The sequence below is a fragment of the Cebus imitator genome, unplaced genomic scaffold, assembly GCF_001604975.1.
Source record: "Cebus imitator isolate Cc_AM_T3 unplaced genomic scaffold, Cebus_imitator-1.0 Scaffold428, whole genome shotgun sequence".
NCBI classification, from domain to species: domain Eukaryota; kingdom Metazoa; phylum Chordata; class Mammalia; order Primates; family Cebidae; genus Cebus; species Cebus imitator.
Window position 1 is genome coordinate 1,313,451 of NW_016107743.1, and position 288,358 is coordinate 1,601,808.

Below are 288,358 nucleotides of genomic sequence, written 5' to 3' on the forward strand. Positions count from 1 at the left end.
GTTAACACCATACATTTGTAGTCATCTGTTGCTAGGTTCTGAGGAGCCACCAGTTCTCACAGAAGCATCTCTGACTGGCCAGAGATGCTGGCCATTCTCTTTCCTGGTCTACTTTTTTATAGTTGGTTAAGGAAGCCTATACCGTTTAAAGACAGTTCATTAAAAAATTTAGAGAAGGAGTCTAAAAAAGTAGAACTTTAACTATAATTTTATAAATGTGCAGCATATAAGAGAGCAAAATTTTTTAAAAACTTGATTGAAATATATTATAATGTATTTGCAGGAACCCAATTAGTCATATTAGCATAGCTTTGTGATTCTACATATTATTTTATTATGTAGGCTGAACACTTACCCAACCTAATCACAATATTGCCAAGATATAAAACAGATAAAATATTTAAAACTTCATGTGATTTAGCCAAATACAATACATACATTATGGCTTAACAAATAAATCAATGTTAAAATGGCTAATATTACCAGACATTGATAATCAATTTATCCATTCAACATAAATTAATGTATGCATACTATATTTTAGGAACTAATCTAGAAACCAAGAATATACCAGTAAGCAAAAAACACAAAACTGACAATATTGTATCAAAATGTTACTATTCATTAATCTTATCTGCTCTAAACATTCTTATTTCTATTAAAAATATTATAGTTAATATTTTTAAAAGAAATATACTTAATAATATACTTATGCTCTTACCAATCATTAAAGGTTATTCTGATGCAGCAAAATCATTCAAATTCTTAAAATAAATACATACATATAACAGATAAAAATGGGAATCAGTAGTCTTAAGAGTTGACAGTACTAGTAGATTTATTTTTTTATGAGGTAAGGGGTAAAAATTTAAGGAGTACGAGCTGCCATGCCAGATTTGATATCACCTTACTCTGAAACTTTGAGAACATTATGTATCATATAAATATAAGGTCTTGAGCATGCATCTGGAAATGTCAAATATCAACACTATTTTACAATGCATGTATTTTTAATGAAATATATTCCTAATGATAATTTTAAGGCTTTATTTTAGCAATGATAAAAATGATGCATTTTGTCAAATGTGTTTTTGATTTTTCTCGTGAGAAACATCTGGGTTTGTTGTCTCATTAGACGACATATATTAAAATATTTTCTTACATCAAACTATCTTTGCATTCTTGATTAACGGAGTAATGTGGTACTGCTCTTTTACTATTGAGGTAGACTAACTGATTTGCTACTTTTCTCTTTTGTTTTAGAACTATAGTATCAGAATGGGTAGACTTTCTCTTCCTATTTTACAGGACCATTTAAATATCATGCCTATTTCGTTTAAAGTTTCAAATAATGTCCCAATGCATTTTTAAGAGGAATTTATTTGAAAATTTATATTCTTTAATGAGTTTTTCATCTTTCATGGTACATAAAATTTTAATTCAATTTAGTAACAATGGCCTTCTTGATTATTAAATGTATGTGATTTGTCTAATAAATTATAAAGAAATATGCAGTTTATGTTAATTTTTGTTGTGAAGTTCAAAATGTTTTGGTATAGGCTGTCTAGAGTATTTTTAATTAATGAAATTTATTTTTCAATCAGTTACTAAGTTTATAGAAAATTAAATAGCTAATGTAGAGAATTCCTATATACTTCTCTTACTATTAACATCTTGCATCAGTTGTAGTTACAACTCATAAACTAGCATTCATACATTATCCATTAATTAAAGTCCATAACTAACATAAGGATTTACTGTGTTGTATTGTTCTGTGAGTTTTGACAAGTATATAATGTCATGTATCTACCATTAGCCTTTACAATATCATCATGAATAATTTCATTGTCCTAAAATTTCTTTGTGTTTCACCCTTTCATTCGTTCTCAATACTGAAACCCAGTGACTACCCATCTTTTTATTGCCTTTCCAGTTTTGTCTTCTCTAGAATGTAATATTAAAACTGTGAAGTATGTAACCATTTTCAGACTGGTGTTTAAAACTAAGTGATGTGCCTTTAATGTTTCTTGTCTCTTTTTATGGTTTGATAGTTCATTTCAGATCACTGAATAGTATCACAATGTGTTTACCCACATGCATATTGAAGGACATCTGGGCTGCTCTCAAGTTTTGGTAATTATTAATAAACCTGCAGTAAGTATCTGTATGTAGGTATCTGTGTGATATAAGTGTTTATTTAAGTAAAAACCAAGGAATTCTATTGCTAAATTTTATGGTAAGAGTATTAATAGTTTTGTACAATACTGCCAAAATATCTTCTAATGTGGCTGTACCATTTTGTATTCTTACAGGCAGTGAATGAAAGTTCCCAGTGTTTTACATTCTGACGTGTTCTTTGCATTTTCAGCATTTGGGGCTTTAGCCAATTAATAGCTGTACTGTGGTATAACTAGGTTTCCAATTTGCAATTTTCTAATGACATATGAGTTGCACATATTTTATATGCTTATCTGACATCTACATATCTTATTTGATGAGTTCCTGTCCAAATCTTTTGCACATTTTTAACTGGGTTGTTTGCTTTATCAATGTTGACTTTTAAGTATTAATATTTTTGTGTATTTTGGATACAAGTCCTTTATCATATGTATATTTTATATGTATTTTCTCTCAGATGGTCCTGTCTTTACATTCTCTTTTCAGTGATGTCTGCACAATTTTTTTTAAATTTTAATAAAATCCAGCTTATCATTTGTTCCTTTTTGGAACATTCTATTGGTATGACATATAAAATTTCATCACTAAACACAAAGTCACCTAGATTTTTTTTATGTTACCTTCTAGAAATTTTGGTTTTGTGTTTTACATTTAGTTCTATAATACATTTTGAGGTGTTTTGTTTTGTTTTGTTAATGATGTAAATGCCGTGTTTAAATTTTTCCATTTGGATACTCAGTTGTTTCAGCACTATTTATTTATTTAAAATATTATCCTTACTCTTTTATATCATCTTTGCTCCTTTGTTTTGTTGTTGTTGATGTTGTCTTGATTTTTTGCTTTTTGTTGTTTTTGTTGTTTGGCTTTTTTTTCATGACACAGCCCTGAGGAGGCTCTGACAACATGTTACCTACTCCTTGTAATTCTTAATATAATTAAGTATAACATTCTAGATAAACAGCATACTTTTACCTTTCCACAAGTTTTCAAAATCATTCCACTGGCTTTGATTGTTGCTCTTAAAATTAGATGTATTATTTTGGCAATTTTGCAGTTAAACTGGCATTGATTTCTGCTCTTTATATGATTATCAAGTGTTTATACGCCATTACTTTCATAACTCTAGGTCTGAAGTTCTGTGTATTAATATTAGTTGGATTTACTGGTTATGTGACTATGTAAACTGTTATACTTTATTACTTCCAGAAAACTCTTGGTGAATGCATCTCTTGATGTTATCTCTGAATTATTAATGTTTTTGTCCTCCTACAACCTCCATTTCTCATTTTATCCTACAGGTATCTTAAGAACTTGTTCACATTTTCCTTTATTTAAAAAAAAAATCTCTGATACATCCTGCATAATTTCTATAGACTTATCTGATAGTTTACTATTATCTCCTGATATGTCAATTTGTAGTTAAACTGATACAATAAATTTTAGATCCCAATTATTTCATATTATTTATAAAACCTATTTTAGTTATTTTGAAAACTGATACTTATGCTTTCAAGCTCCTATTATTTCTAAGTCATTCGAATTATGTGTCTGGCAATTCCTTTATCTGAAGTATTTTTCAAGTCTTGCTATTTACTGCTGATTATTTATGCATATTTTATAATTTTTGTGTGTGTATATGTTTGTGTGTGTGTGTGTGTGCGTGAGAGAGAGAGAGAGAGAGAGATTATTTTCCTTAGAAATGTATATATTGGTAATTCATGAGGCCTAAGATTCATGAGACATCATCCTGAGAAAATCTGTATTTGTTCGGTTATACTATTTACCAAGACACTAAAGTTCTAGGAACATTTTTAACAAAATTGTCAGTTCAATGTTTTTCAAAACATACAATGTGATGTTTATTTCTAGTTCCCACTGCACTGATAACATGTCAATCTGGACAAGATAGTTTAATGTGGTGGTTCTCTTATTAAATTCTTTTTTTTTTTTTTTTTTTCCGTGTTTTAAAAATTTTTTTTTTTTTTTTTTTTTTTTTTTAAATTCTTTTTTTTTTTTTTTTTCCGATAAGCCTTGGGCTCTCCCAGATCATGAAAATCAGTCTACAGTTTACCTTTATGGGGAAACACTTCAAAGGCAAAAGTAGATTTGTGGGTAAATGAGATGCTAAAAGTTTGAGCAAAATAAACCATCTGTTATTACGTTAAATAGTCAAAGAGTAAACACAGAATTGCTGATGCTAGCATTTATGTATAAAGCAGTAGAATGCATATCTATAAAATAACTGTCAGTATCTTAATATTTACATGAATTATTATTTTCTCAGTTTATATTTAATGTGCAAATTATTACTTTTTGATGGCAAGTAAAGAGTAATAAAGCAGCACTTTCTAGGCAAAACCTAAAAACAGTAGGACTTAGCATAGAAACTCCTTAAATTTCTAGGAATTAGGACACAGTAACATCTGTCTCTATAAAGAAATGTGGAATTAATTTCCTCAGAGTAATGGATTACTGGAAGCTATTTTCTTATTATATTAGAGCGAAGCCAAGCTATTTAAACAAAACACTTGATATTTTTTGTTAAAATAAATTGTATCAATGAAGCAACTGAACTTTTTTAAAAGAACACTAATAGCTGAAAATCAGAAGCCATCTTCAAATGGGTCATGAACGATATAAAAAGCCTAAAAGAGCATTAACAGAAACAAGGCACTTTATGGAGAAGTTCAAGGCTGATAATATTAAGATAATAGAATCTCTAGGAAACACTTAACTAAGACACTTTTTTACTATCTTTTCTAGGAAACAATAAGAAATTAATAATAATTTGTACATTCATGTTGTACATAAATTATGTCTTAAATAGGGGAGGGACGGTGGGGGGTGGGGAGCTGGGGAGAGATAGCAAGGGGAGAAATGCCAGATGTATGTGATGGGGAGGAAGGCAGCAAATTACACTGCCACATGTGTACCTATGCAACAATTTTACATGTTCTTCACATGTACCCCAAAACCTAAAATGCAATAAAATAAATAAATGGGGGAAAAAAATATCAGACTCAAAAAAAAAAAAACTGGATTATATACAATGTATTTTTTAAACAATTAACTGTGTAAGGATTTTTATTTTATATATTTTTTCGTTAATAAAAAGTTAAGTTCAACATTTTTGCTGTCTTGCTTTCAGTTTCTATCTGGAAAAAAATATATATATATATTTTGCTCTATGGAACTGTAGTATGGATGAAGTAATATAGTGAACACTGTCTAAGATATCTGTAAAAAATATGTGTCAGCCTTGACAAAACACCCTGAAGCTAAGTGAACTTGAACTCTTGAATATGAAGATCTTGATTCTGAATGTTATTCATGAGATCATGAATTACATTCTGTGAATCTTGTTCTTTGCTCATTGATGTATCAGCTTATCTCATAATTCGTTTTGCATTTCTTTCCTAAAAAATTTTTTTACTGTAACAAGTGTTTTATGTAGGGAATTGTGTCTCAATATTTCAAAGACAATGCAAGTTCACTGTGGTGAAAACTTTATTAATTTCTGTTAGGAAGGCTATAAAATACTCTGATGCAAACCCAACTTTCAAATGCCTGTGGATGTAACTGGAACTTGCTGTTTGCCTACATTTTTAGCTTTATATTTACATCACAAATAGTTTCAACCATTGAAAAAGACTGGGTCAAACTGGTCACTAGCTAACAGGAATTTTAATTAATTTATTTAGACATTCCTGAAATTGTAATATAAAATTCTAAAATAAAAATATAAACATTAACTATACTTATTCTGAACAGAATAATGCATAACAGAAACAAAGGTAATAAAAAATTATCTTGTTTTCAAAATATATTACATTTTTATACTATTTACAGATATTATTTGAGTGCTTTATTTTTCCTTTTTAGGAAGTATTTCTTCTAGGACAAGGTCATTATTACCAAGAGACAGCACAATGTCTTCTAAAGCACAAGTTCAATTAAGGAGTTGGATGGGAGGATGTGCCATTCATAGATGAGCAAAATCATTCCCAGACATTTTCCAAAGGATGGTATTTTTATATTAATGAATCTAGTCCAAAACCTGGACCTATTCATCATAAGGCCTCTCAAGTGACCCTCCAAATGCTGAAAAATGCCTAAAGTAAATAGTTATTTTATCATCTTTACACCTAAAAATCGGCATGTTAATTTTGATAGTTAACCAAAAAGCATAAAAATCTTGATAGATATGAAATGTATCTGCTTTTCTGCCTCAAGCAATGTGAATATATTAATCTTAAATTGCAATGCAAGATAGTGAAGGCAGAGCAAAGCTCTGATTCCAGGGTTATTATAGATTGCATTTACTTAAGTTATTTAAACTTTAGTTTCCTCATCTAGAAAGTGAAAACAATAATACATTTTCTTTGTGTCTGGCAAGGTTTGTATGATTATCCAATGAGATACTATTTTCAAATGACATAAGTATATTAAAAATTGTTACTCAAGCAAATTATAATATTTGTTGACTCTGGATTGATATTTATATCCAAGTTGTATAATCCGATGTAAAATTATACTTTCTTGTCACTTGAAAAGAATAAATATATTATTATATCACAAAATTTCCTAAATAATAGTCTAACATATTATTTGCTGATATTATTGAAATAAAAGACGAAGTTCTCAAATGTTTTAAGTCTCAGAGGCATGTAAACCAGAGCAACTCCATCTTGAGTACAGGCTGTGTAAAATGAGGCTGAGACCTTCTGGGCTGCTTTCTCAAGAGGTTAAGGCATTCTTCATCACAGGATGAAACAGGAGGTCAGCACAAGATACAAATCTTAAAGAACTTGCTGATTAAACAGGTTAACAGTAAAGAAGCCAGCTAAAACCACCAAAACCAAGATGGCGACAAGTGTGATCTCTGATGGTCCTCATTGCTACACTACCATCAGCACCATGACAGTTTACAAATACCATGGCAAAGTCAAGAAGTTATCCTATATGGTCTAAAAAGGGAAGGCATGAATAATTCATCCCTTGTGTAACATATAATCAAGAAAAAAACATAAAAATGTGCAACCAGCAGCCCCCAGGGCTGCTCTATGGAGTAGCCATTCTTTATTCCTTTATTTTCCTAATAATATTGCTTTCACTTTACTGTATCACCTTGAATTATTTCTTGCATGAGATCTGAGAACCTCTCCTGGGGTCTGAATGTGGACCACTGTCTGGTAACATAAGCCTATCACCGTTAAAACTTCTGAATGCATTTTAACATTGAATCCTCATATCAACCCTTTGATGATAGGTATTCTGAAGTGAAAGTGAGAATAATTTCTTTATTGGCATTGTAACTGTTTAGGAAATCTTGATCTTGCTTTCTTTAGTGTTCTTATTATATGTTGTGGATGCACAATGCTGTGTAATAGAAAATTATAGATTTTCATGCTCAATAAATAATAAAAAACTTTTAGATTATTCAATGAACAAAAATTTAAGGTTATTGATATTCTCTCACAGTTACTTACCAATACATCAGGTCTTGTGGATTTTACCCAGGCTACCAAGTAGATTTCTTCCTACCATTTTAGTTCCTAAATACCACTTCATATTTTATTTGAAAACCATTTTCTTCCATTATATTAACTAGGTTAAATTAATGGAAATATTCTGGTTTTTTTTTTTCAGATGTTCTGATTCCTATGAAAACCAGACTAAATTGTATATTATAAAGAATACTGAGACATAATCCTTCAGTCTATTCACCTGAAAACTAAAGGTTTGAACTCAATTATCTTAACCATTCCATTCTGCCATAAAATTCTATGGAGCTGTGAATATACGGTTTATTCCTGTATACCAGATTAATTTCATGGGAGTCACCACCTTCTTACCCTCTGAAGCTGAATAATTCCTTTGCAGAGTTTTCTCAAAGCATTGTCCAGTTTCATGTAAGCAAATCAAGAGAATAAACTTTCCAGTATTGATCCCTTGCCAATATATTGTTACAAACTGAAATTGCACACCCATTTATTTTCTTTGCCCTCAATTATGTGCTAAAAATATACTTAGATTTTTTTATGGTTATAAATAAGACAATTATCCCTAGTCACTACTCATCGTACTAGTCATTACTCCTTTCCATAGTCACTATACCCATTAGTCATATATATATCTCGCCCATCTTTTTAGCTATCTGAGTTTGAAATCCATTTGCACAATGGAAGAAATTAAAAGTAGGAAAAAAATCTATTTCTCTGTGAAAAATAATCAAGTATGATCAGTGGGCAGGATTCTAGTGAAGGATATTATTTTATGTCACTATGATTAGCATACATAATCCCCTTTCTAAATTTAACATCCCAATCTAAGAATCTTTGCAGTCAAAATGGTATCTACAAATTAGCAGGGTTCCTGATTATTGTGTGACTGTTAATTATTTGAAAAACGTCACTATAATAAGTGGAATTTAATCATAGAATTGATCTTAAATAGTTGTGAAGCTCCTGTTAGTTAAATGACAGTCTAGACAAAATTTTTAACTAGAAACTTAGTTATATTTTCTATTAAGCAGTTATATAATATTTTAAAATGTAAGAGATCTTTTTTTTTTTACATACTCTTTTGCTTTTTTGTTTAGTAAGTGATAAAATCAAAACACCTTCTTATGTTTGAAGTTCCTAAGTGAGTTGGACCACTCTGCTCCTCCAATCTCATGTTACGTCACTCTGCGCTTAACTCAATGTGCTTCAATGACAGTGGCCTTAATGCTCTTCATATGTGAAACATTTGTTCCAACCTCAGACTCTATTTGCTTACTTTTCATTCACTCTTCCTTGATTGTTCTTCTTTTGATAGACTCCTAACACTTTATTCTCAGCTCAGCTCTTATATTATCTCCTTCCTGACAATGCTGCATAATGCTGTGCCCAGCACTCTTTACCACTGCAATCATTTTCTTGTTATACTGTTGTCTCTTATTTTCTTCAGTGCATTTGTAAGTTTCTGAACTATTAATATAATTGCCTTTATTTGGTTTTGGTTCTTTGATCTCTGTCCACTGAAATGTAAGCCCTGCAAGGCAAGCCTCTCCTGAATATCTGTGTATGTTAAGTTCATAGAACAGAGTTGGTATATAGGACATATTTAATAAGATGTTTTTAATGTATAAATAAATGTTTTGATGTTAGAAATAAAATGTTAAAGAAACTGCTTTCTTACATGTCTAGTTAACACATTAAAATAATCCAATATAATTTTCCATTTATACTTCATAAAATCACATAATATATAAAATATTTAAAATTTATTGTGGTGAATTGATTTGTTTAAAGGCTACTATGGCAGTGATCAGGACTTTTATAGGCCTGCTAACGCAGTAACAATTTCAACATGAAAGTATACAGCTGTGAGTTAATAGCTCTGAATATTTAATACACTAGACCTTCACATGCTTATTTGGTCCCTTACCCTGAATAATTCAATATAATTTTACAAAATTTGTAGAACTGTTCACTTTATATGACTTCGTCAGGTAGCAAAGTTGTACTTCCATCCCTAAGGAACCAGAGGATATCCTTAATCTAAGCCCTCACTTATATGTCTTTTGCTCCATCTGTTTGCTGGCAGAGTAGCAAACTGCTCATAAAATTAGTGTAATTTGAGTGGAGCCCAAAAAAAATTTAAAAAAAAAAAAATAGTAACAGTTATTAGAAGTAAGTATTCTTGGCTGGGCATGGCCATTCAGAACTGTAAGCCCATAACCTGGGAGGCCTAGATGGGAGGATCACTCCAGAAACCAGACTGAGCAACATAGCAAGGCCCCATCTCTACAAAAAATTTTAAAAAATTAGCTTGGTGTGACATTACAGTTTGAGTGTGCCTGTAGTTCCAGCTACTAGGGAGGCTGAGGTGTGAGGATCATTTGAGCCCTGGAGGTAGAAGCTGCAGTAAGCTGTGACTGTGCCACTGCACTCCAGCCTGAGAGACAAAGGGAGAACCCATCTCTAAAAATAACAAGAATTGTAATAATCTTATAAAATATTAAAGTCCTCATTATTTACTTCAAAATTCATTCCTTTGAGGACTATTATTTTAAAATGGCTTTATATCCAATGTAATCTTTCTGTTGTATTCAACTGGCTTCACTGAACTTGTCTTACACATGACAGGAATATTGAACTAACTTGACATTTGAATGTGACCAAGGTCAATTTAATGAACATTCAGTAAGTTTTGCAACAACTTTTGAAATTATTTGCTGAAGAGTTGGAAATACAGGGTGAGATATAAAATGAGGGTGAGAGTGAAGCTTTTAACACAGGTAACCATGCTTAGGTTTCATGGTTGCCTTGCTTATTTAATAAACAATTATCGAAGTCATTGTAACTCAGCTACTATGGTTGCAGGGATTGCATAAACCACCATAAAAAAAGTATTGATATAGAAATAAAAACAAAATATATTGGAAGGTAAAGATGAAGACTATTAGTTTTATTTGTTTTCTTATGGAGAGTTCAGGAAAGGTTGAGCTTGATTTTCTGTCTCTTCTGAACAGTAATAGAGCCTACCAGGCATCCCTAAATCCAAACCTCTGATTGTTCTATAATCTCTTGGAACTTTTTCTCTGACCTTTTAGATAATTATCTCTTTTTCTTTTTCTCTTTCTCTCTCTCTCTCTCTCTCTCTGAGCTTCAACTCAATAAAAAACAAAAAGGTGAAGTAACTGCAATGCCATATACAAAGGAGCAAGAACATTTTCTGTTGCATCCTTGTATGTTTGTTTTCAATATTTTTTCCTTTCATCAATGAAAATTAAATTGTAGTGGCCATTAAATGAAAAAGGTTTTTTAGTAAAAGAGAAGAATAAAGAATGATCTTTGTCATATATGGAGGAAAAATACAAAAACACAAAGATTAATGTTGGTGTTTTTTAAATTTAAGTAACAGTCTTTGCCTAATGTTAACGTGGATTGGAGAGTTAAGGATAACTAAAAATGGACTCCAGGTTTGGGGTCTGGATAGATACTTGTGTCATTACTAAGTCAAGGAACACTGAAAGGGGATCATTTTTATGGTAACATGTAAGAGGCAGAAGCCAAAAATAAATATAGTTTTATAATACTGAGTTTGAAATGTCTATGGAATATAGGCTATAACTTCTATAAAGCAGTATAGGATAATTACTAAGAGTAAGTTCTGGAACTACACAGTTGGCTTTAATATTAATTTTACACAATTATAACTGTGTTACCTTAGGATATTATTAAGTGACTCATTTTCTTTATATATAAAACAAGAATAATAAGGGTACCTACTTCACAGTTGTCAGGATTAAATAAATGAAAATATACAAAGGAGTTTAGGATAAGTCTGGCATATGGTAACATTCATAACAATATGAATGTTGGCTTCTCTCAATGGTAATGAAAAAATGCTAGCTTTGAAAGAGGTGAATGTTACCCAGAATAAATCAGAGAAAAGCATATTTGCTTTTCAGGTACAAAATTTGCGTTTAAACTAAGCTTTGTCATTTAATATTTTCACATCCTTGCACATGTTTCTGAATTTCAGTTTTAGTACAAAATAAAAATAATAGAGCTTCCTAGGTTTGTTGTGAAAATTAGAGATTATATCCAATAACTTTAGAATGCTGTCTGGCATAATTTACAATATTTGTTATCATATATGAAAACAAAGAAAAAAAAGTCTAAACCATAACTGTAGGGGCTATCAATATTGAGTGGATAGATTATGCAAAAGAAACTAAAATGTGATCACACCGAAAGAAAACAAAAATACCAATACATTAACCTCCAAACTAAGGGTACCTTTTTTAAAAAGGAAAAAAGTGCAATTAGCTATATCAAATGCTACAGGAAAATAGCAGAAGAGATGAACTAAAAATGTGTTCTGAAAAGTCAGCACAAATAAGTCTGCTGCTAAGCTCGATGAAAACAAATTCAAAATCAAGATTGGATTTAGATAAACTATAAATCTAAAGTCAGGTGATAGAGACCAAATCTTTAAAGAGATGGAGAAAATGGACACCTGAACTGGAGCCATGTTGCACTTCTTTCTCATGCAGATCAAACTAGCGTTCCCTTTCCTGCAAGGTGGATGGAAGCAGGAAGGTGTTGATGAGTCACTGAAGGTACCTGAGAAAGTGGCTGTTGACCAAAAATGCTGTGGAAACATATCAGTATGTTATCAATGGCCATACTATTACATATTGTATTTAAGTTACATGTATATAAAGATATTACTAACAACAATATAAGATCATTGACAGGATAAAAAGTATCCCATAAAGTGCTGTATACTTTGTAGCCAGTATAATATTTACCACTTATTGAAAACTAAATCTAAGTATATATATTTAATATTCCAATTTACTCTTGCTCATTACTCTTTGAGCAAAATGAACTATTAGCAAACATTCTTCCCTCTAATGCTCTAAGAAGAATCATAGAAAAGTACAAGTGATTATGATTTATTCAATTATATAATTCCTTGCTATTATCTACTTCTATTAACATGAATCAATAGAGGTTATTCTAATGATATAATATAAAAACCACCAGCAATCACTTAGTAACATCTACTCTCAGGTTTGTATTTCTAAGGAATCAGTTTTTCTTAACATTAATTTTTACATGAAAAGAGACAGCTTTTATAATTATGTACATAATATTTTAAATGTATTTATTCAGTTATCATTTTGTTATTTCCCATTTTATCTCTGTATGAAAGCACCCTTATTTCAACTTTTTATTTTGTACATGCTTTAGTAGCTCTAAGTAAGCCTGGTAGTATCACCCAAAAAAGAGCAAAGAGAGAAAAAGAAAAAAAAAATACATATATATATATATGATCTTTCATCATATATATATATATACGATGAAAGAAGGAAAGTCAGTATAATGGAAACATTTTTATTTTCTTGTGCGAATGTTTTATTTTCTAATTAAGACAATCAAAACAGTTAAATATCTTAAAAAATTAAAACAAATTGATGACTCTGTTTCCTTAAATTCCTACAGTGTTAATATTCTACAAATAGTGTATGCCTGTATCTTATATATCCATACAGTGTGTGTGTACATATATGTATAAAAAATTATATATGCCCATAAATTATATATATGAAACAAATACATTGTACAGGTATGCACTGCCCAATGATGTTTTTTGTTCAATGACCACATATACAACAGTGGTCCCAAAAGATTTTATATTGTAACTTTTCCATATTTAAATACATAATATTTAAATAACAAATTCTATATTTAAATACACAAATACCCACTGTGTTACAATTCTCGGCATTATTCAGTACAGTAACTTGCTATATAGGTTGGTAGCCAAGGAGTAATAGGCTATACTGTACAAGCTAGGTGTGTAGTAGGCTGTTCTATCTAAGTTTGTGTAAGTACAGTCAATGAAGTTCACACAACGACAAACTTGCCTAAGGATACATTTCTCAAAATATATCTCTGTCATTGTGATGCATGACTGTATAACGCTTAAACAAAACATAAATTTAGACACATTTCTAGAATTACTATTTTTCTACTTTTATGCTAAGAGAAGTAAAAATGTGATTAACTACAAAATAATATAATAAAGTTGTTGAATCAATGCATATCATCTGGATTGGGTATTACAACAAACAATACATTTTGGTAATTTGAATTTCCCACATACTTTACTCAACTCTTTATATCCCATTGTGACCTGCACCAATTTTCTTGAACTCCTGTGACACTCCCTTAGAGAATCCTTTTCATTTTGTCTCTGAACTACTTCAGTATTTTCCTCACTCTTTTCCCTGACTCAGTTTCTCATCTATGAATATGCTATCCATCATTCTGTCATCATCTTCTTTCACAACTCAGATGGTGCTTTGGCATCCTTTTGCTCTAAAAATCTTTTTTATCTCCTTTCTCAGTGTCAACAAAATAAAAACCAACTCCTTAGCCTGAAATTCACTACCTTTCACATTGTAGCCCACTCTCTGTAAATACACTGGTTTAATTGTGCTATAGTCACTCACTGCTCCCCAAAATAAGCCAGGTACTTTCATGGCTGCAGATTTCATTCTTGCTATTGTTCCCATTATACTCTATTGCCTCCCCTAAAGTCTTTCCCCAATTCTGAAAGGACGTAAGGATAATACTCTCATTCAGGAGCCAGTTTACTTAAAACAGACAACTTTTATACAGCAAACATATTGCAGAATATTAGAAAACAGAAGTGCTGAAAATAAGCCCTCGTTCAAACTGAATTCACCTTAACTATTCTGTCAGTTCCTACATTTTCTCATTGAGATTCTGTGCTTTCCTGCCGTTCAACTGGTGTTGAGTCTTTATTTTCTTCAAGGTGTAACAATTAAAAAAGTGTAAAGGGGCCAAAGAAGTAGAATGATGATGTTAAAACCTGAGGTAAGAAAGTATTGCATTTGTTCTACATGGTAAAATACCACATCTTATAGACCTGTAAATTTGGTACAGTAGTCTCAGCCTTATGTGCGGTTTCACTTTCTGAGATTTCAGTAACCTACTGTCAACTGTGGTCCAAATATATTACATGAAAATTTTCAGAAATAAGCAATTTATAGATTTTAAATTGTACACTATTCTGAATAGTATGATGACATCTCACATCATCCACTCTGTCCTCTCTTTTTGCATTATAGTTACTGGCTGAGTATCTCTAATCTAAAAATCCTAAATCCCTAATGCTCTGTGGTTTCAGTCATCCACTGGGAGATCTTCAGATGTATCCCCCACAAACAAGAAGCTACTTCTGTAATTGTTTGAGTTGTAGGACTGTACAGATGCTTCTCAACTTACAATAAGGCTGCAGTCTGATAAACTCATCATAAATCAAAAATATCATTAACTGAAATGCATTTACTATCCCAATAAACTACTTGCAAACTTGTAAAGTTGAAAAATTAAGAGTCAAAACATCATAGGTCAGGGTCCATCTGCATTAGAGTTCTTAACAACTTGAACATTCATTTTGTTTATTTTAGAAGGGATTTGTAGAAATGAATCCTGTTCAAAATATCTTGTGTGTTTAGTAATTTGAATTTTCTAAAAGTTCTTGTCTCTATCGTCTAGGTGTTTTCTATTTTTGCATATGTGACTGTTTGTAGATTCAATAATTCTACCTTGATCATATGTGGATGTGTATTTGTAAGTGCCTCTAAAGATCCTCTTTTTCTCATGTACTCATAAGCAAGGAAAAGAGTATATGTTAAATATGTGCTGGCAAATACATGAAGTTCATTAATTTGAGTCACTGAAATTCAAAGCAAAGATTTGTGTTTCAGAGAAACTCCTTGAGTAGAGAGATAATGACATTCAGTGGGGAAAGGCTTGTTACATGTTACCAAACGTTTTACTTAAGTTGTTAACTTTTTTACTTACACTTTCAATATGTTTCACTCTAGAAGAACTAAAAAAACTAGTTCAATATGTTACCTGTTAACTGTATTAAGTAGGAAAATTTGATTTGTAATAAATGATTTGGTATTACTGAACACAGCTATAAAAATCATGTGTAAACACTTAAAACCAGTGTATTTTAAAATTAGTAATTTTATACCGCAATAAAAATTATTTTTAAATTAACTCTATTAATTCAGACAAAACCTAACAAACATGATGGTTGCTATTTTCCCTTAGATTGAGTCTTACATAGATTAGAAAGAATATACAGAGCTACTCAAATTAGAGTATAAGAAATCTACTTATCTAATCTAACCACCTACCTATCGCTTTCCATTCCTTCATATAACCATCTATCCAGCTATCCTATAATTAATACATTTATTTTACCTTTGAGAATAAAACAAGTCCTATTCAGAATATATGAGACTAAAAATTCAGCTTTCTAAACGTATTAGCAGTTATTGTTCATAAAAAGTGCCTTACAATTTCTACCCTGAAGAAGAAGGACTTCTTTTGTATTGTCTTGGCTCTGTATTAACTAGGAGTTATGTTCTGCATATTAAAATTTGTGGTACAACAGAAATATGACCCTCAATATTCAACAATGTATAACCTCAACACTTTAAAATGCTAAGTGTTTTTTGGTATTATGTACAGTGAATATATTTGTTAAATTATTAATTTTGCTCATCAATTTTCATAATTGTACTGCTTTAACACTGGTTGATAAAAATTAGGTGTTATTGTCTAAACATATTCGATCAGGTCATAGAAGAATTGGTTCTAAGATTCCCAGAATTTAAGGCGTCAAAAAATTTCTATGCTAAATGATGACATTAGTTGAGTTCTGTGATGCATGTTGATTCCAAAAACAGAAATAACTTTAGTCACCCATTTTCACAAGGTTAATTTCTACTTGTTTTAATGAATTCACACAAATTTTACTCAATTTTATATGGCAGAATGAAACATTATAATAAACAAAATCATAAAAAGATCATTAATAGTAATTAGAAATAACTAAATCAATGAACATATCATTCTTCAAATGTTTTTACCAATAGCTTGTGCAACTACAGAATATTAATTTATCTTAAAGTTAGAAATTCTTAAATCAATATTAATTTATACTTTTTGTTTTTTCTTAACTAAGAGTGACCTTGAAACTGTTACCAGTCAGGCCTATTTCACCTATGTTGAATCACCACAGAAAATAAGGTCAAAACAAAGTCATTGAAAGTCTCATACCCTAGCATGCTACTACTCTTTGGGATTGATAAATAGCTTCAATTTTCTCAGTTTCATGACAAAGAGTATTGGGGCAGTTCTGTGGAGATCCGTAAGAAACTGGCTGTAGCCAGATGAAAAATGGTATTTCTTGTACTGTTATTGGCAAGGTTAAAGCTTTTTATAAATAAAAAGCTTAAGTTTTTCTCAGAATTTAGAGGCTGAGTTGTTTTGTCTATACAAATTGGACAATTAGAGAAATTTTATAAAGTATGAACTGCATTTGGAGATGTATGAAAATGAACCTTAAATTACTCAGAGTGACAGATATAATGTACCGTTCTGAAATTTAGTTTCTTTATTTACTTAGTAGAAATATAAGATATTTTTCTTGTGTAACAGGTTGTTGTGAATATCATAGTACAGCCAAAGGCTTGTATAAAAATATTTAAATAGTATAGACGAGGAGGGAGCGGGAGCATCCCAAAGATGCTCCCGGTTCCTGGATCTGAGCTCCTTGGCCTCTCTTACCCCAAAGAATGGGGAAAGCAGCCTTAGGGGTATGGTGAGTTTACCCTTCAAACAAATAACTTGGACCCAAAAAGTTTTGCAGAGAGTGATTTATTACGCAGAAAGAGAGAGAGAAAGAGAAAGGAGAGACAGCTTCCATGCTGACGTGGGGGGGTGGCGGGTGGGGATGCAGAGAAGGAGTCAGTATAGGTAAGCAACAGTGGAGTTTTAACCTTGGAGTTATTCTCTCCTCATTCATGTTCTCTTCCAATGAGAGGAGTTCTTTCAAACTTCCTGTGGAGTGACTGATCTTTGACTCTGACACCGGATTGACTGCTTGGTCCACAACAGAGACCCCTCCTCTCAGAGCTTTCCATGGGCTTTTTAAACAAAGAAGTCCACCTGGATTCCTCTACCTAGTCCACACGGCAAACCTAGACAAACAGCTTTACTTTCCCGGATGCGGGTACGGACGGAGGGAGGGCACTGGGAAACTCTTGCCTCTGAAACCACTCCCCTCATGGACCCAGGAAGAGAAGTATTTTTTCCTTAACACAGTCCCTCAATAGCAAAGACACATACAAATATAAAATGATCTAATTACAAAAAAGAAAAAAGAAACATAGGTATTGGATTTTAATGTTGACTTTATAAGTAACAATTCACTTTAACCTTAACAATCCCCTAAATTACAGCCTCAGAACTTTCTCTAAGAAGTTACAGGCTTAAAATAAATTATGTTTCAAAATTATCTTTTGGAAACATTTTGCAAAATGGGTATGGATTAAAAAATAAATAAATTTCTTTTGGGGGTTTTGGGACCTTGCCAAAAGGGGTATGGCTTTCTTTAGCTGGTGTAGAACCTAGCTCATGAAAACTTTATGATACCAAGTGACAAAGTTCATTCAAAGAATGGCCTATTCTTTGCATGGATTTCAATCCATCACTTTCAACAATACTCAGCCCTTATCCATTTTGCTGCTGCTGAGGTAAATGCATTTCCAAGGGTATGTATAGTGCTGACAGCTGATTTTCACAACATTAGCCATCCTCTTTGTTTCCAAAGGTGGATGTTTCCTGCCTTTGTTGTTGTTGTTGTTGTTGTTGTTGTTGTTAACCTTACTCTGGGGCAGAAATATTGAGACATGATGATATGTTTCCTCACAATGTCCTTAACTTATCAGTCATTGAAGTATACTCAATACCACTGCCTAATTAAAAGATTAAAGTATAAAGAAGCATAACTCTTTGATTAAAATAATAGTCATAAGAATGTTGCAGTATATTACATGTATCCTTCCCTTATTATATGTTTAGAGACTTGTACTGTTTTCTAGAAATCATAATCACAATGTGTTTTTCTTTATTTTGCTCTGAAAAATAAGGAATACCCATATTGCTAACATTAAAAACTAATTTTACCAGGAAAAATGTTCCTAGGACATTCTGATGGAGTGGACCAAATAAAAAATTCCTTTCTGATTGCCCCTTTTGTACGTTTCTTGTCAAGATTTGTAAGCATATTTGATTTTGATTTCGGTTTTCTTTTCTAAAATAATTCTTATTTAATAAATAGTAATTTAAAACTTTTAAAATTTCGAAAATATATTTTAGACATTATAGGCATTTCAAGACAAATGTTTTAAAAATTAAGTTTCAGAGAAATGTTATATAGTTGATTTGCCATATATTATTTACAGAAAATTTGTCTTTTTATTTTTTTTTAAATTTGAACACCGTATTTTATATACAAATTTAGATTTGGTTGATAATGCTGCTATACCGCATTACTGAACTAGTAAATACTTGCTGTCTTTTAATCATCAATCATAACTGTCATACGCCAACTTTTTTAATGCTTGAAGGACTCGTAATTAAACTTCAGATGTTTAATTATGTATATACAAACTTAAAAAATTATGTGACCTTTGATATCACTCCCTATAAATAAAATTTCAGATCAAACACACATACTAATCAATAACTTAGTGTTTATGGATCATCTACTCTGAATTAAAACTGGTAGTAAATGCTTCCACATGCTAATATCCTTTGGAGAAGTTAACCTGCAGATGCATAAAACCATGCCTTTTCCATGCTGACTCTAATTAGGTGCACTGTCTGTAATTAGGTGCACAGTATTAGCATTAATAAGTTGCTTCCTATGACTGAAACTGCAACAGAAACCTGGAGATTAGAATTGGTGATTGTTTCTTAACATTAGATATTGAACAATTAAATAAAGGAGTAAGCACAAGAGACTGGAGTCAGTGATTACTTCTTCACAGTGAACAGTCAAATAAAGGGTCAGACATAGAAAAATAAAAAATTCCATTGCAAGGGAAATAATAATATAATATTATTTAAATCTAGCATATTTCAAGAACTGTACTTTATTTAATCTTATAATGATACTCAGGTTACATTACAGACTATAGCTTTTAAACATGTATTCACCATCACATAAAAATATATCTCTAGCAAAATGTTATTTAAAACTGTATTTAGACTATTTAGCTAAATAGTCTTTTATTATTTAAATATAAGGTTTTCTTGCATAATTTAACTCAAAATTTACCAAATTTCAATTTGTAATTATATGTTTCCTATAGATTAAAAATTATAAGGTTAACATGAATTAAACTTGAAGATGACTATTTCACTATTGTCTTTAATAACCTCATGGCATCGAATTTTTATGCTCAGTATGTTTCAAAGAATATGAAAGAATTGCTCTTGCTCTTATTTTATCTTCTAATTTTAATTAGATTATAATCATGCTCTTGCCTTCAGATCTGTCTCCAGTGACCAGGAAAAACACTTAAGGACTATTTACTATGCTGCATGAATAAAGACTGAGTGTTTTGTGGAGAAACAGGACTAGCATCTTTCTTTCTGTGATTTTTGTCTGTCTGTTTATTTTCTCTAGTGAATATTTATATCTGGCAATTATTCAGCACTTTTTTTTTTTTTTTTTTTTTTTTTTTTTTTTTTTTTTTTTTTTTTTTTTTTTTTTTTTTTTTTTTTTCTGAGACGGAGTTTTGCTCTTGTTACCCAGGCTGGAGTGCAATGGCGGGATCTCGGCTCACCGCAACCTCCGCTTCCTGGGTTCAGGAAATTCTCCTGCCTCAGCCTCCTGAGTAGCTGGGATTACAGGTACGCGCCACCATGCCCAGCTGATTTTTTGTATTTTTAGTAGAGACGGGGTTTCACCATGTTGACCAGGATGGTCTCGATCTCTTGACCTCGTGATCCACCCGCCTCGGCCTCCCAAAGTGCTGGGATTACAGGCGTGAGCCACCGCGCCCGGCCTATTCTGCACTTTACCACTCATATGAGCACACTCTTCTTAAATTTCTTCTGTGAAAACATAAATTCACAATATTTTCTTATATTTAACATGTGAAAGATTGTACGAAGAAAAGAAAGCTCCATTTTGAAATGCTCAATCAAAAGTATTAGTTCTTTGCTAAGAAACACATTTTCTAAGAGGTAGGGTTTTCTCCCATACAATTTTCCTATGAAATCATGTGTGGTAATAACCACATCACATTTTTTAAAATTCCATTAAAATCTAATAATTCAAATTTGTCTCCATTTAAGAACAAAATTATTCTGTCCAGAATTCAATGCAAATTATAAATCGAAATTTTCAAAAATTATTAGTGATATGATATGGTTCTGATACTTTTACAAGTGATAGCATGGACAGTATCAGATGGGTTTACTGAAATTTTCAATTAACTGGAGAGGGTCAGGATTATGGGCACAAATCTATCATGGTCTCAAGAAGGGCACAAAAAAAGCCAATAAAATATCCAGATTCATTTATCTTACTCCAGAAAGTATACCACTGACGAGTGTTTGTAGTAATTATTTTGCACATACTGCTGCCCATGGGGCTTTTGTAATTCTTGCTATTGATGTTTTAATGAGTTTCAAGTACCAGATTGGCTAGCAACCCTGCCATAACAGAAAATCAGGGGAGCTGGATGTGGGCTTTCACAGTGTTGCTATCACAAGATATTTAATTTACCTAGAAGACAGCCTGATGCCTGGTTCTCTGATCTGTGTACCGGGGGTCCCTCACATGGGAAACTTGTTTATACTGGCAGAAACCCTTGTAACTCTTGTCTGACTTGTTCAGTTTATGCCTGCTTGACCAGTATTCTGACGCTGAGAGCCTGATCTCATGTTCCTCTTGGTGTCTCAGATATAACCCAGCCTGTAGGAGCCCTTGGTTCTTCACATGAAGAATGTAAATTCAATACCACAATGATAGAAAACCAGTTCAAAGATGCAAAAGTCTTCAACAAAACACTAGCAAACATAGGCCAGGTGGGGTGGCTCATGTCTGTAATCCCAGCACTTTGGAAGGCCAAGGTGGGGGGATCACCTGAGCTCGGGAGTTTGAGACCAGCCTGACCAACATGGAGAAACCCATCTCTACTAAAAATACAAAAATTAGCCAGGTATGGTGGTGCAGGCCTGTAATCCCAGCTACTTGGGAGGCTGAGGCAAGAGAGCTGCTTGAACCCAGGGGGTGGCCCTTGGGGTAAGCCAAGATCGCACCATTGCACTCCAGCCTGGCAACAAGAGCAAAACTTCATCTCCCCTCCCCCCAAAAAATACTAGCAAGCAGAATTCAATAACATATTAAAATGATCATTCACCATAATTAAGTGGGATTCATCCCAAAAGTGCAAGGATGGTTCCACATACTCCTGTCCTTTAAAAACTGGAACTAGCCAAGGATGCCCACTTTCTCGACCTTTATTCTACATAGTACTTGGTGTTCTAGCCACAACAATAAAAAAAGAGAAATAAAAGATAACAAAATTGGAAAGGAAGAAGTCAAATTGTTCTGCTTTTCAGATGACACAATCTTACATACAGAAAAAAACTAAACGCTATACCAAAAAAATATTAGAACTGATAAGCAAATATGGTACAGGTGCAGGAGATAAAATCAATGTACAAAAATCATTAGTGTTTCTATACAGCAATAATGAACTAGCCAAAATTAAAATCAAGAAAGCAATCCCACTTACAATAGCTACAAAAATAAAAAACTATCTAGGAATAATTTAACCAAGGAGGTAAAAGACATCTACAAGGAAAACTACAGAACACTAATGAAAGAAACTGAAGAGGATGCAAGCAAATGGAAACATCCCATGCTCACAGGTCAGAAAATAATATTTTTAAATGACCATATCACCCAAAGCAATCTAGAGAGTTAATGCAACTTCTTCAAAACAACAATGACACTCTTTCGCCCATGTGAGATTACAATGAGAAGTTGACAGTCTGAAACCTGAAGAGGGCCCTCAGCAGAACCCAATCATGCTGTTACTTTGATCTTTGGCTCCCAACCACCAGAACTGTGAGAAATAATTTTCTTTTGTTTATAGGAGGCAGGACCAAATTGCAGCTCCTACTTGGACAGACAGAGCAGCGTTTGGAGACACACTGTGAACTTTTGCTCCAAGAATGACTGCAAAAACATACCAGGAAAGTGAAGAGAATCCACAGACCCTATGAAGGAAGCAGATTGCTCCTGCAGAACCCAGCAGATAGCCCCCAAGCTGTGAGTACTCAAAATTTTATGGTGTAAAAAGGGGATTGTCTGCCCCCAAATAAACACCCTCAATGGGGAACCTGAAGGCCCAGATCATGAGAGAAGTATTTGACCTTACCTGGAGTTGAGGCAATTTTAAAGAGCTGGGTAAAATACAAGGGTAAAGCAGCAGCAGGAAGAGCACTGTAAGCTCTCTCTGTCCCCAGGGAAGCCATTTCTGATTTTGTCTTGCAGAGTTCCTTGGGGAGGGCAGAGGAACTAGGAAGAGACCACAGCGAGAGGGAAATTTCCATCTGAACTTTGTAACAACTTTGAACCAGGGTGAAGTTTCCTGGACAGAACTCAGGGGATGGAGTAAATTTGGAGGGCAGACACAGCACATAAGCTGCAGCAGGCAGGGAGGCAGGAAACCTGAAATCCCTGTATGCTTCCATAGATAGGAGGCTGGTAGCCTGGGACAAGTTCTCACCCCGGCTTACCACTGCCCAGAAACAAACTCAGTGCTGTTGTGTAGGGCATGGTGGGAGTGAGACTGGCCTTTTGGACAGAATAGGAGCTGGGTGAAGGCTGTAGCTGCTGGCTTTGCCTCACTTCCCTGGCCACTTACATGACATAACAGAGGCAGCATAATCCACATGGAAATACATCTCCATTAACCTGAGAACCACACCTTCAGCCCCCCACAGCTAAGACATGCCTAACCCTGCCCGACTTGATAGTCTTTCTCTACTCTTTCTTCCCTGGGAGCCAAAGACAAAAGACATATTCTCGAGGGAGCTCTAGGGCCCCACCCACCACCTGATCCTCCTTATATTGTCACAGCCAATCTCTGTTGAAACTGCTAACTCCTAGCAGGAGGCCAACCAGCACAAAACTAGTGCAATAAACAAAGCTACAACTAAGGATCCTCAAAGACTTCATTTTACTCCCCTGACACCTTTACCAGAGTAGGTGCTGGTACCACAGCTGAGAGACTGGAATATGGTTCACATCACAGGACTCTATGCAGAACCACCCCCCCTCCGCCCCCCAGTAGCAGCCTGAGCTCAGTAGCTCCACTAGGTGGCTAGATCCAGAAGAGAAATAACAATTGATACGGTTCAGCTATTAGCCACATCCCTAGAAAAATGGGGAGAGCACTACATCAAGGGAGTACCCCATGGGACAAAAGAATCTGAACAGAAGAGCAGCCCTCGAGCTCCAGATCTTCCTTCTGACATAGTCTACCCAAATGAGAAGGAACCAGATAAACAATTCTGATAATATGACAAAACAAGATTTTTTAACACCCCCAAAAGATAACAATAGCTCACTAGCAATGGATCTAAATCAAGAAGAAATCTCAAATTGCCAGAAAAAGAATTCAGGATGCCAATTATTAAGCAAATTAAGGAGGCACCAGAGAAAGGTGAAGTCCAACTTAATGAAATAAAAAAAAAAAAAGATACAAGATATGAAAGAAAAAACCTTCAATGAAATAGATAGCATAAATAACAAACAATCACAACTTTTGGAAATAAAGGATGCCCTTAAAGAAATGTAAAATGCATTGGAAATTCTCAGCAATAGAATCAAACAGGCAGAAGAAAGAATGTCAGAGCGCAAAGAGAAGGTTTTTTAAATAACTCAATTCAACAAAGACAAAGAAAAAATAAAAAACGAATTAACAAAACCTTCAAGAAGTTTGGGATTATGTTAAATGACCAAACCTAAAAGTAATTGGTTTTCCTGAGGAAGAAGATAAATTTAAAGTTTCGAAAACATATTTGAGGGACTGATTAATCAAAGAAGACTTATCCAGCCTTGCAAGAGATCTAAACATCTAAATGTAAAAAGCTCAAAAAACACTTGAGAAATTTATTACAAAAAGATCATCACCTAGGCACACAGTCCTCAGGTTATCTAAAGTTAAGAGGAAGGAAAGAATCTTAAGAGCTCTGAGGCAAAAGCACCAGGTAACCTATAAAGCAAAACCTATCAGATTAACAGCAGTTTTATCAACAGAAACCCCACAAGCTAGAAGGGACTGGGGTCCTACCTTCAGACTGCTTAAACAAATAAACAAAAAATATCAGCCAAGAATTTTGTATCTAGTGAAACTAAGCTCATAAATGAAGAAATGACACAGTATTTTTCAGAAAAACAAATGCTGAATTTGCCACTAACAAGCCAGCACTACAAAAACTGCTAAAAAGATCTCTAAATCTTGAAACAAATCCATGAAATATACTAAAATAAAACCTCCTTAAAGCATAAATCTCACAGGACCTATAAAACAAAAACACAATAATAAATAAAACACAAGGTATTCAGGCAACAAATGGCATGATGAATAGAACAGTACCTCACATCTCAATACTGAAAAGCGTAAATGCTACACTTGAAACATACAAAAAGACAGAATGGGTAAGAATTCTCCAACAAAATAACTGCTGTCTTCAAGAGACTCACCTACACATGAGGACCCAAAGAAACTTAAGGTAAAGAAATAGAAAATGCTATTTCATGTAAATGGACAACAAAAGTGAGCAGGAGTCAGTATTTTTATATCAGAAAAAAACAAACTTTAAAGCAGGACAGCTTAAAAAAGACAGGGAGGGATATTTTATAATGATAAAATTACTTGTTCAACAGAATAAAAATCACAATTCCAAATATATATTCACCTAACACTGGAGCTCCCAAATTTATTAATCAATTACTACTAGACCTAAGAAATGAGTTAGACAGCAGCACAATAATAGTGGGGGACTTCAAGACTCTACTGACAACACTAGAAAGGTCATCAAGAGAGAAAGTCAACAACTATATGCTAGAACAACTGAACTTAACAGATATTTATGGAACATATTACCCAACAACTGCACAATTTACATTCTATTAATTAGGACATGGGTCATTCTCAAAGATAGACCACATAATAGGCCACCAAACTCCAAACTGGTCTCAATAAATTTATGAAAATTAAAATAATATCAAGTACTCTCTCAAACCACAGTAGAATAAAATTGGAAATCAATGCCAAAATAAACCCTCAAAACTATGCAAATGCATGGAAATTAAATAATCTGCTTCTGAATCATAGTTGGGTCAATAATAAAATCAAGATGGAAATTTAAAAATTCATCAAACTTAACAATAATAGTGACAGAACCTTTCAAAACCTCTGGGATACAGTAAAGGCAGTTCTAAGAGGAAAGTTCATAGCCTTAAATAGCTACATCAAAAAGCCTGAAGGAGCACAAATAGATAATCTAAGTTTGCACCTCAAGGAACTAGAGAAACAAGAACAAACCAAACCCAAACCCAGTAGAAGCAAAGAAATAATGTAGATCTAAGCAGGATTAAATAAAATTGAAACAAAAAAATAAAAATAAAATGAAATTGAAACAAACAAAAGATAAATGAAACAAAAAGTTGGTTCTTTAAAAAGATAAATAAAATTGATAGCCCATTAGTGAGATTAACCAAGAAAAGAGGCTGAATAAGCTCAATCAGAAACTAAAGGGGAGATATCGCAACCAATATCACAGAAATGCAAAAGATCATTCAAGACTACTATGAACACTTTATGTGCATAAACAAGAAAACCTAGAGGAAATAAATTCATGAAAATATACAAACCTCTTAACCAGGAATAAATAGAAACTCTTAACAGATCAATAACAAGTATTATTATTGAAATGATAATTTTAAAGTTGCCAACACAAAAAAAACTTCCAGGATGCAAATCAAAGCCACAAGTCAATACCACCTTATTCTTGCAAGAATGGCCATAATCAAAAAAATTAAAAAAAATAGATGTTGGCAAGTATGTGGTGAAAAGGGAACACTTTTACAGTGCTGTTGGGAATGTAAACTAACACAACTACTATGAAAAACAGTGTGAAATTCCTTAAAGATCTAAAAGTAGGGTATCTACCCAAAGGAAAAGTAGTCATTACACACACAAAAATACTTGCACATGCCTCTTTACAGCAACACAATTTGCAAAAAATATGGAACCAGCTCAAATGCCCATCAATCAGGGAGTGGATAAAGAAATTGTGTTATACATATATATACACCATATATATTCTTGTAGTATTATACACACACACACACACACACACACACACACACACACACACAATTGAATACTACTCAGCCATCAAAAGGAATGAAATAATCGCGTTTACAACAACCTGTATGTACCTGGAGATTGTAATTCTAAGCAAAGTAACTCAGGAATGGAAAACCAAACATCATAGTATGTTATCACTCATAAGTGGGGGCTAAACTATGAGAATGCAAAGGCATATGAATGATTCAGTGGACATTGGGGACTCAGGTAAAGGGTTTGGGGGGTGGTGAGGGATAAAAGACTACAAATTGGGTACCGTGTATACTGCTCAGTGATGGTTGCACCAAAATCTCAGAAGTCACCACTAAAGAACTTCTCCATGTAACCTAACACCAGCTGTTCCCCAAAGCCTATGGAAATAAAAAATTTAAATTAAAATAAAGTTACTCCTGAAAAATGAAATAAACAAATAATACCAATTACATTCTTCAATAAATTGAAAAGGAAACCAATTCCAAAATGCAAATTAAGCCATGGAAGAGTATGAATAAAAGAAGTAGTCCGGAGCAAAAAAACCAAAGCTGAAGCTATCATACTACCTAACTTCAAAATATACTCTGAAACTGTGGTAACCAAAATAGCAATATTGGTATAAGAAATAGATGTATAGACCATTGGAACAAAGTAGAAAACCCAGAAATAAATACATCCACACATTTATATATATATATATATATCTAATATTTGACATGGTTATCACGAATATGCATTGCAAAAATAATTGCCTCTTCAAAAAATTGTGCTGTGAAAACTAGATATATAATATGAAGAATGAAGCTAGAACCCTATCTCTCACCACATAAAAACACTTAAAAATATTTAATATTTAAATATAAGGCGCCAAATTATAAAACTACAAGAAAACATAGGGGAAACTTCAGGACATTGGTCTAGGCAGATTTTACGCATGAGACTTTAAAAGAACAGGCAACTAAAGCAAAAATAGATACCTCCAACTACATTGAACTAAAAATCTCCTGCACAGCAAAGGAGACAATCAATAGAGTAAAGAGAATGGAAGAAAATATTTGCAAACTATTCATCCAACAGAAGACTAATATTCAAACTATACAAGGAACTCAATTTGCAGGCAAATGCCTGAATGGTTCATTTAAAGAAAGATCTGAAAAGTGGGGTGACTATTCAGCTCTGTAGGAAAGATGCCTCTAATTTTTTTGGCCACTGGCTCAGGCCATTTGTGTGGTTGTTCCATCTTTAATGCCCAGGCAGCAATATTTATTGTGTCATTTATGTTACAATTGAATTAGTTAAATAATAGGTGGTGAAGGTTGGTCCATAAAGTGGTCTTGCAGGCAGATAAACAGAACTGTAGGTTTCATTTCGGTATTTCTTTCATTGTTTCTATAAAAATCTTTTTACTTCGGTCACTGCCACCAGAGACTTTCATGTTTATGTAGCAATTTGGCATTTTTTTCTGTTTTGTATTTGTATATGTTGAGAGGGACAGATATGAGTGAGGGATGTCTTTTTCTTGTCTTAAAACTAGTTTACGTTGTAACTATAGCCTTTTTTTCCATAGGTATTTGTGATTAAGGAATCACTTCCCTATATAATCAATATCTGAACTGTATCAGGAAACTCCCTCCACCTCTTACCCTGCATGTAATAAAAGTAACACATGCCTTCTATTTTTCCAAGATTATAAAGCCCTTTTTTTTTTTTTGACAGTAAGTGCACATGAGGGCATGTCGTTAGAAAGAGGGTCCATGTGAATGACAAATACTAATGTGCTGAGGAGAGGAGGTACCATCAAACAACAACTGTTTCTCCATCTGTATAACACTTGTCCTCTGTGCCAAAAAGGAAAATTACAGAGATGCAATACAATTTTAAGATGAAAGAAACCCAAAGCTATTAAACAGGAGGTCTGTGTCCACATCTTTTACACAATTAAAACTTCTGTTTCTAAAACTTCATATTTTAATTATCTTACTGGTTGAATTTCATGTGTATATTTTCAAGTAAATTGTTTAACAGATGATCTAACTGGAAGCACCACTCACTAAAATTACAAAATTTGTTTTCAGAGTGCTTCTACAGCAACATTCTTATCTTCTGAGACAAATTAGTATTTCACTTTTTGAAGGCTTTGACTTATATAATACAGTGAAAAAAATGACAGAATCATTTTCAGATCTATACTTTATAAAAATTTTCACAATTATGAATTCAAAATTGTTTTACTATTTTAAGGAAATATTACATATTAATAAATTTATTAACTTACCAAACATTCATATAAAATATAGAAAATTGCTGTATTTTATATAACCTAAAATATCTAAAATGAAGGCAGATTCAAGTGTAAAACCAGGTTGATGAAGCAAGGAAAGTACAGAGTAGTTTGGAAGCAACATTACCTCAATCAAGCTCAAACTTTTTATTTTAGAATTAATGATCCTGGGGTCTAAAGAAGTAAAATAGCTTGTCTTAAATAACACAGCTGGTTATTTGAACAACTAGTAATAGAACCATTATTCTGAAGTATTTCTATAATTATTTCTATTAAAAATGTACATTCTATACTGTAACTTCCAACAAAATGAGAAATTAAGAATTATATCTAATTTTAACAATGGGCGTCAAATCAATATAACTGATTTGTGGTCGGGACACTTCTCCACAGTTTTTTTTTGTTGTTGTTGTTCCTTTAGAGTTTGAGGAAGGACTTGGCATCAGGAAGTGACCCAGATAAGAGAAAAGACTATGCAGCAGACTCACAATCTCTTACAAATACATCACTGCTGGAGTACTTAATTCACACCATGGAATAGGACCAGAAATCACATCACTCCATTTTCACCACAAGATTCCAAACTTAAATCATTCGGATACTTTTTTCCCCTCCTTGGGAACTATTTCTAAAGAAGCTATCCCATAATATATGTGATCAGGAAAGGAAGATTCAAATTACCAGAAGGTGATTTAGAAAAGATTGAGAAAAAGTTATCAAAAATTAGAAAATGGTGGCTATAAAAGTAATGCTGAAGAGAAACCCCAAATCACTTCCATCAGAGGATATAGAGCAATCATCAGTACGTGTATCCTTTGGTGACACAAATTCCTACCTTCTTCTGTCTCTTACTCCTTTTCCGTATTAAAATACAACTGTTTTTCACCTTCTATTCCTTCTTCATCATTGTTATTTTTGTGTTTAATTTTTAATCTCCTAATCTTGCAAGTTCCTGCTTCTGCTTTTTCTTTTTTTTCCAGACTAAACCCCTTGTTTTATTTATTTTTTTAAATTTAAGATTGAAACAGGCTATTACAACAATATTTGATATTCCACAGAGAACTGCATGCTTTTGTTATTAAAAGATTGTTGATGGAAAATTTGACCTTTACCTCTTATGAACTGAAGAAATATAGAGGTTTCAAACATTTTTGCCAGCACACAGTCATTCACAACAACCTTCTAGATTATTATTTTCTACCTTTTCCTACAGAAGGTAATATTCACTTACCAGAAAGCCATCACCAACACTGAATGATTCAAAGCTTCAGAGCTCAAAAGTAATCAGAACCCAGAAATTAGTATAATTAGTTCAAAGCTTGATTTAAATGTTTGAAGAACGGCAGAAACAAAATAATATAATACCAAATATAACATTATAGTCTCTATGAGGTAATAACTTATCAGCTACAACCACCTAAGACTGAAATATTCTGTACTCAGTTTGTATTAGTACAATGCCTTCATTCTTAATGCTTCTTAGGGCATCACAGGTTTTAGAAATTAATGCTTTTTAGCATTCCGCAGTAATGATCACTTTCAAAAACTACAATATACATCTGCATGTTACACTGCATACAACACAAACATTTAGCCCCAAATAATAGAATACAAAGAGCTATACAGGACAAAAGACCACAGAACTTTTGAATGTTCCCTTTTCCCAATTTTTAACAGGTAGCACTTTTTCTAAAGAGAAAGTGACAAAAAAATCTGAAATGTCTGCATCTAATGTTTGACTTCAACTTTCTGCTTTATCGACTCCAGGTACTACCATATTCTGATGCAGTTCTGGTTTTCGTGTTTGAGTTTGAACATGATGAATTGCCGCCCGAGTCTCCACGAAGGGGTGAGTAAACGCGACTATTCTATTTGTCAGATTAGGAGGGAGGATAGGACGGGTACCAGGAGTCCGAGAAGGGTGTTGCCACTCTATTGGTGCCAAATAAATATCCTAACATTCCACCAGTTCCCAAGCCAGTCCAGAATCCTGGTCCTGAAGTTGCACCAGGGCCAGTATTCTGTGGTCCTATGAACTCAGACTTAAAGCCTCGGAGAGGAGGACCTGCTGAGTTGGTGAATCTCTGTTAACGGTGGGAAAATGGAGGATACTCAGAATACGGTGGAGGAGAATACTGCTTATCACTCGGAACAGCTTATAGACTACAAAGATGATCCTGAGGAGCATCACGATGGTGATGAATCCACCCATGCTACAGGAATCCGTCGAGTACCACTTGTAATAATAATCAGAGAAAGGGGCACAGCCGTGCTGCTTTCCAGACTCCGTCAGTGTCTGCAGGCCGAGTTCCGTATAATCTAAATCATACCCCAAACCACAGGAGCCTCTTGGTACATACTGGTCTTCAGAGGACTCATAGCCTTCACAGATCACCACAGTTTTCCCAAATTTGTATGCAATATCTTAAGTCGGTCTTACCTTCTCTCAGCATTGTTCCAGCCCAGGGCAGTGTCCGCGGTCAGCAGAAGCAAATGCAGGCTGAAGAGCAGGCAGTCTCTGTCCGCTCCCGGCCCGCAGGCTGTGGCCATCGCGCTGGGTGAAGATGGCGCCGGGCGGCCAGGCGCCTGCGTGCCGAACGCGGGTGCCGTAGCGCGCGCTGCGCTGCGCTGTGCTGCGCTGCGTGGTGACGCCGGCACTTCTGCCGCCGGTGAAGGGAAGAGCTGCTTCTGCTTTTTCCGAAGAAGACTTAGAAGGTAAAAAAAAAAAAAATTTAAAGCTAACCTTGTGCCATTACTACTCATCTCTAATCTCCAGTTTCAGCAGCTGTTTTCACACCCCAAATGCTGGCGAAATGAATGAAAGCATAGGGAAAAGGAAAGGAGAATATCACCATCTGTGGAGATTTAGCAAGAAGACTAATGAAGTAGAGAAAGAGTCAACTCTCTGTATTTTCCTATCCCCTCTTCCTACACAGTACATACTTAAAAATGTAACAAGTGCTTGTCACTGGCCTCAGCCTTCGCATGCTCACATGTCTAGTTAGTTAGAAACAAAGCAAAATAAGCTAATGTGGGAAAATATAAGATTAAAACTCAGTTTTACTAATCCGTACACATATAGCCCTTAGTGGATTAATGGATGACTTAAAGATGTATGGAAGGTAAGAATGTGAGAAAAGAGGCCGGGCGCGGTAGCTCACGCCTGTAATCCCAGCACTTTGGGATGCCTAGGCACACGGATCACGAGGTTAAGAGATCGAGAGACTCATCCTGGCCAACATGGTGAAATCCCGTCTGTACTAAAAAAAAAAAAAAAAAAAAAAAAAGACAAAAAAATAGCTGGGCATGGTGGCGCACACCTGTCGTCCCAGTTACTTGGGAAGCTGAGGCTGGATAATTGCTTGAACCAGGGAGGGTAGGTTGCAGTGAGCAGAGATCGCACCGCTGCACTCCAGCCTGGGTGACAGAGTGTGAAGAAAGAACGTCCTACAATGCTTTTTCCTGCTTAGAGAGATGTGCAGGGACACAGGGCAAGACGAAATGATCACCTGTAATTATAGGTTTCTTCTTTGGATACATGTCCTACAAAATTTATGTAAAACAATGGTAATTTCTTAGAGTTTTGGAGAAAGGGTGAAGTGTTATAGTAGGATAAGAGGAGCCCACATTCAATTCTGTTTTAGTTAGAAATTGATAGCAAAGAAATGAGGTAATCCAAAATATATTAAAAAATCGATTCATTCCGATTGGTCATTTAGATAATCTCCATTTTTTTCTATAAGAAGCAATGCTGAAGTATGTTTTCATGTACGAACATGGTAAAATTTCTCAAAGATATAGACTTAAAACATTTTTAGATTATGGGGCATAAGCATCTATGAATATTCTATAAACTATCAAGCTAACTTTAAAACTGTTGTAACAATTTGTATGATCTATGAATAGTGCAAGAGAATTCTTTCTCCAATATTTACCAAAATTTTTAATGTCCAACTTTTGCCATTTTGATGGATAGGGAAGAATGTCCTGTAGGTTTAACTTATATTTCCATAATTAATAATGGGACTTATCATCTCTTACAAGTTTATTTTCTTATGGCTTGCATATTAATTTTCTTTGATTTTTTTTCTACACTTGAAATTCTTATTTTGGACATACATTTTCATGTTAAATACATAACAAAAATGATTTTCTTGTCTCTAGCTGGCATTTTTATCTTGTTCATGAAGGCTTTTGACAGATGGAATAATTTTATGTTTAATATGGTTAAATACATTAATGTTTCCTTGAAGGGGTGTGTGTGTGTGTGTGTGTGTGTGTGTGTGTGTGTTATGTGTGCGTGTGAATGTTCACTTAAGAATATCTTCTCTTCCTGAAAATTATATAAATAATATCAGCTATTTTATTCTATTTAGGGTGTGCTTTTAATTTTTTAATAGACTTGGAATTTATACTGTGCATGGCAGTATATACTTGTAACTTACTATTTTGCCATGTAAACAATTATCTCAATAACATTCTTGAATGGTCCACCATTTTCTGACTCAACAAACTATTAACAAAATCAAGTATGTCTTGCATTAGCTTTGGGATAATTTTTGCTTCTTTGCATTTTGTCTGCATATGTATCACCTTTTATTTGTTAATAACACTAAATGTTCTTCAGCTGGAAATTGAGATGGTTTTGACTTACTGAAATATGAAAAAAATAACTCTCTAATTTGATTTAAAATATCAGAGAGCCTTCAAGACAGTAAAGGAATTGTTGGCCCAAGATCCTAGAAGGGAGGAAAGCGATGAAAGTATGATTCATCCGTGTGCATCATTTCCATTTGAAATAATAGTCATTGCCTAAAGCAGTGTTTGAGAATCTGAGAATCTGAAAAGTATTTTCAAAGAATTGTAGGTTCGGAGGCTATATTTTCGGTAAAGTCTAAAGAAAGACCTGTGATAAAGGCCCTAGCATAAATTGGATTCCTAAGTGTCTATATCTAAAAAATAAAAGCAAACTAGAAACATATCCCATAAGAACTAAAGCTTAGGTTTAAATCAACTCTATAATTGATTAATTCTATGAGGACTGATAAGTATCTAAGCATAAGTGACCACCACATGTATAAAAATATAACTTCTGTGAAGAAAAGTAGGATCATTAAGAGTCTTAATATATCTTTGTAATATTTAATGACCAAACATATAAAGAGACATTTGCCTGAAATAAAAGAAAAAGCAAAAACAAACCATTGAAATAACGTGCAAGGATAAGTTAGACAGTGTTGTCATCAGGCACATCTTTTTAAAAAAAAGAGTATAAAATGATGATAAAAAGATTTATAAAATGGTAATTTGGGGTAGAAAATTTGAAAGTATGTTAAAATGATAGAACTGAGTACTGCAATAAATGAAACTTAAAACTAAAAAAAATGGGTTTAGGGGCATAATGCCTAAGCTGATAATAATTCAGTGGGAATTGGAACACAGGTCAAAATAATACATTCAGACTGAAACAGAAAAGGCAGCAAGAAAATAAAGACAAAAATAAGAGACAAAGGCAGCAAGGAAATAAAGACAAAAATAAGAGACAAAGGCAAGTGGTGAGAAATATCACACATATATTTTTGTAGTTTCAAAAAGAGAGAAAAAATCAGCACAGTAATACTGAAAGAGATAATGGTTTGGATTTTTCAAGATCTTTTAAAATTATCAATGTTATAAATACAAAGAAAACTGCTAGACATACACATCTGAGAAAAACTGAAACAAAGTCTGTAACTGTCTCCTAATAAACAATAGAAGCCAGAAAATAATGGAAGGATATGTTAAAAGTGCTAAAAAAAAAAAATGACTTGCAATCAACAATTCTTTATCTTAAGCCTAAGAAAACATATCAGAGGTAAAATTCCTATTTTTAAGGGAAATAAACAAAAAAAAAAAGCAAAAAAAAGAACTAAAAATATTCATCCATCCCAGCACAGACTCAAAGGAAATAATAAAAAGTGTTTTCTCTATAGACAAAAAATAGTATCAGATGGAAGGGTTAGATATGCAGGAAAAAGTGAAAGCCAAAGAAAGTATAAATATCTGGATTGAATGAACATTAATGGAAACTAACTTTATAAAATAATAATATGGTATTGGAAAGTCTAAAGTGTACATAATGCTAAAATAAACAACAATGACATATATATTGAGAGATGGTAAAAGATCTTAAGTAGTTTGCATTTCTAGTAAGTGGCAAAGTATTAATATTAAATCTGATGTCAAGATTTATGTTGCAATCTCTAGGATAACAAGTAATAAAAAGTGAAGAATGTGTAACAATAATCTGATAACGACATGATGACAAGATCAAATCTGCACATATCAATATTAACCTTGAATGCAAATGGGCTAAAATAAAATTAAGAAATCTATATGCTAGTTTTTATAAAAACAATTATGCATATATACCGCAGCCAAGACAAATCAAGGAAACTGGGAGTAAGTATGAACAAATTAGAAAAGAATGCTATATAAAATGTTTTGCCAAAAATATATTTGAAAATTTAGTTGAAATGCACAAAATTCAAGAAAAAACTTGTCCAAATAAAATCTGAATATTCCTGTCTTTATTAAAATATTAAATTCAAAATTAAAAATATTCCTTTGAAAATATCATTAATCAATGATAGCTTCCCTGCTGAATTCTACATTTAAGAAATTAATTGTGTAAACCCTACAGAAACTCTTCCAGAGAAGAGAAAGTGAACACGAATATACTTAATTCTTATTTGAGTTCAGTATAAACTTTATACCATTAATATAGCCCAATATTTCATTTACCCATATATGGCAAAGTTGTTGATAAAATATTAGCAAATTCAATCCCCATTATTGATACAATGTTGAATAGATGTGTTAATCCAAGTATCCTTTTCTCATTCCAATTTCGAGAGAACTTTTTCATTATTTCATTATTAAGAATAACAATTGCTATAGAATTTCTGTAGCTTTCTTGGATTAATACATTTACTTTAGATCTCTAAGTTTCCAAAATCTTTTATAATGACTGGTTATTGAGTTATTGAATGCATTTTTAGATTTATTAAAATAATCATATATTTTTATTAACTGCATTAAGAGAAAAAGCAAAAACAGTTAAAAGAGAAGCATGAAAACTATTATTCAAACATAACTTGATTTTCTGAATTGAACATTGAATGAATCCACCTATGAACAATGAAAAGTATTAAGGGGATATATATGCAAAGCCAATTCATAATATATGTTGAGTTTTAAAACTAAATTATTAGCATGAAAATACTTAAGATAGCAACAAAACACTGAGAAAACTAACCAATGAAAAGTTGAAAAGAATTCTGCTTAGAACACTGCAAAATACTATTGAGAATACATGAAAAATATATAATAAGAAGATATAAATGGTTATGAAATAGAATACTTAATATAATGGATAAGTTATTTCTTCCCAAATATGTCTATAGATTCAACATAGTCCCATACTTAACCACAGAATTTTTGGAATGGAACAAGGTAATTTTAAATTTATATAGAATAAAAAGAGCCAAAGTAGGATTTATTTAAACAAATAGTAAGGGTTATTATTAAGCTACAATAAATATTGGCAGTAGAATAGACAAATAGACCAATAAAATATAATACAACACAAAATTCTTTCACATAGGAAAGCTCACTAGATTTGTGACAAGTTTTATGAAGTTTCATAGAAGAAATGGATGGTCTTCTCAAACATTGGTGCAAGATGGGGTGGATGTCCATAAAGTAAAATTTGAATCTTAACCGCTAACTCACAACATACATTAAAATTATTTCCACGCAAACTGTGTATCTAAATATAAAAGGTAGGCATTTAGCTTTCACAGTTCATAAAATTCCTAGAAGGTAAACTAGGTTAATATCTTTATGACCTCAAGTAAGAGTATTTTCTTAACCTAAGCACAGTAAAAGCATTAACCAGATTGGAAAATAATAATGAATTAGACAATACAATTAAGAACTCTGTTTATCAAGAATCAAGACCCCAAAAAGTAGTTGAGAGTGTGATGGGAAGGGGAAGTCATACAGATCTCACGATACCCTTCTCCCTTTGGAGTTTAGGCACATTTGACCATTAAAACAGAGTTCTTTAGGCTGACGAAACAGACTCTTTGTAACAATAAGATACCAAATTGCAACCTGACTTGTCTAGTGTCATTGGTGTAGGCAAATAATAGGTCTAATGGAAATCAAATAATTTTCCCTAAAATATATTTATTTGACATATACTACAATGGCCCTGCAAAGCTGTCTACTGAGGGGGAAATTTTCATTCTATAAAGAATCTCCAGGCTGGACATGGTGGCTCAAGCCTGTAATCCCAGCCCTTTGGGAGGGCAAGGCGGGCTGATCACTTGAGGTCAGGAGTTTAACAACAGCCTGGCTAACATGACAAAATACCATCTCTACTGAAAACACAAAAATTAGCCAGGCATGATGGTATGGGCCAGTATCCCAACTACTTGGGAGGCTGAGGCTGAGGCAGAAGAATTGCTTAAACCTAGGAAGTGAAGGTTACAGTGAGCCAAGATCCTGCCACTGCACTCTAGCCTGAGGGACAGAGTGAGACCCTGTCTCGAAAAAAAAAGGAAAAGAAAAAAGGAGAACCTGCTTCCCAGATTAGATCTTTCCAGAAAGTCTGACACCTTTTAAGTTCTAATAAGAGACATTCACTGTCTGTTCTCTCTAAGCCTGCTTTGTGGAGGCTTCATGTACCCAACAAGATCCTTGGCTTCCACAGCCTCATTAAAAAGCATTGTTTTATATTGAATTCAACTTTTCCATGAGGGCTTAACTCTTTCAACCAATTGCCAATCATTGAATCTTTGAATCCACCTATGATCTGGAAGCACTGGCTTCAAGATGTCCCACCTCTCTGGCCCAAAGCAATATATACCTTACATGTACTGATTAATATATTTGCCTGTAATTGCTGTCTCCCTAAACTATAAAATCAAGCTGTAACCCACTTGGCACTTTTGGCATATGTTCTCAGGACCTCTTGAGGCTGTGTCATCCGCTGTGGTCTTAACCTTGGCAATAAACCCCTAAATTGATTGATACCTGTCTCAGATACTTTTTCGTTAATAAAATAATATCCAAGTTACTTCTGTTTTTGACAGAGAGTGGCTATTCATCAAATCTGGTCCTCATCTGTTATCTGTTTTCATGGGAATTTTTGAAGAAATTTTTTCTCACCATTTTCAAGGTCTTATATTTTAACAATCACAAAAGTTTCAGAAATGTGAATATTTGAAAGAACTCACAAAAATCCATACAGCATGTACATCTAAGAGTTTTCATTAGAAGTCAAAGGATAAACTAGAGCAAGAAAGAGTGCATAGGCAAGCATCTGAGGCTGTAGAAGTATCTACGTGGAAGTGTACTAGGGCCCCTATACATACGTAAACACACTTCTCCAGTTTGAATCAACAAGATCTGTCCTTCAGGAAAGCTCAAGGCATGTGTTCCCAGTGGAGTCATTTATGCCTTTCTGGTCAAGCCAGACTGTCTAACAGATTATGCTGGGTGAAGACTGTCAGTAAACAAACTGGCCCTGGGGGTTGCTAGGGAAGTTACAAACTAAACGGCATGCTGTAAACCCTACTGCCCTTATCTTATCCAAGAGTCTACACCAGAAATTTTTAAATCCCCAAAGATAAGGATAGAGCATTCCCAGTCCAGCTGCTAAATAACCCTATTTTACACAACTTAAATATTTTAGATAGGAATTTACTTTTCTTTATCTAGCTCACTGCTCAAAATATGCTTTTTAATGTGAGGAGTTACATCTTTATTCTTCTTAAACTTAGTCTTTACATAACTTGTTTTTAATAGCAGATGAACATATGACAAAAAAGTGTGTATTCTATACATAGTTAAATAAAAGCTTAGATGGTTAGGTGGGCTGATATATCACCCCTTTTTGATGCTTTTGTCACATGTGCTTTCTTTGTCTCTAAGACATCATTGCTTATTTTTCAGAACTTTTCATTCTATCCCAAAAATCTTAACTCTGTATTACACTTTTAAATTATTTTAGCTCTCAGTGTTTCAATTTCACAGTTTTTCAGCTCTTCAGTGTTCTTTCTCCTCTGTTCAATATACTGTTGAGCCCTTAATTTTAATTATTGCATTATTATTTTTATAATTTTCATTTCTCTGGTTAACTTCTTTACAGTTTTTTTTTTTTTTTTAACTTCTCAGATATGTGAGACATCTGGAAACTATTTTGCTTTGTAGAAATTATTCTCCTTAATTTCTTAGACTCTTACTTTGGGTAGTTTTAGAATCTGAAAATTCTTAAAGGAAACAAAACAGTAGACATCTCCTTCCAGGTGCATTTTTGAGTAAGAAAGATAAAATTAAGCCTCCCGACTTAAATCACAAAGCAGACTTATTTATAAGGAAATGGTTTTCATATATTGACTAACATGCAGTTCATGATAGTAATCCTCAAAGAAGGGAAATAAATGAAGTGAGCCCCACAACTGTCCTAGCTTCCTACTTGAACATTTGTCAAGCTCCTTAACTACCTGAGTTGAGGAGACAGAGTTTGGGGAGACAAAGTGTGAGGTGACAATTGCTTGGGAAAATGAAGAGGAGTAGAAATGTTAAGGCAAAGTACCCAGGAGGGAGAAAGCTACACAGAGACAATGTCACAGATATTTGCATACGGTTCTCCTCAAATCTTCAGCTGAACTAATAAGCAAATCTGATGAACAAACTATTGAGGCCTGTGAAATAACCCCATGAAAGGAAGAAAGAGCAATCTTTATAGGGCCTAGGTACAGCTCATTTAAGCTTACCTGATGGCTAGTGTGCTTTTGAGTACAAAAGGGGGAGTGCCAAATCTTTTAGGTAGTGAATAAGAAGTTGAGGGTAGGCAAAACAACAACAAAAACACCAACACCAATCTTTTCAGAAGAGTGTTAATTTTAATAGAAAATAAAAATGAAAACAGTAAGTCCTTGAAAAAAAAATGCATACAAGAGACAATGGAGTCCGGAATTAAGAAAGTGGGACTCAGTTAAGAGATACGTGACAGTAGTAGTAATAAGGAAATGTGGTCACTGTTAAATATAATATGTGGACAAAGGGGCTTTTATTTGAGTGAATGAAGAAAGATTGTATACTTCATCATAGCAGTATTATTAAATGAGAAACAGATTACGGGTGGGAAACTAAGGGATTATTTTTGCATGTGTTGAGTTTGAACTGTGGGATGTCCAGATAAATATATCAAGTAAACCGTTTGATTTAAATGCCTGGAAATCACGACTGAGGTCTACACCAATAATATTCTCCCTTCAAATACATAATCATGTTTGATCAGTAAAATTATGTGAAATACAGTTGACCCTTGAACAAGGACGCTTGTGCACTCAAAAATCTCCATATAACTTCTTATTCCCCCAAAACTTGACCGTTAAGAGGTTACTGTTGCTCTGAAACCTTACCTATAATATAAACAACTTATATTTTATATGTTTTATATATTATATAGTATATTATTTCACTAAAGTAAGCTAGGTAAAAGAAAATGATAAGAAAAGCTTAAGGAAGAGGAAGTATATTTACTATTGATTAAATAAAAGTGGATTATCATAAAATTTTTCATCCTTGTCATCTTCACATTGAGCAATCTGAGGAGAAGGAAGAGCAGGGGTTGGTCTTTCTGTCTCGGGAAGGCAGAGGCAGAAGCAGTGAAGAAGGTGGAAGGGGGGAGGAAGTGTTAGGCACTCTCATTGTAACTTTTATTGGAAAAGATTGACATATAAATGGATCCCTGCAGTTCAAACCCATGTTGTGCAATCATCAATTGTATTAAGGCATTATTTCAAATGTTAGTAAATACATCTTCGGCAAATATATAACAATAACCTTAATATCTAACAAAATGTATAATATATATCAAGAAACTCTGGCAATAATATTATGACAATGACTGTTGTGTAAGGTAAACTAGATGAAAGAACACATTTCTTTAATTATGTGTTGTATATTTCTGAGTAGTCCCAATAATACAGAAATCCATGAATCACAAATAAAGGAAGCATTTAGCAAAAATGTACTTATATTAATAATAGTTATATAGAGAAAAATAACTTTAAAAGTTGACTGTTTCAGCAATTGATGTTTAAAATTATTTGCCTCTAATCACTAATTAAATAAGTAATTATTTCTCCTTCAAATAATAAAACACCCAAAGTGTGAATAGTTCATACGTCTCCTGAAATAGACAAAGTGTTGAGGAACTGTCTTCTTTATTATTAATTGGGCAAATATATAACAACTCTGCCTAAATTATAACAACCAATAATATGTAAAATTTAAGGGGCTAAAATAATTCCTGTAAATCAGCAGCAGTAAGATAGGAAATAAAGACCAATAACAGATTAGCAAAAGGTTTGCTGTGATACCACCTTTTATAATCAAATTTACATAGCTTGTTTTTATTAGATGGCAGACAGGAGGTTATTTCCACCACCCTTCCATTCTTTTTATCAATAAAATTAATTTATTCTTTAGCTTAACATTACTTTTTCAGAGACCTTCCCTGATACTCTGATATAAAATGAACCTTAATTATAACCATTTTTACCAGGATATATCCTACTTAATGAAAAGTAATTATGTTTGTTTGATACATCAATGGAAACAATGAATGAAAAAATGAGTTATTCTACTAGAAGATTTTGATATTATTTAAATTAATTTTAATATTGCTTTCTTCATATTATGAAGGTAATTTGATTACGTTAATTTGAGGATAAATTACAGAATATAGAATGATGACTTTTAAAGGTTTACTTTAAAAATGCAATATATTACATATAAAATACTTCACAGAACATTTGATTTTTAATATATGATGTTCAAGTTATCGTTTTCTTTCATATAAATACATTTGAAATATATTTAGATAAGTTGTTAGTGAAATATATCACTTTTCAGTGTCCCTATTCTTTAAATTTATGATGAGGTTTTCTAACACATTTCTATACAAATGTGGTGGACAGAACAATGGCATTAACATCCTGTGGAAGCATGCACAAAGTTTCAATTTCTACTGAACCACTGAATCAGAAATACAAGGTCCCAATATACTTCAACTTTTAGAAGTGTCACTGTACTACATAGTGACAATTGGAAATCCTGGCTTAGGTTTTTTTTTTCTCTTGCTACAGCTTCACTCTTTTATTACCTAACCTTATAGTTTTAAAGAAAATATTTCACCAGATTATTTCATTTGAAATTTTTTCCAGAGCAAACACACTAATGTTCAATTACAGAAAAAACTCAGAAAAACTTTCAGCTGGGGATGGAGAACTCCAATGCAATGATATTATTTTTATTTCATGGCAATATATGGCATTATTATACTTTGGCTAATATTAATTAATATTACTAATGTTAATTGAGTACTTATTATTTAGCCAATACTGTTTTTAGTGCTTGTATGACTCAGTGTTCTCTAGAGGGAAAGAACTAATGAAATGTATGTATATATATTTATGTGTATATATATATATATGTTTTCATAAATATATATATATAATTATTACTATTAATACTATTAAGTATTAACTCACATGATCACAATCACCCACAATAAGCTGTCTGCCAACTGAAGAGCAAGGAGAGCCAGTCCGAGGCCTAAAACTGAAGAACTTGGAGTCCCTTGTTTGAGGGCAGGAAGCATCCAGCATGGAAGAAAGATGTAGACTGGGAGGATAAGCCAGTCTCTCATTTTACATTTTTCTGCCTGCCTATATTCTAGTTATGCTGACAGCTGATTAGATTCTGCACACCCAGATTAGGGGTGGGACTGCCTTTCCCAGCCCACTGTCTCAAATGTTAATCTTCTTTGGCAAGACTCTCACAGACACACGCAGGATTAATACTTTGTATCCTTCAATTCAATCAAGTTTACACTCAGTATTAACCATCACAAGTCCACCGCTTGTCAACTTGATCCCATACACATCTCCTGAGATGATATATAATAATTAAATAAAGACAATAATAAGGTCATAATTGTGACCTAACATAATACAACTATCCTTCATACAACCAGAAGCACACCAATCCTGAACCCAAATACTACTAAACTTAACAATACTTAAATGCTGATGTGAAGTCAATAAATCTTATGGCACATGATAAAAGAGAAAGGAAATACAATGAAAACATTTTCTTAATGCACAAACATGTTTTTAACAAAAAAAGGAGGAAGTATTCATGACAATTACATTCCTCATTTCTGCTGCTGATCACGTGATCATAGCTGGTGTTGATAACTGTCTTAGTCTACTACCCATTCTGCATTCCCTTTACCTTCAGCAATCACCTCAGCAGGTTTTGGTTTTTGTCCTGGTGGAGTGACCCAAACCTTCATTCCTGAAGGGTCTAGTTCATCTGTAGTCCTGCCTGAATTGGGCTACTGTAGTTTCCCATTGACCTTAATCTTAATCACAGGGCATGGTAATACTGAGAGACGCCTTAATGGATCTCCTGTCTTCCATGCATAATCTTCCTTACCTCTGTTGTGGAGTAATAGACTGATTTTATCTTGATAGTCCAAGTCAATCACCCCAGCCAACACTGTAACTCCTTTCTTAACCTGTTGGCTTAAAGGTACAAGGAGCCCAAAGTGTCCATGTGACAATCTTAACTTCCAGCTTAATGGAATCATTGTTGTGTCTCCTGGTAGCAGTGTTTCTCCCTATGGAACTAAGACATCTAGGCCAGCAGAATGTAATGTTGAGGGAAGAGGAAGCGAAAGTTTTGTCAGAGGATCACTAGGGGTGATGGTGATCAGTGCCACTTCAACTTTCACCCCTTGCTTCCTGGACTTGCGAATCCTGGCTATGAAGGAAACAGTATCATTATTGGACACGGATTAAGAGAATACACGGCCTTCTGGAGAACTTTGCCCTAGCCCTGCAAAGTATTGTCAACTTGGTATTGGGAAGCATCCAGCACAGGAGAAAGATGTAGGCTGAGAGGGTAGGCTAGTCTCTCTTTTCAGATTTTTCTGCCTGCCTATTTTCTAGCCATGCAGGCAGCTCATTAGAAGGTGCCCACCCAGATTAAAGGTAGATCTGCCTTTCCCAGCCCACTGACTCAAATGTTAATCTCCTTTGGCACAACCTCACAGACACACCCAGGATTAATACGTTGCATACTTCAACCCAATCAAGTTGACAGTATTAACCATCACAATCTCATAATTGGATTATTTTTAAATGCCTCAGATAAGAGTCCAGTCTGATAAACGCTTTGACTTTAGTCTTGGGAAACCCTGAGTAGTCAACGTAATTGAACCTGTACTTACTTATAAAACTGCAAGCTAATAAAGAGTGCTGTTTTAAGTTGGTAAATTTGTAGTTCTTACAGGTATAGAAAACTAACACAGTTAACAATCATAATTTCAAGGAAACAATGTGGAATAATAGTCAATATGTCATATATTATGAAAAACTAAGAATACAAAAATAAATATAGAACTTTAACCCAATCATTAATAGAAAATATTAATATTACTTGACTCTAAAAAATAAAATTACAGTTAACATATTTTCTAATGTTTCATTAAAATTATATTTATTGAGCCAGTCTTTAATAATGCATATGAATATGTAAATAAGAAAATAAAATTTTCACATAGAATAAAAATAACTCAGTTTACTTGATGTTCACAGTTAAGCAAATAAACATACATACACATTTCAGAGAATTTAAGGGAATACTTCACATATTGACATTATATATGGTTATGAGGATTTAGGGGGCATTTCTGTTTTGATTTCTACAGGTACATAATACCGTTCTCCCTTTTCCACTATGAAGGAGATTACCTTCTAGAAACGCCAGAAATTTGAGACATTTTTTTTTTTTCCTATGGATAAAACTTCTATATGGTCTCTGAAAACTGGGAATGCATTTTTCCTTTTTTTTTTTCCTTCCTTCTTTCCTTCCTTCCTTCCTTCCTTCTTTCCTTCCTCTTTTCCCTCCTCTTTTCCCTCCTTCCTTCATTCCTCCTTTCCCTCATTCTTCCTTTCCTTCCTTCTTTCCCTCCTTCCTCCGTTTGTTCTTTCTCTCTCATTAAAACAAACTGCAAGTCTCAGATTCGTCAAGATAGAATGGCTCACATGATTACATTAAGCCCAACTGCATAATCTCTGATTCAATTAACTCAAAGTCAACTGACTTGTAACCTTAGCAACAGGTGTAAAATTCCTGTTGCCATGTAACTTAACATAATTATGGGTGTGATAGCTCAGCTATTTTACAGTCCTGGAGATAAAAGTAGGAAACCATGGAGTATCATTTTAAAATTCTGCACAACACACTAATATCTGGGTACTTGTCCACTCTATTAATACAGCTTTGCTTATTTAAGCATTATATTATAATGGGGAATTTATTCTATATCCCAAATTTCAATATTATTAATAAATGAGATCTAAAACTTGGTAAATATCTTAGAACTCCACTATTACTATTACTTTGAAATAAATTGCAGAAAGGAAATTGATTCATCTAAAGGTACAAGCATTAAAAGACCACAATATGTGTTACCGAATCACTCCTTTACTAGAGTGAAAAAATCTCAACACTTACTTTTTCCTGCTTAACTCTAGGTTCTACCCATTAGAATGCTTATCATTTATATAGGTGAAATACAGTGAAACATTATTCACTTTGATTAGTTGTGAAAGTAAACATATACTGAGTGTTATATACAATCGTAAGAGGGAGGACTGACAGAAACAATACCAGCTCCTCCACAAATTAGTTGTGTAAACTTTTGCAAGTTACTTTACTTCTGTGTACCTTAGGTTCCTCAGCTGTGGAGTGTAGATAATAATATTAACTAATTTATAGGGTAATTGAGATAAATAAATGTCTTAAAATTAACAAAATACATAGAACTGGGTCCAGTTACTATTTGATGAATTAGCCACATATACTTATTCTCTTAGGAATTTTCATTAAGGCTAGGCATGGTGGCTTATACCTGTAATTTGAACAGTATAGGAGGCCAACATGGGTGGATCCCTTGAAGGCCAGGAATTTGTAACCAGCCTGGCAAACATAGTGAAACCCCATCTCTACTAAAAATACAAAAATTAGCTGGGCATGGTAGTGGGCATCAATTATCCCAGCTACTTGGGAGGCTGAGGCAGGATAATCACTTAACCCTGGAGGTTGCAGTGAGCCAAGATCACACCATTACACTCTATCCTACTCCATTTTTAGTAGAGACAAGGTTTCACCATGTTGGTCAGGCTGGTCTCGAACTCCCGAGTTCATGATCCACCCACCTTGGCCTCCCAAATATTTATTAGTTTTTTACAAATCTTTTATTAAAAAATAATAACATGAACAGAAATGGTATTTTAATTAATTGATTGATTTGGGCTTGTTATTTATATAATTATATCAATTCCATAAAAGCAAATATGTTTGTGCCTTTCAAATGGTATTTGTATGGAAAATTTACTTTTCTGCATTATCTCCTCTGCTCTTTACTGCTTTTATTGCTTAAAAATATTCCTGTTGTCTTCATGACTGCTTTTCTGGACTTAGAATCTATTCATGGTTACTATATTCCACATTAAAAATTTAGTATCAATTTAAATCTTACTGGAGAGACATTTTAGATATTTTAAAATCCATCTTGTACTTTTTTTTAAAAAAAAAAAACTATAGAATGACATTTTTAGAGTAACTAAGTTTGGTTTATTTCTCTGTAGTACAATTTCTATTAATGTCTGGTATTTTCTCTTAGTTTATCCTTGGTCATTGATGACTAAGCTAGCTCAGAATTCACAAAGTCTTGTTTCACCCTCCCTGATTTCTTTGATTCTGTATGCAATTCAAAGGGGATACTTTTTGATTTCTAATGAACTTCATGAATAGTCTGTACATCCAGCAGCCCAGAGGGGATGAGGCTGGAAGCAACCCAAGCACTGAGCACTACCTCAGAGAAGAAAAATCAGTGTGTTTGAGATGGAAGCGGGGAGTTTTTCAATTAGTGGTTTCAGTCATGGTTTTCTCAGAAAAACGGAGCCAAGTGTTAACTGGGATGAAATCTTCTAGGACAGGCTCTCCACATAGTATGGGGTTTGTGGAGTATAAAATATAGAACTTCCAGTTAAACCTGAATTCAGATAAGTAAGAAATGTTCTTAGTAAAGTATGTCCCAAATATTGTGAGGGATGTACATATACTAAAAACATTGTTTTTTATCTAAAATTAAAATTAATTGGGCATCATGTATTATTATCTGCTAAATTTGTCACTGCTAAATACTGTGAGATGAAAGGGCAGTAACAGTTGCACTGTCAGCTAGAACATTTTACGTCTGACATTTACTATTTTTTCTTGTGCTAAGAGGTGTTATCGAGATTCTGTTCAAAGACATTGTCCTCTCATTACTTGCCTTGTAGCTGCTTTATAAACAGAAATGTTGTCAAATCTTCCTTTGACATTGGCTTACACATACTTTTCTATTCAGAAAATAATTATTTTATCATTGTTTCCAGTTTTTGAACATCATTCCTGCCTACATTGTAGTGGCAATGCAAGATATTTCCAATTTTATCAATGATTGATAATTTCAATGGCTGTTTGTTGATAAATTGGGGCAAAACAGTCTGTCATCCTTTCAATACTATTTTATAAAAATTTCATTAAAATTGTGTGCCATGTTGTCGAGGAGGAGCCACATGTACAAAGGTAGTCCTTGAGATTTTGATGAAGCTAAAAAATTCCTATTGCTAAATGACATCATAGCCATTGTAACATCATAGCATAGGGCATTAATCAAGTTTTTACAGGAATGCTTGGGTAAACAAACCTACTGTGCTGCCATTCATATAAAAATCTAGCATATAAAATTATGTACACTGCATAATACTTAATGAAAAGAAACAGCTATGTAACTGGTATATATGCGCACCATACTATATTTTTTATTGTTATTTTAGAGTGTTCTTTTTCTAATTGTTAAAAAAATAACCATAAAACAGTATCAGGCAGGTCCTTCAGGAGGTATTCCCAAAACAGCGTTGTTATCATAGGAGATGACAGCTCTGTATTTGTTATTGCCTCTGAAGACATTCTAGTAAGAAAAAATATAGAGGTGAAAAGACAGTAATGGTGATGATCTCGATCCTGTGTAGGCCTAGGTTCCTGTTTGTGTTTGTGTCTTAGCTATTATTATTATTTTTTTTTCATGATAGGGTTAGAGCTATAAATTACTTTGGGTTTGTCTTAGTTATTAATTAAAGAAAATTAAACCATTTAAAAAACCAGAAAACTTTAACTTTAAAAATAGAAAAAAGCTTATAAAACAAGGATATGAAGAAAAAAATATTTTTTACAGCTGTGCAATGTGTGTTTTAAGCTAAGCATTTTTGCAAGAGTCAAAAAGTTAAAAAAGTATATCAAGTAAAAAAATTATGGTAACTTAAGGTTAATTTAATATCAAAAAACTTTTTCTTTACAAATTTAGTGATAGCCTAAGCGCACAGTGTTTATAAAGCCTACAGTAGTGTATGTCCTAAGGCCATCACATTCACTCACCACTGATTGATTCACCCTGAATTAATTCCAGTCCTGCAAACTTCATTCATGGTAAATGGTCTATTCAGGGAAACTATTTTTTATTTCTTTATACCATAGTTTTACTGTACTTTTTCTGTTTAGATACACAAATACTTATGTTACAATTGCCTACAATGTGTATTACTGTACCATGTGGTACAGTTGGTAGCCTAGGAGCAATAGGCTATACCATATAGCTGTGGTGTGTACTTAGCTGCACCATCTAGGTTTGTGTAAGGACACTATGATGTTCACATAGTGACAAAATTGCTTGATGGTGCATTTCTCAAATCATATCTTATTAAGTTAAGCAACACATAGTCACATGTCTTTGAAGTTTCTCAAACTTGTCACTAATTCACCTTGACCTCTTGCCAACTCCTGTGAACCAGCAAATCAAATTGATTACTGATTCTAACTGACATATAATATTAAAATATGTGATACAGAAAATTCTCCTGAATCATAGAATATATTTGCTTTAAAAATACATGATATCAGAGTATATTATATACTTTATCATGTGATGGGAATTCAGTTAAAAATTTTAAAAAAAATGCATTAAAAACACGTTTTCTCCAAAGAAGTGCTTCATCACTGAGGATACACAATTGATGCAAAGTTTGTAACAGCAAATGTAAACTAGTGTGCACTGTCTTTCTGTGGCACCAGCATGGAGGAAGGCACAGAGCGGTTAGAGAGCAGCAGCAGGCAGCGTGCAGCAGCACCATAGCATTATAGCCCAGCTACCAAATGAAATTGAGGAACTCTTTCCCATGAAATTGGGGGCAAGAGGGTATGCTTTGCTTGGTGTGGCTGTTTCATTTCTGTATATATTTACTCATTTGCTTTACATTTGTTCTATGCTGCAGCCAGAAGTTTGCACCAGTAAATGAGAGGTGGGACTTGATGCTCTCTAAGGTTGCTGCTACTTCTAAACTTTTCCCTTGAGGAATTTGTTATGCTAGCATGAGTATCTGGAGTTAGTTAATAATGTCTTTGAAATGGAAAATAAAAGTCACAGCGCTGCTTCAATCCAGAAAAATAATCTTCTGTTGTGTGAGCAAATTTTATAGGCTGTATAAAGACTTAGGAAACTGAGGAAATATGTCATTTTTCAGAGAACTTAAAAAAGTGTCCCTTCCCATTGTTTATTCCTAGAAGCATAGAAATAGCTGAAACCTTCCTGGGCTGTCAACTTCTCATCTTCAAATAGACTTATAAGCAACTTTTTAAAAATGCCTTTATATTATTATAAAGCCAGTTTTTCTATATTTTAATTTTTTTTTACAGGAACCTAAGATCTTGGTTTTACAGAAAAATAATTTATTCTATTTTAATTTTTATTTGTTAAATACAGGGTAGTTCAATGTTTCCAAATTGTTGTCAAAGAACATTAAGTAACACTGAACTATGGTTAAAAACCCATTTCTACATCCCTCCTGTTTAGACTCTGGTATCATATACATGCATGTGCCTGTGCATACACACACACACACACACACACACACACACACACAATCGTCCACCTACATTTGACAAAACAAACAAAAACTTTGTAACCCCTGGTTACACACTGAAAATAGGGATGGATAGTATATTAATTGCATGCATCTGTAAGTTATTAAAGTACATATATTATACTGTGGTATCTGATGTATGTAGTTTCCTCTTCTGTTTCTTTTTACAATTTCTCTCTTGCTTTCATACTGTCTTTTACATGTATGTTAACATGTGGATTTTACTAAGTAATAGTATTTCTAATCTAAATTAACATATCTATACTCTAAAAATAACAACCCTTTCCCCCAAAATATGCATGACTTTTACTTACGACTACTGGCTCCATGAAAGGGAATTTAAAGTAAATCTGTTTTTGAGATGTTTTTTAAAACGATATTTATTCCTGTAAATATTTTGTGGTGTTTTACTTTGATTTCAAACAGTGTTAAAGAACCAGTTTTGCACAAGTTGCCAACATATATACACCATTTCAAAAATGTCTGAAACTATTTTTGTTTGGACAGAAGAAGGAAATATAAATTTTGAGATATACCATTATACATCGTTGAGGACACACGGTTGGTTAAGTATAAAAATACTTCCCAAGTTAAACTATTAACTTTACAATCAAATACAATCAAATATGCCAATGACTTTATTTGAAAAATAGTATCTTGTTTCAAGCCCTCTCCCAATGAGATTGATTAATGCCTACTTCAATATAACTATGATTTTTTTCTCTCTGCTTAGCAATAATTCATTAAAGATAAATTTTATGGGAGTATCTTCTCACAGCCAGACCCTGTGCTGAGCACTGAGAATTAAATGATAAAGGCCTGGCTTTGGTAGGTCACATATCCACCCTAAATAATAAAAAATAAAACTAAAAATTAAAGTAGAAAAGAAAGGGAATTGCAATGTTATGGGTATATCATATCATATCATATCATATGTCATATTCAGTTTTCTTCTGCTGTGTGTCAGTTTACAATTTCTTAAGTGGAACACACAAATTCTATAGACAGAGATTAGAACATAGAAACATGAATATCACAATTTAAAATTGGAACTAAGTGATGATTAAGAATTAAGAACATTTATATCAAAGCTTATGTACTCTTTCCTGCTATATAAAATTAGCAGCAGGCAAATGGAAGAAAACAGAAGCAGCTACTCAAGTAACATAACATCAGTTTCTTTATTCCATAAAGTAAGTAAGACAGTACATGAAACAGAACACTTTTACTTTTTTAGCGATCCAAGTTATTTTATGCCTTCATAACTATTTGATGCAATTAAACAAGAGAATAGCCACTGGACAAGGGATCATGACCAATGTTGTTTTTCTCAGAGAGTTATAATTAATAATGAAAACTGGAGAATTCTTTTTAAAAATTTTGAATGATTTTTATAAGAAAGCCATGAATTTCAAGCAATATTTTTTAATAAAAATATAACTTAGTCTCATTAAGAATAATTTTTCTACATTAAATTTCTGTCTCCATTATGAATAATTTATTTTAATTATTGCATACAAAAATTAATATTCAGAGTGAACTTTGTAATCATACTACTCTTGAATTTCTTTTAATCATTGAAGAGGTTTTAGGAAAATGTGTATAAGTAGAGTACAATTTTTAAAGTTTTTAAAGTAGCTAAAATTCTCAACATTCAAAACTGGTAATACATGTTAGTCTGACAAAGATTTGCAATAAAAGATTGATCAACTGTGAAAAACCATTAACACTGTTTTTGGTAAAGCGTTAAAAGAATTATACACTGGTTACAAAAACTTAACATACAGGGAAATTATCAGTTGTCATTAAGTCAAAAAATTTATTCTTATTGCTTCACTTTAACAGGTCTAAAATATTTTAATAAACTGTTCATGCGTTTATAACTGGTTTGAAGCTAAAAAGCTTTCAAAATTGCATTGCTTCTATGAATAATGTACACACTGAATTTTAAAAACTACATAGGCAAAAGTACAGATGGCATGCCACTTAAGCTTACAGAGGACATTAGAGTCTTTTCTTTAAGAAAATTTAGAACAATCTTATCACTGAATTGGCATACTTTTTAATTTCTCATTCAAAAATCCTTGCCTATTTCTTTTTGTCCCTGAAAATATTATGGTATTCTCAATGACTTTCTCAAAATAAGTATCTCTGTATATGTCACCTAAAACTGCCATCTATGTTGAAACAAATTTAAAATAATTTGGGTCTTGATTGTCTAATCGCGAAATTCTGAACAGGTTTATAACAGATAAACTTGTTTTCCCTTCAAATGTGTACTGTCTGCCCTTTAGAAAATCCAGATTTCCTATAATCATTCATGAGGTCTTGTGAATTTTTACATAACCATATACAGTATTTAAAGGTACAAATGAGAAGAAAAGGGAAATCTATGACAGCGTCTTACTAACTGAGCTTTGAAACGTTAATCATTAAATAAGGATCAATTCTAATCATCAGTAATATCAGCAAAAAATAGCGCTGAGGTTAAAAAATCTGCATTTGAGTACCAAATCTACTAATTTTGTGATAAAAGAGGGGCTCAATTATGCTATTTTTAAAATCCAGATTAAAATCTAGTTCACTGAATTATTTTTAATGTAAATTAAAATACTATATTTAAAGTAATTTCTACAATGTGATAAATGGTACAATTGCTCATTGTTTCTATAAGGGCAGCTCAAGGATAGGAATTCCCACTGGTAATAATATTATTTTATATAAACTTTTTTCTTTTTTATTCTTAATATAAAGTATAAACATTATGTCTATTATAATTTGTTGCATTATATTACATTCTGTTTTAAAACAAATTCTATCTTGTAATAAATAAAATTTTTACTAGGATAAACAAATGAAACAATGCTTTTGAAAAAACCTAAAGACAATATAGAATTTATGAAAGTCCTGGTGATAGACTGAAGATAAACAAATGCAAAATAGGTAGAATCCCCAAAAAGTGAAAAAGGAAATCATATAAATATAGCATTCAAGAAATGTACTGATGTTGTTTTTAAAGTATTCTGTGTAACTTTGTGGTAAAAATTGTATATTTATTTTTCACAGCATTAAACTGGTTTTCCAAACTGGTAGATGTTTCACATTTTTGTCTCATTAACCTCATTTAATCAATTAAACATAAAGTCGCCAAGCAAACTTTACACTTGACATCACTTCATACTTCTGGAAATCATTTGTTTATTTCTTTATTAATACTTATAAAATATTTAATATAATTACTTGATTTCAACAAATTTATATCTTGTACAGTTACTTTCAGGTGATCTGACTAGTTTTACAAAACCCCAAAACTGATTAAATCAAAATATTTGCCCATTATGAATATGTGCCAGAACACTGAACCAAGCTGGGAAAAAACAAAACAAAACAAAAACCCCTAACATTTCTTATGGTTCTATTTTTAAATTCTTGTCCAATAAACCAAAGTGACCCAAGAAAAAATCAGAATCATAAAATAATGTCCTGAAAAATTGAAGCAATGAACAAAAATAATTCCACCTGTTCGAACCGCTGCATTCACCCACTTGCTTCTCTCTGTAGCTCCATTACTGTCCCTTCCATTAGGGTAAACTTGTGAGCTGTACACATGCCATGTGAGATAAAAACTGCCTATTGTGCACTGAATTTCATCTTCTGTCACCTACCCAAGGGTATCACTCTTCTAACTATCCACTCTTCCTTCTTTATTAACAAGATTCATTTTTGTAGTTGATCATTAACTACAGCAGAAAGTATGTTGCATCATAATCATCTCTTCACCCTGGGGAGCCTTGCAGACATTGTCCCATTTCTCTGCTCCTCTTTATAGCAAAATCATTGACATATGTCTTTGTACTTACTGTTTCCAATTCTCTTCCTCCTGTTTTTTCTTCAATGTGTTTTTTAAAGGATTGCTACCCCACCTCTATCTACATTAAAATAGCACACATCAAGGATTCCTTTCGTTGATCCAGTGGTCAAAATTTAGTCCTCTTCTTATCTAACCCATGAGCAGTATTTTTTATTCAGTAATGGTTATGAAATTGACACCTTAGAAATCCACACTGAGGGTAAGAGTCATAGGGAAATAGTCACTGTTCAATTAGTGTTTTAAGCTATGCCTTTGGAAGAGATCATCTAGTAAATGACAAAATAGAGAAAAAAAAAAAAAACATTTGAGGACTGGAATCTGGCAAACTCCAAATTTAAGGACCCAAGATGATAAAATTTGGCAAAGAAGATTTAAAAATGAGCATCCTGAAATCTAGGAGGAAAATCAGTAGTGTGTGTTATTCTTTAAGACAAAGGGCATTTCCAGAGGGAAAGAATAATACTGCTAACAGTTCACTAAGAGTACTGACATGTGATCACTAAGTTTAGTAACATTGACACCACCGACATTTCAAGGGATGGTAAAGAGAAAAATTGAAGAAAATAAATAGAAAAGAATACCTTTAAAGATAAGTGCAAAATAGGGAAATGGAGCAGAAGTTGAAAAGGGTGAAGCTGTCAAGAAACATTTTTGTTAGTTTATTTGTTCTTTAAAATCATAGATACAGCAGTTTACTTTCATGTTCATGGACAGAAAAGGTAAAATTGAATGGTATAAAAGTTATTTCAGAAAATTATTGGTATACTATTTTTAAGTGATATAGGTGATAAGAAATGGAATGTAGTATACATATAGAGGATTGGACTTGTCTGGAAGCACAGACAGAATTATGTGCTTTCGTCATGGGAACTGATGTTATTATGAGTGAGAATAGGTATTGTCATTTGGCATAAATAGAATAATTTTAAAAATAAAGAAAAAAGAGTACAATATGACCCCAAGCTGGATTAAAGATTGAACTCTTACAGAGTAAAGTGTCATATGGAAATGGTTCATGATTTTAGAAATCTCTCTCTCTCTCTCTCCCTTCATCTGTGTGTGTGTGTGTGTGTGTGTGTGTGTGTGTGTGTGTGTGTGTTCATTTAGTTTTACTTGTTTCCAGGCTCCGAACATCTTCTTCATATTGTTAGTAGCATATTTGGATACATACCTAAAATATTATCCTGCAACAGGCAAATAAATTTCTGTGGGATTAATTCCGACAGTGCCTGCTATGACTCAAATATGTCCCCTCAGAGTTTGGAAAGCTCATGAAATTCCCCCACAGAGTAGTCTTTTTTTTTTTTTTTAATAAATACAGCTTATTGCTTAGGTTTTAAAAAAGGTAAATCCTAATTTATTTCATGGTAAGAACTAAGAGTAAGAATGTGCTGTTGATAACATTACATCTTAAAGTCTGTACATACAGAGAAAGGAAACAATTGAGAGAGATTGTCAGTACAATATTAGGGAAGAGAGAAGATAAAAATATTGTCTTTATGTTGAACTTAACTGAAATCTGCATGATTGCTATCAATGACGTGGCATTTACAATGTGGGATTTTATAGGTTTCCAATGATTGGTTTAATCAGCATGGTATCACACTATTTCATGCTTTAAAGTAGAAAGACTTTTTTTTTTTTTTTTTTTTTTTTGAAAACACTACCTTCTTGTCTCTAAAGTTTAAGACAAAATAATTCTAATCTTTTAACATTCACAGAATGTTGCAAGAGACATGTATTACAAATTTTCATCCTTTCTAAAGTTCATTTCAGAATAATCACCTTCCCTCCTGCATGATAATTACCAAGATTGCTAGGCATCACAATCATGTTCACTTCGGATGAGAGAATGAGTGGTAATTGAAATTTAAGATGATAGAGAAAATCTACATCTTGATTTTGATTTGTAGCTGATGATGTGAATAAAGAAAAAGTATCAAGCTGGATTTTAAGAAAGATCCTATTTAGAACAGATTTACAAGTCAAAACTTATAAATTCCTGATAGAATAGGAAGTTCATCAGTAATCCAATTACCTTACCTATCTCTTATCTTAAATGTATATATTTTTGAGATAAAGTAAATTGTTTCAGTTACAAGTTGTCTTTTGGGGGAAGAGATAAAAGTCAATGGTCAGCCAGGTGTGGTGGCTCACGCCTATAATCCCAGCACTTTGGGAGGCTGAGGTAGGTGGATCACTTGAGGACAGGAGTTCGAGACCAACCTAGCCAACATAGTGAAACCCCATCTCTACTAAAAAATAGAAAAATTTGCTGGGCTTATGGTGGATGCCTGTAATCCCAGCTGCTTGGGAGGCTGAGGCAGGAGAATTGCTTGAACCTGGGAGGCAGAGGTGGAGGTTGCAGTGAGCCAAGATCATGCCACTGTACTCCAGCCTGGGTGACAGAGTGAGACTCCATCTCAAAAACAAACAAACAAACAAGTCAATGGTCTACAAGAAAAGTCTAGGTTTCAGAATTTTTTGAAAAGTAGAGCTACAATTTTATCATTTTTGTTGTTGTTCACAGTCTTCCCCTACTTAGTCACTGATAACCATTTCAGCACCTTCAGGATGACTCTTTATTTCTTTATCTGTGATTCTAGGAACACAGGGTGACCTGGAAATATAAGGCTGCTCATCTGCCTAGTAATATCAGAGGTAGATTTCATCTCTATCCTTTGTGCCTGTTCTTCTGACCACAGCTTTTCTCTCAAACAGTTAGCAAGTGTCTACTTTGTCTTATTAATTCCTGATATTTTATCAAATCTCTAGAGTTTCTCCCAAACATTGGTGAGGTGGAGAACACTGTCACTCATTATATCCCTTCCTCTTTGCCTCCCAAAATTTCATTTTAATGTTATTTATTATTTGTCCATTTTTACAAATCCTTCACAAATAGCTATCCAAAGCTTGACTTGAAGCTCATATCCAGAAATTTTGATAAAGTTGTCCATACTGCCTCTTTAGATGAGACCTCCAGGCTTGATTGGGCTTGCTCACTTGCTCACCTCAGCAGTGATGGCACTGCGCTTACTACTCCCCAGTTAATTCAGGATCATATACTCATTCCTGACTTAGTTTTTGTTTTTCCTTTTTTAATTTCACTTCCCTCTTCATCAGCTATATTTTACATATACATAATATATATGTGCGCACACACACATATGTGTGTGTATACACATGTATGTGTATATATATTTTGATATACATAGTGTGTCTGTGTATGTATATATTTCGATATACATAGATTCATACATTAAGCAACCTCTGGCTTTTTCTGGCAGTTTTAGTTGATCTCTTCACTGTCTGCCAGCAGTACTTTTTGAAGGTGATTACCCTGCTGCATTGTACTTGCTGTTTGCTTCTCTGACTCCTCCACTAGATAGTCAGCGTTTCTAGGAGAGAGACTTTTGCTTTATTCATTTTCGTATCCATTGTGCCTATGCTTAGGCTTTAGGAAATGCTCAGTAAAAGAGTCGAATGAATGAATGAATAAAAGTTGTCCTCCACATGTCCTCTTCTCTCACAGTTTATAGACTGGAAAAATGAAACAGAAACATTTGGAGATAAGTAAAAAAGTCAAAATATTGAATTCATATTCTAACTGCGATAAACTAAGATTTGCTCATTCCTAGCTTAGAGGCCATTCTGTTATAATGCTGTATTATAAATGTAACAGACTGTTCATTAGTCAATATTGTGAACATTATAGTGTTTTACTAAATATTCACATGCAACAAACAAGATTCTATTACCCCATTTATCAGATGAAGACCCTAAGGCTTGGAGTTATTTGCATGAAATTAGATTGGATATAGTTATATGAAATTGCTTCCTGGTAGGTGGAAAGCCTGATTTTAACATAGGCTTTCTGATTCAAAATTTATCTTTTATTTATTGTTTCATATTTCCTCTCTAACAATGAATGCATTTCTTTTAATGTTCTTCTGTGTTACTTTATTTAAGGCTTGTCATACTCTGTTTTGCACCTGTTCACAAATAAGAACATTATCAGATAGCAAAGGTGACTTAAAACATTTTTCTTACGAAAGAGTTTACTTTACAAATCACATGATTGTATTTGTGCTTCCATGGTGGATGATGATTTTTATATTTCTCCTTTTGTTGAAAATGGAAATGTACCTTTTTTTCTTTAAAAACATCTGCCAACTATGAAGATCAGTTTTGTATCAATTTTATGGCAAGCCTGAACCAGCAAGAAAGCCTAATGCTTAGGGATTTCAGTGGATAAGTTACTATTTATGCTGTCATTTTCAATGATATCAATAATTCTTAGTGCTAGTGAAGTAACACTAGCACTAAGAATTATTATCTAAAACTAAGTAGGTTTTAGACAATAATAGTATTTTCAGACAGTATGCCAATATACATACTTTGAAATTGAGCACTAGCAGTACATTGTAACACATCGCAATGTTCTCACTGCTTTGGTTCTGTGAACCAGTGTGCATATCTCTTTCATTTATTTGTCCTTGCCTTGCTGCTACTATTGCTCATGAGGAAAAGTTTCTAACTCAGTTCCTTTTCTGTTTAAAAGCTTCTTTGTTGTGGATTATAGTAAATGATTTAGCAAGTTGGCTGTATGCTTGGTGGAGCATCCTCAGGCTTATTTTCACAGCTAAGCAAGATTTTGCTAGATGGTCTTTGAATTCAAAGACTGCTTTTGGCAACCCGAGGAAGAATAGTGCTGATTATTTAGAAAGCTCTAGCTTTATAAATGGCCACTCTCCAGTGGCAGGAAATTAATGACAGAAGATGAGTGGTAAATAGGTCCATTTCGTTTTACTCAGAACCTGCATGCAATCTGAAGAAATGGTTACAAGCTTGTAGAAGAAAATAAGCAAAAGTTTGTAAGATGATAAAAAAAATGTGTTGAGAAAACAAAACTGCCCTGTTTAATTGGTTAGAATTATTATAAGTAATCTAATTGTAGCGGTTACTTAGAGCAGCAGAATTTGGGGGCAGGGTCTTAGGGAAGCCTCAATGGCTAGGTAGCATAAACGCAAAATATATCAGTGCTGTTTTAAAACACCGAGGTTTGGAGTCTGTTACTTCAGCTATTGAGAAGGTTAAAAAGGACCTTGATATAAATAATAAGATTGGACTTTCTTTATTCAGCATTTCTGTTCCTAAAAATTGGGAAAATTCCAAACATTATGTTAATCTAGCTGACTGAGCTCAATCCAGAATGAAGGAAGATTTAAGATAAAGTTATTTTTTGTTGTTGCAAATGTTTTATCTAACAGACCTTAGAAAATTTTTTTCAGATTTGTTTAAGAATTTTACCTTATCTGTAGGCTTATATCTAAGCATTTTTGCTGTGAATGTTTTAACTAATTAATATATAGCAATTTCAATTAAAAGTAGACTGGATCTGTGTTTTGTTAATATAAAATATAGACTGCCAACACTTGAAGTGAGTAGCCAAGAGTGTCTGTAAGTGTGATAATGATTTAACAGAGGATTCATGCTATTATAGGGACCTCAAATGTATATATAAAATGTCAGTTATCTAGATCTATAGTTTTGAATTTGGGCCAGCATAAAAATGATGTCCATTATATTCTATGAATAAATCTTTCTTATAAAGGATTAGTGGTACATCTGGTGAATTGGGGCAGTGCAGTTAGTTATTAGGTCTATGGAAAGTTATTACCTTAAAACTTTGGGGTCTGAATCAATACACCTTTGCTCAATCATAACTGAAGTCAATGAAATGAATTCCCAGGAAAGACTACAGAGTGGTGTGTGTGCTAACAAGGTAATGTTTTAGCAATAGAAGAATGGCTTATCACAACTGCATGAAACATTTGTGAAACAGTTAGATGACATTGTACAGCCTTGGGTCCCTTGCTGGTGCATTGATTAGATAAGATAATTTAAAGCTGTGGGTTGTTGTGTTGCTGGTGCAGTCCAATATTAGCTTAATCATTCCCTCATTATGACTGTTGCTAAGCTAATGCTAGAATGTACCAGAGTTGTGAGGATAGTGTTAAATGATCTCATCACTATTCTAATCAGGCAAAGGGTAAGTTCCAATAGGAAGGTAAGAGAAAAGCTTGCTTTTAAAGTTTAATTGGATGTAAAACAAAATGTTTTCTGAGTATATGTAATGCACTTTTGCGTGTTCATTTAAAACTACATTCAATAAAATGAATGTAGTTTTCTGAGTATTACTCACAGAGGCAAAGTTTATATACTGAAATTTTTGTGTGTTCTTTTAGTATAGAAAATATCAGTTAAATTTAGTGTTAGTAAATAAACTACTGTTTTATAAAATAGCACTTATTCCACTTAATTTACTGTCAACATGAATTTGACTGCAAGTGTCTCTACTAAAAAATTAATTCACTAAATGTTATTCAATTTTATTTAATTTAGCATTGAGTGGGGTATTCAGACATGAAAGATAGCATGTTAGTGAAATTTCTCTCTCTCTCAAAAATATATCATTCAAAATATACACTGCTTTGTCTGAGTCCTCAAACCTATGCTAATACTATCAATATTTTTTCATTCTAGGTATTAGGTAGCTCTAAAATAGTTTCCTAAATTAATTCTATAGAAATCAAGGTGCTGCATGAATATCTATTTTCTAAGCCTTCTTTCACTGAAAAAAGAAAAAGAATATATAGTCTATTTTTCTGTATTATTCTTTGAGCTATGGGCCACTACTGTAAAATTTTAAACAACTTGATGAAGGGGTCTACTCAAGAGTAAATCCATGATAATATTAAACAAAACCCCACTGCTTTTGAAGAATATTATATTTATCATATGCTATAGTTAGAATGTTTGTCCTCTCCAGAGTTCATGGAGAAATTTGATCCCCAATGTGAAATGGGGCTTAAAAGTGAGTGTTTGGGTCATGGGAGTAGATTCCTCATGAATAGATTGATGCCCTCTCTTGAAGGTGAGTGAATTCTCACTTCATTAGTTCTCAGAAAAACTGATTGTTAAAAAGAGCCTGGCATCTGCCTCATCCTGCTTCCTCATTGACCATGTGATCTCTTTGCACACATCTGTTTAATGCAAATTAAAGCATCCTGAAGCATCAGATAGACATATGTTCAACAGTCTAGTAACCAGAATCATGAGCCAAATTAACCTCTTTTAAAATTAACTATCCAATCTCAGATATTCTCTTACAGCAACACTAAACAGACTTAGACATCATATGATTTCTTTTTCTAAGCATATTTGGAAATTCTAAAATACTTAACATTCTTTCAAAGATCATTGTCCTATTTCCTCTCAGTGGATTTTGATTCTGTAGATTTGATAAAATTAAACTTATCAGCTATTTATTCTTTTCCCCTCTTCTTCTCACTATATGTGTATGTGTATGTATATTTGTAGATACACACATACAAACACATACACAGCAGATACCACAATTTGAAGCTACTCTAGTCTCTTACATAAAATAATGTAGTATTTGCATATGTGTACATAAACACATTGTCTTAAGTCATCTATAATAACTTATATTACTGAATACAAAGTAAATGTTATATAAAAACATTGTTATATTGTATTGCTTAGGGGAAAATGGCCAAAAAATGTATGTAACTGTTCTGAACATTTTTGACCCTCACAGTTGGTTGCATTCATAGATCCAGAACCCATGGATACAAAGGATCAACTGTGCATGTGTTCATATATTTTCCTTCTTTAATACTGCTCTCAAGTTTACCCATATTTTCAAGAGTCTTTACTTACTGCCAGTCTCCAAACTAGCTGTATTACACCTGCCTTCAAATATTCATCAACACCTTTATTTTGGAAATAATACATTAAAAATTAAGAATAAAATGTTTAATCAGTCTGGGTGCAGTACCTCACACCTGTAATCCTAGCACTTTGGAAGGCCAAGGTGAGCAGATCACCAGAGGCTGGGAGTTTGAGACCAGCCTGGCCAACATGATGAAACCCGTCTCTACTAAAAATACAAAATTAGCCAGGCATGGCAGCGCATGCCAGTAATCCAAACTCCTTGGGAGGCTGAGGCAGGATAATCACTTGAACCCAGGAATAAGAGGTTGCGGTGAGCTGAGATCACACCATTACACTCTAGCCTGGGCAACAAGAGTGAAATTTTGACTGAAAAAGGAAAAAAAAGAAGAAACAAAATATAAAATAAGTAGAAAGAAAATGAAAAGAATTATAGTTCATCTACAAAATACAAAAAATTATTTCAAAAGACCAAATCTAATAATTACTGGGAATTGGACATGCACACAGGCTAGAAGCTTATTCAAAGAAATAGTAACAGAAAACTTTACAAAACCTAAGAAAAAGATGGAAATTCAGACATAGGAAGGTCAGAGATCAAAAAAACCAACACAAGTTAGACTACACTAAGACATATAATACTTAAATGCTCAAAGGTAAAGAACAAAGAGAAACAAATAACATATAAAGAAGCACTAATTAATCTTGCAAGAAACTTCTTATCAGATACTATACAGGTCAAGAGGGAGAGGGATGGAATTTTCAAAGAGCTAAATGGAAAGAAGAAAGAAAGAAAGCGCACATATGACAGAGACAGAGAGAGAGAGAGAGAGAGAGAGAGAGAGAGGAGAGAGAGAGAGAGGAGGGAAAAGGAAAAAGAAGAAAAGGAAGGAAGGAGGGAAAGAAGGAAGGAAGGAAGGAAGGAAGGAAGGAAGGAAGGAAGGAAGGAAGGGAAGAGAAAGAAAGAAAGGAAGGAAAGAAAGAAAGAAAGAAGGAAGGAAGGAAGGAAGGAAGGAGGGAAGGAAGGAAGGAAGGAAGGAAGGAAAGAGAAAGCAAGCAGGCCATGTCATCCAAGAATACTGTATCAAGCAAAAGTGAGAAACATGAAGAAGTGAGAAAATCTTTCCAAGAGAAACAAAGACAGAGAAATTACTACCACCAGACCCATCTTACAAGATGTGCTAAGGATAGTCCCTCAACCTGAAAGAAAAAAAAAAAAAATTACTGCAGAAAGAATATATTTAAAGGTATAAAACTCATTGATAAAAGTAAGTACACAGACAAGCTCAGAGTACTATAATACCATTATACTGTAATTTTGGTGTGCAACTTATACAAAACTCTAGTAGAAAATCTAAATGACAAGTACATTAAAAATAATAATAGCTACAGAAACCACTTAAGAGATAGAACATATAAAAATTTATAAATTGAGACAAGAAGCCAAAATATGAGGAAAATTGATTTAAAATATAGAGATTTTTTGGCTTGTTTTTGTGTCTATTCTTGTTCTGTGATCAAAGACATGTTATCATCTCTTTAAAATAACTTGTTATACTTGTAAGTTTTTATGTAAGACCCATGGTAACCACAACACAAAAATCTATGACATACTCACTAAGAATATAAATCAGTGAATAGAAACATACTACCAGAGACAATCACTAAGTCACAAAGGAAGCTATTAATAAAGAAGAAAAAGGAAGAGGAGAGTTATAAAGCAACCAGAAAACAAGAAACAAAATGGCAGTAGTAAGTGCTTAACTATCAATAATAACACTGAATGTAAATAGACTCACTTGTCCAATTTTAAGACATAGATGAATGAATAAATAAATGAGTAAGATCCAAGTATATGCTGCCTACCAGACACCTGCTTAACTTGACACGCATGGAATAAAAGTGAAGGGATGAAAAATATTTCATACAAATGAAAACCAAAATAAACAGGAGTAGCTATATTTACTTCAGATAAAATAGGCTACAGGTCAAAAGATTGTAAAGAGATACAAAGAAAAGTAACTATATAATGACAAAAGGTCCAATTAAGCAAAAGATATAACAATAATAAATAGCTGTGCACCTAACATCTAAGCACCCAAACATATAAGGCAAACATTTGTAGATCTAGAGAGAGATGGAATGCAATATAATAATAGTAGTGTACTTCAGCACCCCACTCTCATTAATGGAGAGATCATCTAGACAGAAAAATCAACAAAAATTTGGAGTTAAACTATACACTAGACTAAATAGGCCTAATTGACATTTACAAAACCCTTCACCCCACTGCTGCAGAACAGACATTCTTCTTATTAGCCCATGAAACACTCTCTAGAATAGAACATATCCTAGGCCACAAAACAACCTCAAGTCAAAAAATTAGACATTATAACAAATATAACTTCTGACAGCAAAGTAATAAAGCTAGCACTCAATTACAATAGGAACCTTAGAAACTCCACAAACACATGGACATTAAACAATATGCTCCTAACATTCAATAGATTTACAAAGAAATTAAAAAATAAGTGAAAATGGAAAGACAACATGAAATCTGTAGGATACAGCAAGGTCAGTACTGAGAGAAGTTTAAAGCAATAAACAACTAAATAAAAATGTATAAAGACTTTCAAAAACTTAATGATGTGCTTCAAGGAAGGAGAAAATCAAGAATAACCAGAACCAGAACTAGTAGAAGGGAAGAAATAACAATGACCAGATCAAAAATAAATAAAATTGAAACTAAAAAAATACAAATCTATGATATAACAAGTTGATTTTGAGGGAAAGATAAAATCAACAGTCCTTAAGCCAGACTAAGAAAAAATAGAGAGAAGGCACAAACAAGTAAAATTAGAAACAAAAAGGAAACATAACAACTGAGACCACAGGAGTATAAAGAATTATCACAGGCTATTATGAACAACTATATGCCAGAAATTAAAACCTAGAAGAAATAGATACATTCATAGATAAATACAATGAATTTAATCTTTCTCTGATTTAATCTTTTCATATTAATATATAAAAATATCACATGTACCACAAAAATATGTACAGCTCCAATATGTCAGTTAAAAAATAGACTCCTCCAAAGATGGTGAGTTATATCAATTGCGTATTCATGGTCAGTTACAGATGAAACCCCTTGATGTTCTTTTTCTCCCCCCTCACTACTACACTTGACTAGTCTTAAAGGAAAAAGAAAAAAAAGTGAATAAAACCAAAATTAAAATAAAATTTAAAAAGCCAGTGGATCACGTTAGTGAATATTTGTTTTCAGGTCTTCTGTACATTACTGATTTTCTGTCTACTTTTTCTATTATTGAGAGAGGAACTAGCATTGAAACATTAAAATATATTTTCATATGGTTTAGTTCTCCTTTACTTTTCATCACTTCTTGTTTTACATAATAGAAACCTTCAAAGGATCATACATATTAGTATTTTTGGGTATTCTTGGAGAATTGACTCATTTTTAATATTCACTTTAAGGCTAATATTTCTTCTTCTAAAACCTTCCTTCACTGATATTGATATGGCAATTTCAGCTTCATTTTGTTTTATGTTTATATGGTGTATTTTGTCCATTCTTTTAATATGCCAAGCCTTTTTAAATTAATATAAAATTCACTCTATTACCATATACAATTCAGTGATTTTTAGTATATTCACAAGATTTTACAACTACTATAATCAATTTGTAATTCCACAGTATTTTTGTCACTGCCCAAAGAAAGCTTATACACGTTAGCAGTCTCCAGAAAGACACTCCCTGCTCACCTCTGGCAACCAGTAATCTATTCTCTGTCTTTATAGATTTGCCAGTTCTAGAAATTTTATATGAATGGAATCATAGGGTAGGTGGCTTTTATGGTCAAATTCGTTCCATTAGCATAATGTTTTCAAAGTTTACTCATATTGTAGCATGTAACTCATTTATTTTGTATGGCTATATATTATTCCATTATATGTATGTACCACATTTGTTTTTCTATTTATCAGTTAAGTTTGGGTTATTTTCACATTTTTGCTATTATGAATAATTCTGCTATAAAATTTCTAGTATAAGCTTATGTATGAAAAATGTTTTTAGTTCTCTTTGGTATATACCTAGAAATAGAATTGCTGGCTCATATGAAAACTCTATGTTTACCTTATTGAGAAATTATAAACTGCTTTGCAAAGCAGGTCTATAATTTTACATTTCCATCAGCAATGTTTAGTTCTAATTATCTCACATCTTTTCAGATTATTTTGGCTATTCTGGGATGCTTCATTTACACTTTAATTTTAGGAGTAACTTGTCAAGTTTTGCAAAAAAAAAAAAAATCAGCTGGTATTTTGAGAGGAATTGCACAGAATTTCTAGATGAGTTTGGGGAGTAATGCTATCTTACTCATATTCAGTCTTCTTGTTCATGAACAAGTTCTATTGTTCCATTTATGGCTTTAATTTCTTTCAGCACTTTAAACATGCCAATTTATTGTCTTCTGGCTTGTATGGTTTCTGAGAAGACAACTGCTCTAATTCTTACCGAATTTTTTTGTATGAGATGACTCTCTTTCTCCATTTGCATTTAAAATTTCCTATTTCTAATTGCATCTAGGTGATTGAATAAGATATACTTCAGAATGTGTCTTATTGTCAGACAATTTTAACATCTGTGTCATTTGAGTCTAAATCTGATGATTGCTTTGTCTCTTGGCAGTGTGTTTATTTTTTTACGTTTAGTGAGGCTCCAAAATTTGACATTTTGTGTATGACAGTAGAGACTAAGGTGAATATGTTTGTATGTCTGATAATAAACATGTCTTTGCTTCTCTTAGGTTTTTATGAGGCATAGGTTAATATAACTAGCGTCTGTGCTGACTTTGATGTTTCTTGTTCCTATGGTGGACCTCAGTTCCTTAGTGGCTTCAAATTCTCTTACGTGTGCCTTGTGCTAAGGTTGTGGCCTGATTTGCAGAGGTTTCTGTTGTTTGTTTTCTTTAATGTCTACTCCAATGTCATATTCAATCTACTTTCTGTCCTTTACTTTTGAAAGGGTCAGACTATTGCAATTTAATTACTGCTGGACGTTTGTTAGCCTAGTTATGTGAGTGGTGGGTAGACTATATCCTGTTTTTCTGATTCATTCTTAGCCGTAGGCAAGCATAGTGTCATTTAGTCTCATGGTGCAACATTCTCTGTACTTCTCGGCCACACCTACATCTGCCACTTCCCTGGGAGTAGAGGCACTATTTCCTGTTTTCTTTCTGTTGCAATGAATTTTCACCAGTGTTCTATCAGTTACAGTTGGTGTTGTCCTTTACCCCACAGTTCCAAATTTTGTCCTACTGCGGGGATACGGAAGAAGAGTCTCAATAGGATTCCATACCTATACCATAGCACCTTCTTTTATTCTCCCCAGTTATATAAGAGAGACTTCTTGAGGGCTCTGTTAATGTTTTTTGTAAATTCAGTGAGTTTTGTGAAGAGAGAATACAAAGGAATATAGACTTCCCTTATATTTTCAGGCCCAAAGAGCTTCATCCTCTCTTACCAGTGAACATTCTGTCTCTACGTTACTCACCAGTCACCCTACTTAAATTATTTTGACTGGTTTCCTGGTGAATCTTGCCTTGGGTAAGTGAGTACTTTGGTCTCATTTCTCCTCGCAGGTGCCAGTCTTATTTTAGATTTTGTATCACCTGCAATCTCAGAAGTCTGACATGTTCAAGAAAAGCTGCAGGCTCGCAGTTTCTCCAGCTTGTCTTTATTGTATATGTTGATTCAATGCATTTTTCAATCTCCACATGTCTGTGAATAAAGCAAAAACTATTATGATTTCATTATCCTTAATTTCTCTAGTCCACTATTTTGTCAGTGTCAATTTAGGGAATGTATTTTAATATAAGACTGTTGATACGGTTGGGATATCTGTCTTTTCCAAATCTTATATTGAAATGTATCCCCTATGTTGGAAGTGGGGCCTGGTGGGAAGTGTTTGGATCATAGGGAGGACCCCTCATGAATGGCTTAGCATCCTCCTAGCAATGAGTGACTTCTTCTAGTAGTTCATGTGAGAGCTGTTTGTTTAAAGAGCCTAGTACATCCTCCCTTCTGTTCCTGACTTCCACTGTCACCATGCAACACACCTGCTCTTCCTTTACCTTCTGCCACCATTGGAAGCTTTCTGAGGCCCTTGTCAGAAGCAGATGCTCGCACCACACTTCCTGTACAGCCTGCAGAACTGTAATCCGATTAATGTTCATTTCTTTTTAAATTACCCAGTCTTGGTATTTCTTTATGGTGATGCAAAAATGGCTTACCACCATTTTAAAAAATATCTTATACACTCCATGAATGGCTAACAATTATATTTGTTTATATGAATGGAATGGGCATAATAAATATACTCTCAAGTATATAATGTCTTAAGAAAAGGAGTGTATTTATTGCTCATTTGACAGTATTCAGTGGATGCATATGACAGTAGTTTGCTCTTCTCCACAGTCATCCAGTGTCCTAGGTTTTAACACCTGGTTTGCAAGGTCATCCTAGATACTGATTTCTATTTATCTAACTAAAAAGGGGAAGACCATGGGGTTGTTTATAAAAAAACTTTAACAAATCAAACCCCGAAGTGAAATATACCACTCACTAAGACCCCATATGCTATAATTTAGTCACATTGATGTACCTGAATATAATGAAATGGGAGAAGTATAGTCTAGCCCTTTACCAGGAAGAAGAAAAGATGACAGAGTTCGATATGAGACTAGTATTATCTAGCAGAAAACAGAAAGGATACATATGATACACCTATTTGAAGGACAAATTGAAAGCCCACTTTACTTTAGAGTAGTTTTAACCCAAGGGCTCCAAAAGCTTTGAAAACAATATCTCTAAATATAAGCACAAACTATTATCGAAACATTTTGGGGGGAAAAAACCCACGTAATTCTTCACTAATGAAAACAAATTCAATATATTTTAAGTAAAGATTATTTTAACTTTGCATAAACATTTATTGCAATTTTAGAGAAAATGATCTATTATTTTGACAATCCCTTTTTAAGTCTTTGGTCACCAAAAAATAAAGTTAAATAGAATACATATATATGTTCAAATATACAAATGGTTCTTCCATAATTCTGTTATTCAAGATAGTGAAAAGGACTAAATTACCATTTTAATCTGAAATTTAGTTGGGAAATGTCCTTTTTATCTTCTCTCTTGTTCTGGTAACATATATGTAGCCTTCAGTCATACTTTATGAGTGATTCTCTAATCAATGCTTATAACTGCCATTTGGAGTGTTCGTTTTAAATGTAGATCCCTGGAGGCTGGGCACTGTGGCTCATGTCTTTAATTCCAGCATTTTGGGAGCCTGAGGCAGGTTGATCACTTGAGGTCAGGAGTTTAAGACCAGCCTGGTCAACATGGTGAAATCCCATCTCTACTAAAAATACAAAAAATAGCCAGGTGTGGTGGTGCATGTCTGTAGTCCCAGCATTCCAGGAGGCTGAGGCAGGATAATCACTTGAACTCAGGAGGTGGAGGTTGAGTGGGCCAAGATCTTGCCACTGTACTCCAGCCTGGGTGACAGAGTGAGACTCTGTCTCAAAAAAAAAAAAAAAAATAGTAGATCCCTGGCACCTTCAGTCAGACTTTGATTCATGTGAATGATGTGGAATCCAGTAATCTACATTTTACTCATATCCACCAGACAAATCTATTTTAGGTGATGCTTAATACATAACTTAAGAAATAAGAAAAAAAGCAGGGTGAGTATTCTTTCCATCCTCCTCTGAATGGGTAAGATAATTTCAGAAAATAAAAGCATTAGTTTACTCAGACACATTCTGATAGCCAGAGGTTTGTAAAATCATTCTCTCTCTTTCCCCAGTCCCTTGTTTTGTTTTGTTTTTTTTCCCCCTACATTGACAGGGAAAATTTCCTAAAACAACAGCTGAAGTAGGGTTACCTAGCATATCTGCAACCTTGGCACCTGGTAAAAATCGAGCATATTTTTGATTAATGAAGACAATGCTCCAATTTTGGTTAGAATGTGTTATTTAGTAGGATTGTGGTTAATGATTTGATCTGTGTTTATGTTTATATTTTTGCTGCAATGATTTTAGGTAGTTATTTAGAGATTATGATAAAAATATTTCATATAAATAAGGAACTATCAAATTTAAGGCTTACTGGTTCTTGGTGTTTCCAAATAATAAATATAAGAGAAACAAGAAATCATTACATTTGTAAATATTGATGGCAGTCAGAACATTTTACCATACTTGTCTTTACAATTTAAAAATGCCTATTATTATTATGTACAAATTAAAAAAAAGGAGAATTGCATTTTTGAACCTTTAGATCATCTCCAAGATAATGAGCTCTGTGTTTCTAATGGAAATCTTTCTTGCCGAGAGGGCTATGGTATTCTAATTTTCTCAGGGACTTCGTTATTTAGCTTGCAGTGGTTAAACCTTCAACGTCAGTTACAATTTATCAATTTTAATACTTTACCTGTTGTTCACAAATTAGTAGTATGCAGATAGTGAACATTTCTTTTCAGCATCACGTTTTTTGACAGTTGAGAATACAATTGTATTCTCTGAGTTTGGCAGATGAGAATACGATAGTATTTTCTAATAAGTTCTCTGCGTGTTGTTGTATTTTTTTTTCTTTAAGTCTCATTCTTTTGCTTTACATTTTTAAATGTCTGTAACAGCTGCCATTAATTTCTGGCTTTTTTGGTTAATACTTTATAACTCCCATAATTAGCATTATAAATACAAGTTATGAGATGATGATGGTTATATAGCTATATAGCCTGCACGAAACAGATATTTGCAAAAATAACATTTATGGTTTTAAGATTGTATTGTACTAAAAAAAATTTTACATTCCAGGGCATATGTGCACGTTTGTTATACAGGTAAACTTTTGTCATGGGGGTTTGTTGTACAGATTGTTTCATCACTTAGGTATTAAGCCCAGTACCCATTAGTTATTTTTCCTGATCCTCTCTCTCTTCCTACCCTCCATCCTCCAATATGCCCTAGTGTGTGTTGTTCCCCTCTATGTGTCCATGTGTTCTCATCATTTAGCTCCCACTTACATTCTAACAAATTATCCCACAAACAGGATAGTGGCCTTCAGCTGTACCCATGTTCCCACAAAATACATGATTCTGTTGTTTTATACGGCTGCCTAGTATTCTGTTGTATATGTACCACATTTCCTTTTTTCAGTCTGTCATTGACGGACATTTAGGTTGATTCCGTGTTTTTGCTATTGTGAATAGTGCTGCAGTGAACATATGCATGCATGTATCTTTATAATAGAATGATTTATATTCCTTTGGGTATATATCTAGTAATAGGATTGCTTGGTCAAAGGACAGCCTGTCTTTAGGTCTTTCACTGTCTTCCACAATGAATGAACTAATTTACACTCCAACTAACAGTGTATAAGCATTCCTTTTTCTCCACAACCTCATTAGCATCTGTTATTTTTTGACTTTTTTAATAATAGCCATTCTCACTGGTATGAGATGGTATTGGGGTTTGATTTGCATTTCTTTAATCATTAGTGCTGTTGAACCTTGTTTTCATATGATTGTTGGCTGCATGTATATTTTCTTTTCAGAAGTGTCTGTTCATGTTTTTTGACCACTTTTTAATAGGATTGTTTCCTTTTTCTTATAAATTTGTTTAAGTTATTTATAGATGTTGGGTATTAAATCTTTGTCAGTTGCATAGTTTGCAAAAATCTTATCCCATTCTCTAGGTCATCTGCTCATTCTATTGATAGTTTCCTTTGTAGTACAGAAGTGCTTTAGCCTAATTAGATCACATTATTTGATTTTTGCCTTTGTTGCAATTGCTTTTGGCATCTTTGTCATTAAATATTTGCCCATGCCTATGTCCTGAATGGTATTGCCTAAGTTATCTTCCAGTGTTTTTATAGTTTGGAGTTTTACATTTAGGTCTTTAATCCATCTTGAGTTAATTTTTGTGTATGGGTTAAGGAAGAGGAGGAAATTAAGCAGAATCTTCTGCATATGGCTAGCCAGTTATCCCAACACTATTTATTGAATAAGGAATCCTTTCCCAGTTGCTTGTTTTTGTCAGGTTTGTCAAAAGATCAGTTAGTTGTAGGTGTGTGGCCTTATTTCTAAGTTCTCTATTCTGTTTCATTAATCTGTCTATTTATGTACCAATATCATTCTATTTTGGTTACTGTATCTCTGTGGTATAGCCTGAAGTCAGGTAGCATGATGCCTCCAGCTTTGTGTTTTTTTGCTTAGGGCTGACTTGGTTATCTGGGCTCTATTTTGATTCCAAATAAATTTTGAAATAGTTTTTTCTAGTTCTCTAAAGAATTTCAATGCTAGTTCAATAAGAATAGCATTGAATCTATAAATTTCTTTGGGCAGTATGGCCATTTTTATGATATTGATTCTTCCTATTCATGAGAAATGGGATGTTATTCCATTTGTTTTTGTCATCTCTGATTTCTTTGAGCAGTGTTTAGTAGATCTGACAGAGATCTTTCACCTTCCTAGTTAGTTGTATTGGTATTGTATTTTTTTTTTTTTAAAGATGGAGTCTCACCCAGGCTGTAGTGCAATAGCACAATCTCGGGTCACTGTAACCTCTGCCTCCTGGGTCCAAGGAATTCTCCTGCCTTAGACTCCTGAGTAACTGGAATTACAGATGCTTGCCACCATGCCCAGCTAAGTTTTGTATTTTTTTTAGTAGAGATGGGGTTTCACCATGTTGGCCAGGCTGGTGTTGAACTCCTGACCTGGTGATCCGCCTGCGTCAGCCTCCCAAAGTGCTGGGATTACAGCTGTAAGCCACCACGCCCAGCCTATATTGTATTTTTAATAAAAGAATTAAAAATTTAAGTTCCTAGCACTTCAAAATTTAGAAGTGCTAAAAAATCCCTTTGGCATTCTTCTTATTTTGAAAAAATATTAACTTTTTCCATTTAAAATAAAATTTTACTACATTTTAGTTAATACATGTCATACATAGAATTTATTAATAATATATAAGCATGTTTCTGGCTTTGAATATAATATGATACATCTGTATAAAACACACACACACACACACGCACACACACACAACCACTTTATCCTGAATGCCAAAAGAATATCTCAGACATATTATTAAGTAGAAAAATATTAATGCTTGCAAAGTGGTTAGAGAAGTGCTTAATAACACTAAGTAAAGATGTGAAATAATACTCATTTCAGAGATGTTTGTGCAAATACCTTTTAAAATATGGTAAGGAGTTAATGGCGTATTCCTCAAAGAAGTAATAGCAGTTATAACTCATTTTGATATAGTAAGAAATAAAGACTGAATAGGAAGGAGTAGAATGTAACTGATATAACTTTTGATTGTCCCTACTCTCAATTCTTTATTCAATATTTTTTCATCTTACAATTACTGATATCTCTAGTCTTTTCCAAATTTTATTGATTTTTTAAAAAACACTTTGAAGTTTTTCTTTTCTTTTTTCCTTTATCCTTGTTATTTATATTTGAAATATTAGAACCATAATTAGTATTATGTTTATTAATTGGTATGGTTTGGCTCTGTCCCCACCAAAACCTCACCTTGAATTCTAGTTACCATAATCCTCACGTATCACGGGAGGGACCTGGTAGAAGGTAAGTGAATCATGGGGACAGGTTTTTCTCATGCTGTTCTTATGATAGTGAGTCAGTCTCATGAGATCTGATGGTTTTATAAAGGGCAGTTCCCTTGCATATGCTCTTTTGGCTGCCGCCACATAAGATGTGGCTTTTTCATTCTTCACCTTCCATCATAATTGTGAGACCTCCCCAGCCATGTGGAACTGTAAGTCTATTAATCCTCTTTTTTCATTGTAAATTACCCAGTCTCAGGTATTTTTTTTATAGCAGTATAGAAATGGACTAATACATTGATAAAATCTTGTTCAGCTATTTTTATAAATGTTTTTAATTATTGAAATTATAGTTAAATCCTGAATAATAACAACAACAACAACAAAACTTCTTTACAGACCATTTAGAGGAGGAAATTAAGCAGAATTATTCTGCATTTAAAACAGTATCTGACACACTGGATGTTTGAATAAGGTTTTTTTCAAATTATTAACTACAGATTTTCCATATCATCATCTAAATAGAAGATTTTGTCATTTGTCACTAGTGGAATTATTCTAGTGGCAGACAGTTTCTGACATGAAGTTGCCTCAAAGTGATAAAGCAGTCTTATTAACGGATGTCAATCAGCATCATTATGGGATCTGTCTAGATCTGAAAGCTAAGCAGTATCACTTTAAGCAAGTATTTTCTTCAGAATGTAATGGAAATGGATGTAGCATGGCTAGGAGAACTTTTTGTCAGGCAAAATGATTGCCACTGGGTTTGTGGGTTCCAGCCAGCTTTCCCCTTGATAAAATTAGGCTAATTGTTCATTTCTTGGTTAAAATGTTACTGTTATATTTCTTCTCGGAAACAAAAAACAACAATACCCCATTAGACCTTAAAGAGTAAACATTGTTTCATTTATCTTCTATTTATTGATAAATATTAATTTTAGAAGAATTAGAAATTATGAAAACCTTTTAAAAAGGAAAGCATTCCTCTGAAAGACGCATTGTTAACATATTATATACTATGGTATATAATCCTACATTTTAACAGTGTAGCTTTGTGTTATAAAGTGTGTTTAGGTCAGAAATAACACTGGGTTAGTCCTACTTATGGAAAGATGAAATAGCCTTCCAGATAGTTAGAGCAGTTTTCTGTCACTGAACACTTGTCAGAATTCTTTACTATCACATGGAATTCTAGCAATATGGCTGCTGGTTGAGCTTAGGAATGTTGCTTGGTTTGGGACAGAATTGAGTCCCAGATATGTCACTAATTAGAACTATGACCTGGGGCAAGATATTTCAAATGTCTTACTTTCTGTTATCTAAAAGGATGTATAATAGGATTAATAAAGTCCTAATACACAGATTTATCATGATTACATTAAAAAATCAATATAAATTGCTCAGTAAATGTGAATTAGCTTCTTTCTCTCTTTTTTTAAATTGACACATAAAATTGGATATGTTCTCTATTACATGACTTTTGAAGTATATATATATATATATACATATATAGTGTAATGACTATATCTAGCTAATTAATGTATGTATCACATTACATAGTTATTGTTTCCATTATGAGAGCATTTTCTATCATCATGGAAACAATTTTGCATTTAGTTTTTCAAGAATAAAATATATTGTTAACTATAATAAGGCTGTTTTACACTCTATCTCTTGAACTTTTTCCTCCAAACTGAATTGTTTAATCCTTGACCAACATTTGCCTAACTTCTTCTACCAACCACTCCAGCCTCTGGTACTCACCATTCTAATCTCTACTTTTGTGAGCTCAACTTTTTTAGGTTCTACATATGAAAGAGATCATATAATATTTGTCTTTCTACTACTAGTTTATATCACTTAACACAATGTCCTGTAGGTTCATTCATGTTATTGCAGATGATGAATTTTTCTTCTTTTTCATGACTGAATAGCATTTCATGGTGCCTACCACATTTTCTTTATCCATTCATCTGTTAACGCACACCTAGATTGACCCCATATCTTAGTTATTGTGATTAATGCAACAATGACCATGGCAGTGCTGATACTGCTTTGACATACTGATTTCATTTATTTTGGATATATATCGAACAGTGGGAATGCTGGATCATATGGTAATTCTAATTTTACTTTTTCAAGAAACCTCCCTACTGCTTTACATAATGTATTGATTTACATACCCAGCAACATAGTCGAATATTTTCTCCATGTCTTTACCAATTCTTAACTTTTGTCTTTTAGATAAGTAGTCATTCTAAGAGGTGTGACATAATATTTGATTTAAATTTCTCTGATAATTAGTGATATTGAGCATTTTTTAACACACATGTCCATTTGTATGTCTTCTTTTGAGAAATAACTACTCAGATCCTTTGCCCATTTTAAAATTGAATTATTTGTTTTTTATTATTGAGTTTTTTATTATGTTTGAGTTTCTTATATATCTGGATATCAACTCCTTATCAGATGGACAATTTACAAATACTTTCTCGTACTCTGTAGGTTGTCTCTTAACTCTGTTGACTGTTTTCTCTGCTGTACAGAGGTTTTTTAGTTTAATGTAATCCAACTTGTCCATTTTATTTTTTGACTATGCTTTTGGACTATGAAAAAAATTATTCTTTAATCTAATTTTCATTGGATTTTTGTATATGATGAGAGATATGTCTACTTTTTTTTTCTATATATGTTATCTGTTTTTCCAGCACTATATATTGAAGAGACTTTCCTTTCGCCATTGTGTGCTCTTGACACCTTTGTCAAAAAATCAGTTGGCCATACTTAATCAAAAAATATAAAAGTAATATATATTGGCATGGATGTGGTGTAAGGAAAACACTTTTATGCTGCTGGTGTAAATGTGGTCTAGCACAACCACTAAGGATAATAATGTGGAGATTCCTTAAAGAACTAAGAGTAGATCTACCCTTTGATCCATCAATCCCATTACTAGGTATCTACCCAGAGGAAAAGATGTCATTATAGGAAAAAGATACTTACACATGCATGTTTATAACAGTACAATTTGCAATTGCAAAAATATGGAACCAGCCCAAATGTCCATCGGTCAATGAGTGGATAAAGAAAATGTGGTATACATATACCATAGAACACTACTCAACCATAAAAAGAAATGAAAATGGCATTTGCAACAACCTGGATGGAATTGGTGATCATTATTCTAAGTGAAGTAACTCAGGAATGGTAAACTAAACTTTGTATGTTTTCTCTCATAAGTGGGAGCTAAGCTTTGAGGATGCAAAGGCATAAGAATGATACGATGGATTTTGGGGACTCAAGGGAAAGGGTGAGAGGGAGTTGAGGGATAAAGGATTACATATTGGGTACTGTGTATACTGCTTAATTTATGGGTGCACCAAGATCTCAGAAATCACCATTAAAGAACTTATCCATGTAACCAAACACCACCTGTTTCCTAATAACCTATTGAAATAAAATATCATAATAATTTTAAAAATCAGTTGACTATAAATGCCTGTGTTTATTTCTCAGTTCTCTAGTTGGTTCCATTGGTCTGCATGTCTGTTCTTATGAAACCATGCTATTTTCATATTAGATCTGTGGTATATATTTTAGTAGTATATAAAAATAGCTTTTATATATATATATACACACACACACACACACACACACACATATATATATACACATATATAATATATATGTATATATATATATTTTTTAATTTGTTGATTTTTTTTTAGATGGAGTCTTGTTCTATTGCCCAGGCTAGAATGCCGCGGTGTGATCTTGGCTTCCTGCTGCCTCCGCCTCCTGGGTTCAAGCAATTCTCCTGCCTCAGCCTCTCGAGTAGCTGGGATTACAGGTGTGTGCTACCCTGCCTGACTAATTTTTATATTATTAGTAGGGACAGGGTTTCACTATGTTGGCCAGGCTGCTCTTGAACTCCTGACCTCAAGTGATCCAACTGCCTTGGCCTCTCAAAGTGCTGGAATTACAGGCATAAGCCACAATGCCCGGAAGCTTTGCAGTATATTTTAAAATAAGGTAGGATAATGCCTCCAGCTTTGTTAATCTTAATTTTTGCTTAAGGTTGCTTTTACTATTTGGAATCTTTTATGATTACATATAAATTTTAGGATTTTTTTTTCTATTTCTGTGAAGAATGTCATTGGTACTTTGATAGAGATTACATTCAATCTAAAGGTCTCTTTGGGTAGTATGGTCATTTTAACAATATTAACTTTTCAAGTCAATGAACAAAGAATATTTTTTATTTATTTGTGTCTTTAATTTCTCTCATCAATGTTTTATTGTTTTCATTCTTGAGATCTTTCACCTGCTTTGTTAAATTTCTTCTTTAGTATTTTATTTTTGTAGCTATTGTAGGTGGGATTTCAAAATTTCTTTTTTAGATGATTCATAGTATATAAAAGTGATACTGATTTTTATATGTTGATTTTGTATCCTGCAACTTTATTGAATTTGTTCATTAATTCCAACAGTTTTTGAGTGTAGTCTTACAGAGTTTTCTACATATAAGTTTATATTGTCTTTATTAAATTATTTTATTTTATTTTTTGAGATGGAGTCTTGTTCTGTCACCCAGGCTGGAGTGCAGTAGTGCGATCTTGGCTCACTGCAACCTCCACCTCCCAGGTTCAAGTGATTCTTTTGCCTTAGCCTCCCAAGCAGCTGGGACTACAGGTGCATGCCAGCAGGCCCAGCTAAGTATTTTTGGTAGAGATAGGGTTTCACAATGTTGGCCGGGCTCCTCTGGAACTCCTTACCTCAAGTGATCTACCTGCCTCAGCCTCCCAAAGTGCTGGGAATATAGGCGTGAGTCATTGTGCCTCACTGACATTCTCTTCAAACACAGAATATTTAACTTCTTTCTTTTTAAATAGGATGTGTTTATTTTTTTTCTTTTGCCATACTGCTCTGTCTAAGACTTCCAGTACTCTGTTGATCAGAAGTGGTGAAAATGGGCATCCTTGTGTGTTTCAGATCTTAGAGAAAAAGGTTTCAACTTATCCCCATTGAGTATAGTGGTAGCTATGGATTTTTCATGTATAGTCTTCATTGTGTTGAGGAACATTAGTTATGTACCTAATTTGTTGAGAATTTTTGTATAAAAAGATGTTGAATTTTGTCAAATGCTTATTTTTAGTATCCTTGCCTGACATTGCTATCAAGGTAATGATGGTCTCATAAAATGAGTCTGGAAGTATTCTTACATGTTAAATTGCATGGAAGAGTTTGAAAATAATTGGTATTAGTTCTGTAGTATTTTCATAGAACTCAGCAGTGAAGCCATCAGCTCCTGGGCTTATCTTTGGTGGAAGACTTTTATTATGAATTCAACACCCTTACTTGTTACTGGTCTGCTCAGGTGTTCTTCTTTAAAATTCAATCTTGGTATATTGTATGTCAAGGAAGTTATTCATTTCTTCTAAATTACCCAATTTGTTGTTGTATGACAATTCATAAAAATCTCTTATGTTCCTTTGTATTTCTGTTGTATAAGTTGTAATATTTCCTTTCCTATTTCTAATTTTTTAATTTTTGTCTTCTCTCTTATTTCCTTAGGTAACCTAACTAATGATTTGTCAATCTGGTTTATCTTTTCAAAAAAAAAAAAAAACTCTTATCTTTTCTATTATTTTTCAAGTCTCTATTTCATTTATTTCTCATCTATGTGCTTTCTTCTCCTGTGAGCTTAATTTCTTTTTGTATTTTTCTAGTTTCTTGAGGTACAACATTAGGTTATTTGAGACTTTTTTTTTTGATGTACATGTTTATTGCTATAAGCTTTACATTTAGAGCTGATTTTCCTATGTCCTTTATGTTTTCATATGTTATGTATCTTTTTTCATTTGCTTTAAATTTACTTTTTAATTTTTCTTTTAACATTTTCATTTACCTATTGGTTGTGGAAATATTGTTTTTACTTGATTTCAGTAGGCCACAGAGCTCCTTTACAAAAAAAAATAGCACCCAATAGCTTCATAAAATAATCTCACTCTTAGTTACTGTAATGCACTGTAGTATTTTCAATTTGATACCTGTATTTTAACTAGAATTTCTGATAATGATCCACAAAATGGATTCCACACCTTTAAATATCTTAAAACCCACACTTTGTCAAGCAATGTTTTAGAAAAATTGTACTTTATTCTGGGGGCTAGGATATGGGAGTCTGTCTTGGAAATAACGCATCAAGAAGGAGAAGAGCAGTAAGTCTCAGGTATTTAGAGATCAAGTGTAATGACACAGGAAGTGACCAGGCTCATTGTAATGAGTACAGGGATAAAAAGATTATTACTGTCTATGATAGTGGGAAACCATTTGTTTTAAGACCAGACTCAACAAAGTAAAAGGACATTAAGAGAAATGGACATGGAAGCTCTATACCAATGTAGAGGCAATTCTGATAATGAATGAGAATGTGGGGATTTTTCCTTGGATTTTCAGGCACTCCTACAGAATTTTATTGTTGAGAAGGCTACTGGGTTAAACACTAGACTTTTGCCACTCATATTGCTAGAAGCATTTTGGGAATTGAACTATAAATTTTCTATATATACTCTACTACATTTCTATACTAACACATTAACAAACCAGTAGAGAAGGAAAAAAGTTTGGCCAAATAAATAAATAAATATTTAACCCCTCCCCCCCCAACACACCTGAAACTTTTAAGACATTTCTTATTTACCAATACAAGTAAACATTTCACACATAATGATTCAGTATTGTAGTAATGTATAAATATGCAGTAAATATACATAGTAAATTTATAGTGTAGTTATGCAACTGCTACTATTTCTTATTCACTATTTTTCTAGTTTTTTCATGCTAACACAGTGATATCATGCATTTCCTTTGAGACAAAATTTTGTGTTTTTACTCTGAGAAAATCTAACAAACAATTCTAGGCCAACTGAAAATAAGGTTTGGGCCATTTTCCTATTTTGTGTTGTTTCCTGTTAAATTTGGTTTTATCACTTAATTGAATGATGTCTTTCATTGACTTATTCATATAATTAAGGTCAATTTGAGTAGCACTTACAGCACTTATACATAATTGGGTATGATATGAATAATATAAGAGAAGAAAAAGGAAGGAAGGAAGAGAAGGAGAGAGGGAGGGAGGGAGGGAAGAAGGAAAGAAAGAAGAAAGGGAAGATTTGGCACATGGATAATTACAAAACAACATATATTTGATCAACTCTAATTGCAATATCAGCACAGATATTAATTCTTTGAGTATGACTATTGACCTGAATACTGTCATTGTATTAATTGATAGTTAAGACACACATATTTTGTGGTATCATGTGATTGTTAATTCCATGAGATGAAGAAAAAAATGTAAGGTAATTTTGAAATTACGTGAAATTTTAAATCAGTCATCATTGGTATAATTATAAAGACTACATAACTATTGATTCTATTTATTAATTCTGATTCTAAGTAAAATTACCACAATTAACATTTTTGTGACATGAAAAGCAAGGCATGTTCTATTGTTTCCTTTACTGTTTCTTAGCATGGTTCAGACCTAAAAATAATAAAACAAAATAATGGAAAAAACAAACAAACCATAAGCTTTTTTATTTAAAATCAACAATCATGGAAATTTAAATTGGATGTGGTACCTCATATATAGGTTTCTGTTTATAAGAAAGCATAAGATATTCACATTCATATTGTAAATACTATTTAAAACAGCGATTTACATTTCTAATATTGGAATGTTTCTTAAAGTTAGTTTAATAAAATATGCAACTTACTAGTATTAGTGATTTTTCAACATGCTTTTTAGCTATAAGGAGCTCAAAATGGGGAGAGAGATGTGTTAATTCTGGTGGAATAGCCTGGTTATGATAAGGTTAAGAGTGGAACCATATTTACTTGCTTTCAGCAGCTTCGTGTAGTATTTACAGAATTTGTAAAAGTGGCTTCCTTTCTCACTCCCTCACCTCAAAAGAGCTTTCTTTTTAAAAAATGTTAGGAATCTTAACAAAAAAAAAGTTATTTTTCACTAAAATTAAATTAGTTCTAAGATAACTACTCACCAGAATTTAGATTTAATTACTAGGAATATGTCCAATCATGCATATATGTATAACATTTCTTATTGTCAAATGACTACCTCAGCTGCAAGGAAATAAAATTACTTCTTTGATTTTGGTTATATCAATCAATCAAGTCAAGATTCTGATGAGAAGTGAACCATAAATTCTAGAACACAACACTTTTGAAAGTTAATAATTCTTTATAAGCCACTAACAAGGCAGACTTATTTACCTGTGAAGTTTTGTCAAGCAATGATTGTTGAAAACCTTTTTACCCCACATAAAGAATGTCCAAAATAGCTCCAAACAAAAATTTAAAATAATCAGTGTTCAAATCCTGATATAAGTGTATTAATTCCAGGTTTGTTTTCAGTTCTCAACAATTTGAAAGTGCTCTAATATTCTCAATAACATAAAATGGCCAGTAACTTCAAAGTTATTTATCAGTTTATTAAGGTGAGTTATAAAGTGAAAGTCTCCTTTTTTCACTGCCATTATAAGCTGCTCAGTGAAGCTGAATGATAATGAACTATGAAAGTAAAAACAGATACAAATGATCTGCACTGATTGGAAAAAAAGAACTGAGGAAATAAAACCAAGATGTAAGCTAATACAAAAATCTTTTATATTTGGATATGTAAACTCTTGTCCTTGGGAAGCTAATGTGGTGTCCCAGAAAAAAACACCTGATGTCTGTGATATTAGTAGTTATTTTTAAAGCCTCAAAATATTGCTGCCTCTGGGCAGAAATGTCGGTTTCCTCTGTAATCTATAGTTTGAAATTAATGACTCATTTTCTGTTTTTATTTTACCCTACTGATGTCTTAGAGTGCCTTTTTGCTGTGGTAAACAATGAAATAAAGGTCATTCATGAGAAGTTTCAAATTATGGATCTAGCTATTGTTTTATCAGAATTTTTATACACCTCAATTTTTTATGTTTTTTAAAAAGTTTTATTTTACTTTTAATTGATAAATAACAATTATATAAATTTTACAGTGATAGTTCAATGCATATACATTGAGGAATGATCAAATCCAGCTAATTAACATAAAAACTCCTTCAAATACTTATTTATGTATGATAAAAATGTTTAAAATCTACTTTTTAAAGCGATTTTGAAATATACAATACATTATTACTAACTATAATTACCATGCTGCACAACAGACCACCAGAACTTATCCTTCTAACTGAAACTTCATACCCTTTGACCTTTGTATCTCCTTTCCCTATTCACCTCTCTACCACACTCTTTATACTTCTTTGAAAAAACTTCTTTGAAGTTTTTATATTTTACATATAAGTGAGATCATGCAATGTTTGTCTTCTTGTACCTGGCATATTTTACTTAGCATAATGTCCTCCAGGTTCATCTGTGTTACAAACGATGATATTTCCTGATTTTTAAAAAGGATGAATAGTATTCTGTACACACCTCAATTTTTAATGTGTAATATGTGATATGATACATACTGTAAGAAATATATATGAAAGTTGTGAAACATTGTATAGTGAACACTTGTGAAGCACGACCACAGTGAAGAATAGGTATCTTCACACTTAGACGCTACTTCAATGATTCTCTTATTTAAACTCCCTTCTCTCGTAAATTTTGTTTCTAACATTTCCTTCAATTTTAAAAATTTGAATTTGATATAATTCAAACTTACAGAAAATTTCAGAAATGTTTACATGGAATACGTATATATCCTTCACTCTGATTCACCCATTGTTTATACTTTCTCTTTTCCTTTATCAGACAATCCACATATATTTATATATACATCCATATCATAGTAAACCATTTGCAAGTAATTTAAAGATATGTGTATACTTTAACTCTAAATAGTGTGTATTTCTTAAGAATAAGAACATTCTCTTACATACCCTTCTGAGCAGTTATAAAAATCAGAAAGCAATGTTGAAACAATATTACCATAAAATTAGTAGTCTGATTTCAAATGTCATCAAATATCCTAATAATGTTCCTTATGGCAAATTTCTTCCCCAATAAGGGATTGAATTCAAGATCATTTTTTATACTTCATTGTTTGGTTTACTTCATCTGGAACAATTCCGTAGCCTTGCATACTGATTTAAGTACAGGCCAATTATTTTGTAGTAATATCTTTCCATTTATAATTTTTGATGTTTCCTCATGGTTTGATTAAATAATGTCATACATTTTTATACAAAAGTAACATTGTGTCTAAGTTCAATATATCAAGAGGCATATAATAGAGTTTATCCCATTATTACATTTAAACATTTGTTTATGGTTGTGTGTATCAGGATTTCTGACTATACAGTTACTAATTCTATTTTTGTTAACAAGTAATTCATTAGAAGGTACTGTGAGAGTCTTAAGTATTCTGTTTCTTACTACAATTTGACAGCATCCATTGATATTTTTATAACTCCTTCAAATCTTTTATGTTTATTATTTACCATTTTACAAGAAAGGACATTATCTTGATTTATTTATTGTTCATTAACTCATTAATTTATACAAGCAATGTTATGAATTCTCACTTTATTAACAAAATATTGCTATTTATTTTCATGATAAAATTCTCCCAGAGTTAACTAGCAGGAGCCATTTCAAACTACCTCCTGTGCTCTATCACCAGGTTACCATCATTCTTTGAGGACTGTCTTGCTTTCTGAAACAAAATATTTTAGGCTTATTTTTGACTTTTTGGGACTCTGAAATCAGTATTTCCTTCAAGGATCTCTGGCTTCTTTCAGTGGAGGATGTTTTCTGGAAAGTGAAGTCTGAGTGTTAAGTATGCTCATTGTTGCTGATGTGACATTGCTTCTAGTCTCTCTTATAAGATAGGCCTATCTTTCTCTCTCTTTTTTTCTGCCCTCTCCCATGTGCCACTTGTTTTTACTGATACTCCCATTTCCAATTCAATGCCACAAAATGCATTCTCAACTCTCCCCACTGAATATTTATAATTTTCTTCCCTGATAGCAAGAAACTACAAGTCCCTTTTGTCAATATATTTACTTCTTTTATCAATGCTAGGACACAGGAGATAGTTTCATAATTTCTAACCTATTACTATGTAAAACAAATAAGCTAGTTTTTAAATATTTACTGATTTTTTAAAGATAAATTTTACACAGAGTGAAATAAAAATATTAAGCTCACAATCAATAAATTTTGACAAATGAATACATACATGTAATCTACATTTTTGTTCTGTGTTTTTGCATTTCACTCTTTGTCATTCATTTATTTTTTCTTAATTGACACATAATCACACATTTATATATATATTTCAGAAGCTATCTATAAAGTTTATTATATATAAAGTCGTGATGAGAAAAAAATGTAATATTTGTTAATTTACTTGCTAGCATTTTTGTCCCCTCCATCTGAAGACAAATAGAATAGTTTGTCCAAAAAATAAGTATAATCTATAATAATACATGACTCTGAAACTAGCCTATTTTATAGATTTGTGAAATTGCTGAATAATGTATTTTTATCATTAGTTTGTTTTTGTTTTATAACAAACAAGCAAAGTTACTAAATTCAGTAAGATAATGTTACATATGTTATAACGCTGTGCCTTAAATAGAAATATATACATTTTATATGAGTTTTTGGTAACTTTTTTCATAATTTATGACCATGTATATTTCATGATGAAACACTGCAGTTATGCCTCTTGGCTTAAACAAACTTGACATTGGTAGTGGCCTAAGGGGTAAAACAGAATTAAAACAACAATAAATTTAATCAACAAGGGAGCATCTTTTTATTTCATACTAATCAAGCAATTTTTGATATAAATGACTTATTAATCATATGGAGTAGAATATTGGTTAATAAAGTCTACTGTTCAAAAAAGAAGACTCTACAGTGTCAGAAAAAATATTAAACTAATACTAAGTAATCAGAATCCAGAAAGAAATAGTAAATTTCAGAAGCTATTTTTTTTTCTAGGCAATACTAATATATACAGGCTTTAAAATGCATTATGATTCATTTTTCTACTATTCTCCCCCACTTTTCAAAGGTTTTCTGGGTTATCTATTGCTACAAAACAAACATGCTGAAACCTCAGCAGTTTGAACAACTACCTTGAAATATTGGAATGGTGAAGATGAGAAAATACACCCCTCCATAAAAGCAATGAAAACACTAATAAAAAATTTTAAATGCACTGGGACTCTGGAAATTAACCAAAGGCTAATTGAAAAAGTGGCAAACCAGGAAACATGACTGAATTGTTGTAAAGACAAAAGCTTTGTGGACTTTTAGCTTGCCCTATTTCCATCTCCTCAGCTCCAGCTCTATTGTAGCCTTGAGTCCAGCAGCATCACAACAATGAGAGCTGTCCAACACAGCTGCCTAACTGCCATTAGAGAGGGAAGAATGGCTACGCAGGTTCTCAAAGAGTCTCCATCTTCAAAGATTGTCACTATTTGGCCTGTCTGGAAGCTTCCTAGAAAAGTCTAATTCACAGAGTTTGTCTGTATAGTCATCAGAGCTCTCTCACTTAAAAACCCCTAGCCAGGGCAATAGAAACAAAAAAAGTCACTGGCAACTGTTTAACATCACAGCTGTTTGAGGTGAATATACTAATTAGGGCAAACAAGAGGCTTTCCAAAAAAAAAAAAAAAAAATCTGGAAAATGAGATGCCTATAAGGACTTTAAAAAAGTGCAACATATTCCAAAGATCTAGATGGTCATGATTCCTATCTTATCCTAGCCCAGCAATCACAAGGAACAATGCCTCACCCCAGGGATCAGTAGAGGTTGTGTGGGGAATCTGGGCTTCTGCACCATTTGGCAGTAACAAGGCAATGTTCTCCACTGCCAGAACAGTGTCAGAAAAGACCAGTTAAAACAAAATTGAAATAGGATCCAGTCAAATAACATAATAAAAAATGTTTAGTCCTCAGGTTGAAAAATCAATCATTATACCACGAACCAGAAGATTCCACATTAGATTTGTTTTGCTTTGTTTTTGAAACAGTGACTTGCTCTGCTGCCCAGGCTTGAGTGCAGTGGCATGTTCACAGCTCACTGCAGCCTTATCTGCTGAGGTTGAGTGATCCTCTCACCTGTTTCCCGGAGTGCTGGAATTACAGATGTGAGTCACTGTACCTGGCTCCAAATTAAATTTTTAAAAATAAGTACATTTATGTCAATGCTGAAATGACTGAGATGTTAGAAATATATGACAAAGGCTTTAAAGCAGTTGATATAATAATTATTCAATGAGCAATTGTGAACATAATTGAAAAAAATGAAAACACAGAGATCCTCTTCAAAGAAATTGAACATGTGAAGAAGAACCAAATGGAAATAATAGAACTGAAAAGTACAATAATTAAAACAAAAATCTCAGGGATGGGATCAGCAGCAAAATGGAAGTCATGGAATGTAATAATGATAGCAACAAATTAAACAGTGAACTGAAGGATGAAAGAATAGAATTTATACAGTCTGGATAATATGACTAGAAAACATGAACAAGCCTCAGTAGCTTTTGAGACAATAATGAAAGATTTAATACCATGTAATTGAATGCCTAGAGAGGCAAAAGAGGGAGGAACTATTAAAGGACTTAAAGAAATAGTGGAAGAAAACTCCAAATTTGGGAAGAGACATAAACATACAGGTTAAAGAAGTTGAGCTAGCTTTAAACAAGATAAAGCCAAATAAGTCCACACCAAGACATACCATAATTACTTCCTGAAAACTAAAATGAAAAATACACCTTAAAAGCAGCTAGAAAGGGAAGAAAATATTTACCTACAGTGGAAAAACAAGTGAAATAAAACAATACATATATTCCTCATCAGAAACCATGGATGCCAGAAATAACAAACAATACTTTTCATATGCCAAAATAAAAGCACTGTTTATTCAGAGTCTTATTCCCTTTGAAAATACCTTTTGGGAATTAAAGGAAAATTAAGACATTCTCAAATGAAGAAAAGCTAAAAAAATTATGGCCAAGAAACCTATCATAAAATAATGGCTAAAGAAAGTTTGCTAAACTAAAGAAAAGCTTAAAAACAGAATCTAGGGACATAGAAGAAAAAAGGAATACAATAAGCAAAATATGGATAAATAATTTTGATTGATTTCACTAAATTATGTTTGATGGTTAAAGCAAAATTACATATAGCACTCTCTAATGTGCTCCGAAGTGTATGTAGAGGGAATATTTAAGACAAGTATATTATAAAATGAGAGAAGTGAAGAGACATAAAGAGAGAGAGTTTTTATACTTAACTTGAATAGTAAAAAGATAATGCCAGTAGATTGTGATATGTATATGTAGTGGAATACCTAGAGCAACTCCCTCCAAAAAGCCCTATGAAGAATGCATTTAAAACACTATGCATATATCAAAATGAAATTTGAAAGTTATGTTGATGTAATACACAGACAACTTTCTTTTGGTAAAGTTCCAGGAGTGCTATTGTTAGGTGGAATTGTTCTGTATAAATCCGTTAGCTTCTGTTGATGGATTATGTTGTTAAGATTTGTATTCTTTCTGATTTTCTAATAGTTTTTTTCAGTTACTGAGAAAGTGAAGTGAGGGAGTTATTAATATTCCCAGCAAAATTGTAAATTTATTTGTTTCTCTTTTTAGTTCTATCAGTTTTTGCCTCTAGTAATTTAAGACTTTGTTATTTGGTTACTGCATTTAGGATTATGTGTCTTTGGGTGGTTTGATAATTTAATCATTATTTAATGTCTTATTTGTCTCTAATCATTTTGTTTACTCAATATTAACACAACTAGGTTTTTTCTTGATTATCTGTTTGCATGTTATATTTATATCCATAGTTTTCTATAAAACTATATTGTTGGATTTGAGATTAGTTTATTATAAACAGTATATAGTTAAACTATACTTTTCATTCCTGAAGGATAGTTTTGTCAAATACAGCATTCACTACTGATGGAAATTTTATTTCAGCTTGTAAAAAATGTGCTACTTCCTCCTTGCCACTATGATTCAGTTGAGAAATCTGCTGTCAGTTAAATTAGTGTTCTCCTTATAGGTAATGTGTTATTTCACTCTGGCTACTTTCAAAATAATTTATTTTCTTCTTATTTTCAAATGTTAAATATGCTGTGTCTCGGTATGTATTTCTTTGCATTTATTCTGCTTGATGTAGCTCTTTTGCCATATTTTAAAAGTTTTCAGCCATTATTACTTCTAATACTATTTTACCTTAATTATGTTTCCTCTCTCTTTCTGGGAGTAAAGTGATACAAAGTTGGATTTTTTGTTATCCCCAAATGCCTCAGAACTCAGAGGTTCTGTTTTGTTTTGTTTTGTTTTGTTTAGTTTTTCTTTTTTTTTTTCAAGTCTGTATTCTCTATGTAGGTCAGATTGGGTAAATTTTGTTGATCTCAAGTTCACTACTTCTATTTTCAATCATCTTATTATGCTATTAAACCCATGCAGTGAGGCATTTTTTTTTTCGGTGCTATTTCAAGTGATTTGATTTAATCTGGTATAGATGAGCCTCCCTTTGTTCTCTGCAGGTGTTGGCTGATGGGTCAAATAGAGATTCTAGGCTGGGCCACTGAGTTTATCTTAGAGGAGAAGGGAATCAGGCCTATGAAAAGTAGGGGCTTCCATGGACCAATAGCTGTCGTGAAGGAATCCACTCTACAGGTGATCCCAAGCACATAAGTATCTCTTAGTTGGCTTTGGTAGCTTTGGTATACTGAGACAACCAGAATTTGCCAGCTGGGTCACTTGTCATACTGAGTTCTCTCTTGCCAGTGTAGTTTGGCTACCCTATGTCTCCCAGTCAGGACAGATGTCCCAGGTCCACAAGGACAAAGAACTTCTTGGGTGAGACGACTTACTGTTGCAGGGCTCTTTTCAGTGCTGCCAATGACCTTTATCTCTCCCAGTGAAGGATGGATGGCTCATACTCATAAGGAACTATGGCCAGTGCTCATTGTTGTGCTGACATTCTTTATGCCATTGCCCACTGGCAGTCACAACATTTTAGGGTCATTTTATCATCCTTCTTGGTGTTTCCACCCACTGTTCCAAATCCATCTGCAGTAGAGAGGGCAATGTTGATGGAAGGAGAATCTTAAAACCAATAGTGAGGCATGGTGCTTTCCCTGGTTGCTTATTGTTAGCAGGTCTTTCAATAGATCCCCTTGCCTGTGGTGCCAGACTTACCTCATCTTTTGGGGGACTCCTGCTTGACCTACCAGAACAATAAGCCTACCTGAGCTGCCTTCTGTTGCTACATTGGGAATTGGAAAGCACTGGGTTTGAGTCACCTTCTTATGTTGGGTCAGTGGACTTAAAACATCCTTCCGCTATATTGTTTCTCTAGTCATGGGGCCCCTAAACAAGATTATCTTCCTGTTATCATTTTTTCTGAGATTTCCTACAGTTGCCTCATAATATTTCCAAGATTTGTTGTTATACATAGCAGGTAGGAGCAAAAGAAACTGGGTCTCTCTGTTTCTTTGTATGTATATTTGGACACACCTGTTATCTCATAATTATCATTGCTTTTGTAAGGATTTCTCACAAATATGCCTTGTGATACAATTGGATAATACATACAATATATTAATTGGTCTGTTAGTAATAGTTCCATTTATTAAGTATTGTACAAATTGAAGATTAGAAAAACAAATGTTATCTGTGTTTTTATAGCACTACTGCTTCATATACATAAAAATGCACCATACTAAAAATGTTTTAGCTAAGCTGTATTGAATTATAACATATAAACAGTATATCTTAACTGTATACAGCTCAAGAAATATGAATTATCACAATTAAAATGCAACTATTTAATCTCAATAAGACTAAGGAAATAGAGCATTAACCATATTGGAAAATATAAGTCACTCGCTGTCACAAACCTGAAAGGTAACCATTATAATGATTTATAACAACATCGATCAATCTTATTTTTAAATTTTACATAAATACAATCGTATTGCATGTATTAGTTCTAACTTAACTTCTATTCTGTATATATATTTGTCAAATATGCTTTTTTGTTCATTCTAGCTATGGTTGATTTTCATTGATATTTAGCATTCAATATTTTAATACAGTGTAATTTATTATTTTTGATTTACCAGTTCTAATAAATATTTTAATTTCTGTTTCCAGTTTTTTGCTATTATAAATTGTGGTGCATTGAACACTCTTGTATATTCTTTAGGTGCTCACCTAGGATTGAAATTGCTGGTGCTCAGAATATACATTTTCATCTTTGATATATCATGCCATGAGTTACACCAATGTTTATTCAAAGTCTGCATTAACATCTGCTAATGTCTTAGATATATAAAGAGACATAAAGTATGACCCCAGTGACAAAAAAATATAGAAATATAGAGGTAGATATAGAGATAATAATGCATATAGTTAAAACATCAAAACATGATACTACTAGCAAATTATACTGGGATGTATTCATTGACTATTAATGACAATTTTATCATCATTAATAATTACCATTCTTAAAATCACTGTTTTTTTATTCTGTGTTCACTAATTTTAGTCATTTAACATATATCTGAAATTTATGATTATATAGCATTATGTCTATTTTGTGGATCAAAAAAATGAGAATATATGAAATTCACTATTTTACTGCATTTTCTATTTCTCATTTCACTTGTATATTAGACCACATGTCTCTTTGTTAGCTATAACTGTCCATATTTTCCATAATGTTTTCTCTAAACTTATATATTGCATCTTATCTGTTCTTCAGAACACTGCATTTTCTGTGTTTAATCTGCCATTAGACTCATTTTATGACTTAATTTGTAATTTTTCATTTGGGTTTTATCTCAAAGTTTCTAATACTTGCTTGAATTCTTTATCTGGTTATCTAATTTTCAATATATTTAATGCAAATTATTTTAAACTACCTAACTTTAAACTCCTTATATAACTTGAAAATCTCAATTTCCAATGGATTTTACAATTGCTTGTTTTTGCTTTTTCTGTTTCATCTCCAACATATTATAACATTTTTCAAACATTAACAAAAGCAAACTTAAAAGGTATGAGAGTATCCAGAACTTTTTTCAAAATAATTTTATGTTTTATATTCCCAAAGACAGTGTTTGAGACTTTCGATTGTGTTGTATCTTCACCAACGTTTGTTTTCTCCAGCGTGTTCAATTTTATATGTAGTGATACCTCCTTAATAATTTTAATTTGCATTATCCTAATGGAAAATGTTGATAACTTCTTCATATGTTTATTGGCCATTCATGAATCTTCATTTATGTAGGTAGCTCAACCTTTTTTGCCCATTTTTATTGGGATGTTTTCTCTTTTTCTTTTTCTTGAGTTGTGTACATAACTTGAATACCAACTTTGTGAGATATGCAATACAAAAATAATTTTCTCAGTATGTGACTTGCCTATTCATTTACTTAATGATGTTTGTTGACAATCAGAACTTTTAACTTTAATGAAGTTCTATTTCTCTATTTTTAGTTTTGTATATGTTTTTTTCTCTCTCCTAAGATGCATTTACTCACCCCAAGACACAAAGATATTGTACTAAGTTTTTAAACAAATGCTTTAGGATTTTTTGTAGGGTTTTTATATTTTCAGGTTTTACATTTAAGTCTTTAATTCATCTTGATTTAATTTTTGTATATAATGTAAGGAAGGATTCTGGTTTTCATTTCTGCATATGGTTAGCAAGCTCTCCCATTTATGAAATAGGAAATCCTTTCTGCATTGCTTGTTTTGGTCAGGTTTGTTGTATATCAGATGTCTGCAGATGTGCAGATGTATTTCTGAGTCCTCTATTCTGTTCCATTGACCTATGTGTCTGCTTTTACACCAGTACCATGCTGTTTTGGTTACTGTAGCCTTATAGTATAGTTTAAAGTCAGGTAGCATGATGCCTCCAGCTTTGTTCTTTTTGCTTAGGATTGACTTGGCTATTTGGGCTCTTTTTTGACTCCATTATGAATTTTTAAAAGTTTTTTTTTTTTTAATTCTGTGAAGAATGTCAGTGGTAGTTTAAAGGGAATAGCACCGAATCTAAAAATGTCACAATGTTGATTCTTCCTATTCATGCACATGGAATATTTTTCCATTTGTTTGTATTCTCTCTGATTTCTCAGCAGTGGTTTGTAGTTCTCCTTGAAGTCATCCTTTTTAGCTGTATTTGTAGGTATTTTATTCTTTTTGTAGCAATTGTGAATAGGAGTTAATTCATGATATGGCTCTCTGCTTGCCTTTTGTTGATGTATAGGGATGCTAGCAACTTTTGCATATTGATTTTATGTCCTGAAACTTTGCTGAAGTTGCTTATCCACTTAGGAAGCTTTTAGGCTGAGACAATGGGGTTTTCTAGATATAGAGGGCAAAAATTTTGTGGCAAAAATGCCATAATCAATTGCCACAAAAGCAAAAATTGACAAATAGGACCTAATTAAACTAAAGAGCTTCTGCACAGCAAAAGAAATGATCACTAGAGTGAACAGACAACCTATAAAATGGGAGAAAAACTTTGCATTCTTTCCATCTAAAAAATGTCAGATGTCCAGAATCTACAAAGAAGTTAAAAATTTAACAAGCAAAATAAGCAACCCTATTAAAAAGTGAGGAAAGAACATAAACAGACACTTCTCAAAAGAAGACATACTTGTGGCAAACAAACATGCAAAACAGCTCAACATCATTGATCATTAGAGAAATGCAAATCAAAACCACAATGAGACATCATATCATGCCAATCAGGATGGCTATTACTACAAAGTCAAAACACAACAAATGCTGGTGAGTTTCTGCAGAAAAAAGAGCACTTTCACACTGTTGGTGAGGGTGTAAATTAGTTCAACCTTTGTGGAAGACACTATGGCACCTCCTCAAAGACCTAGAGGCAGATCTACCATTTGACCCAGCAGTCCCATTACTGGATATATACCCAAAGAAATGTGAATCATTATGTTATAAAGATACACATACCTGTTTGTTAATTGGGGTACTGTTTACAATAGCAAAGTCATGAAAACCTAAATGCCCATCAATGATACACTGAATAAAGAAACTGTGGTACATATACACCAAGGAATACTATACAGCTATAAAAAAGAACAAGATCATGTTCTTTGCAAGGACATAGATGGAGTGGAGCTGGAAGCCATTATTCTCAGCTAACTAATGCAAGAACAGAAAACCAAACAGTGCATGTTCTTACTTATAAGTGGGAGCCGATTGATAAGAAAACATAGACATGTTGTGAGGAACAACACACACTGGTCACGTGTAGAGTACTACAGGGAGGGAGAACATCAGGAAGTATAGGTAATAGATTCATGGTGTAATTCCTAGGTAATGGGATGATATGTGCAGTGAATCACCATGGCACATGTTTACCTATGTAACAGACCTGCACATCCTGCACATGTACTTCTGAACTTGAAAGTTGAAAGAGATAAAATTTTTTAAGGATTTTGATTTTACTCTGAGGTCTGAGATACACATTATTTTTTTATAATGTACTGTGAAGTAGAGGTTTATGTTTATTTTTTCCATTATTGATATATAGTAATTCCTGTTTACTTGTTAGAAACACCTTACCTTCCCAATTGGTTGCTTTGGCATCTTTTTCAAAAATCAAATGACATTCATAATGTGTATTTTTTTCTGCACTCTGTTTTCTATTCCATTGATTAATATGTTATCTCTTATGATATAATTACCTTGTCTTAAGTACTGTAGCATTATAGTTGGTCTTGATGTCATATATTTTTTATCTTTCAAATTCATTCTACTTTTACAAGATGATTTTGACTATTTTGCATTTCATGTAGATTTTCTATTCAGCTTCTCATTTATAAAATTATAGTAGGTTTAAAATTCAATCAATATATAAAATTGTATGGATTCATCATTTTAACAATATTACATCTTCTATCAATGAACATACTATAACTCTGAAATGATCAGGTCTTCTTTTTGTACATTCAAGAATGTTTAGAATCTCTGGCTGTTATACAAATATTTCTATTTTCAATGTTTTAATTTCAGTGAAATCTAGGGGTTTCACTATATGCTACTGAACTATCCACAGTCTGCTAGTATTAACATAGAACATTTAAAAGTATATTATGCTCATTTACTCTTCTTGATGTAAATCCCTCAGGCCATTATTTTATTCTTTTGTTTTAGGAAGTTTTGTGCTTTTTAAAAGGAAGGAAAAAAAGATAAAAGTATTTTTTCTTCATATTTACCCAGACATTTACCATTTTTAGTGCTTTCTATTCCTTCCTGTAGATCCAGATTTCCATCTGCTATCACTTCTTTCAGTCTGAAAAACATCATTTAGCATTTCCTTTTGTGGAGGTCTACTGGCAACAAATACTTCTAGCATTTTTAATTTAATTCTGAAAACGTCTTCCTTTTGATTTCATCTTGAGTGATATTTTTGGTGGATATAGACTTGTGGTTTTATAACTTTTATTAATTTTATTTCACCACTTTCTATAAGCCTTCATTGTTCCTCATATAAAGCCAGTGGTTGGGAATTTTTACTCTCTTCTTTGTATTATGTTTCTCCAACTGCTTTCCAATGTTTATCTTTACTTTTCAGCCTTTTGACTATGATGTGCTAAGGCATGGCTTTTTCTTTTTCATATTAATTTTATTTGATATTAGCTTAATGCTGTGGTTTGAATCAGTCCTCCAAAATCCTTGTGTTTGAAACTGAATCCTCAATGCAACAGTGTTGGAAGGTCAGACCTTTGGGAGGTGTTTCGATAATGTTGACTTTCCTCTCATGAATGGATAAATACCACAATAAAAAGGATTTCTGAGAGTAAGTTCACTCTCTTCTGATCTTCTGCCATGTAAGACATAGGATTTGTCTGTTTTGGTACCCTCTACTTTGTGCCATGTGAGAATGGAGCAAGAGAGTCTTCATCACATACCAGCACTTTGATCTTAGAAATTCTTAGTCTCAAGAGCTGTAAGAATAAATATTTGTTCATAAGTTATCTAGTCTGTGGTATTTCATTAGAGCATCACAAAAAATAAGACAATGAACTTATTTAATCTGATCACCAACTTTGGAAAATTTGGGACATTTGGGGCTATTGTCTTCTAAAATATTTATCTTCCTCATTCTGTTTCTCTTCTCTTTCAGGACACTGATTACATACAGATTACCTTCCTGCCCCACATATATCTGAGTTTCTGTTCGTGTTTTTCATGTTTCAGCAACCGATTTTCCCTTTATTCTTCAGAGTGATTATGTTGCAGTCTACTGTCGTCAATCCATTGAATTTTTCTTCTAAAATTTATACATTGCTATTAAGCTTTTCAGGAGAATAACATTTTTCTTTTAGTTCATAACTATCGTTAGGCTTTCTCTTTTTTATTTATTCATGCACTTCTTTTCTCACAAACAATAATAAAACTGCTTTAAATAATTTTGTCATTGTCAACATTTGAGTTATTACGATATTCATCTCCATTAATTGTCTTTTCTCTTGAGAAAGGGTAACATTTTTCTGGTTATCCTCTGATTACATTTTATATTAAATGATATTAACTAATATCCTGATTTGACTAAAACCGTAGTTATATCTTTTGAGTGGGTTTTCAAATTGTTTAGCTGGTATGCTTTGAGTTTGCCTTGCACATATGGGTTCCAGGGTCAGCCAGAGATTAGGGAAAGTTTATGCATAGAATTTGAGGCTTCTTCACTTTTGCTCTCTGTTTTTTTAATTATTATTTTTTAATGTGATTACCTCCTTAATTTCTAATAGGTTTAGTTTGTCTAAACTTTATTATCAGGTTTACCAGTCCAGAAAGACTGATTGTGCAATCAACCTTTTATATACCCAGTGCTTATTTATCATAACCTGTACCCAAGCAAAATGTCACACAAATTTGATGGTTTCACAGTTAATAGAAAAGTCATGCAATCCATTAAGTATCCAATAGCATTATGTCTAAAGAAACCATGTACTTACTTTAATTACTAATACTTTGTATTGCTAAACAAAAGAAAAGGCTGACAATCATCTGGTCTTTCAGTGAAGCATAATCTTTTTGCTGGTGCAGAGTCTTGCCTCAGTGTAATGACTGCTAACTTATCAGGGTGGTGACTACTGAATGTTGGGCTGATTGTGGTCATTTCTTAAGACAACGATAGTGTTTGCTACATGGATTGATTCTTTAATGAAAAATTTATCTGAAGCATGCAGTGAATTTTGATAGCATTTTACCCACAGAACTTATTTTAAAACTAGAGTCAATTCTCTCAAACCCTGCTGCTGCTTATATGCACTTATATGACTTAAATATGCTGCTAGAATATTTCTGAAATATTCTAAATCCTGTATTATCATTCCTACAATGTTCACAGCATCTTCACCAGGAGAAATCACCTTCTTTGCTCAAAATGTCAGTATCTTTACTCTTTATAAGAAACGACTTGTCTTTTCAAATTTTAACATGAGATTATAGCAATCCAGTCATATCTTCAGGTTCTACTTCCAATTATATTACTCTTGCTATTGCTGTCACATCTGTAGTTACTTCCTCCACTGAAGTCTTGAACCTCTGAAACCCATCCATTAGAGCCGGAATCAACTTCTTCCAAACTCCTGTTAATGTTGATATTTTCATCTCCTCCCATGAATTGCAAATCTTCTTAATGACATTCAGAATCATGAATTATTTCCAGAATATTTTCAATTTATTTTCTCTTGATCCATCAGAAGAATCACTACCTATAGCAGCTATAGCCTTACAAAAATATGTTTCTTAAATAATAACACTTGAAAGTCAAAATTAATCGCTGATCCATGGGCTGCAGAATGGTTATTGTGTCAGCAGGCATAAGAACAACAATATTGTTCCTGTATATCTCCATTAGAGCTCTTGAGTGACACCAGGCGTATTTTCAGTGAGCAATAATATTTTTATTGAATTTTTTTTTCCCTGAGCAATGGATCTCAACAGTGTTCTGAAAATATTCAGTAAACCACACAGTAAACAGATGTGCTGTCATCTAGGCTTTGTTCCATTTATAAAGCACAGGCCGAGTTGGTTTAGAATAAATTTTAAGAGGCCTAAGATTTTCAGGGTGGCAAATGATACTTGGCTTTAACTTAAAGCCACCAACTGTGTTAGCTCTAAATAAGAGAGTCAGCCTATCCTTAGAAGCCATTTTCTTCCCCTCTATTGTTATGAAAGTCTTAGATGGCATCTTCTTCCAATAGAAGGCTATTTGATCTACACTGAAAAATTTGTTTAGTGTAGCCACCTTTATTATTTATCTTAACTAGATTTTATGAATAACTTGTTGCAGCTTCTATGTCAGCACTTACTGCTTTACCTTACACTTTTATACTACAGGGAAGGATTCGTTTATTAAACCTCATTAACCTATCTCTGTTAGTATCAAACTTTTCTTCTGCAGCTTCCTCATTTCTTTCGGCTTTTGTAGAATTGAAGAAAATTAGGACCTTATTCTGGGTAAAACTTTGTCTTAGGGGAGTGTTGTGGCATGCATGCAGTTAAAAAAAAGGCACTCATAGACTTGCTAGACTCAAGGTTGCTACAAACATTCAATTTAAAGCAAAGCACAATCAAAGGAGGTATACCTATATTTTTGTTAGGCCATAGCACAGAAATTATTACAAAGATTTGTAAAAACCTATGTTTGTTTTAGACTTGTACCTACAAAAATTATTATGTGATCACACTATAAAAATGAAACAGAATTTAAGATTTAAATATTAAGTTTTAAACAACATTTCAGTTGAAACATCCTTTGTACTTGGTCTCTAAAGATGGATGCATGCAATTTGTTGCAACTAACCAATACTCTACAAAATTAGATAGACGGGGCTCATGACGACTTCAATATAATTGATGAGAAAGGTAGCTAGAAATCTCTTATAAAATGGTATGTGGCTGATTTATCATTTAGATTGTACAGAAACTAATATGCCCACATTCTTTTATTCATTTCTTTCTAATAACACTGAGAGGCAATGTAAAGAAGATAGTCAAAATCACAATTGCTTATAATCAGGAAAAATAATTATCAATCTAGTCCATAAAATTTCAACAATCCTTAACAGCAGGAGTCACCTCAATGGTCAATGAGCCCGCATAGAGACCATGTATTAAGACATCATATATGAGACATATATAATTATAAAATGTATGTCAGGCCTAAATAAAACTTTGTTGATAACTTTTTCTAAATATAGCTATTTAAGATAATTCTATCCTGAATTCTATTATCTTATTCCTGATTTTTTCCTAATTTGATTTCTTGTTCTATGAAACCTTTGATAATTTTATTAACATATTTACTAATTTACAATAAAGTTAACATTTTTTAAATATGTTCTGCGAGATCTTTTCCCAGCATGCTTTCATATTCTGTAAGAAAGCAGTTGTTCCCTCTATTTTTTGTTATCACATTTTATGGGCTTTGACCACAATACTGTTCTTCATTTTTTCATGTAAAAATAACATTCTTGAGTGTTCAGAATGAAGAATTTTCAAAATAGCCTTCTAGTTTTACAGAGTACTCTCTTCTGTCATTTAAAAAATATTGTTCTAAAATATATTTAGTAACTTGGTTTTTCAGATTCCCTGGCTTTAATATCCTCCTCCACTTTTTTTTTCTTGTCTTTCTCCTCCCTTCGTTTCCATGCTCCCTGTCATGTCCAGTTCTGTTTCTGTGCAACACTTTCTCTTTACTCTGGATTCCTGTGCTAAAACAATTTCAGCAGCTCAGTTTCAAGAGATTACAGGAGCTAGACTGCTTCTGTGTCATTTGTCCCCATTGCAAACTTGGCTTTTTGATGTTATTGAAATGGACAAAACTAGTACTGATTCAACAATGGGGGCTTCCCTGTTTTCTGGTCTATCAGGCACTCTTAAACTTCCCTCTGCTCTGCTTTGTGTAGACATGGATAACATACATATCTTTTAGCTATTTGTTCCAACATGCTCCTTTAGGGAGTTACTTTAGTTGACCAGTCACCTAGCTTAATGTTAAGACTGCCTTGGAATCCATGTTTTGCTACTTGCTTAATCACTTTGTTTTTAACACATGATTTACAGAGAGTAAGAACTGTGCAGAAGATATTGCCGCTATCTTCCCAGAGACTATTTGTTATTTTTTTAATTTAATACAATTATTAGGGGGATTGTTTTTCTATTAAACTATTAACTAAATAATAAATTCTGTTAAACTAAAACTAAATCATTTTGGATGGTTAGTAAATATAATAATTTTTTTATAATCTATTAAACAATCTGTATATTTAAATGTATCTATAAATGTATTTATCTATTTAATTATTTATATCTTTATTTCTGTTTTTCTCATATTTTTGTTATTTGATTATAGGTCTACTCAAAATATAGAATATTTATTCAATAACTTAAGTTTTAATAAATGAAGTAGGTAACATCTACCTTATTTTAAATTTATTTGCAAAAGTGTCCTTTTTACACTAAATAATAGATAATTTTATCTCAATTAAATTGAATTAAGAATTTAATCATCTTATTTCTTCATAAAGAATGAATCTTTAAGTCACAAAGTGTTGTTATAGATGTTTGTTACTGTCGTTGCTTTCTATCCATTAATTCCTTCCTTTGCTTCATAAGTCAATTTGTTACACATTATTTTAATCTATTTGTACTGTCGTAAGCAAAATATTACATATACATATGTTATTTTTTATTTTCTAGACTACATTTTAAGACTTCCATGACATTAATTTTAAGCAAATATGTCTTGAATGTTTTTGGTTTTGTTTGCAAATAATGATACATGTAAGAAATAAATAGAACTAAGATTATATGAAATTCTTTTTTGAAAAATGTGATATTCAAATAATATCAAACCCAGTTAGTAAATTGTAAAAGACTTAGTGAATGATGCCAAATTTTTAGCTATTTTGGCAAGCATACACTGTGATGTGAAAATAGTGCTTTTACATAAGAAGTACTTATAAGTGGACAAAAAAATCAATTTTTAAAATACTGTATTTATGGAATGCCAAACAAGCAGATGACTTTCTTTTCCTTTTTCAGCTGCCTCTATCAAGTAATGAGCCCACGATAAATTCACTGTTATTCTCCTGTGAAATTGACACTGCTCATCTTAAATGCTGCTTAAAAAAATCTATCAAACCTTGCATAAATTACAGATTCTTATGCTTGAAGATATGAAATTAAAACTCAGGAATTCCTCAAATTTAATTTTAAACTCAGTGCTCCCAGATGCACATCTTTCTGAACAGTCCATTAATCAGAATAGCTAGAAACTATTCGTCATAGTTGAGTGTAACAATTCTTTCATATGTTCCCATCTTTGTTGGGCTAGACATTTTGAAAATTGCTTACTCTTGGGCATTTCCTCCATTTGAAGATAAAATGTCATGCTATCAACCTAAAATCTCTTCTATAATGATCTGAAATGTGCTTTTCATTTTTTTTAAATATTCTGGCAAGCTGACAAGATCAAATATTAAGCATTTGAATCATCACTGGCTTGAAATATTTGATTATTAAAACATGCTTTCATCATTAGAAAATTCATTCAGATACATGTAAAAGAAAAAAGACTTCTCATAATAGAATAATAATGGTGATACAGTAAAGATTGCATGTGAGACTTCTACTTGCTGTGACCCTTATTAGGCTTCAAAAGTAGCATGAAGAAGGTAGAAATCATTAGGCAATGAGAAAGGCAGGAACTGATATCCCACTAACTACATAACTTCCCTATTCTAAAAGAGAAACTTTTGTTGTATTATACCATCTCTTAAGTCCAATCATGTCTGTTATCTCCATTCTTTTAACATCTCAAAGTCCAGTGAAAAAATGAGACTAATAGCCAAAGCTTTTACTTTGTATCTTGCAACAACACTTTTAACATAACCAGGACCACCTTCGTCTCTGGTGGCAAAGTGCATTTTGCCCCACAGACCCCTGACACAGGACACTAGAAAATGTAAATACGCATCTTAATTCTGGAATATGTATGCAGTTTTTATGTCTCTGCACCACTAGCTTTTGTTTCTCCATCAGGTGCATCTGATTATTAAAGCCTGAATTCATTACCATAGCTGCAAAGGAGCCTTGGTAACCAGCATTCAGCTTTTGAAATAAAATTCATTACTAACTTCAAATATAGAGAGTTACTGAAGCATAGACAGACAATTTTGATACCATGCAGATACCAAGGATAGCAATCAAAAGCCATTTTAAAAAGTGCTTCTATTTATGTCAACAGTTATTTTTGCAAGCAGTATACAACAGTGTCCTTTATATAAATATTGGACTCAAGGAACAGATTTGCTTGTGTTTTGTTTGTTCTTAATGTTTTATGTGAACATGAAGGTAGGCTGATATAGTGAAATTCTTATCATTCTTTTTCTTATCATGGAACACATAGTAAATAAAAATAATGGTTGACTACACATTGGGGTGGTCTGCTGATTATTGGTGCTCCAGATTCAGCCCAGATGTCCCACTGCCCAAAGTTAATCAACAACTTGACTCACCTGTCACCTAGTCACAGCATCTCACTTGGGAAGCTTTATTTACCTTTTGTGAATCATTTATCAGTAGGACCTCATTCTCCTTTTTATTAAAATGGGATTAAAATACATATATAGAGAGCTTAAGGAAATATAGAGGTATCAAAATAAATAGATATTGACTCAAAATAATTAAGATCTCATATAGCACCAAATAAAGTAGTTCAATATTAATGTTACTGTTATGTCATTATTCTTAAGTATACCTTCTATTAAGATTACCTGAGTTAGTTTCAGAAATAGACATAAAGTTGTGTAGTTTGTTTTTTTTACTTTTTAATAATTAAAAGAAAAATAGATAAATAGAAAAGTTGCAAAAATAGTACAAAGAGTTTTTTAAATACTCCACATGTAGTTTTACCTATTAACATTTTATATGAGTATGGTATATTTGTAATAATTAATGAACAAATATTTATGCATTACTTTTAACGAATGCCCAAACCGTCTTCAGATTTTCTTAGTTTTTTTATATAGTTTTTCATAATTTCTTTCTTCTTGTCAGATATGTATATTGTTTATTCTTACCTGTATGAATTCTCATAAAATATTCAGAGTTCTTTAAATGAATTTTTAATTGTATAAGTTATACTCTGCTATATTATTTTTTACTTATATCACTGATAATTCTTAAGGTGTGTCTTAGCATTGTGCTATTACTTCTGTTACATTCATATATAATTTTACTTACCTATTTACCCTGTGATGAATAAAATACACAGCCTTCATTCCCTGCTAGCTCCAAAAAAACCACATCAAACAAAAATAATGAACGTTATTGTTTATATTCTATTATGGATTTATTTGAGACCTTATCTGAAACATATACCCAAGAGTCAGAGTTCAGACTTACAAATTTTCCATCTACTTACATGGACTAAGGACTTCCAGGTACTGTCTAGAATGGTTTCTCTATAGTACACTACTACAAGCACCATTTATATTCGAGGTAACAATTGGCATTATCTATCAAATTAGGAAAGTTTCTTTTTATTAAAAAAATGTCAAATTCTTTTAATAATGAAACGCATTTGATTTTTTTTCTATATTAGGTCAATAATAGAGCTAATTACATTGATTGGTTTTTTACCATTTAATCATCTTTGCATTCTTCTGTAACAAAATTCTAAAATGATGCCCCAGATTCCTACGACCTGTGAACATGCCCTTTATATGTCCCTTAATTGGGGTATAGGTAGGACATGATAGATTTTACTTCTACGATTAGGGTGCATTATATTACCATCGGAAAGGAATTTTGATGTAATTAAATTCTCTAATCAGTTTACTGTAAGTTAGTGGATTAACCTGGGAATATTTGAATTAATCAGTTGGGAGAGATTATCTTTGGCTGACCTGACTAAATCAGCTGGAAGTCTTTATAAGAGTGCTTAGACTCTCCACACAGAGTTTCCACAGTGGCAAAGGTGTCTCCCTGCAGTTTTGTGTTTCTTTACTGCTCCTGATATTCCCTCCTCTATGCCCTGCCCTGTGCACTTTTGACATGATTAGCCACCTTGCTCCTTTAATAAAGCCTGTTTCCTGTTGTAAGTAATAAATTGATAAGTATTAAATAAATAAATAAATATTAGATGGTTTTATAAGTACATGCGAAATTGTTAAAATTTTCCAAAATTAATAGAAATTTTACTAAGTTGTTGAATATGTATTTATTCTCAAAGATATTAGTATGGTTAATCCACTGATACAGTACTTTCTTAAATCAATGCCTATTTCCTTTTGGATCTTGTTTCGTATTTTGCATTCAAAGTTCCTACCACATGAACCAAAAAGCATTGTAAGCATATGGTTTCTTTCTCATTTGTGTTATTTTATTCACAATGTAAAAACAGTGAATATCAAATCCATTCATAATTAAGTTAAACTTATTTGATTATGGTAAGTAAAAATAAACAATCCAGTTTGAAATTCTTTCAGTATTTTCCCAACATATTTTTACACTGTCAGACAGATTGACATGGAATATGACAAGTAATTGAAAAATGTTACTGATAAAGAAATACAGAGATACATAAGAATGGTGATAATGCATAAGATTTTTATATTTTTATATTTAAATGGTCTCTTGTTTATGTCCTATACTTAATGTTCTTATATTCTATCCATGATAATAAAGCATTTTAGACACTTTTATATACATAAATTTGGAGATGTATTTTTTTTTATTGTACTTTGAGCTCTGGGGTACATGTGCATATCTTGCATCTTGCAGGATTGCTGCATAGGTACATACATGCCATGGGGGTATGCTGTCTCCATCCCCACTCCCGTCGCCTACATCAGGCACTTCTCCTGGTGTTATCACTCCCCATCCTCCACGACCCCTGCTTTACCTCCCCTTCCATCCTCTCAACCCCTCCACCTAACCCAGTAAGTGTTGTTCCCTTCCCTGTGCGCAAGTGTTCTCATTGTTCATCACCTGCCTATGAGTGAAAACATGTGATGTTTGGTTTTCTGTTCTTGTGTCAGTTTGCTGAGAATGATGGTTTCTAGATTCATCCATGTCTCTAAAAAGGACACAAACTCCTTGTTTTTTATGGCTGCGTAGTATTCCACGGTGTATATGTACCACATTTTCTTTATCCAGCCTATCACTGATGGGCATGTGGGTTGGTTCCAGGTCTTTGCTATCATAAACAGTGCTGCAGTGAACATATGTGTGCATGTGTCTTTATAATAAAACAATTTATAATCCTTTGGATATATACTCAGTAATGGGATTGCTGGGTCAAATGGAATTTCTATTTCTAGATCCTTGAGGAATTGCCACACTGTCTTCCACAATTGTTGAACTAATTTACACTCCCATCAACAGTGTAAAGTGCTCCTTTTTCTCCACATCCTATTCAGCATCTGTTGTCTCCAGATTTTTTAATGTTCACCATTCTAACTGGCCTGAGATGGTATCTCAATGTGGTTTTGATTTGCATTTCTCTAATGACCAATGATGATGAGCATTTTCTCATATGTTTGTTGGCAGCATAAATGTCTTCTTTTGGAAAGTGTCTGTTCATATACTTCGCTCAGTTTTGAATGGGTTTGTTTGTTTGTTTCTTGTAAATCTTCTTTAGTTCTTTGTAGATTCTGGATATTAGCCCCTTTGTCAGATGAGTAAATTGCAAAATTTTTTCCCATTCTGTTGGTTGCTGGTTCACTCTAATGACTGTTTATTTTGCTATGCAGAAGCTTGTAAGTTTAATTATATCCCATTTGTCTATTTTGCCTTTTGTTGCTGTTGCTTTTGGTGTTTTAGTCATGAAGTCCTTGCCTGTGCCTATGTCCTGAAAGGTGTTCCCTAGGTTTTCCTCTAGGGTTTTTATGGTATTAGTGTTTATGTTTAAATCTTTAATCTACCTGTAGTTAATTTTTCTATAAGGTGTCAGGAAGGGGTCCAGTTTCAGCTTCCTGCATATGACTAGTCAATTTTCCCAACACCATTTATTAAACAGGAAATCCTTTCCTCATTGCTTGTTTTTGTCTGGTTTGTCAAAGATCAGATGCTTGTAGATGTGTGGCATTGCCTCCAAGGCCTCTGTTCTGTTTCATTGATCTATATCTCTGTTTTGGTACCAGTACGATGCTGTTTTGATTGCTGTATCCTTGTAGTATAGTTTGAAGTCAGGTAGCATGATGCCTTCAGCTTTGTTCTTTTTGCTTAGGATTGTCTTGGCTATGCTGCCTCTTTTTTGGTTCCATATGATGTTTAAAGTGGTTTTTTCCAGTACTGTGAAGAAAATCAATGGTAGCTTGATGGGATAGCATTGAATCTATAAATCACTTTGGGCAGTATGGCCATTTTCACAATATTGATTCTTCCTAACCATGAACATGGAATGTTTTTCCATCTTTTTGTTGTGTCTCTTATTTCCTTGAGCAATGGTTTGTATTTCTCCTTGAAGAGATCTTTTACATCCTTTGTTAGCTGTATTCCTAGGTATTTTATTCTCTTTGTAGCAATTGTAAATGGGAGTTCTCTCATGATTTGGCTCTCTGTTTGTCTCTTGTTGGTTTATTGAAATGCTTGTGATTTCAACATGTTGATTTTGTATCCTGAGACTTTGCTGAAGTTGCTTATCAGCTTAAGGAGATTTTGGGCTGAGAAAATGGTGTCTTCTAAATATATGATCATGTCGTCTGCAATTAGGGACAATTTGACTTCTTCTTTTCCTATTTGAATGCTCTTTATTTCTTTTTCTTGCCTAATTGCTCTGGCTAGAACTTCCAAAACTATATTGAATAGGAGTGGTTAGAGAGGGCATCCTTGTCTAGTGCCAGTTTTTAAAGGGAATGCTTCTAGTTTTTGCCCATTCAGTATGATATTGGCTGTGGGTTTGTGGTAAATAGCTTTTATTATTTTGAGATATGTTCCTTTGACACCTAGTTTATTGAAAGTTTTTAGCATAAAGGGCTCTTGAATTTTGTCAAAGCCCTTCTCTGCTTCTATTGAGGTAATCATGTGGTTTTTGTCTTTGGTTCTATTTATGTGGTGGATTACGTTTATAGATTTGTGTATATTGAACCAGCCTTGCATCCCCAGGATGAAGCCTACTTGAGCATGGTGGATAAGCTTTTTGATGTGCTGTTGCAATCAGTTTGCCAGTATTTTATTGAAGATTTTTGCATCAATGTTCATCATGTATATTGGCCTGTAGTTTTATTTTTCAGTTGTGTCTCTGCCAGGTTCTGGTATCAAGATGATGTTGGTCTCATTAAAGAGTTAGAGAGGATACCCGCTTTTTGTATTATTTGGAATAGTTTCAACAGGAAATGTACCAGCTCCTCTTTGTAAGTCTGGTAGAACCTGTCTGGACCTGGACCTTTTTTGGTTGGTAGGCTATTACTTGCTGCCTCGACTTCAGACCTTGTCATTTGGTCTGTTCAGGGTTTCAAGTTCTTCCTGGCTTAGTCTTGGGAGTGTGCAAGTGTCTAGAAATTTATCAGTTTCTCCCAGGTTTACTGGTTTATGTGCATAGAGCTGTTTGTAGTAACCTCTGATGGTAGTTTGTATTTCCAAGGAATCAGTGACAATCTCCCCTTCATTGTTTTTTATTGCATCTGTTTAATTTTTCTCTCTTTTCAATAGTCTAGCTAGTGGTCTATTTTGTCGATCTTTTCAAAAAACCAGATCCTGGATTTATTGATTTTTCTGAAGGGATTTTTTGTGTCTCTGTCTCCTTCAGTTCTGCTCTGATCTTAATTATTTCTTGTCTTCTGCATGCTTTTCAGATTTTTTTTTTTTTTCTTGCTCCTCTATTTTTTTTTTTTTTTTCTTGCTCCTCTAGCTCTTTCAATTTAGATGATAGGGTGCCAATTTTTGATCTGTCCTTGTTTCTCATGTGGGCATTTATTGCTGTACATTTTCCTCTAGACATTGCTTTACATGTGTCCCATAGATTCTTGTACATTGTGTCTTCATTCTCATTGGTTTCGAAAACATTTTTATTTCTGCCTTCATTTCATTGTTTATCCATTCGTCATTCAGGAACAAGTTGTTCAGTTTCCATGTGATTGTGCAGTTTTTAGTGCTTTTCTTAATCCTGAGTTCTAAGTTGATTGCACTGTGGTGTGAGACTATTTATTATGATTTTCATTATTTTAAATTTGCTAAGGAGTGATTTACCTCCAAATGTGGTCAATTTTAGAGTAAGTGCAATGTGGTGCTGAGAAGAATGTGTATTCTGTGGATTTCAGGTGGAGTATCCTGTAAATGTCTATTAGGTCCACTTGGTCCAGATCTGTGTTCAAGTCCTGGATATCCTTGTTGATTTTCTGTCCCATTGATCTGCCCAATATTGTCAGTAGAGTGTTAAAGTCTCCCACTATTATTGTGTGGGAGCCTAAGTCTCTTTGTAGGTTGTTGAGAACTTGCTTTATGTATCTGGGTGCTCCTGTTATTCTAGTTAGCATTTTGTCTACCTTTTTTCAAGGTTTTCAGTTTCTTTGCATTGGGTTAGAACATGGTCTTTTAACTTAGAGAAGTTTGTTATTACCCACCTTCTGAAGCCTGCTTCTGTCAATTTATCAAACTCTGTCTTGTTTTGTTCCCTTGATGGTGAGGAGTTGTGATCCCTGGGAGGAGAAGAGGTGTTCTAGTCTTCGATGATTTCATCCTTTTTGCACTGGTTTCTTCCCATCTTTATGGATTTATCTCCCTTTGATCTTTGAAGCTGGTGATTTCAGGAGGAATCTCTGAGTGGACATCCTTTCTTTTGAGGTTGGAGCTTTATATTTTTTGGCCTGTAGAAGCACTGCTGGGCTGCCTCAGATTCAGTCAGGCTGCTGGGTTGGTGGTCCTTCCCTGGAGTTTGTTTACACAGGTGAGATTAGCCCCAGCTTCCCAGTGGTATCTTACCTTCCCTGAGCTCGATCTTCCCAGTTAGGGCCAAAATGGTGTTTTGGCTGCGAAGCTCTCTAGTGTGCAGGCTTCAGTTTGAGTTTTGTCGGGGTGGGGCCTGCCAGGCCTTAGGGCCTGTTTCCCTGATTTCAACTCTGCTACTTTCTGTGGTACCGGCCGTTCAGTTCTGTCCCCCTGATGTTAGTCCAAACTTCCGCCCAGGTAGTGCTGACATCTTGCAGCACCAGGTGGGTGCTGTCACTCAGATTTGCACCTACAACTCACGGTGCCCCTCAGTCTGGCAGTGCTCTGGTGGACTGTGGGTTGCAAGAGGGATGAGGGAGCACAGGATCTGAATCAGAGCACTGAGGGGTGAAGTCCCCAACCCTCTGAGATAGCTGCACGTTCCAGGTGTTGGGGGGCAACCCTCCCTGTCTCAGTTTGCCCTCCCTGGGCTGCTCTCATCCTGCTTTGGCTCGCCATCCCTGGGCTATTTTCACTGTCCTACCAGTCCCACAGAAATGTACGGAGCACTTTGCTTGGAATCATGAAGTCCTCTAGCCCTCTGCATCTCATTCGCTGGGAGACGCATTCTGGTGTTGCCTCCTCTCAGCCATCTTGGTGCTCCTCCAGAGATGTATTTTTTCACAAACACTTTTTTAAAGCATCAGATTTAATCATTTAATTATACTAGTTTATTTCATTTTTGGCTTTTCTTTTTTAGTATTAAGTTAGTATTTAGTATTAAGTTAGCCCAGTGGCTATTTGCAAGTCTTAATAAAATTATGAATGAAAACTGAATCTTTACTTGCCATACACCTTTGCATATTTATGAGAGATTAATAAGAAAATAAATGTGCTGATTTTACTTAGAATTTTTATTTTATTTTCTCTTTGGAGAGAGTGTGCTAAAAAATAATTTAGGGAATTATAGGTAGAGATAAAAGAATGTTGCAAAATAAAATTGTTGGTATGTATTTTATAGTATATATTTTTTCTAGATACAGTTTTCATTAACTCCCTTTAAACTTGTTTATTTCTTTTAAACAATTTGCTGTCTAGGAAAGTATAAAATAAAATTATTAGTTCTCTGTGTTCAGATGCTTACTTAATGTGCTATGCATTGCCACATAGCCTTTCTCTAGGCTATTTATTATAGCACAAACTGATGAATTTTAGATGTCAGTTAATGATGCAAGATGGGTCACAGTGATGATTTTTATTGGAAAATGGGATAGCCTAAGAAAATGGAAATCTAAATATATGCAATTTATATGGAATAGGTAAATAACTTCTTAAACTTTGTTCAAATGTTAAAGATTGTAGCAATTGCACATTTCAGTGAATACTTCATTGTGAGCTTCTAGCACATATTCTCACATGTGTTTTTGCCTGTTTACAACTATATTTTCTGTATCTATTTTATTTTGAACAGTAGAATTCTTTGGGAACCACTCTGAGATATAATATTCAAGGAATAAATTAAGGACTTGTTTATAACTATGCATGCATAACCAGAAGCCAGTTTAGCATTAGCCAATAAAGTCTCAGTTGTAATCTGACATCCTGAATCTCCAAAATTAGATCAGTCTCTGAGCCACAGTTAACTCTACTGGAAAGGTCAATATCAAACATATACTAAGATTGAGAAGTTTATTTTGCTATAGTTTTGGAATATGTAAATTTTAAGTTTACTAATTAAAACATAAATATAACTCTATACTTAAGGAGAAATATATCATTTTGACTGGTAATTCACATTCTTATCAGTAGATGGCTGCTATTACTTAAACCATAAAATCAGAATGTATATCAAAAAGAGACAAGGGAGCTGATACTTCATGGTATATATTAAGTAATATGTTCTACATAAAATTATTATTCAGTATCAGTCTTAGATGTACTCATCATTCTCAGCATTTTAGATGAGATAACAGAGACTTGAAGATGGTGATTAACTTTTACAAATGTAAGAATTAATTCAAACACTATTAAATATGGCTTCTAGGCCTGGGCTCTTCTGACATGCTACTCTGCCTTCTAAAACAAGATGATTCATAGTCAAAAGTATGCAATTGTTTGTGTTTGTGTGTGTGTGTATTCTTTGTAAACTTTGTTTATATATATTTCACATATAGTGAAATGCCTCTGGCTTGAATGTCTACATTTTAAAAAATTTTTGGCATGTTTATACAACCAGATAACCACCAACAAAATTAAGTCATAAAATACTTTCGTTACTCCAAAATATTTCTTTCTCTTCTTTCTCAATCAATTTCTCAACTTACAGAGCTAGGCACGCCCTGAACATTATTTTAAATAAGTGTTGCATCTTCTAGCATTATATCTACAGAGATTGTATAATATGTATAATTTGTGTCCAGTAACTAATCAAACCATATTGTAAAGGCAAAAATCAGGAGGATGTGATCCATAACCAAAAAAGAACAAAAACAGCAAATTAAAACAGACCCACAGATCTGTATAACACAGATGATAGAATTATGGAACTAGCAAACAAGAATTTTTACTGTATAAGAATTTCTAATGCATCTGGTAACTTATAGGAATGCTATGATTTCCCATCTTAGATTCTGAAACAAGTCAATGCTAGAAAAACTGGTGCTGTTAGGCTATTTTCCAGTCTTTATTTTAAAAAACAAGAGAATAGCCTATAATTTGAAAAAATGCAAATTAACTGGAATATTCAATACTTACAATATTTGTATACTTGTAACATTACTAAGATGGACTTATTTTCTTTATCAGTTTTCTATTTCCTGCCTACAAATTATGTACTTCACCCAAGAAAATGATTTTGTTACTAAACTAAAAACACATTTGTTTGTATAAATATTTCATGTAAGGGGAGTATGACAGTAGATATAAAATCTGAAAGTTACAGATCACTAAAGAAATGAACATTTACATTAGTATTTCTTTTTATTCTGAGCTCCATTCAGTCACTTCATTTTTCATGAAAAACAATTAGTCTTTCAAATAATTGATTGTGGCTATTTTTCATTTTTAAAAATCGTTTCTTAATTTTTAAAAACATTCACACTTCTGTAATAAAAAAGATATCAATCTAATATTTAATGTTCTTTAAATGTACTGCATAATTATTTTGGAATACAACAAGGTATTATATAATTATAAATTTTAAAATTTCATTTGAAATAGCTTTTTTCAACTTAAATACCATCCTAATTAAAATCCTTTCTGCATTGATCTATACATTAATATCACAATGATATTTGTATATTAGCATATCCAAAAATATTTTATAACTGATTTCAATATTTAATTTCCAAATGTTTGTCATGCACACACTCATTTTTTTTCTTTTTGATAACATTATAAACTCTCTTTTTGTAATTCTGTCCTTTAGATATTATGGGTGAAATTTTGCTCTTTTGTGAATGTTCTCTAACAGATTAAAATGATTTTCAAATAGAACATACTTTAAATAAAATTTTGTTTTTGATATTGCTGCTTTTATTGTAATGAAAATATGGTACTTATCACTGGAAAATTCATAGAATTTTTAAAAATGTGATTAAGACTATTTATTAAGCATGCTGTAAGACAATATATTATAAGCAGTGAAAATTCTTTGACACAGCAATAACTACTCAAACTTCTATCCCAATCATATATTTATGTTGTTTAGCCTAAGATCCTTTTTATTTAAATTATGGCAGTAAAACCCATAGTGATATCTGGCATACAACATTTTGAACATGGTTCTCATGATATAACTTGTTCTAACATATTTTGCACTGGACAGAAGAGGTATCAAAGTTATGGTGCGTCCTTATATATTTTGTCATGACTTTCTTCCTGTTACTTTGGTTGAGGTATTCACATAAACAACAAAATCTCCTCTACATTTTAACGTAAAAGTCTTTTGAAATATTTTTCTACATTATAAAATAGTAACAAGACTGCATCACCTGGTGATATTGTTTTCCCTTCAAACCGTTTATGTCCTTTCAGGCCACAAAACTTTACTGTCTTTTCCCAGGAGAAAACCGACAGCAAAGTAGGGACACTTCAGAGCACAGAATAGAAGAATTATAAAACTGTCATAGATGTCAGAATATATTGCAATCAGCAGCAGAGTAGCATTGCCTGGAAAACAGCCATTTCATCTAAGGAGTTCTTTATGGTCTGGTAAATTGCATTACATTTAAACAAAATAGAAATGACATTTCTACACAAAATAGTTTAATCACTCAGTACTTGGTTAATTTTTCTGACATACCCTATTTCTTCATTTTAGGAAATGTTTTTCTTTTTTTTTTTTTAACTTACTTGAATTCAAGAGAAAGTATGGAAATAAACTTTATTTTGCCAAAGGAGGTGTGAACATTGCAAGAAAAGAAAAGGGAACAAAGCCCTTTCTACCAAAAATCAATACAGAGTTTTTCAGAGACTATAAAAAGTAATATTCAAATATTAAATGTAAATCAGATAATCATGTGTGTGTTGATAGAGGAGAGAAAGGGAGAAGATAGAGAGCAAGAAATATTAAAATAGCAACATTAATATCGTTAATCAAAATTTGTCTTGCTAATTTAAAAATCTTGTATTCTGAATTGGGACCATTTTGAATAGAGACAAAATATATTGAATATAGTGTGATTCTTAGCATGATTCTCCTTTCTTCATTCACATTGTTATAGTCTTCTTTGTTCTATTTTTTTAACTTATGCTCACATTTCAAGGCATTGAACTCATTTGGTCTTGTCATTAAGAAATGCTAGATCCAGGATTTTATTATTTGATTATTGAGTGTTTTGCACATTCTGAAACAAATTAGTATTCTAGCTTTGCTGTTTCCTGCTAGACACTGAATACAGAGAGAACACATTATGCGTTAGACCAGTTAAAAGGTTTTAAATTAGATTTGTGACTTGAAAGTTTGAATAAGAAAACTAATAGAACACAAAATGAAGCAGAGGGAAAATTAGATTAATTATCTACGTCATTCAGTGTGAACAGTTGCTGATATACTGTGTTGTTGAGTGCTATTTTGGTATTAAAACATGCCTTAATATTTTTCTACATTAAGTTTCAATAATTGATATGAAAATACATATACATATTTATAGATAATAATATCTTGGAGTATTTTAAAAATAGAAATACATTGGAAAAAGCTATTCATATTATTTCTCTGTGTCCATCTCCTCCCTCACTCTCACTAATTAGGAATGTTTGCCTTTGTGATAACCTAAATATTTATTTTGTGTATTTTTCTCCATGAACAAAATTTAATTTGCTAATTCAAGATACTATATGCTAAATGCAAACACATATTTTTCATTTTAATTTCCCAACCCACCTAAAATATTATCTTCAACTCACCCAAAGAAAATTTCAAATAATAATAGCACCTGCAGAATTTCACATTTCAATGCAACAACAAAGATGAAAATATCTTGATCTACTTTAGAGGATACTGCCTCTTCCTGTAGGTAGTGTAGACAAATTGAACCAACATGTTTTGTAAATCTAGGTCAGTTCAGATACCTTAAGTTCCTGTGTCACCTACATGCCTGTGTGTGTGTTTGCGTGTATGTGTGTCCTTTGCTCTTGTTTCAGTCTTCTCTAAAGGCAATGACATTGATGTTTAATTGAAATAATTCCTGCTGGTACATAAAACATGCCTGAATAAACATCCACCTGTTTCTCAAAAATGGCATCAAGTGCTCATTCTATCTGACAAGCTATATTTTAGTTTTAAATATTTATTTTTTAATACTCAACCTCAGTAGGGTATGATTGCCATAATGCCCTGTGGTTGGTAAAATAACGGAAGAACCAGGAAAGAAGTCTTAAAATTTTTGCCCAATAATGAATGAAGCACAACAATTCTTATTCATTTAATTAAACATAAACACAAGGTAGTTTTTAGTTAATATTTTATTCAGAGTTTTATAGATTAATTATGTAAAGTCAGAATTAGAAGCAACCTGCTAATCCCTCTGAAAAACAACTAAGAATACGATAAATGATCTCATTCTTTCTAAATATTTGTTTTTCTGTAATTTAAATGTTTTGAATAATTATATTTTATTTAAATTGAAATTTCAATTGATCTAGAATAAAATAATGAAGCCCTGTTTACCAAAGAAAGTGAAGTAGAAATATGTGAATGACTAAGATACTTGTAGGCAGAAGTATAGTATTCATGGATAAAATAATACCAATATTAGATCATTAAATGAAACTAACACAAAGCAAAAAATTTAGTCAGTATCTTTACTTTTATGTATTATCCCTTTCAAGCCAAAACCAACAAGCAAAAAATAATAATTGTAAGTAATGACTAAAGACAATATGCATGAGAAAAAGATGTGAGAATGCCTTTCCATTCCTCCGGGTCTTTTCCTGCCTAATTAGGATGCCATTATGCCAAGATTAATAAAATATTTAAAATCTAAGTTTTACATGCATCTCCATTACTTAAATAAAGGAGTCAGTCTTGAAACAGCTCCACTTTATACTCAGATAGTTACACCACTTATGCTATCTTTTTCACAAAGTATGCCTCAAAATTTCATGATTCCAAGTTAGTTTGCAATAATTCTGTATAGTGTAAGTATACTCTGGTGAGAATTTTTAGATATACAAAAAAAAATTTAGTGGCATTTAGATATACAAAAAAATATCTTCCCAAGTGCCATGGTGTTATTCTAAATAGCAATAATAACCTACTTCAAAAAATTATTATTCTCATGTATTGCTTAAAATGATCAGTCTGTCTAGAGGTCAACAAGCTATGGGCTGTAAATACATTAGAAAGAAAAGCATATTACTATTATTTCAAATAATGAATATTTAATGGAAAGGAAGAAATGTTCAATGACTTGCAAAAATCAGACTTGGAAGCAGTCTCAAGTGGAGGCAAGTCAGAGCCTAAAGCCAATGAATAACATGATTAACATGATAAGTCTGGATCTATTGCTTTTGAGATGTGAACCACAAAAGATATATAAATATAATTTCAAGCACTTTGTTTTCAGGGTTCATTCTATAATTCATTATAAATATGGTTTCATCTCATGTTCATCCTATCATGAGTACACACAGATGATGGTGGATCAGAAATGCAAATAATATAATTGAGTTCTTTACATTGAGAACTTGGTTGCTCAGAAAATGAGATTGAATAATGGTATAGAGATAAAATGGAACTTGAGCACGAGTGATCAAAGGGTTTGAGAGGGACATTTATATAAATCGAATTCTCTTGTTTTTCATGTAAGTAACCTGAGGTTCAGAAGACTCCTACAGAAATAATCCAAACATTAAAATCCAAAATGTGGTAGAGAACTTAAATAAACCAGCAGTCAGAATTTCACTGAGGGTGATTCTTCATTTATCTTTGTTTGCTGCCAGCCCTATCTCTGTGCCATATGTGTTCCTTAGAAACCTAGGGATAGAGTTTTCATTTTTTCCAAGTTTCCATTAGATTTCCTAGAGGAAGAAAAGTACATTTACTTAAATGAAGAAAATTCTAGACTAGGTAACTAAATTTTACTCTCTTCTTTCAAGGCACACTAGGAAAATTTGTGTTTTATTTTATTTAATATTGGCACCAATCTTGTTCAAGGAATGATACCAACATCTTTATAATCATTTTTATTAAAAATTAATTAACAAAAAATTATAAGGATGGGATTATTGTGCTTTACTTGCCCTGGTGGCCACGCAAACATGTAACAACATTAGCATTGAATAACATGTACATCTGACATCAAAACACAAGATACAAGCATGTCTCAGAAATATTTCAAGTTCAGTTCCAGACTATCACAATAAAGTTAATATTACAAGAAAGTGAGTCACATTAATTTTTTTTGTTTCCCAGTGCACATAACAGTTATGTTTATACTTACTGTAGTCTATTAAGTGTGCAATAACATTTTGTATAATGAAAAATACATATCTTATATAAAATATACTTCCTTGATAACAGAAACATGCTAATGAAGTGGGCATATGCTGTTTGAAAAATAGCACTGTTAGGGTTGCTCAATGCTGAGTTTTCGTGAAACTTTAATTTGTAAAAGTGGACAATCTTCCGATCACAATAAAGTGAAGCACAAAAAAGCAAAGTGTGCCTGTACGTAGACTAACACATTGCCTCAGAAAATAATGTATAAAAATGTAAGTTGGAGAGAAGCACTTCCAGAATGGCAGAATACAGTTTTCCATGAATCCTCTCACCAGTGAAACAGCTAGTAACTGCTGAAAATTAATAATAATATTTCTGAAATTGTCCTATAAGCAAACAACAAATGAAGAAATATTTATTCAAGCATGAAACTTTCATGATAAAACATTCATTTGTTCTTACTAAATATCAGTAAAAACAATTAGAGTATGTGGGTGTTGAGCCACTTCTTTCCTTCTCAGTCGATGTGATGGAAGCTATACTTGGGGTAAGCCTGAAGACAGGGCTTTCTCTCTCCAGCAGCTACCAATATAATTGTTCTGGTGGGAGAAGAAAACAATAATTTCTTATCTTATTCCCCAGATTTATATTGCAGCTTCATTCCAGGCAAGCAGAGCAATATACAGCAGAGCAGTTTGCCTTCATCTACCCAGACCCTACTCATAGTGTGAAAAACTATACTAGTTGTGGCAGGTTGAGAATCCCAGACATGAATCCTTACAACAGTTTTCTCATATGGCAGATTTTTTATGCTAGGAAGAGTAAGCCAAGTAACTGGGCTATCATCCATGTCAGTGCTCTGCTTTTAGAGTATCAGCATCACTGCAAGACAAATGGGCCACTATCCATGCACCCACTTCTGGGCAGTACCACATAGGTTCTTCCCAAGTGGAGCATTGGACTATAATTGCAAATAAATCTTCATTTCTTCATATATTAATTAGCTTTATTTGGAGCAGATCTTGGGAAACTCCAAGCCTAAGGACATAGTCAGAAGATGGAGATGGTGGTGGTAAGCAATTAAGAGAAGACTGACTGGTCTTTTAGAGCACCAAGTGAAATTGTAGACTAACCAGCTGTTTATCAGAAAAAATGAAAGGAAACACAGTTAAAAAAAAAAAAAAAACCTTCCTAGCAGGGCCCAAAGACTACCTCTGCAAAGGACATTGACTTAATTAACAGTTGTGTAACATTTTGTGCACCAGAGCATTATCAAAAACAGCACAGTGATCAATTAATAATCATTAGAGGAAAACAAATGACTGTAATACTAAAAAAGTCTAACCAGGCAAAAAGTCATCCACAAGGTATGGCATATCAGAAAGATGGTACAACTTCTGAGGTGCAATATCATTGGCTTGATACTGCAAAGGAAGGACACTGCACTGAAAGGATTTCTTAAAATCGCTAAAGAAATAAAGAAGGTATTACAAATTGTTTTCCATAAAAAATCATGAGACAGTGAAAAGAACACAGGAAAGTGTGACTTATACACAGAAATATAAATCAAGCAACAGACACTGTCTTGGAATTGGCCAAAATGTTGTACTTAACAGAAAAAAAGTTTAAAGAGTTATTACAAATACATTCAAATAACTGAAGGCTGAAAACTTCCAAATTTCATGAAAAATTTGATCTGTACCTTCAAGCTGTTCAAGTGACTCCAAGTTGGATATTATAAAGCAATCCACAAGACACACATTATAGTGAAAATATGAAAGACAAAGAGAAACAGAAAATCTTGAAAGCAGAAATGACAAATGCCTTGTCACATACAAGTAACTTGAATGTAACAGCTGATTTCTCAGAGACACAATGGAGTCCAAAAGACACTGGTATGACAAATCCCAAGAGATGGCAGACAAAATACCTGTCAGAATAGAATCTTATATCTGACAACAGCAACTAAGAGTTTTCACTGCCACTTGGTATGTCATATTAAAAATAATTATTTGAGTCCAAAGCAAGTGACACAAGATAATACTCTGAATCAACATAGAAATGCAAGTGATTCTAGATGATAATGCACATAGAATTCACAGAGTGTCAGAGTTACAGAAAAGATAATTTTGTAGAAAATTGTAGATGGCATTCTGATTGTATATTTCTTATTTTTCTTCTTAACTCATTTAAAAAGCAATTGTATATAACAATGTACATGTATTGGTATTGGTAAGACGATAACATATAGAATATGTATTTGACAACTTATTTCCTAAAGGAGACCAGTTAAACTAAGTTGTATTGGTGGAAGAAAACTACACAAGTTGGTAAGGGGAATTCAAAGAAAAATATATAAACATTTTATCTGTAAATGCCCACATTTAAAAAGTATCTAAAATACATAAAATAACATTCCAACTGAAGATACTGGAAAATATAATGACAAACTAAACCTCAAGATGAAATGAAATAATAAAGATGATAAGAGGAACAAGATGAGTATTAAATGGAGATTAGGAAAAACTACTAGAGAACATTTTTTTAAAAATCAATAATTGGCTTCTTGGAAAAAAATGACAAAATAGATAAATTTAATCCAGTGAGAGAGAGAGAAAGAAGACTCAAATTAGTAAACAATAAATAAAAGACATGCTTTATATTTAGGTGAGTTAACCACTACTGACCTTACCTAAAAGATAATGAAGTATATATGAATATTATGAATAATTATAAAACAGAAAATTAGGTAAGTTAATGAAAATGTATAAAATTCATAGAAAGATATACATTGCTAAAGCTTATTCAAGAAGAAATAGGCAATATAACACACATATGACAATGAAATTGAATTAATAGTTTTAATACTTTCCATATAAAATTTCCAAACAAGGTAATTTCACTACTGAATGCTATTAAACATTCAAAAAGAATTCATAGGAAGTCTTCATGAACTCATTCAAAAATTAAGAAAAAAATGAGGTATTTTTTAGTTAATTCTGTGAGTTTAGCATTACCCTGACAGCAAAAGCAAAGATATTCCAAGAAGTTAAAACTGCAGACTATGATTCCTTGTTAATGTGTACACAAACAGCCCTTAACAAAATACTAGCAAATCTAAACCAGCAACACATCAGAAGAAGTACATGTCATGACCAAGTATAACTTATCACAGTAATTCAAGCTTGATTTTACATACAGATATTAGACAATGAACCATATTGATATAGTAAAGGTATTTATCAATCACATTATTATCTCACAGAAACAGAATAAGCATTTGAGATTTAATATCCCTTTTTTGACAAAACACTCAACTAATTTGCAATGTTTAACATCATAAAGGTTGTCTATAAACAGAATCATCCATAACATCATACTTAATGTGAAAGATTAAAGGCTTTCCTCTAAGGTCATAAACAAGGATGTCCTCTTTTACCACTTCTATTTAACATTGCACTAGAGTTTTTAGGCAGAACACTTAGGCAAGTGAAAGAAATAGCATGTATTTATATTAGAAAGGATAAATTAAAAAGAGCTTTATTTCAGATGACGTGTTTTCTTATAGAAAAAATTCTAAGAAATCCAATAAAAAATTGGAACTAATATTCTCAACAAGGTAGCTGTGTTGCAGTCTCCATACTCCTCAGTTTGGCTAGGTATGAGTTCTTGTTCCACAACCAAGAACAATAAGACACACGGACACTGGAGAGTGAGTAAGGCAGAGTGGGATTTATTAAGCAACAGACAAGCTCTCAACAGTGAGAGGGGAACCAAAGAGAGTTGCCAGAAGTGGGGCTGAGTTCTGGGTCTTTCATGTGGCAAAGACAAGTAAGTCTTCTGTGGGTTCTATACTAAAGGGATGGGTAAAATTTTCCTCTAAAGGTGTTACATCTATGCATGCCTGGGGTTGGCCGTAGCTACTCCACCTTGGTTATTACCCATGAGTACCTAAGCAAAACCCACAAGGAACTAAAACCACAATGCTAATATCATGTTAATGATATTATAATGAGCAATGGTTAAGTTAAGGACATTTAAGTTGATTTATTGTGTCTGCACCCAGGTTTGGGACAGTGCCTTTGGAGCAAACATCCTAGCTAGAGGAAGTTCTTAGCCACATATTTTTTTTTTTTTTTTGCTCATTTCAGGAGTGGTGCAGGTGCAGTTCCACAGATGTTTTTCCTCTCCTGAGACCTTCCCTTCCTAGCTGCCTAGCTAGCCTTTAACTGCCTTCTCTCTCAGCAGGATACACAATTAATATACAAAAATCAGTTGTATTTCTATACAATAGCAGTAAACAATCCAAAAATGAAATTTAAAACATAATTTTATTTATAAGATAATAAAAAAGAATACAACACTCAATGATACACTTAGATAGAAGAATGTAAAACATGCATTCTGAAAGCTACGAAACATTATTGAGAAAAATTAAAGAAGGCCTAAATACTTGGAAAGATATCCCTTACTCATGGATTAGAAGACTTAAGCTTAGCAGAAGTCATTGTGATTATGTGATAACCTGAAAAATAATTAAAATAAATATGAAGAAAGAAACAATGGGAAGAGATAGAGCCATTTAGATAGATAGATCATCTCAATTGAATTAAAATATTAGGTAGAACATTAACATAACTTCAAAGATAGAAGACTGCATGTACAAATTTGACAGCAAAAGCCTCAAATTGAGCTATATATCTTAATTAACATTCTCTTGTAAACATAACGAAGAAATTAGCTGTTTTTATTATAATGGAAAATTAATGAAAAATTTGCTCTTCATAACAAGGATTTGCTCTAGTGAAGAGACAGTGCTACAAGAATGGAATGTCCCAACCATATAAGTCTGGCAAAGCCACTTCTCATGAATAATAGACTATCAAGAGTATTTACAATATTTACTGACTTTTAAGTCAGATGGTAATTCAGAAGATGAAACTATCTTAAAAAGTAAGAAAACTTAAGGTAAATATAACTTTGCGTTGATAAATAACAAATATGAGAAGTATGTTGTGAATACTTCTCTTATTTTGTTAAAATGTTTAAAAAATCCATGCAGATTAGACAATCCTGGATGCCTCCATATCTGTGTCTATCTAACATTTTATTCACAATATAAAGAGTGAAAACAGTCTTCTTTTCATGTTTTCAAAAATGTATTTGACCAGTTATGAGGATGCTACTTTGTTTGCCATTCTTTTATAACACATGAATCTATTAAATACTCATGCATTGTATTCCTCATATGGCCTAACAGAGCTCAGAGTGGAACCTATTATTTTTCTTTTATATTCCTCCTTCTAGTAAACTTTTTAAATCTTATCTTTCAAGATACAAAGACAAATAATAGCTTTTAAATTAATACTTCAAAAATTTTTATTCAAATGATTATTAAGAAAAAATATGGTGGCAAATGTTCAGGTTCTATTATTCTAACAACAAATATGATACTTCTATCTATGTTGTCTATAACTAAAAAAACAATAATAATATCTTACTTTGAATTGACGTAGCAGAATATTATAGACTGGTGGATTAAAAGCAGTTCTGGAGACCAGGAAGTCCAAGATCAAGGTCCTGGTAGATTTGGTGTATGGTTGAGGGCCCACTTCCTCATAAGACAGCCTTCTCTTCACTCTAACCTCACATGACAGAAGGTGCGGGGGGCCTCTCTGAAGCCTCTTTATAAAATTACTAATCTAATTCATGACAGTTCTGCCCCCATAACCTAACCAAAGGCTCCACCTTCTAAAACCATCACCTTGGGGATGAGGATGAGGATTTCAATTTATGTACTGGGGGAGATTTAGACATTCAGACCACAGTAGTCAGATAAATATTAAAAGAACTCAAACATATGCGTAAGTCAAGGGAAGGCTATAACCATTAGGTAGAACAAAATAGTTACTATATTAGCGATTCTTTAGAATTCTCTTTTTTAGTTATACTAGCTCACTCGATAGTGTCTTTTATTTTACATATTAATATTGCAAAGCATCTGAGAAATTATGATAATGTAATTGTTATTTTAGTTATTCGTTATCCTTGCATTGTAACATTGCTAACAAAGTGACTTTGTCTTAATCAGTCTATTAATAACACCGCCTTATTATTAAGTAATATGTACTCAGGGCAAAGGTTACAGAAAACACATATAAATAGAATTTTTTGGCCGGGCGCTGTGGCTCACGCCTGTAATCCCAGCACTTTGGGAGGCCGAGGCGGGTGGATCACCAGGTCAAGAGATCGAGACCATCCTGGTCAACATGGTGAAACCCCGTCTCTACTAAAACTACAAAAAATTAGCTGGGCATGGTGGCGCGTGCCTGTAATCCCAGCTACTCAGGAGGCTGAGGCAGGAGAATTGCCTGAACCTAGGAGGCGGAGGTTGTGGTGAGCCAAGTTCGCGCCATTGCAATCCAGCCTGGGTAACAAGAGTGAAACTCTGTCTCAAAAAATAATAATAATAAAAAATTAATAAATAAATATAATTTTTTTAAGTACAAATAAATCACCCCATCTAGATTTTGCCAGCAATCATATTTTGCTTCATTTTCTTTCAGCATACATTCTGTGTAGTCTTTCCTCATGTATTTTTGAGAACACCTGGATCTATGTGTATGTCTGTGTCTGTACATTAGAAGGAAACTTTATTGCATAATTGTTAATAAGTTTGATCCAAATTTAATTAGAATTTTATTGAGTCATATTTTCAGCTTTTCCATACTCTTAAATTTTTCTTATGGTAAAAATCACAGCTTAAGTATACAATTTAATCCCAACTCTTTTTCTGTGCAGCTTCCTAAAGTGATAGTGTATTTATAATTTACACCTAACATCTACTTTAGCTTTTGAAAAAGGTATCTGTAAGAATATTTGCATATTAAAAGTGATTATTAGCGAAAGAAGATGTTATAGGCAGCCAAACTAACAAAGAAGGAAAACAGATTACCACTAGCCAATCACACTAAAGAAAGCACAGTGCATTGGCTCATTGGCTAGAATAAATAATGGCTGAACCTGTGCAGTACTTGACTGAAAAACTCTATTGCAGAAAGAGACATCACTAAACTTAATTCTGAATTTTTTTTTGTATTAAATCAGAAATCACTTAATAAGTATAATAGGACTTTAGCTAATAAAGGAGAATGACAGTCTCCTTGATGGGATTCTGTAATTGTATAGTAGCAAGCCTCTAAAAAAAACATTTTTTGAGTAATCAGAATTTTTCTAGGTTAAATGCTCTAGAGAGTGACATAAGAAAGAATTCTGTTTTATTAACTGGCAAGAGAGGGTGATATCTGATTGATATGTATCAAATTGGTAACCGAAACACACAGAAAAGCATACAAATCTTTTCAAGTGATTTTTATACAGTATAATCTCGCTATATATCCCTAATGGGATATATTCTAAGGGAGAAGAAAAAAAAACTACAAAGAAATCCTAAATCTTAATTATAGTTTAATAAATTCTTCATAACTGATGTTGCATAACATAAATCTATTAGTGTTATTAAGAATCACATAAATTCTTATATGTTAAAGGACTACAGATAACAAATTTAATAATTTCTACATACTCAAATTAATTTTAAATTGCTTTATTTATTTGTCTAATTGTGAATTTTCAAATGTATGTTTTTTTACAACCTTTTTTCATGGACAAGGTTTAGATGCAAAAATACCTCAGCAGAAATTAATACATGTAGTTTACAGATTTTGTTTCATAGTATAATTTTCCCCTACTAAGATCTAATATTGCTATGATAAATAGTTTATATCAGTTCTGGGCCATAGAGTTCCAGATAAGCCTTTAGCACCTTGTAACTAGAGAACAATGAAGGACTTAGATGAAAGAAGGTTTAAAAAGGATCTAGAGGCAAGCTTCTGGACATATTTAAGCATTAGATAACTCTTATTTAATAAGAATTAATAAACACAACACATATTTAAGCATCAAATAATTCTTATTGTAAAATGTTTAAAAATGTAAACCAATAAGTCTATAATAATACCCAAAAATGGGCTTAAAAAGAATCATTTTAAGCCATTTGTAGCATCTATGACACCACAAGTTTACTTTGAAGCTTCATTGTTAGAGGAAATAATTAAGCATTCATTCTGTATTTTAAGAAAGATTATATTTGATGTAGGATATCGCTTGCTTAAAAAAGAGTCAGCTAATCATATAAAAGAAATGATTAGGCCGGGCGCGGTGGCTCTAGCCTGTAATCCCAGCACTTTGGGAGGCTGAGGCGGGTGGATCACAAGGTCAAGAGATCGAGACCATCCTGGTCAACATGGTGAAACCCCGTCTCTACTAAAAACACAAAAATATTAGCTGGGCGTGGTGGCGTGTGCCTGTAATCCCAGCTACTCAGGAGGCTGAGGCAGGAGAATTGCCTGAACCCAGGAGGCGGAGGTTGCGGTGAGCCGAGATCGTGCCATTGCACTCCAGCCTGGGTAACATATGAGTGAAACTCAGTCTCAAAAAAAAAAAAAAAAGAAATGATTAGACTGGAAAGTTATGACTATAAAATTTCGCACAAAATAGCCACTGGAATTAATATGGAAAAATCAGGAGAAAAACATAGTTTATATACCTTCAATGTATGTTAGAGCAGAGATTACTTTCTAAGTACAAAACGAAAGTCCATTTAAGTTAGAGACAACTTGAGCCAACACTTTAATCAAACGATAATACATTAGCATCATTAATATTTAGATTTGAATATTCTGTGATATTTGAGGTGTTGCAACATAAGGTGACTTGTAACATCTATGTGGCATTATTACCAAAAACTTATACCTGAATATAATGAAATGATTAGATGTACATTTCTGTTTATAAGAATATAGGGATAAAAGAAAACAAATTAACAGAATGAAGAAATCTATATGGTAGATTTTAATTGCTGACCTGTTTTGTCATCAATTACAAAATTAATTTTTTATTTCAAGTGAACCTGTTTCATTTAGTAAACCTCAAAACAGCTTTCTCTTCATGACTTTATCTATTTATACTTTTTATTATTATCTTTATTTATAATTACTCAAGCTTATATGAGTTCAGAAATGGTAGGCCATAGTCTGCTATTCATCTAAAAAGAAGTAAACGAAGAAAGGAAGAATAGGAGAAAGCAAGGAAGGAAGACAAAAAGACAAGTCAAAATCGATAAATGTATATGTCAGTAAAGGTTTAGAAGAAATATGGTAATTAAGATTAAGATGTAAAGAGAGAGAAAGTAATTGTATTACACTTTTTCTGTTTTCTCCTTGTACAAAACAGGCCATTGATTTACATTCATGTGCATTTAAGGGAGTATTTTAATGGCCACGATCATTATATAGAGTCATAAAATTAGTAAGTACTCATTTTTCAACTTAATGACAATCGAAAACACTGAGAAAAGGAAGGACATGGTAGGAGTTTTTTCCCTATGACCAAGAAAATCTCATCTAAATATCTGTTAAACTGATTTTTCTTCAAGGCCTAAGAAAACAAACTAAAATATCATTTTATTAGTTTGTTGTCACACTGCTATAGTGATACTGTCCAAGACTGGGTAATTTATAATGGAAAGAAATTTAATTAACTAATTAACTCATACTTCTGCATGCCCGGGGAGGCCTCAGGAAATCTGCAATCCTGGTAGAAAGTGGGAGGCAAAGGGGAAGCAAGGCACATCTTATATGGCAGCAGGCAAGACAGAAGAGTGCAGTGTGGAACTGCCACACACATTTTAAAACTATCAGATCTTTGCTCACTATCATGAGAATAGCATGGGGGAAACCACCCCCATGATCCAATCACCGCCCACCAGATTCGTCCCTTGACACATAGGGATTACAATTTGAGATGAAATTTGGGTAGAAACACAGCGTCAAACCTTATCAGTCATTTTCCTATAACATTTAACTGAACATTTCAAGGGAAATTTCTGTCTTTATAGGTAATTAGTTTATTACTACAGCACTAAGCTTTAAAATTTATAGATATACATACACATTAACCCCCTGTTGATCTTGCCAGTAATCACATTTCCTGACAGGAGGAGTAATTCTTTCCACTGCAGGAAACACCCAGGCCAGGCAAACCAAAAAACAAAACCTAAAGTAAAAAATCACCATGTCATTTTTCAATAATAGGGTCTTTTTGTGCCTGAACACAGTTCTATTTGAGGATTTCCAGGTGATTGTAGCCAATTAAGTACCCATTTGTTTTCCCTGCATGGAGTTGAATTTTGGTTACTAGTACCAGCAGAATCCTGATTACAAAAATCAAGCAATACAGATTTTAATTAAAATTTCTGAGAGAGTTCCAAAATATGGAAAGGCTAATACCAATTAGTCTGAGAGAGTAACTAACTTAAGAAGAAAGAAGAAGAAGGAGGAGGAGGAGGAGGAAGAGGAAGAGGAAGAAAGAAGAAGAAGGAAGAAGATGAAGAAGGAAGAAGAAGGAAGAAGAAAGGAGGAGGAGGAAGAGGAAGAGGAAGAAGAAGAAGAAAGGAGGAGGAGGAGGAGAAAGAAGGGAGGAGGAGGAGGAGGAGAAGGAGGAAGAGATGATAAAATAGCCTGGTTATCAAAGAGTATTTTGGGGTATACGTGGGGAAGAGAATGGTTCAATGTGATATTTAACTTTAATTTTGCAATGCTGAGTGTGATATAATTATATTCTCTGTAACCCTTATTGTGGTCCACAGTGGCAAAATTCATTCTGGGGAAGAAATAGTTCACCTTGAAAATACAATTATTAATAAAAATTGTGATATATGTCCTATTATGGGAAGCATGTTAGGATTGGTTGCTATATTGTTAAAAAATTACAGACAAAAATAGAGTCGAGGTGGTCAGAAAATATTTCATGATGACCACTCTTAGGTTAAAACAAAAAGGAAAGCAGGAATGAACATATATTTAAATACCTCTGAAGGAAACTAATTATCTCTGTAAAGCAGAGATAATCAGTGTTTGAAAAAGCCCATTATGATTAAACACACAAAATGAGAGCATTTGCTTTGAAGGTTAATGCACTATATATTACTTATTCAATTGCATTTAGCCATTGTCACAGATTTTGGAATTGAGCTAGATATATCATACATGGGAGAATATTTTACTTTGAAATACCCCTACAAATCAGAAAAGATAAGGATGAAATCCAAGGTAAGAGTCCTTTTATACTATGTGTTGTTCTGTACTAGGAGCAGGAGGAGTTTTGCATATTCATATAATTGTGTGCATGAATATTAAAAGAGACTTTTACATTAATATCTTATTTCCTCCAGCAAAGTCAAAAACGAAAATTTGAAAATAGTTAATATTTAGCTTCTGTGTTGATCATTACCAGAGAAGGTTATTATTATCTGACATTGAACCAAGACATGCCTTTTTAACATTCTGTACCATTGTGATAGCCAGTTGAAAAGCATAAAAGGGCAAAACTGTAAGGATAAATAATAAAAAATAAGTGCAGAAAAGGATAAAAGAACTATTTCTTATGTTATATTTTATTTCTAAAACATTGTCTCCTAACCTTTATTGCAGCAAATAATTAACATGAAGTATATGCATGGAGAACTCAGTAGTAGCACATGAAGTACTTTTATAAATCCAGTATGAAGGATATTGTACACTTAATATTTAAAGAGATTAGCCTTTCAGTCTCCGAATATATTGCTGTAGCAATTTATATTTCTTAAAAATCAGGTAACGTGGGTCTCCCTAATGTTTTTTTATTTAAAACTTATTTTAATCATAGTGAGAGAATTGCAGCTTATCTGTCTCTTATAATACCAGGAAACAATTAGTTTTGGTAAAGCACTTTGAACATCTTTCTATGTGGAAAAATGTGTTGCTCTGTCACTAAAAATGCTGATATATTGCAGCTTAGAAGGTGAAATTTATCTTAGGTAGTACTGATAAAGCAGCAGAAAATGACATTACCTTAAACTTGCTTCACTGGTTCCCATCAAAAGAGTCTTAAGGGGATTTAAGGTAACTCTCAATCTTCTCATCCTTTCTAGGAGAAAATCTGTCAGAACTCTGTCATGACTTAGATACATGTTCCCCTTCCTAAGGAAAGTTCCCTGACTGCCCAGTAATGCAAGTCCCAAGTGGAGTCATAAATCTTACTTGGAGAGTAAAGTTGTAGCCTGAACCAAGAAGATTTGGAATGTGTGTTCCTTTGAGCTGGAGTGTTGTATAGTTATGCACTGTATTTTGTATTATGGGAATTGTTGACACAAATGTGTTTACATATATATGTATTTTATCCAAAAATAATTTGAAAAAAGTAGGACTCCCAATATTTATAAAGGAGTGATGGAAAATTATTATTAATAATTACCCATCATTTGAAGCTCAGATGTTTAAGATAAAATGTTGATTACAAGAGACATTAAGGAGAAAATGGTTCTGTTAGAATAGGCCAGATGCTTGAGGCTGATCTGAAGGGCACTGGATCTTCATCAAGGGTTGTTAGAATAAGTTTCAGAAAATTTTAGTGGCCTTTAAATGACACAGGATTCTTGGACAAAAAAAAAAAAATCTCTTAGGAAGGGTTGGCCTTTGCCATTTTATTCTGTCTTGCATGACAAATAGTGTGTACGACACAGAGCAGATCACACAGAATTCCAACCCTAACCCTATTTATAATATTTCTGCACATTGAATGAGGTCAGGAATGTATTTGTAGTGGAGAGAGATACTGATGGTTAATAATTTTCTAGGATGTGTCGACCTAACAGAAAAGAGTGACTCAAAATTAATACAGGTAGAAACTAGCTCATTTGGGCCAGGTTTGAGGACTGCAACCAGGAGCATGGATTAAAGTTGCCCTTAGCAGCAATTAACAAATAGTCTTTAAAAGGAAAGTTACTAGGTTGTTTACCAAGAATTCATGCTGAAATAGCACAAGATATTGGTTGATATATATTGTTCTTTGTATCACAAATTCAGAAACATGAAGATAATGGTAAGGCAGCTAGTCAAAAACAAAATGCATTTAAACAGCTGCCTCCAGGCATGAGTGGTAGAAGAAGGGGAGAAAAGTCTCATACTCATGTCTGTCTGGCCCTGATGAATTTCCCATACTTCACATAGCTCAGACTGCTTTAAGCTATTTTTTTCTTTTCTTAGTTGAATGACATAATTATCTAGCATAATTCTCGTTAATCTAAAGGAACAGATTCTTTGGTCCTGCTGAATCCCTGTGTGTTTCCATAGCACAAGTTTGTGAAGATGTAGCCAATGCATAGTGGGTTTGCCATCAGAAATTTGCTGACAAGGATATTGGCCCTGCATGGTGTTAAGTTATATATGTACAAGTTAATTGCCCTGCTGAGTTTCTAGTCTCCAGGGGTTCACGAATTTTTCTGTCAAAAAATTAAATTTAAGAAACACCAAACAAATATGTACCTGTATAGTGTATCACAATGAACTCAGAGACACAATTCAGAACTCAATTATCCACAACTGAGAAGGCATGTAATCTTTTAGTGTTGCTGTGATTTTTATCTATTGTAGCTGTTTTCTTCAAGGTTCTATGACTTTTGTCTAGTTTTCCTTTTTGTTATATATTGCAGTATTCTCTTAAGGTTTCATACCTTTAACAAAATGGATTTTAAAACATTTTATTATTATAATTTATTTCAAGCAGAACCCTTAGAAAATACTTATCAAAATGTTTTGAAAATGAATTACAGTGTCATTCATGTCATATTTATCCAATCATTAAATCAATAACTATATTTGAAAACCTGCAAGAACACAAACATCTGGAAACAATTATGCTCTGAGTGCTTTAAGTTTACCTAAAAAGAGAAAACAAAAACAACCCTCCCCTGACACACTTTTAACATATTATCTTGCAGTGATAGTTTTGTTGTCGTAGAATAAAAGGTATTGATATGGTTTGGCTCTGTGCCGTTAATCTAAAAGAATCTATTCTTTCAGATTTTCTAACAATGTGTAGTGTGAAGCACTTCCCCCTTTACTATCTCTCTCCTGCCAGCCATGTGAAGGTGTGCTTGTTTCTTTTTCACTTTTTGTCATGATTTTAAGTTTCCCAAGTCCTCCACAGAAGCAGAACCCTATAGAGACTGCAGAACCATGAACTGATTCATTTTTGTTCTTATAAATTACCCAGTCTCATGTAGTTTTTCACAGCAGTGTGAGAATGGACCAATACAGAAAATTGGTACCAGAGAAACAGGGCATTGCCATAGAGATACCTGACAATGTGGAAGTGACTTTGTAACTGGGCAACAGGCAGAGGCTGGAAGAGTTTGCAGGGCTCAGAAGAAGACAGGGAGATGAGGGGAAATTTGGAACTTCCCAGAGACTTGTTAAATTGTTCTAACCAAAATGCTGTTAGTGATATGGACAGCGAAGTCTAGGCTGAAAAGATCTCAGATGGAGATGAGGAACTTATTGGGAACTGAAGTAAAGGTCACTCCTGCTATGCTTTAGCAAAGACACACATGGCATTTTTGCCCCTCCCCTAGAGATCTGTGTCACTTTGAACTTGAGAGGGATGATTTAGAATACCTGGTGGAAGAAATTTCTAAGCAGCAGAGCATTCAAGATGTACGCTGGTGGTATTAACAGTATGTGTTAATTCATGAGCATAAAAATTTGAAAAATTTGCAGCCTGGCCATGTGGTAGAAAAGAAAACCCATTCTCTGGGGAGGAATTCAAGCCAGCTGCAGAAATTTGTATAAGTAAGGAAGAGCCAAACTTTTATAGCCAAGACCATGGGGTAAATACCTCGAAGGCATTTCAAGAGGTCTTCATGACAGGCCTTCCTATTACAGGCCTGGAGGCCCAGAATGGAAAAATGGTTGCATGAGCCAGACCCAGTGTCTTGCTACTCTGTGCAGCCTCAGGACACAGCACCCTTCATCCCAGACACTCCAGCTCCAGCCATAGTTACAAGGACCCCCGTTAAATCCCAGGCTGTTGCTTCAGAGGGTTCCAGACCCAAGCCTAGGTGACTTTCACATTGTGTTAATCCTGAGATGTGCAAATGGCAAGAGTTAAGGCTGAGGAGACTCTGCTGTGATTTCAGAGGATGTATGGAAACACCTGGATGTCCAGGTAGTAGCCTGCTGCAGGTGCTGAGCCCTCATGGAGAACCTCTACTAATACAGTGTGGAGGGGAAATGTGGGGTTGGAGTCCTCTCACAGATTCTCCACTGGGTTACGGCCTAGTGGAGCTTTGAGAAAAGGGCTACTATCCTCTCACTCCTAGAATGATAGGTCCACTGACAGCTTGCACCTTGCACCTGGAAAAGCCATAGGAACTCAAAGCCAGCCCATGATAGCAGCTGCGGGTGTTGTACCTAGCAAAGCCACAAGGGCAGAGATACCAAAAGCTTGGGGAGCCCACTCTTGTGTCTAAAGTGGCCTGGATGTAAGACATGGCGTCAAAGGTGCTTATTTTGGAGATTTAAGATTTAATGATTGCCTTGCTGGGTTTGAGGCATGCATGGGGCCTGTAGCCCTTTTGTTTTGACTGATTTCTCCCTCTTGGAATAGGTCTATTTACACAATGCTTGTACTCTATTTCGTCTTAGAAGTAACTAACTTATTTTTTATTTTATAGGCTCATAGAAAGAAGGGACTTGTCTCAGATAAGACTTTGACTTGGACTTTTGAATTAATGTTAGAATGAGTTAAGACTTTGGGGTACTCTTAGAAAGGCATAATTGTGTTATAAAATGTGAGAGGGACATGAGATTTTGGTGGGGCCAGGGCTGAAATGATATGGTTTGGCTCTCTGTCCCCACCCAAATCTCATGTCAAATTGTAAACCTCAATGTGGGGAGGAGATTGAATCATAGGGGCAGACTTCCCCCTTACTGTTCTTGTGATAGTGAGTGAGTTTTAAAGAGATCTGATTGTTTAAAAGTGTGTAGCACTTCCCTCTTCATGATCTCTCTTTCTTGCCACCTATGTGAACATGTGCTTGCTTCCCTTTTGCCTTCTGTCATGATTGTAACTTTCCTGAGTCCTCCCCAGAAACAGCAGCCTGTACAGCCCAGGGAACTGTGAGCTGATTAAACCTCTTTTCTTTATAAATTGCCCAGTCTCAGGTAGTTCTTTATAGCAGTACAAGAACAAGTGAATACAGGTATTTTCAGAATAAACATTAAAATATTATATATTTTAATAAGTGAACATATTATTTTTCAGCAAATAAGAGATACTTCTAAAATATTAAAAGTGTATTATACTAGATTCAATCTTTTTGTCAAGTGGTGCCAGATTAAATTATTAAGAAATGAACTGTCAAAAATACAATTTACTTATTTAGATGCAGGTAAGATTCAAGAGTAAAAGACATATAACTTAATTTAAAATGCCAGTACAATAGATTGTTGTCCATGAGTTTTCATAAAAGGATAATGAGGAGGCAACTCATTTTTATCAAAAGAAAGCAATGATATATTTGAGCCCTTATTGAATCTTAGATAAAAATTTACTTACTGACATCTTGTACATAAAGGAGTGTTTAAATTTAATCTTATAACTTGATCCTTGTTTTTATAAATTCTTACGTGAAGGTACCCAGCATTCGTTCTGTTCCCTTGCTTTCATGTGAGAACATTGTTATCAAATACTCCCAATTTTGTTTTTATAAATTCATCTTACTATGGAAAACAGTGCCTCCTTATTCAACAGAATTAGAGTCTGAGTGGAGATTTTCCTCACTGGATTCTTCTATTTTTATTGTTTGTTTGCTAGGTACATCAGGGAAGGGACGTTTCACGTCTGTGAGTCTGCAATATGCTATTCATTAACATCCTCCTACGTGTTGGGAAGTCAGTACTTGTAAGTAAGTACAATTTTTTTTCCAGTAAACCTTATCTATAGGTAACACATATCTCCTACAGTATACATTTAACATCATGATAGTGGTTTATTGTATCCTTGGACTGAGAACAATAGCTATTACTATGGTTATCTCTTTCAAGGGTTCTGTCAACGTAAAAACAAACATACATCAACTGTAGTTTAAAGCTTACTGCTTGATTCATTAAGTAAAATACTACAAAGGAGAGACTGGCTTAGGCGGTAAAAAAGGTGAGATTTGTCTTTGATTCTTTTTACCACAATCACAGTGACAATAATTCTGTAATTTTTCTTCTGGCCTACAAATCCGTTGTGTTGTGCCACGAGAAACACAAGCACATGTGTTGTGATTAGGAAGTATATTTATTACTGATTATGAATACTTACTTTTTATCTGATTTCACCCACTTACTTAGTTTTGTCTACAGAAATAATTTCCTTTGTGACAATTAGATAATATAGTGATTTGAGGCTCTCTAAAACAGAATTTTAGATGGAGATTTATGTGCAGGTAATTTATAGACAGAGTACTCTCTGGTGAAATTTGTGAAGACAAAACAAGAGAAAAAAAACAAGCAAATGCATGGTTTTACCTTAAGTTAAAATCAGCCTGATTTCACAGGGAATTCAAGAATATTGGTTACATCACAGAGTTGTCCCTCATTGAGATAAGCTATTTTGCCACCTATGATGAATTGTTCATTGGCTGTGGATAGCTGAAGATGATCAGAGACACGGAACCTTCTTGGCATTTCTGTCTTCTCAGAGCAATTCCCCAGAGAAAGATGCAGTGGGGGATATTAGCATCCAACCATCTCAGAACCTGGGGCCTGTGTAAACAGGTCTGGTAAAAGTAATCGGAGCACATTACCCATTTTTCCACTACACATAGACTCCAGCATTTTATTTCATGTTTCTTTAATCTAGTGGAAACTTTATTTCTGGGATTGGCATCAATCAGTGTAATGAAGGTCCAGAAATCAGCCACAAATACCATTACTGACACTGTTAAACTGGCATCCACAGCAGGGATCATACAATATAAGATTTTGGTCTTTGTGAAAACAACATGTGCTCATGTATATCAGGGCCGCAGCAGGAGATTTTTTCTAGAGACCCAGAGCAGATGGTACAGTTGCCAACTGACCTTTAAGGAACATTGTTCACTGCTTGACTTTACTAAAATAAAGAAAAAGAAACAGCTTTCTCAGTCTCAAGAATATATCTAATCTACTTACATATTTGTTCTGTATTCATATATGTACACTGAGAATGTATGACAATTAAATGTGGTGTAGATAATGTTAGGGTTTCCCGATAAAATACAGCATTTCCCAGCTAAATTTAAATTTTAGATAAACAGCAAAAAAAATTTTAGTGCAATCTTTTCCATGCAATATGTGGGACATACTTGTATTAAAAATTTATTCACTTTTATCTGAAATTCAGATCTATCTAGGTGCTTATATTTTTATTTGTTAAATTCTAGCAACCCTGGACAATAGACCAGAGTACTTAAAACATTAAACTTGCAGTGCAATGGTGCTTTACAATTTCAAACAAAGAAATAGTTTTAAAAAGTATTTGCCCTGCATTTCAATTATCAATATATGAATTAAAGATAAAGGTATATTTACAAAGAAATAAGAAACAAAGAATCAAAATGTAATATTCAAGCTTGAACTGTTGCTCCTCTAAACTTCCTAGGAACAGCAAATGTTAAACTTACTTTTACACACACATATGCATGTGAACATACAATTTTTCATTCTCATTAAGTTGTAAAAGACTACTGTTTGGTGGAGTTACAGCATCAATTTATAAATGATATACAAAAAGAAAAATCTTAGTTCCCCTGCAGTGCCAGTTGAAAACACATTGTATTACCTTCACTGCTGAGCGGAGCAGTACTGAACTACTAGCTGTAATATTGGTTAGAATTAGAGACATCCATCACACTGAGGAACCCCACCAGCTGGAAGGAAAGGAGAGTTTCTTTTTGTGTGATCTCCCTGTAGGAATGGAAGAAAGGAATCAGTTTTTCTTGTCCATCCTTTCTTCTTCTTTTCATTTTTGTATTATTGTTCTGGAATTTATCCCACAGCAATTACTCTCTATTCACACATTCCATTAATAAGCCAAAGTGTTTGCATGAGTTTCTACTGTGCATCACCAGTTTATTTTTAATAAAAAGTTTCTGAGAAAAAAGTAAGAAAATCAATATAAAAATTATCTTTAACAATTTTATATTAATAATAAAACTTCAAGCCAGTCACATGCAGTCTGATCTCATTTTAAGAGGAAATTCTTTTGTTTTAAACAGACATCTCTAAAAGAGCTCTACTTAATCATACAGTTTGAGTTGTATTATTTCAATAATTTGAATTAATCCATTATTTAATAATTTCAAGACTAATAGTAATAAAATAGGTATTATAAAGTTCAGTAAGCCACTCTAAGCCCTAGATATCATTACAGTTTTTGCTTTGTTTGTTGCTTCCTTGTTAGTTTTTAGCTCTTGTTTCCTGGACTTCAAAGTTATACAAGGAAGTTGAAGAAAAAGTAAGAAACATAATCAAATGGTGGAAATACAATCTCATAGTAATAAGAATTACCTAAAATAGAAAATTAAAAAATATATATATTGTCCATTCTGTCCCCACCTTGGGACAGTAAAACCAAAGCTCTGATAGCCAGAGGCATCATGGCATTGCTGAAGCACAGTGGGAGTGGAGAGCCCTTAACAACTTTTGGAGTCATAGAGACATTTGTAATTGCCCCCATCCCAATATGTCCCAGATGCATCATTTGGGAAAAGGTAGCCATTAAAGTAATGTTACAGATGATTCACAAAAGGCCAGATGGGCAGATTTAGGACTTTGAAAGCAGGGGATAGATGAGTCTTGGTTTTTAACGTCAATGACTCTCACCTCATAGTATATCTGTTTTCCAGTGTCTTTCTTTCTTTATCTCTGTTCTTTTTCTCTCTTTCTCGTTCTCTCTCACCTCAGCAGGGCATGTACAAGCTAGGGACTCAGATACCTTACCCAAATAACATTGAGTAAAAGTAGCTGATGTTCTCAGTGGAATGCAATGAGAATAAAGAATAAAATATATGAGGATCACAAACGTTATAAAATTTAAAAAGCGTAGAATACAAACATGAAAAAATAGGGAGAAACAGATTAACTGGCATAGACACAATAATAATTTCTATAAGCATAATAAATGCATTGAAGTGCAAAGAGAGTATGTGGTATTGGAAATGTAAGGCTGGAATGAGTAGTTGTAAAGAAAATATGGTATATACTACTTACAATAATTAAGTAGCAAAAGCAGCAACACAAGTCTCCAATATGTGTTCAATAGCAAAAGGGATTTTTCTAGAGAATAAGTCACTGAGCTGAAAGTAATTCAAAACTGGAATTATCAGAAAGGTAAAGAAAGATGATAAAATAAAGAAAGCAGCAGATTTGGAATGTAGATGTCAAAATACTAAAAGTCCATATAATATTTGTCAAAGGAGAGAATAAAATTGAATTGCAGAATAACTTGAAAGTATTAGAACTGTCTAAATGTAAGCAAAAATATGAGATCCCCAGATAGAAATAAATGTAAAGTAACCAAATGGTACCGGAGAAAGAACAAATAAATTTAAACACATCATAGATAAATTACATTGCATCAGAATAAACAAATATATTTTATAGTTTTCATAGATAATCTATATTTACAGAACAACAAAAAGTATACTGGCATCAAATTTCTGAATAGTAACATTCAAAGACTAAGAAGATGGGGTAATATTTCCAGTATATTGAATAAAAAGAGACAGACCAAGATTTTATACCCAACAAAATTGTCACTCAAATGTACTGAAAAAATTAAAGAAAAATATTAAGCACTCAAATCTTTAGAATATGTACCACCTGAAGATCATCTTTGAAAACACCCTTACAATTATGCCTGGTCAAATATTTGATTCTTATTTCTCAGCACCATGCTTGCTCTTTTATAGTCTCCAGTATACTGTGAGGGTTAGAAGTTAGCAAACTACATCTTCTAGAATTCCTTGCAGAAGTCTGGTTTGTGGCTCACTCACACAGCTTGGTTATAAACTCATTAACAATCTTGAGTGCTTCAAAAGTTTCCCCAGCAGAGGCATTTAAGGAACTCAGTAATGTCATTGCATAGAGTAGCATTTACTTCAGACACTTGCTCCATTTTTCTCTATCTGCATTTCCATTACATTTGTACTTAATTTCCAAATTTAAATTCATCTGTTAAAGTCATCATAATCAGTATCTGCTTTTCTGATTGGACATTGACTAAAACAGTACTTCAGCAGATGTATGGAAAACAAAAAGGAATACTAACTTCTTGTCTAAAAAAAGCATAAAAATAATCTAAGTCTTTAAATATTGAGAATGAATATTGTACAAAATATGAAAATATTAGAGAAAGTACAGGGGAAGATCAGAAGTCAATAAAAGCATTTTTATTGTTTTTCTAGAAGGTGGCATAAATGTAAGATAGAGGTATTTAAGAAAAAGGAAAGAATAAATACAAGTGTAGGTAATAGGAGTAGCCACCAGAATAATAAAAATATATTGTATAAAATGTAAATCAGTATAAAAATTTGATCTATAAAAACTGGGAAAGAAGAAACACTTTTTAAAGGTTGGTAAATGGTAAATACAATATTAGATAGTCAAAATGAATTGATATAAGAATTATTTTCATCCTTTAATTGAGTAAACTAGAGATCAAGTACAAAGACTCAGGTTTTGAAAACTGTTGTTAAACTATTTAAAATAAATCTAGATTTGACAAGAATCAGCATAGGGAAATAAGATAAGGAACTATAGAAGAAACAGTTCAGCCAGACAGAAAGAATAAAGAAAAAATCAATTATCCTCCTCCCCAAAATATTTTTAAACAAGAATATGAACTGACACTTTTGTAAAGAAGACATATATGAAGCCAATAAACATATGAAAAAATGTTCATCATCACTGGTCGTTAGAGAAATGCAAGTCAAAACCACATTGAGATACCATCTCATGCCAGTTACGATGGCGATCATTAAAAAATCTGGATACCACAGATGCTGCAGAGGATGTGGAGAAAAAGGAACACTTTTACACTATTGGTGGGAGTGTAAATTAGTTCAACCACTGTGGAAGACAGTGTGGTGATTCCTCAAGGATCTAGAAATAGAAATTCCATTTGATCCAGCAATCTCATTACTGCGTATATACCCAAAGGACTATAAATCGTTCTATTAAAAAAGATACATGCACAAGTATGTTCATTGTGGCACTGTTTACAACAGCAAATTCCTGGAACCAGCTCAAATGCCTGTCAATGATAGACTGGATAAAGAAAATGTGACACATATACACCATGGAATATTATGCAGCCATAAAAAAACGATGAGTTCATGTCCTTTGTAAAGACATGGATGAACCTGGAAACCATGATTCTCAGCAAACTGACACAAGAACAGAGAATCAAACACCGCATGTTCTCACTCATAGGCAGGTGTTGAACAATGAGAACACATGGACACAGAGAGGGCGCACTATACACTGGAGTCCGTTGGTGAGGGACTAGGGGAGGGACAGTGGGAGGGAGGGTGGGAAGGGATAACGAGGGTAGAAAAGTCAGGAATAGATGATGGGGGGATGGAGGCAGCAAACCACCTTGCCATGAATGTACCTATGCAACAATCTGGCATGATCTGCACATGTACCCCAGAATCTAAAGTACAATAAAAAAAAAGTTTAAAATAAAGGAGTGTAAAAATATTTATTTTGCATTTATGAACCAAAGAATGGAAATGTTATAGGTCAAACACACAAAGTATGCCTGATACAGATTAGTCAAATAATAAAATCTAAAAGATGAATTTATTTATGACTGATATTGAGAGAGAGAGTACTTTAATAAATTATCTTTTGCATTTAAATGCAATGCTTCTGGATATGTAATTATTTAAATATAAGTATCTGTATGATGACAATTTTAGTATATGATTAAAAATGTAAAAGAACAGCATAAAGAAATACAGAGTTCTTCTCATTTTGTGAAATGAATTAACATGGAAAAAATGCCACGTTCTCTCAAAGTAATTTAGAAATCCAATTCAATTTTGATTACATATCTAAATTTTTAATTTAAAAATTTTAAAAACAAATTTTTAAAAAAGTTTCACAAATATCTATGAAAATTGGGAACTTAAAAAAATGAAGAGGGAAAATTTACTCTACAAATGTTAAATGTAAAAAAACGGATGTTAATAAAATCACATACAAAAATAAATAAACAAAAAAATAAGCCCACAGGTAAATAGGTGATACTGAGAAAGGACTCAAAAGATGGACACTACAGTACAATTAATGGTTCAGCAAGAGATATTTTCTCTATAGAAAACACAATGTGTGATCAGAGAAGCGTTACAAATCAGTGGGGACATTATTGTTTTAATTTAAAAATTTTATGCCTAATAAATGGACTATTACAAATATATTTAAAAATAATACACAAGCATATCCTCTAGGTTGATGAAAGGCCTAACTAGGAAAGAAAAATTTTAAACATGTTAGAAAAAAATATGGAAAATTATCTTTGGCACCTTACAGGGATTAGTTCTTTCAAAAGAGATCTAAAAGCAATAAGCACAAGGTAAAATTCTATGAATTTGAATCAGCTAAAGTAATTTTATCTGCTTAATGTAACATTATAGATTGAGTTTTTCTCAACCTCCTGGGCTCAAGCAATTCTCCCACCTCACCCTCATGAGTAGCTGTCAATACAGGCATCCACCATTACACAACTGGCAATACAGGCATCCACCATTACACTAATTTTTAAATTTGTTGTTGTTTTTGTTGAGTCAGGGTCTCACTATGTTGCCCAAGGTTGTCTCAAACTCCAGGACTCAAGTAATCCTCCTGCCTTGGCCTCCCAATGTCCTATGATTATAAGCATGAGCCACCATGCCTGGCCTATAGGTGGAGTTAACAAGTGTGTCCCATTCTAGAAAAGATATATGTAAAATCTAAAGGCAACTGGGCGCTATAGGTACTTCTACATATTAACAAGTGTAGTACAGAAATCCAGTACCCAAAAAAGATCTTTGATTTTATTTTTAGGTTTTAAATTAATAATTTTAATTTGTATCTTTGTAAATCTGTACACACACACATACACAGATAGATACACACAAATGTTAACTTAGCTGCTCAACTTCATTAGCATTCACAGAACTGTAACTTTAAAAACCGCAAGATCTAGTTAAAATGCTTTGGAATGCCTAAATGTAAAAGTAAGATAATATCAAGGTCTGTGGGTACATGAATACCATCATGCCATACTTAAACTCATCCAGCTCATCTGGAGACCAATCTGACAATACACAGTGAATTTAAAAATCCTTTTTTTTCCTGTGAGATATCACTTTTTCTAATCAGTATGTACCTCAGCAAAGCTCTCACATGAACACCAAAACAGATGTATACATGCATCTTTATTATAGTTTTATCTGTGGTAGCAGTGAAATGGTAGCAACCCAGATATCCATTGTCAAGGACAAGGATAGGAGCAATATGTTGTGTGTCGCCGGTGGTAGTGTAAAATACACACAAGTCTTGAAGTAAGCTACTGGCAGTATGAATAGATCTTGAACACTGTGTAGAGTAAAATAAGTAACAAATTTAATGCAATTTCTATCATTAATGTTGGAAATAATTGAATAAATACAATTTCTAACAGTATGTAAACACACATATGCATCTATATCTATCTATATATGTACATACATATATAACACACTATTAATTTATTCAAGGATATTTAAAAATGCCTGATAAACATATTAGAGTGGCCAACTGTGTATGGAAAATTTACCTAATGGGAAAGGTGTTGGGGAAGAAGCAAAAAGTAAATAAATTAAATAAAAATAAATATGAGGCCTTTGACAGATTTTGAAAAGCATTTTTGAAATAAATTGCTTGATGAACTTAACACTGTATTTGTAATAATATTAGCACATAATGGTTTCATTAAAAATGTGCAGAAAAGTTTTCTATTAAGATTTAAAATTAATAATAAATGTATTTTTACACAACAGTATTACTTATTGTTAAACATAAAATCTAACTCAACCAATAAAAATTTAAGAAGGTAAATTTACTTACTAGTCTTCTGTATATTTTTAGGAAGAAACTCACTCTCATATGTTTTAATTAATATGAACAGTACTTGGAGTGTAAGGATTTCAAATAAGCACAGAAAAATCCGAATAAAAGCATTCACGTAAAAACAAGCAATTCAGTCTTTAACATATCAATGTTAAGATTAAATTGTATGATGTGGTTTTACAAATAATAGGTTTTCTAATGGAAAGCTTATGTAATTAAATGTAAACCTTCTATTTATCAATCTAATGATCTGTTTGAACAGATAAATTATTTAAAATACCACTCTACATGCATAAAAAGGACTTAAATAATACTGTATATTTAAAGAAAAGCTTATTTCCTGTAAAGATGTACTTTACTTTTAAAATTTAATGGAAACTGTATTAGCGTGGAAAGTAAATTGTTTTGCAAGTGACAAATCTGGCCTAACTACCTATGTGTCCTTAGGAAAATTTTCTGAGTTTCAGATTCCTCATCTTAAGACTGAACATGTCTCCTAGCTTTTTCAGTGGCTGCTTAAGTATCTAAATCTTTGCATTAAAATCTTTCTAATTTTAACACAAATAAAGCGTCCATAAAAGGCTAACTGTGCTTTAGTTTTTTAATCTCTTAAAAAGTAACTTTTTAAAATTTGAAAATAAAATTACAATATGTTTCCATTTAGTCAGCTATGCCTTAACATATATTAATACACATAATATGCTTTTATTCCTATATTTGTTTACTAATCATGCAACCATGCATATATCACTACTGACAAACATTTGATCTGTTATGATTTCAGTGATATTTCAAACTCTTCTTTCATATTACAGACAAGTGATTTATTCTACTTCTCTATACACATTTGTATATTTAGTATTTTACATGTCAAGCAAGCCCCTAACATTGACTCAGCACCACTTTTTGCCTCAGCTTTATCTTGACTAGATAAGGAGTGAAACTTTTTTCACCAAATCTTTGCGTTAGTAATACATCCATTTCTCTGTAAAATATACATATGTCATCATTTAGAGATGAAATTCTTTCTTGTTCCTGTATTCTGACATCAGTGTCCCAGTCATTATCCTTCCTAAGTCTTACCTCTGACTTCACTTTTCTTTCTTTTTAGATTTATATTATGGATTTATATGTTAATCTTCTCCATTTAACTGGTTAATTCATATTTTTAAAATTTACAGGGCAAATACAGTCAGTAAATACAAAAAGCCCTGTGTCATAAAGTCTAAGCTAATTTAATGAACAGTCCATCTTGAAGGTTGATTGTTCAGTATGGCATGCAACTATACAAAGGAGCATTATCCAATAAAGTTGACTAAACTCATAAAGCAAGTATTCTTAATCATGCCATCTTTTCAAAATGCTTTGTATATCTTTATGATTTTACAAAGTCCTTAGAGAAGCACTGTTGAAGAAATATGAAATGATGTTAGTGTGCTTTAGTAACTACAAAGTACTGTGAAAGTACAATCATTTTTCTTGGACATTTGCAATAGAATTGTATTTTCTTCAGTATCATAAAAATTTATCGTAGAAACATAAGTTTTCTGGCAATGCTGAGCCATCTGTTTTGTTCAGATCTTATCATTGTTTTGCTCTGTACAACAATAATTAAATATGTTAGCAGTAAGAGAAATAACAGTTGGATTTCTTTAGAAGATTAACAGTAGGAACAGTACAGCTAAAAAGGAAATTTTCTCAGATTCCAAAAATATCCCACCTTTACCACTCCATAGCAGAGGAACCTGGAGAGCCACCGACTCTCTCCTACCTATCATCAAATGGCTGCAATATCTTCAGTGTAGGCAGCACTTTCCAGAGAGTTGTTTTTTGTTGTTGTTTGTTTTTGCTTCTAGAATGTTTATTACTGTTACAATGCCTCTACCTTGCAACTGTCATTTTCCTCCTCTTTTCTCTAATTTCTGTCTTTGCATTTAGTATCATATTCTCCTTTTTTTTCCCTAATTCCTTTTAATGCTGGCATCTGTGTTTAGGTATGTCAAATTTGACATGTACCTTGCTTTGGAATCTTAAAGACACACTCCTGTTCTTAGAAAATGAAAGTTGCTTCATTGCTTACTAGGAAGATGAATTATTTGTTCTCAATCTTGAACATTTAGATGATTATCCTTCTTTTGATTACAGAAACAGTAATAGTATACAGAAAATTATACCTACAAGCTCTAAGGATTGGGATTCTCCAAAAATATAATATTGTATAAGAATTTTAATTTAATTATAAATTGTTGAGACCTATACATTTCTTAATTTTTCATTCATTATATCAGTGCCATTTTCAATTTTATCTTTTTAAATCAAAAGTTGACATGTATATATATTTGTAAATTTATTCAGTTTTAATCTGGAGTCAGGTTATATTAAAGACAGCCCAAGTATGTACATGAACGTACAAAATTTAATTCAAAATCCTGATTTGGCATGTTTAATGCTAAATATGATTTTCTGTTGAATTTTTTAAGAATTATATGTGTTTGGTTTTACATAAATAATCAAAAGGTGTATGTCATTCTCTTGGGTTTTAAATAACTTTGTGTGTGTGTGTGTGTGTGTGTGTGTGTGTGTGTGTGTTTCCTTCTTGAACTTTACCACACACAACTGTATTTGCAAATATACAATTACAAATATACATCAATACAACATCAGATTTTGTAAATGGCAGACCATTTTGGGGTCAATTTACTTCTCTTGTTTGCTCTCATATTCAGCATTATATTGTATTGACAAGGTCTACTGCAATAAAAATATCCGTCTGAAAAAGTTGTTTACTGGCTATTTCCAGAATAGTTTATATGTTATCTTCAAGCATTTCTTTCTTATTAACTATGTAAAAAGTGATTTTAATTTTTATTTAACAAACTCACATTTGGGACTGAATGGAAAATTTTGTTTTCTGCATTGTTACGAGAATATATTAAAAGTAAAGACAATATTAGATGGAATAACTGTATTGCTGTCCAAACATTTATACTCTGCAGTGCAGTAACAGATTTTGATTTCATTGCTGCTATTGTTGTTCTTAAAAATCTTCTCTTTTACAAGAGCCTTTGGGAACAATCTCCAAGGGGCAAAGCTCTGATGCTTTCTTTGTAACCGGTAGCTTGACTGCAGTACTGCTTTCACTCAACCAAGTGATGGAAGATATTGAAGTTTATCATGAATTTTGGTTTGAGGAACCCACAAATTTGGCAACCCAACTGGGTATTCAAATGAAACTCTCTGGGAAATTCTGCAGAGCTCGCCAGGGTATCTTGGAATCTCAGCTAACCTCTGAGAGTTACTATAAGGAAACCCTGTGTCCCAACAATGGAGCACATTATTCAGGAGCTTAAAGATACATTCTCAGAACAGCACCTCAAAGCTCTTAAATGCTTATCTCTGGTACCCTCAGTCATGGAACAACTCAAATTCAATACATCAGAGGAACACCATGCTGACAACATAGAAGTGACTTACTGAATTACCCAATCCCAACACGCTCTCAGAGGAGCTTTATTGTTGGAGGATCAAATGGAAACACAGGAGAAAAGATATAGAGCTTCCATCCACAATCTATGAAGCCCTCCACCTGCCTGAAATCAAGTTTTTTCCTAATGTGTATGCATTGCTGAAGGTCCTGTGTATTCTTCCTGTGATTAAGGTTGAGGGTGAGCGGTCTGGAAATGAACAAAAGAATCTTAAAGCATACTTGAGGAACACTTTGACAGACAAAAGGTTGAGTAACTTGGCTTTGCTAAACATTAATTTTGATACAAACATGACCTGGATTTAATGGTGGACACACATATTAAACTCTATACAAGTAAGTCAGAGCTTCCCACAGATAAGTAAGAAACCATGGAAAATACCTAAGAGACTTTTAAAAAATAGGCTTTGTTATATTTGATATTTGGAAGAAAAGCTGTAAGGTGTATGTAGGCCAATTAATCACTAAATATCTTTGCCTATGGAACTCCATTGAATACGTTAGTCATTGATAATCTACCTGTTTAAATGGCTCCTGTTTGAACTCTCATCCTCTGCAGAGCTCTCTGTTCTTCCAGAAGAGAACACTGAAAGTGCCATGGTTCCTTCTGCGTGATCTCTGCTGGTGGCACTCTGGAATTGTTTTAGTTAAGTCATTTTAGACATAGCATTTATTATCCCTGTGGATCTCTACTCGTTGGGTGTTATGAATTCTTTGAAGAAATATATTTTGAAGAGGTGTGGGAGGAAGGAATGCATTTTATAAAATGGTTATAGTGAAGCCCCAAGTTGACCTTTGACTAAAAGGAGTTTTAAATATGTTAAAAATGTACACTCTACAGTTACAAAATTTACCAGAGAAAAGATTGTGATCTCACCAAACAAGGATTTCAGTGTAGATTTTGTCTTTCTCAAATGAACTTAGAGAACAAATGACAGTTAAAGTTTGAATAAAAAAGAGCCTGCCTTTGTTCAACATCTGGTTGTTGCTGTTTACATTCCTTTGTGGAGCCTACATCATCCTAAGTCTTTTTAGCAGGTCTATGTTGAACACTTCTGTTTCATTGTTAAGACAGAATCAGAGGCCATAGATACTGACAACTAATTTGTCTGCTTTTTTTTTCTGTCTTTTTCCATGACTCTTATCTACTGCCTCATTTTGATTTATAAGTCAAATCTGGAAAACTCACAAAAATAAGTGCTGTGGTTTATCTAGAAAAATATGGAAAATATTTCTGTTATTTTTGGTGAAGAAAAATCAATTTTGTATAGTGTATTTCAATCTAAACGAAATGTGAATTTTGTTTAAAAACAAATAAATAAATAAAAACATCCTCAAAGAATGGGAATAACATTTTGCCATATGCTTTTATAAGATAAAATTAAAGGATATATACATTTATACATATTCATATGTATTATTGAAAATTTTTGGTTACAGACTGATTTTATTATACAGTTTTTCAGCTGAATATTAATTTTCTGGTTTCCTCGTGACTATGATGTTCATTAAGAAATTCTCTTAATACTTATAAAATAAGTTAATATATATGAAAACCCACATTGTATAGATTTATTTCAAAATTCAGTATCTTGTTCTCTCTTCACTGATAAACCAATCCAGTAAATTATTATTTTTTAATGCAGGTATAATTTCATAAGTGTTATAATTTCTATTTGGTTCTTTTTTTATAGTTTCTGGTTCTCTGCTCAACTGTTCTTTTCATTTATTATAAGTACATTCCATCCCTAGCTTTACAACATATAGGATACCCCTTGTATTCTTAGAATGAATTAACATTTTATTCTTAAGCTTTTTGAGATGGTTGCTATTACATTTAACTTAAATTTTCCTTTTTAATAATTTCCCATAATTTTTCAAGTAATAATATGATATTAGCTTACCTTTATTGAATGGCAAACATATAACAAATGCTACTGTACTACATTATATATTATAAATACATTATAAATTATATATTATAATATATACTGTGCTGTAAATGATGTTGTACCTATTATCCTATTTTGGTGTATGACATAATAGTATAGCATAGTCTTCAGAGCCAAATTCCAGAGTTTATTTTCTCACTCATTCACTGCATCACAGACAACTAGATGACTGAAAGAGAGTCGTTTCTCTTCCCTAATAAGAATCTTCACTTTTACTGGAAAATGGCCACCATGCTGGGCAATATATGTTTTCATATCTTCTATATCTCATATATAGGACCTAGGAATTGGTTCTAAGCTAATGAGTGTCAATTCCAGGTCATGGTACTATGAGTACTGTGTGCTTTTGTCATTCTGTCTTCCACCAGATTTCATGCTCAGTGGTTTAACAGTCAACATGAATCTACCAGATGGCATAGTTACAAGATGGCATCAGCTAGTTTCCCTGACTCCCACTTCAAGGAATGCTTCTTAGGAGACCTGTCAGACTAGTTACATTTTCACTAGATTTTATATAAACAAAACCAAAAGTTTATTGTATTATTTCACTGAGATTCTGGACTTGCTTGTTATAGTAGCTAACCAATCTGATTAAAGGATAAGTTTTTATAAGTGACTTACCTTGTGGTGCCATAAATAAATAATTTATTGAATAAGCATATTGAATGATTAAATACATTAATATACATGGATGACTTAGATCAGCTTGTGTCTCATAGTAAACACTATGTAATTATCTGTTATAATAATAATTGTAGTTATTATTAGGGAAGCATATGTGGTATGTACTATTCCATTGCTAATTATGCACATAGAGAAGCAGAGCTATTATTTGCTGGTTAAACAACAAACAACTCTATTTGATTCTCTCCAGTCATAAAACATGTTAGATACAAATTAGAAAAATGTTAGCTGTAATCTAATTATTCCTTCACAAATTCCGACATAAAAATACATTAAATATTAAAAAATTATACATGAAAACTACCTCAAAGTTTCAGCAGATTACATAAGTTTTCACAAAATCATTATAGATACTACCCCAAATACCATTCCATTGTTCTTGCTCCCAAAGAAGATTTGTGGTAGGATAAATAAATTTTGGTTTATATTGACAGACACAATTACTGAAAAATATAGCATGTTTTCACTGGTTAGTGTATTTATTATTTGAACCTGTATGAGCTGGTCTTTCATGATGACCGAATCTGCAAGTAACATTCAACTAAAACAAGTTAGATTTCTAGGTTAGTTTTACACAGATTGGCTATAGAGCATTTGACATACAGGCTATAAGGTTGCTAGTACTTTATATTCCACATTTGAACGAAGTATGCTATTACCTGTGCTTTCATGGTTTCAAGGGGAAAATCTGCAGTTATTGAAAGTTATGTTCCCCTATAGGTAATATATCATTTCTTTCTGATTTCCAGATTTTTTTCTTTGTATTTAGTTTTCAAATTTTAATTTTGAAATATCTGGTGTTGGACCTATAGATATTTAGAACTGGTATATCCTCTTGCTGATTTGACCTCTTTAGCAGTATATAATGGTTCCTCCTTGTCTTTTTTACAGTCTTTGATTTATAGTCTATTTTATCTGACATACATTTAGCTACTCCTGTTCCTTTCTGCTTTTCAGTTGCATAAAATATTTTTTATACCCTTTCACCTTCAATCAATGTGTGACTTTATAGGTGAAGTGGGTTTCTTAAGACAGCATATATTGGGTGTTGTTTCTTTATCCATTCAGCCACTTTCTACCCTCAGTTAGATAATTGAGACCATTTATATTTACTGTATTATTGTTAAGTAAGGACTTGCTATTGACATTTTGTCACTTGTTTTCTGATTGTTTTTAAGACTTCTCCCTTCCTTTTTTTCCTTTGTGATTAATGGATTACCTTTGGGCAGTATGTTTCAATTTACTGCTTTTCAGTTTTAGTGACTCTATTATAGGTTTTTGCATTGTGGCTACCATGAGGGTTACAGAAGAAATCTTATAGATATGACAAGTTATCTTAGATCACAAATGAAAAAATAATAACAAGGAAAGAAAAAGAAACAAATTCTATGCTTTAACTTGAATCTCCCTACATTTTGACTTTTAGTTGTCTCAGTTTACATGTTTTTATATTAACTATTTTTAACAGGTTGCTATAGCTATTATTATTGTTAATAGATTTGTCTTTTGGTCTTCAAACTAAAGTTAAGAGTGAATTGTAATGATAAATACAGTAAAATGAGTCTTCTAGTACTAAGTTTGTTGTTTACTTCCTTTTACTAGTGTTTTATACCTAGTAAAGTTTTCTTTTGTACATTAGGTTTTTGTTTTTCTGTTTTTTTCTCTTTCAGGTGGAATAACTCCCATTTAGCATATCTTACAAGATGGGTCTCATGGTGGCAAATTCTCTCAGCTTTACTCCACATCCTCTCTAGCATCTGATGTCTCTTGACATTTTAATGATCGCCATTCTAACTGGAGTGAGATGGTATCTCAATGTGGTTTTGATTTGCATTTCTCTAACGACCAGTGATGATGAGCGTTTTTTTCATGTTTGTTGGCTTCATATATGTCCTCTTTTGATAAGTGTCTGTTCATATCCTTAACCCACTTTTTGATGGGATTTTTTTTTCTTATAAATTTGTTTAAGTTCTTTGTAGCTTCTGGATATTATTCTTTTGCCAGATGGGTAGATTGCAAATTTTTTTTTCCCATTCTGTTGGTTGCTGGTTCATTCTAATGATAGTTTCTTTTGCTGTGCAGAAGCTCTTTAGTTTAATTAGATTCAATTTGTCAATTTAGGCTTTTGTTGCCACTGCTTTTGGTGTGTTAGTCATGAAGCCCTTGCCCATGCCTATGTCCAGAATGGTATTGCCTAAGTTTTCTTCTAGCAATTTTATGGTGTTGGGTCTTATGTTTAAATCTTTAATCCATCTGGAGTTAATTTTTGTATAAGGTGTAGGGAAGGGATCCAGTTTCAGCTTTCTGCATATGGCTAGCCAGTTTTCCCTATACCATTTATTAAATAGGGAATTCTTTCCTCATTGTAGGAGACAGTGTGGTGATTTCTCAAGGATCTAGAAATAGAAATACTATTTCACCCAGCAATCCCATTACTGGATATATACCCCGAGGATTATAAATCATTGTGTTATAAAGACACATTTGTTGATTGTGGCACTATTCACAATGGCAAAGACTTGGAACCAACCCAAATGCCCATCAATGATAGACTGGGTAAAGAAAATGTGGCACATATACACTGTGGGATACTATGCAGCCATAAAAAATGATGAGTTCTTGTCCTTTTCAGGGACATGGATGAAGCAGGTAATCATCAGCAAACTGACACAAGAACATAAAACCAAATACCACATGTTGTCACTCATAAGTGGTTGTTGAACAATGAGAACACATGGACACAGAAAGGGAACATCATATACCAGGGCCTGCTGGAGGGTAGGGGGCTAGAGAAGGGATAGCATTAGGAGAAGTACCTAATGTAGATGACAGGGTGATGTATGCAGTAAACCACCATGGCATGTGTAAACCTATGTAACAAACCTGCATGTTCTATACATGTACCCCAGAACTTAAAGTGTAATTAAAAAAACAATTAAAAATTTTTTAAAAATTATCTCAGGTTTTGTATGCCTGAGTAAGATTTTATCTCTCCACATTTGAATGACAGTTTTGCTGGATACAGTATTTTTGAAAGGCAGGTTTTTTTTAAATTTGTTTGTTTTTGTTTTCTTTAAGCACTCTGAAATCTTTTTCTACTCTCTCCTGGCCTATATGATTTGCATTGAGAAGTCTGTTGCCAGACAAATTGGAGTTCCTTTATATGTTATTTGCTTCTTATCTCTGGCTGATTTTTGATTTTATAATCTAATCTCTAGGTTTTGAAAGTTTATTATTATGTACCTTGTGGTAGTCTTATTTGAATTGAGTTTGTTTGGTATTTAAGAACCTCTTTTACCAGTATATTTTTACATTTTCTTAAGTTTTGGAAATATTTCTGTTATTTTTTTGAATAAGTTTTCTGCCACCTGCTCTTTCTCATCTCCCTCTTAAATATGAATAATTCTTAGATTTAATTATTTTAAATCTAAGGTAATTTTCTATATTTTATAGGTGCTCTTTATTCCCTTTCATTCTATTCTGTTTTTCTTTTTTCTCCTATGTGTATTTTCTAATAGCTGGTATTTGAGCTCACTCATTTTTTTCACTGTTTAGTTCATTCTCTTTTGAGAGCCTCTAAAGAATTCTTCAGTTCAGCAAATGTATTTCTGAGTTCCAAGTTTTCTGACTGAATTTTTATTATTATTTTAATATCTTCATTAAATTTCTAAAATAAATTTCTAATTTTTTTTTTACGTTATCTTGCAGAACACTGAGCTTCCTGAAAACGACTATTTTGAAATCTTGGTCAAAGAGCTCACAAATTGCCATCTTGTTAGGCCCCATAACTGGATTTTTGCTTTGTACTTTGGGGAAGTGTCATTGTTACTTGTTTGCTGTTGTTTCTTGCGGATGTACTTCTGTCTTTGATTGAAGGATTAGTTATTTATTCTTTTTTTCTCTGTTCAACTTGTTTTGATTTTTATTGCATATATTCACTTAGCAAATCTTCACTGCTAGTTTACTGTCCATTTTTTGGCTTTAGGTGATACATTAAGCCTAGGTTTGCCTTGTCTCTAGTAAAAGGTTAATACACTACCTGTCCCAAATGGTGGAGGTCCTAAAGGAAATATTTGGCAGTGTGGGAAGGCTGGCTAGGATTCCATGACCAGGGGACCTGGGAAACATTCATTCTACAATGCAATGCTTCTAAATAGTCACTCTGATTTGGTGTCTCCTTTGGTCAAGTTATAGAGTGGAGTTTGCAGGGCTAGGGATGGTAGTCCCACCTCCTCCATTTGCCTCTGCTTGTCCTTAGGGATATTCCTCCCTCCAGGCAGTCACAATGCTACTTGTGGATTAAATTAAGAACAGGGATCCTCCCAGAGAACTAAAGAGGTAGGGATGATGGTTGATGACCTATATTTTACAATTTTCGGTGTAGAAATCATAAGTTGGGTGGAGATATTTCTATATGATGAGTGACAATTATAATGTGGGGAAGGAACATCATGAATTTAGAAGGCTAATTCTCCTACCATCTTCTCAACATTTTTCTGCCTTTCCAAGTCCCGGAACTGTCTCATTCTTTCACTTGAGCTCTGGATTATTGCTGGTGTAGATCTTTGAGCTGTATGTTATTTTAGTTTTTATGTTTGTTTGTTTTGCCAGTTCGTAAAGCCAATTTGCCTCTCAACTGTCATTTTGAAACCTGGCAAAGAGAATTTTAATGATAAATACAGTAGTACAGTATTCTATTACTAGGTTTGCTGTATACTCAAACCTAATAATAGAAGGCCCTAAGACCTTTCCTTTGTCTGAAGTATGGTCTTTCTGAAATTAATATAGCTACTTCAGTGCCTGTTGATTTGTGCTAGCATGATATGTTATGGCCTATCAATTATGGTAGTACTAAATAATACCTAGATAGATCTCTAACAAAATACCTATAGGATCTATATGTGGAATTAAAATTCACCCTAATGGAATTAATTAAAAAATTCTAAATAAATAGTCATTCCTTCCATGTTTACAGATAGAAAACTTTAGTATTTATAAGATGACATTTATACACAAATCATTTTATAGATTTAAGGCAATTTCAATGAAAATACAAGTGAGTTATTTGTGGATATTGGCAAACTGATTCAAAAGTTTATATGAAAAAGCAGGAGTCCCAGAATAACCAATAAAATTTTAAAGGAGAATATCATTAGGAGACTGACACTATCTGAATTCTAGACTAACTGTAAATCTACTGTACCAGGATGTCATGGTACTGATGAAAGACACATAAATTAATGGAACAGATAGTGAGCCCATGGATAGAATCACACAAATAAAGTAAACTGATCTTTGGCAAAGGAGCAAGGGTAATATAATGGAGAAATTACAGTTTTTCAGTATAGGGTCTAGAAAATTAAATGTCATATACCAAAAAAAATCAATCTATAGATAGATGACAGATCTTAGACCTTTCATAAAAGTTAACTCAAAACACATAGTGCTTAACATAAAACACAATACTATGAAGCTTCTAGAAGAAAGCCTAGGCAAATAACTATGTGATTTTACGTCTGGTGATGTGATTTTAGATACAACGCCAAAGTCTTGGACTTTGAAAACTAGCTATGTAAGACTTATTGAAATTGAAAATTTCTGCTCTGCTGTAGACATTCTTAAGAGAATGAAAGGACTAGTTGTAGCCTGGGAGAAAAAAACACAAACACATAAAAAGGATTTGTATAAAAAATATATAAGACACAAATTACTCAATAATAAAAAGCCAATTTGAAAATAGCCAAAACATGTAATTGGACTTTTCTCAAAACAAAATGCACAGATGGCACATAAGTACATAAAATGATGCTCGATATCATGTGTCATGATGTAATTGCACATTAAGGCTACAACAACAATGAGATACCACTACAGACCTATATTAGAATGGCTATAATTAAAAAATATGACAATGCCAAATTTTGGCAAGAAATCAGAGCAACAGGAATCCTCCTTTATTACTGGTAGAAACGCAAAATGTTACAATCACTTCGAAAGACTTGGACAGTATATTCTTTCCTGAATGAGAATGTCTTTAACTGTATCTTCTGCTTGAATCATCATTATATTTTGAGGGCAGTTAACTTATTTCTTATGTTCTACTGGTTCATGGATAAAGAGAAATTGTGCTTCAGGAAGAGTTGCTGCCAGACTTACTCTTATTTCTAATTTAGATATTGGGGACTTTTGGTCTCATGAAGTTTAGGTAAGATTTTGGATTTTGAATTGATGTTAACTTTTGTGGATGTTGAGATGGATGAATGTATTTTGCATGTGAAGTGGACATGAATATTAGGGGCTAGAGTGTATACTGTGATAGGCACAATGGATCCCCAATGATATCCATGTCAGAATTCCTGGAACCTGTAAATATATTATGCTAAATAGAAAAGGGAATTTTTGGATGTGACAAATTAAGAATTTTCCAATACATGGATTACCCTGGATTAACTGGGTGGGGATAATGTAATCACAATGGTCCTTATGAGGTTTGACAGCAGGCATGGGGGGAACAGAGTAGCAGCAGAGGACATGTCAACACAGAGGCAAAGGTTGGAGTGATATGATTTGAGTCTGAAGGCAGAGGCCACAGGAGCTAAGAAATGTGAGCAGTTTCAACAAGCTGGAAAAACAAAGGACTCTCCTAAAGTCTCTAGAAGAAATACAGTGTACCTAACACCTTGATTTTAGAAATTCTGACATCCATACATGTAAAGTTTTAAAAAAAATGTGTGGTTTCAAGCACAGTAAGAAATTAATACAGTAAGGGAGAGGAATCTCAGAACTTTGAGGACTAGAAGTCTTCTCTCTTTAAGCATTCGCTGTGCTGAGATCTCCTAAAGACTCCACACACAGGCCCCACTGCCTGATACGGAACATGAAGAGCCCTTCCCTGGTGAGTGCTTGCTGTGCTATGATCCTCCTTAGCAGTGCTTCTTGGTCACCCTGATTTCTCTGAATGGAGTTTGCATTTTTCAGACCCAAGAGAATGAATAGCTACTTGTTATGGTAAGGTCCTGTTTGCTAGTGCCATCTGGTTACCCCCACTATCTTTCTGCGACCCAGTAGAAAAACAGAAATATTTTGTCTAAGCACATTTTTTTCTTTTTTTCTTTCTTTTTTTGACCAAAGCCTGTTGTGTCACACATGCCTATTGCCAGAGAGGCTCCCATGTGATCCAAGGGATAAATTAGATTATCTGGGCTGCCTTTGTTGCTGGGTTGGTGATTATAAAAAATGCTAAACCAGAGTCTTCTCTTTTTGTTGCTTGGAGTGACGTAAGGCACCTGCTGAGTTGTTCTTCCAGGTCTAGGGTGTCAAAACTGTTCAACTTCCTCACACTACCCGCAAAGTTGTCCTTTGGTTGCCTCTTGCATTATTTCTAAGATTTTAGCTGTACTTAGCCAAGAGAATCAGAGAGAAAGTAGTCAGTTGTATTTTAGCTGAACCGGAAGTCCATATGAAATTCTTTCCATCCTAATAGGTTTCTATAGGCTTTAATGAAGCATTTTGGACAACTATTTTAATGCAAATGTATTTAGTTAAGTGCATTTAATTAAGATACAAAAATAAAATATAGAAATAACATAAATATATGTAACCATATAAATATTGGGATAGACAAAGACAAAGATACAGTCCTACAGTATGTGAGCTCAGGAAAATTGTGTTCTCAAAACCACAAAGAATATAAACAAATGTTTAGAGAAGCTTCTTCTTTTACATATTTGGAAATGCCCATGCACCAGAAAATCATACTGTGGTCTTCTGATTTATTACATTAGAAGTTCCACACTGGTAATGACAACCTCAAAACATGTTATCTTCTCTCATTCCACCTACCTCAACAAGTGAGGCACTACCTTTTTTAATAGCAAAAATATATTTCAATTTAGTTTAAATATTAGCATTGCATCTTTATTCTGGTAGTCTTCTGCTTGCATGAACACATACAAAATAACTCTTATTACCTATTAAATATATTTATATTATGCATTTTTTTCCTCATAAGATTGGTGAAACATCACATAAAGTGACTGTGAATTATCTTCAGTATTTTTTTTCTTTTAATGGATTTAAGGAATACAAAGATACTTCCAGTTTAAGGTAGAACACTCAAATACAGATTTAGTTGCTATATCTCTGAGGACCCTCTAAATCAGGGGTTCATAACTAGAGTACATGAACTTTAATGGATATGATCTTGCATTTTATATATCTATTTTCAGTAACCTCTGAGTGAAAATTTTCTTTCCTTCAATTAGATGTGGAGAAAACAAACTCCAGTAATTTTAGCAATATTTATGGCTTCTATTATCATTAAAAATCATAGGTAGTTTTATGTCATAATTTAGTTATTGAAGATAAGTAGAAATTTTGATTACATTGATCAATAATTTGGAATTATGATAGATATCAGGCATGTCACTTACTATTTTTACTTAAGGAATGAATGGAGATATATTAATTGTTATATCAAAAAGTTTAAAAATATGTTTATAATTTCTTTTCAATGCAACTGCTTTCTGTTGCATTTCTATATAATTTATTTCATGAATTAAAAACATCATTTTGAAAAGTTTATAGACTTTACTACCTTGACATAAAGAGTCATGGGGCAAATGCATGTGGAATAGGTCCTCCAAAATGATAGTTAAAATATTTTTTCAACAATAGGTCAGATTTGGTGGCTCACGCCTATAATCATTAGCACTTTGAGAGGCCACGGTGGGCAGATCACTTGAGGTCAGGAGTTTGAGACCAGCCTGGCCAACATGGTAAAAGCCCATCTTTACCAAAAATACAAAAATTAGCTGGGTTTGGTGGTACACACCTGCAGTCCTAGTCCCAGCTACTCAGGAGGCTGTGGTAGGAGAATCATTTGAAACTGGGAGGTGGAGGTTGCAGTGAGCCAAGATTATGCCATTGTACTCTAGCCTGGGTTACAGAGTAAGACCCTGTCTCCACAAATAAATAAATAAATAAAATAATAAAAATATAATCTTTTTTCAACATAAATGTAAAATCAACAAAAGTGGAAGAAAAAAAGATCAACAATACGATATTGGTAGCTAGAAAGCTGATCGACAAGTGTTAACTTAGAAAAAGCAAGATAATTGAATGCTAAACCAACACAATGAAATACCAAGAAAAAACTGAATTTATGTAATGAATTTTCTCAGAGACTCAGGGACTTGCAACGTTAGCTGCCTCTGAAGGTGGAGTAGTGAATGTGGAACTAAAATAGTTAAACAATCTGTTTAAGAAAATATTGAGCAACCTTACGTTTTCTGCCATTCTGTGGAACTAATGATTGTCCATAGAAGACCTGGCAAATGCCTACAGCTTTATTTTCTGAAAAATGCAGAGAAAAAGGATACTGGAATAATGCAATAAAGGCCTAAATTTAAGGCAGGCAGGAGTGAGGTATTATCATAAAGTAAATGAGAGAAATAGATAAAAGTTTATATCCAGCAATGTGCACATTGCTCCAACAGCAGGGATTCTGGATTTGAATTCACAAACCAACTCATAGGATTAAATAAGCATTGCCAAAACACTTACTTAGTGATGAAAATGTATACAAGCTAGGTAGCAATACAGCATGCTCTGTAACAGCATGGTAGGATCCTTATGCCTCCCTGACATGTCTTCTGAATGTCTCCATCACAGTGCACTGGAACACACAGGATAGAAGGCAGAGTGTGCTCCTTTGGATTGAAGCCATCAGCTTTAAGAATTCCTTCAGGTTTTATAGCTTGCTAATCGTGTGCTCCCTGAAATACACAGAACAAGCTCCCATTCCAGGTGGAGCTGCATATCTTACTCATCCATTATAGACTCTTTATTAATTACATGTTCCTTAATAAATACTATCTTTAAGCAGGCAAAGCTCCTTTGATTGGTATGTAACTTTAACACAATCCTTATTTTTCTTGGATTTAGAATAAAGTACTTAGTCCTTGAATTAATGTTGCAAGGGGATAAACTAAAATTCTCAGGCATTCCTAAGGTTCAAAAACAAGCATCACAACTATATCAACCTCTGGAGAAGACAAGCTCTATTTATATGTGCAAGACTCCCAACTAACTTTTGAATGATAAACTATAAGAAAAAGTACAGAATTGATAGACATTTCAGTTAACGTTTCTCATATGAAAGCTAGAAACCAAATCACATAGATAAAAATAAAAGCATAAAAATTTTTAAAACTTCGTAAAAGGGCCAAGCGCGGTGGTTGACACCTGTAATCTCAGCGCTTTGAGAGGCTGAGGCAGGCGGATCGCAAGGTCAGGAGATCAAAACCATCCTGGCTAACAAGGTGAAACCCCGTCTCCACTAAAAATACAAACAAATTAGCCAGGCATGGTGGCACGCGCCTGTAATCCCAGCTACTGGGGAGGCTGAGGCAGGAGAATCACTTGAACCTAGGAGGGCAAAGGTTAAAGACATAAATATTTGCACTGAGTAAATGAAGCTAATGCAGTGAAAAACAATAATAGGATGAAATAATAATAAAAGACTCTCTTGGAAATGTAGTGTTCTTGAAAATGAGAAATATGATAGATGTGCATTAGGTCCTTATTCCTATTTCATTCTAAGTGGAATATTTTACACTGTTACACTATTTACTCTGTTTGACCATTTTACTAATAGATAATGCTCTGTGATTTATGACTAATTTTAGAACATTATTTCTTATATTGTGGCGAAGTCTGCATATTTGCAATTTCCATACCTTTGTTTCTACCCTCTAATCTAGCTCTTCAGAACAACAAAATAATAGCGACTCTTGTCTGTCTTCAGAAGAGATTTTCAAATGCTGCATTATTCTAAATGGTCTCTTCTAAAATAAACATCTGTAGTTCCACCAAATAATGTTATTTTGAGAGAACTCTTAAGCTAGTTTTTGTTTTTTTATTAATGTGTACATTTGTTTTTTTCATAATCTGATTTGTTTAGTACAGAGCACCATTGCCAAAGATAGTTTTACCTTGAGGTGAACAAACTTTTTCAGTATTGGACCATATTATAAACATTTTAGTTTTTGCCAGCCATATGCAGTTTCTGTAATGTATTCTTTGTTTTGTTTGTAATCTTTTAAAATGTTTTATATGGCTTAAGGGCTATATAAAAACAGGCTGCAAACCAGATTTTGCCCTCCAGGCTTTAGTTTGCCAACCCCTGGTCTCTACCAAAGGAGACTTTCCTGATTGAGAAAGTTAATCAAAGTAATATAATTTTAAAATTATCTTTGCATTTTGAATAGGGACACCACAATGTTTGAATCATGTTGCCTTTAGAGATAACAAACATTTTAATATGTTTCTCAATTTAACTGATGTGTATGCTTTGACCTGCCTTTAACCTACTGACCTGTCAAAATGGGGATAGCTAAAATTCTTCATTTAATTGGCACTTTGTATTTTTTAGTTCAGACCAGGTATTGGCAAACTTTATTATTATTATTTTTAAACAGATGATAAATGGTTTATTCCTTGTGGGCATAAGGTTTCTGTTACAGACATTAAATATTATCTTCACAGTCGAAACTAGCCATGGATTGTATGTAAATTAATAAATGTGACTGTGTTGCAATAAAACTTTATTGATTTTAAAAAACTGGCTTTTCACTGTTTTTTACAGTAAAAAGGATAATTCTGTTTGGTGATTTTGTGATACTTAGTGAATTAAGTATTTCCCTTTGGACTGAGTAACCTGAAAAGCAAATAAAGACATTTTCTGTCAAGATGAAAATATTAGGAGAAGCAGAAGGTACTCCCTAAAATTTGATGAAATAATAATAAAATAAAAATCACTCCTAAACCTGAATTCAAATAAACATATAAACTAAATTATTGCCATGAGATTTTTCAAATTATATCTGAGATTTTGGAGGCTCTAGGGTGTTGGAAGATGAAACTAAGGAACCCTAAATGGGGAGAACTTCATTCTCTTCAACTGGAATAGCTCTGATTTCTACCTCTGTAAAATATTTTACCTTGTTTAGCACTTTCTTTGGAAAAATAAAAGACTTCCTCCAAAATGATGTATTTAAACTATTTGTCTGGCCATACTACTCTAAAATGATTTCAGATGTGTCATCACATCAATTACCTTGATGAAATTAATATTCAGTATAAGTATTATAGCTTCTTGATGAATTTTAAAAATGTATACATTTATATATTCCAACAAATAGCAATTAAGTAAAGTTTTTTAGCTTGCATTTTAAAATAGTACATATTCTATTATACTATTTATAATATAACATAATTTCTCTAAACTCACTTTATTCCCGTTTGATTCCATTTAAGTGACTACTTTAGCTAATTGTAGTAATAAATCAAGGTTATTACTTAAGGTATAATAGAATTCTGGCACCTCCTCTCTCTTGATTTCTCTGTTATCCCTGTCTTCTAGCTGGTAGTAACATGCAGTTGAATTAGTTGAAGTTAATTAACCCAGCACAGTCTCTATCAATATTATCTCTTGATAATAATTATTTTGTCTGTAAATCAGCGTCTAGTAAGGATAGATAATTTTTCAAAAAAATCAAATAGGTTTTGTTTTACAATTAATTATTAAATTAATTATATATATATATATATTAGATCAACTTTAATATATTTTATTAATATTTTATATTATCTAAACACTCTAGAATTACAGTTAGTAACAAATATTCAATTGTGGCTGTTTAAATTTAATTATTTTAACTTAAATCAAATTAAGAGTTGATTTTTGCTGTGATTGTACTAGCCACATTTCAAGTGTCCAACCATTTTGGGACTGTTAAGATGTAAAAAATTTTCATTATTACAGAAAGTTCTATTGGACAGTGGGGCTGTATTTTTTAGAGTGAAATAACCACACATTAAGCACAATATGTTGTTTTAAAATTACATTGGACTGGGATTTCAAAAATAAAAATTTCAATCTTAATGTAATTTACTGGAGTACATTAGATTTTACTCAATTTCTCACACTATATCCTCACTTCATTTACAAAAATGAAAACTGTTAGATGATCTTTAACAACACTGAGCTATAATACATATCATTCTAGGGAACAAGTAAGTTTTTAAGAAAAAATTTAATATAATTAAAATAAATACTAATTTTAAGTGATACACATATGTGTGGTGCTTGGATACTTTGTATATTTTTCCTGTATTTAGAAACACATTTATCTCTTATGGTATAAGACAGTGAGAAAAATAATTTAAATAGAGGTTCTCAAACTTCACATATATGAAAATCACCAGAATGGCTTGTTAACATACACATTGCAGGGCCTCACCCCAGAGTTTTTGATACTGGACCATTGAGCTAGATCCCCAAATATGTTTTTCTAAGAGATTCTCACAGTGACACTTTGAGAACCACTGGTATAAAAATAATTTAGGCTCTTGCAAAAGAAAGAAAGACAAACATAAAGACAAATTCATTCATTTAAAAAAAAAATCTAAATACTGATTATATAATGTTTTAGTTATATTTATACTTATGTATATAAAGGATGTAATGCTAAGTTGTAAGGGAAGTATAAAATATACAATAAGAATTCAGATAATGGAAGATCATTTCTAAGTAAAGAAATAAGGAAAATCATATTTCTTAGTGTAGGCATTATTTCATCAAGAATTTGATAGAGTAACGGTGTTTCATCTAATAAGTTTGGAAGTAATGTCAGTGAAAAAAAAAATTGGCCAAAATTTGGGAATATGAGAACAGGATATATACAAAAAGGATTAGCTAGAAATTTGAGGACAGATGCTTGAGGCAATAATTGAGAAAATAAAAATAACTTTTTCCCTCCAAGACCAGGCAAAAATTTTCACACAAAGATAAAAGATAACAAAACAAAAATTGCTTCACACTTAAATATGTGAAGAAGACTTTATTCAGCCTATGGCAGTAGAGGAGACAGACTGGACTTAATTCAGTTAAAATGAAAGTTTAGGGGACTGGGAGGGTAAGCACTAGGGTGAACTTGTGGGAAAGTACTAGAGGAGATTTAGAGAGGTTAATCAATGGGATAGGCAAAGTAAATGGAGTTATTGCTCATTTTGAAAATATTTTTCTCTGTGATTTGGCCACCTACGTTTACTAAGTGGTGTCCACAGGGACTGGAAGATAGGGATGATGATATGGTTTGGCTGTGTCCTCACCCAAATCTTATCTTGAAATGTAGCTCCCACAATTCCAATGTGTTGTGGAAGAGACCTGGTGGAAGATAATTGAATCATGGGGCACATGCTTCCCATGCTGTTCTCATGATAGTGAATAAGTCTCATGAAAGCCGATGGTTTTATAAAGGAGAATTCCCTGCACAAGCTCTCTTCTCTTGTCTGCTGCCATGTGAGACATACCTTTCACCCTAACTAAGGCATCCCCAGCCATGTGGAACAATGAGTCCATTAAAACTTTTTCTTTTGTAAATTACCCAGCCTCAGGTATGTCTTTAGCAGCAGCTGAAAAAAAAAAAAAAAAAAGACTAACACAGATGCTATCTCCTTAGATGTTTATATTTCAAAGAAATGGTTTCCACATCCTTGTAAAAAATATTTTCTGGATTGTCGAAGTAGCAAGAGGCTGAAAGAAAACTTACATGCATTTCAAAAAGGCAGATAAATAATTTATCATTGCAAGTTTTCTAAAATAAATGCTCTAATAAAAAGATGCTTGGAGCCTATAGTTAAGAAAAGGTCACTGTAAAGAGCAGGCCAACTGAAGGAAACATTAATGCCATCTTGGTCAGTGAAAAACTAACAATTTGTAATCATCTGAAATGTAATCATCTAATCATTGAAATTGTCTTTAATTTCAAACCAATTTCAAAGCCTTAGTTTCTTTGTAAAAAGTCATACAAAGAGACATCATCTGAAATAAAACAGAAGTGAATAAACTGTACTAAAATGTTAGGCAAGGAGTCGTTGGGCATTGTTTTATCTGATTTTTTCATTCTTCAAATGGTAAAACTAAGTTTTTAAGGTGAAATTGTTTACTCAAAGTCACAATTATAATAATAGCCAAGTAAGAATCAGAATATAAGTCATTTACAGTTACCTAGAAGAAGCAAAAAAGCCAACAAAGATGAGTTTGTATTTGCAGTTACCCAATTGTTATTATCATTATTTTATTTATTTGTTTGTTTGTTTGTTTGTTTGTTTATTTATTTGAGACAGAGCTTTGCTCTTGTTGCCCAGGCTGGAGTGCAATGGCGCCATCTTGGCTCATGGCAACCCCAGTCTCCTAGGTTCAAGCAATTCTTTTGCCTCAGCTTCTCAAGTGGCTTGGATTACAGCCACACACCACCACACTGGGCTAATTTTTTTGTATTTTTGGTAGAGACGAGGCTTCTCCATGTTGGTCAGGCTGGTCTTCAACTCCCAACCTCAGGTAATCCACCAGCCTCAGTTTCCCAAAGTGCTGGGATTACAGGCCTGAGCCACTGTGCCCAGCCAATCATTATTTTTATATGAGAGAGAAAAAGTGACATAGAAAATGAAGAAAATGAGCAATGCCTTGCATCCAGTGATTCAAATAAAAGTAGAGAAAAAGGGTGAGAGAATTAGATCTCAGTAAACATATTTCAGAACATTTCAGTACAAAATGCATAGCAAGTCCACTGTTTATCATCAACCCACATATTGAGACAAAGGCTTACATTTTATAGTTTTTACTTTATCCTCAGACCAAAACAGCAGAATCTACCCATTCTTCCCCTGGATATCAGATTCTGAGGCTGTTAATTTTCTGATTAGAGATTTTTTTTTAAATGGCAGAACACAATATTCTTAGTGTTACTCTGGGTTTTCTTTCAAATATACATGGAAATTATTAATCATAACACTCTTTTCTAACCAGTGGTCTTAATTGTTAAGTACTATGAATCAAAGAAGTCTTAGACTATAGGGTTCAGTAGCAAAGACTAAAAAATAACTGAGAAAGACTGCTCTTTCTCAGTTCTCAGATTCCTCCTGCCTATCAGGATTCTTTCTTGTTTGGATTGAAAGTTGGTCAGTTTGTTTTAATCCACATCCCTAAAAGACACAACAAATAGCTGGCAAAAAATTATCTGATCAAAGGCAACGTTGGGCTTGGTGTCAATAGCACATTGATGACTAGTGCTTCCAATCATTACTCTGCTTACTGAAAAACAAAAATGACAAACTGACTGATCTTTTCTTTGTCTTTAAAAACCTTATAAAGGCTTTTAATAATAGTACAAGTTCGGAACAGATGTCTTACACAACAGGTGAGTGCCTGAAACACTGGGATATTGCCTTTTATGACAACAAAATTCTTTATTTTTATTTTAGTTTAAGATACAGGGATTTTTTTTCATCTTTGAACACAACAAAGTATGTGTGCTTGTGTGTGTAATACTAGCTAAAGATGGTTCAAAAAATGGTGTTATATCAACTGGGACATTTTAATCTGGAGCACTGAGACTTTTTAATCTGGAGCACAAATTAATATGTTTCAGCTTATCTATCATAATACATAATGCCTAAAAAAAATTGACCGTGAAACATAGGTTTAAAATTTAGGAAATTCAGGAAAATCTCTTTGCTGAGCAAATAATTACTTAAAAATTTATCATATCACAAGCTTCTTAATACAACCTAATAATTTTTAATAATATTCTGAAATACATGCCAGTAAAAGATTTTAACATTTGGAAATGTTTGAAATATTACATGTTTCTCCCAGACACATTGCTTACATGAATTAGCCTTCCTGAGTCTCCCAACACCCACTACCTCCTCTAAGAGTGATACGTCTATCTGTACACATATATACATACACATATACATATAGATGGAGAGTGGGAATATGTTGTGAGAGAGAATTGTCTGAAAAAATATTATATTTATTATTCTCTATTTGAGAATGGAATATGAAGGTATCAAAAGATTTGCCTGATTAGTGATGATTATATACATGGTTAACTCAATATAAAATATGAACTGTTCTCTATCAATTCTTAGTTTAATAGAAGAGTTTTAAATAAAACCTCTTTTGTTATACCTATATCTACTTGCAAAGTTCCCATAGAAATCAAAAGCAGATTATAATACTTTAGTAGCTGGTTAAATTTCTATTTTTCTTGCTCATTATAAACATTGTCATCAGCATGAAGATAGGCTGTTTCCTTTTCTCTTTTTGTTACATTTTCTAGGCTTCAAAAAAAATGTCATTTCCATGCAAATTACCCTCCTGCAACATTCATTAAACCCTTTTTACTGAGAACCTAGCTATTTGTCAGTCCTCTCAGTTATCTGTGAGAAATCTTGGAAGGGTCAAAGCATCAGAACAATGCTACTCTGTTTTAATATAAAATGTGAAAAGGCAAGATATTGTTCAAAGTTGTATTTTTGTGGTGTGAGAATGTTACAGAGGCACACTACTGAAATATAATATTTTTGTATGTGTTTAATAGAATAATTAACATGTCCACTGGTACAAATTAATTTTTATTACAAATTCCATATAACAATTTTATTGATCTCCTCTGCAGCTGTACTTCCAACAAAGAAACTATTCACATATCATCAGCGAACACTCTAGCAAGTGATCATTGGTACATTTGTTGTAATCTCTGCCTTTCTAATGCCAGGAAAAAATTGTGTGAATTAAAGGTAATCCCCAACAATGAAAATAAAACCATAACAGTTTATACAGATAAAACTCAAGTAATATTTTAGCACTATACAGTTTTCATATCTAGATCAGCTTTTCCCAAGTATTTTTTACCTGTAAATGCTTTTCACAAAAAAGTATAATTTCATAAGTTGCTTGGATATATTTAATCATTTTTGTATGAATAAAAGCAAAAAAGCCTTTAAAAATCAACATTAGCAGCATATTATTGTTATAAAATTTGTTTAAATATTATACTTGGCTATATTCATTACATATAAAACCCCATTTTGTTTTAATTCATTTACAAGTGATTAACTTTAATTATATTAGAAAATATATAATAGTACATCAGTGGATATAACATATTCCGTTCAGGACTACCACTTATATAATGAAATTATACCATCATAAATTAACTGTATTTATGACCTACTATGTATAATACCTGAATGTTATATTTTTAACAAGTCCACTGTGCCATTTTATAAGTTCTATGATTTTTGTTTAAAGGTTTAGGTAACTGAAAATTACTCAGGTTGTCATTTGCCAGCACTTTCCGACAAATGGCTGGCACATAGTAGGTAAATATAGCTTTACTTCCAAAATGGCAAAATGATAAACTGAAAAAATCATCAGTGTATTTTATCTCTTTAATATATATTAATATTTTGCTGAAAAAGTATTTTACATATTAAAATTCCATTTAGCAAGTAATTTTAAATGTCTTATCAAATAATTTTAAGTCTTAGAATAGATAAGAATCACCTTAGGAAAATTTGAAGAAATACCAATATTTTTATGCTAATTTTTCATTTACATTTGAATGTCAGTGTTCTTTTTGCTTTCTCTGCTAACCAAAGGTGCATTTGTAAAAAATAAAATGCACCTGCTGAGTCATAAACTTTGTTACTGTCTCATGAGGATGTTTATTTTCTTTTCAACTAACTGCTCATTTAAGTTTCTATTTTTAATTTATTTTTTAATTGACAAAAATTATATATATTTGTTCAACAGGATGTTTTGAAATATATACATAGTGAAATGGCTAAATTGAGCTAATTAATAATGTATTACCTCATATACTTACCATTTATTTGTGGTGAAAACACTTAAAATCTATTCTTAGTAATTTTGAAAAGTAAAATACATTGTCATTAACTATAGTCACTGCATTGTACAATAGAACTTATTCTTCTCATCTAACTGAATTTTTTTATGCATTGACTAACATCTTCCTAACACCCTCCCCCTGTTCTCCCTCTTGTTTCTTGACACATGCTAAAATGTCCTTAAAGTTCCATTTTAAGAGGAATATATTTCAACAATTATTCTATTAGTAATTAAAAATAGCACTATCCTTTTTGTCTATACCTATTCCTTTATATGAATTTATAAAATCACTTCAAAAACTCATGAGAGACATCAAAATAAAGACAAATTTCAGAATATCTTCCTATAGGATAGCAGAATTGTGGCAACAAAAGAACCATATGCTATAGAGAGGTTTTAAGATGCTGACTAGAGACATCAGACACTCTTCCTCCCCAGAAAGAAGCAAAATTGTGAATAGATAATCACATGTCGAATAGAGTATCTAGGAAAGAACAACCAGAGTTCAGGAGAGAATTAACGGGAAACACCTTAGGCACAGAAGAAGAGGAAGCTAGCAGCTGTCTCAGCCAGGACCAGCTGGGATCAAGAAGTGGCTCCCTCTTATGGAAAAGGGGTCAGTGAGAGCCTTTAGGGATCCACAGTCTTACCTTAGACTACTGCAATCCTAACCACAGGAGACCTCCTCTATGTATACAGCTCTGAGATTAGCATAGGCGGGGGCTCTACAGGCTTTACAGGTATCTAGAGGCCCACCAGGGCATTGTTTGAAGGGGGAAACTTGTACTACATCACATAGCGAGACCTAAGCAGCTGCAGTAGGGCACTATGGCCAGAGTCCAGCTTCCATCAGACTGCATTCTCTTCTGAGAACCAACAGTTTCACACCTTCACACCCTGCGAACCCCCAGTAGACTCCCCTGGCATCCACATGGAGGGTTTCAGTGGCACAGCGCTGGCTGGACCCAATGGTGCTGTGGGGTCCCCAGCTCTCTAACCCACAGGGAGTACCACTCCTCAAGGAAATGATAATGCAGTACATCAAGGAGGCTGCTACTGAGACAAAGGGAGCCGGTGCATATGCTTTACAGAACCCAAGAGCTCCCTGCCTGGTACCATGATAAACCACCCTGCCCTAACCAGCCAGATGGCATCTGGCTACAGCTTATGCACAAGGGTCAAGATCCCTTTCCCAACTCTCCACACTGCTGCAGCCACTGCTGCCTCTGAAAGTCAAAGCAAACAAACCTTAAATCTGACTCTCTGGGATTTAAACAGCAACCTCATCCCCATTAGCAGTATGAACTCAGTACTTGGGCTCATGTGAAAACGGATTCCTTCCCCTTTCTACATACCACAATAGTGTTGCTACCACCAGGAGCCAAAGTCAGTAAGCCTGACAGCTACCTGTCTGAGGATGCAATTAGTAACCCCATTCCCACCAATAACACAGCCTCTGTGCTTGAGCTTATACCCAGAAGGCAGGATCCATCTGACTCTTTTGAACACGACAGCAGTCACTGCTGCAGGCAGGAAACAAAGCAAACACTACCCAGAGACTGTGAACTACTTCTGGGTAGTATCTGGTGCTGTGAACAGTAACCTTGCCCCATCGAAAGCATGGACTCTGTGCTCTAGTGCATGCTGTGAGTGCAGGCTCCTCACACACACCACTATGGCCACTGCTACTGCCAGAATTGAAAGTGTACACTACCCAGAACCTGAGAGCTACCTGCAGGGGACCACTGATAGCAATACCTCCCACACCAACAGCAGGATCACCACACTCTAGCACCAGCCCTGATGTCAGGCTCTCTGCAATCACCACCACAGATTGCCTGTCCTGCCTATTACCTCCTGTAGCTCTGCACACCCTGATGCCCTGAGATCAGGACCACTAGACTTATCACCATTGTCCCCCCCACCCAAATCATGAGCACCTCTCCCAGGGGTCTGGGGATTATCCAAAACCTTCTACCACCTCTAGCATCTGTACACTTCTCCTGGGATCCTGACCTGTGATCAATACCATCAACTACATCCACATACACACACAACTTAAGAACCTGGGAACCAGCTTGCTCAGCCCATGACAGCCATAGCTAACATTAGTGAGTTCCACCTGGGAGCACCAACACTATCCTGCCATTACTACCACCATAATCCAGGCCATACATTCTGCTCAAAGGCCTAAGGACTCATCCACCTATCTGGCTTACCACCCCCACTGTCAGCACCCAGGCAAACTGGAGGTTCAAGAATGTGCCCACCTTCACTCACTAAAACTGGTGCTTGCAAATGCCACGTGGTAGCCCAGGGTCAGGAATACTTGGCTCACCACTACCTGTCATGAGTGGGCCCTGAGGGTAGACCTACCTGGTACTCCTGTTCCCAGCAAATTTTCACCATAGCTTCCACTAAAAAATGTAGCCAAACCACTGCAGAGATAATGATGCCATTATGCTATTCACAGCCAAAAAACCATATGAAGATTATGTTACTACATGCACCCAGAATCAAAGCTAAAGTACCCTTCCCAGCCATTACCATGAACACATCTTCAGGAAGAAATTCTCTTCTGCCAAAGTCAATTCAAGAAGTGACTGTTACACCAGATGTGCAGATGTTATCATAAAGACAACAAAAATGCACAATAAGGAACAAGAAAAATATGATTCCCCAAAAAGTTTACAATAATTTTCCAGTTGTAGATACCATCAAAAATGAAATTTACAAAATCCCAGAAAAAGAATTCAAAATACTGATATTGAAAAAAGTTAGCAAAAAAAATAGAATATAAGAAACAATAAAAAGAAATCAGAAAAACAACTTAGGATATGAGTGAAAAATTGAACAAAGAGATATAAAAGAGAACCAAACAGAAATCCTAGAATTGATAAATTTATTAAATAAAATACAAAATACATTTGAAAGCTTCAATAATACAATACATCCAGTAGAAGAAAGAATTTCAGAATTTAAAGACAGGTACTTTGAAATAATCCAGTCAAATAAAATGAAGGAAAAAGAATTTAAAATATTGAGCAAAGCCTAGATGATATATGGAATAGCATAATGGTCCAAAATTTGAGTAGAAACAAAAGTCCAGACAGCAATAAACATGCACATGTGTACATACACACTCTCTCACAGATATATTCCAGATTATTTAATTGGTAGAAGACAATTTAGTCAGCCATTGTCAAAAGCTCATATGTCATTATGTTCTTTGCTGAAGGAACTTGTATGCATTTTGGATGTAGTTGTTTTTCTATTTTAGAATAGAATGGAAGAAGTAGAAGAATTATTGTAAAATGAGATATAGAGCTAGAATCATACCAAGCTAGAAGTGAAAATGTAAACTTACCAGGTTTTTTTCTTAAATAACACTTGAAAACATTTCTACAAATTATGAATATGATAAAATGTCAAAGCCATCATTCTGCACACAAAAAATTTGTCTTTGTAAAGACCATTGCGGGTAAAATACAAATAGTACTGACATACTTATAGTACAACCAAGGACCTGGATTTAATTTATAATTTATCTACTGTTAATTTTATTAGGATTTATTTTATATGTTCATGTACATGCTCTCAAAATCCCCACCTTCCACCCCACACAGCTAATATAAATTATTGTTTTGGTTTGGTTATTTAAGGCATTCAATTTTTTTCTTTTTTTTTTTTTAACATCTTAATGCACATTATTTCATGTTAGATGATATTAAAATCATCAAAAACACAACAGTCACTTTTGAACTATTGACATAAAAATATTAATATTGGATACTTGCAAAATTATTCAAAGACACTGTGTCCAAGATAAGAATATTTAAATGATAGCTTATACACATTGCAGCATGCATTGTCTTTCAATCCTCAGAAAATATATATTTACAGGCTTCAGTCCAATTAGATATCACATATAATTCAATAAAAAGAAAAATTTGAATATTCCACAATCATTTGGAAATGGAAAGATACATGTTTTCTTTTTTAAACAATCTTGCATAACATTATAGTAAATAAAAACATAAACAAAAACATGAACAAATATAAAAACGTGAACCAAATAACCTGATGAGATACAATAAAGTGTGAACATACATTATGAGGTTACAAAAGGGAGGACTTATGGTGTTACAAGGTTTAATAAATGTTTTGATTTGTAGATGAGATTTACATTGAACATTCCAATGTAAAGTAGGTGTTGCTTACTTCTAACATGTGACTCTTCACACCTATTAGACTAAGAGCCACTACAATGAGCCTAACCTAATACACTGGGAAAAATGTATTCTGGACACACTGGTCACTCTGGATTACAAATGGGCATGTGACCCATGCCAAGCCCAAAAGAGGTTTATCTGGAGACTTTGTACATTTAATATTGGACAATGCAGGCTTTTCTTCTTTCCATAGTAATTTGAAATGTTTTCACCCTAGATTATAATGTAGTCATGTTCTTTGCTGTTGGATAAAGCTTTTCTATGAGAGAATAAAAGTAGAAGGCAGAAGTCAGCTGAAGGCTAAGTTTGGCTCCTTGCATTCATTTTTCTTTGGGACAAGTTTAATATCTTTTCGGTTTTTAAGCTGTACTCCAACTAGAGAAGCAAGAGATACAATTTACAAACAACAAGCAAGGGCGGTTTTTCTTATAAAATTTCTTTATGATTTGAGGGATGCTTTTTTTAGAATATAGAGCACAGTTTGCAAAAGATAAAGCCAGTTTCCATATTGCTTGGGGATGTGGTTGAGGATGCTCTACACGGACATTGATCTTAGCCAGAAGCTGTCTGCAATTTCAGAGCTTTGGAGATAGGGCCAAAGAATGAGTATTTTGTTTGTTTTTATCTCATTAGAGATTATAGTCTATCATATAATACTGGGGGTTTTCCTCTACTTCTAAATAATATATTAATCATTTTAGCAATATGGAATTCAGAGACAGCAAAATTCTATGCCAAGAAACCTGCCTTTTCTTCACTTTCACTTCCATACAAGAAGGAATAACAGAAACTAGATTTATTTTCTATTGTAACGTGAAGCAATTACAAAACAAAATATAAAACAAAGGTTTGTAAGACACTGGAAAAGAGGAAATGAAAGACAGTAAACCCTAAAATATAGGAAACAAATGGCCTGAGCTCTATTTCTGTACCAGTAAACCTTCTTTGGGTTTCTAGGCTACACTTCAGAGGGCAGGGAGCCCTGCAGAACCAGGCAGATGGCTGCAGATTAAAAGTAAAGCTATTATTCAGGAAAATCCAAGGCAGTTAGAGTTCTCAGTACAGAGAATAAGAGAATGGAGACAACATGGAAGAATGAATGTTGCTATACAAAAGCAGATGGCACATGTAACAACGTACACTACCTTGAACATTCTCTTCTGTATTTATGTACACTGTCACCTTGGACAGCCAGAAAAAGCTACCTTATAAGAAATGTACTTTTTTTTGTTTTGTTTTGATACTTCTGTGTGAAACATGAGTGAGCAAATCAGCTAGGAGACTGTATCATGAATTCCAAGCGACATTAAAGGTCCACTTGGGCCTAGTGATTAAGAATTTAAAATTGGAAAAGTCAGTATAGTTGTCTCTGTTTATTTAGATGTATTTGGATGCTAGAGTAGACACCGAGTTGGCAGAGAATTTTAGTGTAGCCAAGAGAGTACTAAGAAATAAGAAATAGGCAAGGGAATTGAAGGCATAATCGGAAGAGGTTGACTGCTTTTTAGATCCTATCTGCCCTGTTCTCTATGCTTTTTCATACTCCAGCTCTTAAATGACTTGTATATATGTTTGTGGGCAAGGGAAGATCCGCCAGGGAGTCTTGGCCAGCAAGAGAGTCCTGACCTGAAAGAGGGGGTGCGTAGAAATAGAAAAGTTGGGGTCTGGAGGACTGAAAAGGCAATGCCTAAACAGCGAATTTATTTTTGTCCAGGGTCTCAATATATACCTTAAGATCAAAGGTGTTTACACAATTAACAATAAGAGGAATGGAAATTTACAAAATATAGGATCACGAAAACAATCTTAAGCATGACATTCAAGGATCATAAAAGTGGGCAGGTGGTATGCTTTATCTGTTTTTACCAAAACACACTTGTGAATAACAATACCTAAGAGTCACAAGCTAAGCCATAAAGTTATTATCTAGGGTTCAAGGCAGTCATGCAGATAAAGTTAAACTTCCTGAAAAGTAAAGTGGTAAAGGTCATGCAGAGGCCTAGTGGAGATATAATGTCTGACAAAACCACACGACCCTTGCCCAAGTGTCATTGCAGTCAGAAGTAGAAACTTTTGCAACATCAGTCATTTCTTAGTTCATTCTTTCCCATAGCTCGTCTGCCTCCAGAAGGAAACTGTGTTTGGGCTCAAGCTCACCATCTGGTGAGGCCCACACATTAGGGGACCTTACACGGGAGCGATCCCCACATATGTTGACTTTATTTTATCTCTTTCTAGTAACTATTTTCACGCTCCATTTTAGTGAATCTTCTGGTCAAATGATTATTAATGACTTTAACATTGTTGCAACTGAATTCCATATTTTTGTCTTATGTAATGTTTGAGCCCTCGTTTGACATAGCCAGCCATTTCCTTACTTTCTTATCCAGAGTACGTGAAAACACTCTGTCTTTACCTTTCCTGAAAACTCAAGTTTCTGACCTTTTATTTCTTTTTTATAGAAACCCTATGTTTTAAGTTATTATAACTGCATAGTTACTTTTAATTGTCATGTGTGAAAATGTGAGTCCCAGATTTATTTCTCTTGCTTGGCATTCTCCTCTGAGCTTCAGGTTTATAGGTATAATTACCCAATTAAAAAAATTAATTTTAAAATAATAAATTGCTGCCAAAAAAGTGTCCTTTAAATATAATGCAAATTACTGAAAGTAACTAAAAGAAAAAATGCAAGGTATAAAATTTAAGCAAAAAATAGATTTTACTTATATAACATAAAATAGACTTTCAGGGGACTCCATGTTTGGGTCCCCTTCCAGGAACAAACACTCTCTCGTGGAAGCTGCTTTCCCTATCCTAAACTCCATCTCTCTCTCTATTCCCTTCTACTCAGTGTGGAAGCTGCTTTTCTTCCCTGGATTTCCATCTTTCTGGATTCTCTCACTCAGTGTGAGAGTTAGCTGTTTCTTTCTCTCTCCTTCTCCTATTTCTCTCTCTCTCTCTCTCTAAATAAATCGCTTTCTACCAAAGGAAAAAAAAAAGACTTTCAGACAAAGCTTAATATCAGAAATAAAGGTGAATATTTAATAATGTTGAAAGGGACATTTCATCAAGAAGTCACAACAGTTTTGTAATGTGTAGACATCTAATAATAGGGGTCAAAATATTTTTTAAATGTTTAACAGATTCAAAAAGAGATAACAATTAGAATGTGGCAGGTAGGGAACAGAGATGGGCGATGATTATGAAGTGCATGAATAAATTTTATGTTGTGATATTAACATATTTTGATATTGGTGATAATACATATTTATATTTGTGAGATATCATAAAATTACAGATTTTCAATTTTTACCTATAGGTTGAAAGAAATGAAAGAAGAAACATTATGTCAAAGTTGTTTTTGATCTGGTGACAGATAGCATTTTACTTTTTAAGGTGTGAGTTCATGTGCATATATTTTACTGTTTTAATTATATGAATATTCAGAGGGAAATTATTGTTTTCTATTTCTCTTTGAGTTTATTTTTTACAAGGTTTATTTCTGGAAATGTTTTATTTAAATAATTAAGTTAATGACATATATTTCATTATACTTTTTTATTGTATTACTTTTTAATTTTTTTCTTTTTTTTTTTGAGACGGGGTCTCGTACTGTCACCCAGGCTGTAGAGCAGTGGCGCAATCTCAGCTCACTGCAATCTTCGCCTCCTGCCTGGGTTCAAGCAATTCTCCTGCCTCAGCCTCATGAGTAGCTAGGACTACAGGCGTGTGCTACCACACCAAGCTAATTTTTTTGTATTTTTAGTAGAGACAGGGTTTCACCATGTTGGCCAGGATGGTCTCGATCTCCTGACCTCATGATCCACCCTCCTCGGCCCCCCAAAGTGCTGGGATTACAGGTGTGAGCCACCGCACCCAGCCTTTAATTTTCTTTAACTTAGTAAATCAGTATTAATGTATCACTTTTTATTTGGTGTGATTTCACCATACCACTCTATTTTCTCAACTAATTCTACAAAAAAATTTATGTTTAAAAGAATAAATTATTCTTTAGTCATTTGTTTCTTACTTTGCATTTTCTTTTAGTTATATCTCCTCATTTAATCATTATTTTTTATAGTTTTATTTAGTTATTTTTTTACCCTTTAAGCTGAACTTTCTTTTTATATACAGATACTTTTCACTTTTTAAAAAATTTTGTATTTCCATAGGCTTTTGGGAAACAGGTGGTATTTGGTTACCTGGCTAAATTCTTTAGTGGTGATTTGTGAGATACCAGGTTCCACACAGGAAGAGAAGGGGCCGGGTTCCTCCCCACTGCAAAAGGCGCATCCCTGTGGCTCCATCCCAATGTGCAGGCTGGTTGGAGTTTGGGCAGGGACCCCTTGCACCTGCCTGCCTCACCATCACCTGACCAGAATACATGGAACCCACTTTACAGTCTTTTATCCTTCACCTCCCTCCCACCCATTCCCCTGAGTCCCCAAAGCTCATTGTATCATTTTTATGCCTTTGCATCCTCATAGCTTAGATCCTATTTATGAATGAGGAATATGATGTTTTATTTTCCATTCATGAGTTACTTCACTTAGAATAATAGTCTCCAGTTCTACCTGGGTTGCTGCAAATGCCATTAATTTGTGCCTTTTAATGGCTGTGTGTGTGTGTGTGTGTGTGTGTGTGTGTGTATTATGAAATTGTGATATGTATATATGATGGAATACTACTATGTATCACAATTTCTTTATTGACTCATTGATTGATGGTCATGGGCATTTGGGCTGGTTCCATATTTTTGCAGTTGCAAATTGTGCTGCTATAAACACGTGTGTAAAAGTATGTTTTTTGTATAATGACTTCTTTTCCTCTAGGTAGATAGATACCCAGTAATGGGATTGATGGATCAAATGGTAGTTTTTCTTTTAGTCATTTAAAGAATCTGCACACTGTTTTATATACTGGTTGTACTAGTTTAAATTCCCATCAGCAGTATAAAAGTGTTCCCTTTTCAGCACATCCATGCCAACATCTATTATTTTTTGATTTTTCAATTGTGGCCATTCTTGCAGAAGTAATGTGATATCACATTGTGCCTTGATTTGCGTTCCCCTGATCATTAGTGATGTTGAGCATTTTTTCATATCTTTATTAGCCATTTGTATATCTTCTTTTGAGAGTTATCTATTCCTGTCCTTAGCCCAATTTTTGATGGGATTGTTTGTTATTTTCTTGCTACTCTGTTTGAGCTCTTTGTAGATACAGGATATTAGAGCTTCTGCACAACAAAAGAACAGCTAGCAGAGTAAATACACAACCCACAGAGTGGGAGAAAATCTACACAATCCGTACATCTAATCCTTTAAGCTGAACTTTCCACACACCATTTAAAAATCAGCTTTTCATTATATTTAAATTTAAGCATAAGAGTTCATACTTTTCCCATTAGTTGCTTCTAAAAAATAAAGCGTTTTTATTGTTTTCAATTCAAATTAGTTTTTATTTCCATGATGGCCTCTTATTTGTATAACTCTTTCCTTATAAAATACTATGTTTCATTTTAATTATGCTGAGAAAAATTAGACTGTATAAACTGATATTTAGAAATTTGATGGCTCTTGCCATTTGGCCTAAGATGCTTTCCGTTTTTTTACAAATATTTCAGGTATAATTTAAATGAACACATACTTTTTATTTCACAATTATTCTAGATGTGATCTTTAAAAACACATATTTTCTAATTACTATTTACAAGAGTATATAAATGGACATGAGATCAATTTTTTAAATTTTGTTCAAATCATTTATTCTTATCTATTTGTATTTGATATAACAATCATTTCTAATTCTGCCAATGATTGTGGGAGGAGAGAGTGAGAAGAACAGAGAAAAATATTATGGTATTCAATTGCGTTTAGTTCTACAAATCTGCTATGATTATATTTAGTCACCGTATAACAATCAATATGTATTACTATTTAGTGGTGCTGTTTTTCCCAAACGTTTTTGTTTTTGATTTTTTTCTTTAAAGTCCCTCTGGGCTTTTTATCTTTTCTTCCTTCTCGCTTTTTGTAAGTAGAATTTATCTAATATATTTCTTCCATTATTGATGTTCAATTTTTGTGGTTCAATTATGCTTTTGGCATGTCGCTTATATTTCGAATATTACAAAATATTTTATTAAAACCTGGAGCAGTACCTCACACCTGTAATCCCAGCTGTTTGGGAGGCTGAGGTGGGTAGATCACAAGGTCGAGCGATCAAGACCATCCTGGCTAACATAGTGAAACCCCATCTCTACTAAAAATACAAAAATTAGCTGGGCATGGTGGTGCATGCCTGTAGTCCCAGCTACTGGGGAGACTGAGGCAAGAAAATTGCTTGAACCCCGTAGTCAGAGGTTGCGGTGAGCCGAGATTGTGCCACTGTCCTTTAGCCTGGGTTACAGAGTAAGACTCTGTCTTTGAAAAAAAAAAAAATATATATATATATACCTATATAAAAAATATAATTTTAATTTTAATGAAATGTACCTATTTTATTAAAATTTAACAACCAATTTCTATGATTTTTTAAATTTATTTGATCTACATTTGTCATTTTATTGATGCATTTAATTATGTTTTATGCTTTATATTTGTTTAGTTTTTTAAATGTATTTTTCTGCCCTTATTAAGATTTTTCCTAATTTTTATAGTATTTATATTAATTTTTTATATTTCTTAATTTTTAATATTTGTCAATTCTTTTAAATGTATTTTTCTGATTTTAAGATTTTTTTCTTATTTTTTCTGCCCTTATTATGGTTTTCTCTTATTCTAATTTAAAATTTCATTTATAAAACCTTTTTAGTAGATTATATATATTTTTATCGTTATCTTAATAAAGGCTAAGTACCTCCCCAAATCAATTCAAAATGAAATTATTCTTTGTGACTTTATTTAGCAATACCATATTATAATATCATAATATGTTTTGCATTTCTATTGTTGACTTATTTTAAATGCAAGCTAACTGTATATATTTTGGTAAGTTCATGTAAAAGCAAAAATTGCACAGAATATGGTTAAACAGTCAAGAAAGACTTTCTTCAAGGCTTTTACAATAGAGAAGAGGGCAAGACCTAAGTCTGGACTCAATTTTTGCTTTACTCAAAAGAGAAGTAAACTCTCGCTTGTCTTCATAACAGGAGGTAGTTTTAGAACAAGGAGCAAGGCACTCACTGTACTTAGGTTTCTACCCTCCCACAGAGACTAAGAGATAGGAATTTTCCATGAAGATTGCATTTCAAAAGGGTGTCTCCAAGCTTCTTGATAAAGACATTTCTGGCTATAAAACTGGCAAGATGCTTTCAGAAAGATATACATATATCTCAAAGGGCACAGGAAGACTTTACAATTATAAGTTTTCTAAAGTAAAAACTGTAAGCAAAGAGAGGTTAGAGGCTAGATGCAGAAAAACAACAACAACAACAAACGGGAAGTTTGTTCAAGCTGAGGGGAATGGTAAGTTTGCTTTGGTCATTAAGGAAAAAGTCTAATGAGAATAACAAAAGTTTTCAGTAATAATTTTTTTGAAGAAGGAATGGCTAACATTTTAGTCAGTACATGTTTAAAACTTATTTCATATTTATGAAATAATAGTTCATGCCAGAAAGATTTATACATAGAAAGCTCAAAATCCAAGTTGGTTGCATGCAATCGAATCTTAGAAATAGTCAAAGACATCTTGGCATATCTTCATTAAATCATATTATCTTTCTACTTCAACATACTAGAGGGCACAGAGATGAAACTAGCTAGCTGTTTATTAGGTTTTCAAAAGCCATTGATATGACACTATGGAAGAATCTATTACCTTCTTGTCTATAATAAAAATTATAATGACTGTGACTGAAGAACATTTTTGACATACAAGTGTGTTAAGATATGGTATGAAAATAAAGAGCACTTTGTATAAGTATATTTGGATTCTTACAATAAGGCTTATTCTATCATCAATTTTCACAACCATGGTTGAAACCTTGATATGTGAAAGATAAAACTATTACACTGCTTATATTTATTTTATTTATATGATAACACTTGTGAGTTGAGGAAGGAAGGAAGGAAGGAAAGAAAGGAGGGAAGGAAGGAAGAAAGGAGGGAGGGAGGGAGGCAAAAAACCTTGCAGAGTGTTTAAGATGTGTTGTATAAAAATATTCATTAGAGAAAGACTTGTTCTACAAAAATTTTATTCATTACATCAAGATTTCTTTTGGCAGAATAATGATTTTGATAGCTACTAAATTAATAGATTATTTTAAAATTTATTCTCCTATTTATAAAAACAAGACCATGTAGAGGGTTTCTTTTTTATTTTTATCTATAAATGAGCAGTCACTTGAGGTTAATTAAAATTGACTTAGATGCAAAAACCTCCAATAAAGACAAATGGTTTTGTTTGTTGTGTATTGTTTTGTTATCACGTATGAATGAGAACATGCATATTTACCTTTCTGTGCCTGACTTATTTTACTTAATGTAAGTCCTCCAGTCTGATCTGTGTTTCTGTGAATGACAGGATTTTATTCTTTTTTTATGGTTGAATTGTATTCCAGTGTATATATATACCATTTTTTAAAAAAGGAAATCTATTCATCTTTTGATAGACATTTAGGTTGATACCATATCTTAGCTATGATAAATAATGCTACAATATATTGGAGTGCAAGAATTGTGAGAAGTGTTAGAACCAGAACAACTCCCTCATGAATAGGGGCTGGGTAAAATAAGGCTGAGACTTACTGGGCTGTATTCCCAGGAGGTTAGACATTCTAAGTCACAGGAAGAGCTAGCATGTTTGCACAAGGTACACTTCGTAAAGACCTTGCTGATAAAACAGGTTGCAGTAAAGAAGCTGGCTAAAACTCCAAAACCAAGATGGCAATGAGCGTGACCTTTGGTTGTCCTCACTATTCATTATATGCTAATTATAATGCATTGGCATGCTAAAAGACACCCCCACCAGGGCCAGGACAGTTTTTAAATACTATGGCCAACATCAGAAAGTTACCGTATATGGTCGAAAAAGGTGAGAAACCTCAATCAAGTTTACAGTGTTAACCATCACAAGTCCACTCCTTGTCAACCTGAGAGCATACATAATGTTTAAATAAAGACAATAACAAAGCCATAATTATGAATAACATAACACAACTATCCTTTGTACAACCGGAAATACCTTAATCCCCAACCCAAATACCATTACATAAAGTTAACAATCTTAAATGCTGATATGAAGTAAATAAATCTTATGTTACATGCTAAAGAAAAAAGAAAATATAATCAAGATTTTTTTTTTTAGTGCAGGTATATACATGCACATGTTTTTAGCAAAAAAAGGAGGAAATACTCATGTCAATTACTGTTTTCATTTCTGCATCTGTTCATGTTGTCATAGATGGTAATGATAGCTACCTTCTTCTTCTGTGTATTCTGTATTCTTTATTCCCTTTTTCTTCAGCAAGCACCTCAGCAGGTCGTGGTTTTTTTCTTGGTCGAGTGATCCCAACCTTCATTACTGAAAGGTCTGAGCCATTTGTAATCCTGCCTGGATTGGGCTCTTGCAGTTTCCCCTTGACCTCAATCATAGGGCTTGTTATTACTAAGAGACAATCTAATGAATCTCATATATCGATACTCTTCCTTACATCCATTGTGGAATAGTAGACTGATTTGATCTTGATAGTCCTGGTCATTCACCCTAGTCAACGCTGTAACTCTCTTCTTAGCCTATTGACTTAAAGGTAGGAGGTGCCCAAAGTGTCCAGGTGGCAATCTTAACACTGGTTTAATGAAATTGTTCTGGCATCTCCTGGTGGCAGTGTTTCTCCTTCTGGAACTAAGACCTCTAGGCCAACAGGAAGCCAAAATTTTGCTAGTTTATCGCTAGGGGTGATTATGAGTGGTGACCTTCCAACACTTGATTCCTCAACCCGCGAATCATGGCTATGGAAGAAACAGTACCATATATTGGATGCTGATTCAAAGCATACATGGCTTTCTGGAGAACTTTGCTACAGGCCTGCAAAGTACTATTACCTAGTTGACATTGTAATTGTGACTTCAAAAGGCCATTACACCATTCTGTCAATCCAGCTGCTTTAGGATGATGGGGAACATGGTAAGACCAGTGAATTCCATGAGCATAAACCCACTGCCCTACTTCTTTGGCTGTAAAGTGAGCGCCTTGGTTAGAGGCAATGCTGTGTATAATACTATGACAGTGGATAAGGCATTCTGTGAGTTCATGAATGGTAGTATTGGCAGAAGCATTGCATTCAGGATAGGCAAATCCATATCCAGACTAAGTATCTATTCCAGTGAGGAGGAATCTCTCTCTTTTCCATAATGGAAGAGATCTAATATAATCAACCTGCCATTGATTATGGCAGGTTGATTGTTACCTGCCATTATCCAGCTAACCACTCCCATGAATGGTGCCATATCGAGGGCTCAGTGTTGGTCTCTGCTGCTGGCAAATTGGGCACTCAGCAGTGGCCATTGCCAGGTCAGTTTTGGTGAGTGCAAGTCAGTGTTGCTGAGCTCATGCAAAACCTGTATACCTATCACCATGGCCACTTTGTTCAGGGGCCCATTGGGGAATTACAGAGATGGCTTGGGAAAGAGGCTGAGTGGTATCCACAGAACGGGTCATTCTATTCACTTGATTATTAAACTCATCTGCTGAAGTCACCTATTGGTGAGCACTTACATGGAATGCAAATATCTTTACAGTTTCTGACCGCTCAGAAAGATCTATCCACATATCTCTTCCCCAAATTTCTTTGTCACCAATTTTCCAATTATGCATCTTCCATGTCTTTGATCATCCAGCCACACCATTGGCTACAGCCCATGAATCAGTATATAATCACACGTCTGGCCATTTCTCCTTCCATGCAAAGTACACAAAGTTGGGTTGTGCACAGGTGCGCTGCTCAAAGTTCTGCCAATAGGGAAGATATCCCTTCGTTGCCATTTTTCAGGGATGTCCTAGAAAGCGGCTGGAGTGCTGCGACTGTCCACTTTTGGGTGGTACCTGCATATCATGCAGAACCATATGTTCACCAGACCCAACTCTTTTCCTCCTTTGTCAGTTGTTCATAGGGAACTCTCCATAAGGCCATCAATGCTGGCTGGGGGAGAGAAGCAGGGTGGCAGGAGTGGAGACCATGGGCCTTTGAGCTACTTCCTCATGTAACTTACTTGTGCCTTCAGAACCTGCTTGAGCCTGATTATGTATATATGACTTCCATTTGATGATGGAATGCTGCTGTGCACAACCCAACTTTATGGCCAGATGGGTCAGAAAGTACCCAGTTCATGATAAGCAGTTGAGGTTACATGGTTTCTTGTTGACCTGTAATCAAACGTTCAGTTTCCGCCAAAGCCCAGTAACAGGCCAAGAGCTGTCTCTCAAAAGGAGAGTGGTTATCTGGAGGAGATGGCAGGGATTTGCCACAAAATCCTAGAGGCCTCTGCTGTGATTCACCTATAGGGCCTTGGCAAAGGCTCCAAATAGCATCTCTATCTGCCACTGCCCAAGCACCATTGGGTCTGTTGGGTCACAGGGCCCAAGTGGCAGAGCAGCTTGCACAGCAGCCTGGACTTGTTGCAGAGCCTTCTCCTGTTCTGAACCTGACTCAAAACTGGTAGCCTTCTGGGTCACTTGATAAATGGGCCAGAGTAACACACCCAAATGAGAAATGTGTTGCCTCCAAAATCTAAATAGGCCCACTAGGCACTGTTCTCCTTTCTTGGTTGTAGTAGGGACCAAATGGAGCAACTTATCATTTACCTTAGAAGAAATATCTCAACAGGCCCTATACCACTGGACCACTGGACATTTTACTGAGGTAGAAGTTTCCTGAATTTTAGTCTGATTTATTTTCCATCCTCTGGCATACAAATATCTTACCAATAAGTCCAATGTGTTTGCTACTTCTTGCTCACTGCATCCAATCAACATAATGTCATCAATGTAATGGACCAGTGTGGTATCTTGCAGAAGTGAAAAGCAATCAAGATCTCTGTTACTAAACTTATGACACAGAGGCGGAGAGTTAATGTATCCCTGAGGTATACATACAACAGTACTACTTATACCTGAGGTAGAACAGTAATGGTATACTTCTGACCATGCCAGCTGAAGGCAAATTCCTTTTTGTGGGCCTTATGGACAAAAATGGAGAAAAAGGCATTTGAAAAGTCAGTGGCTGCATACAAAATACCAGGAGATTTGTTAATTTGCTCAAGCAATGAAACTACATCTGGTACAGCAGTTGCAATTGGAACCACCACTTGATTAAGCTTACAATAGTCCACTGTTATTCTCCAAGATCCATCTGTCTTCAGAGCAGGCCAAATGGGAGAGTTGAATGGCGATGTGATGAGAATCACCACCTTTACATCTTTCAAGTCTGTGATGGTGGCATTAATCTCCATAATCCCTCTGGGGATGTGGTATTACTTTTAATTTACTGTATTTCTAGGTATAGGCAGCTCTAATGGCTTCTATTTGGCCTTTCCCCCAGTAATAGCCCTAACCTTACTAGTCAAGGAGCCAATGTGGGGGTTCTTCCAGCTGTTAAGTATGTCTATACCAATTATGCATTCTGGCACTGGGGAGATGACCATAGGATGAGTCCAGGGACCCACTGGAGCCAGAGTAAGTCATACCTGAGCTAAAATTCCATTAATTACCTGACATAAGCCCCTACTTCAACTGCAGAACCACAATGACACTTTGGGTTCCCTGGAATCAACATCAGATCAGAGCCAGTGTCCAGTAGTCTCTGAAATGTCTGATCATTTCCCTTTTACCAGTGCACAGTTACACTGGTAAAAGGCCGGAAGTCTCCTTATGGAAGGTTGGGAGACAGATTAACAGCATAAATTACCAGTAATATAGTGGGGTCCTTCTCAAGGTGAACTGGCTTCCCCTTCATTTAAGGAGTCCTGGTTCTACAAACTGTCTCAAGTCTGGAAATTGACTGAGCTGGCATGATTCTCTTTTTTTTAATCATTCAAATTAGTCTTTTGTCCATTTGACCTGTGGGTTTTCTGCTTATATAAATTAAGTAGGAATGCAGTAGGCTTCCTCTCAATTTTACTTCTAGGAACACTGGCAATACCAGAGCACTACATGACTCTGGCTATTCTGATTGCCATTTGCCTCTGCTGTCTATTACAGTAGCTACGACCACCTTGCCTTTGACGGTTGAGTGCTGACACTTGGCCCCTGCCACTTCAGGATCCCATTATTCCCATTGTATTTAAATTTCATAGTTGAATGACTGTGGTTCCCACTGTTAGAACTGACATACAAAGAAGAGTAATTACAGGGCCCTTCAAAGATGCAAGTGCTGCCCTCATAAATCTATTTTGAAAGGCACTGATCACCAGTATATACTCTGGAAACTTTCAGCTGGGATGAGTAGGTCTTAAAGTGACTAATCCACTCCAGAATCCCAAGTCTCCCTAAGTCTTTGGATCCCATCCTCTACATTAAACTAAGGGAGATCAGGCAGTTTTCAATTCATAGTGGGTCATCTTTTAATCCATATTTCAGCTAACCAAGCAAGTAAACTATTAGAGCATTTTTTTTAACTCCCCAAGCTGCAACATTAAATGCAGAGTCCCTACTTAGTGGGCCCAAATTAATGCATTCAGCCTGACCCAACTCTATGTTCCTTCCACAACTATCCCACACCCTTAATATCTGTTCCCATGCCTTTTCTCCAAATTTTGACTTATACAAATTAGATAACTCAAGCAGTTCTTTTTGTTGCACACCTTCTCATGAGTCACACTCTCAACTTCACCTCTATGAGCCCACTGGGACTTTAGTCCACTGATGGGTCTAGAAGAAAACTAGAATTAGTTTGGAGTGGCTCCTGAGGAGAATTAACAGTATCTTGCCTGGCAACTACCTCAGGTGAGGCCATTACTGTTGCCTTAGGCAGCGCGGGGTTTATCTCTTCAGACAAAGGTGGAAAGGCTGATGGCAACATGGGTCAGGGAGGGAATGTTGCCATTACTGAGGATGGGGAAATTGTTTCTTCTGGTGAAAAAGTTTCATTAGAGTTTACAAACTCAGTATCCCCTGCTCCATCAGGGTGCTCCCATACATCCCTATTCCAAGTTTCAGAGTCCCATTCTTTTTCAATCAGTGCCCTCACTTTACTCACTTTAACAGTAGACACCTGGATGGCTGTGAATGCACATTTCCTTGCAGGTCAGTCACTTGCGTGATAAGAGCTTGTGTGTTTTTCCACAATTTCAGCTCTTTCTCTGCAGGAGATAAGACTCTCACTCAGGGCAGTCTTAGCAGATTTGAGGTTTAGTATCTGCTTCTGAAGCTGGGAGTTAGAATCTGAGTTTATCATTTTTTTCATCACATGGTCCACTGAACTTAGGAGCAACTAACCAGATTCATTATGTTCCTTAGTTCTCCACATATTGTCAAGGTTTCAAGTATAGAGTCACTAAACTCCTTGCATTTCACAGGCAGTGAATCGGGAGTATCAAATGCATTTATTTTGCATAACTCTCTAAACAGTTCAAGGACTATCAGTGTTTTCCATATTATTAGAAGTAAAGTCCTAGCATTTGGAGATCTAATCATATTAAGCATCCAACTCCAAAAACCCCAAAACGAATGGAAGAACTCCATCCATTCTTAATATTCTGTGTGTAGAACCGCTACTGGCACAAAAATCTGTATTAGTCAGGGTTCTCTAGAGAGACAGAACAAATAGGATATATATATGAGTTAATACTTAATAATTCCCCTGTATGTGTGTGTGTGTGTATATATACACATATATCCTATTAGTATATATGTACCTTGTGATTATTTATATGTCTATATATATATATATATCATAATATATATGTGCCAATATTTGCTGATATATACACTCCCCTGTGTGTATGTGTATATATATATATATATCCTATTAGTATATGTATGTATATTTTATTAATGTATATATACTGTAGATATAAGTTGATTATTATATACATATATTAATACTTAATAAACTTTCCTTTTTATTAAGTATTATCATTTTTTTATCACTTTGTCCACTGAACTTCCACTATGTGTGTGTGTGTGTGTGTGTGTGTGTGTGTGTGTGTGTGTATAATTTGTATATATCTACACATATATTCACAGGGGAGTTTATTAAGTATTAACTCATGCAATCACAAGGTCCCACAATAGGATGTCTGCAAGCTGAGATGCAAGCAGAGCCCGTCTGAGTCCCAAAACTGAAGAACTTAGAGTCTGATGTTCAAGGGCAGGAAGCACTCAGTACGGGAGAAAGGCTGGGAGGCTAGGTCAGTCTAATCTTTTCATGTTTTTCTGCCTGCTTTCTATTCTAGCCTGGCTGGCAGCTGATTAGATGGTGCTCACCAAGATTAAGGGTAGGCCTGCCTTTCGCTGCAGATTAACTGACTCAAATGTTAATCTCCTTTGGCAACACCCTTATAGGCACACCCAGGATCAATACTTTGCATCCTTCAATCCAATCAAGTTGACACTCAGTGTTAACCAGTTGTTGCATTTATTCTCTTAAAAGTGTGTAACTTTTGTCTTTGTTCCACATCATCACAAACATTGGTATTGCCCAGTTTTCATTTTTCTGTCAGTAATAATTTTTATTAAGTTTGATATTAGGTACCTTTTAAAGTTTGCCTATGTATTTTCTCTTTTGAAGTGCTATTTTGCTGATATTTCTTTTGATTAGTTTGCTTCCCTTTTATTAATTTGTAGAGTTAATTTACATACACTAAATATTTTTTCATTTGTTGATTTTAAAATTAGAAAATATTTTTTAATTTTTTTGTAATTTAATAAGCAAAAATTCTCAATTTTTATAAATTCGAAAGTAATCAGTTTCTTAATGGTTAGTAATTTTTATATTTTGTTTATATATATATTTTTTACTCTAAGTTTGTGAAGATAGTAATCATTTCTATTCTCTAAAGCTTGATAGGTTGTCTTTTAAATCTCTGCATTTATTCTGTTTGGAATTAAATATGGCATATTGTAGAAAGAAAGATCCCAACTTTCTTGTTTATTTACTAGCCAAATATCATAGTATTACTCATGAGAATGTCTGTTCTTTCCTTGTTAATTTGCAAACCTCATTTAAATATTGTCTCTAAATGTATGTGAGCTTGTTTCTGAGTTATTTATTTGATTCTATCAGTTTCTTTCTCTAGTTTTGCAGTACCCAGAAGTCCTAAATAAATTAGCTTCATAGATTGTGACATGTGGTGGAGAAAATCCTTTAAACGTTCTCTTCTTCAAGAGTATTATGCTTAGTCTTAGTCTTTCTAATTTTTAAATATACTTAGAACCAGCTTATGTTTTATTTTTTAAAATATCATTATTATTTTAGAATTTGTTTGAACATATGGAATCATTTGGGAAAGAAATTATGTCTTTATACTATGAACTATGTTAATCTGTACTTAACACTTTTCAAGCTTTTCTAATAAAAATCTGTCTGTGTTATAACTTTCTTTTTCATGTCTTACATGCTGTTGTTAGATTTATTACCTTGTACTTAATATTTTAGATTGCTTTTAAAAACATTTTTGTTTGTTTGTTTTTTGTGTTTTTTTGTAAATAGAGTTTCACTCTGCTGCTCAGCTATAGTGCAGTGGCAAAATCTTGGCTCACTGAAATGTCCATCTCCCAGGTTCAAGCAATTCTCCTACCTCAGCTCCTGAGGAGCTGGGATTACAGGTGTGAACCACCATGCCCCCCCCACCTAATTTTTATATTTTTATTAGAGACAGGGTTTCACCCTGTTGCCCAAGTTGTTCTCGAACTCCTGATCTCCAATAATCTGCCTGCCTTGGTGTCCCAAATTGCTGGGAATAAAGTCAATATATTGTTTAAAAATAAACTTTTCCTTTCTACTTTTTAGAATTAGAAAGTGACAATTGTTTGTAGATAAAAATATAACGTTTTTTATATTGTCTTTGTATCCTCCAGCTATTTGCCGAACTCTTCTTAATTCTTGTATATTTTTCTAGCTCCTATTCTGTGGGTTATCTGTTCACTCTGTTGATTGTTTCCTTTGCTGTGCAAAAGCTTTTAAGCTTGATGTGATCCCATTTGTCTATTTTTGCTTTGGTTTCAGGCTATCTGCTATTTATTGCTGTTAAATTTATTTTTCAGAGAGGATTTTTGTTTTCCCATGTCAAATGTATGTGGTACAATTTTAAATTAAATAAACTTAAGAGTCTTTGACAGACTGGTGATAAGTAAATCACAACTATATTCAATATGCAGCTTAATATTGTACCCTCGGCTGAATGTATCAGTGAAATTTTAGAAATTGTCCTATGTTTCATTCTCCCTTAATTTTTTGAAATATTTGAATTGGCAGAGATTTATTATACATAGCTTAGTTGATCAATTAAAAAACTAAATATCCTCACTGATATCTCAATGAACAGCAGATACTGTTATTCCTTTTATTCATATAATTTTTCAGAATATTTTTGTAATTTTAATATCAATGACTCAAGCTCATATTTATTCATATTTTATAATATCTGTGGTTGATTTAAGTTCATAGTAAAGGTTACAATATCGAAAAGACTAAGTTACCTACACATGATTAAATGATGAAAGATAAAAATAGAGACAAATTATTGACTTTAGCATGTATATCATATACTTCCTATATATAAAAAGTCAAATAATTAATTGTTAAAAATCCAAGCAGTTAAACCTTAGGTTTCACAAAGGTCATCTGACAAATGAACAATGGATGCAATAGAATAAATGAAACTATTTTTGTCATAGATATTTAAGAAAGTTCAAAAGAGCTATAGAAATCAGTTTTAACCTGCAGTACATCAATCCTCATTGTAAAATATGGAATGCAGGCTAAAATTAATTTCAATAATTATTCAAACAGATATTTAAATCATACTATTATGGATTTTTATAAATAAAATGAATATATCACATGCAAAGAATAAGAGAGAACAAAACCAACATGAAAGATTGATTCATTTGTTTATTTTCTGAGAATTGATGTTCCATCAATACAGCAAAGTAACAGAGATGAGGAAGTTTAAAATCTGGGATGGTACAAGGAAAAGGTCTGCATAACTGAAATCATTGGAAATCAGTAAACCAGAAAGGACAAAATTTTGGGAAAATAGCCTTGATATGATCATACCTCAAGCATTACTTTAACATATAGTATAATGCTTTTAACTTACATTATCTGCATTGTTGTGACTTTTTAAAAAACATGAATTCAAAGAATTATGGGTCAAATCATGCACTTAAAAATAACTTAGTATATATATTAAAATTAGCCAGGCATGGTGGCTCATGCCTGTAATCCCAGCACTGTGGGAGGCTGAGGCAGGCAGATCACAAGGTCAAGAGATCGAGACCATCCTGGCCAACATGGTGAAAAGCTGTCTCTATTATAAATACAAAAATTAGCTGGGCATGGTGGCACATGCTTGAGTACCAGCTACTCAGGAGACTGAGGCAGGAGAATCACTTGAATCTAGGAGGCAGAGGTTGCAGTGAGCTGAGATTGCACCACTGCACTGCAGCCTGGTGACAGTGTGAGATGCCATCTCAAAAAACAAGAAAAAATTACTAAAATTATGTATGTTATATAGTGTGCTTAAATTATTGATGAGCTACTGTAAGAAATTTGGTCCTCCCAAATACCAGCAAGTGGGTACCTTGCCCAAGAGATAACACTTTGTGTTCCCTAAAGTTGTAAACATTTTGGAAAGTACTAGCCAGACCAGAAATGTATTGATGAAAAAAAACACTAAAAATAGTTAAATTGTGAAACTAATGATGTAGTGTCCTATGCAACTTTAGGTATAACCAGTAAGAATAGGGCCGAGGCAACCGTGAATTTTAAGACATGAGGTTTATCCAAAGCAGTCAGGCTTCCAATTAGGATATGAGCCAACCTTCTGAATCTTTCTCTGTGCACTGAACTGACTTGAGGCCTGTCACATGAACCATATGGTGGCTACACCTTTTTGTGCTGACTTTGGGGAAATGGTAGAACACACGCCCTGTAAGTGCATCAGCTGCTAATGAATGGTGGTGTAGACATGGAGAAAAAAATTTCTACCCGCTTTCGTCTCTTGATTACTCACAGTTGCCACTTAGCTTTCTGATGATAAAAAAAATGATAGCTATTACAAGTGAGTTGTGTTGTGTCTTACGATTGACCATTCTTCAACAACATGAAACCAGGTCATTTTTTTTACCCTGAAATATAATGCCTCAGAATAAAATACTTATACCAGAAAAATATTCAAATTTCAAAGTATAATAAGTAAATGTGTCCAACTTAATTTATAATTTAATAATCTACTAATGTGATTCAAACCTTATAAAATCAATCAAGCACCATTCCAGAAATTCTGAAAACCAAGTAAAATTCTAAAATTTTGAAAGATGAATTACAGAATTAATTACAATAATTAATTCTAATTTTAAAATAAAATTTATTATATGTTTTCAAAAGAAAAAGAAAAATTAACTTTTTTCTTTGGAAAGAGATGAATATGTGATAAAACAATGATATGTAGTGATTTCAGAAAAGGACCCCAGATGCCCCCTACCTTTTGGAGCTATGTACCTTCAAGGTCATTGACTAATGAATTTCATGCAAAATATGCATCCTTCTAAGTAAACCAGCTGAGAAAGATATTACTGCCTTCAAGTTTTTATAGTCATTATATAATTAAGGCCCCAATGTATGTTCAAATGAGCACATCTCAACTTTGTTTTAACCTATGATCCATTTTGGTAAACATCAAACTCTTATATTCTCCATTAATGTCATTTGAGTTTCAAAGTAAATTAGGTATTGTCACCAAGAGCATGTCAAATCAATGATAATATTAGTAAAAAATATTATAATGTGAAAAAAAAGATCATTCTGTGCTTAAGGTCTGCTTGTTTGGCACAAGGTTCACTGTCCTAGGAAGTGGAGAAGTTTAAACACAATATAGGTCACTTTCAATGTCAAGTCTGTTTTATTATTTAGCTTCCAAGTTAAATTTTTGTCATGAAATCTGTTTGATGTTTTACTTGTAGACTGATTAACAAAAGATATTAGTCCTGAGATTCACTTTTTTTATTCTGTCCTTGGAAGTTGCTCCTCTTTCTTTGTCTATGAAAATGTAAAACTACTCATAAATGGTTCCCTCTGTTGTTTCAAGACAATATCAGTACTCTGCACTGGTATACTATATCTGTTCTTATATGCTAATTAGTTATAGCCATAATAAACAGATTAAAGAACAAGTTCTGTTTAATTATAAGAGAGAAGGCTTCTCAGACATACCCAAAAAACAGGTGTCTAGAAGTAATATATTGTGCATGATATGCCAAATAAGCTGATGAGAATTAGCTTTACAGAGGCTTTAGAATTTAAAACAAAACAAAAGAATGATTTAAAAAAATGAAGGAAGGAAAGCAGAAAGGAAGAAAGGATTCTCAACTTTTTATAAAAATAATTTACTTATCAAAGAATGCCCAAACCCGAGCTGTCGAAAGTTAGTGAAATGAAAGTTAAGTTTGTTTTCTTGGAATCTTGTTTAAAATCATTGTTTAAATTTGTTCTTAATACTTACTTTAAATTTACCAAAACAACAATAGATTTTGCAGAAGATTTCATTAAAGGAACAAGCAGTACATTATTACACAATTTAAAGTTCCTCACTGCCAACAAATTTGTTATTATTAGAGAGGCAACTCTGTGCTAATAAGGGTATAATACTTGAGAAAATAAAAATGCTTCAAAGATAGCATTTATATAAGAAAACCCTATTGATATCACAATGATAACTCTTTTAGATCACTATGTGGTGACAAAAGAGTGACTGCCTTTTCCCTGTAATTCCATATCGCAATTTAACTTTTTAATATCTACCAAGGTTAAATGTGCACGAGGCCTGAATTTTTGCAGTTTATCAGAGACAGGAAACACAGATGTAAGCAGATGTAAAGGACACTGAAGCTGTGTGCATAGTCTCTGGGGAAAACCCAGCTGATATACTTTCATATGGTTTTATTTTATTTTGTTTTTTAAAATGCTTGATTTATTTAAGGCTCAAACTGAAGGAAATGGGCCTGCTTTTATATCTAAGAGTGTTGACATATCTTACAATGTTTTTTGCTCAAAAGTAAGAAAATATTTTACTCAACTTCAAAGCTAAGATTATGCTATTATTCATTAGCATTGGAACATAAAGTAATATTTAGTGTATCTTCAACCACAGAGTGGAGATAAACTAACATTGGGGTCCTCTCTTGATGTAAATCTATTTAAATAAAATAACATCATAAAGTGTTTTTGATACTAAATAAATATTTTAATATTCACAGTAGCTTTATAAAATAATCCACTGTCTCTCTGTATCTGGAGAAGTCTTGGTGAGGATAATAAAAGATTGGAATCAGAAACCAAGAGGGAAAACCTTATTGAAACATACTGGCATGTGATTCTAGGTATACCATTTAATTTTTAAGTATTCATTCTCATCTATCAAATAAAGAGATTGGTGCCTAATTTATAGGCATATTTTGAGAAGTGGAAAAAACTTGTGAAACTCCTTCATACATTGATGAGTTCATATTGATTTTTTAGGGCAAATTAATGTCCCTAGCACATTTCCAATAGTAAATTTCAACTGAGTATCACTTCTTGTATTTTTCACTTATATTCATTAACTAACTTTTCAAAAGTTTAACTCTCTGTTCTCACCTACATTATTATTTCTTTTACATAGCTTATATAAGTTAATAGTACCACAATCTACTTTTCAAAAATTTCCATCATTAAAAAGAATATCTTGCACTGTCTTACCTGCCTATTCTTCCTTTAGCTTCCGACTCTAGTAATAGGGAATTTTTTTGCCATCCTCTACATTAATGTTATTTCCAACTTCTTTAATTTCATTCATACTCTCCTACCTGTGCATCACTCTAGTACTTTAAATTACTTGGCAAAAGATTATCTTAGCATATCCATATTCCAGTTATCTCTTTACATATTTATTTCCTTATGTAGATATTAGTTCTCAACAGTGTGAAGAATATGGCTCATTAAGTTTTGCATCTCCAGTGTTTAAAACATTGCTTGATACATAGTAGTTATTCAATAAATATATGTTGAACTAAAGTACTTGAGGCTATTTCTCACAGATACATCAAAATTAAAGACTAAATGTCTGGTTTATGAAAATGTAGAAAAGTTTAATTTTGAATTATCCTTTAATTTAATCTAATATTTAAATTAAAATACATTTCAAAAAGTCAAAATTTAAGTTTCTGCCATAATAATGTGTTTTGAATACATAGAAAGGACAGAAAATAAACAAAATGAACAACCTTAGGCAAAATAATAAATGCCTTTTCAGATTTCAAAGTTACTGTTTATTTTCCTAATTATTGTGAAACACCATGTGCTTATAAAGTCTAACTGCAACACTTATAACAGGTAGATGGTTATGTAAAAATTGCAACCTAGCTGAATTATTTATTAATCAAGGACAAAGGTTTTGGCAGTTCCAAGGTATGTTGTTTTTATTTTGCTGAACAAGATCAATTAATAAAATACTTAGAGTAGAATTAATTTACAGTAACTACATAATATGTTAAATACTATGTTGTATTGGTTAAATGTCACTTATCGTGAACTTTATTGTATTGGATAATTTAATTTCTTAAATTAACTTTTCTTCAAACCCTATCCTATTACTTCCTGATTTTCCCTAGCATCCAACATGAGAAAGAAAATCTGTTTCTTAAATTTATAAGTACAGAATTAAAACATATTTAATGAGTTGATAAACACATCTGACATGGATCTCTTATACAATTAAACAATAAAGTTTTGTAACTGATATTTGATATTTAGGTTTTTAATTTTCATTTGCCCAGTTTAAACATACATGATAGCCTTTTTCAAAACAATTTAAATTGTGCTTTTGGAAATTTTTTCAATCTTAATTTTATTTTGAAATGAAAAGACAAGAAAGAAGGTGTGTCTGTTTAGATACATATAACTTATATATTTCTCTCTCTTAAAAGTTCTTATTTTCATTCTAATCTTGAATATGTTTAAGAATGATAAAACATTTATTTGTATATTGATGGTGATCTTATTTCTATTTTTACCCGTAAGAAAAAATGTAACTGAATTGAATATCCTGCAAGACTTAATGATATTAAAGAACATACATGATAGAATATGTTACAATGAAAAATATGTATATATAATGAATATATCAAAGGAAAAACAAAATTTCTGTAGTGCTGTGTGTCAGAACATTTAAATGCTTGGACTAAGCAGATATTGAGAAAGTGGAAGGCTATTAGGAAGTGTATTAGCAATAAGACATAATTAATCTCTTTTCTCTTAGATTCTCATTTTATCTACCCTTTTCTATATCTACATAGATATATGAGAGAGAGACAGAGAGACAGAGAGCGAGGATAAATATAATTACATATTTGACTAGATATCCAAAAGATGAAAATGAAGAAAAATGGTACACAAATTTGCAAATTATGATCAACTAAGTTATTAGTTACTGTTGCTCTTACTGTTTGTGCTGTAGCTTTCTCATTAAAAATAAATGACTGAGATTAGACTGGACTGAAAAAATTTAGAAAGCAATGTTACCTTAAATAAATTGTGTGCAAAGTCTAAAACAAGAATTATTCTTACCAAAACAAAAATCATGACAAATTTTAATATACTGTACACACAAAGTCAAAGTACTTTGTATCATTAATTTTCTAAAAGTAAGATATAATTTTAGGTATATTTCAACTTGTCAGATATTCTCAAGAAATGCAGCATTATTACAATCAAATCCTTAATTTAAATAAAGTTATGTTTTTCAAATACAGATTTACTTAAAACATCAGTTTTTTGTATTCACTATGCACATGAAATTGAGAATATTTTATAAAATTTGCATTAGCTCATTCTTACAGAAAAAGTATACTTATTTTGTTTATAAATATCTATACTCCATGAAACAAAATATAAAACATATTACATGTACATAATTTTCTGGAAACATCCTAAGTATAAAAAGAGGTTTTTTAAAATTTTAATTATTAAGTCCAAGTTGTAAATACTTGCAGTGAATACTACACTGAGATATTTGTAGATTTAAATAAACAAAATATAATAAAGTATTAAAATTGAAGCATTGTAAATACAAACAATGCAAAGTTGCATACTATAAGTTTTAAAATTACCAAGTAGTACAGACACATTATTTCTTTGTTAAAATCAGAAATTTGAGCATATGAAAATGAATTTACAGAGTGAATTCTGATGAATACAATAAATGTCATAAGGGAATTAAAAAGTGAAAACCTCAACCAGTACTTTATATTGTCCTTAAATCTTCTATTATAGAAACGGTTAACTGTTATGATTATAACTGTTACTTCTATTACAATTGTTATTTATTTATTTATTTATTTAGAGACAGAGTCTCACTATGTTATCCAGGCTGGAGTGCAGTGGCAGAATCTCAGCTAGCTTCACATCCTAAGTTCAATTGATTATTGTGCCCCAGCCTCCTGAGTAGCTGGGATTACAGGTGCACACCACCACGCCAGCTAGTTATTGTATTTTTAGTAGAAACAAGGCTTCAACAAATTGGCCAGGCTGGTCTCAAGCTCCCCACCTCAAGTGATACACCTCCCAAAGTGCTGGGTTTACAGGTGTGAGCTACAGCACCAGACCTGCAATTATTATTTAATGTGAGATTTAAATAAGTGTTTAGTAAAGTATAGATGGGAAATTTGTTAATTTTTTAAGTTATTTTATTTAGAATCCTTGAAGGTGTTTAAATACTGTTTATTCAACCTTTAGAAATTATAATAATATAAAACAGCTTATATTATACCACTTAATAAATTTATTCTACTTAAAAGAAGATTCTTAATACTTCATTCTGATATCTACATATATCATGTAGAAGATAAAAGTCTATAAGTATGATAGATACTTATGTATTTGTTTTCAACCACAGTCAATTAGAAATGTTAAAATTCACATTTGACACTTTCTTCCATTGGTTTGCATCAACAATGGGGTAAAATCTCTTTTAATCACACTTAGAACTACATTTTTCTCTTTCTTACTCAAGAAGGTATATGTAAAATCAAATGAATATGACCAACTTAATGATAGGGAAAATGCTTTCTCCTAATTTGTTTTATACAATAAACTTTGTTATTTTATCTTGTTTTAAAAGTGAGTCCATATGGTATCAGCCATAATTGATTGAGACATATTAATGAGTGATGCTCCATTGTCTTAATACAGACTGTTGTGCAATAGATCTGATATAGTAGACAGTAGAATGTTGCACATTATGGCATGGGTGACTTTTTTCCCTCAATTTCTCTCATTTAAAACAGAGGAAATTTAAAGTATAGAGATTGTCTTCTGAAGTTTAAATACTGAATTTGTGTCTAAGCTAAGCAATTATAATTATTATCCTTATTATTAATATTGCGATTTATTGATAATAGTTTTATTGTTTTAATATTGTTAGGTATTGCCATATGCTTAAAGCACTGTTCTAAAAATTTTATAAACAATTATTTAGTCATAATAGTAATGCTAAAAGTTATTTAATTTGCTCAAGAAAACTACGTAAACACTGGCAGAGCCAAGATTTAAACCCAGGCAGTTTCACTCAATAGCTACAGTTTTTAACCACTAAATGCTATCAAATAATAAGCAGTTATTATGTATTGCATGCTATAGACTCTTAGGAATGTATAAAGTCATTTAAGGGAGTTCATAAAAAATTTTAACAATTGTTGAACTCTTACCAAAATTCTCAATTAGTGTGTTATTTGGTCCTTACAGTAGCCCTAAAAAACATCTTCTATAATTAGTCTCATCTTTACAGATACAAAAATAATTGAAAAATAGAGATGTTACAGAAGTTGACCGAAGTGTTAGGAACTTGCCTAAGATAAAAAAAGCTAGTAAAAGGCAAACTTGCCTTTGCATCCTGGCCTATAATTCCAGAATACATGTTCATATTCATTATTAGTCTGCTGTATAACCAGGAGAGCTGACATGGCACAAGTGGTGCCTTTTAAGTTAATAACAATTTGAGGTAACAATACATTTATTATTATGAGGAAGTATAAGATTAGATATGCATGTATGATCAGCAATATATTTGTTATTTCAAACTAATGTTAATGAACTGATAGGTAATTCAGATTATCTGTATGTTGGTAATTGTACTTGTTTATGTAATGCAGAGCACTAAAGTCAGAGTGGAGAACTGAGAGTGGAGAGCTGCATGCCTTGTTGGAACAAGTATGTGAATGTTCCTGGGCAATTCACTCCAGGACTAGCAGCTGGTTGTTTTGCCTTCGTTTTTAAAAGATCTGTTCATTTCCTTCAGAGATATGCTGTTGCTCCTAATCAAACATTTCCTCAAACATCATTCACAATATGTGTTTCTCTAAATAAATATGAGTCTCTCATTGCTTAGTATTATATGAAATGTATATTTTTAAAATTACCTAATTTACACAGGTTTTAACTATGTACATCTCTCATGTGATTTTAATCAGTTTTATAATTTGCTATCATAGATGATGTTATTAACTATTATCTTAAGAGGATAATTATACTTTTCCTCAAATAATTTCAGAAAAACTGCTCCCAATCTATATCCTATTTACAATGTTTGTGTATCATATAATTTTAAAAAGCATTTATACATATATTTTTTGCAAAGAACTAACGGTAAGAATTAAAGCATGAGCATTGCTTCTGTATGAGAGCTATGCCATTTGACAACTCTTTCTTCTTTTATTTTTCTTTCCAATAGTAAAAAAAAGTATTTAAACTTCAAGGAAAAGGAAGCTTCTACTTCCATGATGGTTTCTTTCTATTTAAAGATACTTAGTTATTTTCACCCAGAGCTTTCACGGCATTTTCACACTATCTCATCAGCTAGTCAATAAAGAATTATGCACAGAGCTATAATTCTTTTTTTTTAACTTGTGCATTTTTTTTTCTAAATTGAGCCATGATTCACACTTTTGTAATGTAGGCCTTGATTTATAAACTCAAACCCAGATGTTTGATATTTCTCCATATAGTTTTGTTAAGCATTGCATCTCTTTTACACTTCATATCAGGAGTGTAGAATCCATGGAAACTTAGATCTAAGTCATATGTTCAATGATTAACATTTCTTATATGGAATGACAAAATTATTTTATTTCATATGTTGCTTAACCAAAATATGAAAAGCTTTAATATTTTGATAAAGTACTTTTCATAATGACTATGCTAATTGTAATCTGTGGAAGTTTTGTAAAGTAACATACATATTTTTAAAGAATTACTCTTCCCTTAATGAATGGATGAATTTAGCTAATATGAGCACTAATATAGTTAATTTTATAATTTTGAATGAATGTACACACTATACTCACATCTCAAAAAGCTATAAAAGAAAATTGACCAAACAAAACCATAAAGGAAAAAAAGTAAAACAGAATACCCCAGTGAAAAATTAACAAATGCAATAGAGAAAATGACAGTGCCAATATGTTTATTAAATTAATAAACTCTGTAAAATCTAATTAAAAAAGAAAGATCCCGACTAGGTATCACCAAAAATCCTAGAATGGGAAAAAAATAAATTTATTTCTCAGATTTTTTTTTCCTGCAAATAATTTGTCTGTGTGCAGTAATTCCTCAAAAACCCTAAATTTTATGGAAAAGGAATAGGAAATTTGATATTATATGTTTTATAAAAATGAATTTATTATTTAAAAAACAATTAGAAAATTCCAGGTCCAAAGGGTTTTTAATAGATATCTTCTATATATATATATATTTTTTTAAATAACATCAATCTTATAAATTATTAATTTGAAAAAGTATATAAAATAATGCATGATGATAAAAAGAGGATTATTCCATAAATAAACTAACAATTATTTTAAAATTTGTTATATAATTTACAACATTAAAAGGAAAAAGAAGAAACATCATATGATCAACAAGACAGAAAAACTTTACAAACATGTCACCACCCATTATAGGTTGAGGAAGACATAGTAATACAAGGAACTTACGTTACCTGATAAAGTGTACGAAGAGCATTGAGGTGCTGACAACACTGTTTCTGAGACCAAGGATGACCACTATTAATACATCCAATGTACGATAACAGAGGTCCTAGAGATTGCAAAAAAGCAATGTAATAAAAAGTAAAATCAAAAAATCAGAAATAAGGCATTTTCTTTATTCTTCTAAAAATATTTATCATTTGGAATTTCATGTATCCATTTACCCAGACATTTCTCCAAAGCTATTCACTCTTTTTCAGGAATAATCATAATAACTATTTCAAGCATAATAAAATGTTTTAACCTTACTTAGTTTGTTAAGCATATCTGCAGTAACATAAATTTTTATTGAACTTCTTTGAGCTATGTTTTTTTCTTTGTTAGTTCTAAGTGTTCTTGACAAAGCTGAAATTATCAGTAGTTGATGAGTAGGTACTTTCAGTGACAGGGTTTTGTCTTTAAATGTATACTTTTGATATCAGGTAGAAAAAATACTTGAACACTCTCCAAATATATTTATGAAGTTTTTTTTTCACTTGAAAATATTATAGACAGGCTTTAAAAGGCTTTAAAAGGATGTATTTCTTAATCTTGTTTAGGTTTGTTTTGTAGAGAAGGTTCAGGCTAAGACAAACTTGTATTATATACTAGCTTTTTCAAATATTTCATTTAAAGCATTCTGGTGTATTTTTTTGATTGAAAGATATAAGGTACTTCTTCACCATTATTGTCTTCATATTTCTAAATCAGCTAAATGACTCAAGGTTGAAAAAGCAGTCAAGTCTGAATATTACTGCATTTCCTGAATATTGAAGATACTTTAGGTTGTGGACAAGAATCTGGAATTCATCTTTAGTATTGAAGATGAATAAGATCTTTGAATGTGTAATCTATGAGGAGAAAGAGATAATATTTTTAATTCAGTGATATTGGTTTCATTATGACCTGGGATTTTTAAAAATTATGTCTGGCTGTATTCTAGTCAATGTTGAGTAAATTATCTATATGAAGATTCAATACTGAAAAAAAATGACTAAATAATTTCTAAGATACCTTTCAGTTCTAAGATCCCTCATTCTGTGGCTGAGTAAACTCTTTCTGTGATTGTTTCAGCTTTCTTAGGAACATCAATATCTCTCACTCCACTAACTGAATCCCTGCAAAGTTGGTCTAAAGCAACTGAAAAAATAATATACCAGTTATACCCTGGCTCAGTGATTTCCACTGTTCAAATGATAAAAGAGGCTTTGCAATAAAGTAATGTGATTCTTTGTGTGCCAGTTGATTGACTAGTGCTATGGTCAGAAAGATCTAAACGTGATGAATTGGAAATTTTTATCATAACATTTGGATATAGACTTACTACAGATGGAATATGACTTCAAATGATATGAACCAGCATCATAAAACACAATATTTAAAATAGAGACTAGCATTTGGCAAAAATGGAAGCTGACCTTTGGAGATCATTAAGGTTTATGTGCTTAAATCTTAACAGTCTTTTGGAAGCATATACATGCTTTTTTTTTACTATGTTCCTAGCGAAGAACATAATTGACTATTTTATATAGTGCTGGTAAAGCTAATAGTACCTTAATTTGAATAACCCCCCGTTGGCTAGAGATTGTTAAAAGCAAATAAGGACAACACAGTTATGCTCAGGCAGTAGTAATCAGTTTTTCTTCCAGCAGTTATGTGACTATGTCTGAAGATATTTTTGATCTTCAATGAAATACGTTACTGGAAACTATTGAGTAGAGGCTAACAATTCACAGCAGTATCCCTCACAACAAAGAATGATCCTGCCACAAAAGTCAATGATTGAGAGTCTAAAAGATCCTGAAGTGGCAAATGAAAGAAAAACATAGCTTGTTACTTTGTTTCATTTACTATCTTAAATTTTTTAAGAGAACTTTTAATTAATATTGAAAGAAGTTAAAGTAAACATGGAAAAGAGGAGTTTACCACAAATCAATTATAGACAATTTTATCTGGGCACAGTATTTTTATACACATGAATAGATAACATAGGAGGAAAAGTTAGCAGAAATGAGCTTTGCATAGAGAAAGGAGGATGGCTAGATATAATTTGTCAAAGAAGCAATAAATTTCCACAAATATAAATGGGTCAGGAAATTGCTGATGACTGTTTGCAATTATGTTAAAGTTCAGTTGATAATCTTCCTCTTCTTCTACTACATGTAATTCTAAGTCCGCATGCTTGTCGGCAAATCCACATTTGTCCCTGGAATATCTCATTCTCAAATGTTCTCTCTAAGTTTTGGGGTTTTGTTTTTGATTTTTGTTTGTTTTTGTTTTAGTTATCAGCATTTAGTCCCATACATACTAAACTAATGTATCAGAAAGCAAATATCTTTTCCTCTACATCTCTGCAGATTTTCTGATGCAGTGTCAAGAAAGAAGAGCCACTTTTCTATATCCATGTTCTGTCTTTCCTAAATAAGTTAGGAATCAGTTGTTTTAAAAACTGAGTATTACTTGAACATGTAAAAATCCATACACTGAGCTGGGCACAGTGACTCACGCCTGTAATCCCAGCACTTTGGGAGGCCGAGGCAGATGGATCACCTGAGATCAGGAGTTTAAGACCAGCCTGGCCAACATGGTGAAGCCTTTTCTCTACTAAAAATACAAAAAAATTAGCTGAGTGTGGTGGCAGGCACCTGTAATCCCAGCTACTCTGGAGGCTGAGGCAGGAGAATCGCTTGAACCCTGGAGGCAGAGGTTGCAGTGAGCTGAGATTGTGGACCATTGCACTCCAGCCTAGGCAATAAGAGTGAAACTCAGACTCAAAAAAAAAAAAATCCATATATTATTCATTGAATTTCTTTACCAGAAAAAAAAATTTTGAAACAGATATAATATTACATGATTCCCCCATGGTTTCTCAATAATTTTATTTTTAGATGCTGTCAAAAATCAAAATTATAAAAAACTGCAAATGTTCAAATAAATATTCTAATTTATAAAGGAAATTACCATAATATCTTTTTAAACAAAATTAGTAGGATACTTGGGATACCAAGCAAAATATAGGCTGGGTAACATATAATATCAGAAATATTTTTTAAATTAAATCATTCTCAGGAATAATGTAAAAGATAAGTCATGCGCAGTTACTAAGTTAGGCTCAGAGTAGTCACTATAGAAAAATTTAGACAGGAAGAAGTCAATAGCTTTCAGTGTAAAAAGGAATAAAGAAAGCTAAGAACCTGGAGTAAACCAATAAAAAATAAGGAAAAGAAGAACGGCCGCATAGTGTAATGTTTCAATTATAATTATGTTTAGTGACATCATTTCTGAGGAAAAAATATGAATCATGATCATAGAATCAGTGACTGAGGACAAGCGAAAAAGAGTGACTGGAATATATGACATCAAAATCCTTGGTGTAAAAACGAAGAGGCCAGAATAATTCTCTTTTACCATCAAATGTACCAGTGATGTTGTCAGAATCTGATGTGTCATGCATACACCCAAATCATCATTGTATCAAAGTATGGTTTGTTGACTAATCCAATGTTAATAAAGGGCTCAAAAACTATTACAATAGTTTTGAATAATGCCTTCCTTGTCTGCTTAACTTCCTGTGGTGCAATTTCTATTTGACGTAAGGCTAAGCCTAGAAGGATATTTTCTCAGTCTGTTTGGGCTGCTATGACAAAATGGCTTAAATGGGGTATTTTATAAATAAAAGAAATTTATTGCTTACAGTTCTAGAGACTAGGAAGTTCAAGATCAAAATGACAGCAGATCTGGTGTCTGGTGAGAGCTCACTCTTGATTTCATAAATTGTACCATGATGATACATCCTCAGATGGCAGAAAAAGGCAAGGAAGCTCCCTAGAGCCTCATTTCTAAGAGCACAATCCCATTTATGAGGGTGGAACCCTCATGACTTAATCATTCCTCAAAGGACCCTCCCTTAATACCATCATATTGTATATTAGATTCTAACATGTAAATTTTGGGGTGGAAGGCACAGACATTCAGACCATGACCATTGCAACCTTGAATTAATAGCTTAGGTGGGTTTCTTTTGGTTTAGCTAACACTCCTTTTTTACACAATGGATGTAACTGCAGAAACTGGAATAAGCATTTTTTATGGTTCTTAATAATTGGTCACAGTATTTTTTTTTATAATTTTTCCATCTCCACATAGATTTTATTGGATCAATTGTGGGAGTTGCCTCAAAATTACATATTACATCAAAATGGAAAGCATTAACTATTACATATGAGGTTTCTTGATAATGGAGAACCTGGCTTAAATTTCTTTTTATCCAGCATCACATCTGAAGAAGAATGGTGAAACCTGACATTTAATACATGTTTTGCAAGGCAGGAAAATTCTGACCACAGTTAATTCATGGGTGACGAAAATCACTGGAATAGAAAACAGGTGCAGCATCACACTAAATACACTTAAGGAGATTATTTCATCTGTTTATAATCATGATGGTTAATGCTTAGTTATATCTATACAATTTCAGTAAATGAAATTGATCACCATATGGCAGAGTTTGACTTTCTGACTATAAAAGAACACTCACTCACACACACACGCACGCACAGGCACACACACTCATATGGTGTCTGTTTAATACACAAGTGATCCTCTAAAAGATCTACATTTGTAGCTATGTAAATATAGTTCAATACACATGAAATTTTGAAATTGCAAACTACTTTAAGAAAAAAGGTATTCTATCTTTACACATTACAAAAAGATTTACCACTGAGTGCATCTAAATAGAGGCATACCTTACCACATTTCACTGTTTTATGGACCATTAACAACTTGTTCAAAGGGAGTAACATAAACAGTCATCAGCAATTGAAGATCACAGTGAAAAAAAATAAACTTTATCCAAGATATATAGGGTGTTGCAATTATAGAAATTTTACTAGCAGGTATTTTACTTATAAGAATTTCATATACACATATATATATTTTTGTATATATTTAACAACACAAATTAAGTATGTTGTTTCTTTCTGGAGACTTAAGCCCTTAATATTGAGATTAAAAGGAAGAAAAATTTTTGTGCACATTGTCATTTATTTAATACTCTGGAATAGTCATCTGTTACATGGCATTTTAACATCTGAAAAGTTTGATTTTTCAAAGACAGTAGGGTCCTGTTTGTTAAGAGTATAAACATTTTCTATATTATTTATTATTGTAACACTTGAAAAGCAAATGAAATTATTTCCATTTTTTCTTAAAATTATATATTCTATCTAACCATTATAAAAAATCTAATATATCTTCATATTCTCAAATTAAAATTGATGCAAGTTAGGTAAAAATTAAAAGTTTTGAAAAAAATTGTTTAAAAGATTTTTTTTTGTATGAGTAGTTTGAAGACTCCAATAAGTTATCCAATCATAAATTATCTTCTTAGTTTAAACTGTATTGTTATACTATTTCATCTTCACAGCTGGCACTGAGGACAAAGAGAAAGCAAACATAAACTAAGATTCACAAACTTATTTTGCCATATTCATAAGGCAAATTCATATTTTAATAAAATATTGTTTTAGATTAACTTTTATATTGTTAAAAAGGCAAACATATTTTGCACTTGGTATGCATCCTAGTGAGTAATCCCAAGGATTAAATGAAGACCATATTTAATGTTACAGTGATGAAGTTTAAATGATGAAAAACACATTAAACCCACAGAATACCAACTTTGTTCAGGTACCCTCTTCTACCTTAATCATAGAGATATGTCACTTCTCCCACACACCTTCCCCTCATATAATATGCCCAGCATTTGGAGCTTAAGTAAGGCAAGATCGTTGAGATCAGTTTCTTTCTCAAAGAGATTAATACCCTCAATGTCCTCCACAGCCTGTCTTATCTTTGAATGTCCTTTCTCAAAAGGACGTTCTGAACCAGGTTTTAGAAAAGACTGAAATAGATATGCTTGTATCATTTAACCATAAACTGTAAATACAAAACAAACTCAGTGAAGTAGCTGATAGAACCTATTTGCTTATAATATCCAGGGTCATAGAGGCTTCTCCTTGATCCCAAAGCTCTGGGAAGGGCTGCTGTATGATATTGAGTACTGGTCAAAAAAATGATCTAATCCAGATACTATATCCAGGCGTGGAGCTTACCTGCTTAGTCCTTTCTGACACATTTTAATAGAGATTACCTCTTGGCCAAAGAAAAAGCAAAGCACATATTTTCTTATTGCTTATTATGATATAGTAGCCAACAAGAATAAAGGAACATTCAACTTCTCAATGAACTTGGAGTTTAACATCTCCCAGTTTGGAGCCAGAGAATGTAAACATGAGAAAATGACAAGGAATTTCTATGGGAAAAATATATTAATTATATTGTTTTCATCCTCTGAGGCACATGGAAGGCTCCAGAAGGCATCACCTGAGAATTATTAAGTTTGAAGTCCTGGAGCCACCACTGTCAATTACCTACCCAGAAAGGATGAGCTGCCAAACAGATATTGCCCTGTTCTCCCCTGGTGAGGGAAAGGTGTGAAACAGAATGAACTTAGGTATGTTAGTGTGGCACCATATGCCTCAACCATCAGAGGTCAGGGAGTGTTATGAGGTTAGCAGAGCAGTGTCCCAAATACCTTTCATCTCTTACAACACTGCAGTTAGTGAAGTAGGTGAGAGTTATTTCTAGCAGCTTTCTAAATTATTAGCTTTCAAGCCAAACTGCATAGCCCTAAATTCTACTCACAACTTTAAAGTGATTCTGAGAAAGATAGTCAAGACATATTTATAGCAAAAGTAAAAATTTTAATATTTAAGTTTGCTACTATTAGCCTGCTATTTTCTCTGTCACTCCCCTAGTTAAAAATTATTATTCTTATTTTATAAATGTGGAAATGGGGCTTGGAATGTTTAAAGGTACACCTCAGGCCATATAACTAATCAATAATATTCTATGAGATCAAGTAGGATCTATTTGCCTCCAACGGCTGTACAAAACTTATTCACTCTGTTAAGTATAAAGTCTTATTGTATAAAGACACATGGCAGCAGAAGAAGAAATTCAGCATAGATGGTGGATATAGGGTCTGGAGGCTTCCCTTCGTTTTAGTACTGGAAGTTGTTGTGATTTAATTAATTCCTATTCTCAGAACATTTAGAAGGCAAGAAAGACAAACAAAACCCTTCTATTTCTCCAGTTGTAACTAAGTTCTATTTCTTCCTTTTTCAAATCCTCATCCTTCATTCCAGTGTCTTATCACAAACATCCTAGTTTTTATTTAGAAAATTTGAAAAACCTGAACAGGCTTACTCTTAGACCTGCATTTAGACATGCCATGATCTTTGTGTCATGGTGATTTTCACTTAAGGAAAACACATTCGTAGCAAGCCACTCTCACTTAAGAAAAAATGTATTGTGTTTCATTGTAAATAATTAGGTAGAGATAAAAAGTAAACACTATTGAGATTGGCTTAAATAACCCTCACCACTACTAACTAGTACACTTGAACTTACATTCACATTTATTAATCTGAAAACAGTCTGCTTTCCTTTATAGGATAACTAAATGCCAAACAATTCTTTGAGAATGGAAGTTAGAATGTCTGGGTATAGCACGAAAGAGGTTTTGAGACTGATACGTAAAAATGTTGATGAGATTAATTCCTAAGGACCAATATTTTCTAAATGTCATCTGCCAAAGTCATGAAAAACAAAGAGTGGTATCAAATAAAAATATACAATTTTGGAAGAATTTTTGGTAGATATAAAAGGAAGGTCCTAAATTATGTTCAAAATGATGTCAAGTCATCTCTGTTTTTAACATAGTTAATGTGATAAACATTTCTCCAAATTAGATATTTATTTTATAGTAGTTTACCAATAGATTTTGAAATCATAACTTGGCCAATGATCTCAAAGACACCATTAAAAATAGGAAATATTTAAATATAGGCTAATCCCCAACTTACAGAAAAAATAATTATATATTATAAATGTATCTAGTAACTCATCATTGAGATTTCATATACATTAGGTTTGTATTTTTTCTCTTAAACATGTTTATTAATTTCATTTAAAAATTTTCTTAAAACTAAGATAAATAAAACAAACAAAAAAATCTAAATCCCCCAAACACAATAATATTAAGATCTGTGCCTCTATTTAATAAATTATATACAGATTGTGTAGAAAGCACCCCTTAGGGATGTGGGTTGACTGCTTTCATTTTCAGCTTGATTGAAATACTACATAAAAGTGAAAATACTGCATAAAAGTGATATGGGTAAAATGGGCAATAAAATAAATAAAGATCTCTATTCAGCTCTCATTTTAGCTTAGTCATTTGCAGCACATCATAGTTCTTTACCTTACTTAAGTCCAGATCTCAGCTTGTACATAGAAAATGGCTTAAAGAAAAGATATTACATATAAATTAAAGTTTGCTCATTTCTTAGATTATACCATAGGTAATTACAAAAAGTAATGTCAACCATTGACACACAGATCCTCTAATATGGTAGGTTCCTTCAACATCATTTGTTATAATAATGATGAAAAAAAAAATGAATTTCCAGCATGGGACCACTCTCTGTGTGGAGCTTGCAAATTCTCCCCATACCTGTGTGGGTTTCCTCCAGGTACTCAGGTTTCCTCCCACCCCAAAGATGTTCACATTGATGTGTCCACATAGTCTCAGTCTGAGTGAGTGTGAGTGTGAGTGTGCCCTGCCATGGATGGCATCTTGCCAGGGCTGGTGACCACCTTGTTCCCTCAGTTGTTAGGATAGGCTCTGGCATCCAATCACCCTGAACTGGAATCAGCAGGTTGGAAAATGAATAAATGGGTAAATACAAATTGTGGTCAAATACAAATTTGTGAAGTATAGATAATCATATAAATGTATGACAATAAACTGTGTGGTAGGACTCTGCCCACTAATTGCACCGTATTTGTTACTGTTTTATTTTGACCACCTGGCGTCAGGAGATGTTCCTGACAGTTTTGCTGTGAAAACTTTGATTTCTTAATTTAACCCACCACCAGTACAACAACCATCACTCTTTCATTCATCAAAAATTGGGTAGAGTATTATCTTACTCCCTTTTATTAACGTATTTTAAATGTATATATAGCCCACTTTTATTTCAATATTTAATATTACATGTTTTTATGACTAGAAATATGCCTGATTAACTTAATGTTTGTTTATATCTATGGTCAAAATTGTTTTATTATGGACCATTTTGCATAAAGTCACACTTTTCAAGAACCTATGAAGATAAGAACTTACCGTATTTCTATTAAACAAATATTTAAAAACATCAACAATTTATAAAATATAAATAGACTTTAAAAGTTTAATATTTGTCTCTTTTAGGAAAAAATATAGTTAGTGGGTGATTTCTTTATGATTTTCGGTCATTCCAAATTTCTTTCTTGAAAGAGAAATTTTATCATTCTAAATTTGATCCTAGTTAGTAAGTAGCAATGTGGAGACAGACAAAGAGAGAGAGAGAGAGATCTGTATAGTTTTAGAAACTTTAAGCTAATAATAGATTATCATTGTGTTATGTATCAAAACATTTTTAAGTGCAAATTTCCTTCAGTTGTTGGTAACACAACCGCTCCTTTATGTTACTTATTCAACAACCATTTTTGAGTTAGTACTATGTGACAGTAAAATATGACGATTCTGTCTATATTAAAATAAAAATGATAAAATTTTATGTGCAACTAAACATGAAAATGTAAGTAAAATAAAATACAAGCAATGCAATAGTCAAATTTTGAATGCATTAAGGCCAATTCTTAATTAGTCATATTATTAGATAGACACTTCTAGATATATTACTCTTTACTAGAAAACTCATAATTCTAAAAGTAAACCTGCTATATTTTTCTTCTTAAAAATAAATCTTCAGACTTTTCTTCAAAGGTGAAATACAATAAATGATAAAAGAATCACAGCAAATTCTGAATATCATGAACATTTTAATATGCCTTTCATAAATGTTTTCATTAGATGAGTTCTTGCTGTAGAAAAATGACAACTTAGGAAAAAAAAAAAACTTGTTCTCTGATTTTGTGCTTATTAAGCAATAGAATCTAGCATATTTCTGAGGCCCAGAGCACATGATCTATGTGAGACTGGGGGAAGCGGTCTCATTTGTGATCAGGAAAAGTGAGCAGGACAAGGAAGAGGAAGGAAAGTACACATAGGATATAACTTTGACTTTCAGAATAAAACACTTTGTGTAATTTATTTTACTTGATTTCTCCTTCCCTTTTTCCCATTCCAATTATCTCTCTTATTCAACTCCTATTACAGTTCCCAGCCGCTGGCAAAGTGGCTCACAAGAATGATTCCTTGGAGGGGACGCTCATGCTCATCCCCGGATTGCCCAATAGTCCCTCTAAATTTTGTGCCTTGAATTCCCAAAGCACATTGCCCTTACAATAGCAGCTGGTGACCCCAGAATGATAAGTAGAAGCAAAATGTCCCAATTGCTTATGATAACTTTACTTGCCCAAGGTCAGAACAACCCAGTTATCTGTTTAGAAGTCCCTGATGAGGAATTGTACCAATTTTCCCATTCTTGTGAATGAGCCTGAAACTCCAAATGCCTTGTGAAACTGGAACTGTGAATTTGAAAATGTGAATCATCTTCAGGGCAGCAGTGTCTCTAACCTTAAATACTAAACTGAGCATTCTTAAAACTCTAATATAAATAATAATGTGCTTGAGTATAATAACTGAAAAAAAAAAAGAAATGAACTGAAGGTTGTCTGGGGTTTGTCCCAATTCTGTGTAAATAGTAAATCCAAGTAGAAGTTACTAGCAGAAGTGAATAAATAGGGAACAACCCATTGAGGTAGGTGTAAGCATTATAATAATAAAATAAATGGATTGAACTTCTCTTATCATTCCTGTAGGCTGGTAGCCTGTCACTTAGAAAATTGCTAATAATTATGAATTTCATCCTTACCTAGCAAAAATTAGTGACTACCCAGCTAGTACTTTGCTTTACTGCTAAGGTGTTTAATCAATGATGTTTGAAATAATTTCTCATTCTTAAGCATAGAATTTTGATATTTGAGGATTGATATTGAAGGGTCAGCAGATGCAGAATACTAGATTTCTCTGTCCCTCTCAACCTCACCCTAGCCAAGTAGCTGATGAGCTCCTATCAATTATTATCATAGCCATCAATGTTTGCATGCTTACCATGAGACATGCATTTTGCATGCATTCATTTAATTCTCCAAAATTCAGAAATTTTCTATTCTGCTGTTATTTTCTGGCTATGCACATGAAGACAGTGAGGCTTAAAACTGTTGCATATTTATCCTAAAGTCTCATTAATAACCAATAGAAACTCGGTATTTAAAATCCAGAGTTTCCTGACTTGAAGGCCCAATGTGTCTCCAGTATAAAAGCATGATTTATAATCAATGCAACCTTGTGGGCAAGGTATGGACTATAATAAAGAAGAAATTCAGGCAGAATTCAGGCCAAGGTAGAAATTTATAGGTATTTAGAAGGGCAAATGGCCAAATTTCTGAATTATTTTAAAATTACAATCCCTATTTATAAAGCACCCACTAAGATAAGAAGATATTAGATCTGCATTAGAGTGTATACACACTAATGAAATTTATGAAAGAAAATAAACAGAAGGAATCAGAAACACCCAATTTGTAGCTTGTTATACACACATATATATACACACACAAATAAATATAAACATACATACATACGTAATTTGGCATCTATATATGTGTGTGTGTATATATAAATATATATACACACACGCATATATACTTTTAATGTAGTGCTTTGATATTGTCTTAGTGGGCTGTATAATTTGGTAATAAGAAACATGGTGCACAATTACTGAATTAATTCATGACTTATATTGCAATACACAGCACTCAAGCTAATCAATTTAAATAAATAAGTAAATCAATGATGGGTTTGCATATTTTAACACAGAAAATATATAAGAAATCTCTAGTTTCTATTATTTTATTTTATTCAGTAAGACTTCCAAAGGTCATTATTATAAATAACTACTAAAAAGAAAACAGTTTGTTTTAATTTATAATATGTTTTTTGGGGGGAAAATAGAGGATATGCCTAACAATGTAAAATATTGCTATCCAAAAGCATACAGAAATATTTTTGTTAACTAATTTCTGTATCTTGCTTTTGTTTCTCTTGAGACACTTACTTGATCGTGGTGGATAAGCTTTTTGATGTGCTGTTGCAATCAGTTTACCAGTGTTTTATTGAAGATTTTTGCATCTATGTTCATCATGGATATTGGCCTGAAATTTTCTTTTCTTGTTGAGTCTCTGCCGGATTTTGGTACCAGGATGATGTTGTTCTCATAAAATGATTTAGGAAGGATTCCCTCTTTTTGGATTGTTTGGAATAGTTTCAGAAGGACTGTTACCGCCGGGTGCGGTAGCTCACGCCTGTAATTCCAGCACTTTGGGAGGCTGAGGCGGGTGGATCATGAGGTCAAGAGATCGAGACCATCCTGGTCAACACGGTGAAACCCCATCTCTACTAAAAACTACAAAAAATTAGCTGGGCATGGTGGCGCGTGCCTGTAATCCCAGCTACTCAGGAGGCTGAGGCAGGAGAATTGCCTGAACCCAGGAGGCGGAGGTTGCGGTGAGCCAAGATTGCCCTATTGCACTCCAGCCTGGGTAACAAGAGCGAAACTCCATCTCAAAAACAAAAACAAAAAGAAGAACTGGTACCATCTCCTCTTTGTATGTCTGGTAGAATTCGGCTGTGAACCCATCTGGACCTGGGTTTTTTTTGTTGTTGGTAGGCTATTAATTGCTGCCTCAAATTTAGCCCTTGTTATTGGTCTATTCTGGGTTTTGACTTCTTCCTGGTTTAGGCTTGAGAGGATGCAAGTGTCCAGGAATTTATCCTTTTCTTCCAGGTTTACTGGTTTATGTGCATAGAGTTGTTTGTGATCTCTGATGGTGGTTTGTATTTCTGTGGAATCTGTGATACCAGTGCTGCACTGGAAAATAGTTGGCAGTATTTCTGAATATTCAATGACAATATCTTTATATTTTAATGGACTTGTTTATTTTAATGTAAAAGGGCATTAATATAACAGTATGTAGCATAATATAAAATTTTAATTCATAAGAACGTATATCTCATGTCAACTGGAAACATTTGGGGTGAACAGTTTTGAATTTATCTAATTTTTTTACTGCTCTTTCTATATCTTATTCTTTGAAAAGTTTCCACTCTGTGATTTGTACACCACTGTTTGTTTATAGGTCAACATGCTATCCGAACCCTAAATTAAGGCTATATTTGTGTGGGAAAAGATGCAAATTTTAATTAAAAATTGACTTATAAAGCACCTAAATAAAGCATTACCTTTGTAGAAAATGTCAACCTTTTTCTGAAAATCAACAACAGAGAAACCCTTCAAATCTTTCACCATGTTTCAATATACTATACATATTTCAGTACACTTTGTTAGAAAGCTATTCCTTATAAACACATCTCATTATTATTTTGAGACTTTGAAATATCATTCAGACATTTTGATTTAACAACATATAAGGTTCATAAAAGGAAAAAACTGGAGAACTAGACACTCAGTAGTCTTAGTTTAGATGTATGTTTTTGGTGATCCAATGTGCTATATTGAATTAATCTGAATTTATTGCTCTGTAAGAAATCACCCCCAAATTACTGGCTTATAAGAAAAATATTAATTTATTATCTCTCATACTGCTTGTGGATCAAAAATTCATGCTGTCAGAGCAAAAACATTCTCAATTTATGAGACCTCATGCAGAGGATTCAGAATCTGGTGACTAGTACTAACTGTAGGCTCATTCACTCACATTTTTGGTGGTTGCTCTTGGCTCTAGGCTAGCATCTTAGGTGGGCAGTTGGTGGGAATAATTACACATGGCTTCTCATTGTGTCCTAATGCTCCTTACAACATATCAGCTAGGCTCTAAGGGCAAGAATCCCAAGTCAGAGAGAGAGAGAGACAGAGAGAGAGCCAGGAAGAAGCAACATTTCCTTTTCTGTTCAAGCTTTGTAAGTCAAGCCATACCACTTCTGCCCCATTCTATCTCTTTAGCAGTTACAGTTCTGCTCAGGCTCAGTGGGAAGGGACAAAGACCTCCTAGCTCTTAACATGTGCTGTCAACATCACACTATAGGATCATGGATGGTGTCATTGTTGTTTGCTTTTGGGTGGCACAAAAATTCAAAATAATCTCAATTCATTCTCTCGCACAAATGCCCAGTGTTTCTTCCCATTGTGATATCAGTTTACAGTCTAGGATCTCATCATACAAAGTTGAGATGTAAATGAATTTCCTCTGCTGCAGTTCCTGGAGTACAGCTCTTCAAGTATAGTCCTGTGCATTCTGAAGATTCATGAAAGTAAGAGAAAAGTGAATATATCCTCCATATCCAATATATAATAGTTGTGCAGAAATGGCATAATTTCCACAAACACCACAATTCAATGAGGGAGAAAACTGAAGGAACACACGAAGTCAGTGATCTACAAAAATTATGGAATTCAGCTGAGCACATGATGCTTGCTGATTACTTGAGTAGAAATCATTCTTATTTCCTGGAAATGATTGTCCACAGCTGTTTGATACATTCTGGCTTCCTGAATACCTTTTGCATATTCCATCTCCATAAGAAATGTCCAATGTTTTTAGGCTCAGTATTTTTCTCAGTCTGGTTCTGTTTGTTATTTGGAATTCAAAAGCTTTCTTATATTTTATACTATCTCCACCTTTAATTCTCATTTTGTCATGTTTCTGTAAAAATATCACTAAAATGTTATGGCTCTGTGACCTATGGATTATATAAAAATTAAAAAAAAAAAAAACCTTCATGGGATTTCTGTGAAACTTATAGGGGTTTGTTCCATTAAGAAAAAAACACATATATGAATTTGGGTTGAATATACTTTTCTTAACTTTAGGCTTTCTGTAATGTTGTTGTAGGATGGCATCATTAAGGTTCTGGAGGAATTTATTTTTGTTTGAGACACCAAGTTGAAACTATCTGGGATCTTAAGGAAGGCTTTTATAGCCACACCGTCAGCTTGATCTTTATATTATACTTTCTAACAATTCCTTTGCTATGAGAGTAGCTGAGAAGTCATTTTTATAATTTTAGCATCATTTATCATCTAGAGATGCTAAGGCAAAAAATCATTTTCAGACACAGAAAACTGTAGCTCCTTTATGTTCATTCATTCATTCTTAGCTTATCTGTCTGCTTTCTCATTTTACTAAATGCATTTAGAAGAAGCAAGTGAACATGATCAACACTCAGTCAGGAAATTCCCTTAGCTATATCATCCATTTTCTTAGATTCATTTTCTTCTTTTTTTGTTATTACAGATAATAGTTGTGTTAAATTTTCTACCACTACATAATGATATTGATAATATTCTCAAGAGTCATCAAATTTTTGCTAAAATTTTTGCAAGGTCATTTCAACTTCTACTTGCCAGTTGGTCTCAAAATCACTGACTCAAATTTTAGTATTTGTGCACGTGTGGGTGTTTGTGTATGTGTAGGTGCATGGAAGAAACATACTCTTATCTATGCAGTAATAGACAGTTAATCTTTGTTAGATCAATACATAATGAATTAACTCTAACTTTAGTTACTTAAACAGCAATGATCTAACAATTCCTATGAAGCAGGAATACAGACAGAACATACTAAACATTACTCTCTTCTGCTATGCTATGCCTAATACATGCATATCTTGTTGGATTGTGCTTTGCTTTTATTGCACTTAGCAAATATTACACTTCTTATAAATTGAAGGCTCGACACAATCTTGCCTCAAGCAAGTTCATCAGTGCCATTTTTCCAGCAGCATATGTTCACTTGCTTTGGTTCACATTTTGGTAATTTTCTCAATATATCAAACATTTTCACTATTACTATATTTGCTACAGTGATTTGTGATCAGTGATATTTTATGGTACTATTATAACTGTTTGAGGTTCCACAAAACACATCCTTATACGTTGGCAAACTGAATTGATAAGTATTGTGTGTGTGTTCTGACTGCTCCATTGAGCAGTCACTCTCTCTCTCGCTCGCTCTTCTCAGGCATCCCGATTCCCTGAGACAAAACAATATTGAAATTAGGCCAATGAATAACCCTACAATGGCCTCCCAGTGTTCAAGCAAAAAGAAGAGTCACTCACCTCTGACTTTAAATCAAAAGCTAGAGGAGAGAGAACGAAGATGGCTGATCACTAGCAGCTCGGGATTGTAGCTCCCACTGAAAGCGCAGAGAACGAGAGGACGCCACACTTTCAGATCAATTTTTGCTGCTCACACACCAGATGATTCCCAGCGGAGGAGCCCCACAGGTTGCCAGTGTGACTCTTGTGGCCGGTGAGGTGGTCTTGCCAGCTGCCTTGGTGCAGTGGTTCTTGGTGCTGAGTCAGAAAAGCACCATCAATCTTAACACTGCTGTTTTGGCCGGTGCAGTGGGTTGCTCAGATTTTAGTGCTGGGAATCAACAAGTTGGACGTCCATTCAGAAACCCAGCTATAAAGATGGTAATTATAAAGACCACAGATGGATAAATCTATAACGAAGGGAAGAAACCAGCCTAAAAAGGCTGAGAATACCCAAAATCAGAACGCCTCTCCCTCTACAGGGGATCACAGTTCCTCACCGGCAACGGAACAATGCCTGATGGAGAAAGACTGTGTTCCGTTATCAGAAGCAGGCTTTAAAAAGTGGATGATAAGAAACTTCTGGGAATTAAAAGAACTTGTTCTAACGCAATGCAAAGAAACTAAGAAGTTCGAAGAAAGGCTTGATGAAATGTTAACAATAATACACAATTTAGAGAGGAATATAAGTGAATTAATGGAGCTGAAAAACACAACACGAGAACTTCACGAAGTATGCACAAGTTTTAACAGCCGAATTGATCAAGCAGAAGAAAGGATATCACAGGTCGAAGACCAACTTAATGAAATGAAATGTGAAGACAAGATTAGAGAAAAAAAGATTAAAAAAAAAAAAAAACGAGCAAACTCGCCACGAAATATGGGACTATGTGAAAAGACCTAATCTACGTTTGATAGGTGTACCTGAATGTGACGAAGAGAATCAATCCAAGCTGGAAAATACGCTTCAGGATATTATTCAGGAAAACTTTCCCAACCTAGCAAGGCAGGACAATATTCAACTCCAAGTAATACAGAGAACACCACAAAGATATTCCTCAAGAAGACCAACCTCAATGCACATAATCGCCAGATTCACCAGGGTTGAAATGAAGGAGAAAATACTGAGGGCAGCCAGAGAGAAAGGTCAGGTTACCCATAAAGGGAAGCCTATCAGACTCACAGCAGATCTCTCAGCAGAAACCCTACAAGCCAGAAGAGAGTGGGGGCCAATATTCAACATCCTTAAAGAAAAGAACTTTCAACCCAGAATTTTACACCCAGCCAAACTAAGTTTCATAAGCGAAGGAAAAATAAAATCTTTTGTGAACAAGCAAGCACTCAGAGATTTCATCATCACCAGGCCTGCTTTATAAGAGCTTCCGAAAAAACCACTACAAATAGAAAGGAACGAGTATCAGCCTTTCTAAAAAATATCAAAAAATAAAGAACATCAACATAATTAAGAACTTGTATCAACTAATGGGCAAAACAGCCAGCTAACATTAAACGGCAGTATCAAACTCACATATGTTATTATTAATTCTAAATTTAAATCGACTAAATTTCCCAATCCAAAGTCACAGACAGGCAAAAAAAGCCAAGACCCATTGGTATGCTACATCCAGACCCATCTCACATGCAAGGTTACACAAAGACTCAAAACAAAGGGATGGAGAAAAATTTACCAACCAAATGGAGAGCAAAAATAATAAATAAATAGAAAGCAGGAGCTGCAATTTTTGCTGATAAAATAGTCTTAAAAGCAACAAAGATCAAAAGAAGCAAAGAAGGATATTACGTAATGATAAAAGGATCAATGTAACAAGAAGAGCTAAAGATCCTAAATATATATGCACCCAATACAGGAATACCCGGATATATAAGACTTGTAAAGATATTTAGACTCCCACACAATAATAGTGGGAGACTTCAACATCAATATCAGGCAGATCAATGAGACAGAAAGTTAACATTGATATCCAGGACTTGAACTCAGATAGGGAACAAGTAGACTTAATTAACATTTATAGAACTCTCCACTTTAAATATACAAAATATATACTTTTATCAGTACCTCATCACACCTATTTACAGGTTTAAATGAAGTATTTGTTGGCTGCTTGTTAGTTATTTTCTTCCCTCATTTTTTTTCCCATGTATTAAACACAATTGCAGGCATACCCATTTTTAGACTGCATTCTAGCCCGGGCAATAAACCAACACCCCAGTTCTCTCTCCCTCTCCCTCTTCCTCATTCTTCCTCTCCTTCATTTTTGCTTTCTTTTTTTATTTTTATTCTTTCTCTTTCTTCCTGTCTCTCTTTCTTAAAAAAAAAATAAAAAATAAAACATTAATATAAAGTCACCATGAAAAGCCATAAAATGCCAATGTACTTTATAGAAATAAAGTTCTACTGGTTTTAAATAATTTTCTGATTATTTTATTGGTATGCAATCATATCCCTCAGCAAAAATTGTTGAAGTTGTTTCTCCTTTCAGAAACTTGAAGCTGTTTAGAATCTAAATGGTACTTTTGGCATAAGAGTTGACAATTTCTTATAAAGTTAAAACTCCACCTACCATTTGACCCAGTAATACAATTTTTATATATTAATACAAGACGTAAAAAATGTCTACAAAAATAATTGTTTGGATTTTCATAGCAAATTTATTTATAGCAACTAAAAATTAGAAGCAATTCATGTTCCCATCGACAGGAGAATTGGTAAACTAATTGTAGTTTATTCTTCAATGGGATTCAGCACGAAATATTAAAAAAGGAACTACAACCTGAATAGATCTCATAGGCGAGCTGAGTAAAACAAACCTTTTGTTCTAAGGATAGCTTTGTAGGCTGAATGCTAAAATCATTTCTTTTTAATCTTACTTGCTTTGTTAAATATATTTTAGAGTATAATTTCAGTTCTCACTCTGTGGCTGCATCTGCATTCTAGAAATTTTGACATGTAGTGCTTATGTTTATATTCAAGTCTACATATTTGTAAGAAAAAAAAAATCAAAAGCTAGAAATGATTAAGCTTAGTGAAGAGCACATGTCAAAAGTAGAAATAGACCAAAAGCTAGTAAGCTTGTGGCAGTTAGCCATCTTGTGAATTCAAAGAAAAATTCCTTAAAAAAATTAGAAGTGGTACTGCAGTGAACAGAAAAATGACAAAAAGGTAAACAGCCTGTTGCTGATATAGAGGACATTTTAGTAGTTTGCTTAGAAGATCAAACCAACCACAACATTCCCTTAGGCCAAAGTCTTAACCCAAGCAAAGCCTTAACTCTCTTCAATTTTTATGAAAGCTGAGGAAACTGCAGAAGAAAAGTTTGAAACTACCAGAGATTGTTGGTTCTTGAGGTTAAGAAAAGAAGCCATCTCTGTCACAGAAAAATACAAGGTGAAGCCACAAGTGCTGATGGAGAAGATGCAACAAGTTATCCCACAGATCCAGCTAAGTTAAGCTAAATAAATTGATTAGATGGCTACACTATACAACAGATTTTCAATGTAGATGAAACAGCCTTCTATTGGAAGGAGATCCCATCTAAGATTTTCGTAGCTAGAGAAGTCAATGACTACCTTCAAAGCTTCAAAGGACTGGGTGGTGACTCATTCAGGGTTAATGCAGCTGGTGAATTTATGTTAAAGCCAATTATCTTTTACCATTGTGAAAATCCTAGGTTTTTGCTCTATAAATGAAACAGTAAGAGATGACAGCACACCTGTTAGCAGCATGGTTGATTGAATTTTTAAAGTAATTTCAACCTTTATTTTAGATTCAGGGGACACATATGCAGGTTTGTTACATGGGTATTTTGAGTGATATTGTGGTTTAGGATACAAACGATCCTATCACCCAGATAGTGAGCATAGCACCCAACAGTTAGTTTTTTTTATCTGTGTCCTCCTCCCTCTCTCTCCCCTTTAATAGTCCCCAGTGTCTACTGTTGCCTTCTTTATGTCCATGAGTCCCAATGTTTATATCCCACTTATCAGTGATAACATGCAGTATTTGATTTTCTGTTCCTGCACTTATTTGTTTAAGATAACGACCTCCAGCTGCATTCAACGCGTTGTTGAGACCTGCTCAGAAAAAAAGATACCTTTCAGAATTTACTGCTCATTGACAATATACATCATCATCTAAAATTTCTGTTGGAGGTTAATGTTGTTTTCATGCCTGCTGAAACAGCATGCATTCTGCAGCCCAAAGATCAAGAAGTAATTTTGATTTCAAATCTTATTATTTAAGAAATATATTTCATTAGGTTATGGCTCCCATATTAGGGATGTACCTGATAAGTCTGGGCAAAGTAAATCAAAAATTTTCTAGAAAGCATTCTCTCTTGTAGATCCCATTTGTGATTCATGGGAAGGCATCAAAAAATCAACATTTACAGGAGTTTAAAAGAAGTAGATTCTAGCCTTCATGGATGACTTTGAGGAGTTCAAGACTTCAGTGGGAAAAGTAATGGCATATGTGTTAGAAATAGCAAGAGACCTAAGATTTGAAGTAGAGCCTGAAGATGTGACTGAATTGCTATGATCTTATGATAAAACTTTAATGGATGAGAACTTGCTCTTGAAAAATAAGTAAAGAAAATCGTTTCTTGAAATGGAATCTGCTTCTAATGAAAATTTTTTGAATATTGTTGAAATGACAACAAAGGATTTAGATTATTACATAACAACTTAGTTGATAAAGCAACCAACAGGGTTTGAAAGAATTGACTCCAATTTTGAAATAAGTTCTAATACGGGCAAATGCTATCAAACAGCATCAAATGCTATGGAGAAATCTTTCACAAAAAGCAGGGTCAATAAATGTGACAAATTCCATTGTTGTCTTTTATTAAGATATTGCTACATCCATTCCAATATACAGCAGCCACCAGTCTGATCAGTTAGCCACCATCAATGTCAAGGCAAGACCTTCCATCGAGAAAAAGCTTATGCCTCTCTGAAGGCTCAGATGATCATATGCATGTATTAGCAAGAAAGTATTTTTAAATTAAGGTGTATACATTTTTTAGATATAATTCAATTGCACACATTATAGACTGCAGTATGGCGTAAACAAAATTTTATATGCAGTGGGGAACCAAAAAATTTGTGTGACTTGCTTTATTACAGTAGTCATTACTTTGAAGTGATCTGAAACTGAACTCTCAATATCTAAAAAGTATGCCTCTACTTACTTTGGGAGTCTTGAAGTCTCAGGATGGGAGCTGTCTGAAGACTTGTTCACCTAGAAATTTGGTGGCTGATGGGACACACAAGGAATTAACATATGGCTTGTGATTCTTACAACATGTTGGTTGGGTTTATGACAAATACACTTAGAGAAATGGAAGAAGGCAGAAGCTGTATTGCTCTTTGTAATGACTTATTATCTTTTAGCATTATAAATTATGCAAAATTACTTATGCCAAATTTTACTGGGTGAAGCAGTTACTATGCTCTGTTAGTTTCAAGTAGGGTGAAGGACACTCCCTCACCTTTTGACAGAAATGTGTCACTATCGTAATGTATGAAGAGCCTGTATAATTGGATGTATATTCGTGTGGTCATCTTTGGAAAATACAGTCTACAGTATTGAGTAACATGACTTGGTTCAAAAAATACCAAGAAACAGGAATTCCAAAAGTATGATGATGAACTTCTAAGAATGGAAAGTTATACACTAAATAAAAGAAAGTACCTTTAATCACACCACCAATATTTTAGAACATATTGCATTGTGAATTAACTTTATATAACAATTATATAAATGGTACTCTTTGTGGTTAAAGATAAATGCATAAGATAATATGCATATTCTTAAATTAATCACAATAAAATTGTACTTTACCAAGTGATTCTTAGCTACCATGCAGCGACTGGCAAATAAAATATTTGCCCATTTCAATAAAGGTATAATTTCACTGGTAGATAAGTACTATATATGCTTAAGAGTAATTGATCACAAATTGGGTCTGGCAGTGATTAGTAATAAAATTGTCAAAAATAAATTCTAAATGAGATGGTTTTATTAAAAATTATTTTATAATATAGCAATACAAATTATCACAATTTACTTGATTATTTGACAGCAAAACTCTCCATTCTGTGTATCTGGAATCATAGGGTCACAGTTTTTAACTACAGGTTTGAGACAGTAAAGGTAAAGTAAGAGTAAAAATAATGCATTTCCAAGCTTTAAAGGTATACAGGAGTTTCATTTTCATTGCTTTTTTTCTCTAATCTCCAGTGTATTTCATGGTGCTTAGAGAAAAGACAATGAAATTATGGACAGAAGACAGAAATGTAAGCCAGTTATCCCCAAATTTTTGGCAAAAAACAAAAATTTTGGCTAACATAATATCAGAAATTTTATATTTTTACAGAAAATGTAGGATGCAATGTGGTTTCCCATGATGCCTGTGTACTTGTATCATGCATACCTAAAAAGAAATCCTCCCCTCAAAAGAAAGTAATAAAGAATAAAGACAACAGATTTACACTCTAGGTGAACTGCAGATAAAAAGTGTTTTTCCAGTGAGAAAGCCTCATTTTTCTTAGAATAAGTTTTAACAGTACTTATAATTTATTGCATCCTTGGCAGTTAAGATAGGTGAATGGCAGGCAGAGCAAAAATCAAGTAGCCATTATCATTACCATCAGTCTCATTCATCAGCAGCATATCAATGCTTTGTGCAAATGTTGAAAGAAAACAATCCACTATTAAGTGTGTATTGATAGATAATTTAACTACCTCACAGCTTTCCCAGTGAATGACCTGGTAGAAGACATTGGAACCAAGCACAGTTTCCATCATTAGTGTCATCAGTAGCATTCCATTACATTTGTTGCTTATGTGTCAAATACGTTCCAATGAAAGCTGTAAAAATTGTCTCCTACTGGTGCTCAATAAGTCATCAGTCAGTCACATCATGAAGGATGGACCAATGGGGATAAAGTAGACAAATGTCTGGTCTATAGAGCATTCTGTGTTCTTCCATAGTGAGTAAAACTCTACATAATTACCTGGGTTTATTGTTTTCCTGAAATATTTTGAAATTTTCCACAAATGCAGTGGGATAGAATTATTTTCATGTTGCATACCTTAGACAGTATTGGTAAAGCTGGTGGTTTTTAAATATTTGTTTTCTACCTGCTGGGTTGTCAAAAGGCTTCGAATATCTTTTACTAATTTTCCAACCATCCATGTGGGAGTATAAACGAGAGCCATGAGTTAGTGGAGTTGGCATGAGACCTGCTGCGTACTATCGTTCAGTGGTTATTTGGAAGTCCAGCATTAATAAACATTCAACTCTGTTTCCTACTAATGATAGTTCTTTAACCTTCACAACAGGCTTCAGGAATGTAAAAGAAAAATTCAGTATTTCTGACTTTGAATTTGAAAAGAGGAGATTAAAATTTGAAGCTAAACTCTGTGTGGGCAAATTTATATTTAAGTGGCAGTAAAATATCACTTTTAAAAAGATTTTCCTGCTGTTATTTTTTTCCCTTTTCTTATTATTATTCTCCCCATGTTCTTACGCATGCTGAAAGTATAATACATCGAGATGTGAGCCATTTGAGATTAACATCAGCAAAGAGACAAAAGCTCTCAACCGTTCATCATCCTTACTCTACTCTCGTGAAAATACAAAGGAGACAAAGTCAGGAATCTTGCTCAAGAGATTATAAAACTGATTGAACACAGTGGGTTTTAATTAATCTTCTATATTTTAGTATTTTTGTTAAAATAAGTTAACTTCCTATCTTTATATTTTTGGAGGAATATTTGGAATTAAATTATGTGGAAAGCAACATTAATCAATGTTGCCATGTGTGCTATGTTATCTAGTTGAAAGAATGTATAAGAACGAGACACTGATATTTCCTGATGACTATATGGATAAGTCATCAGTTCAACTGAATCAATAATTTCATCATGTGTGTGGAATCCTTCCAAGCAAACAGTATGAAATGCCTTAACACCAGTTGAATACAAAGGAGAATTCTTGTGTAGCATTTATATAATGTTACAAACAAAAACTAAATTGAGGCACTCTTCCCTTCCCTTTCAAACTTGTATAAAGCAAAACAACTCCCTTAATGAAATATTAAAGTTAACTGTTCTAAGCATATGAAAATTAAAGTCATTACAACAGTAATATTACCTATTTCTCTTAGTACCACTTTGTTCAATTATATTATGTATGATTGTTTTCCCCTGATGAGTGAGAACCTCACTCTGGGAACTATTCCATGGCTTTCACAGAATTGTGGGTAATAGCTTAGTGTTAACTAGCTCACTAACTGTAAATTTAAAAATCTAGTATATCATCTTCTTTCAGTTTGAAACATTCATCAATGTGGTTCCTAAAATCTTGTTGAAGATAAACATTTTGCCATATTATGTAAATAAACTTAGATTTTTCTAAAATTTATGTCCAAGCACTGGATTTCAAAGCTACATGAGATTTTGTTGGAATATGTGGTAGGCAGAATAATGTCTCCTTCTGAAGGATGTCCTCATACCAATTTTCCAAAACTGTGAATATGTTACTTTACATAACAAAAGGGATTTGGCAGATCTAATTAAGAATTTTGACATGGAAAGTTTATTCTGGATTGTCCAGGTAGGAAGAATATAACCACAATGGTTTTTAAAAGAGGCACACAAGAGAGTCAGAGTCAGAGGAGAAAATGTGAGGATAGAAGCAGTGGTCAAGAGTTATGTCCATGAACACCTGCACCCAGTGTCTAGATCATGAAAAAGGCATGCTTGCCAACACCTTGATTTTAACCTTATAAGTACGTTTCAGGCTTCTTAACACCAGAGCTGTAAGAGGATTAATTTTTTTTATTCTAAGCCATGCCACTTGCTGCGATTTGTTATAGCAGCAATAGGAAACAAATACAGGATACAAAAAATATGGATAAAGCAGAAGTAGATGACTATTTACATAATTTTTAACATCTTGTTTTTTTAACTTAAAAAACAAATTTTTAAAGTTAAAACTTAATTTAACTAAAAAAGCCTATATGTGCAGGTTTTTTTACATAGGTAAATTGCATGCCATGGGGGTTTGGTGTACATATTATTTCATCACTCATAGTAAATGGTAAGTGGTAAGCATAGTAAGTGGTAAGCATAGTACCCTATAAGTAGTTTTTTGATATTCATCATCCTCTCTCCCTCCATCCAAAAGTACACTGTGGTGTCTGATGTTCCGTTCTTAGTATCCATATGTACTCAGTGTTTAGCTCCCACTTATAAGTAAGAAAATGTGGTATTTAGTTTTCTGTTGCTGTGTTAGTTTGTTTAGGATAATGGCCTCAGGCTCCATTAATGTTATTATAAAGGATGTGAGCTCATTTCTTTTTATGTCTGCATAGTATTCCTTGCTGTATATGTACCCCATTTTCTTTATCCAGACTACCATTGACAGGCATTTATGTTGATTATATCTTTGCAGTTGTGAATAGTGCTGCAATAATTATACACGTGCATGTGTCTTTATGGTAGAACAATTTGTATTTCTTTGGGTATATACCTATTAATGGGATTGCTGGGTTGAGTGGCAATTCTGCTTTAAGTTCTTTGAGAAATTGTCAAACTGCTTTCTACAATGGCTAGATTAATTTACATTTCCACCAGCAGTGTTATAAGCATTCCCTTTTCTGTAACCTCATCAGCATCTAATTTTTTTAACTTTTTTTTTTTAGACGGAGTTTTGCTCTTGTTACCCAGGCTGGAGTGCAACAGCGCGATCTCAGCTCACTGCAACCTCCACCTCCTGGGTTCAGGCAATTCTCCTGCCTCAGCCTCATGAGTAGCTGGAATTACAGGCACGTGCCACCATGCCCAGCTAATTTTTTGTATTTTTAGTAGAGACAGGGTTTCACCATGTTGACGAGGATGGTCTCTATCTCTTGATCTCCTGATCCACCCGCCTCGGCCTCCCAAAGTGCTGGGATTATAGGCATGAGCCACTGCACCTGGCCAAGTTTTTTAACTTTTTAAAGATAGTCATTCTGACTGGTGTGAGAGGGTATCTCATTGTGGTTTTAGTTTGCATTTATTTAATGCTTAGCTATGTTGAGCATTTTTCCATGTTTGTTGGCCTCATGTTTGTCTTCTTTAGGAAAGTATCTGTTTATGTCCTTTACTCACTTTTTAGTCAGGTTGTTTGTTTTTTGCTTGTTGAGTTGTTTAAGTTTCCTATAGAGTCAGGATATTAGACTTTTATCAGATGCATAGTTTGCAAATATATTCTCCTGTCTTGTAGGTTGTCAATTTTTTCCAAGCTTGTCCAACCCATGCTCCACAGGCCCCATGTGGCCCAGGACAGCTTTGAATTCATCCAGTACAAATTCATAAACATTCTAAAACATTATGAGATTTATAAATAGACCATTTTTTTTTTAGCTTATCAGCTATCATTAGTGTTAGTGTATTTTACATGAAACAAGAATATTCTTTTAATGTGACACAGGGAAGCAAAATGATTGGGCACCCCTAGATAATTCTGTTGGTAGCTTCTTTTTCTGTGCAGAAGCTCTTTAGTTTAATTGGGTCCTATTTGTCAATTTTTGCTTTGTTGCAATTTATTTTGGCATCTTCATCATAAAATCTTTGCCAGGTTCTATGTCCAGAATGGTATTTCCTAGGTTATGTTCCAGGGTTTTTCCAGGGATAGATTTAGGGTTTACAGTTTTTAATCCATCTTGAGTTTATTTTTTGTATATAATATAATAAAGGGGTCCAGTTTCAATCTTCTGCCTATGAACAGCCAGTTATCTCAGCACCGCTTATTGAATAGACAATTTTTTAGCTATTGCTTGTTTTTATCAACTTCGTTGAAGATCTGATGGTTGCAGGTATATAGCATTATTTTGGGGCTCTCCATTGTGTTCTATTGGTAAATGTATCTATTTTTGTACCAGTGTCATGTTGTAGTTACTTGGTTGCTGTATTTCTGAAGTATAGCTTGAAGTAAGTCAGGTAAAGTTATGCCTCCAATTTTGTTAGTGCCTTTGCTATTTGAGCTTTTTTTTTTGTTCCATATGCATTTTAAAATAGTTATATATATACATATATGTATATATATATATATACATATATGTATATATATATATATATAAAATTCTGTGAAGATTGGCATTGGTAGTGTGATAGGAATACTATTAGATCTGTAAGTTGCTTTGAACATAATGGCCATTTTCCCAATGTTTATTCTTCCTATCCATGGGCATGGGATGTTTTCCTGTTTGTGTCATCTCTGATTTCTTTGAACAATATTTTGTCATTCTCATTGTAGAGATCTTTCACCTGCCTGGTTGTATTCCTAGATATTTTATACTTTTCATGGCTATTATAAATTTGATTGCATTCTTGATTTGGCTCACAGCTTAGATGATATTGTTATATAGGAATGTTACTGATTTTTGTACATTGATTTTGTATCCTAAAACTTTCCTGAAGTGGCTTATCAGATCAAGGAGCTTTTGGGCAAAATCAGTGGGATTTTCTAGGTAGTTACTTATTTTTGATCTGCCTTCTCATCTAAAAGATTATTCTAATGCTGTAAAAAATTGTAAAAATCAAGTTTTATATTATGAAAGTGATAGAAAATGATAGAAAATGAAGAAAGCCCTTTCTATAATATTGCTTTACTATTGGACATATTCAGTATTTATTGTTTTCTATACCATCATGCTATCTCACCATGATATTCAAAATTATAGCACTTACTATATCTGCTCACATTTTTTTTTCCCTCACATAAGCCACACTGGCCTCTGTCCATGGCACTCTACTATCATGTATCTGTTTATCTTCTCTAGTGCTCTGAATTAAAATGTTCTTTCTCTCCTTTAAAATATTTTCTACTCTGGATTCTATGACTCTGGATGTTTCTGATTTTGCAATGACCTATCACCAGGTTTACCACATTTCCATAGCTGATGTAACTTCCTTTGGTCAAATTTAAGTTTGGACATTTTTAAAGGTTCTGTTTGCAAACAAGCTTTCTTTTTATTCTACACCAGAGGTTTCCAATTTTTGTTTTTAATCTGGTTGAGCATTTTTTTTTTTTTAGTGTCTATGTATGACTACAATATAATGTAGACCACTAATATGTGTAATATATAATTATTTAATATATGTCTATTTTGAAAATTTAACAATATAAACACAGATTGAACATTGAAACTTTCTTGGTATTGTTTTTAACTTCTCAATCACTTACTATCTTCACAGACACCACAAAACCATTTTCCACAGATTTATTTGTATATCTTTCATGGTTCCATTGCCATTCTTTCTTTTCTGTATTAATGGACTCACACATACAATTCTGCCATTTGCTCAGGTGTCCCAACAAAAGCTCAAATTCAATATACCAAAAATATAATAATTTATTTTCCTACCTGTTTCTGAATCCCTTACTCATTAAAGTCACCATGTACTCTAATTTATCAAATTTTGAAATCTCAGAATTATTATTTTTCTCATGCATAGTCACATTTAGCAAGGTAAATTAGTCCTTCAAAATGATTCACCATTTTGCTTCCTCCTCTTCGATTTTTTTTAACTTAAGCTGTTTTTTAACTCTTCTCTAACTTATGTACTTTTCAAATTTTTCCTCTAATTTCTCTACCTTCCAATTTATCAGATTATAAAGGCCAAAGCTTTCTCCCAAGACACACATTTGATCATTCTTTTCTATTCAAAGCCACAAGTGGCTCTTATTTTCACACAACATATAGTGAGTTTTTCACTAGTGTATTCAAAGCCCTTTATAATCTCACCTAAATGAAGTTTCCAGTGACTACAATGGCCCTCTTTCTTAGAAATATTGTAATGCACAACATAGTATTCTTTATCCAAACATTGTTCTTTCTGTACCTGATGTGGACTACAAATGGATTTAGACAACAGCCTTACAGAGACTGCTTAACCAACTCTCAGAATTGTGTCAACCAATTCTTGATAATAAATCTGTACCCCCATACATACAAACATGCATACACACAACACACAAGTACACACACACTCTTCCACAGATTTTACTTTTCTAGTTGTACCTTGACAGATAAACTTTGAAAGCTGAAGCCTTTTATCCAATGTGCCAAATATTTTTATTCAGAATTTTCTACTGATTTTGAACAAAATGCAACCAAAATTTAGATATATATTTTACAAGAATTTAGATCATCACAAAACGTATGGATATAATTACAAAATATTTTTCAAAGACAAGCTTATTTCTAAAATCTAATTAATGATAAATAAACGTGCTGCAATAAACATATGTGTGCATGTGTCTTTATAGTAGAATGATTTATAATTCTTTGGGTATGTACCCAGTAATGGGATTGCTGGGTTAAATGGTATTTCTGGTTCTGGATCCTTGAGGAATCACGACACTGTCTTCCACAATGGTTGAATTAATTTACACTCCCACCAACATTGTAAAAGTGTTCCTACTTCTTCACAGCCTTGCCAGCATCTTTTATTTCCTGACTTTTTAATTGCCATTCTAACTGGCATGAGATAGTATCTCATTGTGGTTTTGATTCGCATTTCTCTAATGACCAATGATGATGAGATTTTCTTCACGTTTGTTGGCCATGTAAATATCGTCTTTTAAGAAGCATCTGTGCATATCCTTTGTCCACTTTTTGATGAGATTTTTTTTTTCTTGCAAATTTGTTTAACTTCCCTAGAGATTCTAGATATTAGACCTTTGTCAGCTGGGCAGAAGTTTTCTCCCATTCTGTAGGTTGCCTTTTAACTCTGATGATAGTTTCTTTTGCTATGCAGAAGCTCTTTAGTTTGATTATTTCTAATTTGCCAATTTTGACTTTTGTTTCAATTGCTTTTGGTGTTTAGTCATAAAGAATTTGCCCATTCCTATGTCTTAGGTTTTCTTCTAGGGTTTTTATGGTTTTGGGTTTTACATTTAAGTCTTTAATCCACCTTGAGTTAATTTATGTATAATATGTAAGGAAGGGGTCCAGTTTCTGTTTTCTGCATTTGGCTGGCCAGTTTTCACAGCACCATATATTGTATTAAAAAATACTTTCCCCATTGCTTACTGTTGTCAGGTTTGTCAATGATCAGATGATTGTAAATTTTTGATGTTATTTATGAGGCCGCTGTTCTATTCCATTGGTCTATATCTCTGTTTTGGTACCAGTACCATGCCATTTTGGTTACTGGAACTTTCTAGTATAGTTTGAAGTCAGATAGGGTGTTGCCTCCATCTTTGTTCTTTTTTCTTATAATTGTCTTGGTATTGTTTTGGTTTCATATTAAATTTACAGTAGTTTTTTTGGTAATTCTGTGAAAAAAGTCAATAGTAGCTTGATGGGAATAACATAGAATCTATAAATTACTTCGGGCAGTATGGCCATTTTCACAATATTGCATCTTTTTATCCATGAGCATGAAATGTTTTTCCACTTGTTTGTGTCCTTTCTGATTTCCTTGAGCAGTGATTTGTAGTTCTGCTTGAAAAGTCCCTTCACATCTTTTCCAAGTTGTATTCCTAGGTATTTTATTCTCTTTGTAGCAATTGTGAATGGGAATTCACTCTTGATTTGACTCTCTGCTTATCTATTGTTGGTGTATAGGAATGCTTGTGATTTTTGCACGTTGATTTTGTATGCTGAGACTTTCCTGAAGTTGCTGATCAGCTTAAGGAGTTTTTGGGCTGAGACAATGGGGTTTTCTAAATATACAATCATGTCATCTGCAAACAGAGACAATATGACTTCCACTCTTCCTACCTGCATACCCTTTATTTTTTCCTCTTGCCTGATTGTCCTGGCCAGAACTTCCAATACCGTGTTGAATAGGAATGGTAAAAGAGGGCATCCTTTTCTTGTGCTGGTCTTCAAAGTGAATGCTTCCAGTTTCTGCCCATTCAGTATGATATTAATTATGGGTTTGTCATAAATATCTCTTATTATTTTGAGATATATACCACCAATAACTAGTTTATTGAGAGTTTTTAGCCTGAAGACTTGGAACCAACTCAAATGCCCATCAATGATAGACTGGATAAAGAAAATGTGGCACATACACACAATGGAATAATATGCAGCTATAAATAATGAGTTTATGTCCTTTTCAGGGATGCAGATGAAGCTGGAAACCATCATTCTCAGCAAACTAACACAGGAATATAAAACCAAACACTGCATGTTTTCACTCATAAGTGGGAGTAGAACATTGAGAACACATCAACACAGGGAGGGGAACATCACACACAAGGGCCTGTTGGGAGTTTGGAGGCAAGAGGAGGGAGAGCATCAGGACAAATAGCTAATGCAGGAGCAGCTTAAAACCTAGATGATGGGTTGATAGGTACAGCAAACCACCATGGCACATATATGCCTAACACACCTGCATTCTGCATATGTATCTCAGAACTTAAAGCAAAATAAAAAAAGGAAAAATAAATAAATGAAATAATTTTAATGGCAAATTGCATACTATCCTCCTGAAGTATTATTTTGTTTTTTATATTAGCCTTATTACAAACAATTTTGTAGTTCAGTTTTTCTCTAAGTAAATGTACAAATATTTGTATAAGCATAGACACACACATACAAAGATATATATATAATACATTTGCATATTTAGAAATTCAATTTTTAACTTCCTTGTTATAATATTTTACCTTTCTTGTATGCCATAATAAATTTGCTATATATTTATGCAACATAGATTTCTTCATTAAGTAAAAACTTTTTCCCCAAGCACACTGTGTTTACCAGCAATTTTATATTATCATTACAAAAATATAGTGTTATTTTCAATGTCGAATTATTAACAATATAAAACAATTCTCAGTAATATTAGAAGTTTCATCTTTTACAGAATTAGTTTCCATATTATACTTTGATTTTATTTGTGGAATTAAAAATACTTGAGCCATTATTGGAATTATTTTATATTTGAAGTATTTGATTTCACTGTTACAAAACTTACGTCATTTAACAAATTGCTTAACTCTTACTTTATTAAAGTTATCCCTTTAATAGTATTGCTTTACTTTTAATTCTTCTACATAAAAACATGGAAACCATTTAGGGATAAAACAAATTTAGAACAAATCATTCGATGTAAGGGAAAGTTGTTTATTAAAGAGTGACATGTAGAAGGACCATCAGAATCTAACTTGTCTTCATTGAGCATAGAACTAACCTCTAATTTTGAAAGGGATGCTGAAACTTCTTCAGTGAGTTTATGTCTTCTTGGTGTTGTGTGATTGCTGATGCCATTATAAACTCAAAGATGAATAGTAAAAGTTAAGTTAAACATTTTATGTAAATTAAACATTTTTATAATTTTTGAAAAACGGATGGTTAGTACTATCATTAGGCAAATATTTTCATTTTTCCCCATTGCTTCCAAAATGTTAATTATAAAATTTTTAAAAAGTTACCAATAAATGGCTTAATAAATAGCTTTGCTGATTACCATAAATATCAAAATGACTCAAGATGTCCCTGCCATTCTTTATGTACTCTGCGAAAGAAATGCTCAGCCCATATTACTTCATTTATTTCCCATTCTTAATTTCTTCTGTTTTCCACTAATGACTATTCCCCCTTCACCTCTCAACTTGGGGCTCTTGCATCATCTCCCATTAATTGGCACAATTGTCACGTAAATTAAGGGGCTATTAGGTTAGTATTTCTCCCACAACCATCAAACATTTTTTAAAAACTAAAAGAGAACTTTATTTTACCAGTATAAGAGTATTCATGTTCTTCTTGAAAGGTTTACCAAAACCACGTCAGATTATTTTAATGCCAATAACATACATTTTATTAAAAATGATAAAAATTCTGAAAAATGTTTAACTAGATGCAAAACTAGCCACTGGCATTAAATGACATGTGCCATGGACAATCTTGAAAAATGAAACCATTAGTAACAATGGTTTTCGTCTGATTTTTGGTCCACATCTCATTTTGTTTATAGCTTTTTGTTTGAACTTACCTCATTATATTTTTAAAATTTAACATTTTAGGTATGTGACTTGTACAAGAGGAATTTAAAAAACTATTAGAAACAATGGCAATTAAAATCTTCAAGAGAAAAAAACTTTACAAGAACAGATATATAATTATAGGTTATTACTACTGCATTATTCCTCTCTTTCTTGAGGCTTTAATATGTCTCCACATTTTATTATATTTGTAGATCACATTCTCATAAATTAAATAAAAACCTGTGTATTATGATAAATCTGAAAGGCTTGTTATCTGTGTGACACATATTGTCAAAGACTTTGTTTTGTGTTTTGTTTTGTAGCTGCAAAGACATTGCAATAGTTTCTGAGGATCCTAAAATGTTTTCAAATATCTGATGGTCCCTTGTTGATGATTCAAATCTTGATTTTCAGAGGTTTGTGTTTATTGGTGAAAACAATTTTTCAATAGATTTTCTTTCACATGGATTTTATATCATACTTCAAGCCGCCTTAAGCTAGGATCCTAAGTTCTTAACTCTCACATAAACTATGCTATGATCTTACACACAGTTCTATATAATGAAATTCTCCCTTTTATGTTTGATTTTTACATCTATGAAAGCGGTGTTGGGGTTGGAGGGTGAGGGACTATGGTTTGCAAACTTTCAAAATTTGATGAAATATATTAACCTACAAATCCAAGAAGTTCAACGAATTCTGAGTAGGAAAACCCAAAATTACCTAAATTAATACATATTATAATAAAACTGTAGAAAGCCTCAGATAGAGAATCTTAAAAGCAGCATGCAAAAAGTGACTCATCATATAAGGTAATTCTCAGTAAGGATATTAGCTAACTTCTCAGCAGAAAACTTGGAGGCTACAAGACAGTGAAATTATATATTTCAGTAACTGGGGAAAAGAATCCTATTAGTATTCAATATCTGATAAATATGCCCTTTGAATGAAAAAGAGGCAGACAACAGCAAGATGATGGAACAGGAGGTTCCAGTTTTCAAACTCCCAGAGAAACATTAATTCTAACAACCATCCACAGATCTAAATGTCTGTATAGGAGCCCAGGAGTTTAGCTGAGTGGTTCTAGCACATAAATGGAACCAGAAATCCAAGAATAAACACATTGAAAGGGGTCAGAAAAGGCAGTTTTGCCTTACTTGTGCCAACCCTTTCCTAAGACGTGACAGCTCAGTGCCAAGAGAAGTCTCACAGAGAAAGACTCCTGATTTTTCCTAAAGATAAAAAGAGATCAAAATGAGTACCTAGCTTCCCTAGCCTTATGGAATGTTGCCCAAAAGACTACCTTCTGTCTTGCTCAACCAAGAATACTGAGGGAATATTCATGGCTGAATAGTTTAGAGGCAGCTAGAAGCAGAGAAAATGATGAGAGCTCATAGCAACCACCACACAGATATCAACAACCACCTGGCCATAGACTCCACCAAGAGACCTACCCATTAACTGTGATACACCTCACCTGCAGTACCAACAACCAGCCAACCAGCAGCCCCAGCTCTCTACTTCTCCTCAGAGCTGTCATCACCTCATTCTCCCCTGCAACCAGCACTCCCAGGTCTCCACTTCCTCTCATAGGTGTCACTACCTTATGCTCTCCTGCAGAAAGTATGTGTGCTCCTCCACAGACAGAACATGGGCATCAGCAACTGTCTCTGTTCTGCTGGATTGTAAGAAGATGAACAACTATGAACTATTAAGAAAATTACCCCAGAAGAAAATAAACGGGAAATTCCCAGCATTTGAACTAGTTTTTCAAGATCAAGAAAAACACATAATCCTGACTTGCCCACCAAGAGGGAACTAGAGGAGGAGAGTGAGAACATTAAGCAATTGCATGAAAGACCTCCACAATCTCTAGTTGGGTCAATTGGGATAAGCCATTCTCTCCCAAATATAGTCAGCAAACATCAGAGAATGAAACTGCTTTTTCACATTTTAAGACAGAAATGCAAGTCTTTAAGAAACACAGACAAATCAACTAAACATAAAACCACCAAGGGAACAAAATAAAGCTACAGTGGATGACCTTTCAAAAATGAAAATATATAAGTGACAAGATAAATTTAAAATAATTGTCTTAAAGAAACATAGTGAACTAAAAGAGAACTCAACTAAACACAATTAAGAAAACAGTACAATAAAAAAGGAAAAGATTGCCAAAGGTATAGAAACCATAGAAAATAACAAAACAAATATTAAAGCTAAAGAATACAGTGGTTGAAATAAAAATTAAATAAAAAGATTCAATAGCAGATTCAATTAAGCAGAAGAAAGAATCAGCAAACATGAAAATGAATTATTTGTAATTATTTAGTTAGAGGGAAAAAAAAAAGAATAAAAAGAAAGAAGAAAACTTGTAAGACAAATAAGACACCAGGCTGGGCATGGTGGCTCATGCCTATAATCAATCCCAAGGCTTTGACAGGACAAGATGAAAGGATTGTTTGAGGCCAGGACATAAGACCAGGCTGGGCAATAAAGTGATACCCCATCACTACAAAAAATTTAAAAGTTAAAAAAATTAATCAGACAAGGTGCTTGCCTGTAGTCCAAGCTACTTGGGAGGCTAAGGTGGAAGTATTGCTTGAGCCTAGGCATTAGAAACTGCAGTAAGCTGTGATCACACCACTCACTGAACAACAGAAACCCTGTCTCAAAAAAAAAAAATATGGGACACCATCAAGTGGATCAATTTATGTGTTATGAGATTTCAAGATGGAACAAAGAGACAGAAAGAGACATAATGTTATTTAAAGAAATAATGTAAGAAAACTTCCCAAATCTGAGGAGGAAAATGAACATCTAGAGTTAAAAAGTCCAAAGAACTACCAACAGATTGAACATGAATTATTTATCAAGATACATTATAACTAAATTACCAAATGTCAATGACAAAGAGAGAATTTTCAAATCACAAGAGACCATCCGTAGGACTATTGGAAGATTTCCCAGTAGAATTCTTGAATGACAGAAGACAGTGGGATGATATATTAAGAGTGCTGAAAGAAGACAGTACCCAACCAAAAATATTTTAACTGGCAAAGCTGTCCTTCAGAAATAAAGGAGAAAAAATACTTTCCCAGACAAGCAAAACATGAGAGTTCATCACAACTGAATTTTCTTTTAAAAAATTATAAGAGTTCTTCAAGTTGAAATAAATGGATGCTAATTAGAAAAATGAAAGCATATAAAGTATAAAAACACACTGGCAAATGTAAGCATCTGGTTAAATTTAAAATAATCTAATACTGTAATGGTGATGCATAAATCACTTTCAACTATAGTATGCAAATTAAAAGTCAAAAGTATTAAAATAACTAAAAATAACTATAAAATGCCAGATATAGGTGACGGGGGAGATGGAGGCAGCAAACCACACTGCCATGTCTGTACCTATGCAACAATCCTGTGTGTTCTGCACATGTACCCCAGAACCTAAAGTACAATAAAAAAGAAAAAACATAACTATAGCTGCAGGAAATTGTTAAGTAAGCTGTGATATAAATAACAAAAATGTGCATTGGAAAAGAAGTAAAGGCATATGTCTTACAGAAAATAAAAAGTGCTGTTATAAACTAAAATTACAATAATACTGGATCTTAATTTGCCAATGAATTTACCTTTAACAGAGATCTTTATATGATCATATGGCGTTCAGTTACTGTCTACTGTCCTATCATTTGAACCTGAAGAATTCCCTTTAACTTTCCTTGTAGGGTAGGTGTAGTGTTGATGAATGACTTTGGTTTTGTTAATCCGGGAATGCCCTAATTTCTTTCACATAATTTTAAACCCACAATGTACAGTTAAAATATTACAGGGCCGGGTGCGGTGTCTCGCGCCTGTAATCCCAGCACTTTGGGAGGCCTAGGCAGGAGGATCATTAGTTCAGGAGATTGAGACCATCCTGGCTAACACACTGAAACCCTATCTCTACTAAAAATACAAAAAATTAGCTGGGCAAGGTGGCAAACACCTGTACTAGCTACTTGGGAGGCTGAGGCAGTAGAATCACTTGAACCTGGGAGGTGGAGGTTGCAGTGAGCCAGGATCTTGCAACTGCACTCCAGACTGGGAGACAGATTGAGCAAGATTCCGTCTCAAAAAAAGAAAAAAAAAATACATCTAATATACAAAAAAGAATTAGGAAAGAATAAATAAGGAAGAAGATATTATTGACCTAGAAAAAAAGGGATTATTGAAAAATCAAAAGAAGCTCAATAAAATTACATATGTTAGGATACTCTTTTGATAAAAAGCAAATATTTTATAAATAAGTAACATTAAGAATAAAAAAGGTCCCATAGCCCTGTGTCCTTCAGCAGCCAATTTTGCAGGGGAAGGCACATGCATGCTGCCTGGTGCCTGGTCTCTGTTTGTCTCTCACATTGGGTTTTTTGTTTGTTTGTTTGTTTAATGCCTTCAGGCTCACATACTGTGATTGGTAGGCAACCATTGCAAGTTATAAGAAAACAAAACCACTTAAACAAGTGATATGATCAGGATCTCATATTTCACCTGAATGTTCAAGGTAAGATGCTTAAAGACATCAGTTGTGTGAAATAGAAAGTCCCATGTTAAACTTCCATCCACTTAATAACCTTCTCCCAGAACTATTCAGTAATCTTTATTAGTTACTTATCAACAGTTCCCGAAGAAAATCACTTGATCAATGATTTCAGTTCCTACCTTAGATGTAATATCTGTAAAGGAAAGCAGATTAAGCCAACTGTGGTATCAGAATACCATTATAGTATCCCCGTAATTGAAAACAGTGCATTGACTAGTAAGTAAAGGCAAATGTCAGATTAATCATATGGGTCCATCCATGGTCCTTTTCTATTCTCTTCTGTCACAGCTAATGATATTTGCATATATTCCCATATGTTTATCATCTATCAATGGGATTCATCATGATTTCCTAAAAATTCCTGGTGAAGATATCTAGTTTCCTGCCCAAAACAAATTGCCAATTTCTTCTTTAGTAACAGAACTCTAATTTTATTCAGGTAACAGTGTAAAGAGCTTTGAAAAAGTGTTTCTAGCCTAACTTACAGATTGATTTGGCCATACTAAAATTAAAAAAAAATATGTCAACATATTTTAAAAACAGATATTATATAGGAATCTTGGAAATGCTCCTTAGAAAGGTGGTGGAGAGTTCACCCATACGTATTTTTACTCTCCCCATGATTAATTTTTGCTTTCCTGACTAGAATCTAGAAATATCAAGGCAATTTTGAGAATAGAAACCCAGAAAGGGAGGCTGAAGCATAAACAGAGAAGGACATTTGCCCATGGTAAGCAAGGAACTATTATACCAAATCTGAAATGCCTATCCTGGACTTTTTTAGTTTTGAAAGAAAATATAATATATTTTATGTTCCTATTTTTTTGAGATTGTTGTTACCAGACATCAAATGCAATTCTTATAAGATACATTAACTTTTTATTAGAAAATCAACCTTAATTTAGAATACATATTTTTTTAAAAATCAGAAACCTTTTTCTCCCTTTCTAAAATGGATTTTCTCTGATTGTTTACCTGCACACACATTTTGAAATTATTTGAGGCCCTGCTGGAATATTTTATGAAATATAAAGATACCATATCTACTTGAAGCCACATTTATGATCACCTTCTCTGATTAGCTATTTTCAACTTACAGCACTTACTACTGTAAATTGATGATTTGTGTGTATGAATTTAGAGTATGTAAATTGTTATCTAGTTTGTATAGCTAACCATAACATATACCAATTTACATCATCCATACATGCACAAGATATTCAAACTCAAAATTATTATTATTATTATCATTATTATTATGAGACAGAGTCTCACTCTGTCACCAGGCTTGAGTGCAGTGGCAAGATCTTAGCTCACTACAACCTCTGCCTCCCAGGTTCAAGCACTTCCCCTGCCTCAGCCTCCTAAGTAGCCGGGACCAGGGGCACTGGCCACCATGCTGGCTACATTCCTGTATTTTTGTACAGACAGGGTTTCACCATGTTGGCCAGGTGATCTTGAACTCCTGGAATTAAGTGATCTGCTCACCTCAGCCTCCCGAAGTGCTGAGATTATCGGTGTGACCCACCATGCCCAGCCTAAATTCTTTTTTTAATACTTTAACGTGAAAAATGTTACCTAGAGAAGCATCCTTAGATGCTTCTAAGCACCTAAATGTCACCAATGTTATATAGATAATAAATATATATATTCTATACATAATAAATGTATAGAACTTATTCTATATGGCAAAATCAATAAAATGAAAAATTACTTATCAATGGGAACATATAATAAATATATATTCTATACATAATACAAATACAAATGTATTTATACATTATATATTCTATGCATAATACATTATTATGTATAGAAAATATATTATATATATAATATTGCCTATACACAACCCATTATAATCAGTTTCCCTGAAAAGAATCAAAATTTGGGTGAAAATCATGAAATAATAGTATCTAATCATAGCTTATTCATTTCCAATCATTCCTAAATTTGAACCAAACAAATTTACAATGGTAATTAGCTACCTACACTGTTTATCTGTTTATCTGGTTAACCACCTCAATTTAAAAATGACTTTTTTTTTTTTTTTTTTACACGGTGTTTTGCTCTTGTTACCCAGGCTGGAGTACAATGGCGCGATCTCGGCTCACCACAACCTCCGCCTCCTGGGTTCAGGCAATTCTCCTGCCTCAGCCTCCTCAGTAGCTGGGATTACAGACACACGCCACCATGCCCAGCTGAATTTTTGTATTTTTAGTAGAGATGGTGTTTCACCGTGTTGACCAGGATGGTCTCGATCTCTTGACCTCGTGATCCACCCGCCTCGGCCTCCCAAAGTGCTGGGATTGCAGTCGTGAGCCACCGCACCCGGCCTAAAAATGGCATTTAATCAAGGGAAGATGTGAAAGAAAAATAACATTTGAGTATTTTTCCTTCCAGTGTTCATTATCTTGTATAATAAAGTACTGAGGGAAATTTATAGGTGAATTAATTTGCCCATGATTTTCCAGGATCTAGTTGACAAACATTTCCACTTGAAATTTATCTAATGATCTGACCAGTCCAAACCAAACTTACCATCTTCTCCAAACTAGCTCATCTCTCATTTTCAGTTTCTGCATATCACTGTTTTCAAATGTCCAATCTATAACATAATAAAATATCACCTTTCTTTGTGTACCTAAATCAGGTTTGTCCATCATGTGTAACTATTTTGTTCATATCTATCACCTGTATACATTTTCTCTACTACACACCAGTTCCTGGTCCCACTCGCTGATCTATAAGAATTTGACATTACTGGCTTATTGTCATATTACCTGACCTAGAATTTACAATGTCTCTCTATTGCATGAAGCTCAAATTCCTCTAGCTTAAAGGGGCTCCATAATCTTTGCCATGAAGTTTGTCACTGTTTTGGGAGCTTAGCTAAATTGGGGTTCTAATCCCAGAGCAGCTAGCAACCCTGCCTCAACGGGAAATGAAGGGGAGATAGACATGGATGTTTATTGTGCACCTTTTCACAAAATATTTCTTTTACCTGGCTAACAGCCTAACACTCGTTGTCAGATCCAAAACCAAAGCAAGCCCCTCACAGGAAACTTGCTTGTAATGGCAGATACTGTTGCAGGTCTTGTCAGACCTGTGACCAGTTTATGCCTGCCTGTCCATTGCTCTCATGCTGGGAGCTCAACGTTGTGTTCCCCCTCACCAACCCATATCTTAGGTAAACCCTAGCCTGGGGCAGCCGCTAGTTCTTCTGGTGGAAGTCACAATTTCAATACACCACCATAGTAGGGAAAAAGCAAAAGGATTTTTATTTATAGATAATGAGCAAGAGAGGTAAAATTATTTGAGAGGGAAGTCCTCCAGCCCTGGATCACATGCAGGAATGAAGAGTGAGGAAGAGAAAGAAAGTACCTGGTGACTAGCAATATGTACAAGGGAGTAGCATGTAGATCACTTCAAGTTTGTGGCAAATGTCTAAGTGGTCTCTTGAAAGGAAGCAGCTGAAAAGCTGGGAGCCCAGCCTGCTAGACAGGAGAGTTGCTTCTAAGTTCTTATCTCTGGTCACTGGCTTGATCCATCTGAGTGTGGTGTAGAACTGGAAAATGTGTCAAGGATGACTGAGCCCTGCTTCTGGTATGAGAAAATTAAACTTGTATTCAAAATAGGTGCTGAGACAGCATAAAATTACAGGATTTCACCACAGTCATCACCTGCAAACATACGCTATCTGTTGTAATCCCATAGTGACGTCTCTAAAATTTTCATGTGATTTTTAATCCCAAAAAGTGTATGTGCTGTAATTTGTGGTTTATAGCTTCACATGCCCTCTCTTGGGTCTGACTTTCTAGTGATGTTCTCAGTTCTTTGTATTTTCTTAAATTTTTCTTATTACCTTGTCATCTTTTTAAAAGACTCATCTTTCATTGTTTTCAGCCCTTCCTCACTGCTTCTAATCAGTTATCTCATTCTGTAGATAATGACAGGTAAGTGGTTTTATAGCTTTTAATGGAATTTCTTCTGTGGGTTTGGTGAGAGATCCTCTCATTTAGAGACTCAATTCAATTTTGTTGCTTTGCTATGCTGTTTGGTTGCCTATTTGGAAGCTATCAGATAGATGAATACTTGTTTAGGAGAGAATGGCAAAATCAATAAAATTAAAAATTATATTATCAATAGGAAGAAGAATATTAAATTTATGAACATAAAATTAACATACATTAAGTGGCGGTAATATTCCCATGGACACTTAATAATATCTAATGTAATAATCTTCACAGTGTTGTTGAAATAAGTATCATAATACTTTACATAATACTTCTGTAAACATAGACTTACAAAAGAGAAAATTAAAATTGAGAGGTTCTTGCCTGCCCTAGGTAACTTACTCGGCAAATTGCAGTGCAGAAATACATACTCAAATGTATTCAACCTGAAAGCCAATTTTATTTCTATAATGAAACCTCAAATTTTTATCAACAGTGAGGAAAAGCTTTGGTTTGAAAATAAGAGAAATTGTTTGAAAAATCATGTTGAAAAAGTGTTTTCTCATATCACTATGGTAGCACAGTAACTTAAAATCCCAGAAAAGAGGAACATGAAATACTCTATTTTTAATAAAACAAATAGAGCAAAAGGAAGTATTAGTCTTCTGTGTGCCAGGAATTTCAAGGAGCTGAAGTTTTCTCAATCTCTTCCTCTCATTTCTGGAAACAATAGCAGAGCATAATAAGCAGGTGGTGTAGATATGACAACTAATTTGAAGAGTAGAAATTTCTCATTTGTTTCAAATGTAATCCAGCTTTTTAAAAATATTTTAGTAGACCTTTATAAATATGATGAAAATAGGATTCGTGCATAATTAATTTGTTTTGTGGCTGATAGACATATGTTTCTTGCACTTACAGTGAATCACAAATTACCAAGATAACCCTTAAGCAATTAACCCAGTACAAATACAGGGATTAATGAATCCTTTCCATTACTGATAGGCTTTTTCATTAAAAAAAAAAAAAAGTACTGAGTGAACCCACTTATATGTGGGACCTACGAAAGCCAAACTCATAGATACAGAGAGTAGAGGAAACTTTACCAAGGGTTGGGGGTGGGAGAGAGAGGGAAATATTATTCAAAGGGTACAAACATTCAGTTATAAGAAGAATGAATTGTGGAGACCTAATGTACAGCATGATGACTATAGTTATAATAATAAAATATATAGGCAGTATAGTTGATTTGTGGTTGCTTTTTTTAAAATTTTCATTTTTCATTTATTTATTGTGCCTCACATAAATGAAGCCAAACAAAAAAAGATTTCAGTGGGACACACTCTTCTTAAATTTCTCCTTTACACTTTACAATCTCATTCCCTTACCTATTTGGGTTTTTTTTTTTTTTTTTTTTTTGAGACCAAGTTTTGCTCTTGTTGACCAGGCTGAAGTGCAATGGGGTGACCTCGGCTCACTGCAGTCTCTGCCTCCCAGGTTCAAACAATTCTCCTGCCTCAGCCTCCTGAGTAGTTGGGATTATAAACACCTACCACCATGCCTGGTAATTTTTTGTATTTTTGGTAGAGACGGGGTTTCACCCTGTTGGCCAGGCTGGTCTTGAATTCCTGACCTCAAGGAGCTCAGGCCTAAGGTCTGAACTCAAGACCTCAAAGTTCTCAGCCTGCCAAAGGGCTGGGATTATAAGTGTGAGCCACCGTGACCGGCTCCCTCCCCTACTTTTTAATCTTTAATTTGCTATGAAGAGATCTTAAGTTTTCTTACCGGCCACCCACCCCAACCTCCTGGCACACACACACAAGATAACTATGTGAGATGACCAGTGTGTTACCTAACTTGATTGTGATTCCTTTCACAATCTATATATATGTCAAAACATCACATGATATGCCTTAAATGTATGCCATTTTTATTTGTCAATTATACCTTCGTAAAACTAAAGAAAATCCCTTACATAAAAAATCAAACACCAACAAAATATAAAGGAAATTGTGCTAATTCTATTACTGTCCTAAGTAATTTTTAAATAACATAGAAAACACTTGTACATTTAAATAATTTAAAATTTATGTTATTTTTATTGTTCATATTGGCATTCTGCTAGGAATTTTAGATTTTTGATAATATTAATGGAATTTCATGTAATAAAATATGAGTAGATTAGTCTTTGGATTTGTAATATATAACTCGGTTATGCTTGTGGGCACTATGAGTCATTTACCTGTGTGGACAAAGTCAGAATTGGAGGAAGCAAGTATAAGATATTCACATGTTCAGATATAGGAAATACAGTTGATTTGTGGAAACAGTTGCTTTTTTTTTAACTTTTCTTTTTAATTTATTGATTGTGTCTCCTATAAGTGGGACCAAAGGGGGGAAAAAAAAAGACGTCAGTGGGATGTACTCTTCTTAAATTTCTTCTTTACAATCGTATTCCCTTATATAATTGTCATCCTTAAGAAAAATGAAATGCATTAATACCATGGAAATTACTAATTTCTAAACTAGGGCTTGAATTCAGAAGGGAGATCTGGCCAGTCGTAAGTATTCAACATCATTGGTGATTCTCTCACGAAGAAAGAATTTCTATAAGAATACAAATAGAGGCCACTACCCTTTGTGGAGTAAAATAGAATTCAAATTTCAAAAGTAAATCACAACAGGACCAACGGACAAAACACCAAGCTTGTAGAAATACGTTCATATTGATGACATTTACTACTTTTAATTTACTTTTGATATATTTATTAAATTTTCCTTATAATCATTTAAACCTAATTGATGTACTCAGTCCTGCAATTAAATTACTTTGAACCTCCTGCAGTAAAATATTTTAGGATGTCCAAACTACTTTATTAAACAGTAATATTCAGTAAATGATACCTATAAATTGGAAAGACCTTGAGAAATTATCCAGTATTACCTTTCATTTTGGATATGACAATGTCCTTAAAATGTTAAATAATCTGCCCATGTCACAGAACTATTTATTGCCGTAAACCAGTACCTTCTAATTCTTTTTATTTTGTTCTTTCCCTAACATTATTCTGCCGAGAAAGACTATTTGTTATTCTGCCATGATTAAGAGATTTCAATTTTAGTGTTACTTAACCATAGTATCACTTTGTTTAAGAAAGTATTTTGATTTTCAAAGTCTTAAATGGAAGCAATTATTCCATAGTCTGGTAACAAGCATCTGCATATCTAAAGGCATAGTCAAGTCCTGAGGGTTCTACCTCATTATGAAGTGTGCTAGAGTAAAAATTATTCAGAACAAGAGGGGAAGAGAAAGCTGTAAAGTCCAATATGCTTTTACATGATGTGTTATTTTTATTAATGCATTTTTTGATCAACATAGCATATCAAGTCATGTCATTTTTAGTTTGCCACAATATATTTTAGAGTGCACTAAGGCATTGATATCTAGTTAAGGATGTTATAAATCTGCATCACCATCATACCTTGTTCATGTCATTAATTTCATTATACTATGAGAAGAATGTTTTCCCTTATATAACAAAAATTAAAATACATTTTAAATTCAACTCCACTGTTACTTATGGACTAAATATACCTACAGTTTGTATCAATATGACAAAATATATATTAGGAAACATTTACTTTTCTAAAAAAATAACATTTTACCTGGAAAATGTGGGCACAATCAGTTATTTAAAAACTTTTTAACACTTTTTTCAAATCTCCTTGTTAAAAAGGTAAAATAACACATAGAAATAGTCACAGATAATCTCACATAGCAAGAAAAAGTCGTATCTACTCGGCAGGGCCGTTGTTGATGCAAAACAATGAATCTCAAAGAGAAATGATCCAAAATGAAAGATTTACTTTAAGGGAAACAGAATGTATGAGCAGTGCCATGTTGCTCTAGCACTTTTGTAACACCCAGGGTATATCCAAGTAAATATATCTTTTAAATAAAATGTTCATATTTACACCAAGTCATGCAATAAAGCATTCTTTTGAGCATTAGACAAGTATGAAGAATAAAGTTAATTTTGGAATCATTAAATACTACTGTTAATAGAAATGACTTGATTTTTTAGCATGATGGCTATGGTCAGTAGGAGGTTGAGAAGTGCTAAATTTTTGAATAATACCAATTTTACTTACTATTAATAGTACTCTCATAACATGGTTTGCATATGTACAAAACTTTTTGTATTTTTTCAGGGCTGACCTAAAGGCTAAATTTAGGCACACTGTGACTTAATCTGCAATAAATACACAAATCTAATTGTTATAGTAATCTTGAAATACAACAAAGCACCATACTATTTTGTGAAATGCATAAAAATATGTTCTGAGATACATTGATAATAAGCCTATCTATAATATACAATTCTTGTCAATAATGTGTTTTCTCAATATCTCAAAACCCTGGTTCTAAGTTTTTTTCTATAGGATTAAAAGAATAATATTTATTTATAAGAAAATTAAATGAGTATAAGGAAAGTTCATTTTTAATATGATATTCATCTAAGTTATACTCACTGAATTATACATAATCAAAACAAATTACTTTATCTTCAAATGCATGATAACCACAAAAGCATATTAGAGTTTTGTATTAAATTTATGTAAACCCAAACCAGGATGGGGTAAAAAATAAAATATCATATATGAAAGAAAAACTACATTTTAGGCATGAGGTCATTGAATATGGCACAACTTTCAAATTCTTCTGTATGATATCCACTTTTGTATACAAATGTATTAAAAATTTAGACTGGGCACTGGGGCTCATGCCTGTAATCCCAACACCTTGGGAGGCCAAGGCAGGTGAATCACTTGAGGTCAAGAGTTCAAGACCAGCTTGACCATCATAAAGAAACCCCAACTCTACTAAAAATACAAAAATTAACTGGGCATGGTGGTGCCTGCCTATAATCCCAGCTACTTGGGAGGCTGAGGCAGGATAATTATTTGAACCCAGGAGGCGGAAATTGCAGTGAGCTGAGATTGCACCATTGCACTCCAGTCTGGGCAACAAAAGTGAAACTCTGTCTCAAAATAAAATAAAAGAAATAAGTAAAAATAAATAAAAATATGGAAACAATCAATTTTTATTGAGGTAGAATTGGCATGCTTAAAGACAAGAACCTGGGTCAGATATTGGTGTCAGATGGTGGTGTTTTTTCATTTAAATCTAGTGTACTTTGATTTCTTGGAATATGGTTATATCATTTAAAAAGGTGACAAAAGTTTAAATTTCTTCAAATGGAAATAAATTGAGGTAATACTTTTTGTGGTTGTTATTGCTTTATTACTGTAGCTTTATTAAATAAAAGAAAAACTTAAGGTTGAAGAGTGCAAATGCAAGAACCTGAGCTATAAACTGAAGGTACAAAATCACTAAGGTATGAAATAGTTTATTGTGTTTAGAGAAATGCAGTGTTTTCAACATGAGTGGAACATGCTATGTCAGCTTGTGTTTGAAGGTATATGTACTGGGCTGGAGCTGGAAATTTGAGGGAAAAAAAGTTAGAGAAATTGATAGAGCCTGATTATGATCGATATTGCATGCTATACTAAGGAGCATGAGCTTTGTTTCCAAAGCCTTTAGAAAATAGTAAATGATTCTGAGCACCAATTAATATATTAGTATGACCAGGTTTGTTTGGGTTTGGGTTTTACATTTTTCCCATTGTACTTTATATTTTTTAAGTTTTTTTTAAAAAAGTGTTCACTTTTAACACAATGTAAAAAAAAAAAACGAAGTGTAAATTAAAATGAATTCCACTCTGATTATCTGTTAAGTTTGGTTTTGTCAGAGAAGGAAATAAAATAATTTATAATGGAGAAACTAAATGTATAAACTGTTGTTTAATAAAATATATTTAAAACCACAGGAGCAAAAGCTTACCTCAGATACTGATACACTTTTACCTACTCATACAGCTCTTGCTATGAACAGTTCCCTTCTAAATAGAAACAGATTTTTATTAATGATTCTGTCACAATCAGATATTCTAATAACTAAAATTAAACTATTCAATAGTGAAAAACTTCTTGACCCGGCTTCACCATTTTATTTTGTCATGAAGAAGATAAAGCAATGTTTTTGATTGGTAAACTACGGAAAAAAATAATCATGTATTGGCCAGATCCAGCTTTCTTTCTACTGGAATCAAGGACTCATGAGGGAGTAAGTCAGGGAGTAACTTTTCCCTTCTTGCATCCTAGTTCTTCACTGTGTTGTCTTTTTACTGCTACGCAATGAAATAGAAGATAAGATTTAAACTTGGGTGCAGCAATACAAAAGAAATGAATATTTAGGAGGTAATTGCTTTAAGGTTCAGGAAGTCATAAGAAAGCAAAACAAGCCCTGTAGGAAAAGTAAGGACATTTTTTATCCTGCAAATCTTAGCAATCAACATAATTTTACAGAAATTATAAAATGACAAATTTTGCCTTTTAAAGGTAGTGCTTTCAGCTGTCAAATAGAAGACATGAATTTATTAAATGAGGATAAACGAATATAAATTAAAAGTTCAGCCTTAGCCATGATGTTAAAAATCTGTTCAACCTGATCTGTCTATTTTTCTCCTATTTCTGTAAAACACACTATCAAAAGTAGAGAATATGTATTCAAAGATAGCTCTCACAACCAGGGTCAGAGTGTATTTTAAACACTTTAAAGCAACAAGCATACAAAAGTGTTTCAAGGGCATAACATTCCCCACAGGAGACCTAATTAGTTGCTTTTGGTCATCCTGAGCATTCTACTGAATACATCTGTCCTCCTTAATGTCCAATATCCTACCATCTGCTTTGTCAGCTATATTCTTAAAGACACAATATGAAACATTGAAATCATCAAATTAAAAATTCAGGGCTTAAACAGAAAATTCAGAATAAAACAGGAAGAAATGACAAAAAAAAAATCTCTAATCCAGGAGGAGCTAAAAAGAAAACATGAATTAGTCATCAAAAGCACAGAACTGATAACATAGAGAAAGTTACAAAAGAAAATGCATTCAAGGTAGAAGTTCCATACAGCACCTGGGGGTGGATTATAATGTTTTCTTTTTAAAAACAACACACTAATGTATTGGAACAATTCATCTATCATTGGATTTGATGACTAAAGCTCTAGCCTTACTATTTTAATTCAATTAGAAGCCAAGTTCTGATCCAATGCTCTATTCTGTTAGAAATACAAAAGAAAAATACTGTGCCGAATTCTGGTACAGTGTATGTAGCCTCTCCTCATAGAACTTATCCTGCCAACAAAATGCTCAGTCCAAATCAATAAGTAAGTAACACCAGGAAAATATAGTTGGAGATGAATTGAAACAGAGTTAAAGTGTAGAGGACAAAAATAAATCCTTTCAAAAGCTGAGAGCTTTCTGCATTATTTCAATCATGGAATACACCTGCACATAACTCACTTAAAATTGTGTCATTTGTGAATTATAGATCTTTCACATATGTGAAATACTGGCAAAAAAAATGCATATACTTTATCTTATTTCATTCTCCTTTCAAGAGTTCTTTTAAAAATACATTGGAAGTGGCTAGACTTTCTGTTTTTTTTTTTTTTTTTTGACTCTATTGATATCACACAATATCTATATTTTAAGAAATAGAAGAGAGAGTGCATAGTTTTCTAGATATTTCTTGAAATTTCTTGAAAGAATCATAATTACACTTCTTGGAAGGATAAGAAAATACTTAAAAGTATTATCTATGATTTATAGACAAACAGAATTGATGTATTCAACTGATTAATTAAAGGCCTACAGAGATCCATTATCCACAGGTTGTCAATTTTAGGAAGGGAGGAGCAAAATAAAGAAAATAAAATTTTACTTAATATATACAGATATTAAACAGCTTTCATTAATAAAAAACTTTACTGATGTTATTATTAATTGAGAAGGCTAGAATAAATGGTACAAAGAAAATAAATTAACTGAGTTGCATTCCAAATAAAATTGAGAATAGTCTTGAACAGAATTGTTACTGAAAATTTCATAACTAAATATTAATATGTGTGATGATAAAAATATAATCTAGATCAGTAAACAGATTACCTAAATGATATTGCCAAATTATGCCAAGTTGTAATAGAATGATGGAAACCTTCATATTAGCAAGATTTTTTTTTGGAAAATATTTATTATAATTACCATAACTATATCAATTCACTGTAATGAGTTCTACTTAGATATATAGCAATAGAGTAAGGATTATGTATTTTTATGACATAGTTCCAGTTTCTCTTTTTAAATTTCACTTTTAAGTTCAGTGGTACATGTACTGCTGTGTTGTACAGGTAAACATGTGTCATGAGGGTTTGTTGTACATATTATTTCATCACCCAGGTATTAAGTCTAGTACCCATTAGTTATTTTTCCTGATCCTCTTCCTCCTCCAACCCTCCAACCTCTGATAGGCCCCAGTGTGTGTCGCTCCCCTCTGTGTCCATGTGTTCTCATCATTTAGCTTCCACTTATAAGTGAGAATATGTAGTGTTTGGTTTTCTGAACTAGCAAGATTTTTATAGGAAATGATTACTTCCCATAATAAAACAAAATTGATAGTGACTAGGAAAAGAGCAATTTTTTAAATAACTTTTAAAATGATACAGAAAAGCTAGAGAATGCTATGATTTTATTTAACACTGTAAATGTGCTACACTTTTATTATTACAGGTATCTAAAAATTGAAATTCTTTATAATTAAAAAGGTATGTGTATATATACACATACATAGACATATGTATACATATACATGTTTGTATGTATTTATACATATACACATGTGTGTATACCCATACATGTATGTGATATATCATGTACACACATGTGCAGCTATGTGTTCATGCATTTCACATCTCTTTTCACATGTGTATGCATATACATATACACAGATACATATATATGTGCTTATGCAGACACAAGATGCAAGGATTGAATGTACACTGAATGATATTAAAATGGTACAGTATAAGAAGTAGAAAAATTGACTTAAAACATGATGTATTAAATCAATTGTAATTCAAGGAGTTTCTACCGCTGTAGTGTAGAACAATTTTAAACACAGGAATTTGCTAGTATTATGTTCTTTTCTCTCCTTCAGTATCCATACATTATGACATTGAATCTTACTTAGTATGTTAACTACAGATATGATCAGTGTACAGGTAAAACAGTGTACAGGTGGAACAGTGTTCCATGATTAGGAAGAATATAAAACCCTTTCTATATTACCTCTATAATTGAGTGCTCAGAAAATTGTAGCACTCAATTATATTACAGCCAATATTTACACATTTTCCTAGCTTACTTACAAAATTGGGACTGTTGCCTTCTAAATCTCTTTCTTAAAATGGTATATTCTTAAAAATCAAACAGGTATTTAAAGCATAACATCCCACCTTCTTCTACTCATTTCTCATCATCATCAATTATTTCAAGTTTTGTGCTATTAAGTCACAGAAAAAATAATTAGCTATAAGAAGAGAACAGAACAGCAACATTTTATAAGTTCTATTTCAAACACTACCAGAATAAGATTTGAAATCTCTGTGATGTTGACATGCAGAGAACTGGAACTTAAATAATGAGGAGTGTCTAAGAAAGATAAGAGTAATATTCAAATTCTACTCAAATAAAAATGTTTTTAATAATAACTAACTCACAGAAATGTGATTTTCATCACATCTGTTCAAGAGTTTTGTATATATGGAAGTCTTCTCCTATAAATGGTTTAGTTCAAATCTCCAAAGACCACAGAGTGTATGTATGAACATGTTCCATAAAATGTGATGATGTACAAAGTGCAGACACTTTAGATAATAATCTTTATTTCTTCCACTACCAAATTATTTGGCCTCACATCTTTGGATATGATCATGCTTTTGTCTAAAATGGGGCCAATAATTACTAATCTTCAAGGTTGAAATTAATACAAATATGGAAACATAGGTTTCTCTACCTGCATTCAATTATGTTACCTATGACCATTATTTCCTTCAAATTAATGGATTACCATGTAAAAAATAGTACTTTTATATGTATTTTTAAAAATTATAGCACTCAATTATAGTACAGTGAATATTTAGTCTTTTACATTTTTAATATAGTAACTGGATTAGATTCAACCAGATTCTCTGGAACTCAGGTTTTTGGCCTCTCCAACACCAACGAATGGAGAAGGAGGCCTCAGTGTTGTGGTGAGTGTTACAGCTCAGATAGAACTCATGGACCCAAAGAGTGTGTGGTAGTGCAGTTTAGTAGGCAGAGCAAAAGGACAGCTTCCACCTATAGAAGGGGACCTACAAGGGGTGCCGCTGCAGGCTTGGGCAGCTAGAGCTTATATCCATCCCTGAGTTATTCTCTTCCCTTTCTTGTTCTTGTCCAATGAGAGGGTTTTTTGTTTTTTTTTTGTTTTTTTTCAAACTTTTTCTGGATCAGTTGGTCTTTGAATCCTTTACTGGATGGTTACTGGTTTAAAACTCTGAGTTGTGCCTCTACCCTCACATTCCCGAGGTGGAAAAATTCCTGCACTAGGACCCAAGCCCCTAGCTGGCCAGAGGTGGGAAAATTCCTGCAAACAAAGCCCCTAGCCTGCCAGAGATGAGAAAATCCCAGCACTGGGACCAAAGCCCCCTAGCAGACCCTGGAAGTTCCTCTAACACAGACCCTCAATATCAAGTTATTAAAGTTAATATTTTTTCTAAGCACCAACTTTTGTTCATTATCATGTTATTTCAAGTTTGTCATATGATGAAACTCTCAGAATTTAATCTAAATCTATGTTCAATTATAAAATTGTAAACATGTTCTTTATAATTTTTGTAAGTCCTATTTCTTTTTAATTCCTAGCTTTGAATTTATGTATATCTTCAAGGTTTTTGAACTTCCCATTTTGAATATTAAAAAAAGTTAAAAAAAAAAATTGAAGAATGGATAGGAACCATCGATTCTAACACCAGCTGCATAATCACATCAAATTATTAAAGTCCTATATAAATGTTAAATTTCATAAAGCAACTTCGACGAGTTAATACTTTTCTTTAGCTTTTGTTCATTCTTCAGATGAATTGAATCAAGCCTACAATACTCACTGATCTAGCTAAATGTATACTTTTGAAAGGAGTAATAAGAAATGTCCTGTGTGGTGTGTGTGGCCATGTGCCAATGTGAATAAATGGTGTGTTGTATGTAGAGTGGTAGCTAGACTTTAGAATTTGCTTGAGGGTATTAGTTTGAATAAATGTTTATTAAGGATAAACTACTTCAACTGATACTTGTTTGCGTAAGTTTTCCTTAGGGGTTAGGTGCTTAAAGTCTTCTTCAGGGATATTGCTTTGCATAAGCTGTTTGCATTTAGATTCTTTCCCTCTAGGAGATGTTAATTGCTTGAACTGTCATTAAAGTGTGGAGATTTAGATCCCGTTAAAGTAATACCCTGGAGTGTGACTGAGTGGAGCTGCTGAAGTGAATTAGAATAAGTTTGAATCCTGGAGGTTTGCTCTAAGATAGATAAACCAATCCTGTGAATTGTCTTACTCTACCACTAGAAGATAAGTTCCATGCAAACACACATTGAGCCTCCTTGCTGATTTTTCTCTGCAACCTAGGGAATATACCTTGCCTATAAAAGGCACATAACTATCTGTTAGATGACTGAATGAGTGGAGTAATTTTTAGTAAGAACTATTTATCTCCTTAGCTGGTATCTATTATTTATGAAATAAAACTCTTAAAAACCCATATTTTGTTCTCTACATATTACTTATACCATGAAGAGCATGCCAGATCTACTTCTGGTACCTCCATCATTCTGTGCGCTAGTGATGAGTGTGAGCTCACAATATCTGAGACAGGTCTCAGTTAATTTAGAAGGTTGTTTTGCCAATGTTAAAGATATGCTCATGACACAGCCTCAGGAGGTCCTGACAACATGTGTCCAAGGTGGTCAGGGTACAGCTTGCTTTTATACACTTTAGGGAGACATAATACATCAATCAATACATGTAATATTTACATTAGTTAGACCTAGAAAAGAAAAACTTGAAGCAGATTGGGGGTGTTGGCTTCCAGGTCATAGGTAGATTTAAACATATTCTGATTGATAATTGTTTGAAAAAATTATTGTTGGTATAAAGGAAAGTCTGGTTTAAGATAATGGGTTGTAAAGACCAAGGTTTTATCATGCAGATGAAGCCTCCAGGTGTCAAGCTTCAGAAAAAATAGATTGTAAATGTTTCTTATCAGACTTAAGGACTTGGTTGATGTTAATGCTGGAGGCAAATAATGAGGCAAGTCTGATCCCCACTTCCCATCAGGGCCTGAACCAATCTTTCAGATTAAATTTTAGGGGTTGCTGGCCAAGGAGGGAGTCTATTCAGATTCTTGCAGTGGGGAGGACCAAATTTTATTTTTTGATTACATCACATACCCATCATTTAAAAAAACTTCTTTTCATTTCCTCCAGTATCCCTACTATTATTAAATTTGTTGATCAACTTGTTAGGCTATAGTAGCTACTTTGTGGTCAAACAACAATCCAGATGTTCTGTCAAGATATTTTTTAGATATGCTTAACATTTAGATATCTATCTATTTTAATGTGTATAAATATACAGGGTTTAAGTGTAATTTTGTTACATGCATAGATTCTGCAGTGGCAAAGTCAGAACTTTTAGAGTATACATCACCCAAATAACATACAGAAATTAAACCTATTAAGCAATCTCTTATTATTCACTCTTTTTCTACACCCTTAAATTAGTAAACCTTTGAGTAAAGCAGATTAATCTTCATAATGTGCATGAACCTCATCCAATTAGCTGATGAATTCAAGACAAAAGACAGGTCTCTTGAAGAGGAGGGGATTCTGCCTTCTGACTATGTCTGCAGTATTAATTACTGTTGGAATTTCCAGCCTGCTGGCTTACTATGTAGATTCCAGATTTGCCAGTCTCCAAAATCAAGTAAGCCAATTTCCTAAAAATAAATCTCTCTATCTCTTTCTCCCACCCTTTCTCCTTTACTTCCTCTCTACTCGCTTCTCTATTACTCTCTCCTATTGGCTATTTTTCTGAAGAATCCTGACTAATGCACTGTAAGTAAATTTGTGGCAGTCAGGTCCCTCATGTAGTAAGGATAAGTATTTTGGTATGTTTTGTCTTTGTTCATTTATTAAAAGATAATAATCTTACCTGTATTGTAATCTAATTCCGACAGGGCTTGGTGATATGGTAGGACAAATGTATTTTTGTTTATGATAACTTTTCACAACGCTTGTAGCCCAAATTAGCAGGATAGGAAATAATAACCATGAAGAAACTGGTGATATGGACAGAAGGCAGGGAAATACTAGGTTGAAAAGGGTGGGGTCCTTGGCAAGGGTTTTACCCTCAAAGCCTGGATGCACAGCCCTGAATGACAACTTTGCGTCCCCATTTTCCCAACGAAATGTCGCCTTTTGGCCTGCCATACCCTTTTTCCCATTCCCATAAAAACCCCAAGCTCCCCTAGCATAGGAGCAGAGTAGTGCAGCAGAGAAGGAGAAAAGAGAAGAAGTGTCTGAATGTTGAGAGGAGAAGAGGCAGCAGACACTGGAGACTATCATCAGAGAGGAGTTCAGCCAAGGATGGTCAGAGAGGAGTTCTGCCACCCCCAGCTGAACTCCAGGGGAAGGTTATCTTCCTACTCCATCCCCTTTCTAGCTCCCCATTCCACTGAGAGCCACTTCCACCACTCATTAAATTTCCACATTCACTATCCTTCAAGTTTGTGTGTCCTCATTCCTTTTGGGCACCAGACAAGTGATACAGAAGGGTTAAGTTCCTGGTTAAACCCACCCTCAAGCCTGGAAACAGCCCTAAGTGAAAACAGCTGACCCCATTTTTCTTCACAAATGATTCCCTTTTTGGTCTGTCACACCCCTATCGTGTGCATATAAAAAGACTTCAGCTGGCAGAGCAGCAGGAGGGGCTGATGCAAGTGGTTGGAGATACAAGCTGCTGAGCCTCGGGGATGCAAGCTGCTAAGAAGTGAGCAGAGAAGCAGCACCTGAGCATCAGCGACTATGGGTAAATGTGGCTAACTTCAGAATGCATGGTTTCATGGGGGAGCCCATCCAGAGACAGCTGGACTTCAGGGAAAGAGCACTTTCTTCCTGCACCATACACCTTTCTAGCTCTCCTTCTACTTAGGGCCACTTCCACTGAACAACGAAGTCTTCTGTGTTCATCATCCTTCAGTTTGTGTGACCTGATTCTTCTTGTACATCAAACAAGAACTTGGGTGTCAAAAAAGGCAGATGCAGGAGGCTGTCACATTGACCCATCACTGAGCTGTTAACACTTTGCGACCCACAGACTGCAGAATGAATGAAAGGAGCCACTCCAGTTCCTACTCATGAAGGGTCAAGGTCAATGGAACAATCCAGTCCCACAGGACTCAGGCATGGGTGCAAGAGTCACACTGACTCTCCACTGAGCTGTTTAACACTTAGCCATCCACGAATGGAAAATTCTAAAAGAGCACTAATTGTAACACATGCCTTCTGGGGCTCCAGAGGTTGCAGGCAACCCCTAGATGCTGCCATGGGCTGGTACAGGGTTCCTTCCTGCCAGCCCCAAAGGCACTGGCCCTGGCTCCTGCACCTGCTCACTTTTTGCTCACCATCCTGCAAGGGGTTTGAGTGCAGCTGCTGAGTTAAATGAGCGACCCCATCACAAATCCTGTGAGGAGGGTCAAGATAACTCTCCTGTTTCACTGAGACCAGGCCAAGGCAATGCAGTTTTACATTTACCACTTACTTCCGTAATCTAGCTGGGCTAATTAATCATTTACCAATTTAGCAATACATTGGGACCAAGATAAGTTAACATTTTAAAATATAAAAATCATAAATATTCCATATCATAATGTGTTAATGAACAAACCAAACTGTGTAAAATATTTAAAGAGGTTTATTTTAAGACAATATGAGTGACCATAGTCTGAGCAATATTCTCAAGAACTCTTGAGAAAGTGTGCCAGAGGTGGCTGAGTTTTAGTTTGGTTTTCTACATTTTAGGGAGACAGAAATTGTAGACAAAATTATAAATCAATACATGGAAGTATACATTGGTTCAGCCTAAAGAAGCAGGATATCTTGAAGCAGGGAAACTTACGGGTCTTAGGTGGATTCAAACATTTTTCTAATTGGCAATTGGTTGCGTTAAGCTTTGTGATAAATGTCTGTTTCCAAACCTTAAAGGTATCTGACTCTCAGTTAATCTCTCCTAGATTTGGGCAAGGGCTAGAAAGAAAAGGCCTGGAGGCTGGGCCTGGTGGCTCACGCCTGTAATCCCAACACCGGGAGGCTGAGGCGGGTGGATCACGAGGTCAGGAGTTTGAGACCAGCCTGGCCAAGATGTTGAAACCCCGTCTTTACTAAAAATACAAAAATTAGCTGGGCACAGTGGCACGTGCCTGTAATTCCAGCTACTCAGAAGGCTGAGGCAGGAGAATCGCTTGAACCTGGGAGGCAGAGTTTGCAGTGAGCCGAGATCGCGCCATTGCACTCCAGCCTGGGTGACAGAGTGAGACTCTGTCTCAAAAAAAAAATGAAAAGGCCTGGATGCATTAATGAAGATTCTCTACAGACACAAATTTTCCCCACAAAAGAAAAATTAGCTCTGCAGGGCTATTTCAAAATATGTCAAATAAATATATTTTGGGGTAAAATACTTTGATTTCCTTCAAGGTCTGCCATCTGTTATGTGATGCTATATACCAGAGTCAAGTTGGAAACTCAGCCAAATTATACTGGGATAATTTTAAAAATGAGTTAATGAGATTATATGATTTGTAGGTTGTGAACTTAACCCCTGTCTTGCATGGTCTTAGGTCTTGATTATAATTTGGTATTGTATTGCTCAATAAGTCTGTTCTGTAAGACTTATGATCTATTTTAACCTAAACTCCAAACATGAGGAGATATAATGAGACATGCTTAACCTCATTTTCTGTAATGGCTAGGGATTGTTTTTCAGGTTTCTTTGGGGTCCCCTTGGCCAAGAAGTGTCCATTTAATCAGCTGGGAAGTCTAGAATTTTAATTTTGTTTCACAAATGATACCCATCATGAACAGAACACTGTCTCCCAATGATGTCTCTGTCTTATTCACAGTAACCTGTGAATAAGCCAATTAAACAAATGGTATTAAGATTGAAGACGAAATTGAGGTTGTTAGGGAGTCGACCTTAAAAGAGGGTGATTATCCTGAATTTTCTATGTGGGCCCAATGTCATCACAAGGGTTCTTGAAACTGTTACAAGTGGGGGCAGAAGAGCAGATCAGAGTGATAGGTTATGAGAAGGCATCAACTTACCATTTCTGGCTTTTTCAATGCAGAAAATGCATTGAAAGAAATACAGATGCCTCTAGAAGCTGGAAAAGGCAAAAAGTCAACCAATCCAGATTGTCCCTAGCATCTATAGAAGGAAGTACAGCCCTGCTAACACATTACCTTTAGTCTAATGAGATCTTCAGCAGACTTCTGACCTATGGAAATATAAGAATTTGTGTTTTTCAATCCATCAAGTTTACGGTAATTTGCTACAGAAGCAACAAAAATTAATACAATAATGATGATAAAATAATGACTACAGTAAAATTAATCTTAGCAATAATTTTTGTCTATATTCTATATGCCAAAAATAATATTACTTGAGGAGAAACATATCCTTGGAGACAGTTTTATTTTCATACTACTCATTAAGCTTTACGGTAAACATGGCATTTCTCCTTTCAGAGATAAGATTAAGTTGCTATGTGTGACAATTGATAATTTTTTATTTGTTTTTTGCTACTTCTTTTCGTCAAACAATATCTTATTGGTCATAATAATGTCTACAACTTACTAAATAGCTGAAATATTACAGATGCTGTGGAAGGCAATTATTTCCTGTAATACAGTATTTCCTGAAATGTTACATTAAAGATAGAGATTATATCTTGATTCACCATAACCTAATACACATTGTTTCATTATATCTACATTCATCTGTGGGTTTTAGACTTCCAGTTCTCTCTAACACTATCTTCCTTAAAATTACTTTTAGGGATTTCGCTCTCTGCCTTTCTCTCTGTCTCTATTTATCATTCCAACTATTATTTTACTGTTTTTTATTTCATTCATAGATTCCACAAATATTTTGAGGATGCATTATGGACAATTTCTATTTCAGCTATTGAATACACAGCAGTAAACAAAAAAAAAAAAGTGGCATCTCTACTTCCATGAGGTTAATATTTCAGTAAGAGAAACATATAATAAACAATAAACAAGTGATTGAAGTTACTTTGGATTGCAATAATTACTGCAAAAATTTTTTTCCCTAAAGACCTCATTTTATCTTAATTGACTCTTTAAAGATCCTATCTTCAAGTAGTGTCACATTCTGAGGTATTATGACATCAACAAGTGAATTTGGGGAGAGGGGAGATACGATTCATCCCATAATAGCATGAGAGTAAAAATACAAAAGAAAATGTAGAAAAATAAATCCAGACACCTAATTAAATTACACTACAAATAATCACATTCCTATCTAAGGAATTCTCAGTGATGTTAGCTAATAAATTCCCTTATTTTCATTAAACCTGAGTAGTGTTATATTTTACTTAAAAACAGTTGCTTACTCACTTTGAGGAACATTGGAACCAACTGAGCGACTTTAAAAAATTATGATGTCCAGATCACACTCCATAAACCAGTATCAGTATTTTATTAAAAGGCTTCTGGGTGATCCCAATACACAACAAAGTTGGGGAAATAAATCATGAAGGCTAAAAAATCTTGATAGATACAATTCCTTTATTTCATTTTTATTTTCTTCATATGTCATATTTCACTTTTAATAATTTAACATCTGATAGATTATTATAGTTTACTTGATAATATTAATGCATGGGATTTTTAAAAGAAAAATCTGTGGATAACATTTAGGAAAATAAAGGAAGAATATATTTTGACTGTTCATTTTCTGAATCTTTATACTTTGAAATTTTTGTACTGAAATATTTTTCAATCATTGAATCAGACAATTTCAGAGTGTCCCAAACACAAATACATGACATTATATTGTTGACATAATACTATAATTTTTTATGAAACATCAATATATCAGTTTTAATAACAGTGAAGAAGGATGCTAATTGTTCCCCATGTTTGTTTACCGTCTATTCCTTAGTGATTGAATCTCTGATATTTACATCAAGACATTCTGGATAGTCATCCGGAATAATAGAAATATTTCCCAGGTTCTCTTATACCCTTTGTGGCCTTATGATTAAGTTTTTTTCAACGGGATTTAAATAGAAGTGCTGTGTGCGGCATCCAATAATTTTTAAGATAAAAGGAGAAGCTTCCTCAACAATTTTTCCTGCCTGTTTGCCAAAATATGGACAATGCCATTTGTTAGAAAGGAGAAGCAACTAGATCAAATAAACTTTGTGTCTGATAATGATAAAGGTACTCTACCTTAGCTCATGTTTTTGTAAAATTGATTTCTATTACATATAAGTAACATTTAACTGAAGTTTATAAAAAAAAAACTTTTAGCCAAATGCAGCTTCTGTGTTGCACATCACTATGACTACCTTTAGATAGATGGAGAGAATATATTGAGTGATATGGAAATTTCATTACTAGTTTTATATTAGATGCCATATAAGCTCTAGTGTGAATAAATTTGCTGGGGTTGTGCATTGCAGAGACCCTATTGCCAAATCAAATTTTAAAACAAGTAAATTATTATAATCAATTTTTACCTTGTTATGTGGTGACATATTGGACATTAAACAAGATTTCTCAGACTCTAAGAACCCATCAATCCTATAAAATTTTAGTGATTCAATTAGATGATAAAGATGACTTTGAAACTCCCTGCATTATGCTTTGTATTTCACTGTCATTACTGATCTGTAACTCTTATTAAGATACAGTTTGCTCCTCCTCAACTGCCCTGGGACCTATAATAGCCATTAGTGAATACCTCAGCACTGATATCCATCTCCAGTACTGATCCGCTGTTGGCAGGTTCACTTTCCTAACAGAACACATCATCAGGGTTTTGTGTTATGTTCATCACAAGGAAAAGCACCAATACTTGGCACATATACTGCTTTGACAGAAACTCTTTTCCCAGTATATTGAATGACATAAATGTCAATGATATTTCAATGACTGTGTTTGCTACTCAACCGATATAAATGTTGTTGAAGTAAAATAATTTTAAAAGGATAAAGATAATCTAAACCTTTTTCAAATGCCCATGAATATAAAATCATGCAACCTATTCATTGAGAAAATTTAGAGATTATTCAAATACAGATACATTTCCTCCTCCCTATTTGCCATTTCTGCTTACCAGTGATTTTAATTTCATGCAATCATTGGTTATTGTGAAATGATAATTCCATAATGTGACCTTTGCTGTTTTCTTCTTTGTGTAAACATGCTTTCAACAAGGATTAGACGAGAATCCAAAATAATCAGATTTTATGAGAAAAGAATGCATCAATATTTTGCTCTTTCAGAATATAAAATAAGTATTTGGATCTTCATATCTTGACAATATTATTTTCTGCAAACCTTTTTCCATTTTCAAATCACTGGTACCAGGAAGAAAAAAGGTACTGGCATAAATTTAGTCTCTACGAGAAATATTTTTCCAATGCCTTAAAATCTCTATATTCTTTTGAATAACTCATTATGGCCATTATTTCTTAAGGAAGTAGAGAAGCCGATAACTCTGTAAAATAATACTTTATGTTAATAAAATATCTGCTATTTCCTAAACTCTAAATTTTGCACTTTCTACTACTTATGCAAATTATTTTTTAAAAAATATAATGTGTTACAAACTTTTATTTTCATCACTTGATAGAAGAAAATAATCAGAGCTTGAGGTAGATTAATACATGCTTGGGTTTGCGGTAAGCCATTTTCACACTACTATAAAGAAATACCTGAGACTGGGCAATTTACGAAGGAAAGAAGTTTAATTGACAGTTTCACATGGCGGGGGAGCCTTCAGGAAACTTACAATCATGGTGGAAGGTGAAGGAGAAACAAGGACCTTCTTCACATGGTTGTGGGAAAGAGTGAGGAGCAAAGGGGGAGAAACCCCTTATAAAACCATCAAATCTCATGAGAACTCACTCACTATCACAAGAATAGCATGGGGCAAACCAACCCCATGATCCAGTTACCTCTACTTGGTCTCTTCCTCAACATGTGGGATTTTGAGGATCATGAGGAGTAAAATTCAAGATGAGATTTGGGTGGCAACACAAAGCCTAACCATATCAGGGGCATGCACATTAAATTAGAATGCTGGAATTTGAATTCAGACTTACTCTAGGTCCTTCTTGTAAACTACTGCGGTAAGAAACAGAGGTAAGCCTAGAAATTCAGCAAAATGGTTAGAAGAAGAAACCTTCTCTAGTTAAATAGCTTAGTGGTTTTGCTGACTATGCAAGTAGTATATATGTTTTATGAAATAGATTATCATAGAGAAATAATTAATATACATCGGTGGTTAGCCAAAATATTTCCCAAGGGAAAAATCTGGTCTCTTGCCTGTTTTTATGAATAAACTTTTATTGGAACACAGCCACATATATTACTTTTTAAGTATTGTCTATGGTTGCATTTTTGCCACAAGGGCAGAATTTAGTAATTGTAGCAGAGGCCATATGGACCACACAGCCTAAAATATTTGTTATCTAAGCCCTTACAGAAAAAAATTGTAAACATTTGATGTAGATTGTTTTTGAAGTTATATATACTTCAAAGAAGCTATTTTAATTTTTATAGTAAATTGTGAAACTGAAAGGCCTCTTTCTAAACTTTCAATAACAAAAATTAAGTATTTCCCAGTCATATTAAAGAAAAGGGTGAATAGTCTTTTCATGTCTTTCAGTGGAAAATAATATAACAAACACATTGTCACTTAAAGGAATAAAAAATGATGTAGTTAGAATGTAGAAAATGTGAGACATGTCCAAAAGGTTATCCTTAAAATGTTATTTTTCAGAATTTATATTTGTTATGGTATTTTTTTTCACCTAGATCAGAATTTACTCTTAATGAGGACAAGTTTTTTTTTTTATCACTTTATTTATAGAAATGACGAGCACTCAGCATGTAATAGACGCTGATTTATAATTTGATGAGTGAAATACATTTATTTAAATGTGTCACACTCTGCTACATCCATATGTGGAATAATAAAAAATCAAATTATACAGAAAATATTAAACACTACCAATGTACTTAATATTAAAAAAATTCTAAATTAGTAAAGAAATTTTAAAAGTAATTTCTAGTACTATGTACAATTGAAGTTACAGAAAGCCTGAAAGATTAAAATAGGAATCTTGGGACAAAGGCTTATTTGGAGTAATGGATTAAACAAAGATGCATATAAAGGCAAAGAGTAACAGATACAAGAGCAAAACCAGATGAAGAAAGCCATGAAGAATAAAAAGGCCATTTAAAATCAAAGAAGAGAGCTATCTATCTATCTATATATATCATATAAAATGCAAAGATTAGTTATATTTAAGAAGTTTTTGTAGCTATTCTAGATAATTAATCATAAGTTCCTTTACAACTGTTTTTCCTTTAAAATCACAAAAGTTAAAGTTCACAGTAGGAAAATCTCTATAATTCAGGACTCACCAAACAAACAGATTAAAAAGCCCCTATTCTATTTAGCTTACATCAAAATATACACATGTATGTGGTAATTTGCATAGACAGGTAAATTAATTTAGAAATTAGAATTGGTTTTACTATACCATAGATTCAGGCTGATAGTGTATATGAACTTGGTTTTAGAGAAAAATTAGAAAAATATGGCCAGATAACTGCTTCAGTTTTCTACAGTGCTTTGACCATGAGAAACATTTTTTAACAGCCCAGGTTCTTTTTTATAAAAGTCATTGATTAAAGAATGATTCAAAATGCCATTTCAGCTGGCACCTGCCCACACGTTTATCTAAAACTTAACAAAAATGAGCCTGTTATGCATATAAGATATAATTAGCTCTCAACCAGTTGTGGAAATGTTAGAAAAACCTAACAGGGTATTTTAAAAGGTGATTTTCTACTTATAGGAAGAGAAAAAAGGGAGAGAAATTAAACACACACACGCACACACACACACACACGTTACTGATTTGTTTCAACTCAGGTCACCAAAAGACAAAACCCTCCACCACCAGATTTAATGATAACATCATAATCTTCAAAGAAAATACAAACAGTTGTTTGAAAAAGCAGTAAAATCCAAGATAACTGTATTTTGTTATAAAGTTTTCTCTATGCCTGTTCAGCACCGCATTTTCTTTACTGAAACATTTTCTTTTAAACTAAATTTAATCTCACAAAAGTATCATCAACATTCTTCATTTCATATATGCATTTCACCAAAAGTAATGTAGATTTATACTATGTATTGTATTGATAATATGACTTATTTATTAACAATATTTATTAATAACATATAATTAATAAATTTCCTGATTTAGACTGTAATACCTGCACTATATTTTTCTGCAGTTGAAATAAATATAACAGTAGCCTTAGTTTTCAGAACAGAAAAAATACTAAAGTGAAATATTGAAAATTATATAAATCTTGTTTTATGTGTAAAATTTTCCCAATTTTTATTTGAAAATCAATTTTTGGTATGTTTCTAATATACTTATATTTTGATTTGCAATTTGAATACAACACCTACTTCCTGTAAATTAACTCAGAACATTCAAAAATATAAACCATTAATTTTATTAAAACATTTTGTGAAAATAGCTCAGGTTAAGACAAATAGCAAAGAAAGATATTGTTAGAGTAAGTATTAGTCAGATATGTGCAGGTCAGGAGAGAGCCCCCCTCCCCTTCGCTGATGAGAAGTGCCAGGCAACCACCAGGTGATAGGCAGTTGTTAAACTGTCTCTTTAAAATAATAGTTTGTCACAGCCAATGCCAGAGAAAGGCAATCTCCTAAGAGATAAATACCTGAAGCTAGTGATCAGCCACTTTCTGATATGATATCAGGAGTTGGGCGAGTGGGCTTATGCATGCACACTAAGAGGCAAAATGGTGGAGTTTAACTGGTATATGACTTGCCTCTACGAATACGTCAGTGGTAAAGGAAAAACACCTCAAGTGAGCATGAATAGAACCAGTAAACACACTGTACATATGGCCCCTCCAAAGTGCCGGGAGACCACTCAGCATGTGGACAGCCCACACCAAGGGAAGAATCAGGGAAAAAGAGACACAGACACTAGAAGAATGCCAATGTATAAAACCCCAAGTCAAATATCTAACTGCACATTTGATATCTCAAGTCACCCGCTTGGTCCTCTTCCAAGTGTACTTTACCTCCTTTTGTTCCTGCTCTAAAAGTTTTTAATAAACTTTCACTCATTCTCTAAAACTTCACTCAGCTTCTCACTCTGCCTTTTATTCCCTTGGTTGAATTCCTTCTTCTGAGGAGGCTATTATTGAAGTTGCTGCAGACTCCTATGATTCATTGTGAATTTACCATCTAGGGAAGCTATGACAGAATTATTTGAAAGTGCTAGTCAAAGTGAACTAATTTTCATACATTTAAAATATATTATAAATGAGATATAGCTAAATGACATACAACTGAAATGAATGAGTGAAAGTCTCAATCATTGAGGTTTATTAAGCTAGCTTTCTGGCACGTTTGGGAAAAATACAAGCCACAGACATATCTGTGGCTGTTTTTCTTAAGAGGTGTTCAGAAGGACATTTCCTTAAGGACAGAAAGCCTGTAGGAAAAGGCATAGGTAAGTAGTAAGGCGAATGGTTACATTTCTATTGGACTTCCGTTAGTGCCCAGCAAATCCACATCTGCATAAGGTGGATGTTTGAAGAGAAAAAGGAGAGTAAAGAGTCAATTATGCAGGCATCTCTCTCGGTAGGTAGAGGAATGAGTCTTGTCATTGTTTTGTATCAGGGAAGATAAGCTTTTAATGGACGTTATCAGTGTGGAATCAAACAAGACCTTTAGTTTTAGTTTGTGCTTAGATTTCAGACCAAAAGTTAGAATTGGCATATTCTTGTTAATGGGGAGACTGCAAAAAAATTTACTTATGAATGATCTGTGAGGGCAGTCATTCACAGATGCCTGAGGCCTTCTACCTTTCCATGGGGATCTAGCGGATACATAATGTTAGCAATAGCTTTTCATTTGGAAGATGGTATTGCATGACAGCCCCCGGGCTTAACCATCTCTTTAGCATAAGAAGTTTAGGAATACTGAGATTTTTTTTTTTTTCTTTACGATTTACACCAAAGTTCATTGATTTTGGAAAAAGAAAATATAGACCATATTTGAGCTATTTAGAATTGTTTAGATTTTGTAGTTTACAAAATATTTTGAGGCCTATTATAGTGTTTTATTAAAGCCAAAATATTATGAAAAAATATTAACAGAAAAGCAAACTATAACATAATTAACATTTTTTTCAAAGACATGTCATTATAATTTAGATAACATTATTCTAATTTCTTAGCCCTCTGGAAAAAGTCATCACATCAATTAAAATCATTAGTATTTGATTTGGGGAAAAGCTTATTTTTGCAATTCTTGACTTTATTTTCACCAGGATAGGTTTGCATGTGTTTTCATATGTTTGTATATATGTGTATATTATATTAGTTTGACTTGAAATATTTAGTCTATTCTGTAGATTTGTATCTTTATAAGGAAGATTTTTGTGGGAGCCAAGGCCCTTGACCCCCTAAAAGTTTGCTGAAAAATCACTGACATAAAACAGACAGATTAATAGGAAAAAAGATATACAAATTTATTTAAACTGTACACAGGGGTGCACTTAGAAATGAAAACCCAACCCCCTAATGAGGTAGAGAAACTTACATCTCATCTTGAGGTTACAGAAAGAATGTAGGCTCAGAGCATGGCCCAAACAAGGTTTTATTATCATATGACTTTGTTAAATTATGTTGATTGTCTCAGATAAAGGAAAAGCTCAGATACGGTAACTGGGGGATGGGATGCAGGGGCTCAGCTCACTCCCTATTCTGATGTTTTCCCCAGCGTGCCAGGTTCTTGACCTCTCTTATACCAGGAATGGGGAAGGGGTCCTGGAGGCTCAGTGAGCTTACCGTTTAAATAAATATCACAGACCCAAAGAGTTTAGCAGAGAGCAATTTATTAGGTGGAGAGAGAGAAAAAAGAGGACAGAGTGAGCTCCTACTCTGCCATGGGAGGGGATCAAAGGGGGGAATCCGCAGCACAGGTAAGGGTCAGTGGGTTTTTAACCTTGGAGTTATTCCCGCCCCATTCATGTTCTTGTCCAATGAGGGGAGTTCTTTCAAACTTCCGCTGGAGTGATTAATCTTTGTGGCATTGGATTGGCTACTAGGTCTGCAACAGAGGCCCTTCCTCCCACTGCTTTTTGTGGGCTCTTTAAACCAAGAGGCTCACCTGGAATTTCTACCTAGCCCACGTGCAGGAAAGGCAGACAAAGAACTTTATGTGTCCGATGACTACGTAGATGGAGGCATGGCTCTGGGAAATTCCTGCCACACCCCTTGTAGACTCGGTTTCTCTTAACACAGTCCCTTAGTCTGCCCTCTGAACAGGAAAGTCCAACTGCTGTTGGGACACAGACTTTGATCCATTGTCTTTAATTACTTCCTGCTGAACTCGGGCATGGAAGGGGCCCTGCAGTTGAGCTTTCCTCCAGAGGGGAGTCTTCCAGGGGTGCAGATTGATCCAGAGGTCCATGATAGAACTCATGAGCCAAGGACAACTGGGGTTCCATTTGCAGGATTATTTGTGGCCTTATGGCTTTAATTCTACAAGAAACTAATTTGACAAGAAGGCTAAAGATGAGAGGCACGAAGGCCAGCCATAACAGAATAGTTATAAAGTGGGCCTATAAGAGGGTAGAGCTAGGACAGCCGGTTGTTAAACAAGCTCCATGATTCTGTTTCTTTAAGGTTTTTAGCCCTGCATTTGATTGATCTCTGAGTTGTTTGACTTTGTTTAAGACAATACCTGATTAGTTCATAAAGCAGCAGCATTCTTTTTCTAGATAGAGACAGGTTCCTTTTCTTTCTGCTGTTAGCAGATCCAGGGCCCTTCTACTTTGAAGAGCTATAGCAGCTAAAGCATTAAGCTGCTTCTGCAGAGTAAATTAACAACCTTTTCCGTGTTATTACTTAACTCCTGAGATAGCTTATAGTAAAACTGAGTAGAGGTAGTAACTTTTCCAATGCCAGTACCAAGTCCTCCTATTATCCCCCCTGACCCCAACCCATGAAAGGAATAATTGGGGTTTGAGTATGGTGTGGCCTTGGCGAGAGAAGACTCTGCACCTGAGAGTCAGCGTAATTGTCACGGAGGATGCACTAGGATGCAGGGGAAGAGAGCTATTAGACCAATCCATAGGCGCAATCTCATAGAGTCTGGTCGCAGATAGTAAAGTTAAGAGTGATAGTCCTGTTAATGCCAGGATGTAAATTAGACTTATGAGTAGTTACTTTCCTGATCCTGTCAGAAGAGCAAATGTAGAGCCTCTAACAGTTCGCAGGTGTATGAAGGGTTGTCTCATGGAACTTCAGGCTGTGGAATAGAGGACCTATGATTTTCTTCAGGAGGTGTTCAAGGCTTCAGCTGAGTGTGATGAATCCATAAGTCAATACTATAGTTTTTGATGAGTAATACAAAAATACCAGACTTTCACATTTCAGATAATTTCCTTGGGGTCTTTGGGGACTTCTCTATGTGGTTCAGAGTGAGTTGTTGCTCTTTGAGACTCTGTTACAAAGAAGGAGGAATGTAGAAGAGGTGATAAATTCAATCTTTGGAGTTACACTGCCAGAAATTAGTCTAGGTAATCCCACTAATTATTTTGGATTTACATTATTTTACATTTTTAAACCTCACATTCCACATCCATTGAATACAATAAATGTTTGTATTAATGAAATAAAATTTATAAAGCTTATTATGTTTATGACATCAATAATAAATTCATAAAATATTATGTATTATTATTTAGAACATCCAGTGTGCCATCATTTTAGCCCTAACATTCACTTAAACCTACTCCTTTAAAAGAGAAAAAAAGTCATACAATTAACTAGTTTCTAATTAGTCTTTATTTTTCTCCATGAATTAACTTCAAGGAACGTTGGAGTATGTCAAGCAAAAAATGAGAAGTTTCCTAAATTTGGAAAGAAGAGCTTTACATCTCATAAAGGATTGCAGAATGGTCATTCTGCCTGGCTGGGAAGCATAGCTTCTGGTTAGAAGCCAAATACAAATACATTAATGCAGGGAAAAAGGAAACAGGAATCTATGCTGAACAAGTTGGCCAAAAATACATATTCAATAAGCTATAGGAAAAGTCATGAATATGTAAGAAAGAAAAAACATACATATGCCAGTTGTCTTTTATGCCTCTCCATGGGACCTACGTTCAAAAAATGGTGTTCTCAGCATGATCTGAGGGTAGAGTCTTTGGCCCTATGATATCAAAAGGTGAAGGAGGGGACAAGAGTATCCAGATTGTGCATTTTCTGTAGATTGGCCAGAAGCACTCTGTGGTTGGTGATATTTTATCAGGAAGGAACGCTGGTCAGTTGTTTTGTTTAAATTGCAAAAGAGAGGGGAGCAGTTGGTTGATAGAGAGATGGAGTGCATCTTTCCAAAAAGCTAGTTTCTGTTTGACACTTAGCAAAGCAAGCCGAACCATGGTTAGTGAGGGGAGGTATATAATGAGGCATGTCTGACCTCCCACCGCTCTAGGCCAGAAGCTCGATTTTCAAGATTTCTCTGGGGTCCTGTTGGGCCAAGAGGGGTTCTGTTCAGTTTGTTTGGGTACTTAGGATTTCATTTTTATTTCTCTGCTAAAGCTTTCAAATTATTAATGTAGCTCCATGTTTATGAGTTAATATATTAAAAAGAGATAATTCAGTACTGTGCTTGTTTGACTTTTTGAGAGCTGGCATAACTTATTTACTTCTACATTTTTGGTGTTGCACATTGCTGAGCACATTGTAGTTTCTCAATACACATTTGAGTGCTGGGCAAATATATAGATGAAAAAATATTTTTAAAAAGTATTTATAAATTTTATTTTACTGAAACCAGAGACAAAACAGCATTTAGAAGCAGAGCTCTGAGGTTGAGTGTGGTGGCTCATGCCTATAATCCCAGCATTTTGGTAGACTGAGGCAAGCAGATCACTCGAGGTCAGGAGTTTCAGGCCAGCCTGGCCCACATGGTGAAACCCCATCTTTATTAAAAATACAAAAATTAGCCTGGTGTGGTGACAGGCACCTGTAATCCCAGCCATTCAGAAGGCTGAGGCAGGAGAATTGTTTGAACCCAGGAGGCAGAGGTTGCAATGAACAGAGATCCTGCCACTGCACTCTGATCTGAGTGACAGAGCAAAACTCTGTCTCAAAAACAAAACAAAACAACAACAACAAAAAAAGCAGAGCTCTGGAGTCATAGTGCCAGAAGTGAAATTCAAGTTCCTCTACTTACTAATTCTGTGACTGGTTGAGTAACCACTGCTGTATTCATCAGCATTTTCTGCTGCAATTAATGACCTCCAAATCTAAATGGTTCACAAACACAAATCTAGGTTCTGCAGAGGTTGTCTGTGGCTATGGTGTTCTGCTCTGTTTAGCTGAATTCAATTCTACTTCACTCCAGCACCTATATTGTATGCAGATCTTCACATGCAATTTTTGTTTTCTGGAACTCAGGCTGACTGCAGGAGTTCAAGAAGATCAAGGAAAAACACATGATGCTGCCTAAAGCTTTTGCTGAGAACTTCTGACATGCTATTACTCTACCTCACATACTGCTGGTTAAAAAACTTATATGGCTCAGCCCAAAGTTCATCCATATAGAAAAATACTTCATCTTCCTTTGACAGGCATACAAAAGTCTCAGGGCAATGGGTATGAGTACATATTCATATTACAGGGAAAGGCAAAATGGTCCCATCTCTAACACTGCTTTAGCACAACTTTTCTCCCGAATTATTTTAATAAAAGCACAGAATTAATAGAATTAATGTTCGAATTAAATTAGCTATTATAAAAGTATATAGCACAGTGACTGACAGAAATTAAATACCACATTAATAATTCCCATTAATATTATAGCTTATTGTTCAATGGTCTCATTGATAATATGCTCTTTCCTATTTGGCTCACAGCACTGCTTAACAGTTTCTAATTTGATACATGTAATGCATAGTCTTTAAAATGACTTTCATGATGCCAACCTTGTAATATGCATATATTTTTGTTATATCCTTTTCATTCATGGATGTGGGATCAGTGTATTTAAAAGAATTATGACCTGAAATAAATTGGCATTGTTTTTACCTACCTGATAAAAGGAGATGATTTCTAAGTTCCTGAAAATATAATAATATGAAATAGGCATTCATTAAATTTTACTAACCCCATTTATAACTCTCTTCCATGAAAGTTTTATCAGGAAGAAAAAATATTTAATATAACCCATGCCTATGTAACATGTCATATTAAATGATGTTTAATATGCTATGTTCCATAGCCACATCTGTTTTGCATATTTAGGAATATAAAAATATTTAAATCCCAAGAGATTTTAATATGGACACAGGTAAGAATGTGTTCACAACCAAGTGTTCCTCTCTATTCACACTAAGAAATTTTCCCTATTCCACAATGGTTTTTTTTGTAAATTTTCTGTGATTTATGGACTCTTTGTATTTAACAAGATTTTAGAATTCATCTTGTTTAAACTTGCATATAAATGATGATCTAACTTTTGCTTGAATATTGAAACATCCAGAGTTCAATATGATTAGGAATGGCTGGTTCCTATAGTGGGCACCCATCTAAAATTTCTCTAGGATAAATATCAGTTTATTAAAAAAATTAAATCTTTCCTCACAATGTGTACTCCATTGTGGACACATTTCTGAGTTTTTCCTTCTCCCTTTGGAATCAATTCTTTTCTACATTAGTATATAATGTTGCAGCTGTTCTGATGAGTAAATTTTCTATCACACAATTCTTGGATTTGGCTATTGAGGACATTTTATTTTCATATTCGTCACCAAAGCTTTGAAAGAGCAAAAACAGCATCTCTAACGATTTTTCTTTCCCTAGAGAACTTCTTTCTTATAACTCACTTTTCTGTTGTACACTAATGGTAGCATTTGTTCCTATTAATGATGAAATGACAATTCTTTTGTAAGTGCCTTTCTGAAGAGCAGAAGGATAAACCCCATAGGTTTCCTATACCTTCCTGCAAACATTCTGTATGCATTTGGCCCTTGCTGCTCTTGGAAAAAAACATTGATATCTAAGATAAAGAACAAAGTATATCCAGATTACCCAGTTTCCAATAGAGTGAAGGGGGTTAACAAAAAGAAAAAAAGAAAAAAACCCTCAACTATGTTTATAAGAAGGAGTGACTAACAATCCAGAGAATAAAGCATCCAAAAAATGTTCAAACATTTTTGTTTGTCAACCTAATTTGACATGTGTCCTCATTCTGTGGGGCTGATGAGAAGTTAGATGTTAGTTTCTTCTCTAAGTTTATATTTTTCAGTCTGTTAACCGAAAAAACACACAATTAGAATCTTAGAAGAGATTTTTAATAAAATTTCTTGTAAAAGGTTATAGTCTGAAAAGTGGGCATCCTGCAAACTTGGAAGCCCATCCTTCAGCTGATACCAGACACAGTCACTTTGGGAGAAGAAGGGTAAGAGGGAAATTTAAGTTGAATAGGTTGGCTAAACATGCATATTCAATAGGTTACATAAAGAATTATAATGTTCATGAAGACAGTCCTATAACATGCCTATTAAGCAAACATGCATGCAACATACAACCCATGTTTATATTGGGGTGGAGATTCACGTTTAATTGTATTACAATTAAGTCTTATATGTCAAAAGGTCTTTTCAGGACACAAAAGCACTCAGGTGCACAGCCTCTGTAAACTGGCCAGAACCAGACCATGCTCATGGATGTATTATCAGAAGAAAGTTACTGAAATCAGTCTCTTGTCCAATCAAAACTCAATAGTTAAGACTTGTGGAACAGAGTGGCACAGTTAGTCTGTATCTGATGGTTGTAAATTTGCAATCACATCAACATTGCTTATCTCAATGCTAATGCTTGTTTAGAAAAAACCTAGCTCATAGATGATTCTTTAAGTGTAGGGGTGGCTGGCATGGCCTTAGGTCTTGTTTATAATTTGATATGTTATTTACACACAGAGTCCATTTTGTCAGTCTTAGGATCTTTTTGATCTTTAATGCTGGTCAGTTGTGTCTAAACTGTACAAGAGGGGATATAACAAGGCATGTCCAACCTTCCATTCTGTCATTGTTGGGAACTCAGTTTTTAGGTTTCTCTGGGGTCCCTTTGGCCAAGAGGGGGTCCATTAAGTTGATTTTAAAGCTTAGGATTTTATTTTAGTTTACCAGTTCCAACAGTGCTGTGGTGTGCTCCAGTAAAATTATTTCATATCAAGAATATAGGGAACAATAAGCACCTCTGTTGTTAACATGCCAATCAATTATCATTCTGTTGCTTTCCAGGTGGTGCTTCTTCCATATGTGGTAAAGAAACGGGAAATTTTTATATGATTGCTTGTGTGCTTATGTTCCTACATGCATTGACTCATCTAGGGAGTGCAATTAACACAACGTTTTCTGCCTGTGGAACCACACTCTTCATTCGCTTTCACCAACCCTAAGATAATATTTGTTTTATTTTATTTTATTTTTGCAGTTGGAGAAAGCCTTGTATTTTCTTTTTTCATCCAGAGTACCATTCTCGGTCCTAACACTTTCTCTTTCTTACTTCATATATATGCAATGGTATACTCTTCAGCCATAAAAACAATGAAATCCTGTCATTTGTAGCAACACAGAAGCTGGAAGACGTTTTATTGAGTGAAATTAGCCAGGCACAAAAAGACAAATATTGCATGTTCTCACTCATATGTGGGAGGTAAAAAGTTGACCTTATGATTCTAGAGTAGAATGATGGTTACCAGAGGCTGGGAAATATAGAGGAACTGGGGGAATAAAGAGTGGTCTGTTAGTAGGTACAAAAATACAGTTAGACGTAAAGTGTAAATTTCAGTGTGTGATAGTACAGAAGGGTGACTATAGTTAAAGATAGCATATTAGATATTTCAAAATAACTAGAGGAGAAAATTTGAAATGTTCCCAACACAAAGAAATGATAAATATTTGAGGTGATGGATATTCCTACAATCCAGGTTTGATCATTACACATTGTATGCATGCATCAAAATATCAAATGTACCTCATAAATATGTATAATTTTTGTGTATAAATAAAAAAGAAATAAAATAAATACTGCTCACAAAGTTTTTAAAAAGTCTATCTTAAGTCTTCAACTTTTGATAATGAAAGTCAGAAAGCCTTATACACTTTTACTTTACATGTGTATACCTTCCACCCACCCAATAGAATGCCAAATAACTGCTTGCTTAAAATGTAGTAGTGAAAGGAATAGGTTAGAAATAATGAAAAGTTCAGTACAAAAATTGACAACAATGTAAACTTTAAAATAACATCCACCAGAATACTTGCTTTAAAAGGAATCTAATATTTCATTTTTTGTGAGCCACTTATTGAAGCTTAATTAATTACAAATATCTCTGCCTTTGATGTATACTTCCTATACTCGTCACTCAGTTTTCCCTGAATACTCTCTGCCTTGAATGTTTGACCTCATTAAGTTATTTCATTCATTGACCCGCTCTTGTATACGTTTTGTTTTTTCGTAGTTTATATCTCATGGCTTTTTTATGTAATCACTCATTTGAAAATATTCTAAACACTGAATATTCTAACTTTTTCTTTTATTGATTTTGCATGCATTGTCAATCACTGTTGAAATTCATTATTCTTTGGTGGCCACTTAAACTCTCTCTTACATCACCACTCCTAGATGATTATGTAGCCCTATCTTTTCTCCATTTGCTTATAAAACTAATACATTCTCACTCAAATTTTGTTTTCCATTCTTTTATGTTAATATTAGTCAAGTGACTGTACTCTTTTTAAAGACAAATTTCTTCCCTCGTTCTTTTATTGTTCTATTGTTTCTATGCATCTTTTTCTAAATTGTATTTCTACTAGAGCATACATCTTAGTATGCAAATTTGATATCTTTACTGATAAGTAAATAAGTTCATAAAAAGCAATGAACCCTCCTTTGACCCACATTTTCTTTCACCTGTAAGTCTAGATTGTTTTCTATTCACAGCAAGAGTTCTTGGAAGAATTGTCTACCCTTACTTTTTTATGCCTCCATCTTCCTTCATTCACAATCCTTTCCAAGGTTTGAGACACTTATCATGAGTGTTTTCCCAAACCTACCCTTCTTCAAGCCATTGGTAGTCCTATTTCCAAATGTAAATATTAAAAATATTCAAATTTAATTAACTATTTCCTAGGCTTTCTAATCTCTTATTCCTTTATTTTCTTGCTTAGATCTTAACATTATTTATCATACCATATGTTTTGCATATCTTACATTTTTGTTGTTTTTCATTTATCTCATTTCTCTAGAAGGTAATCTCTACAATTGCAGGAATTTTTGACCTTTTTCTTCATTACTGTTTCTCTGGTGCCTGAAGAATCCCTAACATAAAGTAGAATTTAAGTTTATTTTTCTCTATAGAGTAATTGAATAAAGGGACATTACTCTCTGTTTTTATATTACTAGTTTCTTAGATTTATTGAATATTAACTGAAACATTGTCCTCCCTCTTGGCTTCTAAGGCCATATAAAATTTAATTTTTCTTCCTAACACATTTACTTTTACTCTTCAGGGCCATTTACTGAGTTCTTGCCCCTTTATCTTATTATAAAGTTTAAGACTGTAAGCTGGGTAATATTTTTTTTCTGTATATTCTATCCCCTCTTTGTATTATGATTTTGAAAGTTGACTTAATGTGAATGATTTTAAGTTTATAAACTCATTCCAGAACTTTCCGCAGTTTTCAGATAGGTATCTACAAGTCTACTTGACAACTCTACTTGAATGCTTTCTAGTTGTCTGTAATTTAGCATGACTGATAGAAATTTTGATTTTCTTCTTTCTAGTGAGTTGTTCATCCAGAATTCTTTATCAGAGTGAATGATCTCACCATTCACCTGGTGGCATAAATCAGAACTCTTCAAATCTTCTGTGATTACTCACATTCTCTCTTATCGACTTGCTCCACTATCAGAGGCACATAGTCTGATAGTTGACTGTGAGCTTAAAGGTGAAGGCTTCACTTCTTCTATAAATATGTTTCTTTTTCTTTTTCTTTTTTTTGAGACAGAATCTTGTTCTGTCACCTAGGCTGGAGGGCAGTGGTGTGATCCCGGCTCGCTGCAACCTCAGCCTCCTGGGTTGAAGCAATTCCTCTGCTTCAGCCTCCCAAGTAGCTGGGACTACAGGTGCCTGTCACCACACCGGGCTAAGTTTTATATTTTAGGAGAGTTGGGGTTTCACCATATTGGCCAGGCTGGTCTCAAACTCTGACCTTGTGATCCACCCACTTTGGCCTCCCAAAGTGCTGGGATTACAGGTGTGAGCCACCATGCCCAGCCTATAAATATATTTCAAATGTGTTCACTTCTCACTATCTTATTTCACTAAACTAAGCTACATCGTCTTTAATCCTGAACCATTTTAATAATTTTAGCACTGTTCTTATTTCCTATTCTGTCTTCCCTTCACTCAGCAGCTACAGGGTACTTTCAAAATATAAAACAGATTATGTAATCTCCATGTGGTCTCCATGTTTAAATAGTTTCTCAGTGAAGTTGAAAAAAAAATCCAGATTCTTTAGGAAGGTTTGCAAGATTCTCTTTGATCTGGTCTTGTGCATTCTTATATTGTACTCCCTTACTGCATTTGACTCAAGTACACTGTTCTCCCAGAAGTTCCTGCAAGAAAGTTTCTTTTTGGCCTCAGTGAACTTGAAATTGTTTTTCTATATATCTGCAAACTTTTGCCTCTCTTTACATGGCTGACCCTTCATTCTACATATCCAGTATAAATATTTTCTCTCTGAAAATCAGCCCCTGATAAACTTGTCCAGAAATAGGCTCCTTAGTATTTTCCTAGACAATGACATGCTTATGTCTTGCACATCAAATGTGTAATTTTTTTTTTTAGATAGAGTCTTGCTGCAATGCCCCAGGCTGGAGTGCAAAGGAGCCATCTTGGCTCACTGCAACCCTCTGCCTCCTGGGTTCAAGCAGTTCCCCTGCCCCAGCCTCTTGAGTAGCTGGGACTATAGAAGCACACCACCATGCCAGGCTGATTTTGTATTTTTAGAAGAGATGGGGTTTCACCATGTTAACCAGGCTGGTCTCAAATTCCTCACCTCAAGTGATCTGCTCACCTTGGCCTCCCAAAGTGCTGGGATTACAGGTGTGAGCCACTGTGCTCCACCCAAAACTGTAAATTTTTAATTGCTTTTCTTATTGCTTGCAGCTAATTATAATGCCAACTCCATTTTGGACCAACTATGCCTTTCCCATTCACAGTGGAATCTGTAGCCCTGTGCATGGCATAAGATCCCTGACCAGGTCGGAGATCACTAAGTAGTTTTTAAATAAAATAACAACAACAAAAAAAATTTCTTATAAAAATGCCTTTTAATAATTCTCTTACAATAAGATAATTAAAGTACCATTTAAGAAACAGCCTCTGCCTAGGTAATTTTTATTCGTGAAATATTTAACAATCCTAGAGAGTAGACCTGTTTAGTAGTATTTTTAATGTAATAAAACTAAGGTATGGAGAGATTCACTTAATGGCATTCAAAAAGAAAATTGTCCAGGCATGTATTAACTCAAAGGCTTATATTGTAATATATGATTATAAGTCTAAATTTCAAAACTCCATCTCTATAGCAGTCAATATTATTGAAAGAACTTTTGTCCTTTATTCCATCTTACATCTTTATTTTTTCTTCTTTACATTCATAGTAGAAACAAGTACTTTTTATGCCTTAACATTCGTTGATATGTGAGGATTGTTATAAATATTTTAAAATGCTAAATTAGAACATTAAATAACACTTTATGACAAAAACCTTAGGACTGTTTATATGAAAGTATTGCTATAACTTGAATTTCAGCATGTTGTATAAAACTGAAATGGCAGTTAATCAAATGTTCGGGTTAAATTAAAGTTTATTCATGTTGCTCTAAAGTTTATTCATGTAGGTTTTGTTACCCACAGTCCTAAAGTGTTTAATATAAAAGCAGCTGCTTGGGAAAATGTAAATCACTGTTTTTTCATTTGTTTGTTTTGTTTTGTTTTTTACATTACTAAGGCATTTTTAACATACCTTTCTCCCACTTTTTTATATATGAACACATAGCAAAAGGTACTTGAATTTAGATATCCAGTAGCTCTCTCTAGAAATAATTTGCTTTGTATCTTCTGGTAAACATTATAATCAGAGTCACATTTTACAATGAAGATCTGTATTATTGTAACCGGATTCACTGCAGGTTCCTGACCTCCCTAAACCCGAAAAGCGGGAAAGTGGTCCTCGGTGTTGTGTGAGTGTTACAGCTCAGATAGGACTCATGGACGCAAAGAGTGTGTGGTAGTGCAGTTTATTAGGCAGAGGAAAAGGACAGCTTCCATGCCATGGAAGGGGACCCAGAGGAGGTGCTGCTCCAGGCTGTGGCAGCTAGAGCTTTTACCCCTGAATTATTCCCTCCTCATTGATGTTCTCCTCCAACAACAGGAGTTCTTTCAGTCTTTCTCTGGATTGATTGATCTTTGAATCCTTTACCAGATTGGCTACTGTTTTCAAACGCTGAGTAATGGAACCGCTATCTCCAAGGGCCAGAGGAGGGAAAGCTGGAAACAAAAGCCCCTAACCGGCCAGAGGCAGGAAAGTGGAAACAAGAGCCCCTACTGGGCCAGAGGTGGAAAAATCCTGCAGTTGAAACGAAGCCCCCAGCCAGTCCCGGGAAGTCACTGTAACACAGTCCCTCAGTGCCCCCTCTAAACAGGAAAGTCCAACTGCTGTTGGATCTATCTCTCTAACTACTTCCTTCTGAACTGGAACATAGAAGGGACCCTGCAGTTGAGGTTTCCTCCAGAGAGGAGTCTTCTGAGGTTGCAGGTTAATTCAGTGGACCATGATAGAAATCATGAGCCAAGAACATTCGGGGTTCCATTTGCAGAACCATTGGTAGCCTCATGGCTTCGATTCTGGAAGAAACGAATTTGACCAAGAAAGTTAAAGATGAGAGCCCAAAGGCAAGCAGTAATAGGGTGGTTATTAAGGGGCCTAGAAGAGGAGAGAGCCAGGGTAGCCAGTTGTTAAGCAAGCTCTATGATCCTAATTCGTGGAGGTCCTTAGCCCTGTGTTCTATTCGATCCCTGAGTTCCTTAACCTTGTTTAGGACAATACTTGATTGATTTACAAAGTAACAGCATTTTTCTTCTAAAAAGAGGCAAGAGAACTTCAATTTTGAAGACCCATAACAGCTAAAATGTTAAGCTGCTTTTGTAGAATTACGAGAGAATTAGCAACGTTTTCCATGTCATTATTTAACTCCAGGGATAGCTTATAGTAAAACTGAGTAGAAGGAGTAATTCCACCAATACTGGTACTAAGCCCACCTATTATTCCTGCCTCCACCATGAATGGAAAAATTGGGGTTTAAGTATGGTGTGTCCTGGGCAAGAGAAGACTCTGCAATTGAGAATCAGTGTAAATGGTCATGGGGGGCACTAGGAAGTAGAGGAGACCTATTTCCCCCATAGTACTGTTTAGACAGCAGTAAGCTGAGGAGCCACAAACAAGAATAAACCTGGTGCTAGGCAGTTGAGGCCTGGGGTAACCCAGCTTCAACAAGGAGAAGCATTGGAGTTGTTAGTAAAGTTCACACAAGTGAAGTTTGAGGTAGATGGAATTTGTAGATTGGTAACCAAGGGATCTATAAACCCCCTATGATTTGAGGGTGGGTTAGTTATGTTCCATAAGTATGGAGCTGGAACCTGGATATATGTTTTGAGGCATAGTGGAAGGCACATCCAACAGTCAGATGGGTTGTGGGAGGAGGCCTCATGCATTTCTGTGAGGGTGGTGTTAAATAAGTTTAGCATAAGGGAGTGTGTGTGAAGATTGTGTGTAGCTCAGAAATGTCCAGGCCCTTTTAGGGACTAGGGGTTCTTCGTGGTTTGCTTAGGCTAGAGATCATTTGCTGGAAAGGCTGTTTCTGTGACTGATCTTGAACTCTGCCCCCATCTAAAATCCTGACGTGGGTAAAATATGTCCAGCAGGTGGTGGTTCCCTTAGCAGCTGGACGATCAGGCCCGGTTCTTGTTCCCATCCAATATGTGTGTGAGTTGTATGTGCACAGGGGAGCAGATGTATAGCAATTTTTGTGCATATAAGTATAGGATATAAAGGACGCCTGTTGACCTAATCCCTAAGACCAACCAGTGAGTAGACTTGTTCCTTGTCCAATATTGCTCCAGTGGTAACCGCTTTGGGTGCATTTGCAGGTGCGATGGGAATGAAGCAGGGGACTGGCAGCAAAGAGACAATGAAAACCACAAGAGAGGTCATAGTAAGAGAGTGATAATATCAGAGGAAAGGAGGAGAGCTATTAGAAGTGTAATTAGGCACAAAGCCATGGATATGGAGAGTCTATGGGATGTGGGCCAATCCTTAGGGGCAACCACATAGAGTGGTTGCAAATAATAAAGTTAAGAGTGATACTCCTGTCAAGGCCAGGATGTAAGTTAGACTCATGAGTACTTCCTTTTCTGGAGATCTTGTTGGAAGAGCAAATATAGATCCCCCAAAGGCTTGCAGGTGTGGGGAACACTCCTGTGAGAGGCCCCCCTAATGTGTGGGCCTCACCAGATGGTGAGCTTGAGCCCAAACACAGTTTCCTGCTGGAGGCAGTCAAGCTATGGGAAAGAAGGAACTGAGAAATGACTGATGTTGCAAAAGTTTCTACTTCTGACTGCAATGACACTTGTGCAAGGGTCGTGTGGTTTTGTCAGCCATTATGTCTCCACTAGGCCTCTGCATGACTTTTACGACTTTGTTTTTCAAGAAGTTTAACCTTATCCGCATGACCCTAGATAATGACTTTCTGGCTTAGCTTGTGACTCTTAGGTATTGTTATTTACAAAAGTGTGTTTTGGTAAAAACAGATAAAGCATACCACCTGCCCACTTTTATGATCCTTGAGTGTCATGCTTAAGATTGTTTTCGTGATCTTATATTTTGTAACTTTCCATTCCTCTTATTGTTGATTGTGTAAACACCTTTGATTTTAAGGTATATATTGAGACCCTGGAAAAAAATAAATTCGCCATTTAGGCATTGCATTTTCAGTCCTCCAGACCCCAGCTTTTCTGTCTCTCTTTATTTCTGCGAACCCCCTCTTTCAGGTCGGGACCCTCTTGCTGGCCAAGACTCCCCGGCAGATCTTCTGTCGCCCACATGCAGGTGTATGAAGGGCAGCCTCCTGTACTCTCAACTGTTGCGAGGAGAGTCTATGATCTTCTTCAGGAGGTGTCCAAGGTTTCAGCCAAGTGTGATGGATCCATGAGTCAATTCTTACCACCTTAACTGCCGTTGGGGTAGACAGAATAACTAAAAATGATCCTTCCCAAGATGGATCTAGAGAGGGAGATTTTGAGGGGAGAGACTTGACAAGTATCAACTCTCCAGGGCAGAAAAACTCTTTCCCTTTTTCCCTAGGATGTCCTTCAGGTAAGGTCCTAAGTGCCTGTTGGTACTTAGCCAAGGAGGTTATATCTTTTATTAGATCCGATGTTTCTTTGTCTAATATGAGATTATTGGTAAGAAAGGGTTGTTCATAAAGCATCTCATAGGGACTGAGTCCGATTTTCTGAGGAGAGTTTCAAGTCCTTAAGAGTGCTATTAGTAACACAGAGGGCCACAGGAGGTGGGTTTCCTGTGCCAGGTTTTTTAAGTGTCTTTTAAGAATTTTGTTCATCTTTTCCACCTTTCCTGAGGACTGAGGCCTCCAAGCACAATGGACATGATATTGTATTCCTAATGCTTTGGAAATTATTTGAGTCACTGTAGCTCTGAAGGTGGGGCCATTATCACTTTGAAGACAGTGAGGGAATCTGAATCTAGGGATTATTTCATTGATCAGGACTCTTATTATCTCTTGGGCTTTCTCTGTTCTACAGAGGAAAGCCTTGACCCAGTTTGTTTTGGTATCTACACATACTAACATCCCCAAGACTTAAGCATATAGGTAAAGTCCATTTCTCAGTCCTCACCTGGGTATTGACTGGTTCACTGTTCCCCAGGAGAAACTTTGTGATGTGCCAAAGGATTGTTTTTCTGGCATATTTCACATCCTTTGACTATTTTTTGGACAGCCTTGAAGAGACTTTTTCTGTAAATATAGATTTGGCCATTCAATGTGTATTCTCTATACCCATATGGAAAGTTTGATGCAGAGTTTTAAGTACTTTCCACCAGCTGGCAGCAGGTAGGAGTACTTTTCCTTCCTCAGTAGCTAGCCATCTGGAAGAATGATTATGTCCCTGGGAGATTGCTCACTCTACCTCTTCTGATGAGTATTGAGGTTTAGTTCCCGGGAGAGGGTTTTCCCATATTAAAAGTCCTTCTATAAATTCTTGTTTAGCTGCTCTTTTAGCCTCTAGGTCAGCTCAGCAATTACCCTCTGCTGCCTTTTCCTTTCTGGTGACCTTGGCAGTGTCAGACTGCTGCCTCTTTTGGTTGTTGGACAGCTTGTAATAAGGCTAAAATTTCTTTATGATATTTAATGGGAGTTCCTGCCGAGGGTAAGAACTATTTTTCCTTCCATGTTGCAGCGTGAGCATGGAGAACCAGGTAAGCATATTTGGAATCTGTGAATATGTGTATTCTCTTTTTTTTCCTGAATTTTAGAGCTTGATTGAGAGCTACTAGTTCTGCCACGTGGGCACTAGTTTCTGGAGGAAGGGGATTACTTTTGAGCACTGTTTGATCACTGACTACTGCATATCCTGCCTTCTGAACTCCATTTTCCATAAATGAACTTCTGTCAGTGTATAGGTTAAAGTCAGGATTAGCTAGAGGAGTTTCTAAGAGATCTTCCCGAGCCACATAGTTTTGGGCTATGACCTGCTGATAGCCATGTTCTCTGTCTGCCCCTTCCTCAGGAAGAAAAGTAGCTGGACTCAGGGCTGCACATGTGCACAGCTGAAGTATGGGCTCTTTGAGCATTATGGCCTGATATTTGAGTAAGTGGTTATCAGGCAGCCATAAGCCTCCTTAGGGGCCAGAATTCCAGCTGCATCATGTGAAGTCCATATGGTTAGATCTTTTCCCTGCACTGTTTTAATGGCTTCTGCGACCAATATAGCCACTGTGACTATGACCCACAAGCAGTATGGCCAGCCTTTTGCTACTACATCAATTTCCTTACTTCGTGTACATTGATCAAAATAGCTGCTACTGTAAGTCAAGATTAAAAAAAAATAGCTTACAGGCCAAATGTGGCATGCCACCTACTTTTGTATATGGAGTTTTATTTACACAGTCACACATCTTTATTTATGTATTGTCTATGGCTGCTTTCCCACTACAACAGCAGAGCTGAGTAACTTACAGGGAACACACCACTCACAAAGTCTAAAATATTTAGCCTCTTACTCTCTACAGACAACTTGTTTCACCCCTTATTATGAATCTGCACTTTACAATGCTACTCTCTGAGTTAATGGAAATGCAGTATACCTGTGCTCTACAAGATGATTTTGACTAAACACATGTGGCCATTGAGGATTTCAAATATGGCTAATATGACCTAGGAACAGAATTTTTATTTAACTTAATTTCAGTTTTAATAACCACGTGTAGCTAGTGGCTATCCTGTCAGACAGTGCAGCTATATATAGATAGTATTCCAGCTGTGATAACTGGTGTATAATCTTAGTTAAAGAATTGAAATACAGTGTGGCAGCATGTTTTCAAGAATGCAGGCCATAAATATATTATTGCATCATTAACAATAATTGCTCTACTCCAGATAGTTAAAAAGTGAATGGAAAGTAATTGAATGCAATAATTAACACAATATTAGAGACTTTTAAGGTGTCACAGAAATAATGCTTTTCTAGGTAATGTTGTACACACAACATGGTGGATTGTTCTACTACAAAGATAATTTAGTATGATAATGTTAAAGGCAATTTTTGAACTGTTAAGAGAAATGAGGTCCCTCTCAACTCAGTGAAAATGCATGTTTTAGGTTTCTGAGAACAGTAGAATTAAAATTTAGTGAGTTTTTTTTTTTTTTTTTTTAACATAAACACTAAGTAAATCCTGAATATTTCTTAGTAATTGCCCCCTGGTACATATAAAAAAAGTGTATAATTTAATTTACTTATGCTTACAGAAAAAAATTCTTTGGGAAACTCATTTGGCAAGGAATAATCTGACACAATTTTCTACACAGATATAAGTTTTCAGAAATCAAAGTAATATTCTGAGCTACAGTTCTATAAATTGTGAAATTAAAACTAGATTTTAGAAAATGTTCTCTGATTTCCTGTTTCATGAAAATGAACTAACTTCGTTCAGCTCACCTCTCAATGAATATTGATGGTGTGAATGAAGAGCTTCAAGTGGATGTTTCTGAACTACAATAAAGTATGATACTAAAAATTCAATATGATAATGCTGGTATATTAGGATTCTACAAATGCTTTGGGACATGTTACCATAAATATAAAAACCATTGTGAAAAAATTATATCTATCTTTAGAAGCACTTACAATGGTGAACAGCTGTATTCTACTATAAAACTGAACATAATTAAATATTTTTCCATGTTAAATGATTCAAAGCTGACTTATTGCATGCTGCAAAACCCAAAACATAAAAATAACATTGATGCTTCCTAGTAAAGAACAAAAGGAGTTGAATATCTGAAATTAAATAAAAGGAAGAATGGAGTTGAAAATACAACATATATTATCTTTAATATATTTTATTATCAATTTAAAATGTAAAATGCAATACTCAATATCATATATATTACACTTTTATTCTTTGTGTATATAACAGAAAAACCATTATATATTTTACAAGGATATATTTTTCACGTTACTTGTGTATCAAATAATAATATTTAACCAAATAATTTAATTTTACTTCTGGTAGTTAGTTTTTCCTATTTATTTATTTAAGATGGAATCTTGCTCTTTCCCCCAGGGTGGAGTGCAGTGACATGATCATGGTTCATCACAGCCTTGACCTCTCAGGTTCAAGCAATCCTCTCACCTTGATATGGTTTGGCTATATCCCCACCCGAATCTCATCTTGAATTCCCACATGTTGTGGGAGAGACCTGGTGGGAGGTAATCAAATCATGAAGGCAGGTCTTTCCCTTGCTGTTCTCATGATAGTGAATAAGTCTCATAAGATGTTATGCTTTCAAAAAGGGGAGTTTCCCTGTACAAGCTTGTTATGTTGGGGTTCAGGGGTTCAGGGTGACTTCAGCTCCCCTCAGAGGATGTTTGTCCAGGTTCTTGGTCTCCTGCCATCTCAAGAATGAGAGACGGGACCATGGTGTAGTGCGCAGTAAATGCCGGACTCAAAAGTGTTTGTAGGAAGTGATTTACTTAAAGAGAGAGAAAGAAACAGGAGAAGGAGAGAGAAAGAAACAACTAACTCTCACACTGAGTTAGAGAATCCAGAAAGATGGAATACAGGAGAAGAAAGAAGCTTCCACACTGAGTGGAAGGGAATAGAGAGAGATGGAGTTTAGGAGGGGAAGACAGGCTTTCACAAGAGAGTGTGGAAGGGGACTCCAGAGGGGAAATCCAGGAGAGAGAAAGATGGCTTCCACAAAAGGAGTGTTCGTGGAAGGGGACCCAAACATGGAGTCCAAAGGGGTGTGGAAGAAGGGGACTTTTAACATGGGAGGAACCCCCACCTTCTCTAATACCCTGGGCCAATGAAAGATGTTTCTTAGAACTTCTGCTGGAGTGATTGACTTTTGACCCTTTCACACGCCCGTGAAAATTAAAACAGAGAAAATTAAATCTCTGGTTGGAGAAAGTTGGGAGGGAGGCATGGTTATGGGAAGTTATTGCCCTTAAAACTACACCCCCTTGTGGACCCAGAAAGAGAATGCATTCCCTCAAGCTCTCTTCTCTTGTCTGCCACCATGTGAGATGTGCCTTTCATCTTGCGCCATGATTGTGAAGCCTCCCCAGCCACATGGAGTTGTAAGTCCATTAAATCTCTTTCTTTTGTAAATTGCCCAGTCTTAGGTATGTCTTTATCATCAGTGAAAATGAACTAATACACACCTCAGTCTGACAAGTACCTGGAATGAAAGATGGATACCATCATGCCAAACTAGCTTTTAAACATTTTGTTGAAGAGACAGGATCTCACTGTGTTGCTTAGGCTGATCTCAAACTCTTGGCCTTAAGTAGTCCTTCCACCTCAGCCTCTCAAAGTGCTGGGATTACAGGTATGAGCCACTCCACCAAGCAATTTTTCTTATTTCTATAATCATTCACTTATTTGTGTTTACTACATTGCCGTTTTAGGCATTTGAGTTTTTGATTCCCACAATAGACAAAACAAAGATGACTTCATTATAGTTAGAGGACAAATATCAATGTTCAAACACAAATATATAGATGGGAGATTTAAAGCATACTGAGAAGTGTAGGAAAGCAAATATCCTCACCTCCTGACCTCAAGGTACACAGCTTGTGGCTCCAAAAGAGACCTCCCCCTTTCTGCTTAAGAAGAGGAGAGGGAAGAGTGGAGAGAACTTTGTCTTGCATCTTGGACACCAGCTCAGCCACAGTAGGACAGAGTACCAGTCAGAGTCATGAGACCCCTGAATGGCCCTATCTTCAAGATAACATTTTTAGACAGCTCTGGACCACAAGGGAACCTGCTACCTTGAAGGAAAGGACCGAATACTGGCAGCATTTATCGTCTGCTAACTAAAGAGCCCTTGGGCCATAAATATCTAGCACTGATACCCAGGTACTATATCAAGGGCCTTGGGTAAGTATTTGAGAATTGCTGGTTTCAGGTGAGACTTAGCAGATTACCAGCTATGGTGGCTATGGGGCAAAACTCCTTCTGTTTGAGAAAAGCAGAGGGAAAACTAAAGGGGTCTCTCTTCCATCTTAGGTACCAGCATGAACACAGGGGCATAGAGCACCAAGCGGGTTTTTGGATTTTTCAATTCCAGACCTTGCTATCTCTTAGATAGCAGCTCTGGAGAAGAAGGGAGCCCACTACCCTAAAGTGTGAGTCCCAGACCAGGCAGCATTCACCATAAGCTGACTTAGCAGCCCTTGACCCTTAAGGGAACACCAGGGGTAGTCTGGCAGTACTCTCCATGGCCTGTGGTAATGGTACCTACAGGGTGAGTCTCTTCTGCTTTAGGAAATCGGAGGGAAAAGTGGGAAGGACTGTGTCTTGTAGTTTGAAGACCAACTCTGCTGCAGTACAATAGAACACCAAGTAGACTTCTAACATTTTTGTCCCTAGTCCCTGAATCCCAGGCAGCACTTCTGGTACCACCCAGAGCCTGGGGGATCTCACTATCATGAAGGGAAGGACACAGGCTTGGCTGTTTTTTCCATTTGCTAATTGTAGATGCCAGGGCCTTGAGTGTACATAGTCAGTAGCCAGGGAGTGGTTACAGGAGGCCTGCAGTAAGACCCAGTGCTATGCCAACTTCAGGTTTGACCCAGCAGAGTCATAGTGGTGTTGGCCACATGGGTGATTGTTTCACTCCAACCCCCAGGATTAGGTGGCTTAGAACAGAGCCAGAATTCATTTGTTCGGGATAAAAGTAAGGGAAGAGAACAAGAGAATCTTCCTGGCAATCTAGAGAATCCTCCTGGAATTTATCCAAGACCATCAAATTGGTACCTCTATGAGTTTGCAAGAACCACAGCATTACTGGACTTAGGGTGGCTCCTAAAGAAGAAAAAGCTTAGGTCACAACCCCCAAGTAATTTCAAATACCTAGAAAGCTTCCAAAGAAGGACAGGTACGAGTAAGCCTAGAAAATGAACACTACAATAAATACCTAACTCTTTAATGCCCACACATCAAAGAACATCTACTGTCATCAATACCATCCAGGAAAGCACAACCTCACCAAATGAACTAAATAAGCAATCAGGTTCTAATCATGGAGAAACAGAGATATGTAACCTTTCAGACAAAGAATTCAAAATATCCCTACTGTGGAAAGTCAAAGAAATTCAAAATAACATAGAGAAGGAATTCAGAATTCCATCAGTTAAATTTATGAAATAGATTGAATAATTAAAAAGAATCAAATTCATATGCAATTGGCATACAAATAATGCATCAGAATCTTTTAATAGCAGAATTGATCAAGTAAAAAACTAGTGAGCTTCAAGATAGGCTATTTGAAAATACACAGTCAGAGGAGAAAAAAGAAAAAGAAACAATAAAGCACAGCTATGGGAATCTAGAAAATAGCTTCAAAAGGTAAAAATCTAGGAGTTATTAGCCCTAAAGAGGAGGTAGAGAAAGAGATAGGGTAGAAAGTTTATTCAGTGGGATAATAACAGAGAACTTCCAACACATAGAGAAAGATATTGATATCCAAGTACAGGGAAGTTACAGAACACCACATATATTTAACCCAAAGAATACTACCTCAAGGCATTTGATAATCAAACTCCCAAAGATCAAAGATAAAGGAAGGGTCCTAAAAGCAAGAGAAAAGAAACAAACAACGTATAATAGAGCTACAATATATCTGACAGCAGACTTTACAGTGGAAATCTTACAGGACAGCAAAGAATGCATGATACATTTAAAGTGCTAAACGGATAAAAACAAAAAAACGTTCATGCTAGAATAGTAAAAAAATGACAAAAAAGAAAAAAAAAAAACTCTTACTCTAGAATTTGCTTACATCACACTGCCTGCCTGAATCAAAACATCTCATATACCCAAATAAATACATACATATACTATATACCCACAAAATTAATTCCTTTAAAAAAGAACTGAATTCTGACTTATTTTGCCTTCCTTATTTCTAATAATTGTGCACGTATTTTGAAACAACGTAATGAAACACCCACTGAAATATTGCTTATTTATCATTCATTACTCTGATCTCATGAAACATTTTGAGTACATAATTGAAAATTAATGGCATTAGTTTGATAAGAATTTTAGGTGAAATACAGCATATTCTGAATTTGCAATAATGACTCACCCAACCAAAGCCAGGTCAGTGAATATTTACTTGAGAAAATCATATTTCATACTAAGTGTCTTAGAAGAGAATTCTTGAACAAGGAGTCATGTCTATGACAG

General features: G+C 33.7%; 1 pseudogene across 1 annotated transcript; it reads right to left on the reverse strand.

The window, feature by feature from the left end:
• Positions 1-30,287: 30,287 nt before the first annotated feature.
• On the reverse strand, positions 30,288-212,526 carry LOC108290275 (annotated as a pseudogene). The gene is made up of 4 exons (XR_005197106.1): positions 212,460-212,526; positions 199,054-199,151; positions 31,881-32,001; positions 30,288-31,718 (listed from the first exon to the last, which is right to left on the reverse strand). The product of XR_005197106.1 is annotated as a store-operated calcium entry-associated regulatory factor-like (transcript).
• Between the last annotated feature and the right edge of the window lie 75,832 nt (positions 212,527-288,358).